The 281434-nt window shown below is 40.5% G+C and overlaps 29 protein-coding genes, 2 long non-coding RNA genes and 1 other non-coding gene across 47 annotated transcripts; 23 read left to right on the plus strand and 9 right to left on the minus strand.

Annotated features, from left to right (window-relative positions):
- The first annotated feature begins 2462 nt into the window (after positions 1–2462).
- Or10a (Odorant receptor 10a) lies at positions 2463–4023 on the plus strand. 2 transcript variants are annotated; one of them, XM_017232886.3, is made up of 5 exons: positions 2463–3022; positions 3089–3276; positions 3333–3622; positions 3684–3836; positions 3889–4023. In XM_017232886.3, exons 1-5 carry the CDS (start codon positions 2463–2465, stop codon positions 3937–3939), a joined length of 1242 nt encoding a protein of 413 aa, XP_017088375.2. In that variant the 3' UTR covers positions 3940–4023. The 2 variants fall into 2 exon arrangements, with proteins under 2 accessions (XP_017088375.2, XP_017088378.1); XM_017232889.3 differs by lacking the exons at positions 3684–3836; positions 3889–4023 and having other exon boundaries at positions 3337–3435.
- Gr10a (Gustatory receptor 10a) lies at positions 3982–5501 on the plus strand. Its single transcript, XM_017232885.3, has 3 exons — positions 3982–4644; positions 4698–5285; positions 5343–5501. The coding sequence occupies exons 1-3, from the start codon at positions 3982–3984 to the stop codon at positions 5499–5501; spliced, it is 1410 nt and encodes a 469-aa protein (XP_017088374.2).
- A 245-nt stretch (positions 5502–5746) lies between these two features.
- Positions 5747–9755, plus strand: Gr10b (Gustatory receptor 10b). Of its 2 annotated transcripts, XM_070283135.1 has the most exons (4): positions 5747–5986; positions 6038–6778; positions 9303–9375; positions 9436–9755. In XM_070283135.1, exons 1-4 carry the CDS (start codon positions 5747–5749, stop codon positions 9519–9521), a joined length of 1140 nt encoding a protein of 379 aa, XP_070139236.1. In that variant the 3' UTR covers positions 9522–9755. The 2 variants fall into 2 exon arrangements, with proteins under 2 accessions (XP_070139236.1, XP_017088379.2); XM_017232890.3 differs by lacking the exons at positions 9303–9375; positions 9436–9755 and adding an exon at positions 6880–7187.
- LOC108119622 (uncharacterized) lies at positions 7246–9212 on the minus strand. Of its 2 annotated transcripts, none has more exons than XM_017232883.3 (3): positions 8962–9212; positions 8695–8910; positions 7246–8642 (listed from the first exon to the last, which is right to left on the minus strand). In XM_017232883.3, exons 1-3 carry the CDS (start codon positions 9089–9091, stop codon positions 7492–7494), a joined length of 1497 nt encoding a protein of 498 aa, XP_017088372.3. In that variant the 5' UTR covers positions 9092–9212; the 3' UTR covers positions 7246–7491. The 2 variants fall into 2 exon arrangements, with proteins under 2 accessions (XP_017088372.3, XP_070139235.1); XM_070283134.1 differs by having other exon boundaries at positions 7250–8633; positions 8962–9211.
- A 2264-nt stretch (positions 9756–12019) lies between the features above and the next one.
- LOC138927759 (uncharacterized) lies at positions 12020–13567 on the minus strand. Its single transcript, XR_011444245.1, has 3 exons — positions 13490–13567; positions 12340–12507; positions 12020–12274 (listed from the first exon to the last, which is right to left on the minus strand). It is a non-coding gene; the product is annotated as an uncharacterized lncRNA (long non-coding RNA).
- Positions 13568–22501: 8934 nt separating this feature from the next.
- LOC138925653 (spore coat protein SP96-like) lies at positions 22502–22921 on the plus strand. The gene has a single exon (XM_070276525.1). The coding sequence runs from the start codon at positions 22502–22504 to the stop codon at positions 22919–22921; it is 420 nt and encodes a 139-aa protein (XP_070132626.1).
- Positions 22878–26942, plus strand: Cyp18a1 (Cytochrome P450 18a1). Its single transcript, XM_017232876.3, has 5 exons — positions 22878–23759; positions 24590–24711; positions 24775–25204; positions 25266–25530; positions 25897–26942. Exons 1-5 carry the CDS (start codon positions 23369–23371, stop codon positions 26309–26311), a joined length of 1623 nt encoding a protein of 540 aa, XP_017088365.1. The 5' UTR covers positions 22878–23368; the 3' UTR covers positions 26312–26942.
- A 234-nt stretch (positions 26943–27176) lies between these two features.
- On the minus strand, positions 27177–29374 carry phtm (cytochrome P450 enzyme phantom). The gene is made up of 3 exons (XM_017232875.3): positions 28893–29374; positions 28694–28842; positions 27177–28638 (listed from the first exon to the last, which is right to left on the minus strand). The coding sequence occupies exons 1-3, from the start codon at positions 29239–29241 to the stop codon at positions 27289–27291; spliced, it is 1848 nt and encodes a 615-aa protein (XP_017088364.2). The 5' UTR covers positions 29242–29374; the 3' UTR covers positions 27177–27288.
- A 20192-nt stretch (positions 29375–49566) lies between these two features.
- fu (STKc_STK36 domain-containing protein fused) lies at positions 49567–59108 on the minus strand. Of its 4 annotated transcripts, none has more exons than XM_070283001.1 (4): positions 57444–59108; positions 56231–57387; positions 55270–55665; positions 49567–49735 (listed from the first exon to the last, which is right to left on the minus strand). In XM_070283001.1, the coding sequence occupies exons 1-2, from the start codon at positions 58979–58981 to the stop codon at positions 56454–56456; spliced, it is 2472 nt and encodes an 823-aa protein (XP_070139102.1). In that variant the 5' UTR covers positions 58982–59108; the 3' UTR covers positions 49567–49735; positions 55270–55665; positions 56231–56453. The 4 variants fall into 4 exon arrangements, with proteins under 4 accessions (XP_070139102.1, XP_070139100.1, XP_017088363.2 ...); XM_070282999.1 differs by having other exon boundaries at positions 55798–57387; XM_017232874.3 differs by lacking the exon at positions 55270–55665.
- Positions 54741–56421, plus strand: LOC108119618 (hatching enzyme 1.2). Its single transcript, XM_017232877.3, has 4 exons — positions 54741–54972; positions 55055–55228; positions 55281–55717; positions 56239–56421. The coding sequence occupies exons 1-4, from the start codon at positions 54741–54743 to the stop codon at positions 56419–56421; spliced, it is 1026 nt and encodes a 341-aa protein (XP_017088366.2).
- An 86-nt stretch (positions 59109–59194) lies between the features above and the next one.
- On the plus strand, positions 59195–63074 carry LOC108119614 (C-mannosyltransferase dpy-19 homolog). The gene is made up of 7 exons (XM_017232872.3): positions 59195–59402; positions 59463–59724; positions 59792–60113; positions 60170–61582; positions 61642–61835; positions 61935–62060; positions 62125–63074. The coding sequence occupies exons 1-7, from the start codon at positions 59357–59359 to the stop codon at positions 62327–62329; spliced, it is 2568 nt and encodes an 855-aa protein (XP_017088361.2). The 5' UTR covers positions 59195–59356; the 3' UTR covers positions 62330–63074.
- A 5581-nt stretch (positions 63075–68655) lies between these two features.
- Ing3 (Inhibitor of growth family, member 3) lies at positions 68656–71232 on the plus strand. Its single transcript, XM_017232868.3, has 2 exons — positions 68656–68865; positions 68940–71232. The coding sequence occupies exons 1-2, from the start codon at positions 68766–68768 to the stop codon at positions 71009–71011; spliced, it is 2172 nt and encodes a 723-aa protein (XP_017088357.2). The 5' UTR covers positions 68656–68765; the 3' UTR covers positions 71012–71232.
- Positions 71233–71416: 184 nt separating this feature from the next.
- On the plus strand, positions 71417–72486 carry Hou (GID complex subunit 8 homolog protein Houki). The gene is made up of 2 exons (XM_017232870.3): positions 71417–71693; positions 71762–72486. The coding sequence occupies exons 1-2, from the start codon at positions 71576–71578 to the stop codon at positions 72319–72321; spliced, it is 678 nt and encodes a 225-aa protein (XP_017088359.1). The 5' UTR covers positions 71417–71575; the 3' UTR covers positions 72322–72486.
- Nup35 (Nucleoporin 35kDa) lies at positions 71794–73825 on the minus strand. The gene is made up of 2 exons (XM_017232869.3): positions 73443–73825; positions 71794–73375 (listed from the first exon to the last, which is right to left on the minus strand). Exons 1-2 carry the CDS (start codon positions 73591–73593, stop codon positions 72504–72506), a joined length of 1023 nt encoding a protein of 340 aa, XP_017088358.1. The 5' UTR covers positions 73594–73825; the 3' UTR covers positions 71794–72503.
- Positions 73826–73978: 153 nt separating this feature from the next.
- Positions 73979–87387, plus strand: Rip11 (Rab11 interacting protein). Of its 6 annotated transcripts, none has more exons than XR_011441858.1 (7): positions 73979–74408; positions 82693–82837; positions 82903–84947; positions 85290–85441; positions 85499–85777; positions 86135–86360; positions 86609–87387. XR_011441858.1 is itself a non-coding variant. In XM_017232867.3 (6 exons), exons 1-6 carry the CDS (start codon positions 74378–74380, stop codon positions 86613–86615), a joined length of 2541 nt encoding a protein of 846 aa, XP_017088356.2. In that variant the 5' UTR covers positions 73980–74377; the 3' UTR covers positions 86616–87387. The 6 variants fall into 6 exon arrangements, 1 of the variants encoding a protein (XP_017088356.2); XR_001773003.3 differs by having other exon boundaries at positions 73980–74408; positions 85499–85659; XR_011441860.1 differs by having other exon boundaries at positions 73983–74408; positions 82903–83630.
- Positions 87388–88076: 689 nt separating this feature from the next.
- On the plus strand, positions 88077–98989 carry wgn (Tumor necrosis factor receptor superfamily member wengen). The gene is made up of 5 exons (XM_017232892.3): positions 88077–88527; positions 93427–94006; positions 94181–94418; positions 97512–97703; positions 98150–98989. Exons 2-5 carry the CDS (start codon positions 93431–93433, stop codon positions 98296–98298), a joined length of 1155 nt encoding a protein of 384 aa, XP_017088381.2. The 5' UTR covers positions 88077–88527; positions 93427–93430; the 3' UTR covers positions 98299–98989.
- A 4707-nt stretch (positions 98990–103696) lies between these two features.
- On the plus strand, positions 103697–117652 carry LOC108119608 (uncharacterized). 2 transcript variants are annotated; one of them, XM_070276321.1, is made up of 7 exons: positions 103697–103937; positions 104107–104227; positions 113010–113093; positions 113152–114185; positions 114246–114338; positions 114418–114745; positions 114811–117652. In XM_070276321.1, the coding sequence occupies exons 2-7, from the start codon at positions 104209–104211 to the stop codon at positions 117435–117437; spliced, it is 4185 nt and encodes a 1394-aa protein (XP_070132422.1). In that variant the 5' UTR covers positions 103697–103937; positions 104107–104208; the 3' UTR covers positions 117438–117652. The 2 variants fall into 2 exon arrangements, with proteins under 2 accessions (XP_070132422.1, XP_017088355.2); XM_017232866.3 differs by lacking the exons at positions 103697–103937; positions 104107–104227 and adding an exon at positions 106583–106733.
- Positions 117653–163771: 46119 nt separating this feature from the next.
- LOC138925581 (uncharacterized) lies at positions 163772–164374 on the plus strand. Its single transcript, XR_011441820.1, has 2 exons — positions 163772–163983; positions 164046–164374. It is a non-coding gene; the product is annotated as an uncharacterized lncRNA (long non-coding RNA).
- Positions 164375–169441: 5067 nt separating this feature from the next.
- On the minus strand, positions 169442–224810 carry Bx (LIM domain-containing protein Beadex). The gene is given in 4 exon segments (XM_017243243.3): positions 169442–171869; positions 175609–175734; positions 175806–176308; positions 224607–224810. Coding segments are annotated over 4 exon segments (1557 nt in total). The 5' UTR covers positions 224796–224810; the 3' UTR covers positions 169442–171130.
- TRNAP-CGG (transfer RNA proline (anticodon CGG)) lies at positions 176896–176967 on the minus strand. The gene has a single exon. It is a non-coding gene; the product is annotated as a tRNA-Pro (tRNA).
- On the minus strand, positions 214457–215424 carry LOC108126592 (uncharacterized). Its single transcript, XM_017243244.3, has one exon. It carries the CDS (start codon positions 215364–215366, stop codon positions 214827–214829), a length of 540 nt encoding a protein of 179 aa, XP_017098733.2. The 5' UTR covers positions 215367–215424; the 3' UTR covers positions 214457–214826.
- Positions 221657–223995, plus strand: LOC138925551 (protein IWS1 homolog). The gene is made up of 2 exons (XM_070276315.1): positions 221657–222909; positions 222968–223995. Exons 1-2 carry the CDS (start codon positions 221763–221765, stop codon positions 223855–223857), a joined length of 2037 nt encoding a protein of 678 aa, XP_070132416.1. The 5' UTR covers positions 221657–221762; the 3' UTR covers positions 223858–223995.
- A 157-nt stretch (positions 224811–224967) lies between the features above and the next one.
- On the minus strand, positions 224968–230519 carry HisRS (histidine--tRNA ligase). 2 transcript variants are annotated; one of them, XM_070283078.1, is made up of 6 exons: positions 230218–230519; positions 228263–228550; positions 227968–228183; positions 226283–226711; positions 225586–226209; positions 224968–225522 (listed from the first exon to the last, which is right to left on the minus strand). In XM_070283078.1, the coding sequence occupies exons 2-6, from the start codon at positions 228452–228454 to the stop codon at positions 225310–225312; spliced, it is 1674 nt and encodes a 557-aa protein (XP_070139179.1). In that variant the 5' UTR covers positions 228455–228550; positions 230218–230519; the 3' UTR covers positions 224968–225309. The 2 variants fall into 2 exon arrangements, with proteins under 2 accessions (XP_070139179.1, XP_017098730.1); XM_017243241.3 differs by lacking the exon at positions 228263–228550 and having other exon boundaries at positions 230218–230513.
- Positions 230520–231043: 524 nt separating this feature from the next.
- On the plus strand, positions 231044–233431 carry LOC108126567 (uncharacterized). Its single transcript, XM_017243207.3, has 2 exons — positions 231044–231545; positions 232241–233431. Exons 1-2 carry the CDS (start codon positions 231143–231145, stop codon positions 232936–232938), a joined length of 1101 nt encoding a protein of 366 aa, XP_017098696.2. The 5' UTR covers positions 231044–231142; the 3' UTR covers positions 232939–233431.
- Positions 233432–234559: 1128 nt separating this feature from the next.
- Positions 234560–240752, plus strand: Ggt-1 (gamma-glutamyl transpeptidase). Of its 3 annotated transcripts, none has more exons than XM_017243257.3 (3): positions 234560–234837; positions 238415–239620; positions 239883–240752. In XM_017243257.3, exons 1-3 carry the CDS (start codon positions 234833–234835, stop codon positions 240409–240411), a joined length of 1740 nt encoding a protein of 579 aa, XP_017098746.2. In that variant the 5' UTR covers positions 234560–234832; the 3' UTR covers positions 240412–240752. The 3 variants fall into 3 exon arrangements, with proteins under 3 accessions (XP_017098746.2, XP_070139241.1, XP_070139240.1); XM_070283140.1 differs by lacking the exon at positions 234560–234837 and adding an exon at positions 238141–238165; XM_070283139.1 differs by lacking the exon at positions 234560–234837 and adding an exon at positions 238172–238317.
- A 1483-nt stretch (positions 240753–242235) lies between these two features.
- On the plus strand, positions 242236–246309 carry Pgant7 (N-acetylgalactosaminyltransferase 7). Its single transcript, XM_017243250.3, has 3 exons — positions 242236–243041; positions 243999–244475; positions 244991–246309. Exons 1-3 carry the CDS (start codon positions 242837–242839, stop codon positions 246082–246084), a joined length of 1776 nt encoding a protein of 591 aa, XP_017098739.1. The 5' UTR covers positions 242236–242836; the 3' UTR covers positions 246085–246309.
- A 2554-nt stretch (positions 246310–248863) lies between these two features.
- On the plus strand, positions 248864–249592 carry LOC108126599 (uncharacterized). The gene is made up of 2 exons (XM_017243254.3): positions 248864–249145; positions 249220–249592. Exons 1-2 carry the CDS (start codon positions 248914–248916, stop codon positions 249474–249476), a joined length of 489 nt encoding a protein of 162 aa, XP_017098743.2. The 5' UTR covers positions 248864–248913; the 3' UTR covers positions 249477–249592.
- Positions 249593–251176: 1584 nt separating this feature from the next.
- LOC108126600 (uncharacterized) lies at positions 251177–251917 on the plus strand. The gene is made up of 2 exons (XM_017243255.3): positions 251177–251515; positions 251582–251917. Exons 1-2 carry the CDS (start codon positions 251287–251289, stop codon positions 251836–251838), a joined length of 486 nt encoding a protein of 161 aa, XP_017098744.3. The 5' UTR covers positions 251177–251286; the 3' UTR covers positions 251839–251917.
- A 530-nt stretch (positions 251918–252447) lies between these two features.
- LOC108126598 (uncharacterized) lies at positions 252448–253703 on the plus strand. The gene is made up of 4 exons (XM_017243251.3): positions 252448–252575; positions 252628–253088; positions 253154–253301; positions 253369–253703. Exons 1-4 carry the CDS (start codon positions 252494–252496, stop codon positions 253701–253703), a joined length of 1026 nt encoding a protein of 341 aa, XP_017098740.2. The 5' UTR covers positions 252448–252493.
- A 1591-nt stretch (positions 253704–255294) lies between these two features.
- LOC108126569 (uncharacterized) lies at positions 255295–257618 on the plus strand. Its single transcript, XM_017243209.3, has 4 exons — positions 255295–255504; positions 255909–256804; positions 256867–257038; positions 257099–257618. The coding sequence occupies exons 1-4, from the start codon at positions 255414–255416 to the stop codon at positions 257440–257442; spliced, it is 1503 nt and encodes a 500-aa protein (XP_017098698.2). The 5' UTR covers positions 255295–255413; the 3' UTR covers positions 257443–257618.
- A 1479-nt stretch (positions 257619–259097) lies between these two features.
- Positions 259098–260153, plus strand: LOC138927795 (uncharacterized). The gene is made up of 2 exons (XM_070283120.1): positions 259098–259346; positions 259394–260153. The coding sequence occupies exons 1-2, from the start codon at positions 259317–259319 to the stop codon at positions 260132–260134; spliced, it is 771 nt and encodes a 256-aa protein (XP_070139221.1). The 5' UTR covers positions 259098–259316; the 3' UTR covers positions 260135–260153.
- Positions 260154–261526: 1373 nt separating this feature from the next.
- On the plus strand, positions 261527–262440 carry LOC108126570 (uncharacterized). The gene is made up of 2 exons (XM_017243211.3): positions 261527–261706; positions 261758–262440. Exons 1-2 carry the CDS (start codon positions 261677–261679, stop codon positions 262376–262378), a joined length of 651 nt encoding a protein of 216 aa, XP_017098700.1. The 5' UTR covers positions 261527–261676; the 3' UTR covers positions 262379–262440.
- Positions 262441–281434: the final 18994 nt, after the last annotated feature.

Consider the following 281434-nt stretch of genomic DNA (forward strand, 5'->3'; position numbering starts at 1 on the left):
TTCATTTTGAAGGCTTATCTGACTGGGGTTCTCTGCGGGGCTTTCAGCATATTGTTCACATGTCTGCAGCGAAACCGAATTATAAAATGCGACACTCTTTATGCCCCCAATTGGCGTATAAACTCTATTAAACAATTTATGCTCTAAACTGTCTGAATTGCTTAACTTCTTTATGACCGCGGCCCGCACGCTTATTTATTCTATAATAAACTTATCTAATAGTCATGTGCACTCTATACGAGCCTCGATGTCTTTTGTTTTTATTTTCTTTCATGGATGTGTGTTGTGTTGTGTGGTGTTGTGGGTTTTGTGGTGCCAGCTTCGGCTTGTCATGAAATAAGCGTGATCGGCTACCGACCCCCGTCCATGAAGCACCAGTCTTTACCCTTTCCAAATCCAAAAAGTGTATAGAAAATGTCAGGCCATCTCAATTTAGATGATAGCAGTGCTTTTCCCTTGACAGTAGTCAGTGGCTTCAAGTTGCATAATCAAGTACAGTGATGATTACTAGGTAACAGACAAGAAAGCTATAAGATAACTGGTACTTGAGATTATTTCTTTCTTTAAATCCCTTAAGAACTAGAGTTCTTTTAGCCTAGAACTCAATAAGAAAACGGTATTTATTTAATTTTATTTGATAGATTCTTTCATGAAACTAAATTTAAATCATTTATGGATGTACCAGGTATCATATATCTTTTTTTTTGTTTACCTATTGAATAAACACTGTACTTGCATTGCGTGTTCCGAGGGTGTGCGTGAAAACTATAAGGGTTGTGGACACAATTGCACAACTGCTTAAAAAATAATACAAAAAAAAAGTAACTAAAACCAAAAAAAATGCATGGATCATATGATACATATGTACTATATAAACACCCAAGTATATAGTCATTTTTATGGAAAAAGAGGCAACAATTGGCGTTGATTCAATTTGCAAAAGCATTTGGTACTCGGTGGTACACCACCACACGGTGATGCTGGCAGTGCAATTATGGTTTGCCCATCAAATCTATTCCAATCCGGGGGAATCAAGCCATTTACGACCCATCATCATCATCATTATCATCATTATTATCGTTGTTTTGACGATGCCCTTGTTATTTGTTCTAGAACCAAAAAATTTGCCATTATTTCAAGGATACGGCTACTACAATGTCTTGACATTGTTTGGAGTTTAGACCTTTTAATTAATCATTGTTGTTTACACTATTGTGCTGATAGTGTAACGTTTATTTTTAAAATTTTTTGTTTTTTTTTCTTTGGTGAGAACATTTTTTTTTGAGATGGAGGGCGGTATAGTAACCTTATCGGTGCTCCAGATCGACCTTCATTGCCTACGGTCGCGGCTTTTTCAAACTCGATCAAACACTATACTAAAAAAAAAATATATATACGATTAAAACCCGTGCAATCGCTGACGTCATCGTCCAGAGGAACGTGCTCTGCTAATCTAAGTGTGCCTCTAAAAAAAAAAAAAAAAAACTTTAGACTCGTCTGTGGCGTTGACAAAAAAATTCAATACATTAATGGACAGGTTTGGATGATTTATGAAGCCCAGAACAGGAGCGAATTAAGGTTAAGGATCTTGAAATCAGGAAGAAATGGTTATTTTTCTTGAAAGAAAGTGGTATAATTTTTTATATAATAAATAGTTTTAGAGAAGAATTTACCCTTTTTCATACCATTGAGATATTTAATCTTCCTCCAAGTATTTTTCAGTCAAGAAACTCTCTCAAAGATCCCATAAATAAACCGAAGAATCCGCATTCCCATTCCTATTTACTATTTATATAGGTATTGGGTGATTTTCCATCTAAATCGGTTTATTTTTTTGTTTATGCCTCTAAGTAATCCCCCCCACCTTATCAGTAGTGTTCTAAATCAGAGACTCCGCTCCTGAGACTTCATGCTGTGCGTGAGTGCCAAGTACTTTCGAGATTAGTTAAAAACGCACGAATTCAAAAAGTCCGTCGTCCGATTTTGTTCGTCTTCGATTTGATTTGAGACTTAATCTTGATTTGTTTGTATTTTGATTACTGGAATTAGCGACTAGCGCTAATTGATGCATTAGCTCTGATTGTACGCCGTACGTTTAGAGCATTAAGAGAAGGGACTTGACTTGTTCCCAAAAATAAACCCCATGGGATGTAACCGAATGCCGGCAATTATATGGCTAAAACTTTTCTGACTAAACTTTGACCGAAAATTGCCTGCATAACAAGTCAATTAAGGGAGATTTTATAGCCAATTACACTTGAAATAATTTTAAACAATTTAGAAAAAAATTTAAACTATTTGTTTTAAAAAAATAAATACATTTTAGGGATTTCTCTAAAGATCTTATACTTCAAGTATAAAATCTAGATATTAATAATTTTCTTATTCCTATTTTTTGTAGTGTCCTTTCTAGCCTATATAAAGGATATATCCTGAGGCCATTTCCAAGTATTTCAAGAAAAATGTCTCGCTGGTTCCGGTTTCTGAACAAAAATGAACCTCTTTCCGTTTATTTCTTTGCAGTTCCCCGAAATAGCCTAAACCTGATGGGCTATTGGCCAGGAGGAGGTGCTGAGAAAAAGGATAAGAAGAATAAGAATCCACCTCTGCGGGCCTATGTCCACTTTGTGATCTTGGCCATTGGCGTCTTCACCGAACTGCATGCTGGAATGCGTTTTCTGCACCAAGAGGAACTAACCCTGGCCCTGGAGACCTTCTGCCCGGCTGCCACCTCGGCTGTGACCTTGCTGAAAATGTTCCTCATGTGGCGTTATCGTCAGGATCTGGCCAGTATGTGGTGCCGTCTGAGGTCACTGCTGTTTGAGACAGGAAGAGAGCGACCGGATCAGCAGGAGATTCGCCTGAGGCACTCCCTGCTGGCCGTCAGGATCAATTGTTGGCCAGTTTCGGCTGGCTTCCTCACAGGATCCATTTACAACATCAAGCCGGTGATGATAGCCTTGGTGCTATATCTGCAGCAGCGCAGCGATGAGAATGTTTGGGTTACGCCCTATAATATGACGTGAGTTTTGGGAAGAGATCTTGAGTATCCTGTAATGAGTATAACTCCCATCTTTTTTCCTTTCAGAATGCCACCATTTCTACTAAAGAGTCCTTTCTTCCCATTCACCTACTTGTTCACCGCCTACACAGGATACGTGACGATTTTCATGTTCGGAGGCTGTGATGGATTCTATTTCGAGTTCTGTAGCCATGTATCGGCTCTCTTTGAGATTCTACAGTCGGAAACCAAGGCCATTTTCAAGCCCTACAAGGGTAAGGATATAATACTATATATTCGATATATATATTCTATATATCCTCCTTTGCAGACAGACTGACCATCGATTCGGAGGAGGCTCTCCACCTGGAACAGCAACTTAGGGCCATTGTGGTGCGACACAATGCCGTCATAGATCTGACCAAGTCCTTTCGGCAGCGCTATGCCATCATAACCCTGGCCCACTTTGTCTCGGCCGCCATGGTGATCGGCTTCAGCATGGTGAACCTGCTCACAGTGGGCGGCATCGGCCTGGGAGTGATTCTCTATGTGGCCTATACGATTGCGGCGGCCAGCCAGCTGTTGGTCTACTGTTATGGCGGCACTTTGGTGGCCGAAAGTGTGAGAGATGATGTCTCTAATTGTACATAAATGTTTATAAATTTTAAAATATATTTTCCAGAGCCTTGGTCTAGCGAGGATTCTGTTTGCCTGTCCCTGGAATATTTGCTGGCCGAATCAGAGACGATATGTCCAGCTGCTGATCCTGCGATCCCAGAGAGCCCTGACAATGGCAGTGCCATTTTTTTCACCTTCATTGGCGGCCTTTGCTTCGGTCAGTTTGGACTTTAGACTTTGAGCTACTTCTATCTTTAAACTTTCCACAGATTCTACAAACTTCTGGATCCATCATTGCACTTTTCAAGTCCTTTCAATAGACCACTTCATAGACTCCTGATTTATTTCCACATTCAAGTCACATGCCACATGCCTTCGTGCCAAGCATTATGTTATCTCACCTGTCCGACTGTTCCTATCGACCATCTTCATTAATTAGCTCCATACCATACCCATACAATGACACGCAATCGAGATTTCAGGATATTCAGGACCTCCGCGGACCACCATTTCGACAGTTTGTCGGCAAGAGCCAAGTCGGCATGTCGGAACCGGACGATGATGACCTGACCTTCTGGGATCGACACGAGTTCAAGTTCTATCGGTACGGTCATGTGTATGCCGTAATCTATGGCCAGGTGGTGATCGACTATGTCCCCCAGAAGGCCCTCAAGCGACCCGTTAAAGTGTTCCTCATCTGCTACAGTCACCTGTTGAGCCTGATCCTGATCCTAGTCCTGCCCGGCTATTTTTGCTATCATTTCCGGACTCTCACGGACTCGGTGGACCCCAGACTTCAGCTTCTGTTGTACGTGAGCTTCGCCAATACGGCGATCAAGTATGCCACCGTGATAGTGACCTATGTGGCCAACACCGTCCATTTCGAGGCTATCAACCAGAAGTGCACCCATCAGCGGATGCACCTGGAGAGGGAGTTCAAGAAGGCGCCCAAGGAGCCGAAGAAACCCTTTGAGTTTTTCATGTACTTCAAGTTCTGTCTCATCAACCTGATGATGATTATTCAGGTGAGGGATTACCTCGAGACATTCAAGGATGTGAATAAATTTGTGTCTTCCAGGTCTGTGGAATCTTTGCCCAATACGGAGAGGGTGAGAAGGGAACCGTCAGCCAGGTGCGAGTCCACTTCAGCATCTACGCCTTCGTCCTGTGGAACTACACGGAGAACATGGCCGACTACTGCTATTGGATCAATGCCTCTGTCTTGAAGTACTACCGCCAACTGAATCTCCAGCTGGACCATCTGCGACAGGACATGGCGAAGCTGAAACCCGGCGGAATGCTCCTACATCGCTGCTGTGAACTGAGTGACCGCCTGGAGGAGCTACGTCGCCGGTGCCGGGAGATAAAAGACCTGCAGAAGGAGAGCTTTCGGATGCATCAGTTCCAGCTAATGGGCCTTATGCTGAGCACCCTGATCAACAACCTGACCAACTTCTATACCCTATTCCATATGCTGGTCAAGCAGTCGCTGGAGGATGTCAGCTATCCGGTGCTAGTGGGCTCCTTTTACGCCACCGGCTTCTACATAGACACCTATATTGTGGCCCTGATGAACGAGCACATTAAACTGGAGCTGGAGGGAATAGCGCTCACTCTGCGGCGCTTTGCAGAGCCGCCGGAACGGGATGTAAGGCTCACCAGAGAGGTAGGATTGCGGAGCATATTATAGATAATTTCTAACTCAATATATTTATATTTTCAGATTGAACACTTCTCCCTGGAGCTTCTCAACTGCCAGCCACCCATGCTGTGTGGCATTCTGCACTTGGATCGACGACTGGTTTACCTCATCGCAGTCACAGCCTTTTCCTACTTCATAACCCTTGTCCAGTTCGATTTGTTATTGCGAAAGAAGTCATAGACACTCAGAAAAACCTAAAGAATTTATAGAAAAAACACCAATTTTTAAAGATTATAAATAGTAGAGTTATATACATTCTTTGCTTGAAAACTGTAGTAGTACACTCCCTCCATTAATTAAATTATCCTTTTAAACGAGGCATTTCCTGCCCCGATAAGACGTGTCAAGGAGAGATAAGCGCGAGGAACTCCATTGATGGGTTGTTAAGGTTGCCTGGAACTTAGCCCCATTAGTTGCTTGTGAAGATGCGAGGACGCCGGTTGTACCACCTGGCTCTGCGCATCTGGATAGGCCAGTGCCTGCTCCTGGGCTTCACCAGCTATTTTTACAGCTGGAAACGAAAGTGCCTGGTGCACTCGCGATGGCTGAAATGCTACCAATGGTTTCTGATGGCCGTCACTTTGGTGTTGTACTACTCGTACTGGCAGTACGCCATGGTGTACTTTGAAAAGGGAACTTTTCGACGTCAGGACTTCATAATGCAGGTAAGGAATGGTTCCAAAATAATTAATATCTTAGCTAATGCTTACTTGCAGGTCAGCCAGGGCAGTGTGATTCTCAACCTCTGCACCCTCATAACCCAGTGCGTACTGACGGTCTTTTACGAGCGGCAGGTGTGCGAGGTCTACAACGAACTGGCCGGGATATTGAGGAACGATCTGAAGCAGAAGGAGCCCACTTCATCCTTCTACTATATCGTTTTCTTTGCCAAATTCCACAACTATCTGCACAACTTTAACTTTGCCCTCAGTTTCCTGATGATTCTCGGGATGCGAACCATTCGATGGGCTGACATTTTGGCGAATTGCTATTTCGTCTACAATTGCCTGTCCCGGGATTCGGTGATCTTCTGCTATGTCCTGCTGCTGCTGGACTTTGGCGAGGCTATGCGTCTGAACTGCCAACAGGAACAGGACTCATATGGCGGAGTGACGAGGCAGCTGCAACGACAGGAGCGACTGAAGGCAATGCTGCGACAAGTACACAGGATTTTTGGATGGCATGTAGCTGTCACCATGGTGTTTCGCCTGTACTTCAACATGGCCGTCATATACATGGGCTACTCCTTTATGGGCAACCAACCTCCGGAGGCAATGCGCCAAGGACTGTCCCACATCAAGGTCCTGTTCACTGCCATAGCCTTTGTGGTGATGCTCTCGGATGGTTTGATTCTCCAGATTATCTGCGAGTACTTACTGAAGCAGGGAAACAAACTATGTTCCAGTCCCAAAATTATGGAGCAGGATAGGCAGGACTTTGTGGCAGCACAGCGGCAGGTGAGACTTGAAATTTTTATCCAAATTAACACTCATTCAGGACTCTTTCTTGTCCCAACAATACACGAGACAACAAAAATACATAAGTGTTCCTATTTTAGTGGGAAATGTCTATTCTGCGACGTGCCATTCTCCGGGTTAAACCCGAAAACCAGGTCCTTGGAATGTTCCGGATGGACATGCAATGCGCCTTCGCATTAATCAGCAGCAGTCTATCCTATGGCATTATAATTATCCAACTCGGCTACCTTCCCAGCGTCCATATACATAATTAAGAGGGTGTGAGACCGTAATCTTGGAGTTCAATTACGAAAATGAATAGATTATCTCAAGCTACCTGTCACGCGTATTGGAAGGACACGAAAGAGTATTGAAAAACTATATGTAAATTTTTTTTTGTTACTAACCTTAATGTCTAACAATAAATGGTATTAGAAGTGAAGGTTTTTGGTTTAAATATTTCACTTTTAATATTTTTAATATAATACTAGTTCTTTAACACTAATTTTTGGTTAAAATATTTCAATATTTGGAATAACAAACGGGGTTTTCTTAAAAAAAAAAGATATATAGATACTTGATAGATGTCACTGACAATTTAGATCTCGATCTTCAGAATACGATCTTCAGATACCAAAATGAATATTTTTGAATTTCGAAAACATAAGAGCTCTTTTTAGTTTATAATTTTTGTTTAAATATGTTGATGAAGATTAATTTGGTGCTAGATCTGTTGGATCTTTGGGCTCCATGCCCTTGGTTATCAACTCATCCTGCTCCTCTTTCTTATCCTCCTTTACCTTGTCAGGAGCCTGATACGACTGGCTTTTCTCCTGGCTAACAAACGGACGACTGGACAGAGGTATGGCTTTACGGGAAGATGATATCCCTGCGCTTTTATGACGCTTAGAGTCCTGCAGGACCTTCAGGTGCACCTTGGCCGCCTTTAGCTTGTCCAAACGCTTCTGCTCATCCTTGACGAGTCTCCTTGTTGTTGGCAGCTGTTGGGCGGCACGCCTAACATTCCACAGTGGGTTATTTTTGGGTGGGAAACTCATCATTTTCCTACTGCGGCATATGTGTCTACGTATCCTATTGATAAGGGCAGAACGATTGCTGCTACTAGAGTCCTTGCCAAGACTACGACAGTTGCTCGTTATGCTTCTGGTTTTGGTGGTTACCTCGCTACTCCTTTTTGTCCCACGCCGAGAGCAGTATATCACCATTTGATAAATCCCGACAGGGTCGGCCGTATCATTGATGCGATCCATACCGAACGGATCGGTGTTCTTGCGACAGGGACGCAGGCCGTTCCACTCCAGTTTGCTGCTCGTTTTTGACCTCAACTTGGTGGGTGGTCCCTTGTCGGAAACTCCCTTGAAAATCGCCTGTCTTAGCATCTGCAGAACCCCCCGTGACTGCGCCTTATCCGCCTCCATGTTCGGTTGCCTGGTCCACTCCCATTTGTTGGGGGTAATGGTGTCCGTTCCCGGTTCACGTACTGGCATCGCGATGGCGGCCATTAGTGATTTGACTCCCTCCATGTTGTGCTCCTGCTCGCCACAGAGGGAAGTCATTGACTCGCGCTCCATTCTCCGGGGGTCATAGGTGCAACACGACTGCTGGAATACCCTGACTGGCAGTGGAATGCTCGGCTTAAAGCACACCTGATTGTCGTAGGAACTCAGGGTCCTGGCTAGCTGGGCCTCCCGCCTCAGAACGTTGTAGGGACGCATGGTCACTGCTTTCTCCAGGGGCATGGGGTGGTAGGGCAGCTTCGGGTGCGGCAGCTTGGACTTCATCTCCTTTTCTTCCTCATCCGCCGTTGAACTACGCTCCCTCTGATGCATTCTCACTAAAGTGGCTGTGGTTAACAGGATTGTTCGAGGACCAGAGAAGTATAGGTATATACTTACCACTAGAATCAGCTACCTCGGGAGGCATACGCTCATCGCGGTTGGGTAGGCCTCTGGAACTACGATCGTTACGGCTGCTACGCCAGTCACGGTAGTTGCGACTGTCACGGATAGATCGGTTATCCTGGGAATCACAGTTCCTGTTGTGGCTGCTACTCATCTGACGCCACAGACTCTGTGGGAATCTCGGACCACCGACATGGGAATGGGAATTACCTGGATAAACCTTTCAGGCAATATTCCCAAAGAATATCAAACATTACTTACGGCTTATATGGGTCTGGCTGACACAAGAATTCAAGAAGATTCTCAGCATATTTAATCGAACGACGTTCGCCATTGCAGAGGTTTTACACCGATATATACAACTAATTCCAAACTCAAACTTAAAATGCATAAAGAAAGAATTTTAATGAAGAAAAGAAGGACCAAAATTTTAGACCGAAAATCACCCCGGTGTTTTTCTGGTCGAACCCATTTCTATACTGAATAGCTTCCAGACGATGCTGACATTAAATCGAACGGCGTCTCTAAAAATACTGGGTCTATTGAGTTCCATTTTTTATTATTTCAAAGTACTTAGAACTAATATTTTATATTATTTACAGGATTCGTGGATGGTTTGGATAACTACTAGAACTACCTTAACTTTGTCGATATTTAAAAATAATGGGTGGAAATGTAAGTACTGTTTGAAAAACATTTTCTTATTGACTTATTAATGTCTTAACCTTTACCCAGGTGTAGGTTTCGGAGTTATCCAGCATCTGGTACTGCGCACCTTTTGCCAACGAAGGCGCCTCAAGATCCAGAACAGCGTCCAGTAATACCAAAAAATACTTTTGACAGAAAGCCTTGTGGGCCAAGACAGAAAGATGGGCCAATCTGTACCTGCGTCCAGTTTAAGAAATATAATAGTTGTAGTCCAGCTTCCAGCCACCGACGATAATATAATATTATAACCAACTCATAGATAAGTTCTTAAAAATTGTTCAAATTTAAATAATTAAATTTCGATAAAAACGCGGGCTTTTCTTACCGATAATTGCCGTTTGCGTTATTCAACACCTAATAAATATCGATAAGACAATCATTTGCCATCTCTAGCACTGCCTTCGGCGTTATACAACACCTAATATATATCGATAAGAACTTGGACGATTTGTTATCGATGCTTTCTAACGGCGTGTTCCTCACACAAGATTTTCCATCTCTAACACGTGTCTCAATCGCTTTCCAACACTGCAGCAGGTATTTTTTTCGATTTTCACAAAAAAATTTTTATTTCGATTTCGACAAAATTGGTATGCAGTTCGACTAACATAGAGGTGCTGATCCCGAAAATGTGCAGTGTTGCCAGATCGGGGCAGAATTGAGCTTTCTTGAGCCCATATCTCGGCCGTTTGTGGTCCGATCTGGCAACGCTTGGCGTTTTCGAAATCAGCGCCCCAAAGTCTATCGAACTGCATACCAATTTCGTCGAAATGCGACAAAAAGTTTTTCGGCGAAAATCGGAAAAAATCGTGATGGTTAGCCTTTCCATTTTTTCGAAAAAACGGTCGAAAATGAGTTGTTCGATATCGAAAAACGTGGTATGCAGTTCGATGGACAATGGAGTGCTGATTCCGAAAATGTGCAGGGTTGCCAGATCGGGGCAGAAACAGAGATTCTAGAGCCCATATCTCGGCCGTTTGTGGTCCGATCTGGCAACGCTTGGCGTTTTCGAACTCAGCGCCCCAAAGTCTATCGAACTGCATACCAATTTCGTCGAAATGCGACAAAAAGTTTTTCGGCGAAAATCGGAAAAAATCGTGATGGTTAGCCTTTCCATTTTTGCGAAAAAACGGTCGAAAATGAGTTGTTCGATATCGAAAAACGTGGTATGCAGCTCGATGGACATTTGAACGCTGATTCCAAAAATGCCAAGCGTTGCCAGATCGGGCCAAAAACAGAGATTCTAGAGCCCATATCTCGGCCGTTTGTGGTCCGATCTGGCAACGCTTGGCGTTTTCGAAATCAGCGCCCCAAAGTCTATCGAACTGCATACCAATTTCGTCGAAATCAAACAAAAAGTTTTTCGGCGAAAATCGGAAAAAAGCGTGATGGTTAGCCTTTCCATTTTTGCGAAAAAACGGTCCAAAATGAGTTGTTCGATATCGAAAAACGTGGTATGCAGTTCGATGGACAATGGAGTGCTGATTCCGAAAATGTCCAGAGTTGCCAGATCGGGCCAGAATTGAGCTTTCTAGAGCCCGTATCTCGGCTGTTTGACGTCCGATCTGGCAACGCTTGGCGTTTTCGAAATCAGCGCCCCAAAGTCTATCGAACTGCATACCAATTTCGTCGAAATGCGACAAAAAGTTTTTCGGCGAAAATCGGAAAAAATCGTGATGGTTAGCCTTTCCATTTTTTCGAAAAAACGGTCGAAAATGAGTTGTTCGATATCGAAAAACGTGGTATGCAGTTCGATGGACAATGGAGTGCTGATTCCGAAAATGTGCAGGGTTGCCAGATCGGGGCAGAATTTAGCTTTCTAGAGCCCATATCTCGGCCGTTTGTGGTCCGATCTGGCAACGCTTGGCGTTTTCGAAATCAGCGCCCCAAAGTCTATCGAACTGCATACCAATTTCGTCGAAATCAAACAAAAAGTTTTTCGGCGAAAATCGGAAAAAAGCGTGATGGTTAGCCTTTCCATTTTTGCGAAAAAACGGTCGAAAATGAGTTGTTCGATATCGAAAAACGTGGTATGCAGTTCGATGGACAATGGAGTGCTGATTCCGAAAATGTGCAGGGTTGCCAGATCGGGCCAGAAACAGAGATTCTAGAGCCCATATCTCGGCCGTTTGTTGCCCGATCTGGCAACGCTTGGCGTTTTCGAAATCAGCGCCTGAATGTTAGTCGAACTGCATACCAATTTTTCCGAAATCGGACAAAAAAATTTTCTGCCAAAATCGAAAAAATTTGTGATGCACCCTTCATTTTATAATTCGCAACCGGTTCAAGCGTCGGAGAAGTATAAATAGAGTGTCGCTGTGCCGAAATCTTCTTTGAAAAAAATTAAGTATCTCAGCCATTTACCGTCCGATTTCGACGATTGACGTCTTAAACGACTTGTAGGGATCTGGGAAAGCGATCAATTTTCAGTTTTTCACTATCGGACTATTACTTTTTTCTGAGGCATTGAAGAAAAAAATGTTCGTCGTTACCAGAAATTCGGATCAAAAATTCGTAGCGTGTCCAGAGCGGACAAAAGATTAATATCGTTTCCAGATCAGCCATTTGTGGCCTTTAAGTAAAACACACAAAATATCCTTATTTATTGCATACCTTTAGAGAGAATAATTATAATAAAAACATTTTATAGACAGGATTCTATAAATACGGCTCCATTGGCCTCATGCTTAAATTCTAATCTTAAGACCATAAATCAACCAATTTGAGACGGATTATGGCAATCCAGTATTTTCTGTAACCATTCATCTTCGATTCCAATAAACTTGATTGAACACTAGAATGGGTTGATTAGAAATTCATCCCTTTTCCGCAACACTTTGAACTTCTGAGGTATCATCGGAATATCCTGGTTGGAAGTAGAAAATGTTTAGGCAAACCTGCAATAAGCGAATAGTTTTCAACAAAACTCACCATATCTAGATTTCCTGACATGGTTGAGGTTTTGGCAAGGTTATCGCAGGGTTATTTCGAATTGCGTTTTGCCTGTGCTTCTTGGAGTGCTCCGAGTGCACTAAATTTGCTCCATGTTTCCTTGGCTTCGTCTTCTCGGGGGCAACTCCTCGGCTTAAAAAATGGCACCTGTTGAAAAATGGCGAATTTCAAAAATGATGAGTGTTGGAAAGTGAAAGTAAAATGAGGGAATGTTAATGTGTGCTGTAAAGAACAAGATCAAATACGCTGTTAACAGAAGAGCCCCTAGTGCGCTGTAAAGCGCAAGATCAAGTGTTGGTTAATGTAAGAATCTTGGCGCTTAACCGCCAGTCATTTTTTTAAATTTAAAATTTCATCCATGTTTTTTTGAGAAGTTCTTGACCAACTAAATTGTCGCTGCGCTTGAAACAAAATGAACAATTTGCAAGCCAAGTTAGGAAAGAGAACTCTTAGAGCTCCAATTAAATAAGGACTACTGTATGGCTGTAATATGGTAGGCAACTGATCCTATGGGCCAGGGCGCCTACCACCTCCGTATTCTTAGGCCATAGGAGCAGACGAGCTTAGGACTTAAACTTTTTTGGGACATCGAGGGTCTTGGGTTTATTTGTGGGCTGGCTTACGTGTCCGACTCCGTGTCTGTGGCATCAAGTATACGCACTGAGGGCTGCGCTAACCAATGACCTTGACCAGATTTCGATTGCTCCGTTTTTTTTTCTTTTTATTTATTTTCTATATTGTTATTTTGTCATGTCGGTAACGGTGAAGGCAACTGCAGACATGGATTTTGTGGTATTTGCGCAATGCACACAACACACGCCCTTTTTGCCCCAAAAATAAAATCGAAAAAAAAATATAAAAAATTATACAATTGTCGACGTTGGTGAGCCGTTTACTTAACGGGGCCCCCTGACTTGAAACGGGTTTTCGGGTATTGTATATTAATTATGCTGTTTATCTGGCTAAAAAAAATTGGAAAAAAAAATCAGTGAAAAAGTTTCGAAACGCCACGAGTATGGCAGAGAGAAGTTTCGCGTTCAACTCGCGATTTGACCTTCGGTTAAGCGAAATTGCCGACATGTTTGTATATTTGATCCATGAATTCAAAGTGCCAACTGTCCGGATTTACCAACAAAATATACAAAACCCAGAAGAAGCAGCAACAAAATTTCGGTGAAAGTTTACTTCGAAGCCTACTTGAGGTCCGGCCTACTCCGGGTACTCGATATTATGGCCAGGTGTGGCGGGCGATTGCATAAAGGTTTCAACTTGCTATAAAGATCGAGGGAAATCGCTTCCCCCTCAAGAATGCCCCAAGCCCCTTCGTTTGGAGCAGCAAACGCCCCCTAGCGAGCAGTGGCGGTGCTACGATGGTTAGAAGATCAGCCAAGATCAGAACCCTAGTGAGAATGAGAACCTTAGTGATCTATGTGGGTTTGAAAATCACTATTAATAATAATTATGATTTTCTGGCGTTTTAAAACAAAAATTTAAATAGAAATGTATTTCAAAATTTTTTAAGGGATTTAAGTGTTAGAACAAAAAATTTTCTAGGATTTTATTAGAGCTCAGATGGGTTTAGAAACTCTATATTTTTTAATCGCGAAACAAAAAGATGTTTATATATTTAAAAAAAAAATGATTTTCCAAGTTCGTTCTACAGCCCACGACCGTATTGAATGCATTCTTACTATCTGCGACTTGTTTTCATGTTTTCGTACTTTCGAGCTATTTTTCCTGTGAAATTTCCGGCTAGAGGGAAAGGGGTTCTTCCGGGGAACGGTGAGCCACCCCACCACGGACGTGCAAGAAACAAAGGCCCCTTAATAAAAAAAATGGAATATAAAAACTAAATATAAACCAGACAGGCCATGACTGAAGTGAATGCAATTGATATTAAATGCATTTTTTGCTGACTTTCGCAATTTTCATAATTTTCAATGGAGTTGCATAAGTGGCATGACTAAGAACAGCCACAAGATAATGATAGCTCTTGGGGACTGAGTCATCCTACCTAGAGTCCTGATCCTGGAGTTCTAGGGACCTCGAGTCATTGCCCTAAAATCGACAAAAAAACAAACTGGACTCCCGCCACATTTTCTAAGAAATTCCACAACAGAATCACGAGCTTCTCATTTGCATGACATCGATGGGGGGGAACTGTGACTCGGTAACCAAATAGGTCAATGGACATGAAAACAAGAGTAACCTTGAATGCCAAAAAGATCTGTTAAAAAAAAAAAAAACTATCAGAACTATCAGAATCCCCAAAACGTAAACACTCGAGAACCTTGAAGAGGGGAGAGATGTTCTAGGAGGGGGTAACCACGCGGTTTCTGTTTTGATCCCGCTGCCAAAAGTAGATACCCTTTCAAGGGGTATTTCTAGCAACTAGAAAACTAGACTTTCTCTAATATTTCTCAAAACCGAAGAGAAATCTACGCTTTTGATCTTCTGTATAATTTAAGAAAAGAGTAAGGTTCGTTTGGTGGGCCAATATTCTTTTAGAGTATATAGTTTTCGACTTTAATCCTCATAATCACCTTTCCTTTCTTGTTTTTTTTTCAGAGGTTTTTTTTACAACCTAAACTTAAAAAAAAATAAAAAGAACCACAGAGACAGCTTTCAATGGGTCTAGTTCTAAGCGTCCAACCATTCAAAAAGGCGGCAAAAAAACCCAACGAGACTTTCAGTCAGTTTTTTGCTTTTTGGCGGGCTATTCAGAATCAGACCCCGAGTCGTAGTCCGGTAGACAGATGTGGTAGAAACTGAAATGGCAGATGGCAGGTCGTAATCCGGAAATCCACAAACGGGCTCTTCTCATTCACAGGTGCCCGCCCGACTCATGGAATCTAATAATTATAAGAATCTTAAATGGATTTTTAAATTAAAATAAAAGGAAAAAAAAAAAAGGAAAAATAATCAGGTATATCAAATCAGAGCTTGTTTTGTTTTTTAGCAAGAATAAAACAGGAATGTGCGATGAAATTTTGGCAAAAAAAAAAAAAAAAATAATAATAAATAAAAGCTAAAGAATAAGAATTCGCATTATATATTCGATTAGACTGTAGAATCACTGTCATTATCCGATCGCTGCCTTTGATGATCGCGTGTTATTTCAAAATTTCAGTTCCATTTACGCAAATCGACGATTGTCTTACAAATTCTTTGAAAAAATATATATAAAGCAATATATATATATATATTTGTAGACATATATCTTTAATTTATGCAATGTCGCCGCCAAAAGGGGGAGGTATCATCCGCCAAAGAAGGTGCTTGAACCCAAAATATACATTTTTTTTGGGGGGGGGGGGGTTCCATTTGGTTCCAGACACCACCCTCAGCACCAGACCCCCTATGTTCTATAAGTTCTCCAACCTCAAGTTCTCGGATTCGAATCTCGAGTCGAATCTCAATCGAATCTCAATCTCTCTATTTCAATTTCAATCTGAATCTCAATTCTCAATCATCGAAGTCACCGAACCCGCCCAAGGCCGTTCGCGTCTATGGAGAATTATATGGCGCATCGCGCTTTTCGTTATATAATCTCGACAGCATTTCATTTGGTAATTATAACGAGTCTTGGATCGCGGGAATACGTGCTGGAATGCTCGGGCCCTCTTGAATAATCAGTGGGTGTATTGGGGTTGGTATAGGGTTCACCTTGGGGTTCATTGCCATACCATCTACTAGGTGGGATAACCATGCCACCTCTAGAACCACTACACATGCCACTGGTGCCCTTAACCCTAGAGAACACTATGGGAAATTGATGATATTACTTTAATATTTGGATAATGGATAATATTTTGTAGCACTGCATATATTGTAGATTCTAATATATGTTATGATAGGATAAGCCCTATATCCTATAGTCCATCTTACATTAATTATTTCTCAAACAAATCTTTTTTATCAAAGGATGCTTTTGCATCTAACAGGTAGACATTGAGATACATCTAGAGCGAGCCCACAGATACAGATGAGATAAAGATACAAAAACCAATAAAGATACTAATACAGATTGAGATACATACGTAGTATTCGAGGCCGTAGGGCGGCGCGTGGAGCTTCCCCTTGGCATGAGTCACTGGCCGCGTCGGGCCGGGCCAGGCCAGGCCAGCAACAGGTTGAATGACGTCTCACCCTGTCTGCTCCCCGCCCATGTCACTGACCCCTCTCTTCCCTCCCAACAGCACCCTGATCTACCTCAGACCCCTCATCAGAAAAAAACAAGCCCTTCTCACGCTACTCGATCGCTGATCGATGAAAAATGAAATGTCGCAGTTTTGTTTTCGCTTTCAGCCCGGCCCTTAATGAAAACCAAAAACAATTAAAAAAAAAGAATATCTTTATAAAAAAAAAGGAAAGATAAAAACAAAAACAAGACCCAGACCCAGAAGCTCCAAGAAGCCAACACAGCTTTGTTGATGAGGTTTAATGAACTCCCGACCGGCAGGCGGCACGCACATTCTGGGCTTATTTACGAGTCAACTTGGCCATGTTGCTCTTAACGTATATCTTCTTTGATTTACACCCCAACATATTGTAGATGAAAGCCACAAGCCCCTAGATGACAACAATAATATATATATACATGTATAATATAAATAAATAAAATAAAATAACCCGGAAGGTTACATAATGCAGCGCACACGATTTTATATCCAGTGGCAGAAAAATACGAGTCGAGTTCAATGAATTGCGAACATTTTCACACGTCTTTCCCTTTTGGGTCTTTGCGGAAAAACAATATCATTTGTTTTTTTTTTTTTTTATTTTTTTTTTGGCTTAGGCGGTAAAGGAATACCGTCTATAAAAAAAACGCCAATCTATGCAGTTCTTTAGCTCTTTCACGCCGGACCTGAATGGCCTGGGCTGGCCCGGACTTACGTAAAACAATACTTTTCGCTTTTCTGGTTAATAAGACACCTTAATGGGGTTTTATTTCTTATAAGCCAGGGTACAGGATTTTCAAAACTTAAGATCTTGTGTCTCAGATGATGGGAGTTTGGGGGGCATTATGTTTCGGAACTTGAAACTCTTAATATTTTCTCACAATCTTTAAAAGTCTCTACTCTTGTTTTTTTTATATTTATAGTATTTATATTTTATTTTTCTAAATTTTATGAATCATCAATGAAATAAATATATATATATGAACCTACCACCTAAAGTTATCTCTTTTCGTCATAAAAATTTATTTAAATGTTGATGTCTAGCTAAGATTGGATTAAAATGTATGTATCTGTAATATGTATGTATCTTTTATACACTTTTATTTGTATAACAAAAATGTCTTATCAATGATTGAAATTGGCATAGTATTAATTTTCTATTTATATTTTTTAAACAAAAAATTCAATAATGTACCTAGCTTGTACCACAGATTAAGTACATAAGTACACTTGTAAAAAGGACTATGAAATTATTTGATTTCTTATAAAAAGAAATATTAAAACTTAGGGACTTTAAGGTAAGAAAATTACTAATTTAAGAACCTACGTTTCTTGTAAGAATTGAATTTAACTAAAAAATGTATATTTTACCAAAAAACATAAATGTTCAATAAAAAATTATTCACTCAATATTAAATGTGTTTTGTTCAATAATTTGAATATTTTAAGCTTTTTTTTATAATCTAAAATATGAAACTAAGTTAGTAAAATCCGAAAATGTCAAGGAAACTACTTAAAAAGGACCCACTCTTAATGTTATGAGCTCCAAAGCCACTCGAGAATTCTAGAGATACCAAGAAGGAAAGTGAAAACCAGAACCAGGTATTAATGCCTTAATGCCCTTAGAACCATCAAGTTACACATTTTCCCAAGTCTTCAAAGTCCCTTCCTTTAATTATTAAAATCTAGGCTTCTTAATTATCTCTATTTGCATTAATTTTTGTCTCAGTGTAGCGCACCTGACGGCATACCAGCACGAACCGCTTCACATTCTTTACGGCGTCTTCTCAAGTCGTCTCGAGTGGCGGCGTTTTTAGATTCTGCCGCTTGGTGAATGGAAACTAATGAATGCTCAAGGCCACAAGGATGAACTGAACGGATGAACTATCTCCATCGAATACGAAAGGGGCAGGGGGTAACTATATCTATATATATGTAGATGAGATACAGGGGGATGGGGAGAATGATCGTGATTTATTTTTGTTATTGTCGCGAATTTCATAATATTCCATTCGATTGAAAGCATATTCCCGTTTTCTGGCCAAGTTCAAAAGGGGGTTGGCAAGGGGTTGGCAGAGGGGGTTCTTCCGAGGGGTGGCTGTGGAGTGCCAAAGGGGTGGCGGGATTCGAAGACGAAACCCACTCGACGTTGTGATGTGGCTGGTGGCGTTTATTTTCGTATTTATTTATTTATTATTTCGTGTGTGAGTTTTTTTTTTGTCTTTCGATTTTTTTTTTTTTTTTATTTTTTTTCACTCTTTAACTTGGCGTTGTTTATGATTTTGTTGCTTACCAGGAATTCGAGTCGCTTTTCAAGTTCAAGATCAGCAGCAAAAGCCGCCAGTTGTTGTTGCTGTGCCTGCTTAGCATATTCAGATATTGTATCTTTGTATCTCCCACTATGGCGAGTAACTGGCGCGTATGGCCAGCCCCGGGTACCAGGGCGTATCTATGAGTTTGTTTTCTGATTTTTTTTTTTTTTTTTGCTCCCCCTCCCCCATATTATTAGGACTTTTGCGTAAAGAATTCTTCTTTTGCGCAGAACTTTCGGGAAACCAAAAAAAGAAAAATAACTAATTTGTTTACACCTGTTGGGACAAAAATTCCATTCCCCATTCCAGGGGTCATCATCCCCCCGTATTTTTCTGGTGAAATATTAGATGTAAACAGTAAACAATAGTTGGCAATCGGAAAGGATTGAACAAATATTATAATAAAGTATATTAATCAGTGATTGGTGATTGGAGGGTGTATTTTGATTAGAAATGGCTGTGATTGAAGTTAAACGACTAAACGATACCCGGTACTTGAGTTTTTTTTCTTTCTAGGATGTTTCTAGCTTTGTATTTTATAGATTCTTCCTTTAAAATGTCTTTTAAGACCATAAAATAGACTTTTCCTATACAAGTACCAGGTATGCATAATATACATAAATAAAAATATATTTAATTTTTTCCCCCAAGTTATAAGCTTTCTTTGTTAGAGTAATCTATAAACATCTCTATAGAATCATTACCAGCAACAAATACTATTTAAATTATTTAGCTTCCTCTGCTTTTATGACTATGAAACGCACTGTTTCATAACAATATCTAATTGCCAAACCATATCCCACATTATTATGTTTTTCTTTTTATTTTTAAACTTGCAAATCATGAAAGTCCTCTGTCCAGTTACCAAAAAAAAATCCACCGTTGTGGTATTTAATGCCCAGAGTGTGTTCTTTATTTTATTTTATGTATTCTTTTTTTTTTGGCAAATTTGTTATTTATTGCGTTTTTGTGTTTAAGTATAGAATGGTGCTTTGTTCGGCCAGCCAAGGTCGCAGCGCGCATTAAATTGCGGCAAAAACAATTCTAAATATTGCATCATGATTCCAGGAAAATATTAGACTCGAAGATGCCCATACCCTAGGGGGGTTCTAAGGGGTTTTGTTTAAGAATCATTTGGGAGAAGTAAGTGGAATTATTTATGGATGATATAAGCATATATATTCCTAAAGAAAGCAAGGAAAAGTCTTGAAGAAGATTAAAATCAAAAGAATAAGATTAATCTACAAAAGGATACCTGGAATAATTTATAGATTATAAGAGATGATATATATTCCCTATAAAACCCTAGAGAAAATTATGATCTATAGGGTATATAGAATAGAACCCATCCAGATGAAAGAAAGCTGCGAACCGGGAGAAGAAAATAATACGCATTGGCGTATTGGAATGATAGAATTGCGAATCGCAATCGCCAATCGCTGGGGCATTAATTCAAATTCAAAATCATTCTACAAGCATATAGTATACTATAGTATAGTATGGTGTGGTATGGTATACAGTATATGATCGGTGTGCGAAATCACGTTACTTATATGTAGTATGCAAAAATCGCACTTGGAGGGGCCAGTGGCAGTGGCAGTGGCAAAAAACACGTTATCACATCGGATGTGAGTGATGTGGTGGGTCCGCTATCAAATGTGATTTGATTTCGAGTCTTTGGGAGGTGGATTTGGGGGAAATAATCAGAGTCAAGAGTCATGGGATTTTCGTGGAACTCTCAGGATAGTCACCCATCGTTGCGAAACATTCCAGACTCCAGTTCCCGATTCTAGATTGCAGATTTCCGATAGCCTGATCTCCTCTGGCATACCACAATGGTGAGTCATCAATGGTGGCGAGAGTAGCATCCTTGGTGTAGGGACTAGGGCCAGTCATTAGCCTTTTAGCCGGCAGTTCCTGGAACACTTCGGCTCTGACCGCAGCCAAGGCCATCGCAGCCGAGAGAGAGGTGAAGCACAGTTTTCCTGTTCTCGTTTTTCATTTCTTAGCAGCATGTGGAATCCTTACCTGGTCACCCCAGGCCGGCCAGGTCCTGCCCTCCACACCCTCTTCCTTGTCCCGCTGTCCGCTATCCACTGTCCACTGTCCGCGGTTTCGACCTGTTCCGAGTTCTACCCTGAAGTCGTTGACCTCTGGGGCCATTGTCTCGGCTCGAAGTGCTTTGTATTTTTTTTTTTTTTTGTATTTCCTAGCCCTGTTGCGGGTCCTAGGCGGTTTTAGTTCGAGATACTATATATTGCAGTTCATTGACTGTATCTTGGAGATGTGTATCTTTGCGGCAGCGTGCTCGTCTTTGAGGCAAAAGGGCTCTACTGTACAATTGCTATTAACTGCTGGATTTCTGGACTGTCTGGATTACTCATCCAAATGCCATATTTTTTTTTTGGCGCGTGTGGCCTTGAGACATTTGACATTTTGCAATGATTTTTTTTGTATCTGGATGAATCTGGCTATATAGGTATTATTTTGGGCATTACAATTGGAACTGGTATCTGGGTCAAGGGCATCGAAATTTCTAGGGTTTTCCAAAAGAGACCAGCAACCTTGGTATCTGTTTTTCAAGAAACTATAACATAAAGTGTTTAAAAACACCGACGACTCCAATGACTCTCATTTTCATATGCATATGAATATTTCGAAATTTCTTGACAACCCGCGTATTTTCCGTCTTTTGAGGGTCGAACCTTGTCCTTAAGACGCAAGAACCGGCATCTGTTCGATGATAATATATTTTGAAGAAACCGAAAAACAAAGAAATAAACAAATAAATAAAATACCAACAATAACAATATCGAAATCGAAAGCAAAAGAAACTTCTGCAGAATTCATTACAGATGCATTTGATTTAAAATTGATTATTATTTTTTGTTATTTTTTTTTTGGAATTCTTGGTTATTCGATTGGTTATTCAATGATCGCTTTGAACTTGAACCGCCCTGGCTGACTGGTTGGCTTGACTTTGACGTCACTGGACACTCTTTAGCGCCTAAACCTGTAATCCCCAAAAACTACAACAACAACAGCTACTAAGCTACTAAGCTATACTTTAATTTTTTTCAAAAATATCCATTTTTTTTTTTGCTTAAAAGAGTCTGCTAGCTATTGACCTAAAATGCAAATTATTAATTCCGTTTCGGACCAGTTGCAGATGCAGCTCAGCTTCCGCTTTGGGCTTTTAACTCAAACGATCTTGGCATAAACGGAAATTGAAGTTTTTCCTGTTCCGATTGAAGAGAAAGAGTGAGAGTGAGAGTGCGCCGCTCTCTTGAGCCATTGGGGCTTTGGGGCTTTGAGTCGTTTTGGCCGTTGGAGCACGATCGAACCGAGTTGTAAGCCCGGTTTCAGGTTTGAGGTTTGAGTTGCCGGTTTGAGCTTTTACCCATCGAACGGCTTGAAGTGTTTGGCGCTGTTTCGTCTGCACATTTCTCGACTCGGCGGGGTAGGGGAGGGGGGTGTGGGGGTGGCCGGTGGGGGTTTTCAAAGGCTTTTGGGGTTGCAGTTGGCTCGGTTCGAGGTTTGGACAAGGGGTTGGGAGTGCCCTGGGGATTGGGGTTGAGGGTGGTCTCACTATAGTGGCGAAAGGGGGGGGGGGATTCTCACGACGGGGGGGTGGGGGGGTGGGCTAATATGTTTGCTGTTGCTGTTTCGGTCGCTGCTTCTGCTTCTGCTTCTGCCTCGGCTTCTGCTGCTCGCTTGGGAGAGCCAAGCTTTGCCAGACGCGCTGCCGTCGCTCTGCTTCGGTCGCAGCCTCTGCTACTGCTATACCCAGCCACCACTATACTGGCCAGTGGCCTCTGCCGCCATACCGCCGCTGCCGTCACCGTCACCGTCACCGTCACCGCCTCTGCCACCGCCACCGCCGCTGCTGTCGCCGCCTCAACCTCTGCCGCGATCACGAGCGCCGCGCCGCGCGCTCTGCCAGCTTGGAAGCACTGGAACAGCTCGGCAGCTCGGCGGCAGCAGCTCAACGGCGCGCTCACTCGCTCGCTCGAAGCGGCGGGCTCGAGTTGTTATAAAAGTGGCAAGGACATACGGTCGAGCCATTAGTCGAAAACTATAAACGCTCGACGCGAAATCGTCTCCGGGTCTCTCTGCCTCTGCCGCTGCCTCCGACACACCGCCAAGCATTAACGTCCCAGAGATCCACCTCCAAATAATAATTAAAAAAAAATAATAATAATTATAAATTAAAACCCAAACATCCAACAAATCCAACTAAAAAATCAAACAAAAAAGTCATCAACGGAAACCAAAAATAAATCTACAAAATAAACCGCATTTTTTTTTTTTTTGGCCCAAAACAAACAATTTTTTTCAAGTGTATCAAGCAAACAAAACTATTACCAATGGCCCTAAAGTGCAGCAAATAGAGACACACAAGATCAGCCAAAAAAAAAAATCCAATTTTTTTTTCCAAAACTTGAGATTTTTTGAGAAAAATTTCAAAGAAAAGCCCAAAGATCTGAGAGGAAAAGGAAGAAAAGTCCTGCCAAAATGTTAGCCGATTCGTACCTGATCAAGTTCCTGCTGCGGCAACTGCAAATGCAACAGAAGGACGATGCCCAGCACCTGCTGCTGGTCTTTCTGGGCCTCCTCACCCTGGTCACCGTGCTGCAGTGGCTGCTCCGGCACTACCGGGAACTCCGGAAACTGCCACCCGGACCATGGGGCCTGCCCGTCATCGGTTACCTGCTCTTCATGGGCAACGAGAAGCACACCCGCTTCATGGAGCTGGCCAAGCAGTACGGTTCCCTGTTCTCCACCCGGCTGGGTAGCCAACTGACCGTCGTCATGAGTGACTACAAGATGATCCGGGAGTGCTTCCGGCGGGAGGAGTTCACCGGCCGTCCGGACACCCCCTTCATGCAGACCCTCAACGGTTACGGTGAGTTCAGATTAAATTCTATATCAAAGTTTATAAGTCTGTGGAAGGAGATTAGTGGGTCTATATATATTAAATATAGTAAGTAGTTTTTACTACGTTGTTTGTTTTTAGTAATTTCTTACTATTACTACGCCCCAGCAACACTCGCCAAGGGCAATTGCAAAAAAATATACAATATATGTAAGAAATTAAATATTTTCCCGCATTATTCCGCTGTGAAAGCAAAAAACTTATCGGGCGGCAGGCATCTCTGGGAGCCAAGTCCATTTAAATTTCTTAATTATTTTAATCAGTTATATAAAAAAAAAAAAAAACACAGAAAGAAGAAGAGAAGAGTAAAAATAAAAGCGTTAAAAAGTGAAGAAATTCCGCTTTTCTTTTTGTCGGCAGTTGTCACTCTCTTTGATTTTTGAGTTTCGATTTTCGATTTTATTTCTTTTGATTATCTTTTTTTTATTTTTATTTCTTATTTTTTTAAACCCCTGCTTACCGCTGCACTTAATTCATTTCAATGATAACGCATTGCGGCACTTTTCTGGCTGAGATGGCGATGCCAAGAAATCACGTTTCTGGCTGTGATTGTAAAAAGATATTGTATCTTTTTTTTTTTTATACCTATATATGCATTTTGCTGGGATTTCTTTTCCTTTCTGGTATTTCGTTTTGCTCGTCGTAACCCAAACAATTGACAAAGTGGGCCAGCCCCAAGCTCAGAAATAATAAAAAATATATAAAAAAGAAGAGGTTTTTTTTGTTTTTAAAGACAAGCCCAAAGTAAAGCCTACCTCAATTAGTATTATTTTAATGAAAACCATAACCCTTATTTGCAGGCATTATCAACAGCACTGGAAAACTTTGGAAGGATCAGCGCCGCTTTCTGCACGACAAGCTCCGCCAGTTCGGCATGACCTACATGGGCAACGGCAAGCAGCAGATGCAGAAGCGTATTATGGTAAGCCCCTAGTTCTATCATATCCCTTGGGACCCTGAGACTTATTTCTCCCCCCATCCATAGACCGAAGTCCATGAGTTTATTGGACATCTGCACGCCAGCGATGGTCAGCCCGTGGACCTTTCGCCGGTCATCTCCGTGGCGGTCAGCAATGTGATTTGCAGCCTCATGATGTCCACTCGCTTCAGCATCGATGATCCCAAGTTCCGGCGCTTCAACTTCCTCATCGAGGAGGGTATGCGGCTGTTCGGCGAGATCCACACCGTTGACTACATCCCGACGATGCAGTGCTTCCCCAGCATCTCCACCGCCAAGAACAAGATTGCCCAGAACCGGGCCGAGATGCAGCGCTTCTACCAGGACGTCATCGATGATCACAAAAAGAGTTTCGATCCCCATAACGTCCGGGACCTGGTGGACTTCTATCTCTGCGAAATCGAGAAGGCCAAGGCCGAGGGAACCGATGCCGAGCTCTTTGACGGCAAGAATCATGGTGAGTTAAGAGGAAGCCCTTAGGAAACCATCATTCTATAATCAGTATCTCTATTCTTTAGAGGAGCAACTGGTCCAGGTGATCATTGATCTGTTCTCCGCCGGCATGGAAACCATCAAGACCACCCTGCTCTGGATCAACGTCTTTATGCTGCGCAATCCCAAGGAGATGCGTCGGGTGCAGGACGAACTGGACCAGGTGGTGGGACGTCATCGTCTGCCCACAATCGAGGACTTGCAATACCTGCCCATTACCGAGTCGACCATTCTTGAGTCGATGCGCCGCTCCAGCATAGTTCCCTTGGCCACCACACACTCGCCCACAAGGTAAGCACTAGCCAGAGATACCATAGAGATTGTAGATGGAGTAGATGCAGGAGGAGGAGGAGCTGATAGCCAGTGCTTACGCACTCGATCTACGCAAATGCACGAGGTCCGTTCATTCACATTGGATTGAAAAAAAAAACGCATTCTACGCATCGACTGATTACCATTCATTGTCGTGGCTTTCCATTCAGCTGGGCTTCCTCCTCCCGCCATCTAAAGCTCCCGCCATCTAGAAACTATCAACTGGTGTTGCCCCAGTTTCTGGCCCAGCCCCTGCCACTGATAATGCAAGCAATCAATCCAATCCAATCGAAACCATTGCAAAACGATTCTAATCACTCTTCTCCTCGCCTCTGTCTTTTGTAGAGATGTGGAACTCAATGGGTACACCATACCGGCCGGCTCACATGTCATCCCGCTGATCAACAGCGTCCACATGGATCCCAATCTGTGGGAGAAGCCCGAGGAGTTCCGTCCCTCGCGGTTCATCGATTCCGAGGGCAAGGTCCGGAAGCCTGAGTACTTTATCCCCTTCGGTGTGGGCCGACGCATGTGTCTGGGCGATGTCCTGGCCAGGATGGAGCTCTTCCTGTTCTTCGCCTCGTTCATGCACTGTTTCGACATTGCCCTGCCGGCGGGTCACTCCCTGCCCAGTCTCAAGGGCAATGTGGGCGCCACCATCACGCCCGAGGCCTTCAAGGTCTGTCTGAAACGCCGGCCCCTCGCCCCCACCGCCACGGATCCCTCACCGCATCATATGCGTAATGTTGGAGCCAACTAAGGCGAGTCCTGGAGAGTCCTTGATGCTGCAGAGCACGGTTTTGTTCCTAACACACAAACAACAAATCTAAACACTACACAACATAAATAATTCTAAAAAAAAAAAACAAAAAAAATACAGAGGAAGGCATTCACGAAATCCATCCTCCACCCGGCCTCATCGTTGAGTTACCAGTTAAACTGTCAAAGGATACGGACTCCCCGGAGAATCCTTCGGCTTTTGCTGAGAAACAATTCTATTCTGTCACCCCCAAGAAGCTGTGTTCAATTAATTTTAATCGAAACCCCTAGCTGATACGTTCCAATTCCATTGCTATTGGTTAGCTAGGCCTAATGTTAATGTTTTTTTCATAGTTTTTAATTGCTAGCTTTAAACTATTAATTATTCATTAGCTATTATTATTATTATTATTATTAATGATATCGCTATTCGTTTATGCTATTTGGTAGCTAATTACTAGTTGGTAGTTAGCTAACGTTCTTGTTTATTTCATAGTATTAGTGCTAGCTTAATGTCCAAACAACAAACAAACAACAAAACAAACTGTGGTTTAGTCTTACAAGCACACATCAAAATAAGCAAAAAATTTGAAAATAAAGACAAAATGTTATTGAAAAAGATACAAAAATAATTCAACACTTGCAAAAATCATTTCCTCATGCTTCTTATCCCAAGAGCCTAGACAGGGTCGCCATGATCTTCCTGAAGCTAAGGGCTTGTCACGGTCGCCATAATTAAAGGAGGAAGCGGAAATGGTCTTCCTGGAGCTTTGCCTCGAATAATCCACAGAACTTCTTGCTTTTTTTATACGATTTTGAAAGACAAAAGTCTCCAGAGAACATCCATTTGAAAGCCAAACTTTGGTTTTAAAAAAAGGCACATTTTATTTTCCACCATTCCACGCAATTTTACAAATATATTTTATAAAGAAAACTAAAAAAAAAAAATGAAAAAAAGGCAAATCCACAGTAAATAAATTAATCCAGATCTGAACCATCTGGATCCTTAGGATTTTCGCGCATGTACAATAAGGGCAGCTTATTGAAGCGTAGTTTATAGGGCTCCGGTGTCAGGGTGATGCCACTCTCCCCATTCATGTCCACCTCACAGCCGTCAGCTAACTCCAAATGGAATCGCCTCAGGATACGGCCGGCAAAAAGGGTCAACATCATGCGGGCCAGCTCATCGCCGGGACACATCCGCTTGCCCGTTTGGAAGGGAATAAATTGCGGCGGAGCCACATAGGCGCCGGTCTCGTCCAGGAAGCGGTCGGGCCGGAACTGTTCCGGGTCGGGAAAAGCAACCGGATCCATGTGAATGGCCCACTGCAGGGAGACGATCATCGAGCCGCCACGTATGCGATAATCCCCAACGGTAAAGTCTCTCTCGCAACCGTGCGGAATTCCGAGGGGCACAACGCTGCGGATGCGCTGGGTCTCCGAGATGCAGGCACGCAGGTAGGCCAGGGGTTCCAGCTCCTCCAGTCCTGGTGAACGCGACAGGGGCAGCAGGAGCTCGTGCAGACGGCGCTGACAAGCCTGTTCGCGGGCCATGTAGAGCAGGAACCATCTGAGTGTCGCCAGGGCGGTGTCCACGCCGGCTCCAAAGAGGTCGGCCATCAGATGACGCAGCTGATCGTCGCAGTACAGCTGCGACATGGGAATCTTGCTTATGAGAAAGTGCTCCAACATGCAATAGGGCTCGTATTCCTCGTCCTGATCGTCCTCATCCTCCTCCTCATCGTCATACTCTTCCTCGTTTTCGTCCTCCTCTGAAGCCTCTTCACCGTCTTGGCGATCTTCCGCTTCATGTTCGTCTGGAAAAGGCAACACCATTTCGCCGTCTTCCTCCTGATGCTCCTCTTCCTCTGGAATATCTCCGACTTGTTGGCCTCCTTCGTGGTCCTCCTCATCCTCTGCCTGCTCCCTCGACTGTCCCAGCTCCATTTGGGCTCTGCGCCTCTCCTGGCGCAGTAGCTCCTGCTGCTCCCTGTGCCTCGCCAGCTTCTCGTTGAGCTTCTCCTTGCAGGAGGCCACAATCCGGTCGTAGATGGCGTGGGTCTTGGCCTTGCCCTCCAGTAGGAATTGTATATTCCGCTTGTTTTCCGGCAGATGCCTCAGCCAGGGCAGGAAGTTCACCACGCCGGACACCCCGATCATTTTGACGCCCTCCTCCTGCAGCTTCTGCAGGTACAGCCAGTCGGGATCATTCCGCTTGTAGGTTATTCCGAACACCAGATCGTTGATGATGTTTCCTAGGGTATGAAATAGTCCACCTAGAGGATCGAATTCAGATTCGGGACACTTCTCTGCCTCAGCCTCATAGATCTGAAAGGAAGTTACGTAAAATCGAAAGGATCGGAGGGTCAAGGATGCGACTCACTTGAACGCACTCGTCCACTCCCCTGGCTATACGCCTCTCAAGGTTATCGCGCAATTCCCCGGGGCGTTTGGTCATTCCCAGGGCCTTGAGCCAAGCAATGACCTCGCGACGGGCGTGATTCCAGAGCGCTCCCTGGGCGCAGATAATGCCTGAAAGGATGATACGGTAACTTCTGGACCTGACTCGCTTCGCAGCTTACCATAACCGCCCATGATGCCGTGAGTGAGGTAGAGTGGCGCCCGGGCGGCCATTTCCTCGTGGCGGAAAAAGTCCCGAACGAGGGCCACATCCGACAGGATCACCGCCCGGACACTGCCCATTTTGAGCTGGTAGATACCCCCGTATCTCTGGGCCAGCTTCTGAAGGGACTTGTGCGGTCTCTTCGCATCCAAGAAGGGCAAATAGCCGAGAAAGGGCAGGCCCCAGGGCCCTGGAGGCGCCACACCCAAAATATCATCGTACTGGTGCTCGCACAGATACAAAATCACCAGGATGAGTAGGCCCGGCACCAGCAGGGTGGCCAGCCATGAGGAGAACTCCGTGTCCATGTCACTCTCACTCTTGTTTCACTTTTGTGTTCTCGAGTTTCTTTTCGTACTTTGTCACCCGTTTGAGGACGTCTGGTCACCCGAAGAGCTCGTCGATTACTGGGATTTCTTTAGAATTTGAAACGGGTCTCAGAGCTCAACAAAAAAAAAAAAACAAAAACAAAACGGAAAAAACAGAAAAATAAGTGAAATAAATAAATAAAACCGAAATGCGTCAGCGAAATGGCCTGGGAGCCTGGCGAGTGGGAAAGAGATGGCCCAAAGCCGAACCCAGAAAAGATTCGAAATCCGTTCGAAAGTAAAAATTTGAAAATGAAATTCGAAGGAGAAAATCATATGCATGCGCATACATTACACCAAAGATTCGCTTGGACCTTGGAATCTCTTGGCTTCAGCTATCCATCCAATCCAATCCAATCCAATCTGTATCGAACTGAACTAAACCGATCCTATCTACCCAAAGTGAATCTGTCTGGGTCTGGGCCTATCTCTATATTGGATTTGAATTTATTCAATTGCTTCTCAATTTCTCAATTTCTTGATTCTTAGAGTCTTAAAATGTAGCCTTGGATTTCGTACATCTTCGGGTACATATTTTTTTGGGGTTTTCCCCACAGAAAGGTCTCAGACAGACCCTGGAATTGCCATTCCTTTTACTGTTGCAGATGCCACAGGGATTTCCAGAAATCGCTACTGACTCATGACGGTCTGCAGAACCGAAAAGGGCTACATCCATAGGGGGTGGTGATACTTTAAAGGCTTAAAATTAATACAATTTTCTAAAAGAGTATGGATGAAAATGGAAATATTTAAATATATAAAAAACTAAAAGCTAATCTTAAAGAAAACTTTAAGCTTTATAATTAATAATTTCTTTTTTCTTCTCCTTAAAATAATTATATTAATAACCAAAAATATTTATTTCTGATTTTTGAGTAAAATTGCACTCTTATTGTAAAAGGATCTGTAGTAAAGAGGATGAAATAATAGCTATAATCTCTATAAGTCTTTATAATATTCCTCTATAAAACTATCTTCAAGCCTTATTAAATGAAAATTAACTTTTTAAAAATTTTTATACAATTATTTCTGAGTAACACTACCCCCTTAATTGAAAGGGCAGGCCCAAGGAGTGGTGGTCGGGACAAAACAAGTTCAGGGCCAATGGCATGCGCTAAAATAGATCCTCCCGGCCATTGACTTTCCATCAGAAAAGTGGCTGGACAAAGGAGCAGCAGCAAAAAAAATGTACAAAAAAAATTGAAGAGGAAAAGGAAGAGGAGGATGCAGTAAGATCTACGACTCTGTCTGGGTGTCTGGGCTTCTCTCTGCCTGCCTCGGCGGCGGCATTAACTTGAAATTTTTACCTGTACGATTTTTAATGACCCGCTGGCTGCTGTTGCCGCCGCCACCGCCACCGCCGCCAGTGGCATCAGTCGTCTGGACAAAAGATCATTAACCTGACAGGGCAGGACATGAACCTGGAACCTGGAACATGGAACCTAGAGCCTGGACAAGCGGATGCTGGCTGTCAATGGATTATTTTTAAACCCTATATTGTTTTATTTTTTTTTTTTTTTTTGCGTTTCTGTTGAGGTGAATAAACCTTCCTTCTGGCAGAAGGATCTGGATCTACTCGAAGATCAAGACTATATGTGGAAGTGGAAGTAGAAAAAAATGTTCAAAGCAAAGGCGGTCGAGGGCAGAGCACCCAGAGTCCCAGAATCCCAGTTGTGATTAAAAACGAGACGCATTTCCACATAATATTCGATTGTATATTTATATTTATTTAAGACCCATTCTAAGACCCAAGCCTAATCAGTATTAGACTGCATTGCGCACCAAACTTGAACCGAAAAAAAAAAATAAAAATAAAATTCGGATTGGAAATGGAAATTCAATCTGGAATCTAAAATATACGAATACGACGAATACGAATCCGAAATCGGGGACACAATAGGGCTCACGTGGCTACATAAGTCTTATCAGAAGAAACAAAAAAAAATAATAAAATAAAAAGAAATAAAAATAAAACAAATGAATTTCGTAAAGTAAAGTTAAGTAAAGTAAAGTAAAGTACTTTGTAATTTCAGTTGCAACAGAATTGATTGATTTACTCAATCCCATGTACTTGTGGCATTCCCTATCTTGTTTGCCTTTTGTCCACTCCATAATATAACATATATTGTGTATATATATTTATATAATACTACATAACTGACGATAGACTTTTCATCTCGGATCCCTTTGATTTCCCCATGGCGGACAAAATGTGTCAAGGTGGTTTGCATTGCTTTATTTTTTTAACCCAATTTTTTTTGTCGAACGATGTTTACAATTCCCAATCGGATTTGATTGTGCGCGGAATGGTAATTCAAGCCACACAGACACCTCCCTCCCTCCCCACCAATTTTTTTTTTGGCACACCCCTACCATTTCCTTCTTTCCAACAAAATTTTTTGCCGACTTTGTCGGTTTTTGGTTTCTGGCGACTCCATTAATGGAGCATCTCGGATTTTGGTTGCAAAGTCCAAGGTTGTGTAGCCCGAGAAACGCTACACATGCCCCCTTTCCTCGATGGTCAGCACTTTTCGAGAGACTCTTTCTGTCAAAGTCTATGGTTTTCGTTGCTTACTGGGTGTTGATGTGGAAATACATATATATAGTTTTTTTTTGGAATTTCTAATCCCTTTTACAGGATTTACGGATAAATCCATTTCCAATTTAAACTAAGCTTTGTCTTTGGAGACTCAACCAGAATGGAATTGAATGCGATTGGCGTACGAAATCGAATACGAATACGAATACGAATTTTACCAGATACCTTGACATCTTTCATAGGCCAGGCCAGCGTTCGTTTAACCCTCCAAAGCAGCCGCCAACTATCAAAAGCAAAAGCTCAGCACACCACAGAAGCACAAATTCAGACAAATCTGAAAAAATCAACAATCAGAATACAGAGAGACAGCCACCCAAAGAACGTGCCGGGTATCTAGTGGATTCCAGTAACTGCTAGAACCACTAGAACCTACTAAGAAAAAAAATAAGAAACAAATAAATAAAAAATTAGAAACAAACTACAACTGGCAGCAGCAGAAAAGAATTTACATTCGGTCACATTTTCATTTCATTCTCGGTTTCGATGACCGGCAAACTGAATAGGGTAACACTATGATTCAAAAGAGGTATGCTGGCACTATAATAATTTGGGATATGAAATGGTAAGATAAGGGAGAAGTCTTAAAATGCAATATAATATTAGTTATTATAGCTCTTTGAAATATTAATAAATACAAACTACTACAGAAGTTTATTCTTAATACATAATACTTTTTGGCTATTTTTTTTGTAGGGTTTAAAAATAGTAGAAGATTAGAAGAAGATAGTAGAAGATTAAAAAAAATTATTTGGTATTATTTATTTAATCTTTGAATATGTTTGAGATAACTGGAGTTCAGTACAATAACTAATCATTAAAATATAAACTTCAACCATGTTTACTTGAATTTTTTCATTGGAATTTCCAATTTCCACACCTAATCCTCAAAAAGTTCTATAGTTCTATAATTCCTATAAGTTCTATAATTCTTTAAGTTCTACAATTCTTCTACAAATCTAAAGTTTTTATTCTAAAGTTCTACAAATCCCGCAAGTTCCATAAATCCTATAAAGCATTATACTTGTATATCTGGTCAAACTCTATGCTAAATACATAGTTTATAAATCATTTCGTGAATCAAAAGAAATATTCTTCTTCATTTTAATAATGTTTTTCAAGAACTTTACTAAAATATTCAACAAACTGAAAGTAAAATTTCAAAAAGATCTGGGAACTAGATTCCATAAGTATTTCCACAAAATCCCCCTCCAAAAAATCCTTGGATCTTTGCCAAAAAAAATAAATTGCACATGGACTTTGGAAATAAAAAGCCCCCCAGGGTATTCCCCATTTTTTAGCCAGACAGAAAATAAGTGCAAATAAAAATCAAAATAAGAATAAAAATTAGCATAAAACTTATGAGAGAGCCGAGCCGGAGACTGTGGCAGTGGCAGCAGTGCCGGCTGCTGCTGCTGTTGCTGTTGCGACTGTTGCTGGTGGTGCTGCTGCTACTGCGACGGCTGCTGCGACTGCTCTGGCTGCTGCTTGGCAGTTGCAGTTCAATGGCTTTTGAGCCATTTTGAGATCAATGCACTTTGGGTGGTGTTGGTGGTTAAGTGACTAGTGGTGGTGGCAGCGACGGTGGTGCTAATAGTGGCCAGTATGTGTCTCTCTATGGCCGAAAACCTTGCGCATGAACGGATCCATGGACATGGACGCACACTCACCCAGGTTGGAGTTGAGACTTGGCCAGATTTTGAGCTCGTTTTTTTTTTTAAGCTGGCGGATATATATTTTATTATATGTAGTTGTTTTTGTTTGCAATCAAAAGCATTTGGAATATGCATTTGGAATGGCAAAGCCGGCTAGCCGGCTGAACTGCCGGTTGACAAATTGCCAAGTCAACTTGTTCTGACACTTTTATTCGAGCACACAGCGAGCACAAATGTGGCAACATTCTAATTAAGCTGCGCGCCACACATTGTTTCGACACCTGCCCAACAGACACACAGATACAAAAGACAACAAAAAACAATTAAAGAAACAGATACATGCATACACAGATATATAGATACAAAGATACACATGCACGTGCCACTCCAATATCAATGCTCGCATCTTAATGAAGTCATCGTGAAAAATAGTCAAGACTTGTAAGTGTGTGTTTGGGGAGTGGGCAGTGGGGAGTGAGGGGAATCACCTGGCCGGGATCTTGGCCAGGGTCCAGAGTGTAGTGGCCCAAAACCACCAGGTCTTTAAACCCACTATGGCCCCCCCAACTCTAATTTATTTTTATTTATTTGATTTTTTATTGTATATGTAGAGCAGCAGCAGCAGCAGCAGCCGCATTGCTTTATGCTAATTCCAAGGTTCTGCATCTGCGGGGTCAACGAAACCGAAACTGAAACTGAAACTCAAACTCAAATTCAAACTCAAATCGAAAACCTAAGACCAGGTTGAGTTGCTCAGTTTCTCAGTGGCTGGCTGAGTTGCTTAGTTGCTTAGTTACTCAGTTGATCCAGCAGTCCGAGTTGCTGAGGCAATTCACTTTGAATTCGAACAAGACTTAATCGCTCATAACCAGCCCACTAATCCGCTAATCATTGCATATATTAAAAATAAAATAAAATAGTATGTGTGTATCTTTTTTTTTTTATTTTGGTCAAATGCTGACTTCATTTCGTTTGCCCATCGATTTTGGATTTCGGTTTCAATTTTAATTTCCTATTGAACACGTTCATTGATCTCTTGAAGCACATCTGCAAGATACTATTGGTCATCTGGTCACTCATTTCCTACTGAGTGTGACAGTGGAAAATATCCGAAGGTCGTCGAAGACCTTAAAGCTGAACAAGGGCAAGGGCACTTCTAGGGTCTAAAGTCAAACAAACACACTTAATAAACATATAGAGATTTATTAGTATTTTTTTTTTTTTTTTCAAAACTATTCCATTTGCTAAGTCTTGCATCTAATTTATCTATCTATAGATCGATCGATGGATCGACTCTGATTACGCATACGCACTCGCATATGGCAATCGAATCGAATCGAATAATAATATAATCATTTCGAAATTGCAAATATGGCCCGGACCTGGGCCTTGGACTAGGCATTGGATAATGCCAGTGCCAGTGCCAAAGCCACACACACACTACACTGCCAGTTCCAGTGCCAAAGCCAGGATAGATCAATCAATACTCAGTAACTCATTCACTCAGTTAGTCAGTCTTTCAGTCATTTAATCATTTAGCTTTTGAAATCAATGCAAATTCTGATTGTGCAACGCTTCATGGAAATTGCATTGAATATGTCAGGCTTTACTAATCAACAAATCAAGGAAAGAAAGCTAGCTGCGGGATAGGATAGGTATCTATCCTATACAACCTTATTAGGAGATATAGATCTCTGGGAAATATTCATAATAAGGAATATGTTTGCAAAATTTCAAGGGGTTAAATTTCATAGCTAAAGGACTAGAGGTCTTTGAAACAGACAGGTTGGAAGGTGCTCCTGATCATACAAGCTCGGACATAGCTATCCCTACTACTATTTTAAGAATTATTACAATACCCCCTCTTAGAGTAAAAATATCTCCGATCATCCCAGACATTCCAACCAACATTTTTCCATAATTTTTTATCTGCTTTTGTGAGATTTCCCCGCATTTGCATGAATTGCGCCCAAGCTAGTTACAATGTCATCGTCTAGTTGGCAATTCAATTACAAAGAAAAAATTTCAATTTAAATGCGACACTCGGGTTATGTTACCACCTGACGTTATGATGCCCAGCCGCCAGAAGGCCGTGAACTGGGTGGAGATGTGGGGATCTTGGGGGTATCTCCGACTCCATTTCAACCCTCAACCCCTAACCAAATCCCTGCCAGAGTGCAGCTGCTCAGATGGCGGACAAGTGCGACGCCGTACGTCTGTTATATAAAGTGACAAACGTCGAACGAGTGGCTTGTCGATGGCCGGAGAATGCTAATCAGCATCAGAATGCAATTGCGACTTGGCTCCGGCTCTAGATCTGGCTACGGCTCCGGTTCTCGCGATATACATATGTCTTTATATTCTACATATATATGTCTATAGTGGGACATGCATTCACTAAACACTGGCTACCAAATCACTGAATGAAGCCCTGGAGTCTACTGGACAGTCGAAGAAAAAGGATTGTTTTGTTCGAGTCCTTTTTTTCTCAGCAAATTGTTATAAAAATAAAATAAGTTAACACTTACCTTATATTTTCCAATATTGTAGAATTCTTTATACATTTTATAGCCTAATATTCAATGCCTAGAAATATAGAAGGGAAATAAATAAAATAAATAAATATAAATGGCTTCAGATCTCATTTCTAACTTTTATAAAAAGGTAATTATTTCATTTTAGAAATTTTCTCAGTGTATCTCTGAATGTAAACCGAAATCCCCCCAAACCCCAATTTCTATATATGTATGTACAAAGTAGTGCCCATAAATTAGTCGAAATCTCGTAATCCCCTGTCAGAATAATTAAACGATTTCAGATCAATAGCTATATAGAAGGATATGGATATTTTTTCGAGCTATAGAGCCGAATTTAAAGCAAGTTGTGTTTATGATTAGAAGATACCTTAGTTTACAGACTTTCAGGAGAATTGTATTTAAATTCTATAATGATTTTAAAATTTTCTTAAGATTTTGTAGCTACAAGGAACTTAATAAAAGGTCCACAGAAACTCCACAGAAGATAAATTATAAATTGATAGTATTCCGGACAAACAAGGTAATTTATTTAATTGATAAAGTTTCCAAAAGATCCAACGCTGGGGAAAGGATGCTAAAGGTGTCCAGCAAAGTGGTAATTGATATATCTGGCACCTCGGCCACCTGAGCAAGCTGCGCCTGCGGATGTGCAACAATGTTGCACGCATCTCGCTTGACCCCGGGGGAGCATTGATGGAAGACGATGGCTCTAGATTGACCCCTCAGATTTTCACTCGACTCCCAGGTTTCACTCGACTCCCCAGACTCAGACCCAAACCGAGTGCCAGTACCAGTAGTCCCAGCCCCAGAATGCAACGTGGTGGCTTTTTTTTTTTTTGTTTTTTGAGGCCAAATTTAATTGCCAGACGAGCAACGGGAACGGCAAGTTGCCACGGAACGGGGCAAGAAGCCTGGACAATAATAATAAGTGATTGCCGAATTCTGCGAGGCACCTGCCTCCTTTATTTTCCATTCCCGGCCAAGCTACCTGTTTTGCTCATTATGGTTTTATTGCCACTTTCGCAGGGTAATTGCCATCGATTCTGTGCTGCATGTTGCATATTGCATATGCATTGCGTTGTTGCCACCGATTGGGGCAGCGCATTGACAAATGGCACTGGCAATTAGTCGCCACAGTAACGGGAGTCCTCAAAAGGTGTCGAGATAATTACTTTCAGGACCTTCTTCTCTTCACGTCCCCCTTTTGTTTTTTTTTCTTTTAATGATTATTATTTATTCTTCTCCTTGGGTCATTGACCTTTGGCCCACAATTTTCCTTTTAGAGCTACAGGTGTATGAGTGTGTGTGTTGATGTACTTTTGGGGCTACACCTTCACTTAACAGGTGAAAGGGGGCAACACCTGTTGCATTCTAAGTGCCACCAAGGAGGGAGGAGGGGGCGAGGCGAAGGGGTTGAGGAGACAGCAACATTGATTTTGAAAAACGAAAAGTCAGTCATTAAGGCAATCTGTTTTCCGGTCACTGTGCCAACGACATTGTGTCATGCAATCAGTCTTTCTCTTTCCATTGTAACTGTTGCTATCTCTCAATGGCCAGATCATTGCACTCTAGATTTTGGGAGCACAGGGGGGGTGTATCCCCAAGAGAGGTTGGTGGGGGGGACATAACTATTGACAGTGAGGTGAGTCGATTGCCTAATGTTTTGTTGTTGTTTTGCGAAAAGGTTAAAAACAACAACAGCAAGCCGCTTACCTACATTCCCAAAAATGTTCAAGTATTGGTGCAAATTCCACAAACACACACAAGCAACATCTATAGTTGCAGCAGCAGCAACAGCAGCAGCAACAGCAACAACAACAAGACGCCCCCACTGCGGCAAGCGGATCATTTCGAGTTCATTGACTTTTGCGCAAACGCAAACGCACAAGCCTCCAATTCCCCCACCAATCAATGCAATGCACACTCACGTAGGCCGTCAACTTGTCCAACAAGTTGGTAGACGACACACCACACCAGCAACACCAACAGCAACAGCAACACCAGCAACAGCAACACCAGCAACAGCGGCAGCAGCAACCGTAGTATCAGAGCAGCAACTGCTGTGGCAGTAGTAGCAGCAAAAGTAGCAACAATAGTAGCAACAAATTTAGCAATTTTATCATTAAAGGTAGTAGCTTATTAGCAAGAATATTAGGGATAAATATTGGGAAGGAAAATAAGCAATAGTAGTAGCTTTAGTCGCAATAATAGTAGCTAAAATATTGCAAGATAGAAGGGATTGAAAGTCAAACCTGGTAGTAGCATTAAAGTCATTTAATATTATCTAAAATAATATAAACTTAAGAAGAAGTAAAGCAGAAACTATAGAATAAAATAGAATGAATAATTAATCATTAATATAATTGTTAAAAAATATTTTAATAAAAGAAAAAAAGGAGCTATCTGATCTTAAGAATAGAATATTACAAAAATCCAGAGCAAGAGTAAAATAAATAATATAGTTTTGAATATAGGAAACAGGCAATGTTGAAAATTTATTAGTATTTTAAAGGAAGAATTGGTAAAAATTGCGTTCATTTAATCACTATTATAAGTATTAATTAACTATTATAAGAATACCTAAAAATTAATAATAATTAAAAACCATAAACTAATTTAGAAACCACATCCACAACATAACCATAAGCCTATGGCAAGTAAGGGGGTATCCTTTAAATATATCTTGAAGGACAATTCTGGCAATAAGCCAAAATAAGGCTTAACTATCCCCATTAACCCCCCCTGCACCACTGTTTACCCCCTTCGAAAAGCCAGCAGCGGCTTCACTGCGTCTCAGAAACGGTCAATGACCGACCGACTAAAAAACAGCATTGCTGTCGCACAAGCTCTGCTTACTTGCTGCTCTGCGGTCTGTGTTGCGGTCGACGTCGCTGCTTGTGGCTCCCCACTTCCGTGCCACCTGCCCCCGCCTGCCGCATACACCCTCTAACTCCTACCCCTTCTTAGCGGGGCCAAAATCCTTGCTTCAATGTCAAGGAAGTCGCTGTTGCAAACACAACACCTCGCGGTTTTTTTTTATTTTATTTTATTTTTTTTACTTTGTTACTTATTTTTTTTTTTTTCTCTTATTTTTATTTTTTTTTTTGCATTGCACTTCCTTGTGCGGCGGTGACTCAACTGCCGCGAGGAGTACAGTGGGCCAAGTGGCGGCAAACTCGGTTCACAATTACAGGTAACAGGTAATGGCCATCAATTGATTCCACTGTGCCGAAACTCCCCCCCCTCCCCCATGCCACCTCACAGGCACTTGGCCCGCCACCATCCTGTTCCCTCCCCCCCACGTGTTGTGAGAAGCATTTGAAATGAGCGACGCCGCAAACGCAAACGCAACGCAACGTCGCTGCCGGCTTCGCTGTCGTCGCTGCTCGGCCGCTGCCGGACTTGTAAACAGAAAAGTTCGTAAACCTTTAAAAGTGAAAGTAAAATCGGACGTAGACCTACATATACAAATGCAAAAGGGGCGACGACGACGACGACGACAGCGTGTCTGTGTTCGTGTTCGTATTTGTGTTCCCAAGAAGCAGCAGCAGCAGCAGCGGCAGCAACACAGCAGCAGCTGCCAAACCAGAAAGTCACATAAGACGAGGAGGGGGAGTGTGGAGCGCAAGGGGGAGGGGAGCAGCAGGGAGCTCCAAAGCGGGAGCCGTGTTGGCAATCGGCCGTCTCTTTTGCTCGCCGCTCCAGAATTATGTATTTTTTTTCTTATTTTACTCGGCATTCTGTTGGGAGGCAAACGAAAGACTTCAATGACGCGAACTTGAGGAAATCTATGAGGGCTGAAAAAATTAGTGTTTTAAGGCTCGGTAGGCGGAAAAGGAAGTAAAGTATAGGCTAATAGGAGTTTATGAATTTGGTTTGTAAGGTTTTGGAAATAATTATAAATTTAATTACAAGAACTTTTTTAATAATTAAAAAAAATTATAGAGAAATTTCAAATTTTAAAAGGTTTGAATATTTTGGCAAAATATATAAAAATATTTCGAAAAATATTTAAATATTTAATGCAAATATATTTTTCATTTTGTATAATAAATAAATTATTATCAAGGACTGTAAAGGAAAATAAATATGCAACTAACTTAACTTAACAAATTTTAATATAAATATTCTCAAAGTACGACATTATTAATTTCAATAATATCTACTAAGATTTATATTTATACATCATTAAATAATTTTTAAAATTATAAACAATATCTAAAGAAGTAGAAAAATAGAAAGAGTAGAAAAATGTATATAAAATTTAAAGACATTCTCCTTATTTAATAGTTGCTAAACTGTAATTATTAATTTGCCAAATAATGAAGGATTTTGGGGAAAGAATTAAAACTGTCTCAAGGCAGTCTCCAAGTCATCAAAAAACCCAACAAAAAATAACCCTTACCCACCCCAACAATAATGCCTTGAGATCAAAAGTCAATAAACTTTATTCCAAATAAGAAAATAAACAACAAAAAAATAAAGGTATATGAATTCCGTTTAACTTTCTCCCTTTAGCAACCCCTTGTGCCCTGAGACACCCCCTCAAAAAAAAAACAAAAATAAAACATAATTTTCATCATCAAACGATGCAGCCTCCAACAATAACAAATCTTTGCAGTCAATAAACTCTCGAAAAAAAAAACAAAATCGCACAAATTACGTTGACTTTTTGGTATTACATAATCGGCAACAACAGCTGATCTTGGCCAACAAGGGGCGATGTCATGGGGGGGGGAGGAGGTGTGTGGGTTGTGGGGTACCACCAAAAAGTTTGTCAACCCCAACAAAAAATTTAACAAAAACCATAACAAAAATCGAGATCGACTCAAAAAGACGAATACAAATGGTTTGATTTGCAAAAGGGGGTGGTTAACAGGTTAACAAAGGTGGTGAGGGGGTGGAAAGGTGGTGAAGGCAGAGAGGGGTTAAATACCGAATACCGAAAGGTCGACGACGCCGGAAGAAGCGTGCCAAAAATATCTAAGCGCCGGGCTCGAAATAGAAGCCAAAATAAAAATTAAAATAATATCTTATTGGTTTAAACGGTTTCTGTTTCTGCTTCGGATTCCGGATCTTCCCGCGCGCGGAAGTCTCAGAACAGCTGAGATGCCCCCACTCCTACTACGCTGAGAGAGCTCTAGTCATAGCCTGGTCATAAAGTTCCTTTCCTGGTTGCATATTTGGCATATATATTGAAAGCGTGGCTTAAACAAAAAATAAAATAAAAATAAATAAAATAAAATAAAACAGAAATAAAAAAAACGAACAAGTCGTTGGACAGTCGAGCAGTCGCAGCAATAAACTTCAAAAACTTTGCCGGTCAACGAACTCTCATCTGTATTCACCGGTTGGCTCAAAGCCAACACAGACCAAGCCCAGCTTGCTGCCAACGTTAGCGTCGTGCTGCCAGCGTCTCGGCCAGGCTAACAGTGGTAGGCTAAGATGGAGCAGAGGGAGGCAGGTGGTGGCAGAGACAGAGCTCTGCCAACGTATCCGCATCTCAATGGTTTTGCCAATCGGCACATCGGCTTGCTTCTAATCAGCTGCTCAGCTGGCGGCCTCTCAGCTGTGGGCCAGCCAGCACCACCAACCACCAACAACAACAACAATTAGAAAGCCAAGCTAAGTGCCAAGAGCCAATCCAACATATAACCAAAGCCATATAGCCTTAGCAGCCTATATAGACATGGCTAAAACCAAACGTCATCGCCAACTCTCGCTTCTTCACTTTTTTTTTTTTTTTTTCGTATTTTTTGGGTCTTTGGGGTTTCCAGCCAAGTTAATAAGCCAAGTTTGAATACGAAATACGAAAGCATTTCGAATGCCCTCAGCTTTGGGTCAAACGAAATGGGAGAATTGGAGCAAATTGGATTTTATGGCAAGAACATGGCCAGAAGAATGCTTGCCAAGAGATTACATTCTAAATACTTGAAAGTTCTATGAAAAGGTTGAGAGAATAGAGTCTATGGCTGTTGGGTAATTTTTTTAAAAATATTATAATATATTAGTCAAATAATTTTAAAATATACATATGTTTTTTAAGTTTTCATTTTTATTTTGAAGCCTCAAACCCTAAACTTTAAAAAATAAATCCAAATGTAGACTCATCCTTGGTAGTTGCCCCAACACAGTTACAGCCACAAATACAACTAAAGATACATATGCATATGCAGATACATATACAGATAAAGATACTCAGATACAGATAGGCGGAGGCACATAGAAAGCCGCTCTTGAGGTCTTTAAAGTAAAAGCAGCTGTCTGCTGGTCATTGGCATAGAATCAAGCCCACAATCAGCTGCTGGCCGACAAAAACGAAAGCTAAAGTTCAAAAACCTCTAGAGTCTAGAGCTTCAGATTCAGATTCAGTTTTGAGCCAACTTGAAGATTCTTTTTTTTGTCAGATTTTTTTTTTTTTTTTCTGTGGCACAATCAAGGTTGACGGTCGGTCGTTCGCTCTTTTTTGGATTTTGAGTTTTGGACGCCGCATTTCACTGGCGAGAAAGTTTTGGAATAGTAATCGAGGTCTCTTTCCCAAAAACCGAAGCCATCCGAGCGGAACTCAACCAGATTGTCGCCTCCAATCTTGCCTCCTCCACTGCAATCCAATCCATTTCGATCCGATTCGATCCGATCCTGTGCAGGAAGTCACCTCACCTGGGAACCTGGAAGCTGGAACCCGACGGGCGAGTTCAAGCGAACTCTGTTTCTCATTTTATTTTATTTATTTTTTGGGCACTTTCAAAAAAATTGCGCACACACAGCTGCAGTAAAGTCCACTCGAAAACCGAAATCCGTAAACCGAAATCGGAGTACAGGGTGGACTAGGTGTCAGTGACCTCCGAGTGATCGGAATACAGGCCAGAATACTAATTCCCCAGCGTGGCTACCACTTGTAGCATGTCAGAGATCTATCAAAAAACCCAGCAATTAGCCTACTTAAGCTTTTAGATAATATTTGGTTACATAATTGAAGATTGAAGTGTTTTTTTTTTAATATCCGGATTAATTTGTAATTTAGTTATTCATTTAATAATATTATTTGAAGCCAAGCAATATCTATTATTTTTAATCTTTCACTGATTTAGGATCTTAAAAACTTTAAATAATATTCTTAAATATTGTTACTATAATTTAAGAAATACATTTCATTTATTTTTGCTCTTGATTTTCTGCTCTAGTGCCTGCAAACTGGCTCCCTCCTAGACTTCAGCCTTTGCCCGACAGCACTCATACGCCCTGTTGGCCCGGCTTCTGGCTCGGCCTGGGGGATTCTGGTTGGGATCGGATATGTCGGCTATATATTCTGATTCTGTTGGCTGTTCGGCTTGGATAAGTCTGATGTTGCTGCTTCCCTCCGGCGGCATGGAAGCATGCCAGCTTGCTTGACAAGAACTGCATTTCGCTTTACGCCTCAAACTGCAGCAGCAACAAACACACACAACATGCCCCTGCCGCACATGTGTGTACACATATCGGTACACCGGGGTGTCTGTGTGTGTGTGTGTGTATGTCGGTCTATCTGGCACAAGTATGGGTTATAGCCATGATGTGTACGAGTGTGTCTGTTTACCTGTTTTAAAAGACACTTTTTTAGTTTATTGAACTTTTGTGCACTTTGAGCGTCGTGCGTTGGCGTTGGCGTTGCAACGTCGGAACGATGAGCGGTCCACAGCTTCCACTCCAGCTTCCATTTATTTATATTTTTTTTTATACACATTCATATAATATATAGTATATATTCAAGTTAATATTTTGCTTTAGCAGCACTATTATTGCGCATATCTCTAGCCTCGTTCGGCGATCTCGCGATGGCCTTCAAATCGATAATTCAAGCGCTTAATTTTCATCCACGCTCTTTGCAAAGTTTGTTCAACCTGCTCGGCCCCATAGTGGTTCGGAGCAGCTTGGCTCACGGCTTTAGCTTCTCTGGCGGCGACTACCGATCGGAAATGGAATAAAAATAGGACTCAACAGGACTCAAAGTCCTTTGAAACGGAAGAGGATGCAAAGCCAAGCCAATGTAAGTGTTCGACTTTTAAGGATTTTTAATGAAATAATTTTTGAAACGATATAAAGCTGCCTAAAGTATAAACATTATGAATCTACCAAATCATAATTATTGATTAAGCCTTTTTTTTAACAAGGATGGGTACTAATTTTTGTAAATAAAATAAAAATAAAACTATAAACATTGTTATAATTTATTTTTTACTATTAACTATAGTAACATCCTAAGACATAAGGCTTCTATAGCTTTAAGTAATGCCATATGGCTATTAAGACACCCCAAACATGTATTTTCAATAAATTATATATATTCTAAGTAATCTAATAAATATTTTAATAAGCCAACTAATCAAATAAAGCTGGAAATTCATTTAAATCCTTTTTAAAGATTACAAATCCAGAAAAACCCCTAAAAATGTTCTACATTTCATAAAGAGCCATTTAGTAACCATTTGACAGAGTCCCCCACGCACCCGAGGTGATTATTTAATTTAATTTTAATTGGAGAAAGTGCAAAGCCCCTCGAAACCCACACACTGGCACGAAACTAAAATTAAGTCGGCTAACAAAAATTAAAATCCAAACCAAAGCAAACAAAAACCACGAATACAAAAATGCTTGATCACTTCAAATTACAAACGCATTCGATGACAAATTATGAATGTTGACAGCGACTGAGGGCCAAGCCAGAGAGACAAAGACAAAGACCAGGCCCAAAACCAAACTCAAACCCAATTTGAAGTCCAAAAGCCAAAACCAAAACCCCAAACCCAAAACCCAAAACCTAAACCTATAGCCCAATGGCCAAAATGACAACGGCAAACAACAGCAAACACTGGCCAACCAGTTTTTTTTTTTTGTTTCTTATGTGTTTAAAACGTTTTATTTAAAAAAGAAAATAAATAAAATTAATGACCGCAATGGCAACGAAATGCAAATAAAAAGACAAAGCCAAACCAAACCAAACCAAAAAACTTAAAAAAAAACTTCAACAAGCCCCAAAAAATCAAAGTCGAACAAAAATTTCTACTTATGCAAAGTAGAAATATTGCCTAAAGAGCCACCGGGGGCGACCCTAAAACCATGTCACAATCTGCCCAAAAGTGAGCGCCAGAAAAGAGTTATTATCTGGGATAAAGAGGCTATAGAATACTCTATAAATATATTCAAATATTTTATTAAACTTTCTGGTGAAAAATTTCTATTCTACCATAAAGTGGACTAGTCTAAAGTCTAATTTTATTCAGTGTATCATGTATATTTAAAAATAAAATAATAGTTTCCTAAATATCTATCTACAATGGAAAAGATTTAACTAAAAAATTGTTTTTTGTACCTTTCGGTTCTTTCTATCTTAAGAATATTAGCTCTATTGTGTAACTCTACTTCAAACATTAAATACTACACCGAGGCTCAAATATTTTGTAATTTTACTATGTATTTGAAATTATTATTTTGTATTGTATATTTAATCCAAGCCACATAATGTACTGTCTGAATTGTTTTAATTTGTAAAGCAACACCTCATATAATAGCTAATATTCCTTACATACTAGATAGTTCCCATAATAAAAATGGACAGGCGCATTTCAAGCGCCAGTTACATTAATTTTCGAATGATTTTTTTTTTTTTGGTTTTATGTATTTATCATTTGATAGGCATTTGTATTATGCAAAACATGGAAAACACTGAATTTTAAATTGACCAATGAGCAAGTATAATTTAATTTAAGCTGCGGCCGTTGATCTGCCTGGGTCTTCTTTCAGTGTATGTGTATCTGTATCTGTGTTTGGGGGGGGGGGGGTGTGCGTTTAACGATGTAATGACTGGAGTGGGGGGAAGTGAGGGGCTATTGGACAATATGCGACAATCAAATTAAAATCACGAGCCATGTGCATAAAGGGCTTCAGATCGGATCCGATTGGATTGGATTGGACTGGATCGGATCGGTCTTTACGTAAGGCCCTTGAACGTGCAGCGATCGTTAACTTAAATACAAAAAAAAAAAAAAAAAAAAAAAAAAAAAAAAAGCGGTGAAATTTTTTTTCTACTCTCCGTCCGCTGGTTTTGTACGATATATGTATATACGATATATATATGATATAGTGTATAATGTATGTCTTTCCCTGCCGGCGTGGGTCTTTTTTTTTTTTTCTCTTTGTTTTATTTTATTTTTATTTATTTAAAATTTTAATATTTTTTTTTTTTGCTGTAACGACCCTTGAGTTTGTCCGCCTCTTGATCACATAACCACTGGTGTCCAGGTGAGGGGCTAAAGGTAAAGGTATGACTTCAGAGGTGCACTGTCCGGCAATCAGTTCAAAAAGCCAACCAAATTGTATAATTTTTCTCTTAAGATTCAACATTTTGTTAATGAATTTTGAATAATGCGTTTCTCATCAATGCAATTAAAAGGTTACACAAGAAAAGATTTTAATTGCTTTTGGAAATCAATGTAATAATGACCATTGATTAGTTCCAAGAATTATACACAGGTTTAGGGGGATTTCCCTTTAAAAAGTGATTTTTTTATATGAATTATATAAATCCATTCGAGGAAAGTATTTTATGCACTTACTAAAGTGACCATAGCTCTTAAAATAACCATTAGTGTGACCATCTTTTGTCAAGGAATCTATAAAATTTAATTTATATGAACTATAAGCGGTGGGAATTGAAAAGTTCCCAGAAAACCTTAAACTTTAAAAAAAAAGCCACTTTAGATTAATTTATAAACGAGTCTCTGGGAAAACTTCCTCAGCTATGGGAACGCCTGCCTTTAGCCAGATCATTGCCCTTGTAAACGGATCGATTTGCGTTTTGTGGGCCTTTTTGCCCAGAGTCAGCACTTCCAAGAGGCAGCAACGTGTCCAAAAACGTGCGCCTGCAACTGCAAAGCCTACTCGGGCAGGGCGCCCCTGGGTTTTCGGGTCACGTGGGGATTAAATAGGGGCTCGGATCATGTAACTTTTTAAACATGGAGTGGGGAGGTTTAAGACTTATCTCTTCGTTTGCCGGACAAAGGCTTAAATTGCGAACTCTCACGCAGCGCAACGCAGGGCAGCACAACCGTAAATATTTGCCCTGAACATTTTGACCGACTTTTGATTATACATATACATACATATATATTTTTTTATTTTGTGAATCGGCCCGAAAAAAAAACAACAGCAAACATGGACAACAAACATCATGGCATTCCAGACGAGGCGCCAGGCCTTGGTACTTAAAATAAAATTTCAAAAAACATAAAAAAAAGGTATATTTTTTATATTTTTTTTTTACTTAAGCATCTACCACCTACCGCCGCCCACCTCCCACCGCCCAAAAGACATCCAACATCGCTGGAGAAAGTCTCGTGCTGCGGTTTCTGTTGTCGTAGAGAATGAGAATTGATGGTAAATGATGAATGGCGCCCAGCTGAGAAATTTCAAAGAACACACAAAAAAAAATAAATAAATAAAAATAAAAAAAAAAGCTTAAAGTTCAATAAACTTGGAAGAGTTCTTTTTTTTTTTTGCAAAAAGACAGTCTGCCTGCAACATAAGTACCTATTTATAGATCATTTCTTTTGATTTATAATTATAATAATTTTTATAATTTTGTGTTATAATTTTTTATAAAATATTGCTTAATTTTTTTTGTGAAAGCCAAACCCAAAAAAAATTAAATTTAAAAAAAAAAAAGCATTAAAGCAATTCCCAAAGATTGCAACGATGACATACCCATTCCCATATTTTTCATTCCCAGTTCAACAAGCTGGAAGCTAAGCTCTTTCTTGCTGCTGCTGCTGCTGATGTTGCTGCTGCTGCGGCTGCTGCTGCTGCTGCGTCTTGTTGCTGCCGGCGGCTGCGCGACTGCGTTCGTTGACTTAACGCACTACTAACTCAGTGCCACAGTCACCGACTTTTGAAATGTGTGTTGTAAACACACACAAGCAGCAATAGCCGCAGAGTCACACACACACACACACAGGTATGAGATACAAGATACAGGTAAGAGCCACACAGATACAGATACAAACTCAAAGATACAGAGCCAACAGTCAAAGATACCCGGTATGAGTATTCATGTTTTTTTTTTTTTTTTTTTTTTTACCATTTTTTATGCTAATGATCGCATTGATGTGGGCTTTAATGGGCGCTAGCTTTTTGGCCAGGTTACCACAGGCCAAGTGAGTACTGGCCAGGATCTGGAGTGTCAACACTTTCGTTCAAGCCGGTAATTAGCTGCCTTAGCCAAGTTAGACAAGTGCTGGACAAATAAAATCGAAGAGAAAAAAAAATAGCAATGATGCGGATGCAATATGCAAATGTTGCATGCTTGTTGTTGCACTGTTGCATGCTTGTTGTTGCACTGTTGATGCACTGTTGTTGGCTTTTACTGGATGCGGAAGAAGAAGCCATCTGAAGTGGCCAAGAGAGCAGCTGCTGCCAAATTGTTGGCATGGAAGTGAAAGCATCCACGAAAGTTGTTAAATATGAATGTGCAGAGCCGTCTGTTTTTTTTTTTTTGTTTTACAGATGCGTTCAAGAAGAAAGCTCATCTAGGCAGGAATTTCAAGAAAAAACAGCACATTCTTTCTATAAAAAATCAAAAAAAAATGTAAAACAAAGGAGATATTCTGAAGGTAGGTCATGCTCACAAAAAACACAATGAGGAACAAATTATAATTCAAGGAAGAGAAATTTTTTGCTTCACCTGCAATTTGAATTTTTTTTCTCACCTGTATATTCGCGTCTCACTCTTTTTAAACGCCCTATCTCTTTTTCTCACATCTCTGTTTATGTTGAGCAAATATAAATCGAAACGAGGAACCACCAAACCCCAAAAATCAAACACAAATATATCATGTTTTGTTGCAGTTTTTTTTCGGAAACTATCAATAGCCACACCCACTTTTTTATGCCATAAAAAGGTTAATTTGTAAAGAAGTTTAATTTTGGTTTTCAAAGAAAGTCCATGAAATATAAGGTATCTTATATGGGGGAACAAGATAGGCCTAAAAACCAAGAAAAAAAATCATCACGGCAACGGTAAATTTTTGGCCAAACAGCCGTAATACAACAAACGGACACGCGGACAGCCGGACACACGGACAATCGACAACGCAGCTCGACAACTTTTTAATTGCCCTCAAAAAAAAAAAAAAAAAAGCCCCAAAAAAGCCTCAAAATACGACTTCAAAACTCTAAATACACGTGTAAAAAAAAGTGTTTAAAAAAAAAAGGTGAGCACTTACCTAGAGAGGGATCCAGGCAGAGGGGCGGGAGCGCAGCCCCAACATCTTGAAATCGTAGATGGGGCCCTCAACCTTTTCTTATTATTTTATTTCATTTTTTTTTCTGTCCAGATAGGCCGTAAAAATTTCTTTCTGCTGCAAATTCTGCGCTCTCAAGTTTACGAGCTCTTTTTCAGTTCTTGTTTAATTTTAATGTTTTTCTTTCGGATTTTTGTTGTTTGTATTGTTGTTGTATTTATTTATTTTGGTTTTTGTTGCTGTTGTATTTGCTGGCACTTTTAACTTTAGAAAGTTTGGTTATAAATGTTTCTTTTAGGCCTGAATTGCCTATATATTGGTTATAAGGTTTTAATTATAAACTTTTTTGGGTTTCTTCCAGCCAAACATGTCCTGAAAGTAAAAGTTTTCTAAATACAGAAGCTTATGGAGTAAGGATATTTTTTTTATTTAATTGAAAATTAGCTCTAGTAATGATCATAATTTTGCCTGAAACTTTTGTAGTAAAGTATTTAAATAATGGTCTTAATTATTCCGACTTTAAAAGGTTAAATGCAGGCTTATATTCTATATTCCAAGACCCGAAATATAATCTAATATATTCAAGAAAATAATCATCTATGATACAGTTTTTTAATCATTTTTAAGAATTTTCCAGTTCAGTTTTTTTTAATATTTAAGAAAATCCTAAAATCCAAAAATATTTCATAAATAATATCAAAACTTAAGGATAAGCCAGCAACAGGATTCTCCTTTAAGTCACTGTTACTGCTGCAGCTTCTGTTGTGGCTGCTGCTGCTGCTACTGCTGTTGCAGCTTCTGTTGCTGCCTCTGCCTCTGCTGGCGTCGCAGCTGGCGCCGGCAGCCGTCGTGGCCCCGCTCGAGTTCAATGCACTTGATTTGGCATACATTTGGCATTCGGCTCTTATCAGACGCAACTGCAGTTGCAGTTGCCGTTGCAGTTGCAGTTGGAGAGCAGATCTCTCGCTCTCTCTCTCTCTCGTCCATGGCTGGAGAGCGGAGAAAAGCAGAGACAAATGGGGCTTTCGAGAGACGGAGAGAGACATTGTGAGAAGCAGAGCGGCTTGCGCACACGTCTTATCAAAGCGGCGGTAGGCCGCCGAATGACTGGCTGCCAGCCGCAGTGATAACAGGCTTGAAGCTCCCCAAGCCCCAACCGGCGGCGATCGAACATGTTTGAGCGCTTGGACAAAAAAACTCACTCAAACTTCGGGTAAAGAGAGTGTCTTCAGCGAGTAAGAGTAACTACTAAAATAAAAAAAAATAAATAAATAATATTTAAGCGGCAAAGAGTGTTCCGGTTGGGACAGCTGACTGGGCAACCGTGGCGTATGAGCAATATGCAACCTGCAACCTGCATTCACCTTGCAACGTGCCACAGAAAGTGGCACAAACACAGCCCCCTCCCCGCCTTTGGGGGTTAGGTAAGCCGAAAAAAACCAAGAGCAATTCAGAAGAGAGCTTGGTGGTGTGTGCCACATTTCGAGATTTGGCACACTGGCTAACAAAAGTGCATGCAAAGCGAGAGAGTTGCAAGTGCGGATGTTGCAAGTTCATTAACATTTGATGGCCATAGCCATACCACACCATATACCGGTAGCTTGAGTCTTGCCACAGTCTTGTCTCTTGTCTAAAATGTTCTGCTTTCGCCTCTAATCGTTGCAACAAAAACAAAAAGTAGCAAAAACCTCGCCCCCCCACCACCCCTCCCTCCAGAATCATTTTAAATTGCAGATATTATAATTTCTCCGGCTAGAGTAGAAAGTTGGTAATCAATCAATTGCCAAGATAACTTTCGCTCTGCTTGCAAATTGCATCGACTTTTCTAGTGAGTTCGTTGCCTAAGTCTTTCGTTTTGTGGGGAGAAGCTTCCTTCTTTCTTTGCGGGAAAATTATTAAAGAAAATTTGAGTCTGAAAGTGCTTAAGAGATATACTTTACAAAGAGATTTTTAAAGAAAAACAATATTATTAAAAATTTTTTGGGGAATAAATAATCATTTAAAATTTAGTTCATTTTTAGAAGAACTCCAGAATGTATTGGTTTTATTCTTTCTCTGAATAGATTTTTAAATAATATTTGAATAGTTTTGTGTTTTAAGAAAATACTGATAAGCTTAAAAATTAATAAAAAAAAAAAAAGTGTACATTTTTATCAGAATTGGTCGATAAACTAGAACTGCAAACAATACTGTGTTATAAGATAGTAATTGTATGAATAACTTGACCAAAATCCTTATAACTCCTCCTACCCTCATGCTTATAAAACCTTTTAATTCAAATACTACTGTTTATGTATCTATTTTGTTTCGCACTAATTTAGTGGTAATTAATCCGACGACTCCTCCTCGCTGTGACCAAATATGGTCAAGTGATACTTTCGCCGAATAGCCAAGGCAAGACTTTTAGCTAAAACGCCACTAAAATCAAAACCAATTTCACCAATTAAACTAATGTTGAATTGACGATAGAAATTTCTTGGAAAAAACATCATCGTTGTCTGCCATTTGTCAGTCAGTTGACCAAATGTCGCCAATGCAAAAAATGGGAAGCAACAATATCGGAAAAATCGGAAAAGCAGTAAGCAGCACCAACACCAGTAGCTTGAAAAAATTGCAACGAAACTAAAACCAAAAACAAAACTCTACAAAAAAAAAAAACAAAACATAAAAAATACAAGGCAGTCAGTCGTGACGCGGCTACATTGCAGTTGCAATTGCTACTGTTGCTGTTGCTGTTGCTATTGGTGTTGCTACTACTGACACACTGACGGCAGTAGCAGCAGCAGCAGCAGCAGCAGCAACTGTTGCATGTTGTTGGTGCAAAAATTGTGACCATGAACGTGAAAAATCAGCAAAGTGAAAAATAATTGATTCCGGAAGGAAACTGCCGCAACTGGTTTTGCTTTTGAGTTTTTTTTTTCTTTTTTTGTTTTGGTTTTGGTTTTGGATTTTTGGTTTGGTTTTGGTTTCTATGCAGTTTGTATTTTTTTTTGTTTTTGTTTGCAGTTAGCTGTTAACTGTTTACTTTTTTTTTTACGGCAGTTGGCTTTTTAAATGGATTTTTGATTCGATTTTCGGTGCCGTAACAGGGGAAGCGCGATGTCCATAGAAAGCCGCTTTTCCAACTCCAATTGGAAGTGAAATCCATCGAAGAGGCACCTGTCACTACGCATTTCTGGTCTATTAAAGTGTTGAGCTTCCCCAGATCCTCCAGATTTCCAAGCTCCTCCTGATCCTCTACCCTTTATGGAAAAAAAACTAAAAAACACACTGATATGTTGGATGACAGTTTTGTGTCAGAAGGAAGTGGAGAAATTCTGCTCCATTCTCTGGTTCCTAGTTTTTTTTTTTTTTTTTTTTTGTATTTTGGCTCCAGTTGCTCCTCCAGTTTTAGCTGAAATCTCGATGGCTTGGCAAACAATGGTTGCCAGTTGCTGATGCTGTTGCTGCTGCAGTTTTCTGGGCCATTGGCGCAGAAAGTGACTGCCGCGGGCCAAAAGTGAAAAACAACAAGAACCCACAGCTTGAAGCCACAAGATTCAAGATCTCTCAGATCTCTCCCACCTAACAGCTACACATGAAGAAAATATCAAGACCTAAGCTCAAGCTAAGCTTAGTTAAAAGCTAGTAATATAATAAAATTTCTCTCAGTGATGGGAATAATGAGTGGCAGCAACGTTCTCGACTGCTATGCGGCGCCTTGCTGCAGCAGGAAGTCAATTACCGCCTGGAGGTGGAAAGAGTCGAGTCGGTCTCGCTCCGTGGCGGCATCTAACTATGTGCTTGGATATCTTTGCATCTATGCTTCACTTCAATGTGGCTATGTATCTTGTCTCGAATTTGCAATCTACTGCTAACTTTCTCAATTGAAAATTGCATTTGAGCGATGCTTGATGACGCGATTTCCCTCGAATTTTCCACACCGCCTCGCTCTGCTGAACTAGAGGCTCGAATGTTTTGAAGTTTTTTTTTTTTTTGAGAAGCTTGCCGATGGAGGTGATGGAGCTCTGGGAAGTCGTTGCAACTTGAAACAAGCCAGCCAGCCATCCAGCCAGCCAGTTGACCGAAAAAAAGTGTGTCAAGTTTTCGACAAAGATCAAGTACATCTCAGATAGTTTGGCATCCGCTGATGCCGCATTGGGTTAACCATTTCCATTTCCAGTTGCCATGACCAAAATGTTCTCGAAAATCTTGCCATGGCTCTGGCTTAGATTTTGGTGCAATTTCGTAGTGAAAGTGGGCAACAAATAGTCAGCAATCTGTTGTTGCAACTTTTGGCGCTGCAACTAGTTAGAAAGGAATCCCCCGGCTTTCAGTAATTGGTCTTCTGTTTGAATCTAGATTGTAGATTGCCAGTTCAACTGCCAAATAAATTGCATTCCTTGCTGCATTTTGTGGGTTAACCAAAAACAAAAAAAAAGATCGTGTTCTCGTGGGTGCTTTGACCCACTTGTAAGCCCCACCACATTGACCCACTCCCCATCCATTTCAATCCAAAAACGATCCAATCCACCATCCTGGTCTGGGTCAGAGAAAGGGAGAAGACGTCTCTCTCTCTTGTTAGTGGTTAGCGTTCACTTTTGCCACTGTCACCGTCCATCAAGCTCATCCATCCATCTGTCCACATATCCAACTCGTCATTCCAACTGCCCATCTCAGCCAATCCAATCCGAATCCATTCCGATTGGGTCAAAGAACTCTTTGCATTCAACGCTTTCCATCGCTACCATTTTGTGGACGTGACCCACGTGGTCGTCGAATCTCGGATCTCTTTACCTGGATGGGGCACTCTTCCCGGGCTATTTTCATATGCACGTCGCACGTCGTTGCCACTGATAACCCAGTATCCCAGTTAAATTTGAAATCAAAAGCCAATCGGACGCGGCATTGGAAGCGGATTGAGATTCCCATTTGAATGTCAAAACATGTTGAAAAAAAAGGGACAAATATGAGGGTCTCGACTGTCCTGATACCCGGTACTCAGAGGGACTCTTTCAAAATGAAATGAGTTTTGGAAAAGGCTGATCTAAGTCTTAGGAACTACTGGAACAATAACAGTATATAGACATAGAAAATAATACTTGAAGTACTTTAAACACCATAAGGTATACAAAACCCCCTCCGGTTAGGGTATCAAAATAAGAGAGAGAGCGGGCCCTGAGCGGGCTATAAATCCGTTATGTTATGCATAAATACGGCGGCGTGGGCGTCCGTCGCGTCAGTCAGTACCCACTACCCAGTACTCAGTACTCAATACTCAGTACTCACTCGTACTTTCAATTGGCAGGGCCCCGCCTTTTTTGGATGCCCCAATAATGTCTCCGATCATATAAAAGCCTCGACGCAGCCCAGCCGGCGTTTCTTTTTAATCCAAACAATGCCACCGCCTAGAAGTACCCGGAACGCGTCCTATCCAGTCGCAGCATCTATCCTGCTGCAGCTACTGATACTGTCACTGACCTTGACCCTGACATGGGCCGCCAGTGAACCCGCATTGGAAGCGGAGACAGAGCCACCAGTTCCTCTTCTGAGAAAAGTCAAATTCCGGACACCGGTGCCTCCCAGTCCCCGATGGGGAGCCAATATGCAGATGCTACGCCGGCACAACAGTACGTAAGACAGTGGATAGACCCAAATCCAAAGAACCCCTTGGATTATCCCAATTGGAGATTAAGAAGTACCATTTTCCAGGTCCCGCCTTCGACTTCTGGACGGAGGACAGCGAGACGAATATCTGGGAGCACTGCGGCCTCTTTGAAGGCGACATAATGCTCCACAGAGAGCTCCTAAGGAATGGACTGCTCAACGAGCGTCTCTCCTGGCCAGATGCCACGGTGCCCTTTTACATCGATCCCCAGGACTTTGGTGAGCTTAGTAGAGCATATTTTATGGAAAAAATCTCTTACCTCTTCCGTAGACGCCAACCAGACCATGGTGATACTGAAGGGCTTCAAGGAGTACCACGACAGGACGTGCATCCGCTTCCGGCCGTACGAGAAGGGCGACAAGCACTGGCTGATGATCAAGGGCAACTACTCCGGATGCTGGTCGAGCGTCGGACGGCGGCAGGGTGGTCAGGTGCTGAACCTGAACACCCCCAAGTGTGTTACCCACGGCGTGGTGGTGCACGAGCTGTTGCACGCCCTCGGTTTCTATCATCAGCAAAGTGCCACCGAGAGGGACGAGTACGTGAAGATCAATTGGGAGAATATACTGGATGGCCATGCCCACAACTTCAATAAGTACGCCCGCACCCACATCACCAACTTTGGGGTGGAGTACGACTACCAGAGCGTGATGCACTACAGTTCCAGGGCGTTCAGCAAGAACGGAAAGGCCACCATCGAGCCATTGGTAAGGAAAGGGTTATAGAAAAAGATACTCAAGTTAATCCCAAGTCAAGCAAGACAATGTTAGCTAAGGGGAGATCTTACAGAGTTATATTACAGGAAATATCCATTCAACATTTATTCATCATATATTCACGATTACTTTAGAGTAGTAGGAAGCTTGTTTTAACAATACTTTAATCACATATACGTATATCTCAAAGGTACTGTATGGTTTACAACATAACTTGTATTTCTTTTTTTTTGGACATGTAGTGTTTTATTTCAACTATTAACTATATTTGAGTTCAACTTGTAGCTCCAACTCTTGGATTCTTTCATATCTAGTCTATTTTAGATACACTTATATGCTTCAAGTCAAAATATTCGAAAAAAAAAAGTAAAATGGATGTTTTCCATAATTCTGCCACTTATCATAGTTACTTTAGAAGATGTTTTAGGCTAGTTCAAGGAGTATTGGATTTGGTTCGAGTTAGTTTTGGCTATCTTTTTGTCATACTTGCCATATGCTACATACCTTTGCAGGACCCTTATGCTTCGCTGGGACAACGCCGCGGTCTCTCCGACAAGGATGTCTCAAAGCTGAACGAAATGTACGAACAGGACTGCAACAGCGAGGGTTTTCTGCTCAACTTTGATCGATTCGGTAGCTATTTGGACGAACTGCTGGACTACTTCCAGGGCAACATTCAGGATCTCTTTGGATAGTTCCTTCTGATGCCAATAAAGGGGAGTATATGCTAGGTAACAAAGAAACTAAACTGACTGATCTCGTCGATGGTCTGGGCGGCCTCGATGCGCAGGGCCGGATAGTTGTAGTTGTCGGCCAGCTCCTGCAGGGCCTGGCGGAGCTCCACGCCCCAAATGCGCTGCACGCCGCGCAGACTGAAGCGGGCCAGGAGCCGAAGCAGTTGGCAGGCGCGCTGCCGCAACAGGTGGTGGCGGCTCTGCAGGAGCGTGGCGAAGCGCAGACGTGGACTGAAGACGATGCGTTCCACCAGCTCTGCATTCTCGGGCAACTCGCGCAGCACACAGCCCAGCAGGGCCAGAATGCAGCCAGCCAGTCTGACGGAGGCCGCATCCGAATCCGACTGCCTGAAGTCGTAGGTGAGGAAGTTTAGAAAGAGCTCGTTGGCCGAGAGAATGGCCACAGCATCGCAGAACTGGCTGAGGAAAGCCTGCTGCAGGTGCACCAAATGGCAGACCAGTTCATACAAGCTGCTGGCCGTTTCCAGTTCCTCCTCCGTTAGGTCCGGTATGCTGCGCAAGGTGCGGCTCAGCGAACCAGCCGGGTGGGTGCCGGATGCAGCCGAGTCTGTGAGCTGGCGGTTCGACAGCAGCAGCTTGCAAGCGTACATCAGATTGGGCACCAGCTTCACGTCCACGTAGACATTACGGATGACTTCCAGGTCCACAATCAGCATGGGATCCGCCAAAACGAAGGGTAGGGAGAGCAGTTGGGCCACACTTTGCAGTACCCGAGGAATGGCCTTGGCGTTGCGCAGTGGCGCCACAATGATGCTCACCAGGTTGTGCTGTTTCAGCGAGTCCAGTTCCCCGTCGAGAATCTCCTGCACAGACCGATTGAGGAAGGCCAGCCACTCGTCGTTCTCGATGGGCGGGCTCTGGGATTCGTCGCAGCTATCCCAGCCAGGCAGCAAGGGTGGTGTATTGCTAGAAAGGATTCATCATTAATAATGAAGATCAGGAGCAACTATGTCGACACTCACTCGCTACTCAGCTTCTCCTCGCCGGTGTTGGACTGCATCGACTGTTTCAGGTTGAGATTCTTCTGCTTCTCTTGCTGGAGCTTCTCGTGGTGTAGCTTCTCTTGCTGGAGCTTCTCCTGGGTCAGCATTTCGGTGGCCTTGCGGTGTGCCTCGGTGTCGACGCTCTGGCCCAGCCGCAGCGAAAAGTTATCCATGTTCTGACTAAGCTTGCGCTTCTCCAGATCCTTGCTGCGCGACTGACGCACGCCTGATGGAATCTGAGACCTGGCGTTGGCGTTGTAGTCGCTCGGAAAGTTGTCGTTCATGTGGTTGAGTATCATGTTTGAGTTTCCACTAACGAAACAGGTGTGCGAGTTGACCAGCGGCTGGTGGTGCACCATCAGCGGCTGTTGCCCCACCAGCGGGTGTTGAGCCATCAGCTGGTGTTGCGCCAGCAGCGGATGCTGCGCCAACGGGTGCTGTAACGGGGCCGCCCTAAGGGCGGATAGATCCCGCAGCGAAACATCGGCAAAGGGTATGACCACACGCTTTATGTTATCCTCCACATCCGTCTCAAGATGCTCCACATCGCTGGCTACAATGGGGTTGATGCTGTCTCGCGAGGTGCTTAGATTTCCGCAGAAGCTTAGGGCAGCCAGAGCTTCGTGCAAGTCGGATGCTTCTTGTCTGGAGACTGCCGAGGATCTGGCCGGCTTAGGGGGCTTAGCGTCGGGATTGGTGAAGGGCGATTCCTGGGCAGCCTCGGCGTGCATATCCGCCAGAAAGAGACGACCCTCTACAAAAGGATGGCACAAAAGTTGCGTCCATGATGTTCGCTGGACCGGATCCTTCTCGAGCAGGCCCTGCAGAAACGAGCGGCATTCGCTGCTCAGTGTGCTCGGCCATTTGACGTCCTCGTGCTTTATCACAGTAATCAGGGTGACAATGGAACTGGCGGAGAATGGCGGCTGCCCGGCCAGACTCTCGTAGGCAATGCAGCCCAGCGACCACAGGTCTGCCTGGTGATCGTAAGGCTGCTCGGCCAGCAATTCGGGCGCCATGTACAACGGGGTGCCTTTGATGGAGGTGAGAACATGGGTGCCCATAGTCATGTTCCGCGCCAAACCAAAATCACACAGCTTGGCGTGCATGTTCTTGTCGAGGAGGACATTTTGTGGCTTCAAATCCCGATGGAGAATACGATTGGCGTGCAGGTAGTATAAAGCCGACACCAGGTGCCCAATGACCCGGCGGCCCGGCTCCTCTTCCATGGGCCCGTTGTAGGTCAAGTACCGGTGCAGGTCCATCAGGGCGAATTCCGTGATCACGTACAGATCCATCTTGGACTCCAGGGACTCTATCATCTCGATGACATGTGGATGCTTAAGTCTGGCTTGGATTTCGCATTCGCGTCGCAGATTCTTCAGCTCGCGGGCGGAGCGTCCCCGCTTGGAAATGACCTTGATGGCCACCATTTTGCCATCGGCTTTGCGGAGCGCCTTGTAAACGCAGCCGAAGGATCCCTGGCCCACCAGCGAGCTCACTGTGTAGCGGTCCATGACTGCTTACAAGGGCTTCAGGACTTGAGGATGTGATGGAATGTCTTCCGGCTTCCCGGTTTTCCACTACCCAATTATTCGATTTTCCTTCCGCGACCAAACAAATGTGACCATACACGATAATTTCACCTGCAATGACGCTAGTAGAGATGACAATTGTTCGATAAAATTGGCTTATCGGGTGGCGATTCTGGTGCCATCTCTAACAGGAAACCGAACAGCTGATCTGTGTGTTTTTTCCCGACGCTGAGGAGAGCAAATCATTGTGAAACGAATAATGGTCGCTGAACTGACCCAATCAGACGGATCAGCCACCCAGTGAGACGAGTCGAGACTGTAGACGAGACGTCCCCTCCACCCATACAAATCGGCAGGATGCGCCAGCCCAATTTGTATGTGATCCTGTCGCATGCGCTTATCGGTGAGTAATCCCCGGCCGGCCTGTTTCGCTATCATATATTTTAATACATAAAACTTTCAGGTTCCGGCTTTTTCTTTCTGTATGTGCAGCACGTCCGGGTGATATTCGAGACGCGCACAAATATCCAGCAACTTAATCAGTTGGAGCGCGAGGCCCTGCTGCGGCGTGAGGATGCTTTGTATTTTGCTTTCTACAAGCGGATGGCAGAAAGTCCGAATTTTTGGCATGGATACGAGCAGCTAAAGAACGTCACAGACATCGAGTATCCGCAGAGTGTGAATGTACTGCAGCGCTTCTATGTGCTGCCGGAATTGGTTACTGCGTAAGAATTCAAGTGGCAAGCACTTGATTCGCCATTTAATCATATCAATTGTTGTCTTGCTTTTCAGATACTTCTTCCATATAGTGCGGGCCGGCTTCAATCCGATGGTACAGCCCATGCAGTTCTACCTGGAGTTCGTGTGGCTCATGGGCGGTGTCACTTTGCTGGTGCTATATCTCTATGGGACACTGCTTAGCGAAAATGTCTTTGGTGGCATATACGGTGTGATCTCGTATCTCATGTTCCACAGCTTTGTGGCCAAGATATATGAACGGCCACTGGCCAGAGAGAACTTTGCCTTCCCGTTCATATTCCTGCAGATGTTCTACCTTTGCATTTGCATTGGACGCATAATACACCGCCAACGGCACACGTCGCGTTTGTTTATGGTGAGGTTTCAGATTCGGCTAAGAAGATCCCTTTCTAATGCCTGATTTGTTTTCAGATCTTTGCCATGTCAGTGTTTACCGCCTGCGCCATGCTCTCCTGGCAGTTCTCCACCATTATTTTCACCACCCAAATTATTATTGTTATGACTTCATGGAACCTGAGCGCCTTGCCTGCTGGCCTGGCCAATTCCTTTGCCTTTGACTACTCCCTGTCGCACATACTGGCCCATGTCTTGGCCTTCATCCTGTCGCACGGCAACAACCAACTTCTCTTCACCTGGCAGTTGAGCGTCTCCTTTTCGCTCTTTCTCATCACGGTGGTGCGTCATGTGCGCCAAGTGCGCAGTCGTCGTCAGGGCCACCACGATCCTCTACAGGGCGACTACTTCTCCCTAAAGTTCATCCTATTGGCCTTGCTCTTTGCCAGCAGCATGCAAGGCATAATGCTGGAGCTTCTCTGCCGCGCCGGAGTTCTCAGTGTGACGGATAACCCGCACACCCATTACACCGAATTGTGGGCACACTGGGCCCTCCAGATCGAGGTGGGCTTCGTTACCAACCTATCCGCCTGCAATCCACTGTACGCCCGCGTGGCCTGGCCAGAACTGTGGCAGCTGGTGAAGACACTCATTGTAAAGCCCTACTGCATGTATGGAGTGGTAATGCTGGCCATGTTCTTCCGTCGTTGGCGCAAGAGTGGAGCTCCCGTAAGCGCCATCAGCGAGGAGCAGCGTGAACGTGCTAGGAATTATGTCCTAGAGGATTTCCTCGAAGAGCATCGCGTCTCCATGGGGGATATGTCCAATAAGCAGACAGAGGCCCGCCTGCAACAGTGCTTCCGACTGCTCGACAGCTGTGACCACGACTACGAGAGGTATAAGCGTGCACAGGCGCGTCTGCGCCAGGAGCCGCCGGCTGCCAGGGACAACTTCATGCAGGATATCCGGCGGCTGAAGGAGCAAATCCATCGCAACAGCGACAAGCAGCGTAAGGAGCGCGCCCAGGAAACCAAAGAGGCGGGCGGCGGAGATGTACCTGATCCAACGCCCCCCGAGAAGGAGGATTTGCTCCGCGAGGATGAAACAGATAAGGAGGATCTGACCTCCGATACTCTGCCGTCCAAGTCCCGCAGCGAAGATGAGCAACCTGATCCGGATGAGAAGGAACATCCAATGCCGAGCGGTAATCAGAGGCGGCCAAAGCGTAGCTCCTCCGCCAGACGCAGTTCTGTAGTGCCCACAACGAATTCCCAAATCCTTAGCCTGCACTACGTGTACAGCTTCATACAGATGCTCGTCTTCACGATCGTGGGGCTGGCGGTGCGCAAACTGTTCTTCCTGAGCTTTACCCAGGGCTGCGTTATAGCGCCCACCATCTGCTCCAAGGTGTGGTACCACCGCCAGCGGAACATCTTCTGGTCTGTCTCGCTGGCCGTCTTCCTCCTCAGCATGTTTGATCCTGGAATGGTGGTAAGTTAATACATATTTCATAACAAATCCTCAATCCTCAACGATGTATGCTTATCTAGAACATCCGCGAGGAATACTTCCCTACCAGATACTCCCAAAGCCCCGATGACCTGGACAGCATGCTAGAATGGATCAAGCTGAATACAGAGCGGGATGCTGTCTTTGCCGGACCGGTGGAAATTATTGGCACCGTGCACCTGACCACCAAGCGGCCCATTGTAAATCATGCCCACTTGGATATGCGTCAAATGGCGTAAGTTTCCCGGTACTCCAATAAGAGGGAGATGAAAATAGTTATAGCAGTGCCTGTCTTTCTTCTAACAACCCGTAATATTGTCCGTACTTTTTGCAGGGAACGCACAGAGCACGTGTATTCGATTTACAGTCGACAGCAATCGTCGGATATCTACAATCAATGTGCTCGACTGAAGATCCAGTACTTGATCATATCGCTAGATGAGTGTACGAATGAAGTGCGGTAAGAATAGAATAGATTACAACTGGGTATGGAGACCCAAGACTCATTTGTATCCTTATCTCAGGGATGACTGCGATGTGCTGGCCATTTGGGATGAAAAGCAGCCGGCGTATCGAAAGTATCCACAATTCTGTCACGAGCTGCTCCACAAGAACGTACCCAGTTTCCTGAAAGTATACGCCAACGATCACTACGGTATCATCAAGATGTTCTCCCAGAGCGTCCAGATCAATCTGAAGCACAACAAGATGCCCGAGATGTCCATCTAGGATCGGCAGGGGGCGGGGGGCGGCAGGAGGAACGATATAGGAATGAGAGTGGCTAGGGAAATGGGTATAGGTATGGGAATGGGAATGGGTATGGGGATGGGGATGGTGGTATGACGATTCGGGGGAATAACCATCATCGACTGTGTTGTGTTTGTCGTAGCTATGTGACTAAGGATTAGCGATTTGCGATATAATTGTGTATTACGGATTACGTTTAGTATTTGCTTGGACTTATTGCCAGACATTGGTAAGTCTATAGCTCCCTTGCTACCTGCTACCGCCACCACCGCCACCCACTGCTCCCAAATAATCAACTGGGAGGCCCTTCCGTTAGATAGCAATTAAGTGCATTTAGCAGCTCAACTCGTTTCCGATTCAGATTTGGATTCCGGTTCAGATCAAATCATCCGCTTCCATTTCCGTTTGGATCATTCCCCGCGCCTGCGCCCGTTCGCTCCAGCGTCCTCGCATTCGCATAAGTTAATCCTAGCTAAGTTAATCTAGCGGACAGACTCTAAACTATAATACTTTCGTTAAGTTTAAGCTAAGCTTTTTACAATTATGTATGTATGTAGTCCTATATTTGACGCGTGGTCCAATGGGGCACTGAAAGGAAGGAGGAAAGGAGACGTGCCCCGAGTCCATGATCCCAAATCCAGACCCAAGAAACAATGGCAGTTGGCAAATGTCTAAGGGCAGAAACGTGTCTACATTTGTCAGAAAATAAATAAAATATAACAGAGCATACAGTTGAACAATGTTTTTATTAAAAATAAAAATCAAACAAAGCCAATCAAATAATCCACAAATCTTTTAAGGTATTCCGTTTAAGAATCGGATGAATATTGCCAGAGATATAGCATCCGAAACGTGCCATATTAGCAGATCCATGGATTTCTCCATTTTTCCAAGGGGGCCATAAGAAAAAATTGAAAAAAATCGAAAAAATATTTTTTGATCAGGTTTTGATGCAGATCGACGGCAAATCGATCCACAAATCTTTTAAGGTATTCCGTTTAAGAATCGGATGAATATTGCCAGAGATATAGCATCCGAAAGTTGTCATATTAGCAGATCCATGGATTTCTCCATTTTTCCAAGGGGGCCATAAGAAAAAATTGAAAAAAATCGAAAAAATATTTTGTGATCAGGTTTGGATGCAGATCGACGGCAAATCGATCCACAAATCTTTTAAGGTATTCCGTTTTAAAATCGGATGAATATTGCCAGAGATATAGCATCCGAAAGTTGTCATATTAGCAGATCCATGGATTTCTCCATTTTTCCAAGGGGGCCATAAGAAAAAATTGAAAAAAATCGAAAAAATATTTTGTGATCAGGTTTGGATGCAGATCGACGGCAAATCGATCCACAAATCTTTTAAGGTATTCCGTTTTAAAATCGGATGAATATTGCCAGAGATATAGCATCCGAAAGTTGTCATATTAGCAGATCCATGGATTTCTCCATTTTTCCAAGGGGGCCATAAGAAAAAATTGAAAAAAATCGAAAAAATATTTTGTGATCAGGTTTTGATGCAAATCGACGGCAAATTGATCCACAAATCTTTTAAGGTATTCCGTTTAAAAATCGGATAAATATTGCCAGAGATATAGCATCCGAAAGGTGCCTTATTAGCAGATCCATGGATTTCTCCATTTTTCCAAGGGGGCCATAAGAAAAAATTGAAAAAAATCGAAAAAATATTTTGTGATCAGGTTTGGATGCAGATCGACGGCAAATCGATCCACAAATCTTTTAAGGTATTCCGTTTTAAAATCGGATGAATATTGCCAGAGATATAGCATCCGAAAGTTGTCATATTAGCAGATCCATGGATTTCTCCATTTTTCCAAGGGGGCCATAAGAAAAAATTGAAAAAAATCGAAAAAATATTTTGTGATCAGGTTTGGATGCAGATCGACGGCAAATCGATCCACAAATCTTTTAAGGTATTCCGTTTTAAAATCGGATGAATATTGCCAGAGACATAGCATCCGAAAGTTGTCATATTAGCAGATCCATGGATTTCTCCATTTTTCCAAGGGGGCCATAAGAAAAAATTGAAAAAAATCGAAAAAATATTTTGTGATCAGGTTTTGATGCAAATCGACGGCAAATCGATCCACAAATCTTTTAAGGTATTCCGTTTAAGAATCGGATGAATATTGCCAGAGATATAGCATCCGAAAGTTGTCATATTAGCAGATCCATGGATTTCTCCATTTTTCCAAGGGGGCCATAAGAAAAAATTGAAAAAAATCGAAAAAATATTTTGTGATCAGGTTTGGATGCAGATCGACGGCAAATCGATCCACAAATCTTTTAAGGTATTCCGTTTTAAAATCGGATGAATATTGCCAGAGATATAGCATCCGAAAGTTGTCATATTAGCAGATCCATGGATTTCTCCATTTTTCCAAGGGGGCCATAAGAAAAAATTGAAAAAAATCGAAAAAATATTTTGTGATCAGGTTTGGATGCAGATCGACGGCAAATCGATCCACAAATCTTTTAAGGTATTCCGTTTTAAAATCGGATGAATATTGCCAGAGATATAGCATCCGAAAGTTGTCATATTAGCAGATCCATGGATTTCTCCATTTTTCCAAGGGGGCCATAAGAAAAAATTGAAAAAAATCGAAAAAATATTTTGTGATCAGGTTTTGATGCAAATCGACGGCAAATCGATCCACAAATCTTTTAAGGTATTCCGTTTTAAAATCGGATGAATATTGCCAGAGATATAGCATCCGAAAGTTGTCATATTAGCAGATCCATGGATTTCTCCATTTTTCCAAGGGGGCCATAAGAAAAAATTGAAAAAAATCGAAAAAATATTTTGTGATCAGGTTTTGATGCAAATCGACGGCAAATCGATCCACAAATCTTTTAAGGTATTCCGTTTAAGAATCGGATGAATATTGCCAGAGATATAGCATCCGAAAGTTGTCATATTAGCAGATCCATGGATTTCTCCATTTTTCCAAGGGGGCCATAAGAAAAAATTGAAAAAAATCGAAAAAATATTTTGTGATCAGGTTTGGATGCAGATCGACGGCAAATCGATCCACAAATCTTTTAAGGTATTCCGTTTTAAAATCGGATGAATATTGCCAGAGATATAGCATCCGAAAGTTGTCATATTAGCAGATCCATGGATTTCTCCATTTTTCCAAGGGGGCCATAAGAAAAAATTGAAAAAAATCGAAAAAATATTTTGTGATCAGGTTTGGATGCAGATCGACGGCAAATCGATCCACAAATCTTTTAAGGTATTCCGTTTTAAAATCGGATGAATATTGCCAGAGATATAGCATCCGAAAGTTGTCATATTAGCAGATCCATGGATTTCTCCATTTTTCCAAGGGGGCCATAAGAAAAAATTGAAAAAAATCGAAAAAATATTTTGTGATCAGGTTTTGATGCAAATCGACGGCAAATTGATCCACAAATCTTTTAAGGTATTCCGTTTAAAAATCGGATAAATATTGCCAGAGATATAGCATCCGAAAGGTGCCTTATTAGCAGATCCATGGATTTCTCCATTTTTCCAAGGGGGCCATAAGAAAAAATTGAAAAAAATCGAAAAAATATTTTGTGATCAGGTTTGGATGCAGATCGACGGCAAATCGATCCACAAATCTTTTAAGGTATTCCGTTTTAAAATCGGATGAATATTGCCAGAGATATAGCATCCGAAAGTTGTCATATTAGCAGATCCATGGATTTCTCCATTTTTCCAAGGGGGCCATAAGAAAAAATTGAAAAAAATCGAAAAAATATTTTGTGATCAGGTTTGGATGCAGATCGACGGCAAATCGATCCACAAATCTTTTAAGGTATTCCGTTTTAAAATCGGATGAATATTGCCAGAGATATAGCATCCGAAAGTTGTCATATTAGCAGATCCATGGATTTCTCCATTTTTCCAAGGGGGCCATAAGAAAAAATTGAAAAAAATCGAAAAAATATTTTGTGATCAGGTTTTGATGCAAATCGACGGCAAATCGATCCACAAATCTTTTAAGGTATTCCGTTTAAGAATCGGATGAATATTGCCAGAGATATAGCATCCGAAAGTTGTCATATTAGCAGATCCATGGATTTCTCCATTTTTCCAAGGGGGCCATAAGAAAAAATTGAAAAAAATCGAAAAAATATTTTGTGATCAGGTTTGGATGCAGATCGACGGCAAATCGATCCACAAATCTTTTAAGGTATTCCGTTTTAAAATCGGATGAATATTGCCAGAGATATAGCATCCGAAAGTTGTCATATTAGCAGATCCATGGATTTCTCCATTTTTCCAAGGGGGCCATAAGAAAAAATTGAAAAAAATCGAAAAAATATTTTGTGATCAGGTTTTGATGCAAATCGACGGCAAATTGATCCACAAATCTTTTAAGGTATTCCGTTTAAAAATCGGATAAATATTGCCAGAGATATAGCATCCGAAAGGTGCCTTATTAGCAGATCCATGGATTTCTCCATTTTTCCAAGGGGGCCATAAGAAAAAATTGAAAAAAATCGAAAAAATATTTTGTGATCAGGTTTTGATGCAGATCGATAGCAAATTGATCCACAAATCTTTTAAGGTATTCCGTTTAAAAATCGGATAAATATTGCCAGAGATATAGCATCCGAAAGGTGCCTTATTAGCAGATCCATGGATTTCTCCATTTTTCCAAGGGGGCCATAAGAAAAAATTGAAAAAAATCGAAAAAATATTTTGTGATCAGGTTTTGATGCAGATCGATAGCAAATTGATCCACAAATCTTTTAAGGTATTCCGTTTAAAAATCGGATAAATATTGCCAGAGATATAGCATCCGAAAGGTGCCTTATTAGCAGATCCATGGATTTCTCCATTTTTCCAAGGGGGCCATAAGAAAAAATTGAAAAAATCGAAAAAATATTTTGTGATCAGGTTTTGATGCAGATCGATAGCAAATTGATCCACAAATCTTTTAAGGTATTCCGTTTAAAAATCGGATAAATATTGCCAGAGATATAGCATCCGAAAGGTGCCTTATTAGCAGATCCATGGATTTCTCCATTTTTCCAAGGGGGCCATAAGAAAAAATTGAAAAAAATCGAAAAAATATTTTGTGATCAGGTTTGGATGCAGATCGACGGCAAATCGATCCACAAATCTTTTAAGGTATTCCGTTTTAAAATCGGATGAATATTGCCAGAGATATAGCATCCGAAAGTTGTCATATTAGCAGATCCATGGATTTCTCCATTTTTCCAAGGGGGCCATAAGAAAAAATTGAAAAAAATCGAAAAAATATTTTGTGATCAGGTTTGGATGCAGATCGACGGCAAATCGATCCACAAATCTTTTAAGGTATTCCGTTTTAAAATCGGATGAATATTGCCAGAGATATAGCATCCGAAAGTTGTCATATTAGCAGATCCATGGATTTCTCCATTTTTCCAAGGGGGCCATAAGAAAAAATTGAAAAAAATCGAAAAAATATTTTGTGATCAGGTTTTGATGCAAATCGACGGCAAATCGATCCACAAATCTTTTAAGGTATTCCGTTTAAGAATCGGATGAATATTGCCAGAGATATAGCATCCGAAAGTTGTCATATTAGCAGATCCATGGATTTCTCCATTTTTCCAAGGGGGCCATAAGAAAAAATTGAAAAAAATCGAAAAAATATTTTGTGATCAGGTTTGGATGCAGATCGACGGCAAATCGATCCACAAATCTTTTAAGGTATTCCGTTTTAAAATCGGATGAATATTGCCAGAGATATAGCATCCGAAAGTTGTCATATTAGCAGATCCATGGATTTCTCCATTTTTCCAAGGGGGCCATAAGAAAAAATTGAAAAAAATCGAAAAAATATTTTGTGATCAGGTTTGGATGCAGATCGACGGCAAATCGATCCACAAATCTTTTAAGGTATTCCGTTTAAGAATCGGATGAATATTGCCAGAGATATAGCATCCGAAAGTTGTCATATTAGCAGATCCATGGATTTCTCCATTTTTCCAAGGGGGCCATAAGAAAAAATTGAAAAAAATCGAAAAAATATTTTGTGATCAGGTTTTGATGCAGATCGACGGCAAATCGATCCACAAATCTTTTAAGGTATTCCGTTTAAAAATCAGATGAATATTGCCAGAGATATAGCATCCGAAAGTGCCGTATTACCAGATCCCAATAGAAAAAAAATATTTATTATTTTTTTAATTATATATATTTATTATTTAATTAAGAGGAAATAATAAATTTAAATAATTAATAAATAAATGTTAATAACATTATGCTATCGACTAGTGCCCATCCCCAGCGAACACATATTTAATCGTTTTCCAACACTTAACACAAAAGACGCATTTTTTCATTTTTAGCGAGGAAAAATCGAATTTATTGCTAATTTAACCGCAATCCTTGCGGTCCCAAACACCCCACACCATGCTTTACCTTGAGGACTACTTGGAAATGATCGAGCACCTCCCACAGGAGCTGCGCGATCGTTTTACGGAGATGCGCGAACTTGATCTCGCCGTGCAAAGTGAGTAGATGTCTCACATTGCTAGTGGAATTTGTATTAAAACAATACAAATTGAAATTTAAATCCCCTGACAGACAACATGGACTCACTGGACAAGAAGGCACACCTGTTCTTTAAGCAGTGCAAGCGTGACGAACTGCAGCACGAGTCCATGGACACGGAGTTCCACAGCCTCCGCGGCGAGTACTACAAAGTGATGGAAGATGCCGACGAGAAGGTGGCCATTGCCACTCAGATCCATGAGCTAGTGGAGCGCTACCTTCGCCGCCTGGACAGCGAGCTCTTCAAGTTCAAATGCGAGCTAGAGGCGGATAACAACGGCATCACCGAGATTCTGGAACGCCGTTCTTTAGAGCTTGACGGCAACTCAACTGCGGCCACCGCCCTGCTCATGAGCATGAACCAAAAGGAGAACCGTTACTATGGCGCCAGCACGGCCAATAGTCTGGTCAACAATGTATCAGGTTCCACCAGCTCAGGTGCAGGCTCAGGTTCCATGGGCATTTCCAGCGGTTCAGGCGGTGGCGGCGGATCGGGTAGCACCCTTTCGGGCAACGCCCTTTCCAACCTCTCTGCTGCCCAACTCAGTGCCAGTCAACGTCACCGCAAACTGGAGAAACGTCGTGAAACGATCTGCACGGTTCCTGTCCAGGAGAAGCGTGCCAATCTTAATCACTCTCTGCCTGCAGTGGCCTCCGGCTCCAATTCGGGTTCCGCCACTAATGTTGGAGCCGTGGTTCCTACAGCCGTTTCCGCCGGTCTGGCCACTGTCTCACCTGCTCAAACACAAGCTCAAGGAAGCAACCACATAACTGCCACACATCTCACATTGCCGGTGGCTGTTGGAGTGAGTGTGGGCGTTGCCGCCGCAGGAACCAACCTGACAACTGCTTCCCTGGCTGGATCTTCAGGCTCGGTGGTCCGTCAATTGCCCGCGAATTTGGCGCACACTGTCCTCACCGCTGGAGGAGGTGGCGCAGCAACAACAACGGGAGCTGGAGGTGCTACAGTGACACCATTGGCCACGGCTGGAGGCTCCCATGGTCATGGAGGCCATGCAACTGCCGGCGCCACGGTAACCTATCTGCAGCAGCTGGGCGTAGGTGCCTCAGCTACCAGTGCCATAGCAGCGGCGGCCAGTCAGGCCATTGTGGCCACCAAGCAGATGCAGCAGGGCCGCAGAACGGCGAGTCTGAATGCCAGCTACGAAGCCAGCCTGAAAGCCAACTATGAGGTAGCCCTGCACGAAGCAGCCGGCACCACGGCCGAGTTATGGACACAGGCGGGTCAGGGAGGTCTCCAGACGGCTGGCGGAGGAACTGCATCGGTGGCTGGGGGAGCAACTCTCACAACCGGTGTGTCTGCCTCTGGCGGCACTGGCTCGCATCACTCCCACCACTCTCAAACGCATCACAGCAGCCACGGCCATGGCCATGGACACGGTCACGGCCACGGACATGGACACCATCACAGTAGCAGCAGCCACGGCAGTCACCATCAGGAGAAGAACCACAAAAAGAAGAAGATTGCCACCACACAGCTGGCTATACCCTCGACTCTGGCAGTGCAGGCACTGGGCGGCTCTTCCTCGGGCAATTCCATAGCCTCTTCCACCTCTTCGATGAGCGTGGATTCGGTGGAGATGCTGAACTCGGCGGCGGCTGCAGCGGCCAATTCGAGTCTAGCCGGAAATACACTAGCGCACGGATCGCTGACACTGGGAGCCGGTGGAGCTGGTACCCTGACCGGAGCTGGCTCCAATACTGGAGGCATCGCAGGAACTGGTGCCGGAAGTGGCATGGCCGGAGCAGGTGCTGGAGGCATTGGTGTACCAGGCTCTGGGGTATCGGGCATGAATCATCCCACCGGCAGCAGCATGAACCCCGGCTCTAGCCTCACTATCGGCGAAAACGGACTCGTGGTGGAGCAGAGCAACGAGGGTGAGTGGTCCTATGATCCCAACGAGCCACGTTATTGCACCTGCAACCAGGTGTCCTATGGCGACATGGTGGCCTGTGACAACGACGCCTGTCCCTACGAGTGGTTCCATTATCCTTGCGTGGGAATTACCCAGCCGCCGAAGGGCAAGTGGTACTGTCCCAAGTGTACCGCCTCCATGCGGCGTCGCGGAAATCGAAAGAACTGAGGCTGACACCGCCTGCTGGCGCCCCTCTTCCGAGGCGGAGGGCGTGGCGGAGGCGGGCACACATCCGGAGGAGGGAGCGCGACGGGAGTTGGAAGTGCAGGGGGTACTGGCACTTGGGGACGTCGCTAGACCAGAGCGCTGGGCGGAATTCCAAATGTATATGCTTATATGTTCACACAAAAGCTACCAACAGAAACTATAAAATAAATTAAGGTCAGCAAGGGAGTTGAAAAAAAAAATATGTTTTAATATTTGATAAATATAACTGAGAAAATAAATTAAATTAAAATTTTAAATTTAATTGAACGTTTGGGTATCGATAGTTATCGATGCCAGTGCTACCACACCCGAAAAATACCACCGTGATAGAGATGGCACTTACGATAGCTATGCACTCGGTGCAATCGTGTGTGCATACGTGCATTGGTGTGCGTGTGTCTGCTGTAGATAAATCGGGAAAGAAAAGAAAATTCACGACGCAGCGTCATTTCTGCAGAACAATAGGTAAACAATAAACAGTAAACAAACGGCCTCAAGATTGGCAAGATACGCAGGAACAAGAGGATGAGCTACAACGACAAATCGGAAGCCATCAGCAAGGAGGAGTGGCTGGCTCGGTTGGAGCAGTTTCCTTTCAAGCAGGCAGACATGAATCGCCTTATAATGAACTACTTGGTGACGGGTAAGGTTTTTTTTTTCTTTATACTCGTGCTGAAATCGCTGAGTAATCCTTTGTATTTTCACGTCCAGAGGGCTTTAAGGAGGCCGCCGAAAAGTTCCAGCATGAAGCAGATTTGGAACCCAGTGTGGAATTGAGTAGTCTGGACGATCGCATTCTCATCCGTGAGGCTGTGCAGGCGGGACGCATCGAGGAGGCCACCCAACTGGTGAATCAACTGCATCCGGAGCTGTTGGGCAGCGACCGGTACCTGTTCTTCCATCTGCAGCAGCTGCAGCTAATCGAGCTCATCCGCGCCGGCAAGGTGGAGGAGGCCCTAGCCTTCGCCCAGAGCAAGCTGTCCGAGAGCGGGGAGGAGGCCATGTTCGAGCTGGAGCGAACCCTGGCCCTGCTCGCCTTCGAGAAGCCTCAGGAGAGCCCTTTCGCCGACCTGTTGGAGCAGTCGTACCGACAGAAGATCGCTAGTGAGCTGAACTCGGCCATACTGCGTTGCGAGCACAGCGAGGATTCCACTCCCAAGATGATGTTCCTGCTCAAGGTAATACTCTGGGCCCAGTCCACACTCGACAGCCGTTCGATCAACTACCCCAAGATGAAGAACCTGGAGACGGCGCATCTCGACCAAAAGTAACCTGGAAATAGCTGTCTGGGCAAGAGATGGAGATGATGAAGTGCCGGAGCAGGAGCATCCCATTAAACATCTTTTGCTTTTTGCTATTGAATCTTTTTTTAATAAGTAATGTATGAATGCTGGATAGGATGTACGCAGTGATTATTAAATAAGTAGCCGGAAAAAGCCTGAGTTGCATTCAATCACCAACCGAAAATGAGGCCCATGGCCTTGTCCATTATACCGGAACTCTTCTGGGGCACATCTCTTGACGGCGAAATGGTGCTCTCATTTTGGGCTATTTTGTAGCCCTGTTGGGCAAACGGACGAATTTTGGGTGTGCTGGGAGCACCAGATATGGGTTCCGAATTGGCAAACGAACTGCTGTTCTCCTTGTCGATCACCGAGCGATCTGAACAGCGTGTAACGCCCACCATAACGTTTCCGGCTATCACCTTGTGATTGTAGTTGAGCGCCTTGTCGCTCTCGATGCGCGAGGAAAAGCGTACATGCATCCAGTTGCCGTTCTGGGGAGCGTAGACAACGTCCACAATGGTGCCACATAGTGTGAAGTGCTGCAGGACCATGGAGCTTGCACCCGGTGCAAAGCCAAAGATGGTTACCCAGAAGGCAGCTGCTAGGTCAGCTCCTGTGGGTCCTGGAGTGGCAACTAATCCTGGTCCTGGCGAGGCAGTGGCTCCCAGCGGGGAGTATAGCGCCCTCATAGAGGCGCTGACGGCATTGGGAGCACCGGGCGCGAACGAGTCGTTGGCCTGATAACTCTGATAGCTCTGATTTGGTCCCATACTCTGGTTGGGTGACTGCAGGTTCAGCAGACTCAAGTGATTGCGCTGTGGCGTGGAAGCAGTGTTCTCGCGCAGGGAATCGAACAGACCCTGGGTTGGCGGCCCCGCCTGATGGCCGTGAGTGTGGGCATGGCTAGCAGCAGCCAAGGAAGTATTGCTACTGACAGCAGCAGCAGAAGCATTTGGACCTCCGCCGGACCCGAAAAGAGTACGGTTATTGTAGGTGGATCGGTTGAAGTCTTGGGAGTTGCTGCCACCAGGTGATGTGGCTGTGGATTTATGAGATTTAGAATCACCTCCTGACCAGATTGTGCAATCTCAAGAACGTAGACTTACCGAAACTCACGTTATAGCGTCCCGGCTTCGGGGAGAGCGTGTTCTTGTGAGGCGTCATGTTTTGTGGATCACCCATGAGGAAGGGCGGCAGGTACTGGTTCTGGTTGGATCCGGGGCTGTTCGCAGGGCTTCCCAGAGTCATCGGCTCCATGGCTCAGGCAAATTGAAACTTTTAACGTTAACAGCAACAAAGAAAAAACCACAAATAATAAAAACGTTGAATTCAATTCTTTAGAGCAGCTAGTGATGGCACAAACGCTCGTTTTGGATGATGGCGCTCTATAGTCACTTATTTATGGGAGATTTTTTTTTTTGTAAAATTTGTAGATGTTACTCGAAAGGAAACTTAAATATATTTTAAAGAGAGCTCAAGGCATAAAAATGTATTGGGTAAACATATCTTTTAAATTATTTGTATTTCTGGCTACTAAGTTTGATAGTAACTACCGGACATCGATATTTTCAACAGTTCGATAGTAAAATGCATCGATATTTATCAGTGGCATAGTATCGATATGGGAGCCCCCAAACAGCTAAAAAACACATCTATAGTCTGGAATTCAAGCACTCTTTGGACACCAAATCGGTCGGTTCGCGACTCTCTGCGCTCCTTTCTTCTTTTTTTTTACAATACGACTATACGACTATTTCGTTTCCCTACAATTCGTGGCGCGCGTGACCAGAAGCAACAAAATACGGCCTAAGTGCGGTGTGACAGGCGGCAATAAATATTGATGTGACATACAAAAGCGAAAGCTGCCAAACAAACACACACACATTTTAAAAGCAGCTAGGGACGCAAGCGGTCAACAGGAGACAGCCAGGCGCTACACACCGAGAGAGAGAGAGTGTGGAGAGAGAGAGCGAAGCAAGGACCTTCGCATCCAGAGAGAGAGAGTGACAGGCGATCAACAACAAACGGGATACAGGGTGTCATGTGGAGTCCGACGCACTGCAATGTAACGGGTAAGTTGTGGGGGGGGACCCCAATTCCACAATCCAGAGACAGACACCCGTTAACGTTAGCAAGATCTCTTTTTGGCTTCTGGTGGTGGTGCTGCGGTCGTTTAGCCGCCTGCCTGCCTCTCTTCGCTATGGCAAATAAATCGCATTAAAAATTAAACTCGTTTTCCGTGTGTGCCTGTGTTTGTGGGTATATATTTGTGCATTTCATTGCTGGTCTTTGGTCTCTGGTCTCTGTATCTGTATCTGTATCTGTATCTGTATCTGGCGGTGTTGTGTGTGCTTAAAATATTGTCATGACAGAGGCAACAGTTAAGTCGTTTGTTATTGTTGTTGTTTCTGTTGGAAGAAATACCTCCTCTACCTATATACCTATGTATACCCCCGCCAACATCTTATTTGGGAGTTTCACTTTCTCCCCCTTTGCGCTTTCTCCCTCCCCTCCTTCTTAATCATTTCTCTCTTTTTCTCTGGCACTTGGTATTTCTGTGATTGCTATTGCTCCTATCGGACCCAGGCCAGGCCAGGCTATATAGTTGATAAGATAACTTGAGGTATGGAGTGTATGCGGTTACTCAGCGCTAGAAATATTCCTCCACCTGTAAGCCTACCACCCCCCCATCTCCTCCCCCAACACACACACACACTCTCCATATGATTCGCATTCTTGTTTACGTTTCCATTGTGATTTTCAGGGCTGAATGTCAATGAGAAAATCACAAAAATCACTTCCAAGCTATATATGTTCGTGACAGAAACACAAAGAATTCTCTCATCCATTGGGCTCTCCCAGGTAGTGCCAGCCAGCTAGTGCAATTATGAAAACAAATATCGAGTAATTAACTACAAGTACACGCTGCTCACTGAGGTGTGTGTGTGTGTGTGTGTATATATCAGTGTATCTGTGCGATTTAATGGCCATAATGAGTCACAAAAATGTTGCCAAAAGCTCTGTCCCGGAATGCAGAATCAAGAAGATAAACACGGGCTTTTTGGCTTCTAGATATTGTATCTAGAGATACACCTTGAACTTGCCCGGCAATCAGAGATTCGCTCTCTCTATCTTTCTCTCTAGATCTTGCTATATATTTTTTTTTGAATATTTATTTTGTCAGAATGTTGTTTTATTAAGCCGCTGACGTCACAGCGAAGAGCAAACAAATCATCGGTAGTCTACTACCCATTTCACTGTCCAAGGGCGTGGGCTTAAAAGGGGGTGAGGGGTTTAGCTCTATAACTTAAGAACCTTTATTGCAAGATTGGTAAATTTTCTTTTAAAAGTTGACTGCCATTTCTTTCTTCCCTTTGATTTGAAAGCTAAACCCCCCCTTGGACTACGTCCTTTCTTGTGCCAATATTTGCCTTCAACCGTCTGATGAGCGCACGCCTCAGGTCTCTGGTTGCCGAAACAGCTGTTTTTCCTCCAGCCTGAGACTCAAGCTTCAAGCTGCCTGCTGTTCTTCGGAATGGGCTTAAGGCCAGGCCCTGTATTAGATCATCCGCAGAGCACCCACCCACCCTAGAAAACACCTGGGTTACCACCACCCCACCCCACCCTTAGTTAGTAAGTTTCCGCGACTCCTTATCGACAACTCCCCACCCACCCATCGTTCTTCATTGCGTGCTTTATTTTTAGCCTTAAATTCTTACACACACACCTACACACACACACTAACTAACACTCACTAGGCAGCACTCACCTGGAAATTCCACGGCGGGAAATTGTGCAATGCGCTGCGGGCAGCCAAGCCAGGCCAAAAAAAAAAAAATAAAAAAAAAACAAACAATCGGCAATATGTACCTTCTGTTTTTGGATTTTTGGTTTTTGCTTTTGCAACACACTCTTTGGGGAGCTTGCAACGTGAAAGATAGGAAAAGAAGAAGAGTTGAGGTGGCCAACGCCTTCGTTCTGCCACTACAGTAGATACTCGATAGAGGGATAGTGCTCCATCACTGGCTGGTACCAGTTACCAGAAACTGTTCTGAAGTACTGAAGTTTCTAGTTAATATAATCATTTGGTTCTTAAGAATTGCTTTATAAAATATATAAATACATATGTGTACGTATGTCTGTTTGTATGTATGTATATATATTTTCTTGTATTTATAAACAATTTAATCTCAACACTTGTTTTCTACAAAAAAAAATGCCCATTTTGATTTACTTCTTAGGAATTTAATCGAGATCTGCAGATGTTTTTTTTTTTTTCATTTTTCTTGAAAACTCTATAAGGGCTGTAGGTTTATGAAAGCAATATGGTGGCTAGTCTTTAGTAGAATCTTAAAATAAACCAGAGTTTTAATAGAATTTCCAAGTATAGTGGTTATACTTGGTACTACAAGCTCTATACAGACTAGCCATATGGTATAATATAACAAAAAACCAGAGTTTCAATAGAAATTTTGAGATATATAGCGTGATATGGTATATTCCTTATATGTATATTAAAAGATATGAGATCTAGAGATCCTTTCTTTACTTTTCCTTGAAAACCCTATATAAGGGCTGTAGGTTTATAAATACAATGTGATAGGCTTCTCAGTAGAAAATCTTAAACTTAAACTTAACTTAATCTTAACCTTAACCAGAGCTTTAATAGTGCCTACACTTAATACCATAAACCTTATACATATATAATCTATATAGTATTATTTAAAAAAAAAACAGAGTTTTAATAGAATTTTTTAGTTTTGATTAGGTATAGTCCATATCTATAAAAACGCCTAAAGAAAACGAGGCCTTAATAGAATATTTCAGGGTATTTCAAGAAGTTTTTATAAAAATAAAAGTATCTATAAGAAAACCCATAATAATATCTAGAAGATGTATAGTTTTCTGAGATACAAAGACTCTATCTTTAGGGTTCTATTGCTAATTTTAAAGCAAAACCCTAAAACACACTGTCTAGGCCCGTATCTCTAGCACTTCCTGACGATCAAGTGGCTTGTGATAGAGAAGTTTGGCCAAGATAAGGCCTGTTACTTGAGATAGGTGCCTGCCTCCCACTACCTCCCACTTTTTTTGTCTTCCCCCCCTCTATTGACCCTCTCTCTCTATCTCTCCCGAACCGTTTTAATGCGGCGCTGTCGATGCACTTATGCGAAACAGTTACGTTCCATTGCCCGACCCATTTAGCCATGTTTTCTTCTTGGCTCCCAACAGAAGAGATGGAGAGGGGTGTGGTGGAGGGTAACAGAACAGAAATGAAGCAAATCGGTTGAAAAAAAAAAGAAGAAAAAACAGGTCTAACTCTCCAGCTCCAGCTATGATTGTGGTGGTTTGGGGATCTTGGTTCGGTTCGGTCTGGCAATTGATTATTTTCCAGTTCCAGTTCTTGGCCTCATCTGGCAGGCATTGCATTGCATATTCATAGGATACATGTGGTATGTGGCATGTGGTATGGTATATGTACATGCAACTCCCTCGCTTTGGGGAAAAAAAAAGATGTGTCTGTTTTTCATTTTCCATTTTCCATTTCAAAATCGCACGGCCTAATGGGTTCAATGCTTGCTTATGCATAAGTTTATACCATCCTATACCATACCATATCATGCCTTATAGCATACTATAACTATAAAAAACGATTCGCTGTGGGAGAAATGCCATATGTATACATTGATAGACCGTTTACTTTGATCGCCGCACTCGCCATGTTTCGCATTTTCGCACGATCCGTAAATTGCAGCTGGCAACAGTCAGCCAGCAACTAGCAACTTGCAACTTGCAACATTAATTGTAATTTAATGCTTTTCATCGAACGGGAATACCACTAGAGCTGCCTGCCTACCAGCCTCTCGGAGATTGCCACATCGAGGCACGTGCCGATCGCTGACTTTCCCACTGAACTCTTGAACTTTAAACTCTGCCTCTCTGTTGCAACATTGATTTAACATTTTTTTGGGGGAAAACTTTCAAAGAGTAAAAGCCCCCAAAAAATGAGACCAGAGACAGAGCTGGAGTGGAGTAAGTGCCTCATTAGCATGCGTGGTTGGATGCCCCCCGAAGGAGCAATGGCCTCGGGAGACGCATTCTTATTATAGTAGTGTCTGGTGATGGTGATGGTGATGGTAGTACTGCCACGCCCACAACCAGAAAAAGTGGAACATGAAAACAACAAAAAAAAGTCTCTAAAAAAGTGCGTGATGGGAATTTAAGTTTGTGCCTTCCATCCCATCATTATAAACTGGCTTTTGAGAAGAAAGAAGAGAAGAGAGATAGTACCCCTTTCTTTGGTCAATTTTCTTCATTTTGGTGGCAGGCTGGCAGGCAGGCAGGTGGTGGTGCAACAAGTGCACCTCAGAAACCAGACCAGAAACCACAACAACAGCAACCGGCTAGTAACCAGCCACTTGGAGAAATGATTTCATTGAAATTAATTAACCCAAAAGTTGACCTCTCTACGAATACTAGCCACCAACCAGCCCAGAGGTCAACCAAATGCGACACCAGTTGTCGATTATTGTTGGTATATTTCCCATTGTTGGCCCCTCGGGGGGTCACAAATAGGTGCAGCCATTGTGGGCTGTGTGTGGATTGAGAGGCTTTTAGTTATAATTGGACACTCAAGTGGGGGAGGAAGTGCAATCTAAATCAAGAAATGGGCTATAACTGAGGTCAGTGGGTTGTTTTTTTAGCTTTTCAGATTAATCGGTTGATTTTAGAGGGTTATCGTTGATCGATTTCCGGTATTTTTTAACCAAAACTAAGCTAGGCCTCTAAAGAAAATTATTATTCTAATTATTATAAATTAAATTATTATAATTTTTAAGGCCTGATAAGCGGGCACCTGGGTTTTTATCGCTATAAAAATCTATAAATTTTTATTTATTTTAATGCAATTTTTCTATTTTTGAAATAATAATATTTAGGCTAAAAAAGTTTAAAAAAAATTTTTACAAAATAAATCAATAATAAAAATAATAAATTATTATTAAAATTTTTTATTAAAAAAACAGCGCCCTCCTCCTCGATTCTCATAAGTAGCACTTAATCAAAGCCAGAAATATGTAAAAAACATGTAAAATACTAAAAAAAAAATGTAAAATACTAAAAGATAAATAAATACTAAATATACTCAAAAATACTAAATATAGTCCAAAATACTAAAAAATACTCTTAATACCAAATAAATTTTAAAATACTAAAAAATATAGAAAAATACCAAAAAACTATTGAAAATTCTAAAAAAATTTAAATTTTTAAAACAATTTATAACAAAGTTCTAAAACTGAATAATATTTTTTATCGAAAAAGTACCAAGTACACTTCATTAATATCAAATAAATCAAGAAGATCACTATAACTCATAATCCGATTTTTATCTTAAATCCATACCCAAAAGGAACCTAAATAAATCTTTTTTGGCAACTTAAAATTCGATTTCTATGGCAATTCAATATCGAATATCCAATAGCCAATATCCAGTGAAAATTCCCTATGAAAATATCAGACAAGTTTTCCTTCTGGTCTGGCGCTGCTTGGCCATTTTTCCTATATATAATTAATTTACAAAAATTAAAAAATTTATTGCGAAAGAAAGAAAGAAAGAAAATAAAGAAAAATGGAAATTAATTTCAATTTTAAGATGATAACCAGGCGCCTGAGTTCTTATCGCTTATTTGGAATAATCATCTGATCTTAAGGGGTTATCGTTTATAATCGATTATATATTATGGAAGAGGAAATCAACTAGAATCCGAGTCTAAAGATGTGAACAGAGGCTTTATTATGTATTTCAGGCTTTTAAGGCAATATTATTTATGAATCATAAACCTGAGTAGCTAAACGATTGTTTTTTCTACGAAATAATAATGATGTTTAAGATCTAACAAGTCTATTATTTAAATATAGTATTTTATTAAGAAAGTAATGATTTCCAGAACCTTATAGTTAAGATCTTGAAAAATCGCTTTACAAAATTTCTCTTTTTTGGTCATCGAAGGCGAAACCGTTATTTGGTGTATGTCTTGGCCTTTTTTTTTTTTTATTTGGGCCAACTGAGACTCGGAAACGAAACAAGACAATGACATGACCGATGGATGACTCATCTGGCTCACCTGCTGGCGATGGAGTTTCTAGTACATGAGTAACCAATGTGCCAATGTTTTATTTGTTTATTATTATTTTTTGTTATAAAAAAAAGATAACACCAAAACATACTCATCCGATCAGACAGGCACCAGGGTCCCCTCCACACCTCTTAAGCACGTGCTTGTAATAGAAGGAAAAAGTATAAGGCTTCTGTTTTTTTTTTTTTTTTGGCAGTGATTCCGATCGTCTCTCCTAACAAAATTGAAAATAAACCAACAGTGGGCTGGTTAGATTAGAGAGATTTTATTGAGATTTTTTGTCTAATTTGGCCCACTGTAGCACTGCGGCTGAGAGGCGGTTATAAAAGCGGACCAACTTAACGGTTTCACTCTGGCATTGTTTTTGGCGCTCTTAGCCATGTCTTCTACCACTTTTGCCATTTAGCATTTGGCATTTCTATTTTGGGGGGCGACCCTCCATGCAAAAAAAAAATACTTGCCTAATCGAGAAATATTTATAAAAAAAAAAAAGAAAAATAAAAAATAAATGCCGGTGAGTCCATCGATCTTTGGAAGATGGATCGGATCTGCATGTCTGGCAACCACTCGTTCGGAAGGCCATTCATCTTCCCAAGCCATTAGGCTTTTGTGGAGTGAAGAAAAGCAGAAAAGTTTAAAGAAAAGCAAGATGAGCATCTGGATTATCGATATTGACCGCTGTCTTTAGCCTCAATTATGGTAGAAAAGATGGCTAAAAAAAAAAAAACAAACGGCAAACTTACCAAATTGGCTTACTGCTGGAATGGCTGGAATACAGCGGGAAAAACTGTTAATGCGATAATAATAATGGGCCAACAAAATGCAAAAATAGTTATATGATTTTTTTTTTGTCTTTTCCGATGGGGCTTTCCCGCTTTTCTTTTGGCCACATTTTCCACTCATCTTCTTGCGCCTCTTTCGTTGACATGTTTTTCACTTTTCAAATACCTTTTTTTTTTATTTTTGCCCAGTAATTACTTTTGCCTCAGTTGGTTTTTTTTATTTTTATTTTTTTTTGTTTTTTAGTTATGAAATTACTTTTTTTTTGCGCAAAACTATAAAGAGAAATATTTATTTTGTAATATATATATTTAAACAAAAAAAGGGAGAAACTTTAGCAATAATAATATTTTCAACAAAAAGACAAAAATATATGTATACTAAACTAAAGCGGATAATACAAAAGCCTAATATATCCAAAAGGGCTGCAAATGAAGGATAATCTTGTAAGGATAATTAGGATAATTATTGAAAAAATCCAAGATATTCCTACTTTTAGTATTTTATTTTGTTTTAAAAAAAATCGCGGGTAGTTTAGCGTGGGGGAGTGGTATTATTAAATATTGTTATCATTAGAAAATATATATTTACATGCCATTAATAAAGAATAATTAAAATTAATAATAAAATAAAGTATCTACATACATACCCCATTGGTGTAATGAACTCAAGGGGAGAGAGAGAGGAGATCCCAAAATAGATATATCCCATATGCCCGGGTTTCTGGTAATGACTTAATTTTCTGTCACCCAACTCTTGTTCGTTTTTCGTTTCAATTTCCATTTCCGGCAGATGTACTTCCCAAAAACAGTCGTATGATTCCGGCTCCCCAAAAACTTCTCCCTAAAAACAGAAAAATAAAACCCGAAACCGAAAATAAAATCGAATCTAAGGCGCAGTGATTCACATCCCAAATACACAAATTTTTTGCGGGGAGATTGTGGAGCAAAATTTCAAGTTTCACTCGAATGCCTCGTGACCTCGAGGCCGACAAAATGAAAAAAAAAAATAAAGGCATCCGGCAGATATGAGAAAGCACCACCGAAAACCACCAACCACGCAAACCGCACGCCTCACAGGCACATCCACACCACGAATGCCAATGTTAAAGTCTTAAATCCAAAGACTCCCAGCCCAGATCCAAATCCAAGACCCAATCCCAGCATTGTTTTTAGTCATCCGCCTCCATCCTCCAGATACATTTATGTATGGACTTTCCAGATCTCTTCAAAAATGTATTCAGTTCAGGGTCTGTAAGATATTCCACCGAGAGATAGGGGTACTTGAAATGTGGGAAAGGGTATATAAAGTATATTTAGTATATTATCTCTATCTAGGAATAGCGCCCTTCTCCACGCTTCTCATAAAGTCCAGCTAACAAATCAGAGACTTAAAAAATTTATAATTAACTTTAATGAATGAATTTCTCTATTTTTAGTGCTGCGAGCGCGTGGACTGCAAACCAAGGGCAAGAATGGCACCAACAACTGCTTCGTCACCATTGCCCTGGGCAAGGAGAAGTACCAGACCTCGGTCAAGGACAAGTCCGAGCCGAGTGTCAACTGGAACGAGGAGTGCGAGCTGTAAGTATCTTTCAAATATCCCCTAAGGTCATCCTCCTAAGACTATATATCGTTTTTTTTTGTAGAAAAATTCCTGATCAGGGCAACCGGGCTGAACTCACCCTGACCTGCCTGCACAGGAATAACCTGAGTTTGGATGAGTTCCTTGGCCAGGTGACGTTGCCCCTCAACGAGATGGATGTTTATGATCGGCCCAGGGCCAAGTGGTTCAAGCTGGAGAGCAAGCCCGGCAAGGAGAAGAAGAACAAGGAACGCGGCGAACTGGAGGTGCGCATCGCCTTTGTGGTCAAGTCCGGATCGCTGACCGATCTCAGCAAGAAGGACAAGCACAAGTCTTCCATCGGCCAGCTGGCCAGCTCCGTGGGCGGCAGCCTGCTGTCGATCGGCAATGGAGAGAAGCGCCGGAGCATCAAGAAGCTGGCTGGGTCGCTCAGCTCCAAATTGCACATCCGCAGCAAGAAGAAGCAGGAGGCGGGCGGCGATGACAGTAGCTCGTTTGGTGGCTCCTTTGCCAGCCTGGGCACGCCCAACAGCTCGACGGGAAGGGGCCAGAACGGTGGCAGTGGACGGCGACGCGGTGGGCAGCGGGCGGGCGAGGCCGATCCGGGTGTGATAAGCGAGGACGAGGACGAGTTTGTGTTCGACAATCTATCGCACAAGAGCTCCGGCAGTTCGCTGAACATCCAGAGATCGGGACTGCAGCCACCGGCGGCCGGTACGCCCAACTTCGCCCCGCGGCATCCGTCACCCTTGCTGAACAACAACAACGGCGTGAGCGGCGTGGGGGCCAAAGGTAAGCCAGCGGGTAGGCCAGCAACGCTCGATGAGGATATGCCCATCGACGCGGAGATGGAACAGCTTGAGCTCGATTTCAGTGTCCGTGCCCATGCTCGTGCGAATTCCAGCGCAGTCGGTGGTGGTGGTGCTGGAGGTGGAGGAGGAGTCGGAGGCGTCAGTACACTGCCTCCATCGAAGCCGCCGCGTATTCCGGAGCAACTGGAGAGGGAACGGGAGCGTGAACGGGAAAAGGAACTGGAACAGGAACGGGAACGAGAACAGAAGCTGGAGCAGGAGCGCAAGAAGCAACAAGAGCTGGACGCCACCACGGATGAGTGGGCCACCAAGCTGTATGGCGGCAGCAAGTTCCTGGAGATTGGAACCAGTGATTCCCTGAAGCGACGCAGCTGGGAGGCGCGTGTGCCGATCCCCGCCAGCACTGACGAGCCGCCGCCAGTGCCCACATCCAGCAGCTCGTCGTCTAGTTGGAGCTCGGAAAGCGACGAAGAGGAGCCAGTGGTGGTAGCTAAGCCACCTCCTGCCCCAAAGGCAGCCCCACCACCATCCCAAACCGAGACCCTAATCCCTCCTCCAGTGGTGCCTGCTCCTGTGGTGTCCACACCAAAAGTGCCCACTCCCGTGGTGCCTACTCCTTCTCTTGGAATGGGCACTCCACTGGCCTCCTCTTCGTCCCTTTTCTCGCCCGAGGTGGAGCATCGCAACTTTGACACCTTCAACGCTAGCTTCGCCAAGTTTGAGCAGCGAAACAGCACTGCTATCTTTGCGGACGAACCGGAGCTGGAGGACCTGGAGCCAGAGCCGGAGCGGAAGGCGCCCACGCCCACAGCCCGTCCCAAGCCCCAGCCCAGGGTGCTGATCGATCCCCGGGCGGAGGAGGAGAAGGAGAAGGCCAGACAGCAGCGGGCCGAGGAGGATGCCCGCCTGGAGGCGGAGCTGCGCCTGAACGAGCAGCGTCTGCGCGAAGAGGAGGCTGCCCTGCAGCGTGAACTGGAAGAGGAGGAGGCGGAACGGGAGCGGGAGCGAGTGCGAGACCTCGAACGCCAGAAGCTGGAGGAGCAGCGCCGCCGCGAGGCCAAGCGCTGGGAGGAGGATCAGCGTCTGCTGAGCTTCGCCAAACGCTCCACATCGCTGGAAGAGCCAGTTGGCACCAAAATCATAGTACCCGTGGACCCAGAGGCCGAGATTGATGTGGATATAGAGCTAGATGTGGAGCCGGAACACAATTTCCTGACGCCCGAACAGTCGCCCAAGGAATTCCAGACGAATGGCGGTGAGAAGCGGCTGGGCAAGTTCAAGTATGGGAACAAGCGAGGTGAGCTGACCGAACCCTGACCGAAACATCCAACCAACATCCAACCAATACTCTCCCGGCCGAAGCTGGCGGATCGCAGGGCATTGCACGCGGAATTTGAAAAACGAGTCCTCCAAAGTTCCAAACAAATCTGTTGCGTCATGTGGCACTACCTATTATCCTTATAGATATCCTTAGATCCTTTATTTTTATTTTCTTTCTACCATTGTTGTGTTTTTGTTTCCGTTGTGATTTTTTGCATCCGCCAGTGATATTCTTTTTTTTTTTTTTTAATTCATATACATTTCATATATTTCTTAAAGACTTTCTTAAATAAATTGTTTTTTTTTTTTTAATTTTTAGATAAATATAATAATGAGAATGATAGCAACTCGCCCAGTCCCAAGGCCACCGAAAGGATCATCATTGGCCACGAAAAGTCACAATCGCATGCTGAGCGCCGATCGGAGATCTCTGCCCAGTTGGCCAAGAAATACGAAGGCAAATCCCGTGAGGTTAGTCACTAATACTTATCTTAATATATATACTAAATTAAAATTTATATTTTAAAGGAACTTATGCTAATTGCCAATGGTATGGAGAATGAGGCTTTGCTGCAACGACAGCGGGTTAAGGAACTGGAGGACTATCTGGACAATCTGCTCCTCCGGGTGATGGAGACGCATCCCAAGATCCTACAGAATCCCTACTCGCGCACCACATCCGCCAAGAGGTACGCCAACAGCCCGAGATCCTTCTGGTCGTTACCGCGGACCAAAATTACTCAACACTAACCCAACAAAAAAAAACAAAAATCAGAAAAATATTGCATGATTGACCTTTGACCGCCGGTAGGATTGTTGATAGAAAATGTTTCTAAAATGCTGTCTAATGCTCTCTAATATATGTGATCGAAATTGCTGTGTGCACGCTGGTTGGGGATGAAAAAAAAATCTAAAAAATTGTTTATTTTTTAAATATTTCTTTGTGTTTTTTAAATATTGTTTTTTGTTTAAAAAACAATCCTCCGCCGATCTGCATGCACTTGTTAGTGTCCTGTGTGTCCTTTGTGTTCATCCATCTTGTCATCCATTTGTGCTAACACCTGCTACTGTTGTCCTGTTATCCTTGTTTGTCGTTTGTGTCCTTTTAACCGAATGCCTTCTATTTCGTTTTTCGTTGATTTTTTCTTCTGTTTTTTTATTCAGTTATAAAAATTACATCAATATGAATGACTTTCTTAAGTAAAAGTGTGCTGCGCATGTTGCAAGTTGCATTTAAAAACTAGATAACTTGACCTTCAACAACAACTACCACAACAACAACAACAACAAAAATCATCACAACAACCACAAAAATAATAAAAAACAGGAAGTACAGTGAAACCAGGAAGAGGAGCCGAACCAAAAGGCGGAAGAAGAGCATCCCCCCGAAGTAAGAAGAAAACCAGAAAGTTTCATCCATCCCCATCATGCTGTCTCTCTTAGTAGCTGGTTTAGCTGTCTCTTTTCTTTTGGGCTTGAATGTTGTTAGCTGGGCTTATGGCTTCCTCTACTTCCTGCTCCCCCCCCAATCTACTCTCTACACCCCCACAACTAGTACTACTATTTTTTAAAAATATATTTCTTAGAAAAAAATATGTATTTCTTTAAAAAGAATATCCTTTTCTTTTATTATTTCAGCGGTTAAAAAAGCCAAACTTGTCACACACACACACCTCCCCACACACACTTACATATATACATGAAGCTTCAAGGACTTCCTACAAGGTCACAGGATCTGGATAAGAACACCAAGTTGCCTTTGTCGTTGGACAGCGAAATTCAAGTGCTTTCTAAACAAAATAACCTCCCTCCCCCCCAAAAACACCAAAAGATGGTACGGGAGGGGGTATATCCTAAATTAAATTATAAAAACCAAGTAGTTGTAGGCTTTAAGGACTTGCATACTGATATTTCCGGTACATGTCGTTCTATTTCGTATATATCCTGTACTAAAAATGAACTAAATTATTTGTACTATACACCCACACCTACACACACAACAAGACCGTTTATATATATAAATTTTTATCTATATGTTTCGATTCGAGTCCCCCCTAATCGATTGATTGAAATTATCCGAAAGTATTTTGTTTTTTTTTTTTTAATGTCAAATTTTTATGTAATATTTGTTGTGCAAAAAAAAAAAAAGAGATAGTGAGAAAAGTTTGAGAACGTTTTTTTGTAAAGCGTCGCCGGGGAAGCGACCTTAGTGAGTTAAGTCTTAAATTATTTATGTTTTAGTGCTTAAGCCAAATGGCGGGAATAGCGGGGTCACCCATTGACCCCGAAATAACACACATACACCACACCACACATACACACACACAGTTGAAATATGTTGATACTACTATGATTTTACTTATTGATATACAACTCAAACAATAAAAATATTTTTAACATTAATAACAAATGCAAAATGGAGTTTTTTTTATAAGTGGTTGAATTAAAAAAAAAATATTTTAAATACTTAAATATTTTTTTATTTGTTAAAATTTTTGAACTCAAACCCTCCCTAAACTCCCGTTTAAAAAAAAAACTAGAGATCACTTTTAGGCGCTGCAGAAAAAGAGTACTTGGGAGAGCAGTTTGCGCCGCTCTCCCGGTGTGCGAAAGAAAGTGCCCCATGAGAGAAGAAAAAGAGGGGCCGCAATATGCAGATCATGAATGGAAAGTGGTGAGAATCAACTGAGCAGGTAAGCCGTTGTACACTGGAAAAAAACCAAAGAAGTAAAAAAATATTTAAGCCAAAGAAATGTATTGTGGTTTAATTTGTGGTTTTAAAATGAAATAAATAAAATTATGCTAAACGTTAGCCATAAAATATTTAAAACAAGACCAAAAAACCTTAATTACAGTGTCATAAAACCAACAAAAAGTATAATTATATTTTATATTATGAAAATAAATAATTCTTCTAACTAACTAAATAAAAACGACTAACATAAATAGCTATATTACGTTATAATTATTACACCACAATTATAATAAGTTAAGTTTCTCTCAGTGCAGCACTCTCTCTCTCGCTCTCTCTCTCTCTCTTCGGCTCTCTGGTGGTGTGGCCAACTCGCCCGACAGATCAACCGTTCGGCCCGAACTGGCCAGAAATCTGAAATCTGTCGGCAGTGAGCGATCGAGGAATCATATAGTTCCCAAACAGAAGCGGAGGAAAACGCACTCTTCCCTCGGCAATTATTTATTTATTTTTTTTTTTTCGTTTACTTCGCGCTCCCGGAAAAGTGCAGTGAAGTTTCTTGCTTTCGAAAACCAATTTTCAAAACCATTTGGCCAATTTTTTTTGTTTTTACTGTTCCGATCAGTGCACAAAATTCAAAAAAATCAAAAAAACGAAAAAAAGGAAAAGTGTTTAACGAAGAAAAGCAGATGCCACAGTGTAATTGGATTGTTGGGATAACTCGCGTGGAAAACTCGCGGAAAATGATGTGGCCTGAAAACTGAAAAAAAAAAACAAAAAATTCAGAGGATCATCAAACGAAATCGAAAGGAAGGCACGACTAGTGGAGATAGACTGAGAGAAAAACCGAGTGATTTGGCGAAAAGTGAGTGATTTTTAATGCAAAAATATGTCAGAAAGTCGGGCTCAAGTCCGCCGGCAAAAAAATAAATAAAAACCTATATATATAGTATATAGTATGTATTATCTGTATCTCTCCAATCTCTCTCCAACTACAAGCCACACTCATAATCGTTATGCTATATATGATATATATGTGGATTATAGTATGTATATATATATGTTGTGTTATGGTTTATGATTCGGATCGTCTGTTTCGGAAGCGACGGGCCCAGTTGATGATCATGATGATGATGATGATCATCTCTCTTTGGGGTTTTTGGGGTTGGGAATGTGGGGATGCGAATGCGGATACAGACACACCGAAATGGAATGGAATTGAATTAAATCAAATGATAAAAAATATAAATCGAGTGTAGAAACAGCGACCAACCGAAAACCGAAACAGAGGCAGCCCTCTGTATGCAGATACAGATACATTTACCAGATACACAGATACAGATATATACAGAAAAGACCTGAAAGGGTAAAAAACAAAAAAAAAAAAAGATCCAAAACCAAACCAAAGCGCATCTGCACTTCTTTCTTGTTTCCCCCATCGAAGATTTCTTTAGGCTCGTGCCCAGACTCTGTAAATAAATAGGGGGGAGGTTGCAAGACTGAGGACTGAAGGGGGGGGGGGACTGAAAAAAAAACATTCAACTCCCCGGCTAACATTGCTTACATAACCCAGCACCCCCTCATCCTCCTATCTTTATATATATTTTTTCAAACTGTCAAAATCTGTCCGTGTCAAGATGAGTTATGTGCAGCTATAGATGCATATTCAGATAGAGATACAATACTAAAGATACTGTACTTGTTTCAAGGAGATATTTTATTACGATATATTAAAAATAATAGGTTTTTAGGGGGTTTTTAGGTCTGAAAAGTACTTGGGATTTATAATATTTTAAAAGTTATAGATATTTTTAAATATTTTTAGGAGGTTTTTCTTATAAGAGGTGTCTTGAAACCCATCTTATGAGGGTCCTTAGGAGACAGAAGCTTTATGTCTTTGGTTTTATGTCTGAAAACTACTTGAGATTTATAATATTAAAAGGATATTTTTTTTTTTTATTATTTTTAGAAGCTTGAAACCCTTTTTTTTGATGATCCTCAGGAGACAGAAGCTTTAAAACTGTTAGTAAATCGGTTCTCAGCTCTAGTCCCCTTAAGTTCTTGAAGCTATACCATTTTAAAGAGCATTTACCAGTCGTGTTACCTTAAAACTTTCCTTAAATTTCTCTGAAATGTCAAGTGATCATCTGGGTAATTCCCCCCCCATCCGTCATCAATCAATATTACCAGTTTTCGAGTTTGGGATTTCGATGATTTGCGATTTGTTAAGTGCAATTTCGAGTGTTGGTGCGAGTTGGTTGCCCCCCTTTATAGGTGGGGTGTCGGCTGTATGTGTGCCGCACCCCCTTCTTTTTATTTTAGGATCGCGGGTCTAAGGCATATAGTAGAGTTAAGCAGACCAGGAATTTGTTTGTTTAGTTGGGTCGGTCGTGTGTTGAATGCGTTTTAGGCAAAAACAACATTTTGCCAACACACTTGAGTAAACATTCCCATTCACCGGCTGGCTGGCTAATGTTTTAAAACTGAAAAGCTAAATTGTTGATCAGGTTGCTTGATGCTTCTTCTTTTTTATCATAATCATCATCATCATCATCGTCATCATCATCGTCGCGCTGTTGTTTCATTAAATTCCCTGCTCGTTGTCCCATGAAAAGTGCTTAATGGTTTTGTCGCGTTTTGGAATTTACACAACAAACAACTACACACACACACACATTGCGACAACAAAAAACAAATATTGGTGCAACAGAGATGGCTAGAGATACACAACAAAAAAAAAAAAAAAACAAAAAATCAGTCCAACCGCAGATTCAGAATCATAAAAAATTCGTGAGCATTCAGCTGACAGTTTAATAAATGTCGTTGCTTTTCTCTTTGTTTTTGTTTTTTTTGTTGTTATTATTGTTGTTGTTGTTGTTGATGCTGTAAGTGGGTGGAATACACTCTCTAGAAAGACTAAAGCCTCCAGCATTAACAGCAGAAATTTGTAGAAATTGTAGAAATTCTTTCACAAATCCGAGATGTTGCAAGGTTGGTTTGAAGGCAAGTTATTTTTAAGATTTCTAAATAGGGTTTTATTTTTCTATAAAATTTAATTAATTATATACTTATGTGGGTTTAGTTTAGGGCAGTTTGGAAATAGTCCCAGAAGAGATCAAACTTTTCTTATCAAAGCTTTTGCCTATTGTTTGAGAGGTTTTAGGAATTATAATAAAAAAAAATGTTTTTTTTTAGCTTTTTATTTCATAAACCTTGATTTACTATATTTCTTTATTATAATAGTCCATATGGTTTATTAACAAATTAAGAAGAGTTTATATTTTTCTCTAAAAATCAGCTTTTATTTAAAGGTTTTGTGATGTTATCTTTAAAAGCGCTTGATCCTCTTGAACTGCTTGAGAATTCTTACAGAAAACGGCTTTTTCGAGAATAGAAAAAACAAGTTAAATAAGAAAAGATCAGCACAAGTACTCTATAAAAGTTTTTTTTGACTTCTAAAATACTTGAATTTATTTCCCCTAGTTTTTCTATATCTTTCCTATTTTTGCAAAACACATCTCCTCCCCACATTAGCATCCCCAAGATCATGACTTCACTTACTGCAACGAGTTTGTCCCCCTTTGGCTGGTTTTTGTTTGATGTGGCTTTTTTTATTTTGGGTCTTGAGATAAAAATACGCGAATCTTTTCGCTTCTCCTTGGCAGCTGTGCCGTCGTCTGACAGAAAAAGCCAAAAGGAAAATGCCCTGTCCCCTGTCTCTTCTCAGCCTGTCTGCCATTTGGACACTTTTGGTAATTGGATTGGAAATGCGGCCAGCAATGTGGCTTTCTTTTCTTTATTTATTTCTCGTTCAATACACACTATACTATATTATACTATACTATACTGACCCATTTTTCTTAACGTGGCGATCAGTGATCGGCCCCATCCCCATCCCCCCTTTTGCAATGACACAGCCCCTGTGGCTGCCACAGCCTCAGCCTCAATTAGTGCAACATAAGATACAACAACAACAACAACAAAAAAGTGGAAAACAAAAAGGCAACATGATTTAAATTGCTGTCACTGTCAGTTTGTCAGACAACGGCGACAACAACCCAACAATCGCAACACGAGTTGTTCAAAAAAATAAATAAAAGCGAGAAAAGACAACACCAACGAAAAGTATCTTAAAGATACTACACCATAGCGTTGACATCCTAAATCTCCTCTATATATTTGGTTGGCTTTCTGGAGCTGTCACTTGGCCAGAACAGAAAAAGAAACAGAAACCTGTCTGCGTTTGGTAACCGGAACTTCATTTCTATTTAAAGTTTGAAATTTTCTATGAAAATAAAATCTAATCAGCCCGGTCAAATGGGTTTTTAATTATATAGTCAAGGGAGGAGGAGGAGGAGGAAGTGTTGCCTTTTTAGGGGTTTCCTGAATAGACTGAGAAACACTAAACACTTGTTGTTGAAATGCTAATGAGCTCTCCCCCTCAATTCTCAATTGATCGCCAATTCCAATTTCACCCAATCAATTATTATTTTTTTTTCCGACTTGGGTAACTCAATCCATCCGCTTAAAGTCGAACCCGCACCACAGCACAGCACATCACCAACAGCACCAAACAGCACCACCGTACCAACCACATGCACTTGCCTATAGAGAGAACCCCACCCGCTGTTATGGTGACGGTGGCCATAATGGTTGATTTTAATTAAATATTTCTTCTTCCTGTTGTTGTTTCCCTCGGTTTACGTGGTCTCGTCATTGGTCTCTCTATGTTATATGGTATATGGTATGGTATAGTATGGACCTTCCTTCCCCGATCCACCCACACCCATAGCCAACCATAGCCACCATAGCCATTCCCTATTCCTCAACCCATTCCCTTTATATCCCTCTTTTTTTTTTCTTTTTTTCTCATCCGCTTCCCGGGTTTTCAATGGTTTATGATTGAAAAGTGTGTGGAAGCCCGGATTTTCCAGGGAAACCGGCTTCTGGGTTTTTCCTTTCGGGATACTAAACAGAGTCAGTGAGAAGCCTTGAAAGCGGAAGTCCCCATACCCGATCCCGATTCCGATTCCGAACCCGATCCATTCACTTGTCGTCTTGGTCGTCGCGTTTGCTGCATAAATAATAATCGCTGTCTATTATAGTTTGATGATCCAAGGAATCATCAAATCGAATCGTATCTGGTGAGGAGCTCTGTTTAAATACAAAAAAAAATATAAACAAAAACCTAAAGGGGGGGTAATCCGATGAGCAATGAACCCAAGCTATATAGAGAGTCGAGGAGTTGAGGGCGTCGGTAGGGAATCGGCGGTACCCCAAGCTGTCCATTAAATTTGATTGCAAACTGTACGCATTTATGATCACTCGAGATTATAATCATCATCATGATGATGATGATGATGATCGCTATGTGATGTTTTATCATGATGATGATGATGAGGGAACTGGCGTCGCATTATCAGTAATATGGAAATATTGCATGACTATGACCGTTGGCCGTTTATTAGTTTGCCGTTGCGCGAATTATTTTTATGCCTCCAAAAAGGGGATAGGGATATATATATACATACACCATATAGACATACATATAGTAGATGTATGTATATATTTTGCAAAAAAACATTATAGCTGCTGGAGATCCTAAGTGGCCTGAGCTCTCCGAGAAAGTTCTCATGGGAAAAAAATGCAGATGGTATCCATCAGAGATCGTAAAATTTTTTAGTTCTTCCATATTATCCATTACAGTGAGAAATATTTTGAGTTACTTCTTTGATATTAATAGGAATATTTTTACTATTTTTAGTATAATGATGCCGCCAAGACTGCCGGTAAGACCAGCAGCCAAAACGAAACGATCGACGACGAGTAGAATTAGCCAGGATATATTAGCCCAGATCCACCAGGAGACGGAAACCGAATCGGATACCCAAATGCCAACACACACAACGTTTCATAAGCGCCGGCGAAGGCGAGATCCCGGCCAGAACCCAATTCATACCCAAAACCCACGATCGGAGTGGAGGAGTAGGAGAAGCTGGTGCTCCCCGGAAGTTTGTTTGGCTCTCATCCTGCTCTCCACAGCTTGCTCCGTTTTGGGAGCCAGCACAGAGTCAACATCCACAACCACATCCACCATCTCCACCTCCGCCGAACAAACCGACTTGTCGGACGAGTCGGCGGGCATCCAGCCATCCGCGGGTGGTTGTGCCCCCCAGCATTGGTGGGACTCGAATCGAAACCGGTGCATACCCTGCACCCGGTGCCAGGACGAAATGATACCACTGCGTCCTTGTCAGCTGCACACGGACACCATCTGTGGCTCCATCTATGACTTAAAGATCGATTGGGTGGTGCTGGCCAAGACAGAGCCCAATTGGAAGGAGGTGAGTTGTTATCTTGAAGGATTTATGTATTATTCCAAGGACTAATCAAAGGATTAGCTAGAAGTAGGCTCACTGTCACGGTCGCCATGTTTGATGTACCTGTCACGGTCATGGTCGCCATGGTCTGTAGCTTCTTTAAAACCTCTAAAACTATTTTTTCTTTCCTCCTTTTAGCGCCGAAAGTCCTCTGAGTATGAGCACCTGGAGCATGCCAAGCACCTGCAGCACCTGACCCACGAGCAACTGCAGCAGCTCCACGAGGAGGCCACTGCCGCCGCCTGGGCGCTCGACTGGCAGACGGGCGTCCTCTATGCCGCCGTGCTCACCTGCCTGCTCTTCTTCTCCGTCGCCGCCTGCATCCTCATCCACCACATGCGCCAATGGCGCCGCATGGAGCGTCGTCTGGATCAGGGTAAGTCTCAATAGAAAACCTCAATAGAAATCCCTAGAAAGAGACCTTCCATTAGTCCAGTTCTTTCACTGCTTTCTGTACTTTCACACGCTCCCATGTCGATTTTGGTTTAAATTCCGATCGCGTTTCTTGGCCAGGCCAAGGGCCCGAAAAGTCCGAATCGGCTCTCTGGCAGATCGGCCTGCCTGGCATTGCCAAGTGGCCGTAGAAAGCCCTAAACAGTCCGTGTATTCCCATACATATTTATAAGCCTGCCCAGAACACGACACTTTGATGTATTGCCGTGGTTGAGGTTGAGGTTGTGGGAAGGGGAATCTTGATGCGGCATCGCAAAGACGCCTGGTCGGAGAAGGTTGGAGAATACTAAACAAGCTGTGGAGGAGCACTGGGCTCCCAAACCGCGACCGCAACTGCGACTGCGCCTGTGCCAAAGTAGAACGAAACGTCCAAATATTTGGCGCATGTGCGACAGCAAAACGCGATTTGCATGACAATCTGTCAAGGCACTGAAAGAAATCATCCAAAAATACCATAAACTCTCAGTATAAATCAAAATATTTCCATAAGATTTCGCCAAGTGCACTTGAGAAACAAATTGTGGAACCGACCCGTGGCTTCCATGTTCGACTTGACCGCAGTGGGACGCGAAACATGAGCAACCCGAAACCCAAAAAAACAAAAACTGCAAAGTACAGTTGCCCTTGGGGCGTCTCCCAGTTGCAAGAACTTGGGTCCAAGTCCCAGGGCAACCAGCCTCCAAATGGAGCATAGCAGACCGCAACCCAGAAGGGTGTCCATTCCAACAAAAAAAATAAAGTAACACACACACGAATAAAAATAAAGGGAATATATATACAACTATACTATACTATACTATATATATAAGAAAAGATTTTTTTTTGTGGCGCACAGACGCGAGCCACATGTTGCAGGCAGAGTAGCAACAACACAACCATCAACTAGCAACTTGCAACATTTAGATCAGGGAAAAACGGCGAAAAACCAACAATGTGAGATTTTCACTTTTCCGGAAGATTTATGCCATGTTTTGATAGGGCTCTACGCCTGCCCCTTGTTGTTGCCCCTTGTTCTTGCCTCTTGTTCTTGCCCCTTGTGGTTGTTGTTGATGATGTTGCCAGTGATGTAAATCCATAATTCAGGGTGTGTCGACGTTGCACGTCCCACGCTCCAATGAAAATGAAAAGTGCTGCGTGTCCAGCGTGGAAAATATTTTCCGTATTTTCTTTCTTCCGGTAGCCAAGACATCTTCGTAATATATGAGTGTTTTTCTTTTTTTTTTGGTGGTTCTGTGGGCAGGTAACCAACAAAAAAAAAAACATCAAAAATCACACATTAGTTCCCCCCTTTTTCTTTTTTTTTTTTGAGTTTCCAACTTCCAAGGACAAGCGGATGTTTGTCGAACATTTCCGCGGTTGACAGAAAATTCCAAAATCATGTCACACACACATACACATCGACAGACAGGCCGAAGGAAAAACATGTTTTCCACACAGCAGGCAGGAAATGCAGGGGCGGGGGGATCGTCTCCAGATTTTCCCAAATGACTTTCCTCGATTTCCCCGATTCGAATTCGAATCGGAGTTCGAGAAATCGCCACTTGAAGCGGAGTTTCCAACACGCGCTAATGTGTTTCTACATTTTCCCCTCCTGTTGTCTGTCGAGGGTTCTATAAATATACTCCCCATATATCCCTTCATCTCCTCTATATATATATATATATTTATTTATATATATATCTTTGCGTATATATATATTGAAATGATTGAACATCGACCAGCTGCTGGTGCTGGATCTGGCTCTTGCCACAGGAAACTGCACTTTTTTCGATGGTTTTGGTTGGAAGGGTGCAGAGTAGGAAGTGTTTCCCCCATTCCGAGGCGTTCAAGCGCATCATTGACAATTCTCCTCCTACCCCCCTTTTGGCACGCGCCCATGCTCAAGATCTGGGCAAAAATGTTGCAGTACATTCCAAATATAGATACTTCGAGGTGAACTTAAAAAAAGGGCATTAAAAAGAGCTGCTTTAAACTTACTTCTTTTGTTGGCTACTTTTCTTAAATTTTCTTGAGGATTCCTTGTGGTTCAAACGTGCTTTTCTTATGATTTCCTCATTTTTTTGTCCTATGATTTTTTTGTAATTTTTTCCATGCCTTCGTGGCTCTTTCCTCAAGCCGTTCTTGCTTTCAAACCTCTTCTAAAAAATCCTTATTCCTTTCCCTAAAGTTTCCTTGCGCTTTCCTGATGCTTTCCTTATGCTTTCCTTATACATACATTCCTCATATCTCCCTCACTGTTTAAAGCCCCAACCCTTTGAAAGTTTTCCAGACTTTTCTCTGTGGCTTCCTGGACTTTGATTTCTTCGCACTGCTCGTTTATGTTCACTAATCTGTGGCCAGGCGAGTTCCATGGAAAATCGATCGCTTCCAAACAAACCAACCAGACACGCATTTTGGGCAGAGACTAGGCCCACTAAGGCCCCCCTTTATGAGGGGAAAATGAGGGGAAAATTCAAAGGCCAATTGAACTGCGCAAATTTGAAAATTTGTTGGCCTCGCATGGCCTCTATATTTTCTGATCTGAATATTTTTTTTTCTCATGCTTTTACTATTCTCTGGCGTGTTTACCTTTCCATGTATTTTTCCACCAGATTTTTATGGCCGATTGTTTATAATAAAAGGCGTTGAACGATGGCCAAAAAAGAAACATCGCATATCTTGGGCAATGGAACTTAATTTTTTCTTTTGTTTTTTTTGGTTTATATTCTTCTTGAAGTCGGCAGTTTATAAATAAATGATAAATTATCTGCCGACACCGATGCCGCTGCCGCCCACTGGCCACCGAATGCGGGCGGCGGCGCCTCTTGTTTATAATTTGCAACTCGAGGCTCCACGAGGCTCTCGATTTCCTCCGCCGCCACCTAAATAATAAATATTTAAATTCGAGAAATCGTAATTTATCATTTGTAAATATTAACAGGAGATCTGGTCTTTATTTCAAACTTTTCTCATTCATTTCTTGATAAACAAATTAATTTATTTTCTTTATTATTATTTTTATGTTTCTTTCAAAAAGATGTGGAGGAGCTGTCAACGAAACTGATGGCAAAGCTGGCGGAGGTGCAGAGCCTGGACGGAGGCACCTTCTTCATTGGGAATGCGGACGCCTTGCGGGGATTGCCCGCCTCGGCCATCCAGGTCGGGCATCCAGATTCCGGGCAGGCGGCGCAGTCGGGAATCTTCCAGCCACAACACGTGCTACTCCCTGGTAAGTGTCACCCTTGAATACTCCAGGGTCCTAAACCTCCTCCTCTCTAGACCCCGACTGAGGTCAACCACTTGAGTCGGAAAGTAATCCCAGCGGGTTTCCCAAAGGGATTTCTAAGCAATAGACCAAGTCCAAGTCGAAGGATTCTGTTTCTTTTCAAGGCAATAAATAAACTATTAAAATTATACAACAAATAATATAGTCCTGGGTGGCAAATGATCCACTCCATAAGATTAAAATCAACTAAAAAATCCATAAAAAGAAATAAATAAAAGAAGCAAAATCCTAAAATCCAAGGGGGTCTGCAGAATGCAGATGGAATTTAAATGAAGGAACGTGGCTTGTGGCCTGTCTGTCAGCCAGACCATCGATCATTGATCATCACTCACCCTTAATGATTATTTATTTATAAATTGAAATTTTTTTTGTATTTTTTATTCTTGCAGAGAAAAGGGGAAAGCACCAGGAGCGAAGGATCCTTAAGACCCTGCAGCCGGGCAATGTCTACATAGAGGAGAGCAATGGGGGTCTAGGAATGGGAATGGGTGGGGGTTTTGGAGGGGGCATGGGCATGGGCATGGGCCCCAAGGGCTAACGGGGGGGTAATACTTAAGGAGTGCCAGGATATCGGAAAAACTTTTGTACAAACAGCCGCTTAAAACAAAAAAGAAGAAATTAAAACGAAAGAAATGGAAGCCGAAACTATTATTATTATTTAAATATTATTAATCTTATTCTAATATTACGAACCTTTTTTTTTTGTCCTAATATATAATATGAATCGTTATGTTGACTTGTTTGTAATAATGGAGATATCACCAAACCCAATCCCCCACGCTAAAAAAAATGAAAAAAATCAAAAGGAGACCGTAGAAGATTTTGTAAATAGAAGGGATTTTGTAGACGAGCGAGAGGATTACGGGGCTATATACATAAATATGGATTACAACTTTTACGATTAACAATTCTACTTAATGTAAATATTAAGGCGATCGAAACGAGAACAAGACCAAGTAATATCAACAACATATCAGCCTCTATATAGACACCAATCATATATAGAGTCAAGTATTGTTAACACTTTATCCCTCAAGTATACACAACTTTTGGGCTAAATCGTATTAACTGTAATAGTAATGGTAAAGCTTATGATAGAACTAATTATAACGATAATAACGATAAATAATGCATAACTTGTAATGTTAGAATGAGAAATGTTTATAACCTAAGTGCTCTATCATCACTCTGTGCGACAAAACAATAAAAAGTTTTATGCATATGCGAAATATTTTGGATTTTAATTTATTGAGATTTTGGATAATATAAGAAGGTCTTGTATAGAAATCGGTTAAAATTCGACTTCTCTACTTAAATCTGTACTTAAATAAAATCATTTCCTTTTTTAAAATCACGCACTAGTGCTTCCCAAACATAAACCTACATTTTTGTAGTTACGAGTCTTTTCCAAGAAAATATTTTTCAAAAATTCTAAACTTTGAAAAGAGAAAGATATTTATTTTTCAGTTTTTTATTAATCATAAAAATATATAGCATAATATTTAGTTTGTTTGTATCCCCAAATGGATCTCTCTGGCTGGCACCACTGCGTCTACAGCCTCGTCTACTTCCATGTCCCAGTGGAGATGTCTCCGTAGAACCACCTCCCCTCCCCTCCATTGCCATTTCCATTTCCATATTCAAAAGCCCCCAATCCTCTAAAAAAAAAACCATATGCATAATTGTGCAAAGATCTTGAACAGTTTTTCGGAGGGGGAGGCCAGGAAACGTCTTTCAGTGGAAATGAAAATGAAAATGGAAATAGGTGCCTCCGTTCGGCCCCACCACCACTAGTATTTATTTTCTATCCCCCAGATAGCTTTGGGTGCCTTTGGCATTTGCATTTTTAGAGAATTGTCTCCAAGTTAACATTGAAAATGGCCAGCAAATGGCGACGAACGAGTGTGCCTTTGCTTTTGCATTTATTAATGTTGTTTTCCATTGTATTGCGGTTGTAAAATTTTAAATGATTGTCAGGGCTACAATGTGGTTGTTGTAGCTACACGGTAAGAAAAGGGTAACATATTAACAAAAGAAGGGGATGACCTAAATGGGGTTTCGAGAGCTCCCAGATGGGGTTACTAGAATCTTTTTCTAGAGAAGATTCTTAAGGAAGGTAAGATTCTTAATAAGAGGGCTAGTAAAGAATTATCGTAGGGATAGATCATTTTAGAAGACCATCATAAGAGAGCTATATATATGATATCTTCCTAATAATTTCAAAAATATATATATCATATATTAGAAAAAGTTCTCAAGAAATTCTGAAGGTTCTTCATAATTCTTAAGTTTCTTAAGAAAGTATTGTTATGATACGGGTTCTCCTAAACACCTGCTACTTCCCAAACTAAAGAGGTATAGATTCTTCATAACCAACCTCTCCTATTCCCCATAAAAGTATCCAATTTTTTCCTTCAGTGTCGGCTTGTTTGTTTATGATGGAATTTTGTTGTGTCTTTAGCTAATGAAATTCGATTAAATGCCAATGTTGATTTCAATGTTGATTCCGAGATGTGGCAATGGCGACGCTACGACTGCAAAACGCGCAAAACATTTCCAATGAAAAGCCAGTTACCCCCTTCGGTGTCCACCATATTATTGGCCATTCCGGGCACGGAGTCCGAGCTTTTCTGATTGGAGATTCGTTTCCAGCCATGGCCCGAGACCGGGACCGGGACCGAGCAGAAATTAATTAGCCGCGACGTGGCATAAATTAGCAAAAAAAAAAAAAAAAAAAATAACTACCAACTAAATAGTCGATGGATTAGAGAGGGTTTTAACTTTATAAAGACCAAAGGGTTTACCTTAAGGAATGGGTTGTAGATCTTAAAGACTCAAGAAACTAATGGATTGGATTTCTATAGATCTAATTAGAGTCTGAACTATATGTACTAGGTATTATATGATTATATCTTTAAAGTAGAAACTAAATAAGCTTATTATTATATATTTCATACCATATCAAAGCTAACATAATAATCCCTATAGAATCTATAGATCTGTGTATCTTTTCCCATCCCTTGGTTATAAATCCATTGATTTCCGGATCTCTTTCCTGCAGTTGGCGCCGGCACATGTCAAAGTCATTTGGTTGGGATATACATCCATACATCTATAGTTCCCATCTATAAGGTATATGTGTGTATATTTTTAAAACAGTTGCAGCTGCTGGAGAATGCACTTGAGATGGCAGATTGATCGTAAAAAGCAGAAAAGCGGAAACGGAAGGAAGTGGCCATTAGCCGGAAAGGGGGGGAATGTTAAGACATTTGATACCAGATCTCGAATGACTATCGAGTATACAATAAGTGAGCAATGTGAATGAATTTATTCAGCTGTCCCTGAAGTGTTTGATGTTTGGTTTGAAAAAAATATGAATAGCCAAGCCAATTGCTCAATGAATCAAAAATAGCGCCACGAGTATAGTAGAAATCTGGCGGCAATTGGCGGTTTTGAATGCCTTGGAATGTGCACGTAGTTGGCCCCCCACCTCGCCACCAGCCATCGGCCACCTCACCTTTCTGACCATCTTGACCAACCAGGCCTTTTGGCTTTCTGGCACTTGGCCATCCAAATGCGGTCAGCCTGGCATTTGATACGCTTTGCAAGCCCATTTGGACATCGACTTCGACTTTTGGTTGGCCATATATTCATAATACTTATAACACTCGCAATGGTGAATTGTGCGATTTTTGGATCGTTTCCGTTGGCCGAGAAACTGAACGGCGGGCGGCGGCGGAAATGCGATTTCAACTGGAAATAGACACGAAATAGAAACGAAAAATATTTGCAATATCTATTGGGGATTTTATGGGAAAAACAAACGCAACGGAAAGCCGACAGGAAGTGGGTTTCCCTTCCAGAGATCTTTGGTTTTTCCATTTAATAAAAACTTGGCAAAAAACGTTTAGAAAATGGCTAGAAAACGGGGAGAAAGTTCACACTGCTTGCCGGGAGGTTGGTGTCCCGGCTGGGTCCTGTTTGCTTCGTCACACCTAGATGGCGCCAGGAGTACTATTTTTTGTGAAAATCTCAGCCATTTCTTAGCCAATTTTTAAAGGGAATACCAAATATGAATGAGGCTTTAATCCTCTTCGATCTGCGTTAATATATGAAGAATATAAATTTTTGAAAAATTTTTGAAAAAATTATGATGCTACCCCTTAAAAAATGTTTGAAAATTGGTTCAAATTTTCGATGGCCAGATTTGGCTGGAAAATGTTAGTACTCCAAAAACTAAGATCGGGAAGGTATATCACTTAACAATCGGACACATATTGGCTAAGTTATGACTAGTAAGGCTTCAAAAATACTGTTATAGGTTCTTGGGAAGGAGACTTTGGCCAAAATGAACCCTTTTTTGCCAACAGTGTCGGCATTTGGCAACCGATTCGCAAACCAAATACCATTTATGAACCAGGACCTCAATAGCCTTCAAACTGCATTAAAAGATATTAAAAATTAAACAATAAAAATTTTTCCAATTTTTTGCCAAAAATTCTGATGGTACCCCTTGAAAAATGTTCAAAAAATTCGACAAAAATTTTTTGATTGAAATTCCAGATTTTGTGTCCTTTATAGAAGGTGACTGAAAGCCTGATTAAAAAATGGTAATCCGTTTCCAAATCGGTTGCGATATAGCTGAGATATTCAACAAAATGTGTCTGGAATATTCCCATTTTGGCCAGCTTCCATTATCCTATGGTCTTAACTGTCCCAATCCCACATTTTCTATCCCTTAAGCCAACCCACTTAAAGTTAGTCACTCCCCATTAACTAAAAGCATTTTAAAACCATGGCTCTATTGATTAAGAATTTTAAAATAAATAAGATTCCTCTGGATTAATCTAGGTATCCTTGCTGAGAGAAGGAATCCTACCTGTCTACCTGTGACTTTGTTTTCTTTTTTGGCGCCCTCCTGCCTCGGCTGCCTTGGCATCCTGTGCTTTTGTGTCCTTTGTTTAATTGCACGTTGCGGCACGCGAAATTAAACAGAAAGATAGCTGGAGAGCAAGGAGTGTCGTCCTGGGGATGGCTGCTGGGAAGCCATAGGGCAGATAATGAGACCAGGAGGAGTCTGAAGAGCCAAGGCAAGGAGGCAGGAGGCCCGGGAAGCCCGAGGGGCTCGGCTAAATGGCAAAAGAATGACAAACGCCCAGCAGAAAGTTCCTTTTTTCCATGTCCGGGGGTGGGGAGGGGGGAGTGGGAGTGTCATATCTTTGGCGTTGTCTATTGTTCCCAAAAGTGTTTTTATTTAGCTCGGCCAGCCAGCTCAGCATCTGAGTAGCTCCAGATCCTTGGAGGTCCTTGGCGTTTTCCGCCACACCCCGCCATTGGCTTTTCTCGCCTCCTTGGCATTTGCACACAGACTTTACGTTTGTTTTATTATCTTTTATTATTGCCTCGGCCGCTTTTGTCTAATTTCGTTGTTGTCCTTTTCTGGCTGCCTCACCTTATCCTTGTCCCTGTCCTGGATGTCCTGGTACTATTTTCGCCCCACTCTTGGTGGTCCTTCCCCTACCTTTGGTGCTAAATTGGCCGTTAAGATGCTAAAGATGCGGATTTCGGTGATTTACCAAGTGGGTCGTCCTTGTAGACCTTGAGAGAGGGGAAAGTCCCTTTTTAGTCCGAATTCTTAAAATAATTGTATCATTAAATATTTTTAATTTTAATTGGGAGACAAGGAAGTGTCTATTAGTTTGGAATGTCTTTTATTTTATGACTTTTTTTATTTATTCTTTAGTTATTAATTGAATATTTAAAAACTAACGATTAATTAATTTGAAATCTTTGATAAGCTTAATAACACTCTTATAGTGTTAGACAACGTGTGTTTTGGTAAGTTTTCCCCACCACAGGGTGATCATTGCCAATATCGGTGCTCCCCTCACCCACCACTGATCGCTGCACGCTCTCTTTTTTTTTCCGCGCTTTGATCTCAAGTTCGGTTTTAATCCTTCGCTTATTTCTCCGTTTGTATTTGCTTAATCGAGTGTTTTACTTTAGTAGTTTGTTATGTAAATGTGCTAAATACCGTTGTGATCAATAAGAAATCTAAGTAAAATGCTCGTGATCGGTGCCGGTAACTAGCATTTGTGCCGGTGTGCGTCTGTGTGAGTGCGCGTCGCATGAATTGTTTACAAAATTGCTTGTAAACTTAAAATTCGCTGAATAAGGGTATAAAATCTTAATAATATATACATATATATATTAGTTCTAACTCTATTTAATATTTCTAATATATTTTATTAAGATATTTAATTTGTTTTGTTTTTTTTTACATTTTTCTTTGCGTGTTTGTGTGTATTGGTGTATGCGTGCGAATGGCGTCCAATGGCGTCTCTAGCGAAAAGAACAGTTAGCTTGTGAGAGCATAATGAAGTACGTACAAACATATGTAAACAAAGAATGAGAATACGAACTTCATTATTATATAATTTATTTATAAATGAGAAGATCGTTTGCAGGTGAGTATTATATTTAATTTTTCTTATTCTATTACTGTTTATTCTATCTCTTCTTTATCTTTTTTCTTGTATCTTTTGTTTCTTACTGCTTAATATTATCTTCTATTTGTTTAAATTTCAAGAAACGGTGTTGCTTTCGTCACCTGAGCCCCAGCCACACCCAATCCCACGCGCCCCCCATTAACGGTAGTTTGCGGCAAATGCGGGAATCGGTTCAATGTTTGGCATTTAGTGTTTTGGATGCTTGGGGTTAAGTGGTTGTTGTGGGGTTAAGAGGCGGCAAACGTCCCTCCCTTCGTAAGCATCATTAGCCGCGTTTTTAAGCGGGCTATAGCCCCCTTACCACCTCCCCTCGCTTTTAGGGGGATTTTTTTTTTTAACCTCCCACTCCACCCACTCCCGTGAACGGCGAACGGTGTTGATTTTCACACAACGCAGCGTGAAATTAGAAATCAACAACGTGTCCTGTCACTGGCACCGCAACAACGACATATGTATGTATGTTTGTATGACTGTCTGTAGGGTTTTGGGGGGTCAAGGGTCAGGTGTCGCTATTTGCGAAAATCAGTTTCGTCTGCAGTTTCAACAGCTAGGCGGCTCGATTGCTGGATTGCTGCATTTTGCGGTTTTTGCATTTCGCATCCCGCCGTCTGCCGCTGACAGACCAAATTAAAATGTCCTGCTGCTATATCCTGGCCAAATGCCATTGGGCCACAGGCCTCTTCTCCTGTCTACGTGTCACTTAATGACCAATTTGCCAGATCCAGAGCCACGGACAGGCTCTCCCCCCCCCACTGCCAGCCAGAGCCAGTAATCTGAATCTGGCCGGGAAACATGAGACAGTAAGGGGCCTTGGTGGCGCCTCCAATACCCCATCACTTTCAGCAGCTGTCGCATTTTCCCGAGGCATCTATCACTTGACTTTCTCAGTGCCGCGCTATAAATCCTCAAATCTTCCAAAACAGCGTCTCTGATAAGCCAAAAAAAAAAAAAAATTCAAAAAACTGACAAGGACGCGAATTACAACATGTCGCGCAGTTTGTTTCAAATTTGAATAAATTTCAAATTCGTTAGAGAGTTTCCCAGGGCTGGTGGGATGGGAGGGGGGAGGTGGGCACAAAAGTTTCCGCTCGACAACAATTAACTTTTAAGTATGCCATTTCGCCAGATACCACAGATATGCGGATATCTTTGTATCTGTATCTGTAGAGTCGAAGAGCTGTATTCCACCCCAGGAGGGCGGGGGGCGGGTGGTGTTGTTCAAAAATAATTTCATGCAATTTATCATGTCACAATGGCAACGCGAAATTGAGACAGACTACCGTGAATGCTTTATAAACAAAATAAAGTTTATATTTTTTGTTTAAGTTTTAAAGTTTAGGGATTGGAAAATGTTTGAAACTTTAAAGTAAATATTAGTATAATTGTTTAAAGTAAAGTTTATTTAAAAATATTTTTTAAAATAACTAGAAAGGTATAGACTTTCTTGTGTTATAATTCTCAACTGAGAATTTGGTGATCTATTACCTTAAAGAAACGGCTTTTGAAGGCCTTAAGGACTCTTATTTTTAGGTTTTAGAAACTAAACTTCTATTCTTAGGCTTTTATGGGCCTTCTTACTAACTAAAACTAAGGAATTCTAGTCTATAGAGTCCTTATAAGCTTCTTTCAAACATTAGCTCTACTAAACCATTTCTCTCAGTGCTTTTTTTTGAAGACAAAGCACGTGCTATTTCCGCTACCGCTGCTGCCCCCCAGTGGCAACCATAACGAATTTTTGCATAAATGCCGTACCATAGAGGGTGGGTGGCTGGGGGTGGTGGTGCCTTCGTCACAGAAATTGTATGGAAAGACAGCTTGTTAATCGCCGGCCATTTATCTGGCTTAATGAAATTTGCAAGAAACTTTGAATCGAAGGACAGCACCATTATTATTAACCACAAGCTCCAAAAATGATCCTTAGTCCTTGCTTAGTCCTGTTTCTGATGTTATGTCAAGGATTCATGGACCAGGACACGTCACGTGCGCAATTAAATTGACGCGGACGGATTCTTGACGGATTCCCTTTGAGTTTCAAACACTTAACGGTTAAAGAGTCACCAGGGAGCGTTGGTGAGTTGGAGAGAGAGCTGCTGGTGAGACCGTTTTTAAAATTTTTTTTTGAAGTTATTGCATCAGTGTGGCCAATCTACTGAGATTCCTGGCCCCCCTCCCTGGTTGATGACATGTGTTTTCGAGAACTTTCGATCATTTGACGGGTCCAGTAGGCTCTGATTATATTCGATAATTTTTTTTCATTTTTTGATGACAGCCCGTGCCCCTGTCCCCACATCTCTGTCACTTCTAACGCAACTGCAGGACTGGCAGTATCGTTTCTCTTACTTGACTTGAAAAAAAAAAAACTAAACTTGACTAAATCTGTGAAAAAAAAGTGAAAGTTTTTTTTTATTTCAAAGCCTTTTGGCTTTTTGGAAAACTTTTGTGAAACCCAATTGGACACAACCAGGTGAGTTTCTTTTTGCAACATTTTAGACATTGATGCTACCATACGTCCTATACCTCCACGTCCTTTCCACGTGGTTCTCGTTCTCCGGCTTTTCCGGGCTTCGTGTCTGTGATGCCCCGGCATTTTCCGCTTTTCTGGCCACGCGTAACCGTAACTAAACATTTGCATTAGACGGGGCGGCACGGTGCGGCATCGTGTGGCATTGTGGTTGCAACAACCGCTAAACAGCGGCACACAGCATGACGTTTTGTAAATTTTTGGTCGTCCGTCCGGCTTAAAATAAATTTTGCGGCAAATCGCAAAATCAGAAAATCGTCCAAAACCCAAAGCCAAAAGCTCTATGGAATTGGCAATCGAGGCCGCAAATCGCGTTTTAAGCCCTTGGTGCGATTAGTTTAATTGCCATTTTAAAGCGAGAGGGGGATGGGGGGAGAGTGGCAGCAATGCAAATTTTAAAGCACGTGGTGGAAGAGGGGTATAAAGAGGAGGATGTAAAAAGAGGGAAAAATTGGTAGAAGAAGAGTTGGAAAAAGTGGTAGAAGAAGAGTTAGCAGAAGATGAGTTGGAAGAAAAGCTAGAAAAAGAGAGCGAAGAGTAAGAAGAGTTGGAAGAAAAGCTAGAAGAAGAGTCAAAAGAAAAGGAGAGAGAAGCGTGGCAGAAGAAGAAGAGCAGCATGAATTGAAGCTTTTTTTTGGGTGCAACAACAAGGAGAGTGAAAGGACAGAGACAGCAATTTGCATAGAGAGGTTAGGTTATAAAGAAGTTAGGTTATGGAGAGGTAAGGTTCTAGAGAGGTTAGGTTAGGTTGAGTCAGTGCGTCAACGAGTGTAAGTGTCCACAAGAGTTTGTTTGCTAGTGTGTGTGTGTGTGTGTTTTTGCCAGTGTATGTGTGGAAGAATGGAATGCAAAAGGGAACGCGAATGCAAACACTTAATGCGAAAATAAGGATTAACCAATGAAATTTATAAGAGCTCGCTGCTGGCCCAGACCGGTGAACGGTAAATTGAGTGCATAAATTGGCCAACTCATCCGGGTGTCCACCGGGGCAGTCTGGCAGTGTGGACGCATGGAAAGAGACAGAAACATAGAGAGAGAGAGAGAGAGAGAGAGAGAGAGGCCGAGCATAACCTATACGGACAGGGCAATCTATTTTGGATTAAATCAAATCGAAATAAACGATTTTTAATGGCCTCCCCCCTTACCCCCTTCTGTAGGGTTGTGTCTGCCCCGTGCTGCAACGTGCCTCGTGGTGCGGCACAGTGGCAAAAACGAGGTCATTAATTATTTCTTCAAAAGCAAAAGATAAGCCTGACCAGGAGGCTGACCATCCTCTGCCGGTGGATGGCCCAGGGCCAGGCAAAAATTAACCCCTGCCCTTTGTACTCTGTACTCCGTACTTCGTACTCTGTGTATCCTGGGCATCCTTTTTGGCGTTTTGTGTCATTAGCTTAAAACCGAGACCGAGGACCATGGTCAGTGGTAGGACCACAGCACACACACGCATTTTCCGGCCGGCATTTCAGTATCATTTCAGAGCGTTATCCTCGACGCCGGCCGCATGTGGCACCAGGAGATTAATTAATCTTTAAGGACTCATTGTGTGGTGTTTTTCCCATCCCCTTCCCCTCCCTCGAACATGAATCCTAAACGGAGACCACTCTCCTTCACTCATTAGGACATTCGGGTGGGCAGCATTTGCATGTCCAGCAGGACGAAATGAATTTATGGCTCTCGGTTTTAAAGATTTTTTTTTTATTTCTTATTTTTTTTTTTTATGAATATACAAGTTTCTTTTCTGAGGTAACTTGTATGTGTAACTATAATGTGCTTTTTATTTTAATAATATCTTAACTAATTTACTCGTCCTCGTGTCCGTCAATGAGACTACTTTGCTAAAAAATTATTCTATTTCCTAGGACATGGGGTTCAGATTGGGTATAAAGTCTAGCAGAGTGACTAATTATAATATTTAAATCCTATATTCTATGATTATTTATATCTTTACCTAAATATATCCATTTTTCCCTGTCCGCGTGTCCGTTTGTCCGCAAAATAGACTATCTTGGTAAATAATTATACTATATTTTAGCCTAAAGTCTAGCAGAGTGACTATTTATAATATTTATAACCTATATCCTATCATAGGTTAAATATTTGCTTAAATATAAAATATATATTTGCTTAAATTTATATATTAAATATTTATCTCTGTCCGCGTGTCCGCCAAATGGTATTTTTCTACGAAAACAAGTCTTATTTTTAAGGCTATCAAGTTGAGATTTGGTATTCAGTTTCTAGCAGAGCTACTGGCTATATATTGTATATATATATATATCCCTATGATTTGTAGCTCTTTTTAGCTTTTTATAGAGATTTTTATCTGTCCGCAAAATAGACTTTTTCTATGAAAACTAGTCTTATTTTTATGGTAAGGCTATCTAGTTTAGATTTTGTGTACAGTCTCTATTCTATATGTATATATCTTACTACATCTTTTTTCTTAACCTAGCTATAGCCTAATTTTAGCCTAAACTTTACTTATATTCAAGGCCATTGAGTTAAGACTTTTTCTATGAAAACTAGTCTTATTTTTATGGTAAGGCTATCTAGTTTAGATTTTGTGTACAGTCTCTATTCTATATGTATATATCTTACTACATCTTTTTTCTTAACCTAGCTATAGCCTAATTTTAGCCTAAACTTTTCTTATTTTCAAGGCCATTGAGTTAAGACTTGGCATACAGTCTCTGACAGATCCAAAAACTATATCCCTTATTCCATAGCTCTAGTTTTGATTAAATTTGAATCTTTTCCTTAGAAATTGTCGCATTCACCTGGCATTTATTTCGATTAGCCATCAAAGTAAGACAAATCTGTCTTAAAGCCAGAGGAAAGTTGAGGTTTGAAACTCCTGGTATCCCGGCATGCCATCCTGGGAATTTATACCTCCAGTATAAAATATTTATGGACGATTATTTGGTTAGATGCCACTAGCTACTAGCTACTATCTACTACGACAAAGTTATCCTTTGATGCGAATTCTCTTATTTATTAGCTGCCTTACGTGAATTATTTTCAACTCTTTCGGCTTTGACTTTGACTCTGGGCTTTGCCTTTTGTGGCAACCTGGGAATTGTTGTGGCACATCCTGACAGGGAATTCCACCTTAACCGAGATACTTTTTTTGGTGGGAAGGGGGGTGGTATAGATGGCAGTGCATTCTTTGGTTAGAAAGACAGAAAGAGGTGGCAATGGCTCCGTTTAATGGCCCAAACTTAGGGACATAAACAGCGGAAACTAGAACTGCCACAAGCTCACGTGTGGCAAGAGCGCTACGGCGGGCTGTTAAAATGATTAATGATGTGTGTGTGGCATGTACGTTAACGCCTTTCCCTCCCCGCATCCCCCTCGAAGCTTGAAGAAGTAACTCACCGGGACAGATGTTGTCATAAATAAAAAGAAGTTCAACGGAAGTATAAAGGAAGATGATGATGATGCTTTACGGTTTGCAGGTTAACTTTTTTTTGGGGGGGGGGGAAGGAGGTGGCACTGAAACAGTGGCAGACATACATGTAAATAAACATGTCCTTCCCAGCCACAGCCACTGCCACCCTAACAAAGTTATTTATTTATGCATGTGTGTGTGTGTGGGCGAGTCTGTTAGGGCCACATTAATGTCAAATCAGGCGCATAAATTGCGTAAAACGCTCAATTTATTTAACGAAGCATGCTCGACGGGGCGTGGCTGTGACAAGTGTATTTGGGCCAGTTAATAAATGTTGCCAATGCCCCCCTTTTATTATTCGCATTTTAAACTTTATACCTCAAGATTCTTCACATTCATATACATATTTTTACACATTTTTTATTTATTTTATTTTTTTTTTATTTGTTAGTAGTCATGCCGCGTTAAAGTGGCAATTGTTCAATTCACGGCACAAAAAGTGGCACGGCCCTCCTCGTGGGCAATTGCCATCAATCGATTTGGCTTATAGGAATAGTGACAGAGGCAATCACAGACCCATAGATTCAGATATGGCATCCACGAAAGGGGCTCATAAAAATTTTAAAACGCTTGACTGGTCTGTTGATGGGGTTTTCAGAGGTATGCGACTTGTCAGGTACCCTGTAAGACCATAAAAGATTAAATAAAAGATTAAAAAATGCCTAAAAAATTATTAATGCGAGATTAGAGTGAAAATTGTCATTATTTTCCTTTAATTTCCATTATTTTTCAAAATAAAGTCGAAGTACAAATGTAGATGTTTTATTTAGTTTTTGGTGAGAAGATCTTAGGTCTTGTATGTAAAATCTAGAAATTGCATTAAAAAAATATATATTTTTTAAAAGTAAAATCTAGTTTTTTAAGAAATAGTGACTTTGGCGGACAAACGGACACACGGACAGAGAAATATGGCTGTGAAACCCCAAAAAAAGACATACCATCACTATATATAAAATTTTGAGTTCGAGAGAAGTTTCTAATAATAAAAAGCCTACATCCTGATCTTCATAAAGATCAAAAAAGACTAGTTTTTTTTAAAAAATAGTCAAATTGGAGGACAGACGGAAACGCGGACAGGAGAACATGTCAATATCGAGCCAAAGATAGAGTCTATAGTCTCTATAGACAGACATGTCTTAATCCTTTTGTATAAAATCTAAAAAAAAGCATAAAAAAATATATATATTTAAAAAAATACATTTTTTCTTAAAAAAAAGGACTATTTTTCTAAGAAATAGTACAATTGGCGGACAAACAGACACGCGGACAGAGAAAAGTCTATAAAAGAAACCAAAAAAAAAGAGACTAACATCACTACAAGTAGACTTTCGAGATCCAAAGAAGGCTCATCTTCCGAGAAAGGATATGCATAAAGTAAGATATATATAAGATATCATCCTTAGATATGATTCTAGGGTATCTCTCTAGTCGTTTATTGACTCTCCCTTTGGAGATTTGCTTGTTTCGCGTTTTGTTTCGCTTTTGGCTTTCCAATTGCAGAGACGACGACGTGCCAGGACGATGCTGCCAGGATGCTGCTCGTCTTAGCGCAAGTGTATGTGTGTGTGTGTAGGTGTCAAGGGTGCTGTCCTGGCCCCCGCTCTAGTCCCTTTGGCCGGATTGCATATTTTGCTGCCTCACGAACATGAGCGCTCGTTAAACGGATGAGTTAAAAGTCAAAAGCCCTAAAGGATTTTATTTGAATTGCGGTCTGGGCCGCCGCCGTCGTTCGACATCTCTGTTGCGAAGCTCCAGTACACCACCCCTTCTTCTCTGTACTGTGTGTGTGTGTGTGTTGTGTTGTGTGCCATGTTTTATTTAAAGTTTATCTTTGCCGCCCTTTCTTTTTTTTTCTTTTTTTTTTTTTTGCCAACAAACCCAAGTCCACCCCCCATGCCCATCCAAGTGTTGGCCCTCTTTTCTTCACGCTAATTTCGCGCCAAGGCGGGCAGGCGGCGAGCGGGTGGGTGGTTGGGTGGTTCTGTAAAAAAATATGCGCAAAATAAAATGTTGGAAAAATATTTGAACGGATTTGGAGAACAAAAGGGTTGCCTTGCCGCCTGGTCCTGGTCGTGGTCCTGGTTCTGGTCCTTCTTGTTGTCGGCACGTCGCCGTTTCAAAGCCGTGTTGAAAAATATTTGAAATAATTGCAAAAATGTTTTCACAGCAACTGGAAGGGGGGTTATCATTTTTTGTATTTTTTTTTTAAGAAGGATATTGTCTTACAAGCTTGGCCATTCGGGGCACGTCCTTGCTGCAGAATCCTTTTAAACTGGAGCAGACACGCTTCGCATAATACCATCTAGATACGAAATATATACCTCTAGTTCTGAGAACAATCAGAGCTATGAGCTATAGGGTTTAAGGACAATTTATTTTTTAAGAATATTTTTTAATGACCTGGCTTTTGGCTAAAAACTATTATGGTTTATAGGCCTACCATAACTCTAAGTGTTTCCATTTTAGTCTTAACTCCCCACCTTATGGGAGTTTCCAAAGAGCTCTATTATACTCCATTATCTTTTATTTTCCAACAACTCTCTTTCAGAATTCTTAGTACTCTTTTTCCAGCTCATATTGTACTTAACCTATTTTCTAGAATAAGCCCTACAAATAGTACCTTTATCTCTGTAATTAATAATCTTTATAATTAATATTCTAACCATAATATTTAATCATTTATTTTAACAGCAATTTTTTGTAGAAATGTTAGCTTTTTATTTGAATTTTTTTGTTAATTATAAGCCTTATTTTGTAATAATCCGTCGCAGTGACCAAGATGACGGATCCGGCTATAGGATCCTCATCTCCGGACTGGGCATGTCTTATATCGGCTGGACGTATACCCAACTCGAGTAAGTACCCATAGATACCCACTCAGCAGAACTCGCTAATACTGACAAGCCATAGTAGATGTGGAACCGGAAGAGACTATAATACCTACGGATAACTTACCATCGGAACAGACATTGGCATCGGAACAGGCATTGGAACATGATACAATTGGCGAGGCGAATTTGGGGGCACAGATGTCCCCCTATGCCCCAGTTTTCTACCCGACCGGATCATACGCGGCGCAACTGTTGGCTCAAGAGCAGGCGGCCCAGTTGCATTCACGTATTCTGCCGCCACGTCACTTCGAGCCTGGAATGGATAGCATCTTCTATAGTACAGCAGTGGCGGCAGGATACAGCCCCCGGCCCAATCGTGAACAGCAACACCAACACCAACAGCATCGCCCGATCCCGGAGCCGGATAACGATCCGGAACCGAACCAGAACAGCTTCGGATTGGGTATGGGTCCCAGCACCAGTGGAATAGGCAGAGCAGCCACTGGCACTACTCTCATCGATCAGGACAATAGATTAGACTACAGACCACTTTCCCGGATGGGCCTACGCCCGATTCGTTCGCCCGGCCAGGAGCTGCGTTGCGCCGTGGAAGCAGCCGCCGGACTGCCGCCGGGAGCCATTGGCGCCGAAGTCGAGGCCATGGAAAGGGCCATGGAGCGGGAGCGCCAGGATTCGCCGGCCTCTGCCTGGGCTCCGTACTCGTATGCCAATCCTGTTGTGATTGTGGGCGACAATCTGAATGATCAACAGTCGCCGGAGTCACCGGACGCCACCTCAGGGAACTCGACAGATACCGCCACCGAGCAAGTAGCCAGCGGTGCTACCGATGATCTGCCAGGACATTCCAACATGTATGGCAACGCCAATGCTAATGACTTTCCGCCCTTCGATCTGTTTGCCGGGCAGCTGGACCATGTCGGAGTGCCACGCGACGACTACATAGCCACTCTGCGCAACTTGCTGATCCGCGCCAACGACATGCTGGCACCGCTGCTCCAGGGACCCTTCACCAACATGTCCCCCACCCAGATAGCCGCCTACACCGCTGCCATACTCGATACGCCACCATTGCATCCGAGTCTCTTCATGCCAGGGGTAAGTTTAAAGGAGTCACTGATCTTCTCTCTTCATCATCTTCTATCCCCTCCTCCATAGAATATGGCACGCTCTTGGGCAGGAGCCTCTGGTATTGATCTTCCGCCCTTTCATCCTCACAGCTTGACCCCACAGGACTTGGCCACGATTCTGGTAAGATTTTTGAGGTTTCTCACATGCAGTTAACCTTATAAAGTACCTGATCCTTAATCCGCCACCGAATCCCTTTCAGGCTCTGCCCAAAGGAGTCGATGTGGGCACCCAGACTGACTTCCGCTGCGTATGCATGAACCTCCCCGCCGGACAGGGCCCTGGAGCCGCCGGACTGGGCTTAGGAGGAAATCCTCTGCAGGCTGGACAGCCGACTGCCGGACCACACGTACCCGGAGTCCACTATTCCTACGACATGAACTTGAATGCATCGCGCCTAGGGACACCAGTTGGAACGCCTGGCAGCCCGATGGCCACACCGGCCGCCTTCGCCACCGGATCACCAATTCCACAGGCCAACAATGGACCTACGACACATGGCTCGCTCGGATTTTGGGGCAGACCCTTGCGTGAGTATAGTTTTGAGTTTCTGGAGAGAATTGGAGGTTAAGTTTTCCGGCTTTTTCTTTCGCAGCCATGGCCATGCATCCGCATCAGGTGGGCACCCCGACACCGCCTCCGTTTCATACGACGCATCCGCATGCCGCCTTTCCACATCCGGGACCACATGCCCAAATGGCCTACCCGCAGGTCGCAACACATCCGCACCAGCTGGGCGGGGCCGTACGTTATCAGGAGACGGGCGCAGGACGCTATGGCTACCGCGTGGGACACTTTAGTCCGGCGCCTCCTTGTCGCTACGGAGCCATCGGCAACGGACGTACTACCAGCCGTCCTGCCAGCAACCTGACAACCTCTACCATCTCTGTGCTCCGATCCATCGGAGCGGGAGCTCAGGTAGCAGACCAACAACCTTCGCCCCTCATCCAACAGATGACCCAGCAGCGCCTGGACGAGATCGAACAGGAGCTGGAGATGCAACTGCGATTGGACTTGCAGCAGAACAGCGATGCCGGCAGCAGCACGGATGCAAGCAACAGTGGAACCGGAACTGGACGAACTGCATCCCCCGCCGTCAAGGAGCCAGTTTCGCGCAACAAGAAGCCTCAGGATTTAGCCAACAATGATCTCAGCGCCCGTTCAGTGGTCGGCGAAGAAGGAAACTCGACTGAAGACGGTGGCGAAGGCGACATAGAAGACGGGGAAGGCACAGAGACCGAGTCCAGCTCGTCCAGTGCCAGTGAGCAGTCCATTGTACGCCATGGCTATCGCTCGGAGGCGGCAAACGACGACCAGGACCAGGACCAGGATCAGGAGAGCGAGGAAACTAGCGACAGCAGCTTCGAGGAGGAGGAGGAGGAGGCGGAATCGCAATCCGAGTCTGAAGACGGAGTCGACGAGGACGAATCGGTATCGGAATCTGAATCCGAGTCCGAATCCGCATACGACGAGGAGGATGAGGACGAATCCACCTCCGGAGAGGAAGAGGACACCACCGAGCCCAACACCGAGAATGCGGAATCCGAGGGATTTGACACCGAACGTCGCCCAAATCCGGCAACAAGCGGATCCTCCGTCCAGGGCTCCCCCTCTGTGGTGATGCCACAGTCGCCGCAACGTCGCTTCTGCTTCGGACAGGTTCAGTTCCTGGGCTACACTCTGCAGGAGAATACCATCCAGACTGGGCCGAGTCCCCGACTGCCGCACGCCTTTGGCGCCGCCTACTTGGAGCATGGAGGCCCCCAGACGCCCAGAGAGCACTTGCCGTGCGCCCAGGTGATGCCCCACATCTTGCCAGCCAGTTTCGTGACCATGCCGACGATGGTCGAGGAGATCGGCCATTTGGGAGGACCGGTGACAGTGCCCAGCGTAGCCAGAGGAGTAGCCAGAGGAGCTACACCGCCGACCGGAGGATCGGACAGCCAGACCACCACCAGCTCGTCCACTTCCTCGTCCAGTCGCTCGGCATCGTCGCAGTCGCTGCTCAACGGGCCCAGCACCTCTCAGCACATTCACACTCCCGGGCCGGACTTCAATCCTCCACCCCTGCCCGATCCGGCCAGTAACTTCCTGCGCGCCGCGGCCGCTGCCGCGACTCCACCGCCACCACCGCCGCAGATGTTCTCGCTGCTGCAGGAGCGTCCCATAGCCCCCATCCTGTTCGATGTCGGAGGCAGTCGCAGTCCCGCCGTCGGACCCCCCCATGTCGTCATCCAGAACGTGAACGGAAACCTGGGCCTGTTGAACGCCGCCCCCGTGAATGGTCATGGAGCCGGACTTGGCTCACCCAATCGGCACCTGGGGATGGCCTTCAATGCCGGCGCTCCGTTGAGTCCCCAGTCCCTGCTGCCGCCCCACATGCGAGCCGCACCCGTCAACCACCACGTGAACATAAATACCCTAAACATCAACGTGAACCACTATGTCGGCCCTGTGAGCCATATGAACCACCATGGCCTGGGAATGGGCATGGGCATGGGCATGGCCGTTGGCATGGGCGTAGGGGTAGGCGTAGGCGTAGGCGTAGGTATGGGCGGGACGCATATGGTGCCTGTGCCGTTGTCGGTGATCGCTGCCAATCGCCTCCAGCAGGCGGGCGTTCCCCCGAATCTAATACCTCAGCCGCCATCGCCACCTAGATGCTATACTTCTGCCTTGAACCGCAGCCACTCTCCGAATTCGGGCCAGAATCTTGCCCACAACCACAACCAGAACCTGAGCCAGGTTTTAACTCAAAATCTGAACCAAGCATTGAATCATAACATCAATCATGTCCTGAATCATAACGTGAACCAAGCACTGCATTCAACCCTGAACCCGATCCTAGTTCCCAGACTGAATATCAATCACACTGTGCCTGGTGTCCTGGAAGTGCCAACCCTCAATGGAAATGGACCGCAGCTGGTAGAAGTTCCACTTGAAGAGGCCCAGTCGAACGAAGCAGGAGGTGAACTTGGTGACGCTCCGAGACCTACATCTGGACCTACACCTGAACCTACAACTGGACCTACACCGGAATCTACACCTGAATCTACACCTGGAGCTACACCTGAACCCACACCTGAAGCAGCTATTCCGTCCTCGCCAGCCAGCTTGGCGACCCAAGCAGCTCAGGTGGTGGCAGCCACTTTTGGTGCTTCCATTCCGCGTACTGATGCAGAGACGAAGACCACTCCATCCTATGCATCCATGTTGCAGTAGACATCCTAACTTGGTACTTTCTGTTGGATTGGAACTCTATACTTTCCTGCCAACATTGGCCATAGAAGCATGCACTTCCCCCCAACCACAACCCTATAAAATACACCTCACAAACATATACTCCTCCACAATCACACACACACCTCTTACACACACCCCTCACACACACCTCACACCCCAAAACCCCAATAAAATCCACCCACACCAAACCCTCACCCACCAAACCCCAATTGGTTGTTTCACGTTTTTCCAGGACTTTAAAGTTGGGGCACAGTGGTTGCATGATGATTCCTTTCAAAAATCAAGGGGGTTTAAAAGTAAGTTATATCTTGGAAGTACAGTGCCAGGTTTCACTCTAAAAGCCTTTCAAGATCTCTTACCTTTTGGGACTTGGGCTGGAACCACAGTGCCCCTGGTCGGTCGGTCATTCCATATTCATATAACGATGTGCGAATTGCAAATCGCGGCATTAACTTTGTCTGCTTTGCAATTTCCTTAAATTTTTGAGTAAGGAACCCTCATTCTCATCCTCATCCGTATCCGTAGAAGAAATGTGTTTACGGCGTGGAATTCTCAAGTGGCCAGTGCGAGGTCCTCTTCCTCCACGTTGCAGCCTTTTGTGGCAGGAGGAGGCTGTCTGGTGGCAGGGACATACCCTTTGAACTTTGTGTGCGTTTCTGTGACCTCGAGCCGAACTAATCGGGCTAATCTTTTACGCTGCCTGCATTCTAAAGCATGCTTAAGGGGGTAACCCCATCCGGTAAGAAGGGGTTATTCCATGAATTATATTCCCTGCCTCTCTCCACTCATTTTTTTTCGTTCATGTGTGAGCTTTTTGTAATTAAATGAAAGTCGTGGAAAGTTAAACATAGAGAAGGTTAAAGACTGATTATTAACATGGAAGTAAGGTAGAGTTCCCAGCCAGAGACCACTGTATACTCTGGCATTGCTTTATTTGTTAAATACCCATAGTTTGACCAGAAATTTAACGCTTCCCTGAACCTCAACCGCATTGGCTACATTTTTAATCTACAATTAACCACAGCTGCGGTACCATTTGAACCACCGGGCTCTGAGCTCCAGAGAGCCTCTGACCCTGCCAGCAAAGGGGGCCAGTATCAATATTGATTCTATTAATTATAAAAACATTAAGTGCCAGCCAACAAATGTAATTTAAACGCATTAAACAATTGCATTGGCGGAGTAATGGCGGAAAAATGTATAAACCCCTTTCCAGTCAAGTCCAGCCAATTCAATCCCAATCGTTGGACTCTACGGCCTGTCCGCGTGTCCGTTTGTCCGCCTGTCCGCTTGTCCGTTTGTCCGTTGCTGATGCGCCGCGATAAGCACGTTTTCAATTCACACACAAAAAGGGAGAGACCCGACGGACAGGTGGGTCACTGGGATTGGCCAAGAGAGAGAGGTGAGGGGAGGAGAGGTGATCGGATTGTCGCACATTAATGACGAAATTATTGTTTCAATTGCTTTCAACCGTTGTCAATGCAAATTTTATGCAAATACTTTTCGCCGCCAGTCGTTCCTTTCTCTCTTAAATGCCATTGTGGCCAATAAGTCAATAATAATTACTGGCCCACCCGGCCAACAACTGTCCATTGTCCAATGTCCCGGGTGGGGCTACTCTGACTCCTACTTTTTTGTCGCATCCGTGTGACCATTTTGAAATAGGCGTTAATTACTTTTATCGGCCCGAAAGGGCACAAAACAAACAAAAATAATAACAAAAAGCGAAACTGCAACAGGAACGTAACGTTTAGCGCCCACGGACCATAAATTCGTGTCGTTCCCTCGGCGTGAATATTTATTTATAAACAATTATTATGGCCGCCACTGGCTGGCGCATAAATTAAGCCAATCCCGGGCTCAATTGTTATGCAAAATGATATTCAACAGCCGTTGAATAGGCTTCCCTTCAAGTAGCTAGCCTATTTTTTAAATCAGTTTGAGATCAAAGGAGGGCCGAGCTGTTTTTTAGGTTAGCTTTCTAAATGACACAAAGCAGTGTCAAGCAGGGCAAAGCAGTGCTTTAAACATGCTTAAACATGCATCTGCTTAAAGATTCGAGTGTTACAAATGTATAAATAAGATTATATTTAATATTTTCCTTCATAAAACACAAGTAAGTAGAAAAATCTATGCCAGTAGTATGGCGATACCCTTTTTTTTGCCACAAGTTCCACCTCTGGCATGTCCTTTTTTTAATCCTGGTCTCCCCTGCATGGGTCATATAATATAATTAATGCTATGAATTACTTGAGAGCTCCAGAGTTCCCCTCTTTTTTTTTTTTGGGGGGGCAGGACATCCCGATGCGAAGCCACAGACACCTCCTGCTCCTGCGTTTCAATGGAGAGACTGTTGCTGGACTATCCTCTGGGTCCTGCGTTTTTGGGGGGATAACTCCAACACGTTGCTGCTTGGTCAGCCACATGCACTTAATTGCTTTATGAGGCGGTCACTCGCTTGTTATAGACTTCAATTTGATTTTTGTGCGAGGCGCGCAAGGATGTCCTTACTGTCCTTACTGGCTATCCACGATGTGTGGCACGAAACGAGGCACTGGGGATCAATTATTTTGGAAGCTGGCTATAACCTCTTGCTTCTGCCCGGAGGCGAGAGACGTCGGAGGCGGAGCCGTTGACCCCAAACGATATTTTAAATGCAGATTGTTGCGGCATCCCGAAAAAGTTTTTTAATCATACCAATGGCCCATAGATGATGCCACTTACTAATGATAATTGTGATGAGAATCGCGCCAACGAACACGTCAGCAGTGTTCAACTTTTTAATGTCAGTTGTGTGCACTTTCTTTTTTTTTTTTCCTAAGGTGCGAAAAGAAATTGAGCCTTTGTACATAGTCCTTTCTAGCAGCCAAGAGGCAGCATCGGTAATACCCTTGAGTTACCCTCGTCAGGTGCGGAAAACTTTGCAGGATGCTGGAGTTTTGTAATGGCTTTTTGTTTGCGACTCACGCACACAAATCATAGCCTCAATGCAACCCTTACTTTGGAAAAGCAAAAAAAAAAAAAACAAACAGGGAATAAGAGTTTCTGGACTATCTGATACCCGGTACTGGGTCTGGAAACCCTTAGATCCCTAGTCTTAGTCCTAGATTCGTATATACCCTTTGTAAGCTATGAGTGTGAGCTATGGATGTGAGAAAAAAAAAATAAGGAGAAAGTTTCCATGGCGAAAGTCTTTTGATACAAGTTTTCCTTTTTTTCCGCCAACATGCCACCTGCCCACACATGAGCCCGCCCTCCATCTCAAGGATAAGTAAGCCTGGAATGCGCTTCGAGCACTCTATAACTGACCAGTGTCCAGGACAACGAACTGGACATTCAACATTCTGAATGATATTAAAATTTTTGCACATCATTTGATTTGATTTGTGGAATGCCAAACGAGAGAGACACTTTTTTTTATGAGAAACCATTGCCATGGTAAGGGATTTCCTTGAAAAGTGTACTCCCCTTCCTCACATCATCACATTTTCTTCAATATTGGATACATGGTATTTCCATTTTGGCACTTAAGTCGGTTGAAAGTCAATTATAATCAACGCCATCATGTCTGCATCCCCCAATAGAAGTAAAAGAAGACAATTACGAAAGCAAAAGGCAAAGGGTTTCCTTTACTTTCCTTTCCCGTAAAGGATTAAATAGCATCCCATGTATGAGTTAACTTATGCAAAAGTGTTTTCAAGTCTTTTTGGCTGATTGCCAGGCCAGGCTATGGCTTCAGGCTTCCGTCAGAGGCTTAGCCAGGATACTGGGAGTGGTGGTTTTGGAGGTTTGGATGTTGGTGGAGGAAGCACTTTATTCTTTATACAGAGACATCTCTCATTACCGTCCATAAATATGCCACAGAAAGTGCCAGTTTTCGCACTAACCATCAACGACAAAAAAGTGGGGATGCAGATGCAGATGTCCCACCGATATCCACCGCAAGCTTAATTGCTTTACTCGGCCAGGACTCGGCAGGACGTTTCTTCTCTCTGGATCGGTAGTGTAGTGTAGCATTTTGGGTTCTTATCGCGACGGGACAAAAAACCATCAAGTGCTTCAACTGCAAGTCCTGCCAGATTCAGATTTCAGTTTGTGTGTGTTTCTGTTGCGGTCTGTGGCACGCAAATTATATGCAAACGAGCTTAATATCCGGCCAAACAGGACCAAACACACACAGGTCCCTGGTGCAGGAGCAGGAGCATGTCCTCTCTCAGACCCTGTCCTGGTTTCCACGCATATAACTCACTGGCAGAGAGGCCAGGCCCCCTTACCCATAACTAGTTACTCTCCACATCCTGCAACTCATCCAACTGATAATTTCCCTGCACTCCGCTGATAACAACATTTAATTTAATGCCCGAGGTCAGCAATATTCCATTTATTATTGGATTAAATTCGGCAGCAAAGTTTTTTGCTCCTCCATGGGATGCAGAAGCGGATGCCGATGCGGATGCGGATGTGGATGTGGATGAGGGCTGTCCACTATCAGTGTGGCAGGATAAGCGGCCAGTCCTTCAGCTCGCAAATTTGTGTGTGGCAGGATCTCAACGAGCCGGATAGCCTGGGCTTTTCCTCTATATATTCCTTTTTTTTCTTCTTTTTGTTTTTTTGAGTTGTGAGAGTGTGTGTGGATGTGTGGGTGTATTTTTATGTGGCACACACTTGTCGCACTTGTCGTCGTTGTCCCAGCAGCCTGCCTGCCTGATGTCCTGGCTGGCTCTGGTACGTTGTCCTGCCTTGCGACTAGACGACAGGAAATGTATTTACCATTTTTTATGTATCTGTATCGCTTGTTCTCTTTTTTTTTTTTGGCTGGCCCATGAAATTTGCATGACTCGCTGACTGGAAGCCAGGACCTGGCCAGGACCTGGACAAAATGCCCATAAGGGATTAGCTGGATGGATTCATATACATATATATTTTTTTTTTCTCGCTCGGCCAGAATTTGTTGGGAAACTCATTTAAGCCAAGTTATGTTTATGTAGAGAGGTATGTATGTAAATTGTTTTGGATGTACGGATGAGGATGATGCTTTTTTTTCCAATGAAACTTAATTGTTTTAGATGCAAAGTCATCAGGACTCACATCGCAGGACTCCCAGCAAACAAACAACATAACGGAAGGAAGTATCTCACTCGAATCTCAGTCAACCATAAAGCCCAGCACACACGATGAATTTATGCATGAAATTGTCGACGCCCGCGTCCTGTGCTACGCCCACGTCCATGTCCACGTATACGCCCACGCCCCTGATGGATGGATCCTTGGTGGAGCTTTTCGGGATGTCTGTGGCCTATCGAAAGGAAATTGAAACAAAACCTCATTGCAAACACACACAGAATACCATAAAGGGATGGTAAGGGGAATGGCTTCTGTTGCAGTCAGACATCGCAAAATTTCAACTTCCTGATGCGATTGTGACTGTGATTGTGTGTGTGTATGGGTGTGTGTGTGTGTCCCATTCACAGGACACTTTTTGCCGAGCTGATAACAGTCCTTCCTCCTTCTCTCTCCCCCCCCCCAAAAACTCCCGGCAGCTTCTGCTATTGTGTCACATGTAGAATGCGGGTGCCAGGATTCATTTCTCTGCCGGGTGTGTGTCCTGTCTGCTCTGTCATGTCCTGTTTGCCTTGTTTGCCAACCGAAACCCCAACTGCTGCTACGTAAATAGAGCATAAATGGTTAATTCAATCATCTTTTTCGTTCAACAAGACGAATTACAGCGTTTACCATTAAATTTCAACAAAAAGCCCATCACTTTAAGGCTCAAGAGCCCCTAAAGGGCCTACCTATCAACCTGTATATGACCTATGATGGTCCTATGGTGGGAAAAATCAATATGGATGGGGCCAGCTAATTGAGCCATTGAACCCATTGGAATTCCTGGCAACTGCAGGAGCATCGGTAGCCCGCACTTGGCTGCTCCATTCAAGCAAATCGCATTAGGACTCATTTGTTTTGGCAGATGCATCCTGGCCGAAAGTTTCCGGCAGCCAACAATGGTTTGGATTCTGGTATTATGCCCTGGACTAGAACAAATGGTAGTTGAAGTTTTTCCAAAAATAGAGAAGACTTTGAAGGCTTTAAGTTGGTAAAAAGGAGCTTCAAAAATATAGATTTGTGAAAATATTTTAAAAGAAAAGTAAGAAGAAGCCTCTACCTAGTTTTCCCAAGAAGTTAGTACCGGGTATCATGTAGTCTATAGAGTCACCTAGTTCCAGGACCTAGGAAACCCTTCAATAGAGAAGCATCAGCTAAGCGAGACTCTCTTTTCCTAGTTTTTGGACGCATCTGGTTGGAAACCTCACCCAAACCCTAACCGGTCATACGTGGTGGGTGTCCTGATTGTATCAGCCTACCCAGGATACGGGGTCCAGCATCTTCATCACACGTTGCGCCCACAAAAAGTTTGCTCCTTGCCGGTGCTGGTTGTGAGACCGCCGACCCCCCCCCCCCCCCCCCCCCCCCCCCTGAAGGAGGCAAAGTTTCCAAACAAAAGTCTCAAATTTGTTCCAATGTAAACTGTCGCTTGGCTGGGCGCTTATCAACAATTGGCCAAGACGGCGTACGATGGTTGGTAAAAAAGGGTAACCTCCTACAAGGAAGTAAAATAAGGAAGCCCCAACCCTGCCTGGCCAAGCCCTTCCTCAAGGATGGAATAGTTTTAAGCTGCTTAACAGCTTCTTTGCATGTGCCGGCTTGGAAAGTTTGCGAAAGGACGTTTTGGCAACTTGATTTAGTGCTCTCTGACCTCAGTTTAAATATAAACAGCCGCGTGTTACCCCGCCACTCAAAGGACTCGGCCAGTAAGAAGGACTCGAGTGTCTTGGGGCTGAAAAGTTTTTGCAGCTTTCGGGGCTGGAAAGTAAAGACATAAATGGGATTATGATCTTATCACGAATCCGCATCCCTGGCCCCAGACATTAAAGCAACACCTTCGACTCTGGCGGGGTCCTGTTTTGGTCCTGTTGGTCCTGTGGCGACTGCAACTGCTTGGACAAACAAGTTTGCGGCGCAGCTTTGTCAAAGATTTATTCCTTGAGGTTAAGGCCTGGCCTGGCTAAGGAGCATCCTTCTGCAACGACTTAATATGGAAAATTTTAAGTACACTTTCCTGGCGCCTCAAGGGTGATGGCGGTGGCGATGGCAGGAGGCAATCTTTAATTAAGAGCGGATTAGTTTGGACATGGGTTCGATCCAACTCAGACAGAGTGGACCCACTTCCAATCTTTGCTCTTTTTTGGTTTTCCTCTGATTTGCATCTGCGGTTTTTGCAACCACCAGGCCAGCTGGCAACAGCATCAGGCATCGGCTTGGGCTTCGGCTTCATTAGTTGGATGAAGCCTTCGACACCCTCCCCCATCCATCCTCCAAGATAGCTTCCCAGACTGTGTGAGTGGGCCATTAAAATTTAATGTCTAGTATCTAGATACCCCGATTAGCTGTCAGAAGTTGTTCAATTTAATTTCACGCTCGCTCTCGACCTGACGACGCCACCGCCACCGCCACGCCATCGTCTTAATGTTCAACTTGCCAATTTTTTTTTTTTTTATACTACCACTGCCCCGACTACTTGCAACCAACCAACCAACCACTGACAGATAGATAGATACTCCGTATCTCTGCCAGTTTCCAGTTTCGACTTTTTAATGGCTTTGGGAAATTGCACGCGCCGTTTACGCGCTCGTTAGACCAGCTACATAGAAGCTACACAGAATCTAGAAATGTGCCCATCGACATTTCGTATAACATTATGGTTATTGATAAACCCTGGGCTGGGTGGGTGGAGGGGAAGCCCGTTAGGAAGAAGCAGTCAATGGGCCAGACGAGGTCATGCAATTAACCCGCCAGGCAACTCTCAAGAAAATAAATGTGACTCACAATCAGCGAGATTTAAAGTTCAATGGAAATAAAAGGATATTTTATAGTCTTCTATTTCAAAAGTAGGCTTGTACTTATGTTCATTTAATGCTTACACTTCTTAAAAGCCTTTAAGAAGACTTGGGAGTGTCGGAAACATATAGAAATCTTAAATATCATAAAAAAGAATGATAGATGAACTCTACAAAAGGCTTTTTCTTCTGACGGATAAAGTGTCTGCAATTCCTTATTAATTCTATATATATAGAACCTCTGTACATCTACATATACCATATATCATTTCATAAATAGTAGCTCCAGGAATGTAGGAAACATGCAGAAGTTTTTAAAAAAATCTAGGGAAATGCATTTTTATATAGCCTTGTCCGTCTGTCCGCTAGTTTGTCCGCATATTATTACCATTTGTACAGTACCTATGATTAACAAAATTAGTCTTAAGAATATAAAACATATTCAGAAACCCCATCATGTTTAATAAAGACTGACAAAGTCTTATGCATGAAGACAAGTCTCTTGTCCGTCTGTCCGTTAGAGTGTCCTCACGATCCATATCCTTGCTTATTATTATTCTCATTCACAGTAGTCTGTAAGAAACATACATAATGTGAATTAAGGTTAGAAATATCCAGCAATTTGCAATACCTTTGAATCAAATATTGAAAAGGCAACTCTATACAGGCTTGTTTGCCTGTCCGCTAGTTTCTCCGCAAATACACATAATTTTTACACCTCCAATGAGCTAGATTCTAGAAAGTAGTTTGTAGAATATACATAGTATTAGGAAAACCCCATTGGGTTTAATAAAAAGAATCGTGCCTATATACCCCATGCCCTTCTGCCCCCAGACTGAAACTAGAGAGCTGTAACCTTTCTATAAGTTAGAAAAGTTTCTTAAATTCAGGCCTCACTTAAAGCATCCTCCGATATAATACAGTCATGAGCTCCTCGGCGACTCTTGTAAACCTTTATTGCTTTTTTACAATTCTAATTATGCAGCCGCCGAATTACAAAACGCGACAACAGTCAGGCCAACAGCCAGAATGATTATGGCGAAGAGCACTTGGCATAATTAAGATGGAAGGAACCAGAGGGGGCTGGAGTTGGAAGCGAAACTGTAACAGGACAGGACAGGACACGGACGAGACAGGACATGTGTGTTGGCTGAGATTGTGTTCCCCCAGCATGCATAAAAAATAAGCGACAAGCGACAGCGGCGGCATTTTAAAAACTTTCACAAAATTAAGACGAGCAACCACCCCGAACCCGGGGCAAGTCTTTAGAATTCCAAAAACCCCATCCACCCATCCATTTTCGACTGACTATTCCTTGCTCCGGTACCTCCCCCCCCCCGCCCCGCCCGACCAGGTCCCATTTCGAGCTCATGTTAATCAGGTTATGATAATTATTTGTAACAAATTGTTACCAACTCCTCGGAGCGAGTGGGGGGGGGGGGTTGCAATTAAAAATGTGGAAAGTGCTCGGTGCGTTCAAATCGGTGGAAAAGTTTTATGGAAATGACAAGGCAGCGGCAGCGACATTTTCATTTAGACAATTAAAATTTAAAGTGGCGTTAAATTATACAGGCATTAACATTTTCCATAGGATCCATAGCCAGAGTCAGAGTTAGAGTTAGAGCCAAACGAGCCGTGTCCAAGCTCCCAGAGAGAATGGCTATCCCCTCAATTATTCAGATGGTTCAAAAAACTTGTATACCTCAGTCGGTTGGGGCACCCCAATAGAGACCCCTCCCCCTCCTTAGAACTCACTTGCCACATCGCGTGTCACTTTGTCAGGTTGCCAACTTCTGCTTAGTTGGGAAGTTGTAAGTTTGGCCAACTCACAGAGCCTTATCTGTCAAAATAAGGTATGGAACTGAAATGAACTCGACTTTTCACTATCTTTCGTTTGCACTCAAAGCCAAACCGCAAGATAGTTTTCTTTTTTTGTGGGGGGGGGGGAAGGGGCGGTATACTGGTTATAATGGTATACTACCGGTAAGCATAAGTTACAGGCAGGTGCCCCGATAAAAGTTTTGAGTTGACAATTAAGAAATTAAGTTGCCACTTAGGCAAGCTGTCAGTGTCAGTTTGACAAGCAGTCACCGAAATCCGGATACGGATACGAACGTAGGATGGTTAACTACATATATAATACGTATAGATGTCGGGCCCAGGGGCTGAACTACTCTTCTATTGGGTAAGAGTTTATTGAGTTCTTCAAGGGGTTTGCTTAAAGAACTACTAGAACTAGAACTAGAGGAAAGAAAAAAAGCAAGATTCTTTCAAAGAAACATTTATTACAGTGACGAAGGCATTTCAAAAGTCTGAAATTATATATTTTATTAAAAAAGCAAAGAAAACAAGCAACCTCTTACCTTTTAAAAACCCTTAAGACCCTAAAAACCTATCCAGAATCTCTTAAATAGAGTAGTTAGTAAAAAATACTTCTTGATAAGTATGAATACCAGTGACGAATGGACTTAGTAAATACAAAATTCTCCATCATCTTTATAATAACGATATAGACATCATCTTTTAATAATGAAAACCAGTTACAAGGTTCTTTAAAGTTAAAGATAGACCTTCAGAATCTTCAATTTCCTTACAAATTTCAAAGCTTTCGTCACTGAAATCATTAAATAAGCATACCGACTAAGAGTATCTATACTTCGTGAGACTGATTAAGTTTTCCAGGATCCAGCTTGCATTATCAACAGACTAACACCTTGCCGAGTTGTGTATTCCACCACCCAACTTGCCGCCACCTTCGACACTTCCTTCCTCACCTCCCAAAAACTTGCTACCTGGAGGTGGCACTTGCCACTGATCCATGCGTGAGTGCTACCTGATATCTGTTCCTGTTGCCGCTTTCAGCTATAAATGCCACTCATAATTAAATCAAATGTTTGTCTGCCTTCTTGGAAACTTTTCCGGCTTTTCCTTCCCCCCACCCTCCACTCTCCTACATCCTTCACCCTCCGCCCTCGGTTGCTCTTTTGCGTGAAGCTTAAACATTAATTTCCCGCCCACCAGTCAGTATAATATAGTTGTTGTTACTTTATCATGGGACCAAGGTAAATATAGAATGGCAAAGTTTCTCCCCAGGGTGAGCTTTTCATATGCCAGTCGCTCCCCGTCCCTTAATTATTCCTCTGCCATATATAGTTTTTGAGTTCTAATGAGCCTTTGTATCCGAGTATCAGCGAGACCAAGCCACCAAATGTCTTCATACATGTGTCTAAATGTATCTGCATCCCCCCGACTCTGTATCTGCGGCTCCATATTGCTATTCACTGGCGTGTTTGGCTGCGTTTGGCATGCCAGAAGGATATTAGTCACACATAGACCCTGCCACATAGGGGTTGGGGGCAGAGGCAGACAGATGGGGATACATTCGGCACAACAGCATCATTTAGTTGATGTTTGAAAAAGCGTTTGCTTTGGGCTCCAACACCCACGCCGTATTCTGCAGTATTGTTTGCAGTCGCTGTGTAGATCTTTTTTTTTTTGGGAGAAAGTGCAGCTCGTTAAAGGGAACTGAAAATGGCTAAAAAAGGTTAAAATAAATCGGTTAGTTTTAAGGGAAGTAGATGGTTTTATACACTTTTTAGATACTCTTTAAGTTTCCATTCTTTTTATAAGACAACTAAGATAACCTAAGGTCTTAAATGCTTAAAAAAAGCACCATAGAACACAAGAAAGTTTACCAAATCATAGTTAAGAATCCCTTTAAAAAATCGAAGAAAATAGACAACCCGCGGACAAAGGGTACCTTTTATAAACATTCTTCCAAAGGATCTCCCAGATCTCCTGGTAAAAGTTTTTGAACTAAAACTTGCCAATAACACCTTATTTTGTGAGGTTTACTTTAAAAACTAAAATGAGTATAAAAATCAAAGATATATTATTAAATTATAGTATGTATAATGTTTTAACAAGTTTAAAATCTCAAAGACATACGGACAAAGGACATACATGGTACTTTTTAAAACTTTTCTTAATAAACTAATCAAAGTTTTTAAAGAATATTTTAAAAACTACCCCTTGAGAGTCAAAAATTAAAATAAAATCATGAAAATCCTGTAATTATAGTGACGAATGCACTTTATAAGGGTAAAAACACACAGAAGTGGACACTGAGTACTTCCCAGAAAGACTCTTCTCGAAAACCTGATAAACGTTTTTAAAGAAAACCTTAAAAGTCACATCGTAATAGCCATCACGGAAGAGTATAAAAATCGACAACCTTCAAAAAATGGTGAAAAGCGCGTAAATGTTTGGCAACTTCCGGTTTAAAATGGCCATCCCTTAGAGCCATTTTTGACAAATCTAGACCAACAACGTAAAAACAGGGGCAAGGGCCAGGGCCAGAGAGGACCAGAGGATGCGGTGGCGATAACAAAGGACCATGTAAACGATACCTAATTTCCGGCAGAAAAAAAAAAAAACCAGAGAAAAAGTTTCGAGGCTAACGATTTCAGTTTTTTGGAAATAAAACATGAACGTGAAACGTGGTCGGTCTTCACCTGGAAGTTGGAACCTGGCCAGGTGGAGTTGTCTTGCATTTTATTAACATTCCAGTGAACCGTGGAGCTTTTATAAACTTATCTCATAACATTAATTGTGGTCAACACTTTTCGGCCATTTAACCCGAGGCTCGTACACACAAAAGCTGGCCAAAATAAATGGCCAACAACGGCGGAGTGCGGCGGGGTGAGTGAGTGTGGAGTGTGTGTTTACATTGTCAGTGATTTATGCAACTGCGGCACATGAGCCATAAATACCGACATGCCAAAACTTTTGCCCCTTGCCGGTTGGTCTGTCGGTCAGGTGAAAAAGCCAGCCAGGACATACGTGTATGTGTGTGCCTCCCAAGTGGCCAACTAAGCGGTCAAAGGATCTCTCGCACAAAAGGGCCAAAGTTAAATATTTAAGCAGTCCGGCAGGCAAACAAGTCAATTAATGTATACCAGTGAGCGGCGAGCTGCCAGTCCTGGCAAATAAATATAAAGTCCTTGGTCCTTAGTCCTCAGTCCCCAGTTCTCGATAGTTGGATAGAGAGTCTATAGGCCATTATATCAATTGCATGACGCAACTAAAATAGCCAATACATCGATTGCAAGTCAGCACGAAGAAAAAATAACCTCCTCAGTTACAAGCTCATTAAACGTTTCACAGGACTCTCCTAGTCCACAGGACTCAGGTCAGGGGTTAGGCGAACCGTTAATTTCTTTTTATGAACCAGCTGGGAAACATTCCGAAGAGAGGGCAGCCCCCCCCCCCCCCCAGTGAAAGCGAAAAAAAAATTAAGAAAATAAAACCTATAGCCGAGATAAATATCAGAGAGAAGATGTCCTGAAAAGCAACAACTGCTGTAATCAGCAGTTAACGAAATATAAAAACAAAAAAGGACATTCAAGGCGAAAAAGGGACCAGAGGTAAGGGTAGGGGATGTCCTGACCGAAACTGGCTGTGTGCGCTAACGAGCAATTAGATTTCATTCTAAGCTGGGGAATTAATTGCACTTCCTTCGCAGCGGGCGGCCCTGGGAGCTCCCCAGGATCCTTGGGCCATATGCTAGGCCAAGAGCCCCGGGAAGCGACAGGACAATTGCCCCCGAATGGCTCCAAGGAGAGCGCCTTTCGATGGTCGCCGTTCAACTTGTTTCGAACTCCCCAGTTCCATCTTCACACTACTTGACAACGTAAGCACCTTTCGAAATTACACATTAGCACATTAGCTCGAGACTTTCACCAGACTTTCCCCAGGACTTTCCCTTGGACTCTCGCTGAGACTTATGCCCAGACTTTCCCTCAGACTGTTGTACGGACTTTCGCCTTGTAATGAACTTTAGTTGTGATTAATTTTTTATTGTTTGGGGGCCGCACAAAACAGCCGCAAATAATTGGGGTTGGCCAGGACTAGGATTTAGGCCCGAATGGGCCCACAAACGGCCCATTCTGTCCATAACGAACTGGCCCAAAATTAGTAACAAGTAATTCTAGCCATGTGCCGAAAGGATTTCGGGTTATAATACGAATTTAGTATTAGCTTCAAAGTGTTGTTTGTTTATAATATTGTCTTTTAGCTTAAGGGTTAGTACTTGCTTCCCAAAAGCCCATACTTGGTTTAGGAAATTATGATATTTTGTTGGTTCTAAAAGGATAGGAGATATAGGTTGATAGGTTATTAACGGAGGGTCTAGTGTCTGTAGAAATGAATAGGTTAAAGTCTAACATTCTTTTGAATATAATGACATTTTTTTGGTGCAATAAGGGGATATAGGAGGGCTATAGGGGCTATAGAAGCTGAATGAGCTAAAGGTTAGTATGAAGCTATATAAAATAATAGTATACCATTGAGGAGAAACGGGTTAATCTAGACGAATTATTCAATTTTTTTTGGTGCTATATGGGAGCTATATTAGTAAGTAATTCCTATCCCTATCTTTAGAAGATTTACGGAAAGACTTTTCAACCAAAAGACTACTGATTAGTGACTAAAATAAGCTGAAAAACGGCTAGACGGACAAGAATCTTTGACAAAAAGACTTCAAAGAATAAACTAAAACTAATTAAGATTCCAAAAGTAAAAAATCCAGAAGAACAGCTCCCCCAAATTACTAACAAACTAATTGCAAACAATTACAGGAACATCCCTAAAACAGATCCCAACCCTTTTTGTAAAAATTTTGCTACAAATTCCAGAACAAGGCTTTAAATATCCCTGGACGAAGGACCATTTTTTTTTATTTAGATTTTTGGCGGAAGGCCCATTGCGCTATCGAAGTCATTTAACCAAAAAGCGATTAATCTATAAACACATAAACAACATGAACACAGCCGAGCCAAAAGGACGAAAAGGACCAAAAGCGGCGGACACTGAAAAATGGCCAAAATCAGTGGGAAAAATCGAAAATCGAAAATCGCCACAGCCACCGACATCGCCACTGCCAGGGGGCAAGCCCAGCTCTCCAGCTGGGATAGAAGGATCTCCCAGGATTGCAGGATGCAGGATATTTGGAGTGGGATAGATGGCTGGCTGGGCTGGGTAGCTGGCGGGCGGGAGGCTTTCTCTTGGCTAGCAGTTTATGCAAATGTTTGGCCACATGCAGTGTCGGAGCCGATTTCCGGCCATGTGTGACAGTGGTTGGTCATCTGGGGGGAGCAGCCCAGGACGGGTACGCGCGACGAGGTCCTGGCCCAGGGAGGCAATAAAAATAGCCGCCGTCGTAAATAAACAAAATTCACAAAAAAAGAAGAGTGCTGTCAGGGATATTGATACGACGATTGGGCTACCAATGAACTATGTAACTCTTTTTTAACTAAAAAGTGAAAGGAAAGGATGAGAGTAGTACCTGGGTATCATACAGTCAGGGAAATATACAGTGTTGTTATTATAGCTGACGATTTGAAGCTGACTCTATATATTTTACATTGAATGTTGTACTAAATAACCATACAACTACTTCAAAATGAAGTATTCCATTGGAGAATAGTTCCTAATATCCGTAAAGTATATTTAAAACTACATGGCTCTCTCTTGTACACAATTTTTTAGATTTTTAAAAATGCGGTTTTCCCTATAGGGCCCACGGGGATGGCTATATCTTCCCCAATTCTCATCCGATTCTCAAGCGGAGTACCTTAAACGGTTTCTAGTTCGATTCGCCACCATTCTGCATCAAAATCCCGACACAAAATATTTTTCAGATTTCTTGTCCATTTTTCCTGATGGGGTCCCTGAAAAATGCGGTTTTCCCCATAGGGCCCACGGGGATGGCTATATCTTCCCCAATTCTCATCCGATTCTCAAGCGGAGTACCTTAAACGGTTTCTAGTTCGATTCGCCACCATTCTGCATCAAAATCCCGACACAAAATATTTTTCAGATTTCTTGTCCATTTTTCCTGATGGGGTCCCTGAAAAATGCGGTTTTCCCCATAGGGCCCACGGGGATGGCTATATCTTCCCCAATTCTCATCCGATTCTCAAGCGGAGTACCTTAAACGGTTTCTAGTTCGATTCGCCACCATTCTGCATCAAAATCCTGAGACAAAATATTTTTGAAATTTTTTGTCAATTTTTCCTGATGGGGTCCCTGAAAAATGCGGTTTTCCCCATAGGGCCCACGGGGATGGCTATATCTTCCCCAATTCTCATCCGATTCTCCAGCGGACTACCTTAAACGGTTTCTAGTTCGATTCGCCACCATTCTGCATCAAAATCCCGACACAAAATATTTTTCAGATTTCTTGTCCATTTTTCCTGATGGGGTCCCTGAAAAATGCGGTTTTCCCCATAGGGCCCACGGGGATGGCTATATCTTCCCCAATTCTCATCCGATTCTCCAGCGGAGTACCTTAAACGGGTTCTAGTTCGATTCGCCACCATTCTTCATCAAAATCCCGACACAAAATATTTTTCAGATTTCTTGTCAATTTTTCCTGATGGGGTCCCTGAAAAATGCGGTTTTGCCTCTAGGGCCCACGGGGATGGCTATATCTTCCCCAATTCTCATCCGATTCTCCAGCGGACTAACTTAAACGGTTTCTAGTTCGATTCGCCACCATTCTGCATCAAAATCCCGACACAAAATATTTTTCAGGTTTCTTGTCCATTTTTCCTGATGGGGTCCCTGAAAAATGCGGTTTTCCCCATAGGGCCCACGGGGATGGCTATATCTTCCCCAATTCTCATCCGATTCTCAAGCGGAGTACCTTAAACGGTTTCTAGTTCGATTCGCCACCATTCTGCATCAAAATCCTGAGACAAAATATTTTTGAAATTTTTTGTCAATTTTTCCTGATGGGGTCCCTGAAAAATGCGGTTTTCCCCATAGGGCCCACGGGGATGGCTATATCTTCCCCAATTCTCATCCGATTCTCCAGCGGACTACCTTAAACGGTTTCTAGTTCGATTCGCCACCATTCTGCATCAAAATTCCGACACCAAATATTTTTCAGATTTTTTCTCCATTTTTCCTGATGGGGTCCCTGAAAAATGCGGTTTTCCCTCTAGGGCCCACGGGGATGGCTATATCTTCCCCAATTCTCATCCGATTCTCAAGCGGAGTACCTTAAACGGGTTCTAGTTCGATTCGCCACCATTCTTCATCAAAATCCCGACACAAAATATTTTTCAGATTTCTTGTCAATTTTTCCTGATGGGGTCCCTGAAAAATGCGGTTTTCCCTCTAGGGCCCACGGGGATGGCTATATCTTCCCCAATTCTCATCCGATTCTCAAGCGGAGTACCTTAAACGGTTTCTAGTTCGATTCGCCACCATTCTGCATCAAAATCCCGACACAAAATATTTTTCAGGTTTCTTGTCCATTTTTCCTGATGGGGTCCCTGAAAAATGCGGTTTTCCCCATAGGGCCCACGGGGATGGCTATATCTTCCCCAATTCTCATCCGATTCTCAAGCGGAGTACCTTAAACGGGTTCTAGTTCGATTCGCCACCATTCTGCATCAAAATCCTGAGACGAAATATTTTTTCGATTTTTTGTCCATTTTTCCTGATCCCTTAAAAATGGGGTTTTCCCCCATAGGGCCCACTGCAATGGCTATACCTTCCCCAATTCTCATCCGATTCTCAAGCGGAGTACCTTAAACGATTTTAAATCGAATTCTTATCATTTCCCTGCTACAACTTTAATACCTCTTGCAAGGATATAAAAACATTCCTCTAAGAAAAGTACCAGGACCAGTACCGGTTATCGTATAGTCTTTTAACAACGCTAACCTTTCAACCAGACATTTATCTACTCATTCATTATGAAAGCTATTACTTTTTAATGACTTGAAAAGCAAAATAAGTGAAACAAACAGTAATATATCCTTGCCATAACTTGGAAAAGGTAAGAAGTCTACGGCGAAGTGACCGGCACCATTAAATTCCATTTCCGCATTATTTTGAAAGCCAAAAATGGGACAAAAAATAAAAAAGGAAAAGACTAAGTGCGCCCAAAAGGATTTCCCAGAGAAAAACAAGAAAACGAAAAGGACCAGAGGCAGAAGGACAAACCGGATACAGAGCCAGAGATAGTCGTGGCGGAAATCACAAAATAAGCAAATTGTCTGGCAAAATAAAAATTACTTCCGCCACTTGTTGTTTTCATTTTTCTGTGCGTTGTGAGTCCTTCTGTGAGTCCTGTGAGAATTGTCAGGGGAATCTACCTAATAGTCCTGTTTCTAGTTTGGTTTTCGATTGAAACCGAATGCCTTGACAGTTGTTTTTCAATTTCCTTGGCTTAGCCGTGTAATTATGTGTACGAATCCTGCGAAAAAGGACCAAAACACAGGAGCACTGACAATGGAAACCCTAGTAGCTACATACATGGCTTTGATCTATCTATGGCAATGGATGTGGCAAAATGTGTTGCGACAAAAACAGCACAACCACCTTCAATTATTAGGACTCCTTCCATCCCATCGGCTTCGAAAAAAAAAAACACATTCTAATGAGTTGCCTGGCAGCCATCCTGTGGCTCCTGCGCCACTGGATGTTGAAATGTGAGTGCCAAAATCTGTGGCTGCTCTGTTATTTTGACGCCTCATCGTCGAGGCAGGAGGAGGTCCTGTGTGGGTGTGTGTTTGTCTTGTTTTTCTGGTTTATTGGGCTAATTCAATAACCAACAAAACCAAAGCCAAGCCATGGATGTAAAAAAAAAAACGTAAAGGCCCACCACTGGAGGGTTGCTAAAGCCCGAAAATAGAAAATACAAAATACACGAAACTGTAATGCTTGACAGTTATCTGCCCACAGGATTTCCGTTTTAGATCATCACAAAGTAAACACACACACAGACACCGATACACCCACACAATGTCCTTTGCTGTTAACACTCAATCAGATAACTTGGTAAGGAATTTGGCCAACCAGGGCTGGACACTCGGGGCTCAATACCTTCAGATAGAGGACCTTCAGCCCTCAAGGTCCTTTGCATGTGTTTTAATTTGGCAGGCACTAAATCAATTTCCCCCAGCCCCTCCACCTCCAGACCGAAAACCCACCCCGAGTTTATAACTTTATCGGGCCATAACGAGTGCATTATCCTGGCACGGCCTGGCACACGTTCATCCGCCCCCACATCCTTCCAATCCGGAGTCCCAATCCCCCCCCAGCACCCACATTCTCTCATTTTTTCCACATGTGTTGTTGTTGTGTTGCGGCATTTAAAAATAACTTTAATGGAAAATTTATCGATCAGGCATGCTGCCTGCAGGACACGAATTCTAGCTCCTGGCTCCTGGTTCTGGTACTGGTCCTGGCTCATGGTTCTAGTGCTGAGTCCTAGAGTCCTGTTGCTGATTTCCAACTGGAGATAAGCAACGCACACAAGCACAAACACAAAGCACCATGTGTAGGCAGTAAATCGCCTGAAAAGAAATCAACAAGGATATTATGTGCCTCGACAGCCTCGGCTGTGTGTGTGTCCTGCCATTTAGCCATTTTGCAGGTTGATTTTCCCCTTTGTTGGGCCGTGTTGTGTTTTGTATACATATTAAGACGTTTTAGTGCCGTTTTCACTTCATTAGTTTCGATTTTGAATGCATTCAGATAAAGGACCTCAGACCGAAGACTGGCTGATGTCTAGAAGGCTAATCGATGAAAGGATATGCACCATCCTGTCTGTAAGCCATTCGATTTAATGTGCGCATTTTTTATGAACTGCTCCCATCTGGCTGGCAGCAAAGTTCACACTTTCAGGACTCTCGCTCCACGAGAGCTCCAGGAGCCACTTAATTATGCGGCCGCCATCTTGGGAGCACTGCAGCAGGAGCAACAAAGTTGCCAAAAAAGTTTTTTTTGCGCCATCCTTCTGGGAGGACTTAATCATGGCGCGGGAATTATGAAATGTGCTGCGTAACCAGACTTGGAGATGCCTCCAGAAGACGTCCATGAAGTAGTGGCTGAGGAAAACCATTAGGCTAATGTGGAGGATAAATCGCAACTGTTTTTAGATCCTTGTGATGACTAGTGTCCTTTTGCCGCCGTTAATGATTGACTGGCCCACCTCATCGCCGCGTCCCAAAAGTTGGACCAGCCAACAAAAGGACCAACATCCTGCGAACCAAACAGGATGGACCAGAACAAGGCACTTAACCTAATAACGAGCTCTGTCCGTTCAATGGAGTGGGTAACAGGGATGACAGAACGTTAAGTAAACGCCATTTGAGCCACTCGGTGGAGGTGGAGAAGGAGGATGGTCTGAGGTGGTGGCCAGGAAAAAGTTTTGAAGAACTCGCATAAAAATGACAGGCGCAGAACTTTTCAACTCTTAGCCGGAGCAAGTCCTTTGTCTGTTCTCTCCGCTGATTTGATGAAGACGTTCCAGACCTCCAGACCAGGAGAAAACCAAAAAATTCCGCGACAATGACAACAAACAAGATACTTCTTCTTGCCCAGTCTTGGGTTCGACTCCCGGCTCCCACAAAAACAAAAAAAAAAAACCCAAAAAGGGGGGAAGGATGGCAAACAAAGATGCAAATCCGCTTAAGTATCTTGCAATGATTGCTGAGCCAAAAAAAAAGGGAAAGGGGGGACTGGCACCCGGTTGGATGGCGGGGATGGGGCTAGATGTGGTGCAGAAAGAAAAGAAGGTCCTTCGGCCGCCCTGCCCCCGCTGGTGAACCACTTAAAGTGATCAAGAAGGATTCACAGTTTGTAAAATGGAATTTTATGGCTTAACCGAGGACGGGGGCGAGAGGGAAAACGGCGAAACGAAGGAAAATATTTTTGCGCGGCCGAAGGGAAAAGTGAACAAATCACACCCCATTACAAAGGACTCGCTCGAGGACACGCACTTTCTCAAGGAAATTCCTCAGCAAGGACGACGGCGTTGGTTTTTTTTTTCCCCTCTTCGACTTCTGCGTTTTTTTTTTTCTTTCTCGCAGATTTGAAGCGGCTTATCGCGCGACTTCATTTGAATATTTTTGCCAGGACGAGAATCCTGGCGCTGTCCCTTTTGGCCCACACTCCACCCCCTCATTCCTGGCGCACAGTGAGTCCTCGCACTTTGTTTATGCATTTGTTAATGTTGTAACGGAGATTTTTACGAGTGGAGCGGCATAATAACAATAATGAAAAGCTATTATGAGAGCCCCGAGCCAGGATAATGCCAAGGACGAGGCGGCAGAAAGAAATCCAGTTCGACACGCCCACGCCGCATCCACGTGGGGGCCGCCCCACGTGCCATTTGGCCATATTAAGCGAATTAGATGGAGCGACCAGGACCCGAAGCAGGACCAGGAGGACGCTGGAGGGAATACCGTGATAAAGCACCAACTGGGAGTCTCAAGCGAAATAGACTTCATAATTCGCCTTTATAGTCGCTAAATGGCAAATTAGGCGACACATTTCCAGGCTTAAGCCAAATCCCTTTAAGAGGTTAATTCTTTTATGTCCTAATACATGATAGGTTTGTGTATTTAAGGATGTTTTAAAGAGCCTATAATGTTGGGTTTTATGTTTATAAATGGAGTAATGAATAATAGATATGAATTAAAATGACTTGGACATCAATTGAACATGAATAACTATGTTATAGTTGAATCAACCCAGAAAGAAAGCTTCTAATGATGAAAACTTCTTTTATTTTTATTTATTCTATTATTTTTATTTATTCTTATTTAGTTTTATTTTTCTATAAATATTTATTTATTTATCTAAAGCTAACAAATAGTTCTAAACTAAGAGCTAACTTAGGGCTAAGAGCCTTCGGCTCGTTCTATAAATATATATTCTTTAAAGTAGTCCTATATAATCATATAATGATTCTTATAGGTATAATCATAAAATATCATATCAAAATGGCCTTTTTTCTCTTCCTAGCGATGAGCAGATCTCGATATCATCGCCAATATCGAAAGCTTGTATCGATACAACGTGCTTAACCTAATAGGGCCTAAGGGTTCTTCACTAAAGGTATTTAAAATATGCATTATAATTGTGTCTTATGTACTATAATGTCTAAAAGTATATAAAGATATGTCTTAAGAACTACAGAAGACACTCTTCAGGATTTTTGGTTTGCCTTCTTTGAGAAAACATTCCTGAAAAAATGAAAACCAACTTATTATTTCAACACCCAAGTGCCTCTGATGCACTGATCAGGTATTGTTTTAAAATATTGCCTCCTTTGTTTATAGAACTTGTTCTTTTGTTTTATCTCGAATGGGAAAATATTCTTTTGAGTTTGGGGAAAATGGGCGCATGAATAAAATTAAGTTGATGGCGTTGCCGTTTCCATTTCCATTTCCGTTTCCGGCAGGCAGGCTGAATGAGCCTTGAGGTTATTGGGTAGTGGGGATTTGGTACTCCAGGGAACTCCAGGCTGGGTAAGTCCTGGCTTGGCTGGAACTGAAGTGCGCATGAAAAGCCACTCGAATGCCATAAGAATCATTAAAAATCGTTTGTTTTTCTGTTTGTGTTTGCGAGTGGATTTTGCGGTTAATCAGGACAACAAAAAACAAAGTTATTGTACCAAGAAGGACAAAAAAAGAATCCAAAAAACAGAGAGAGAGAGAGAGAGAGAAAAGAAAGGACCAAGACCAAGAAAATATAAACAAAAGCCAAAATGAATTAGACAACTTAATTATAAATGAAGTGAGCCTGCCAGACAAAAGGATTTGCCAAGGCACTCTCTCTCTGTCTCTCTCTCTCTCTCTCTCTCTGTTTACTCACTCATTAAGCGACGCGGCTCCAAGGACTCCTGGAGCTCCAGAAGGTCCTGACTCCGGAGATCCTGCCAAGAACAACAACGGAATTAACAAGTTAAACAGTCAACGAGCTGACTTCGCAATGACGAATGCCAAATTGAATGCAATTACCAAAAAAAAAAAAAAAAAAAACCAGGAAACAACAATTACAGGATCCTTTTGTCCTTTTGATTGAGTTGTCCTTACCTCATTGTTCCAAGGGGAAAAAGAAGAAAATTGTAGATCGAAATCAACTTTAAAGCAAAGTAACTCTGTTAGTTTTCAAGTCTGATGGCGAAAAAAATGGTGACAGTTGTGAGAGCAATGAACCAGCTTCCCATAGCTACAATATATGGTATATAATACACCCTATACATATATACACTTTCCCATGTATATATATATACTTCCACAGGACCTCATTTGGCTGGTGCTGGGGCGGAGCCTGTTTTGTGGACACGCCCACGTAGTGTCATAAAAATCCCTAAAAGTGGCGACAAAGCTACGCAAATGGGAGGAGCTATGCCCGGCTAGAGTGAGAGGTTCATAGCGCAGTGCGACAGAGACAGAGCCAGGCCAGTGCGAAAGAGAGAGCCTACACAGAGCGAGAGAGCGAGTGAGCGAGCGAGAGAGAGAGTGAAGGCAAGTTGCATTTTTCCACAAAAATGGAATGAAACGCAAACAAAACGGAAATGAAACATAAAAAGCATAGAGGATATAGAGTGCATTTGGCATTTTTCACAAAAAAAAACACAAAAAAATTCCAAGGATAAAGAACAAAAGTCAGTTTGGCAGGATATAGCTCTGTTTCTGACACACACACGTGAAGGGGGGGAATCAAGCAAATAAACACATCAAGGAGCAGGCACAGGATCCGGCAGAAGAAGGAGTATTTGTCACTTGGGCGTCACATGTGTGACGGTGACGATGAGCCGGCAGGACTTGCAGGACCCTCGAATGCCAGGACTACCCGTCTTTATCGTCCCTGGGATAGTATTGTTCATCTGCGAAGTCTGTCTGCGGCAGAGGAGTCTGTCTTCTCGTAAGGCGCGCAACACGTTGCCCGAAAGATGCCGGCCGGTGGGACACACAGGACCAAGGACTAAGGACCAAGGATTCCCGTAGTAAATTACTTTTTGTTTATCAAGCAGCAAACACAACACACACGAAGGATACTGAGATTTGCATAAGGATGTGCTTATGATGTGGCCCAGGATTATGAGGAGAAATGGACTCAAGCACAAGGATACGGCTCGACGGCTCCTTCGTCCTGGAGTATCGGGCTATCTAGACATCTACATAATATTAAGACAAAGCTCGTTGAGCCGTAAGACGATTTAATCGAGCTGAAATAATGGACTAAGGCTCCCAGCACACACACACACCCACACACACATATACAGACATACTTGAGAGGTCCTTTATGAACTTGTTGCCACGCCCCCCACACCTATTTTTGGAAAGGAGCTCCTGCTGCTGCTGCATGCAATGAACCGAATTCGATGCCCCTATCGAATTTATGGCTTGTCTGATTTCCAACAATTAAAAACAGACAGGATCTCCAACTCCTTCTCTCTATAGCCCATTACCATCGAACTCCTTTATCCTTTGGCATATCCTTGTCTCGCTTGGCAGCCCTTTAATGCAATCAAAACATTTATAAAGCTTTAGACATTGCCGCGCTCTCGAAAGACAAAAATTCGGTGGTTGTTGTTTTAATTAGATTTCCAAGGCTCAGCTCCTGGCAGGCAGGACGACTGTCTAAATTGCCACAGCTAAAAAGGGGTTAACAGAGGACCTCCCGTTCTGGCCCAAGGCCACCCCTTTTTTAATCCAAAGAGGTCGGCTTTATGGAAGTAAAGATATCCTGGAAGAAATTGTTTTATTTCGGAGAGAATTTCAAGAACTAAAATTCTTAAAAATATATTTTTTAAGAATTAAAATAGAAGTAAGAATTAAAGCTTAAAGGATTTAAAAGCTATTATTTTATTAAAGAAACCATCTCTAACTTATCAAAAGTTTTGACCTTCAAGACCCTCTATTATGGTTCATTCTAATGGCATAAATTTTCATAAATGCTCAACGTATACCCTTGTCTTCTGGTAAATATATTTAAAATAGGTATACCCCTTTGAAAAATTAGAGGGTATGTTAAGTAGGAATAATCTGCCGGCGGCAATCTGAGGCAAGGCTGAAGTGTGCCAGTCGAGCGGAGCCGCTTAAATTAATGAAGAAATAAAGACGCACGAGATTTACGCGCTTAGGTGAGTCAGGATACCAATAGAAGGAGCAGGAGAAGGAGCAGGAGCTGGAGCAGGAGCATAAACATAAGCACGGGCACAAGCCGAAACAGTAGCAGGAGCAGGAACCGGATCACCGAGGCCAAGAAGGGTGAAGAGCAGAGTCCTGGGGAAATATGCAGAGCAGAGATGCCAAAGAGATTCGTGAAATGCCGCACAATGGCTCCCAGGAGGACGATAAAAATCGAATTAATAAAAGTTCAACATCATTTGGAGACTGAAACTGGAATCTGGAAACAGGAAGTGGATAGCGGATAGCGGATGGCGGATAAAGGACACCTCTGGTCTGTCGCGTTATTATTTTTATTGCCATTTCGGTTGAGATTTGAATGTAATTAGCTTGCAAGCCGAAAAGGATTCTTTTGTGGAAGGGGTCGTTATCCTTCGGTTGGTGCCGTCGATTGGTGGCAACTCAATTAATGCATTGCGGGTGCCAGTGACAATATCCTGCCAGTAAGGACCCCCTCCTTAGTCCATACCTTGACAAGTGCCACAGGTGTGTGTTTTAGGCCCAATAAGGACGACCAAGGACGATTTGCTAGCAATGTCCAATGGACACAAATCACGCACACGTCGTGGCCACCCCCATCTAGTCCTGCCAGCCAGCCTCTGCATATAACTCACACAAATGCAGCAAATCGCCGGGTGTGCACGTACATGTGTAAGTAAATTATGACAAATGTCCTTGACAGCCTCGCCGGACACTTGCCGTAGTAACCCTTCACTGAGACGGGCAACGGGGGACGGGGACGGGGCTATTTTGGGGCAGGACACAGTTTGCGGCAGCTGTAACTAACAACAACATACACAAACATACACACACACAACAAATTACCCATTTAACACAACAACAACAACAAGGAGGGCGGTGTTGGGGGCAGGATACGGGCTTCAAGGACTTTAGATTCTCTCTGCTATCATGTCTCTGTTAATGCTCTTTGATGAGGATATTTTTTGATAAATTATTTTTATATATTTTATTTTGTGGGTTTTTATTATTTTTATCCTTAATAAATATCCTTAATATATCCTTAAAAGATGTGCCTTCTATATGATATTCCTAGTAACCTTTAAAAGCTATTGAATATCTAGGCGAACTTCCCTAACATTTCTTATTCTAAAAAGAGTATCTAGCTTTTCACTTGCCCTTAAGTCCTTCCAGGACACTGAAGGACCCCTCTGCCTCTGTGTAATTATTCAATTCAATTAATTCCGTTTACGCCTTTTGGCCAATCTCGACTGCAGCCGATGTCCAGCAGGCATTTCCGTTTCCGCTTTCCGCTTACCGCCCTTCAAGGCGCTCATGTGTGTCCAGTATCCTGTATGTCCTGTCTGCTTATCTCTCGGGTATCCTGCTACTCTTCTCCTCCTTCTCCTTCTTATATATTTTTTTTTTTTTTGTATTTTTGGGATCTCTTCGGCAAGCAACAATTTCAAGTATCTACCGAGAGGCCAAAAAGCGACGAAGGTCCTGGCCAGAGTTAGGCCTTTTGTCCTTAACAAGGCAGTGCCTTGCCCGGAATTCCTAGCATAGTTATTTGGGCTTGCTTTTGTTTTTGCGGCCAAATGTGAAATCCTTTTGATACCAGCCATTCAAGGATAGGCCAGGACACGGGAGAAAGGGAAAAGGCAATTGGCAAACAAACAAATTTCATTTATTTTTTAATAAAGTTATATTTGTTGGAAGCATTAATCCTCTCAGTCCGGCTTTGTCGGTGTTTATGTTTGTGTTTGTAGTCGTGTTTGTTCATGTCCAACAATGGCCATTTCCGTTTCCGTTCCGCTGGCCCATAAAAAATATTTCAAATTGCCTCAAAAATATCTCTTTTACAAAAAAACGAAAACAAAAAAACAAAAAACGAGACGGAAACTGCAAATAGAATTTTTCCCCTCCAACCACCCTCGCTGGAAAATAAAACTTTTTCCATCTCTGGACCGGTTGTTGGGAATATATCCTTGATGCGTGTATGTTTCTCTTTCTCTGTTTGTGTGCGTATCCTTATCACTTCCGTCATAAATTTCATTTTGCCTTTATTTTTCTATTAAAAACTAACCAAGTGGGAGGGTTTTGTTTTCCCCTCATACTCTTCTAGATTTTTTTTTTTTTGGTTGAGGTCATAAATCAAAAGTCGGAGGGAAAAAAATAGACAAACATGAGCAGCAAACTAAATCGTAATAATATGAAAAATAGCTAAAGTCCTGCCCCGTTGTCCTGGGCTCGTCCTGCGCTGCGCTTACACCCTTAGGCCCAGTGCAATCTGCCACGTGCTACGTGATCCTCCACGCATGCAAATGTGGCAACATTAGAATTTTCAACAGCCCGTCCCAGCCCTGCCCGCTTATCATCCAAGCCTGCGGTTTCTTGAGTTATATTCCATTTTTTTGTGTCTTGTTTTGGTTCTTGGACTGTGCATCGTTTGTCATTATTTAAATTCCTTTTGACAACGCACACGGACCCCGGAATCGCATATGAAGTTGTCTCCGCAAGGACCACCTCCAGAGTGGTTGGGGCTAAATGGTGACACAACTTTGGGGCCGGATTCTGGGGTTACAGGATATGGGGGGCCACTGTCAGGGAGTTGTCAAGTGACAGCTTCTCCAATGTGACGCATATGAAATTAAATTAAACGACAAACTCAACGGCTTCCTTTCGTTTCACTTCCGTTCCCATTGTGCGTGACAGTCGCAGTCGCCGAACCAGAATCCTGGCAAATTCTTAATTTTTGATTCAAGTTGGAAATTATGAATGAAAAGTTTTATATATTTTTTATAAAACAATACATTGTTATATAATGTATTGGCCACAAAAGACTAATTTTAATTAAAAAACTGCAATAATGAGCGAAGCCCTGAAAAGTAGGCAATAAAAAATTGAAAACCTTTTAATCAAACCAGTTTTCAACTAAAATGTATTTTTGCGCCCTTATTGTTGGTATTTTTTTGCAAATTTAAGAACAAATAAAAAATCTAATTTTTCTGAACCTTTGATAGCGAATATCTCGGTTAGCTCTCAATGGAAATGGAAAAGAAATACCATTTCTAAACCAAAACTCCAAGTTCCTTTGGGCTGCTTAAAAAAATTGGGTTAAAAAAGGAAAAAAAATGTTGACCAATTTTTAGAAAAAAATCATGATGGTACCACCTTAAAAATTTACGAAAATTCGGATGTCTAGATTTTGATAAAATATAGTAGTACTTGAAGATCTAAGATCGAAAAGATTTAACACTTTATGATAGGATTAGTATTGGCCAAGTTATGTCTACTAAGGCATACAAATATTCAGATTTCTACATGTTATGGTCTTAGGATGGAATTATAGCCAAAATGGAACATTTTTCCAGACTTTTTAGTTAATTTTTAAATCATTTTACATCCGATCTTAAAACGGAATACCAATTATAAATCAGTGATCTAATTAGCTTCTAAGTGCATTCAAATATTCATACTATTAAAAAAAAAAAAATTTACCAATTTTTCAAATAAAATCGTGATGTTACCCCTTAAAAAATTTTAAAAAATTGGGTCAGGTTTTTGGTGTTTATATTTTGATAAAATATGATAGTTCTTGAGAATCTTATCTCGGGAAGGTATAACACTTAACGATCGGACAAATATTGGCCAAGTCATGGCTATTTGGGCCTAAAAATGTGGCCAATGACTTAGAAAGAAGGTTATAGGCAAAATGGAACATTTTTTCTCACTTTTTGGACCACTTTGTAGTCTATTTTTAAGCCGTTCTTAGAAAGGGGATAAAAATTGTGAATCAGTGACCTTATTATGTTAAGGTGTATTAAATATAGCTCTTCAAAATCGTATAATTATAGACCCAAGAATGGCCAGAATAGAACTTAAAATAATGGAAAATTGTAGTTTAGAAAAACAAAAAAAATTCAAGAAAAAATTTAGAGCAAGTCTCCACGAAGATACCAACATTTAAACTTAAATATTTAAAAATTAACCAATAAAGCCCTCTTGCTGTTCCCCGCTGGTATCCTTAGAAACCCCAAATATTATTATAATGTCTCCTGAAAGGACTTGCCACATTTGAAACAAACTTGCGACATAAAAAGATAACAGATAAATGTGGCAGCAATAAAAAGCAGAAAAAGGTCCTCCGTGGGAGCACCAAATTAAATATGCCACTTATCTGGTGCAAGCTTTCCAGGAGTATGGGGTATGGATGGATGGAATTCGTCCTTCATCAGGAGCCAGTCGAGTTCAGGAGCTCAGACAATGCTTCAGGTATCACGAGGGCAATCAGCATCCCGTCGAGATTCGGGGAATGTTTGAATTGCTGTCATTAAAATGTTGACAAAGGCGCAGAAAGGTGTAAAATGCCCCGTTTTTGCCACACGGCGCCTCTGAACACAAAACCACATCCGTGGTGGTGGCAGCAGTAAGGATGAGGCTGGTGGTTTGCTGGGCGGTGGGCGGTGGGCGATGGGCGATGGGCGGTGGCAAACACCATAATGAGTTTTGTTAATGCGACGACCACAAATGTGGCCCGCGTATGAATATTTTGTATTTCTATTCGTATTTGAGGCATTCACAATTACATTCAGAGCCACCGCATTCAGTGCATCTGACAGGACGTTGGGATCCGGAAAAAGGTAATATATATATGTACCTATATGGTAGATGGTTTTTTGGTGGGGATATATAGAATTCTAAATACTCTTATGAGTTAAAATTGAGTTCTGAGGGGCTTATCCTTTCAAAAGCTTCTCAAGTCTTTTATATTTCAATTCAATCATTAAAAATATATCTTTTTAAATTCTATTAAAATAAATATCAATCTTAAAAGAAGTTTTTAAATTAAAAATAAATATTTAATAATTTAAACTTCATTGCAAACCTCCTTAGAAAAATATAAGTACTTTATTAACCAACTTCCGACCGGCAGGCGTTCAACATTCTTGGCCTGTTTGGTTGAATTTCAAGTGCCACACCCTCCGCCCTCTTGGCCGCCTCTTTGCCACACCCACTCCTGCCCCTCCGTCCTCCGTCCTCCGGCCTCTCAAGCCAAACGAAACGAGGCGAGAACGAGTGTGACCCTTGAAAGCGCCAATCAAGTGGCTGGGCTGCTGCTGTTACATGCGTAATTTGCACGCCAAGTGGTCGACCCCTCAGTGTCCTTTTCCCCTTCCCGTTCCTTCCCTTCCCTTCCCTTCGACACTCTTAGCCATCACTTGAGCTACCAACATTGTCTGGTAATTAAATTTTCGTACGCCAGCCGTTTGGCAGAAGTGTGAAAATCATAAAAAGCATCGTGTATACGCCGTGTGGTCCCAAAAATGTTCAACAATTCACACGCCAAAGCTAATTAAGACCCTTCATATCCTTTTGCTGCACAAGTATGTGTGTGTCTGTCTGTGATTTCCATATTTTGATAAATTTTGATGATGAGCCGAGACTGAAAGTAAAGGCAACCAAAAATGTCTGAAAGTTGGCATTTAAACAAAACCGGAAATTAACTTAATAACGACTTGTTTATGTCTGTCCTGGTCCGGGTCTTAGAGATAACTATACCCCTTGGTCACTGGCCAACCCCTTTAGTTATACCACTTTCTAATTGCTGCTACACTCCCATCCCACCTATACAAGTATACACCCCAACAGGCCACACATGTATACTTTAAATTAATGACGTCATAAATTAACCATAATTATTGTAATGAGCCAAAGTCACATTAATGAGTCCTGGGCGCCGCCTGAGACAATTCGACTTGAAATTTATTAATTTATGGCCAGAACCGCTGTGTTGGCCATGTGTTAGGGGCCAATTAGTGGAGCTCGCGGAATTCGCGCAATTAAATGCACCTGATGACAGCAGTGCGACTGGAACGGGTATATCACGCTGGAAAGAGATGGGGCGAGACACATTAATCACCTGGAAGGAGGAGGTGGTGGGTGATTCAGGCTCATAAGCTCTTTCCAGCGATTTATTTCCAGCTTAAGGAAGCTAATACGATAACTAATCATCATTTAATATAACATCTTAAGGTCTAATGTTGGCTCTATTAATATTAATTTATAAAGCTATTAATAGAATAATAGTATAAACTATAATTATAGGTACCAGGACCTTCTACTCTTTTGAGTTATTACACAAAAGAAGGTATATCTTGTGGTTTCTTTTAAATAAAAACCGAACTTTTAAAACTTCGATTCCAGCTAAAAAAATCTCCATAAATTTAAAACTAATAACATATAATTCTCTCCATATATATAATTCCTTAAAAAAATTATTTCCTTGAAAACACCAATACCTACGGCCCTAAATCATGGCAAATAAATTACGCGGGTCAGCCAAGGCAAATAGCAATAAATTAAATTTACATCAATGAAATCAGGAAAAGGACAAGGAATTGTTTTCATTTGGATTTGGCCAAGCAACCGGCAACAAGGACTCGCCCAGGACTTGGTCGCCCAGGGTATCCTCAGCTGAGGGGGTATTAAGTAAACAAACAAACAAACAAACAAACAACAATGAAACCAAGCAAGAAAACAGACTGACAGCCGAAACAAGCAAACAAATATAGGCGTGGCCGTGGAGGGGGGCTGAGGCAGGAAAAGCGGGCTGGAAAAGCGGAAAAAGCAAAAGGAAAGCAAAGCAAAGCCAAGCCAAATAGACCCCCCTGGACCATGTCCTTGGCCAAATGAAATTTTAATTTTTTTCCTCCAGCATTTCACTTTTAATTCGTCCTTTTTCATTTTTTTTTCAGTTTTGGCTTGGCTTGGTTTCGGTTTACTCAAGATGTGGCCAAGAAGGCAGAAGGAGAAAAAAAAAAGTAGCTGGAAAAGGGCGGGATCCGTGGCGATTATGCACGGTAAATCATTTCGACATTTTCCCGTTCATAAGCACGTAATTTGACTTGATTTTTTTAGCCGCCGGTGGCGCGCCGGCCGGCCATTTGGTTTATTGACTGCCGTCCCATCTTGGCCGGATAAGTACGGGCCTTCAGGGGTCTTAGGTTATATTTTCGTCTCATTTTTTTTTTTTGTTGTAAGGGGAGTGGCCACAAGAGCGACTCCGCATATAATTGCGGTTAATTAAAGCGTGATTTCTTGACGCCCGCCTTGAAACAAATGGGCTACGAAAACGACTGCGGGTGCTTTTGGATTCCGCGTGGAGTGTAAACCACCCACTGATGGCTTTCGATAAGGAATGATCTACTACTACTAGTGACTGGGGATTTATACAATTTTTTTTAGAGATTTTTAAATACTCCATCTTGGGAGTTAGCTGGTTTAGTAAGGGCTTTTGTATATCCTCCATATTTCTATGGATGGTATTAATAGATATAGTCTAGTAGCCAATCCGTAGATGGCAATAATTTTAATTATCTAAAGTCTAAAGGTATTATGATGATAAAACCAGGTCTTAGGCTATTTTTATAATTATTTTTCTAAAAAAAAGCAACTATTTGGTGACGAAAACACCAAAGAACTTTAGTAGAGATGAAAACTCAAAAAAAAATGCAGTTTTTTGTTTAAACTTGTCTTGGAATAATTATCTGAATGTTTTCGAATAGGAATTTATTAATACTTTTTTTACATTTATTTAAAGCTTTATCCGTATAATTTTATTAAAAAAAAAAAACAAATTTGTGTTTAAGATGACTTAAGTTCAAAAAAGAAATAATATATTCATATATAATTTAAATATTATTACTTGATCTTAGCATCGTTTTCTTACCATCATCATCATTTTATTATCTAAAATTTCAAAAATATATAGAAAGTGTATTAAAATGTAGACTATTTCCTCCTCTTGACTATATTTGGCCAATCTTTTTTTCAGTTTTGATGTTCACTTCCTGCCAACTCTTGAGATTTTATTTGGTGGTGTTTCTTTTAATTTTTTTCCTATTTATTCTTCTTGATGCTTCACATTTTTTTCCACATGGATAAAAAAATTGATTATTAATGATGGGACCGAGGACCCCTGTAGAAAAAAGGAAAAAATGCGCCACGCCAACAGAAGAAAAAATATAAAAAAAGAAAAGTGCAAAGAAATTAATTATGGAAATTACTTGGCATGTCTGTCCGCAACCGGCACCACCCCCGCGGCTCCTCATCTCACCCCTATTAATCGGCTTGTGGTTTGATTTATTTAAATTTTCGGGAATGAAATTTTTAGGTATTCCGGAGTGTTTTTTTTCGCTCTCTTTGCCGCAAGGATACTTAGCCGCTGGGTAGCCGGGAAAATAACAATTTATTTTCATTAATTTGTTGCCGTAACCCCTTGAGTTCATTAGGAATGCAAGCTGCATGGCGTTCCGCGTCCCAGTTGATTGCCCGTTAACCCTTGCCCTGAGTGCCGCCTCATCCTTCCAGCGGCGAACTCTGTGTGTCCTTGTAATTATTGCAATCTGTTCGATTTTGGGACAGTAACGGGTGGAACGAGGTGGAGGAACGAGCAAGGGCACTGGCGGACCGTTTTGCAATTTGAAAATGCAAATTAATTGCCACATGGCCCGGCTGGGAACAGGTCCGGCCAGTTACTGTTCGCTATTCCCCGGCTTTCGAGACATTAGCCTTGGCCATTAAAGTAAATTGTAATTGGCAATAAGCCCCTTTTCTGAGATGGCGCAGGACTCACTCCCCCACTTAGTTTCATACAATTTCTGCGAATTTTCAGCGATTGGTGGTGGCTGTTTTATTTTATCATGTTTTCCTTTTTTTCTTTTCTATATTTTCCCTTTACTCTGTTGTTTTTTTTTTTGTTTTGCCAATATTAAAAGTCATAATTCAATTTTATTGCAAATGTTTCAGGTGCCTTAATCATGTCTAATATCCGGCCGCCCGTCTCTCGGCCTCCCAGGACGCCTATTCGACTTCCGCTCCACTCATAAATACTAATTTCACAGGCAATAAAGGCTCAACATTTGCCAGGCTTCCTCGCGGGAGCCGGGATCCTCGCGACTTCTCACGTAGTTCCTGCATACTTCTGGCCGACTCTGCAATTCCTTTTCGATTTCAGCCAGACGTTTTCCAGATACGGATTCAGAGATAATGGATTACATGGCCAGCTGCTCGGAGACTAAACAACCATCGAACAGTTTAGAGGAATTGGAATCGGAGGAATTATCAGAGACGGGAGTATTTTTTTCTTTGGATGAAGTATTACCAGTATAAAGGTTTTTTTTTTTGGTGAGTATAAACCAAACAGCTAAACCTTTGACTTAAACCAAACTAAGAACACCTATGTCTTGACCAATTCCAGCCAGATCATAGAGCCCCATGGAGTTTCGCACTAATCATGTTATCAGGCAAAATCCCAAGAGTACCACTAGGACTACTTCAACAGTCGCAGCCTTTCTATAACCTTGCATAAACCTCGACCATATCTGGAAAGCTATTTATGTGAGTATTGTGGAAAACAATTTTCTTATTCCTGGTTTACTTAAACATCTACTTCCAAACAGTATATTCTGACGCTGCCTCAAAAGTTCAATGTGATCCGGAGGAAGGAAGAATTTTTAATAAATCTGCTCTGGTGTTCCATCTAGTTTTTGGAAATCGAAGAGTATAATAAGACAAAATACTAGATCACGGATACTCAAATGCCGAAATCCTTCTAGAATCGGTTAATTCATGGACATTTAAAATAACCTTTGACATCATTGCCTAGATTAGTCTTGAAAAACGCACTAGAACTGGGATAAAAATGACAATCTATCCATACATCGAAGTCTTTTTCTTTATAATATATACTTGAATTCATACATCGATGTTTTTTCTTCGTAAAATCATGTGTATGAACATTATGGAAACTGTAGTCTAGAATAAATCTATTACCTGTTCAATGTTTAATAAAAAAAATTGTTTGTATGTCTTTTATTCAGGGAGGAATAAATTAAGCTGGAATAAAGAGAATATTTAGTGAATAAAAGTGCGGTGAGGATATAAATTAATTCCATCCATTCCATAATATCATAACATTTTCTAGCGAATAAAAACGCTATCGATCCATTTCTTTCAAAAATTGCCATGTTGATTAAAAACGCTAGCGATCGTTGATTTTATTCCGAAATTTCCCTAAATTATCTAAGGAATTATCTAAACGATAAATATTTTTGGCGATTAAAATCGCATTGGCGATTAAAATCGTAGTGGCAACGCTTGGCATTTTCGAAATCAGCGCCCCAAAGTCTATCGAACTGCATACCAATTTCGTCGAAATGCGACAAAAAGTTTTTCGGCGAAAATCGGAAAAAATCGTGATGGTTAGCCTTTCCATTTTCGCGAAAAAACGGTCGAAAATGAGTTGTTCGATATCGAAAAACGTGGTATGCAGTTCGGTGGACATTCGAACGTTGATTCCGAAAATGTACGGCGTTGCCAGATCGGGCCAGAATTGGGGTGTCTAGAGCCCATATCTCGGCCGTTTCTGGTCCGATCTGGCAACGCTTAGCATTTTCGGAATCAGCGCCCCAAAGTCTATCGAATTGCATACCAATTTCGTCGAAATTGAACAAAAAATTTTTCGCCGAAAATTGGAAAAAATCGTGATGTTAGCCTTTCCATTTTTTCGAAAAAACGGTCGAAAATGAGTTGATCGATATCGATAAACGTGGTATGCAGTTCGATGGACAATGGAGTGCTGATTCCGAAAATGTCCAGAGTTGCCAGATCGGGGCAGAAACAGAGATTCTAGAACCCATATCTCGGCCGTTTGTGGTCCGATCTGGCAACGCTTGGCGTTTTCGAAATCTGCGCCCCAAAGTCTATCGAACTGCATACCAATTTCGTCGAAATGCGACAAAAAGTTTTTCGGCCAAAATCGGAAAAAATCGTGATGTTAGCCTTTCCATTTTTTCGAAAAAACGGTCGAAAATGAGTTGTTCGATATCGAAAAACGTGGTATGCAGTTCGGTGGACAATGGAGTGCTGATTCCTAAAATGCCAAGCGTTGCCAGATCGGGGCAGAATTGAGCTTTCTAGAGCCCATATCTCGGCCGTTTGTTGCCCGATCTGGCAACGCTTGGCGTTTTCGGAATCAGCGTCCCAAAGTCTATCGAACTGCATACCAATTTCGTCGAAATGAGACAAAAAGTTTTTCGGCGAAAATCGGAAAAAATCGTGATGGTTAGCCTTTCCATTTTTTCGAAAAAACGGTCGAAAATGAGTTGTTCGATATCGAAAAACGTGGTATGCAGTTCGATGGAGAATGGAGTGCTGATTCCGAAAATGTCCAGTGTTGCCAGATCGGGGCAGATTTGAGCTTTCTAGAGCCCATATCTCGGCCGTTTGTGGTCCGATCTGGCAACGCTTGGCGTTTTCGAAATCTGCGCCCCAAAGTCTATCGAACTGCATACCAATTTCGTCGAAATGCGACAAAAAGTTTTTCGGCCAAAATCGGAAAAAATCGTGATGGTTAGCCTTTCCATTTTTCGAAAAAACGGTCGAAAATGAGTTGTTCGATATCGAAAAACGTGGTATGCAGTTCGGTGGACAATGGAGTGCTGATTCCTAAAATGCCAAGCGTTGCCAGATCGGGGCAGAATTGAGCTTTCTAGAGCTCATATCTCGGCCGTTTGTGGTCCGATCTGGCAACGCTTGGCGTTTTCGAAATCAGCGCCCCAAAGTCTATCGAACTGCATACCAATTTCGTCGAAATGCGACAAAAAGTTTTTCGGCCAAAATCGGAAAAAATCGTGATGGTTAGCCTTTCCATTTTTTCGAAAAAACGGTCGAAAATGAGTTGATCGATATCGATAAACGTGGTATGCAGTTCGATGGACAATGGAGTGCTGATTCCGAAAATGTCCAGAGTTGCCAGATCGGGGCAGAAACAGAGATTCTAGAACCCATATCTCGGCCGTTTGTGGTCCGATCTGGCAACGCTTGGCGTTTTCGAAATCTGCGCCCCAAAGTCTATCGAACTGCATACCAATTTCGTCGAAATGCGACAAAAAGTTTTTCGGCCAAAATCGGAAAAAATCGTGATGTTAGCCTTTCCATTTTTTCGAAAAAACGGTCGAAAATGAGTTGTTCGATATCGAAAACGTGGTATGCAGTTCGGTGGACAATGGAGTGCTGATTCCAAAAATGCCAAGCGTTGCCAGATCGGGGCAGATTTGAGCTTTCTAGAGCCCATATCTCGGCCGTTTGTGGTCCGATCTGGCAACGCTTGGCGTTTTCGAAATCTGCGCCCCAAAGTCTATCGAACTGCATACCAATTTCGTCGAAATGCGACAAAAAGTTTTTCGGCCAAAATCGGAAAAAATCGTGATGGTTAGCCTTTCCATTTTTTCGAAAAAACGGTCGAAAATGAGTTGATCGATATCGATAAACGTGGTATGCAGTTCGATGGACATTCGAGCGCTGATTCCGAAAATGTACGGCGTTGCCAGATCGGGGCAGAAACAGAGATTCTAGAGCCCATATCTCGGCCGTTTGTGGTCCGATCTGGCAACGCTTGGCGTTTTCGAAATCAGCGCCCCAAAGTCTATCGAACTGCATACCAATTTCGTCGAAATGAGACAAAAAGTTTTTCGGCGAAAATCGGAAAAAATCGTGATGGTTAGCCTTTCCATTTTTTCGAAAAAACGGTCGAAAATGAGTTGATCGATATCGATAAACGTGGTATGCAGTTCGATGGACAATGGAGTGCTGATTCCGAAAATGTCCAGAGTTGCCAGATCGGGGCAGAAACAGAGATTCTAGAACCCATATCTCGGCCGTTTGTGGTCCGATCTGGCAACGCTTGGCGTTTTCGAAATCTGCGCCCCAAAGTCTATCGAACTGCATACCAATTTCGTCGAAATGCGACAAAAAGTTTTTCGGCCAAAATCGGAAAAAATCGTGATGTTAGCCTTTCCATTTTTTCGAAAAAACGGTCGAAAATGAGTTGTTCGATATCGAAAAACGTGGTATGCAGTTCGGTGGACAATGGAGTGCTGATTCCAAAAATGCCAAGCGTTGCCAGATCGGGGCAGAATTGAGCTTTCTAGAGCCCATATCTCGGCCGTTTGTTGCCCGATCTGGCAACGCTTGGCGTTTTCGGAATCAGCGTCCCAAAGTCTATCGAACTGCATACCAATTTCGTCGAAATGCGACAAAAAGTTTTTCGGCGAAAATCGGAAAAAATCGTGATGGTTAGCCTTTCCATTTTTTCGAAAAAACGGTCGAAAATGAGTTGATCGATATCGATAAACGTGGTATGCAGTTCGATGGACATTCGAGCGCTGATTCCGAAAATGTACGGCGTTGCCAGATCGGGGCAGAAACAGAGATTCTAGAGCCCATATCTCGGCCGTTTGTGGTCCGATCTGGCAACGCTTGGCGTTTTCGAAATCAGCGCCCCAAAGTCTATCGAACTGCATACCAATTTCGTCGAAATGAGACAAAAAGTTTTTCGGCGAAAATCGGAAAAAATCGTGATGGTTAGCCTTTCCATTTTTTCGAAAAAACGGTCGAAAATGAGTTGATCGATATCGATAAACGTGGTATGCAGTTCGATGGACAATGGAGTGCTGATTCCGAAAATGTCCAGAGTTGCCAGATCGGGGCAGAAACAGAGATTCTAGAACCCATATCTCGGCCGTTTGTGGTCCGATCTGGCAACGCTTGGCGTTTTCGAAATCTGCGCCCCAAAGTCTATCGAACTGCATACCAATTTCGTCGAAATGCGACAAAAAGTTTTTCGGCCAAAATCGGAAAAAATCGTGATGTTAGCCTTTCCATTTTTTCGAAAAAACGGTCGAAAATGAGTTGTTCGATATCGAAAAACGTGGTATGCAGTTCGGTGGACAATGGAGTGCTGATTCCAAAAATGCCAAGCGTTGCCAGATCGGGGCAGAATTGAGCTTTCTAGAGCCCATATCTCGGCCGTTTGTTGCCCGATCTGGCAACGCTTGGCGTTTTCGGAATCAGCGTCCCAAAGTCTATCGAACTGCATACCAATTTCGTCGAAATGCGACAAAAAGTTTTTCGGCGAAAATCGGAAAAAATCGTGATGGTTAGCCTTTCCATTTTTTCGAAAAAACGGTCGAAAATGAGTTGATCGATATCGATAAACGTGGTATGCAGTTCGATGGACATTCGAGCGCTGATTCCGAAAATGTACGGCGTTGCCAGATCGGGGCAGAAACAGAGATTCTAGAGCCCATATCTCGGCCGTTTGTGGTCCGATCTGGCAACGCTTGGCGTTTTCGAAATCAGCGCCCCAAAGTCTATCGAACTGCATACCAATTTCGTCGAAATGAGACAAAAAGTTTTTCGGCGAAAATCGGAAAAAATCGTGATGGTTAGCCTTTCCATTTTTTCGAAAAAACGGTCGAAAATGAGTTGATCGATATCGATAAACGTGGTATGCAGTTCGATGGACAATGGAGTGCTGATTCCGAAAATGTCCAGAGTTGCCAGATCGGGGCAGAAACAGAGATTCTAGAACCCATATCTCGGCCGTTTGTGGTCCGATCTGGCAACGCTTGGCGTTTTCGAAATCTGCGCCCCAAAGTCTATCGAACTGCATACCAATTTCGTCGAAATGCGACAAAAAGTTTTTCGGCCAAAATCGGAAAAAATCGTGATGTTAGCCTTTCCATTTTTTCGAAAAAACGGTCGAAAATGAGTTGTTCGATATCGAAAAACGTGGTATGCAGTTCGGTGGACAATGGAGTGCTGATTCCAAAAATGCCAAGCGTTGCCAGATCGGGGCAGAATTGAGCTTTCTAGAGCCCATATCTCGGCCGTTTGTTGCCCGATCTGGCAACGCTTGGCGTTTTCGGAATCAGCGTCCCAAAGTCTATCGAACTGCATACCAATTTCGTCGAAATGCGACAAAAAGTTTTTCGGCGAAAATCGGAAAAAATCGTGATGGTTAGCCTTTCCATTTTTTCGAAAAAACGGTCGAAAATGAGTTGATCGATATCGATAAACGTGGTATGCAGTTCGATGGACATTCGAGCGCTGATTCCGAAAATGTACGGCGTTGCCAGATCGGGGCAGAAACAGAGATTCTAGAGCCCATATCTCGGCCGTTTGTGGTCCGATCTGGCAACGCTTGGCGTTTTCGAAATCAGCGCCCCAAAGTCTATCGAACTGCATACCAATTTCGTCGAAATGAGACAAAAAGTTTTTCGGCGAAAATCGGAAAAAATCGTGATGGTTAGCCTTTCCATTTTTTCGAAAAAACGGTCGAAAATGAGTTGATCGATATCGATAAACGTGGTATGCAGTTCGATGGACAATGGAGTGCTGATTCCGAAAATGTCCAGAGTTGCCAGATCGGGGCAGAAACAGAGATTCTAGAACCCATATCTCGGCCGTTTGTGGTCCGATCTGGCAACGCTTGGCGTTTTCGAAATCAGCGCCCCAAAGTCTATCGAACTGCATACCAATTTCGTCGAAATGAGACAAAAAGTTTTTCGGCGAAAATCGGAAAAAATCGTGATGGTTAGCCTTTCCATTTTTCGAAAAAACGGTCGAAAATGAGTTGTTCGATATCGAAAAACGTGGTATGCAGTTCGATGGACAATGGAGTGCTGATTCCGAAAATGTCCAGTGTTGCCAGATCGGGGCAGATTTGAGCTTTCTAGAGCCCATATCTCGGCCGTTTGTGGTCCGATCTGGCAACGCTTGGCGTTTTCGAAATCTGCGCCCCAAAGTCTATCGAACTGCATACCAATTTCGTCGAAATGCGACAAAAAGTTTTTCGGCCAAAATCGGAAAAAATCGTGATGGTTAGCCTTTCCATTTTTTCGAAAAAACGGTCGAAAATGAGTTGATCGATATCGATAAACGTGGTATGCAGTTCGATGGACAATGGAGTGCTGATTCCGAAAATGTCCAGAGTTGCCAGATCGGGGCAGAAACAGAGATTCTAGAACCCATATCTCGGCCGTTTGTGGTCCGATCTGGCAACGCTTGGCGTTTTCGAAATCAGCGCCCCAAAGTCTATCGAACTGCATACCAATTTCGTCGAAATGAGACAAAAAGTTTTTCGGCGAAAATCGGAAAAAATCGTGATGGTTAGCCTTTCCATTTTTCGAAAAAACGGTCGAAAATGAGTTGTTCGATATCGAAAAACGTGGTATGCAGTTCGATGGACAATGGAGTGCTGATTCCGAAAATGTCCAGTGTTGCCAGATCGGGGCAGATTTGAGCTTTCTAGAGCCCATATCTCGGCCGTTTGTGGTCCGATCTGGCAACGCTTGGCGTTTTCGAAATCTGCGCCCCAAAGTCTATCGAACTGCATACCAATTTCGTCGAAATGCGACAAAAAGTTTTTCGGCCAAAATCGGAAAAAATCGTGATGGTTAGCCTTTCCATTTTTTCGAAAAAACGGTCGAAAATGAGTTGATCGATATCGATAAACGTGGTATGCAGTTCGATGGACAATGGAGTGCTGATTCCTAAAATGCCAAGCGTTGCCAGATCGGGGCAGAATTGAGCTTTCTAGAGCTCATATCTCGGCCGTTTGTGGTCCGATCTGGCAACGCTTGGCGTTTTCGAAATCAGCGCCCCAAAGTCTATCGAACTGCATACCAATTTCGTCGAAATGCGACAAAAAGTTTTTCGGCCAAAATCGGAAAAAATCGTGATGGTTAGCCTTTCCATTTTTTCGAAAAAACGGTCGAAAATGAGTTGATCGATATCGATAAACGTGGTATGCAGTTCGATGGACAATGGAGTGCTGATTCCGAAAATGTCCAGAGTTGCCAGATCGGGGCAGAAACAGAGATTCTAGAACCCATATCTCGGCCGTTTGTGGTCCGATCTGGCAACGCTTGGCGTTTTCGAAATCAGCGCCCCAAAGTCTATCGAACTGCATACCAATTTCGTCGAAATGAGACAAAAAGTTTTTCGGCGAAAATCGGAAAAAATCGTGATGGTTAGCCTTTCCATTTTTCGAAAAAACGGTCGAAAATGAGTTGTTCGATATCGAAAAACGTGGTATGCAGTTCGATGGACAATGGAGTGCTGATTCCGAAAATGTCCAGTGTTGCCAGATCGGGGCAGATTTGAGCTTTCTAGAGCTCATATCTCGGCCGTTTGTGGTCCGATCTGGCAACGCTTGGCGTTTTCGAAATCAGCGCCCCAAAGTCTATCGAACTGCATACCAATTTCGTCGAAATGCGACAAAAAGTTTTTCGGCCAAAATCGGAAAAAATCGTGATGGTTAGCCTTTCCATTTTTTCGAAAAAACGGTCGAAAATGAGTTGATCGATATCGATAAACGTGGTATGCAGTTCGATGGACAATGGAGTGCTGATTCCGAAAATGTCCAGAGTTGCCAGATCGGGGCAGAAACAGAGATTCTAGAACCCATATCTCGGCCGTTTGTGGTCCGATCTGGCAACGCTTGGCGTTTTCGAAATCAGCGCCCCAAAGTCTATCGAACTGCATACCAATTTCGTCGAAATGCGACAAAAAGTTTTTCGGCCAAAATCGGAAAAAATCGTGATGGTTAGCCTTTCCATTTTTTCGAAAAAACGGTCGAAAATGAGTTGTTCGATATCGAAAAACGTGGTATGCAGTTCGATGGACAATGGAGTGCTGATTCCGAAAATGTGCAGGGTTGCCAGATCGGGGCAGAATTGAGCTTTCTAGAGCTCATATCTCGGCCGTTTGACGTCCGATCTGGCAACGCTTGGCATTTTCGAAATCAGCGCCCCAAAGTCTATCGAACTGCATACCAATTTCGTCGAAATGCGACAAAAAGTTTTTCGGCCAAAATCGGAAAAAATCGTGATGGTTAGCCTTTCCATTTTTCGAAAAAACGGTCGAAAATGAGTTGTTCGATATCGAAAAACGTGGTATGCAGTTCGGTGGACAATGGAGTGCTGATTCCTAAAATGCCAAGCGTTGCCAGATCGGGGCAGAATTGAGCTTTCTAGAGCTCATATCTCGGCCGTTTGACGTCCGATCTGGCAACGCTTGGCATTTTCGAAATCAGCGCCCCAAAGTCTATCGAACTGCATACCAATTTCGTCGAAATGCGACAAAAAGTTTTTCGGCCAAAATCGGAAAAAATCGTGATGGTTAGCCTTTCCATTTTTCGAAAAAACGGTCGAAAATGAGTTGTTCGATATCGAAAAACGTGGTATGCAGTTCGATGGACAATGGAGTGCTGATTCCGAAAATGTCCAGTGTTGCCAGATCGGGGCAGATTTGAGCTTTCTAGAGCCCATATCTCGGCCGTTTGTGGTCCGATCTGGCAACGCTTGGCGTTTTCGAAATCTGCGCCCCAAAGTCTATCGAACTGCATACCAATTTCGTCGAAATGCGACAAAAAGTTTTTCGGCCAAAATCGGAAAAAATCGTGATGGTTAGCCTTTCCATTTTTCGAAAAAACGGTCGAAAATGAGTTGTTCGATATCGAAAAACGTGGTATGCAGTTCGGTGGACAATGGAGTGCTGATTCCTAAAATGCCAAGCGTTGCCAGATCGGGGCAGAATTGAGCTTTCTAGAGCTCATATCTCGGCCGTTTGTGGTCCGATCTGGCAACGCTTGGCGTTTTCGAAATCAGCGCCCCAAAGTCTATCGAACTGCATACCAATTTCGTCGAAATGAGACAAAAAGTTTTTCGGCGAAAATCGGAAAAAATCGTGATGGTTAGCCTTTCCATTTTTCGAAAAAACAGTCGAAAATGAGTTGATCGATATCGATAAACGTGGTATGCAGTTCGATGGACAATGGAGTGCTGATTCCGAAAATGTCCAGAGTTGCCAGATCGGGGCAGAAACAGAGATTCTAGAACCCATATCTCGGCCGTTTGTGGTCCGATCTGGCAACGCTTGGCGTTTTCGAAATCAGCGCCCCAAAGTCTATCGAACTGCATACCAATTTCGTCGAAATGAGACAAAAAGTTTTTCGGCGAAAATCGGAAAAAATCGTGATGGTTAGCCTTTCCATTTTTTCGAAAAAACGGTCGAAAATGAGTTGATCGATATCGATAAACGTGGTATGCAGTTCGATGGACAATGGAGTGCTGATTCCGAAAATGTCCAGAGTTGCCAGATCGGGGCAGAAACAGAGATTCTAGAACCCATATCTCGGCCGTTTGTGGTCCGATCTGGCAACGCTTGGCGTTTTCGAAATCAGCGCCCCAAAGTCTATCGAACTGCATACCAATTTCGTCGAAATGAGACAAAAAGTTTTTCGGCGAAAATCGGAAAAAATCGTGATGGTTAGCCTTTCCATTTTTTCGAAAAAACGGTCGAAAATGAGTTGTTCGATATCGAAAAACGTGGTATGCAGTTCGGTGGACAATGGAGTGCTGATTCCTAAAATGCCAAGCGTTGCCAGATCGGGGCAGAATTGAGCTTTCTAGAGCTCATATCTCGGCCGTTTGACGTCCGATCTGGCAACGCTTGGCGTTTTCGAAATCAGCGCCCCAAAGTCTATCGAACTGAATCCCAATTTCGTCGAAATGAGACAAAAAGTTTTTCGGCGAAAATCGGAAAAAATCGTGATGGTTAGCCTTTCCATTTTTTCGAAAAAACGGTCGAAAATGAGTTGTTCGATATCGAAAAACGTGGTATGCAGTTCGATGGACAATGGAGTGCTGATTCCGAAAATGTCCAGTGTTGCCAGATCGGGGCAGATTTGAGCTTTCTAGAGCCCATATCTCGGCCGTTTGTGGTCCGATCTGGCAACGCTTGGCGTTTTCGAAATCTGCGCCCCAAAGTCTATCGAACTGCATACCAATTTCGTCGAAATGCGACAAAAAGTTTTTCGGCGAAAATCGGAAAAAATCGTGATGGTTAGCCTTTCCATTTTTTCGAAAAAACGGTCGAAAATGAGTTGTTCGATATCGAAAAACGTGGTATGCAGTTCGATGGACAATGGAGTGCTGATTCCGAAAATGTGCAGGGTTGCCAGATCGGGGCAGAATTGAGCTTTCTAGAGCTCATATCTCGGCCGTTTGACGTCCGATCTGGCAACGCTTGGCGTTTTCGAAATCAGCGCCCCAAAGTCTATCGAACTTCGATTTTTTCGAAAAAACGGTCGAAAATGAGTTGTTCGATATCGAAAAACGTGGTATGCAGTTCGGTGGACAATGGAGTGCTGATTCCTAAAATGCCAAGCGTTGCCAGATCGGGGCAGAATTGAGCTTTCTAGAGCTCATATCTCGGCCGTTTGTGGTCCGATCTGGCAACGCTTGGCGTTTTCGAAATCAGCGCCCCAAAGTCTATCGAACTGCATACCAATTTCGTCGAAATGCGACAAAAAGTTTTTCGGCGAAAATCGGAAAAAATCGTGATGTTAGCCTTTCCATTTTTTCGAAAAAACGGTCGAAAATGAGTTGTTCGATATCGAAAAACGTGGTATGCAGTTCGGTGGACAATGGAGTGCTGATTCCGAAAATGTCCAGTGTTGCCAGATCGGGGCAGAATTGAGCTTTCTAGAGCTCATATCTCGGCCGTTTGACGTCCGATCTGGCAACGCTTGGCGTTTTCGAAATCAGCGCCCCAAAGTCTATCGAACTGCATACCAATTTCGTCGAAATGAGACAAAAAGTTTTTCGGCGAAAATCGGAAAAAATCGTGATGGTTAGCCTTTCCATTTTTTCGAAAAAACGGTCGAAAATGAGCACCGCACCGCGGCACACTCAAATATGGTCATACTAATATACGGTCACACGAAAATATGGTCACACTAAAATATGATCACACAAGTTGATCGAAAACCGTTAAATTCAAATTCAAATTCAAAAAATTTGATTCCCGCCCGCGCCTTTTGATCGATATACGATCAGCTTAATTCAAATTTAAATTCAAATAAATTCCCGCCCGCGCCCTTATAAGCTTTTTGAAAAGTTTCAAGTTCACTCCGTGACGTCACAGATTCTCGAAGCTTCAATTTTTGAAATTTCCGGCCGCTACCAGGCTAGAAGTACCAGGCGAACAGAAACGCACAGTAGGTGGATTCTACTTTTTGAAAATGTTTTTTGTGAATAACTCGGCCATTTGACATCCACAGGCGAAAAAAAAGTGCAAGTCATTTTGAAAAATTTCGAAATTTCAGAAAAATAATGGTCACACTATATTCTTGTTACAGTGTGACCGTACTTTTATAGACAAAAATTAGTGTGACCGTTTTAAAGTATTAATACCAAAAAATATCAGAAAATACCAAAAAATACCAGAAAAAATACAAAAATATAACACCAGAAAACACCAAAAAATTCGCCAATGCGATTTTAATCGCTAAAAAAAGTTATGCTATTTATCGTTTAGATAATTCCTTAGATAATTTAGGGAAATTTCAGAATAAAATCAACGATCGCTATCGTTTTTAATCGCTAGAAAATGTTATGATATTATGGAATGGATGGAATTAATTATATCCTCACCGCACTTTTATTCACTAATAATTCTCTTTATTCCAGCTTAATCTATTCCTCCCTGAATAAAACACATACAAACATTTTTCTTTATTAAACATTGAACAGGTCTTATACTAAATTTATACTAGACTACACTACAGCTTCTAGATTTATACTAGATTTACAAACATGTGCTTCACGCAGAATACTCTGGTTGGTTTTCCGAATAATGGGCGAAAATCGATACCTTTAGGATCCTCTTGGCGTTGGGGGCGATTTTCGGGCGGCCATGCTGCGTTGATCCTCCACAATCGACGTTCTGCATCCGGCAACTTCACCTCTGTATATGGTAAGAAGCAAAGTTAGCGCATCCCAATATTCTATTCACCTTTTTGGATATTTACTTACCAGAAAATTATCAGCTAGAACACCTTCTCATCAACGCTTTGGTGAAGCTTTGTTTGCTTTCTGAAAGTTCCCATTTAAAATATATGGGATTCGAGCGATGCGGCCTTCTCTGCCAATAGGCATCCGATTTCTATGACTCGTAGAAGTATTCCCCATCGATCTGCATCAAATTCTGGGAGCGGGATATATTTGGGATTTTATTGTTTACTTCTCGAGGTTCCCTTCGATTCCTAAGCAGGGCACTTTAAATGACTCGTAGAAGTATTCCCCATCGATCTGCATCACAATCTGGGAACGGGATATTATTGGTATTATTTGTTTTTCTTCTTAATGAGTGGTTTCATGAACAATATAAAGTTTTTTTCAATCTAAGAACGGTGGTTATCTGTAAATTCGTGTTACACTGCTCCCATTTAAATAATTGCTACTATTTTACACAGCAACATATTTCAAAGGAGGCCCAAAGCTGAGGCTGGTTTAGAAAGAAGGACACATCACTTGCAGTAGTTTCGAGTTGAAAAGGATTCCCTCAGACTAGCCAATGGTCAGGAAACAAGACCAGAAATAAGGTCAAACTATTCAGAGTCGCAACGAATTCCTAATTCTCTACATGTTTGGTATTAAAGGAAAACCCATACGAGATTTCATTTGCAGAGTGTGAGAATGTGCGTATGTGAATAGGCTCAGTGAATTGGTGCGGTCAGGGTTGAGTCCTTTGAAAAGGATAAGCAGTTGGGGTAGTGGCGTGTGTCTGATTATACATAACGGTTCATTGCCTAGAGTTTACAAGGTGTGGGTGGGTAGCCAGTCGGTGGGTTGAGGTCAGCAAGGACTCCGTCTAATCACTGTCACATGCAGGCGTTGCTTACGCATTCAAAGCAAAGCGAGACAAAGGATAAATCAGGATCAAGGGAACGGGCATTGCTGGACAGGACAATGCAGCTATTAGTTCAGAGGTGGGAGAGCTGAGGCGGATGCGGAGGCGGAGGAGCTCAGTGGCCTGCTGTTAATTCGATTAATTACAACAATCAGCGGCATGTTTCATGTGGCAGCGACAGTCCGCTGCTCTGGGCTGTAACATTGCAGAAGCTTAACAAATTGCCCGATGCTAATGACACGACCCTCCCCTAACCCAGTCTCAATCCTCCTTCGGGGAGGTACATATCTCCCCGCCGGCCCAGCCAACAATCGAACCATAATGACAATGATAGATTTGCCAATATCTGTCATGTTTATGGCCAAAACAAAAGAAATGGTCTCGAGCCGGCAAATCCAAGACATTGATGAAGAGCCAAAGAGGAGAAAGCGTGAAGGGGGCGTCGTCGTCGTAGAACAACAGAACATAATTGGATATAACATTTATACGCAATCATTGGCAGATTGCAAAACGATTAAGCCAACCCTCGTCGCAATCGGCAAAAGAAAAAGAAAGTCCAAAAAAATTACACTGTAACCAGGTTATCTAAAGCTATCTCAATAAAGCTAATTTTTTGATAAAAGTTTTTAGTATACTTACCAAGAGCTTAATTTAATATTTTAATAAATTTAAAAAAATCCTTAAAAGTTTTTCATTTTAAATGTCAGTGTATAAACTATTTTCGTTACAAAAAGAAACAGCAGTTGGCTAATGAAGTAAAAACAAACTGGCTGTCATCCGCTTTTTCCCCGTTTTTCCAACAGAAAGAAAATCTAATCAGGCAAAGACCTAGCCAATTTCCCCCCCCTTTTTTTTTGTTTTGGCCAAAAATAAATGCGGGCCGAGGTGTGGGCCGAGGTGGAGGCGTGGCAGTTCATTTACTCTCTACCAAAGGCCAGCGTTTTTCGAAACAAAATAGAAACAATCAACTTAATTTGGCGCCCGCTGAAAGCCCTGTGGCAGATAAATTAAGTCATTAGTTCGAGCTGGAGTCCAAAAGATAGGGGGGGACGAGCCTTGGGGTAAGGAGGACGCAAAAGTTCCTGGCTAAAGTGGAAAATAAATTGGCAAACGTTTGTTTTGAGATTAACCGCGATTAGAACATCCCAGGGAAGGGGATTTTTTGGCGGAGGGGGGGGGGGGGGCCGAGGACTAGCAGGAATGGGGAAGGGAATCGCAGCAAATGTTGCCATTATTTGATAAGCTCAAACATAGAGACGGACCTCATTCTCCACCCACCACACTCCCGCCATCCGGGACTTTGGCGTGTGTTTGTGTAAACAAATGGCAAATGCGAGAATAATCGTAGGAGATTAAAAAGTTTCATGCGCCCGCACAAAAGCAGGGGGTAAAAGCAGGACGCAGGACGAAGGACGAAGGACGCAGGACGCGAGACAAATGAGTGGCGCACGTGAAGCGTCTAGCCCTGTCCGTATCCTGCCAACATCCCCTACTCCTCACCTCATTGTCCTTGGGCCTAGCTAATTTATGGCGCCTGCATACAAATAGCTTTGGGTTTACCCCTCATACTCTCCAGCAAATCCTTCGGCATAGATCCTGGCGCACACAGAAGGGAACACCAAAAAGGACTAAAACTATCCCCAAACTATCGGGAATTGAATGAGCTGGCTGCCAGAAGAAAATCCCCAGATTCCACCCCCCCCTAGATATATTCATCATTTAGAGATCATTAATAAGCTGGTTATGCGGGCTGCCCAAGGATATAGACTAATATAGGCCAATGTCTAGGGATCCAAAGACCTAATGATGAGAACACTTAATTATTTGTTTAAAATAAAACTATCCATCAGTTAAATAAACGACTCTCTCACTTTCCAAAACTTTGTTTAAAATTCGAAAAACAACCGACTTTTTGAAAAAAAAACGACCTTTGCTCTTTTTGTGGCAGAATGTGCATTTTGTGTTGCATGCAAGCCGAAAGTTTTTAATTAAATCATGAACATTGCCACACGTTATAAATACTAAACGAGGGTTAGAACACACTACTACCGATGGGGGAGGCACATCGGTGGGTGGATGGGAGGGTGGTGGTGACAGTGAGCAAGACAAATAGCTGCCACAACAGGGGTTGCAGCAGGGGTGCACCACCACTCCATACACCACAAATTATTTGTTTCTCGCAGTGCAGTTGTAGTTTGTCTGCATCAGATACGAAAAAACTATATTTCGCAAAAAAAAAAAACAACCAAGAAAAGTAGAGGGAGATGGCCACTAACAGAGCTCTGTTAAGTTAACAGTGATGGTTCTTCTTTTGGCGCCTTATCCTTGCTTCCTTTGGCTCCTTCGGTGGTGGTTTGGGTTTCTATGGGGGGTGTCGTTGGGGGTTGGGGGCAAATGGGCGTTGCCAATTGGTAAGCATTTCTCTCTCTCGCTCGCTCTCTCACTCTCTCGCTTGCTCTGTCGCGCGAAGGACTCTCCTCAAGACGAAGGACGAAGACTGGAGGACGACACGACGACGCTGATTTGACATTTGGCCACTCCCACACCCACACCCATTTGACTTTGGGGTCAGGACATCCCCCACCAACCACCATTTAGGAGTGGGAGATCCTTGGCGTCCCTTGATTGGCCCCGGGCAGGATAATACGGTGTGGGACGTAGTGGCAGGACAAAGCATATTTACGACATGCCCCAAAGTGCATTGAGAGAACTATGGAGACAAATGCGGCAACTAGCCCATACCACTCTCATTCCAAAAGGACACCATCAACTACCCCCATAAACTAAAGCTACATATTTCTTTGAAGGATTTTTAAACTAGTCTCTGAAATAGTCCATAATTTTAAAGAGACTAGAACTAGATTGAAGTTCAATTATCCTTTGAAACTAACCACAATATTTAGTGTATCTCATTAGCTTTTAAACGTAATTAGTCATTATTATTATTGGCATGACAGAGCCATATCCTTGTCTAAGCAACTAATTTAATTTGAAACCTCTGGACTAATTTGCTCAAAGCGCAATCCGAGCTAGAGTTATGCCAGGACCTTATGGTAGAGGTAGAGCGATGGGTGAACTGGAAACTGGAACAGGATATTCAAACAAACAAGGCGCATTCTGGAATTTTCACTTTGAAGTTGACACAAACACATCAGGAGTTGTCAGAGGAGCTGGACGAAGTGAGGGGACCTCTCCAGTCGCATTACAATGCCAAGGACTAGAAAAGGGGTTGGCCTCGGACTCGGGGACCGCAGCTTAGACAAATTGTTTCTTATGCATAATTTTTTTTTGTTTTGTGTTGTCATAGCATCTGGTTAAATTATGCCGAGTATTTGTGTAATTAAAACATGAAAAGAGTTCTGTGGCGCAAACTCGTTTAATTAAGCCTCCTGCGAAGAGTCCTTTTTTTTTTTGCTGATATGTCAGCTATTTCTTCAAGGCTTATCGTTATATTTCGAGAGAGATTCTTGGCCACATTTTTCATCTCCTTCCAAAATAGATATAATGATTGACAAGCAGAAGTAAGTATCCTCCTGCGAGCCGAATTGAAACATTATTTTTATATAGATTTTTATGACCATGGGACATGGGCTGGCGATAAGCATGGTCTCTGGGACAAAAGGACATTTTCATAAGCACTGATACTCTGATTATGACACCAGTGCGGTGGGAGGACGACATGAGCAAAGACAAAAGGACCAACCCCCTCCCAAAGGGCGGACGGCAGGTCCTGTGTGGAAACCAAAAGTGCTGATAAAACCTTCGTCTTTGATAAAACTACTATATACCCTAAGGGTCTGGGGTATGGGGTCTGGGGTATGGGAGGTCCTCCTCCTTCCTAGTCTCACATGTGCACAAAATCGAAATCTATAAATGACTTTTATTGTTATGGCCTGTGGCGACAGCACCACCAGCGTCTTATCCTTGGCCGGATCCGGATACCAAGGATCCGCATCCAATATGTACGACAATATAAAGACAAGGAGGCGCAAAAGTTTCCCGGCATAAACCGTATATTGAAAAGATCCGTATCTCCATGGCGAAAGTTTTGCGGTCGTTTTGCAGACAAAAGACGAACGCGTGTTTCCTTTTAAAGTTTCATTAATCAATGGGTCCCCTTTCCAATCTGCGGCTGCGGCTGCGGCTCCTGGCGTTTTATTATTTCAATTGCATGGGATAGACTCAAAAATATGAAGCATCATTTATCAGCCTACCATTACGGCTGTCTGGGCTGTGGATTTGAAATTGGCAACAACAATGCCGTGATTAATGGCCGTCAAAAGCGAAAGAGTCAACAAATGTCAGCCAGCAAGCTGCCACATTTATGCACTGAAAGAAATAACCAATAACTTCTTAAACAGGCCTTCCTCCCTTTTTGGAAAATAATACTACTCTTTTGAATTTAATTTTTTGAAATTTTTGTTAATTACATTTATTGTTTCATTTTTTTCTTTATATTTTTTTTTTTTGTAATTTTTTTCTTTAGTTTTGATTTCTTTCATTTGCATTGCTCTTCATCGTGTTATTATTGTTTTTGTTTTTTTTTGTTGAAACACACACACAGATTCAATACATACATTTATCCATATATAAGAATGAGTGGTTGTGTGTGTGTGTGAGTGTGGTTGTGTTGCTAGTTTGTGTGTGTGTGTGTGTTTAGATCCATGTATAATGTATAAGTCTAAGCGGATTTATCTTACAATTTAAGATAGTTTTTGATTTAACTTTATCCATATAACAATACGATACAAAAAAAAAAAAAAACGAATGGATAATCGTCTTACTTAGATCTGAGATTATCATATATGTATATATATATATTATTACGATATTTAACATAATTCGGTAATCCATAGATAGGTAGTACTGTTTATTAATTATCATGTATCATTTATCATTTATCGATTATCAATTATCGTTTATCGTATAGATTAGAGACTGATGCTTATACACACACTTTGGTTTCTCCCGGGCCACTAGCCCCGATCGAATGCTAATTACGCATATTGATTACATTTGTTACTTTTTTATATTTTAGATTGCAGACAAAAAAAAAATAGTGTTGAACGTACGACCACGTATACACATATTGTAACTAGTTTTCTTGGTTATACATTTTGTTTTACTTTTACTTTAATATCCTTATCTTTACATCCTCTTTACATATAATAATAGTTCTCTCCATTTCGAAATTTTTGTATCTTGTTGGGAATCGGGGGTTCGATCTACAAGTTCGATCTCTAGACTTATAGTTTCAGCTTTTTCTCTTTTTTTTTTCTATACAACGTCTGCCGTGGAAAGAATTATGTATTCGCTATCCGCCGGTTAGCCTCGCACTAAACTAAACCTTAAATAATAATCAACAACGGTTGCTCCAACAGACTTAAAATGGAATCAGAACAAAAATTAGATGCGCTTAAGTCGTGTGCAGAATGTTATTCAATATTTACATATCAAAGTTCACTTTGCCAATCGCTCGCTTGCTCTGGCCATCATAGATCCTGGCCTTGTAATCGAAAAACTGATGATCGGTGGGATCTCGATAACCGATAGACATAGCTCTTTTTTCTTCTCTATCTCTTGCTTTTTTTTTTGTATTATTTTTTTTTCTTTTCTTTTAACTTTTTGGCACTGCTTTGAATTTGTTTTGGCACCGCACGCTTCGAGCGTGAAAATAAAATTATTTATGCATATAAATATATATCATAAATAATATATATAAATATATCTATATGGGAGTATGACGAGAAAAAAAAAATATTCTTGATTTTGCTCTAAAAAAGTCAACAGCTTAAAGGGAAAAATATTTACAGGTCCTGGGAAGAATACAAAAATCATAGAATCTTATAAAGCATATATGTATCAGGGGGAGGGGAAGGGGCAGGATGAAAAAGAAATTAATGATTTAAATATACAACTAAGTAAAAAAAAAAAAATATTGTCGCTTAAATGTTATATCGATCTAGACAGAACAGTATCCTTCTTCAACTTCAGCAAGCAGTTCGTGTACTTCTAATAACTAAAAACTAGATCTTTACTCTTCTCCTTTTAAACTATAAACTATGAAACTAAAAAACTATAAAACTTGAACTCAGTCAAAGCAAACGAAAATTGAATTTCGATTTCGCATTTATCGCTCGGATTCTTTCCTTTCCGTTTATCGCGTTTTTATCGATTTCTATCGATTTCTTTTCGATCTTTTCTTAAATTTTCAATTGCGGTTGTAGAACTTTCTTTGGTAGCGCTTGCAGCCACTGCTAATGCTGCCAACGCCTCCTCCACCACCACCTGCTGCTGCTCCTCCACCGGATCCACCAGCAGATCCTCCCCCAATGACATGTCCACCACCAACACCTAGTCCTCCAACGGCTCCACCTCCACCTACACCGCCCAAACCCAAGCCCATGAGCTGCTGCTGTTGTTGGTGATGTTGTTGTTGCTGGTGATGTTGTTGTTGCTGCTGCTGTTGCAATCCGAAGCCACCGGCTCCGTAGAACGGCTGCTGTCCAACGCCCATCACCGAACCCTGTCCAGCTCCGGCAGCGCCCATGCCCAGGGCTTTATTTTAGCTGGACGCTCCCAGCTGATTCTTCATGTGAGCGGCGGCGGCGGCAGCTGCTGCGGCAGCGGCGAACGGTGATCCACCTCCAGTTGGTGTCTGGGGTCCATTATTGTTGTTATTGTGATCGCCAGGCGTACGCGGTCCATTCACCATACCGCCCACGCCCACACCCACGCCATTGACATTGGAACCGGGTCCACCGCCCAGCAGACCACCCGGCGCATTCTGGCCGCCAGCAGCTCCAGTGGGCGAGCCCTGGCCCAGGGAGGATACGTGACGCTTCAGCATCGGATGATTGGCCATGGAGGCGAAGACCAGACGCTCCTCGTAGTCGTACTCGCACAGGATCTTGTTCTCGCACAGATAGAACCGGTCGCCGACACAGAATCTGGAAGGAAATGAAGAAAAAAATTAGATATAAGATACCAGGTACTAAACTATACGCTTTTCTAGGCTAATTCTTAAAAAAAAAATATTTTAAAAATCCCTAAAAAAAAATACTAGTTACTTTATTGAAGGATACCCCTCCTCAGGTTTACAAAAAACAAACCCTCATAGGAAGTGGAAACGATTTTTCCACACATTTAAGCAAGTAGAAGCCAAGCATCCTGCGAATCCTCCTAGAAAGGAGTCGGAGAGATGCACAAAGACAAAGATGACAATTGACAGCGGTTAGGAACAGTCATTTTGCTGGCAACAGTTACTCCCCGGATCCGGTGAGATGGATGTCAATGGGAACAAAAAACAAAAGGACCCCCCCAAGGAGCCGCCGGGCTAGACACACGAACAGGAGACACGACCGGCCAGGACAACGACAAGGAAGTCAGATAAGAGCCGGTAAATGTCGCTCTTCGCTGTCATATCCAAATAAAAAAATATGAAAAAAAAATAAGAAAAGTTTGTAGAGTGCAGTATTCAGCCAACTGCAAATAAAGTTGCTTCCAAAGAGCCAACAGAGCCAATCCTCCTGGCCAGCGTGTCTCCTCTCTTTTGTGAAAATATTTATGTTAGCACCTGTGTGCGAGCCGGGTACTGGAGGCAGCCACGCCCACGCTGGGAAACAGTAAACAGAAAGTCGAAATCCAAAAAAAATAATAAAAAAATAGGAATAAACTGGGTACTAACTTGGGTTATAGTCGACTTGGGTAGGCACTTTCGAAGATAAAATCGAAGTTTTTTAATCAAATAGAAAGATGGTTGTTGGGCAAGTTCTGGCTAAGACCTCAGAGAAACGTTCCTCAAAAGTTCCAACCTCTAGCTTTAAAACTAAGAGACTAAAACAAGCTTTAAACAAGCGGACACTTTGGCGGACACACGGACACTTTGAACGGTTTAATGATCATCCATTGCCTAGCAATTAGTTTGAGGATTTAAATTTAATAGCCTTTAGTTAAACCTCCATCTTAAGCTCAATCGCTTAACATATATCCTTCGATCGACATCAATCTTCTGGGAAATAAAGCCGCTCCTCAAAAAAAAAAATACAAGAGAAACGTTTAAAAGTTTGACAAGTACATGTGGCATTTCCATAGATTCTCCACCATATAGGGAGGCAGTGGGAGGGAATGGGTAAATCAGCTTACAGCAGACTTACAACGGATATGAAATTTGGCTTTTGATTTACGTCAACATTTTTTTTTTTTTTGGCCTGACTGCTGGTTTCAGTTGCGTTTGCCCCCAAAATCGATTGACGGACGCTGTGGGCGTGGCATCCGACCATAAGGAACAACAACAACAACATATATCGCTTTGTTTATCTACCAAAAATCGAGCAGCAAAAATCCAGCGAAATGCCATCATCCGCATAAAAAAAAAACAAAAAAAGAGTCAACAAAGTTTTTCTTTTCTACTTTTGCATTGAGAGCGCACCTGTGACATGGACACGGCGGACACGGACATGTTGATAAGTGAGTCCTTGTCTGGATGTGGGTGGGATGGTCTGGTCTGGCTGTGTGTTTGTGTTTTTCACGATTCGCACATCCGGGCAAGAGAAGAAACCAACAGCAAATTGTCAACAGGAAGTAACCAAACGGCCAAAAAAAATAAAAAAAATTTTAAAAAATTGGGAGCCTGGACGAATGATTTGACTTCAGGATTCCAGGCTATAGGATTCGAAGGGAAACTCCAGTTGAGGGGGTGAGGTTGTCGTCGTCGTCGTCGCTGAATGTTGACGACAGGAAATTATGCAAACCTCACCAGACGGAACCAACAACTGCAATGCATTTTGCAACATTTTTTCCCAGCAACAGGAGGAATCAACTGGAAAGGAAAACTCTCTCTCGTTTTTTTTTGTTTTTTGTACCTTTGCTGTTTGTTCAAAATGAAAGCCCGCATTTTAAATGTGGCCAAAAGCATTAAAAAAAAAAATATATAAAAAAAAATGGGGGAAAACCCGCTGGCCAAAATGAATCCACGCCTCAATGGATTTTTTCGGCAAATGGAATTAATTTACGTAAAAAATTGATTAGCCATTGTAGGGGGGGGGGGGGGGGGGGGGGGGAGGTTTGCAAGGGGAAAATATTTATAAAGAAAAGTTCTTAGTGCACCACCTGCAACAACCAACAGTTCATTGCACTTTTCCTCCAAAAAAAAAAAAAAAGAAAGAAAGTTGATTCATATTTAAAGACAATTTTCGACTTTTTCGAAAACAAAGGCCAGTCCCCTCTCCTGGTTCCGATACTCTCACAATATGCCAATATGTTTTAACATTTATTTCAATATTTTTTGTCGACAACGATGCCGTGTGGCGGCATTTTTAATATTTAATGTTTGGCTCCCTTGTTGTTGCACAACAAAAAAAGGGGTGATGCCGTGGCATTCTGAGGTAGAGGCAGAGGCAGGAGGCAGAGGCATATGTGCCGCCCTCATTATTAATTCAGAAACCCGAAACGAAAACGAAACCAAAACCTGAACCTGAAGCTGACCAAAAAAGACCAAGAAGTCTACTTCCCCACCATCTCCTTCCGAAAACAATATATGTTTGTATGAAAAAAAATACAAAAAAATAAATGCAAAGTTTAAAGCTCTCCAGAGTGACATTTCAGCAATTGGCCAGGTCCCATAAAATATTCGAATTTCGAAGACTCTGGGAACGGGGGTTTCAATGCGAAATTTATGCGGTTTACATAGAAAATGTATGACACTAAAGGGGTTTTCCCACCACCATACTATACTAGCCCTGCCAGCCCCAAACCTGCCAACACAACGATGTGTAAACGATGCTAATAAAACTTCAAGTGCCACTTTGTGCCTTTTTTTTCAATGGCCTGGGAGGACCACCTCGCACAATTAAGAGGGGGGCCTTACAAATTGGCCATTTCTTTGATTTTTATCTCTTGTTTAGATGATAATTCCAGGGATTTATAGTGGGGATAAATGCACATAAGGGGTACATCTTGAAGAAGAAGTCTATTGGGGAAGAAGTGTCTTTGAAATTGAATTTTTTGAAAAGGTAAGCTTTGGATTTAATTTAATTTTAGGGTTAAATATGGGTAACTAAGGGTATTGTTTGATAAAATATATACTTTCTAAGGAAATATATTATATTATGTTTTATATAGCATTTAAGATACAAATCAAGTAATTAAACTCCAAAACTATAAGCCAAAGACCTCGCTACCAGTTCTATAGTTTAGTGAGTTAGTTTAGTTTGGTTAAGAACACTTTTCTATCATTAATATTAATATTAAAATATATTTTCTTTGGAAATATATTGTATTATATTATTAAGAATATATAAGATAGAAATCATGTTACCAAACTCCAACACTATTCGATTTAATAGCCAAAGTCCTCGCTGCCAGGGCTATACTCTCTAAGTTAGTTTAGTTTTGTAAACGTTTCTATCTTTAATATTATTATTAAAACATATTTCTTATAGATCTTTCAAGTAATATCATTACTATTCATAAACATAGTTCCATAAACACCCTTTTTCGTAGTTAAATGGCTAAGAATACGGATTACTTCTTAAGCCAACCATATTTCCAAGAAAACCTAACCATTCTATATAGTTTCTTTTAGTAAGATTTAAAGCATTTATAGAACCTAGGATCTATGACACCCAACTACTCCATATTTTCCCTTTTAATGTTTTTTTTTAGGATTTTACTACAAGGTCTTCTTACCTATGATTGCATTGCTGGCAGGCGAAACATTCCAGATGATAGACATTTGTCCGGGCCCGCATCACCATCTCAAAGGCCGGAATCACCTTGCTGCAGGCGGCACAATAGCCAGTATTGCCAAATAATCTGTGGCAAATAGAAATATGTATAATTAGTTGGAGTTTCTAAGGGGTCTAGAGACCTCTAACCCCACTTACCTCAAATAGTCACGCTTGCAGAGCATCAGGTTGCCTTTGGTGTAGAGGGTGGAGCCCACCTCGCCCAACCGGCAGTCACAGCAGCCACACTTGAGGCAGTCCTCGTGCCACAGCATATCGAGGGCACGCAGCAGGTAGCGATCTTGGATGTGCTTGCCACAACCGGCGCATAGTTGGCTGCCATTGTTGTTGTTATTATTGTTGTTGTTGGCAGCAGCGGCAATACTTTGAATATTGGCACCGCCACCTCCACCGCCGCCGCCACCACCGCCAGCGCTACCAACGCCAACGCCGCCACCGCCGGAATTCACCACGTTGACCACACCGCCATGGCCATTGTTGTTGTTGTTGTTCCCATTACTATTGTTGGGATTGGGACCATTGTTCTGGCCACCAGGATTCATGCCGGCGTTCTGTTGCTGCTGCTGCTGCTGCTGCTGCTGTTGGTTGGAGTTAAGCCCGACTAGACCGGGTTCGGTTTTGGTAATGTCCATAGTCATCATCTGGAAAAAGAGACAAGAAAAAAATAAGATTATTAAGTAATTTTTACTATAATATTATGTTATTATTCAGAAATATACATTAAAATCCACATAAAAAGTCGGCAATGAACCAAATGGAGTCATTGGCGTCATCCAAGTCGAGGCGTATTCCGTTGTCCTCATTAATTGGTCAATGCCAACAAAGTGCGGCACAAAAAACTTGTCATAATTATGGAAATTGACGCGTTCGTCGTCCTCCGCCATTAAACACTCCATTCTTGAATATTAAATTAAGATAAAATTAAGAAAAAATCACGCTGCACACACGCCGGGCTTTTTGTTATTGAAAGTGTTGGTTAAAGTTTAAAACGAGTAACGGTGCTACACAGATGCTAGCACACATTGAAACAACAGTGTTGGTAAAGAGAAGGTTTTTGCCTTTCAAAGCATACTTTTGGGCTGCTAATGTTTATATAAAGAAAGGGTTGTTATTAACTATAAAATATAAATTTAAAAATAATACTAAGTAGTAAAAAATTTTATAAAAATAATAATAAAAAAATAGAATTAAAATAAAATATATAAAATACAAACAAAATATGATCATTGGGCTCGTCCGGGAGTTGAACCCGGGACCTCTCGCACCCGAAGCGAGAATCATACCCCTAGACCAACGAGCCGATCTGAAAATGCCCAGCCATATTACCAAACACAAGGTCACTGGTATAGTTACTAGTATTTCTTAACTTAAGATTTTTAAATTTTAAATATAGGCTCATTTGAAAGGAAAAACAAATTGTAACTGCTTTGGCTCGATAACGTTAACGGCTGGAAAATCCGTTTAAAAACAACAAAAACAACAAAAACAAACGACCGGCAACAAATCAGTACAAACAATGGAAGGCCCAAAACCAGGCGACGATTTAAAATAACGAGATTTATGACAAATTGGCGCCGCTGCCCAATGCCCGATGCCCGCTGCCCGTTGCTTGTTGCCATTGCAAATGACCCTTGAACCCCCCTCTTAGACCCCCACTATAAGCCTCCAAACCCATAAAAAGCCTTGGCCCTACGCTAAATAGTTTGTTGCAATGTGCGAATTTTCCAGCCGGCGAATGCATTGGGGGAAACCCTAAAAATATGCAGCGCCAGAGCTGCCGTCTTGCAACCATTATACACTGGAAATAATTTTAAGTTGAACTGTATAAATGAGGAAGAGCCAAGGTTGTCTTTAATTTAAGTCATAGGTTAAATTTTTAATAAAATTTAAATCTTTAAAATATTTATATATTTTTTCAAGTGCAACATTTGAACCACTCTTTGGGTGGGTAACACAATGTGTGCTGTGTCTGGGCCTCTCTACGCTTTTCGTTGATTGCCCTCGTCCGTGTCCATGTCCGCGATGTCCACTGTCCACTGTCCGCCTGTCCGCCGTGGCCAAATGGCTCGCATTAAGCCCTGCACCATGTAGCGCCAACTGTGACCTCGACCTGACCACCGACTAGGGGATGGTTGATGGGTAGGGGCAGCTGCTGGAAATGACTTTAATTAGAGGGTCGCCTCTGGAAAGCCTCCACATACTCCACACTCTCCCAGATTTTCGCCAGAAAAGTCATCAGCAGTTGATGCCCTTCGGGGTGTACGGATTGGATGGGTTGGGTTTGGGTTTGGGTTTGGGTTTGGGTTTGGGGGGAGTGGTGGATGGTTTTGGTTGCAACTGCACTGCCGTCGACTCATAAAAATTCAATCAAATCAATTTATGTAAATTTAACGCGACGCTTTCAAACAACACGGCGGAGGGGGAAGGCGGGCGGCAAGCGCATCAAAACTCAATTTTTGGCAGCTGCAACATGAAGGCATCCTCCCCACCTCCATGGGGATATGCTCCCACGTCCTGGCAAATGGTGGGAGTCCAGACTGTATTGTTATTTAGTTTAGACAAATGAAATGGAATGCTAAACGGTGTAGATTTTCATTTGCAATTGCATTGAATTTTTTGTATCAGCCCCCCAATCCTCATTGCAGATTCATAGTTTTTGAAACAAAATGCAGTCTTTTTGTTTTTTGTTCAGTGTACAATTAATTTATGCATTACATTTCCCACAAAATGCTTTTCAATTTGCATCCAATTTTGGGTTTCCGATACAAAGATAGAGTATGGAAAAATGATCGTTTTTGTTTGGTTTCATAAATGATTGATTGATCGACTAAGGACTTGACTGTAATTAGTTTTAGTTATAGTTATAGTTTTATGTTCTTTAGTCTAAGAACTGAAAGGATTTCCGTACAACCCCAAACCCTTCTTCAAACTAATTGCGCGACCAAACGACACTCATTAAAGCCAATCAATATTCAAATTTCACGTGCCAGGTAGGTAGGCAGGTCATAATACCCTTATATGCATATAGGTAGAGTTAGCCCTTTGGGGCATTTTCACAGTTTAGTTTGCTAACCGAGAGGCGGCTGCCAAAACGGAGGAACTCGATCCGTTTGCCTTCCATTCCGTTCCGGACGGAGTGGCCTATAATTATGCATATGCATGTGACCCCTTCGGGTTTTGTCGCAACTTAAACCCTTTTTAACCCCAATTCTCTCCCAAGTCAGGAGGGGGGGGGGGGGGGTTTGTTGGAAATTACAGGTTTGCACGCAAGTTAACGGAAGTTACTTGCTTGACCATTGAACACAGAACCATACATAGCACCACCCACCCACCCACTGAAACCACCTTTGTCTTGGAAATTAAGTTGATTTCTGTGGTCGGTTATGTTTATGGTTTATTTATTTATTTGCTGCAATTTTGTGTCAGGTTCTAGTAGGTGCAACCCTTCCTACCAGACTTTTCAAATATTTATTTCAGTGTGTGTGTGTGGCGATTTTAATGACGCTAATTAGTGACGGGGCTCATGTGACAAACGCAGTTTCAACCCTTTCTAGCCTTTTGGGGGTTAAATCACTGCGTCCTGCTGACGCGTCCCTGCATCCTGTCCATACATACCCCCCTAATTGGTAATTAATTTATTTTGCATAATTTTTCGCCCATATTTTTGGGGGGTGTGTGGGGAGACTGCCCCCTCGTTGCAGTAGGGCCTCGTTATTTTTTTTGGGCCTCTGGATGGCGAAAGGTGTCAAAAAGTGCGAATTAAGTGCGAATAAACGTGCTGAGCGTGCACTGGCCACGCCCCCTTCACCAGTCAGGACATCAGTCAGACACCACCACCACCTCCCCTCCTTCACCTCGACCACCTGTCGTCCTATCGGTCCGCAGTGCGTAAATGTTGCATTCGGGAGTCACGAAAAATAAATGGAAATTTAATTCGGTGTGTGCGGTGCGTGGGAAGGTGGGAAAATGTCAGGAAAAATATTTATAATGAAATTATGCAAAAATTAAAATGACATAAGTAGGAGCAAAAAATATTTCCAAAAAAGGCCAATAATTGTTTTAAATTGTGAAAATATGAAAATTGATAAAATAAATATGTAAATAGATAAAGGGATTAATTTTAATAGTTGGTTTATTAAATATTTTTTAATTAAAAAATAATAAAAAAATCTCATTTCTTAAAGAAAACTTTAGCTTGAAAAAACAAGAGACTTTCACATACACGTGACTTCATTGGCAAGGCAATGTCCTGGAATGTCCTTTGGCCATGCAAGGCTTCCCATACCATCCATCCCACCCCCCCCAAAAAAAAAAACCAACAAAATACTACAGAAACTGAAAGAAAAATAGAAAAAATAAATGAAAAACGTCAAGTACGCGACATGAAAACTAAAAACAAAGGAGGCTTACAACCATAATAAAATAATGGAAAAAACAACAAGAAAAGTATAAATAACAAGAGAGAAAATTAAAATAAAATAGAAGAGAAAAAAAAAACAACAAGAAGAAGAAAACAATCAAAATTCATTTTTAATTTTTATGCCATAAAAATGCAAACGAAGAACAATTCCAAGGAGTGGGAGGTTTGAGTTTCTCTGAGAAGTAGGGGGGGAGGTTCTTTTGGGGGGTACCATAGAAGCTAGCACGAACCAGGTGAATAATAGTGGGTGGTTCTGGCTTACAAAAAAAAAAATAGAAAAAAAAATAAAGAAAAAAGTTGTGAAACGGTTGCGACATGTTTCATGCCAGTTATATATATTGTTTTTGTTCGTGTTTATTTCAGTTTTTTTTTTTGTTGTTTGAAAAGTTCTTGCTAGGGTCCTTTTGGTCCTAAAAGCTACAGCCAGCAACAACAACAAAAACAACAACGAACAATTAAATTCCCATTTCATGTAATTGCGATACAGAAAATCCTCCTTCACTTGAAGGTCCTTAAACTGCCATAAATACTAATCAAACTCAACTGCACGCCCATCGAATGCGATTTCCCCAAAGCGGGGAGCTGGGGGGGCATCAACACAAGGACACAAGCAGGACATCCAGGCAGGACAGCCTTGAAGGGCCATCGATATGTGGAGAAACACTTGGTTCTGTCACTGGCAGTAATCGACAGTCGGTATCCTTGACAGGCGACAAAAATTCTAGGTTTTAGGTTGGGGGTTCTTTGGGGGGTTTGGGTTTGGAATGGATTTTAGTTTTTATTTTATTCTTTAAATACTAGGATTTAGTTTTTATTTTAGTTATTATTGTTTATTTTTGTTAAATTGTATTAAAGAGGGTAATTTTTTTAGGGGTTTTAAATGAAAAATGGAGAACTGGAAGTTTCTTAAGCCTTTTCAGGATTAAATTAATCAAGGTTCTATTAGGAAGGAGGAAGGATATATTTTTTAAACTTCTTGTTTTAATTATTTGTTTAAGTTTAGGCCTTGATATTTAAAATTCTTCAATAAATTCTAAAATGATATATTCCTCTTATTAATTATTTTAAAACATTTATCCAATTTTGTCGCCTGTTTAGAGTAGCTCCTCTTTTCGAAAGAATTCCCTTTTCGTATTAAGAACTTTGGTTTGAATTTTGGAGCTCTGGAACTCTGAAACTCTGTAGCTCTGAAATCTGTTTGTGAGAAGTGTCAAGTGAAGTACCCATCAGCACCTTGTTGTTTCTTCAATTCGATGGAACAATTGAACAAATGATGCCAAACACACACTCAGCACCATAGCCCGCCCCTCTGGAAAACAATTCACCACCATTCCGGAATATTTCCGGAAAAAAAAGGAAGAATACCCCATCGACCCGTATTGGTGGCTTTGATTTATGTGACTTGATGTTGTTGTTGTTGCAACAGCTACACTTGTTGTTACTTTTTATTGTAGTTGTTGTAACATACAGTGTTTATCGTGTTTATGGGTGGCAACATATGGATACAACCTACGGGATATGGATACGGATAGGGATTTACTGAAAGAAAGTATTCTTTCTTTTCATTTGGAGGGAAAATGTAGAGTTATTGTTGGCATTATTTGTTAATCTATTTGATTTCCTCTCTCAGGCCAAGTGTTGAGTGAGATTTATGCCACAGTCACAGTCTTGAAATGTCTTGGAAAAAAGAAATTACATGAAATAGATGTCAACTACATATTGTGCTTTTATTTTTTGATTTGTGGGTCTGTTTTTTTTAGGGGGAGTTGGTGGAAAGGGAAGGAAGAAGTGTAGGACTTTAAGAATATAGAAATATAATATGAGATATATCCAACCGATCTTAACCAACCTAAAGAAGCCTATATACCAAATCTTTAGTCCATGGCTTTAAAATTAAGACCACAACTTAGCTTAGAAACCGTTTGGCACTCGGACAGGGCTTATACCCTTTGCCAAGGGTATGTTATAGCCTCCTATACCTTTTATATAAATATATATACATCTATATATATATATTTGTACAACATTGCTTTGGAATTTTTATTAAGTTGTTTTATGCCTTGTGTCGTCGTCGTCGTTGGCTGTTATTTCTTTCTGCTTAAACAATTACGACAAATTGCGCTTTTATGGACCGGAGAGCATCTTACAGATGTGGCATGATGGGGCATGTGGAGGGCAGTGGTGGGGGACAAGCATGGCAACACGCACACTTCATGTGCAAAGCCCACTGCGCTAATATCCGAGATCCGAGATCCAAGATCCAAGTTTCGAGATCTCAGATCTTGGCCATCCATCCGCCCCTCACTTTCTGGGGTCTTCTTGGGTTGGGTGCAGTCGTTAAAGTCAAGACTCAAATAGAGCTTAATTGCCACACAATGCCAAATGGAGAGATGCCTGCAACCTGCTACTAGCTACTGGCGCGAACTGGCAAACTGGCAACTTGCTACATCAAGTTGCATGAAGCCATGAAGCGGCGTTAATTAGGTGAAAGCATCCGCCAACAGATCGGGTCACTTTGCTCCAAAAACAACACAAAAAAAATAAATAAAAAAAAGGGGAGAACGGGCAAAAAAAAAAGAAGGTAAAAACAATAAAAAATGGGAAGTTGTTAAGAAATAAAAGAGTTAAGTACCGGATAATTGCTTTCTGGTTTTTAGAAAAAGAAAAACAGGGGACATTTTAGAGGTGAGAATTCTAAATAATAATATAGATTAACCAGAAAACCTAAGCAATTCTATAAAAAAAATAGTTTATAATAATCTAAGAATCAATAATCTCAAAAATTCCCAAGAATCAAATCAGTTTCCAAGTAATTTTAAGGTCATTCTTCTTGGAACTATATAAAGCTCTCTACTGATTTGTAGAGAGAGGAACTTTATAATCTTTTCTATTAAAACTTTTAAAATAAATTAAGATTTGTATTAATTTTGAATTTCTTTAAATAATCCCTATACTAACAAGGACTTGTTAGGAGCCCACACCTGCTGCTAGTATATTTGACAGAACCCATTCCATGCCATTCCAAATCATTCCGATCCAGTCGCGTCGTCGTCCCCATCTGACAGTTTCAATTAGAGTTTAACACTCCGTTTGGAATCTTGGGGATCTTGGGTATCTTGGGGTCTTGGGAGCCTGGCTAGCTGTGAGCTATGAGAGAGATCCAAAAAGGCCAATGATAATAATGATGATGATGAGGCCATGGAGATTGAGGAGAGAGATGGCACTGGCACTGGCACTGGGACTGGCTCTCAAGTGGCTGGCAATTACGTTCAATTAACTTGGCCATGTTGGTAACGGATGCACCGTCGATGCCGCGCCACAGTTGCAACCCATAGTTGGCCATCGTTGTGGCAAGTTGGCCAAATGCGTGGCGGTTGCAATTAAACGATGGATCTTGGACCTCTTAGTTTATATTTTTTTTTTTAGTATTTTTTTTTCATCCCGTTCGACTGAGTTAACTGCCGGCATGCCACCTAATCATAAATGATACCAAAAGGAAATGCTCTATACTTGCCCGATCTTGGAGTCCAGTCACTAATTACATTGATTCTTAGACGATTGCCAGGGGTATATGAGTGTATGAACTTAAAAAAAAATACTACAGAGTTTGGACTTAAAAAAGATATAAGAAGTATTCTATAAATTCTAAAATAAACTTGATTTTAAAATCAGTTTAGAATCATTCTTAGAGATTATTTATTTTTAAAGCATCCCCTAATTTTTTCGAGTGCCTTTTGAGTAGCCGTATGTGACCATTCACATGCCTCAGTTGCATTCAGAGCCTGGCCAGGCCAGGCCGTTGCAATTGCAGTTGCAGTCGCTGCGACCAACGTCAACGTCAACTTAATTAATTGTGCGTCCGGCCGGACTCCCGTTCCTCCCTCCCTCCCCCCCTCTCTCTCCACAAAACTTTAGCAGCTGCTTGCCACTCAAAGTTGGTGTCCACAACTCGTTTCTCCAGCAGCAGCAGCAACTTCAATCCAATTCGATTCGATTCGTTTCGTTTCGATTCTCCGAGTCTGATTCCGATTCCGTACGTTTGCAATTTCTATTTGTGAGCAAATTGCTAATTTTGTGGAAAACACATTAATTAGCGCAAAATCAGCGAGCCAAGTTCAGTTGCAGTTATTTGTTATATTTGCAGTTCAGTTGCAAGAATGTGGCCATTGCGGCTGTCCGCCTGCCTCACTGCCTCCCTCCCTCCCTGCCTGCCTGCCTGCCATCATCATCAATGAAGATGTACAAACGTGTGGCACAGAGGCATAAATATATTTTATATATATATATATATAAAATAATCAGTGCTCTTTGATGAGCTTATTAATTAATAGAAACCTAAAAGAAAAGCAATCAATGGCTGGATATTTATGAAGTTGCCTGTCAAACTGTGTCAATTGCTGTTTGAACAGCACATCGCTCCGACGATGATAATAATTGATGATTTAATTTGCTTGTTTGAAGACGAGGCAGATAAAGAGTCCAGTACAATCACCCCTCTATAGTTTCCTACTTGTATATATGGTACGGAATCTATAGTATACTGTTCTATAGATAGATGTATTGATCAAAAGCCATATAGGTGGTTTAAGTGCATAGTCATGGTTTAGTAACTTGGTATAACAACGTCATATTAGTACAAGAATATTAATATTATTCCCATAAATCATATTATTCGTATTTATTCCTATTTTTAGACCTATGCAGAGGGTATCATAATTTTGGTCCTATTAGGGAAAACCCCATTTTCAAGGCATCCCATCGGGAAAAATGGACAAAAATCTAAAAAATATTTTGTCTCGGGATTTTGATGCAGAATGGTAGCAAATCGATCTAGAAATCGTTTAAGGAAATCCGCTTGAGAATCGGGTGAGAATTGGGGAAGATATAGCCATCCCCGTGGGCCATATAGGGCAAAACACCATTTTCAAGGGATCCCATCATAAAACTCCAAAATGGATAGAGGAATATAAACGTTCTTAATAAAATATATAAATGTAAGTAGGATATAAAGTCTATAAACCATAATATACTCTATAAAATACCCTTTTCAAAAGATTTAAAAAATGATTAAAAAAACGCTGTAAAATACAAGTCAAGTTACGGCATTACAGTTAATTACATTTGTGAATCGAATCGAACCGAATCGTTTCGCATTGAATCGCCTCGCCTTCCACCAAAAATTACAGACACATTAAATAACTGGGCATGAGGATGATGAGTATCCCAGGACACTACCCCATCCATCCATTCACTACCTCATCATCTCCAGCCAGCAGAATCCGGTAGCCATTTCGAGTAACCGGAATCCTGGCCATTCTGCATTGTCATTAATAACAGAGCATCATCGTACCGCTGACCACAACAACAATGTTGCAGGCGGAAGAGGCGTGGCAGGGTCAACGACGAGGAAGAAGACATATTTACATAAGCGATTTTCTGCAGTGCCGCCTTCTCGCGAAAGCTCAACAAAAAAAAAAAACGGTGGCAAGTGGTACTTAATAGGGGCAAGCAGAAAATAATGAGGGTCGTTGAGTTTTTTTTAAAGAAATTTTAAGAAAAAATATTTATAAGATATTTAATATTTTAAGAAATAAAAATATAAGGTATTTTTTTTTATTATATTGTGTTACAATTTCTTAAAAGAAATCTTAAGAATCTTTAGCTTGAAAATCTTTTAGAATGAAATCCCAAAAATCAAAGTTATCTATTTTCTTCAAAAGCTCTAAGTTTCAAAGGTTTTCGTAAGAATAAGCTTACACTTGAAAATTAGAAGAAAATTAGAAGACTATTATATCTATTATATAATAAAATAAATATCAAATTTAATAAAATTAAAATTCAAAAATAAAATTCTCAAAGTTATGGTTAGGATATGGTTAGGAGTTCATATCCCCTTCGGTTATCCTTAGCCTCCTATCCTCGAAAACTTCTCCAGGTGTATGTGTGTGTGACCCCACCTCTTATCCTGGCCCCCTCCCCACCCGTTTCTGGTGGCTCTTTCCACACAGCTGAGCACGAACCGTTTTATCAGCACGTTTACACCGTATTTACTTCATTTTAATAAAATTTCATGTGATTTTAAACGTCGACGCTGTCGGTCGATGCGATGCGATGGTCGATGTCTGCGAATGAAAAGCGCAGCATCCCATTTATACACCCATATAGTATGTGAGTATGAGTATATATGTACATATGTGTATGGGTTAAAAATGCACAATTGCCCATTCGAATGGAAATTATTTACACATTGGACACTGATTTACTTGATGGGAATGCAGAAACCAACAACAGTGCCAATGTCAGCCACTTCTCGTTGGCTTTTTTCTCTATCAGAGGCGTAGGGATAAGAGGATCAAGGTGAGGAATACTAGACTTAATAGTATTACTACTAGTAGACTACAAACTAAGCTTATAGATTTTTTTAGAATATTTTTGAAGGAGAAATATATCCTCCCCCTTTGTATATATGTATCCTTTCTACACCCATGATCTGCATTCGAGAGCGGTTTTATGTCGGTTTATTAATATCCTTTCTGCTTGGTTATGTTTTATATGAAATTACTCAAGTGCAACCGACTGTATTTACGCCAGGCTTTCTGTTATTGTTTTTTTTTATGCTCCATATTGGTTCGTTTTTTTTTTTTTTAATTTTTTTATTTTAATTTTTTTTTTGTATTCAAATTTCCGTGCGCTTTATTGTTGCTTTTAATTATCATATGCACACGAATCGCAGCAAACGCAGCACACACTTTATATGTTTTTCTGGTTGCCGCCATAATTTAATTTTCGCAATTATTTGCAATGACGCTTAATCGAAATTTGAATATTATTTATTTGAGCATGAAAACATATGCCAACAGTTGGGTTAATTCGCCAACAACACCAACCGGGCCAATAAAAATGTTAACACAAAAATTGTGTCTTTAATTGCATTTGAATGGCGAATTAAGTCTATAGATTGCTGATAATTAACGATTAGTGATTTTGTTAACCAAATGGGGACAGACAGACAATCAACAAAACGATTTAAACGACAACAAAAATTATAATTAATTTAATATTATTTTTATTATTTTTTTTTTATATTCAAATATCACGACATATCACGGTTTTTTAAATATTTAGAATTTTTGTTGGTTTTTATTTTTGATCGAATCTGGGATCGTTTTGTTCCCATCATCATGATTATAATCATTATAATCTTGAGTCTCATAACATTCACTGGCAATTCAATTCAATGGCCAATTCAAACACAACACAACAAAAAGCCACAAAAGCCAAACGAAATAAATAAATAATTGGCAATAAAAATACAATTTGCACGATCATATAAGATTTTGTCATGTAATTGGCTAACTAACCGACCGACCGATTGAATGAATGAATGCCACACGATGGATATATGTATATATGTTGGACGGCAGGAAATACATAATAGACCGTAACCGAACCTCCCAGCACCCTGTGGTGATGGTAATGATTGTCCGCCTAATGGCTAATAAATTATAATTACTTTCAATAAAAAATCGAACTCTGTGTTGGACTTTTCTTCAAAAGGATATGAGATTTAAGAGGAAAGAAGGCCAAGACATAACATGGGGGTCTATTTTAATACGCTTTCTTGAGATAGATTTTCTTAAACCTTAACTCCCTCTTCTAAGCGGACACCTGAACAACATCCTTTAGAAACTTTAGTTTATCAAAATATTTGACTCCCTCTGTTAAGCGGACACCTAAAAAATCTCTCAAGATATAGAAACTTTAATTAAAGAACTAGTTTGATATATTTTTAGAGTAGCTTTTACAAATACCTCACTCCCTCTCTTTAACAAACACCTAAGAAAACTCCTAAGCTTTACGAATTTTAGTTTAATAACTAACTTTATATCTTTATTGAGTAGATTTTACAAATATTTGACTCCCTCTCTTTAACGGACACCTAAAAAATCTCCCAAGATATAGAAACTTTAGTTAAAAAATCCAATAATAATAATTGAATATATTTTTTGGAGTAGATTTCACAAATACCTCACTCCCTCTCTTTAACGGACACATAAAAATGTTCATATTTTGTAAAATACTGAATATCCTCTCTAGAAACGGACAGAAACTATTAAGAAGACCTATAACCTATGACAGGGCTATCAAGACACCCTCTCTTTAACGGACACTTTCTTCAAAACCAAAGAAGGGTATTAAAAAATCGTCTTAACCTAAAATGTGATTTTTTTTTTATTTTTTTTTTTGCTTATGATTTTAATTAGTTGCTGTGGCCGTTTTCTTTCCGTTAATTAAATTTGATTTTTTTTGCTGCCTGCCAGCTTCCGCTACTATTGAGGCCCTCTCTTTCTTCAGCTAGCGCCATCTCGCTCCATTTGCTCTCGCGCCGCATGTGCCATCTCTGTCTATGGCATCCATCTTCGCGCTTAATTTGCTGCCTTTATGCTTTTGTTCTGATCTGTGCGAGCAGCCAGCAGCCAGCAGCGAGCGGTGGAACAGCGCAGCGGTAGCGCAGTCGCTTAATTGGCTGCCAATTTATTTTATTTGCGCAAAATTGCAGTTGAACCGCGCGAGAGGCACAAAAAAAAACAACAACAACAAAAACTGAGAAAAAATACAGATACCAAAAGCCAGAGAAGCAACAATAACAAAAGCAACAGATATGCTAGCGCAGCAACATGTTGCGCTCCCACACACGCAGTCAGTGTTGCTGATGTTGCTACACTGTACAAAAAAAATAGGTAAGAATAAAAATTTTAAAAAAATATATATAGATATTTTTAGCTTTTTGAGGGCTTTGTGTTGAGCCTTTAAAATAGTATTTTAATATAGAAACAATCCTTACTTTGTTCTTCTACTATTCTAATAAACGAAAAACCCTATTTTGTAGAGACATATTTATTAGTTTTTAAAAGATTTTAAGAATCTTTAATTTAATGATTTAATTCAAGATTTTCAAGAAATATTAAATATTTTAGTAAATATTTACTATTTGTAAGAAATGGTCCAGATTTTCAAGAAATATTCAATATCTTTAGAAAATATTCACTATTCTTAGGAAATTTTCAATATTTTCAAGAAATATTTAATATTTTATTAAAATATTTAATCTCAAAACACTCTTAAAAGTTTTAGAAAAACATGGAAGACATGGAAAAAATGTGTTATACTTTTAAATATTCTATTAATTGTCCAGAAAACCTATACCTAACTGTTTCTAACCAAAAAATTAAAATCTTTATATTTGAAATTCCAATATTTTTAAATAAAATTTCTCTCAGTGCCCTTAGAGACTGCTCTGTTGCTGCGCTGCCAATTAATACGCCGTTCTAATTTTTATGACATTATTAAGGAGGCATCGCATCGCTCGGCATCGCTTGGAATCGCCATGGAGTGGCCATGATATGTCCCGACTTCTGCAGCTTCAGAAGACTGAAGACTCAAGAAGAAGACTGAGCAAAAGAGAAGACTGAGCCACACTGAAAAGACGAGTGCGACATTGCTTTGGTTTTGTGCCTTTTATGTGCTGTTTATGGAACTTAATTGTTGCAAGTAGCAGCTAAGTAGTAGCAGCAGCAGTAGGCAGCAACGTGCAACGGCACTCAGCATGTTGCTAGGCGGCGGGTAGTAGAAGTTCAAGGCTTTTGTCCATCTCGCCCCCCAATCAGCCCCTTCGAGCAATTGGCGACTCCTTGCAACTGACAACATGTTGCTCCCATTTATGTGTGAAGTGGTTGCTCTTTTGGTTGCTGCTGCACCTTAAAGTTTTCTTTTTTTGTTTATTTTTTTTTGTATCTCTTGCAGTCTCTCTTCCCCTTTAGTCTGCATTCCATGGCAGCTTCATTAACAATGTTTGTTGTTGTTGTTGTTGCTACTGTTGCCCTTTTTGCCACATGTCTTTTGTTGTTGCTACTGTACCACCACTGGAGGAGGCTCGACTAAAGGGGACTTTCAGTTTTTTTTTCGTTTTTTCTCTTTTTTTTTTTTGTTCCTGCCACTGCCACCACTTGTTGCTACTGTGCGGCTGCTACTGCTACTGCTACTGTTGCTGCTTCTGTTTTTACTAATAATTGGCTTCAATGAGTTCCATAATTGTTTTGCTTTTGGACTTTTAATGATGTCGTCGTTGAAGTCTTGTGATGGTTGGAGTCTTGTTGCAGTTGCCTCAGAGAGTCTTGGGGCTTATTTTGTATTTTTAATAAATCTATAAAATATTAAATATTTCAATAAAATATTTTTTCTTATTCCTGAAACTCTTATTTTTCAAGAAATTTTATTTTTTTTTTTTTAATAATTTTCTTTAAAAATTTTCTTAGCCTTTAGCAACATGTTGCTGCCACTGCCCCCTGCTCTTCTTCTTCTTTTATGTTGCTGTTGTTGTTGTTGTTATTGCTTTGTACAAGCAATTAAATGCCTGCTGCTTGCTGCCACCCAGCCCCCTCTCTACTCCCCATCTCTGGCCGGCAAACTTCTTTCTCCTTTCGCATCGCCTGCCGCGTTTTGTGGCGTGTTAATTAACTCAATTACGATTGCTCGTCGACGTTCGAGCAAGGAGGCCCAAGCCCAAGCAAAAGTAGGTGGGGCTGGTGGGCCATTGCTGGCTGCACTTTTTTTTTGATAATTATAATATTTATAGCAGGCACAGCAGCGGAGCCAAAAGGAAATTTCCTTGCTGCCCTGGAAAAACTCTAATTAAAGCGCCAACATCGAGGCAACAACAAAAAACAAGTGTGGCCATTTAATTTTATGACATTATCATGTGCAGTTATGTACGCCAGAATCGTGTATATATGTTTAAATAAATATATATGTATATATATGTTGCATATAATCGAGTTGCAAGTTGCAAAGTTGCGTGTTTGGCTTTAGGCAAAGGGTTGCTGCTGCTGCCTCTGCTGCATGTATAATTGCAGTTGGCATGACGGGGCAGGTAGTTGCAACACTTGCTGCCACTTGCAACCCTGCAACAGAAGCTTGGAATTTATGAGTTTCTGGAGGCGGAAATGGACAAAAAAAAAAAAAGGGGGTTGAGTTTTATTTTTATTTTTATTTAATTTTTTTTTGAGAATATAAAACCACCCTTTTTTTTGATTTAATTAAAAGGGGGAGGAGGAGGAGGGTGGTGGGGAGGGGAGGGGAGGTTTAACAAAATCTTTTAAACCAAAACCACCCAAAAATATATATAACTCTCAAATGTCATACACAATACGTTCAGACTCATCAACGTCAAATACAAACAGCAGTAGCTGGAAGCTGAAGCTGAAGCAACAACAACAACTTGTGTGTTGCATGCCCCATTTTGCCCCAACTCCCAGGTCTTTCCTGTCTGAAGCGACGCTTTAAGTTGTCATGTTTTAGACAGTTTGTTTGCTAAATTGTTTTGTAACATGATTTGGACACATTATGTGTGTCTCTGTATGCCTCCCTGTGTCTCTGTGTATTTCTGCCACAAAATGTAGCGCCATATGGCTAGAGATAGATGATTTAAAATTTCGGATATCCTAGAACATAACCCAAAGCCTTTGTGGTGGTTTTAATTAAAAAGCCATTGTTAGCGATACTCTTGATTGGCGAGAAATCTGTGCTCTCTCTATCCCTTTTAATGAGGACTTTTAATTTGAAAGTCCGACTAGATTTTCCAATTAAAGGAAAACAGTTAGAAATTATGATACTATTAAGTCACCTGTATCTGTGTATCTGTAGAAAATCAATCGACTATTGAAACTATTTTCCAACAAAATCCAATTGGCTTTTTGCATTTCCCCTCACGGCGGCGAAGAAGAAAAAAAAAATAAGCCATTTCCTCCACAAATTTGCAACAACTTCCGCTGACGGCAATTGCTAATTTGCAATTCAGGTTGCACCCCTCCCCCCTTCCCCCCTCCCAGCTGCCATCCGCCTAGTCTTGCTTGCCCCCTTTCCGCCCACAATGCGTCTTTTACTTAAAAATTTTCTCTTTTAATTTTTTGTTTTGTTTTGTTTTTGAATTTTTCTACTTTTGGTTCGTCTGCCTGTTTGACATTTTCGTTTGTTGCACTGCCAAATGCGAAAAAGTGGCAATTAATTTTGTCAGTGTTGCATTTAATGGGCCTGCCCCATGCGGCATTTAATTAGTTCTATCTTGCCACAGACTTAAGATTTAAAAAAAAAAATCAAAAATAATTACTAAGCTTATCAGAAAGGTACTGGGGGAGATTTTCTTTGGATTTTCTGATTTCCAACCAATATGAAACTCTATAGTTTTATAAATCACATAATAATAACCGTCTAAAAATGTCAAAGAACCCCAGAAGTCGAAGAAAAGCCGGTCAAAAGCTTCCGTAACTGTTAAGACTCTTTTAAGCCAAACGAACGATGACTTTTGTTGCGGCCTAATTGGCCTTGAAATATGAGCTACATTTGCGATTAAAAATTGTAGGCATAGAGGTATATGTATGCTAGACCATGTCATAAAAAACGTAGAAAAAATAAACGCCCCCCTTCTACACGCTTCTCACTTTATTTACTTACGCACTAAACAACAATCTCCATAAAAAGGCGTGAATCTCATGTGTTGAATGAATGTTTTTTGACACTTACCTGAAAAGAAAAAAGAGAAGTGAAATACAAGCATTACTAATGGCTCTTATCTTATCAAAAAGTATGTATGTAAATATTTCAAGGCATAGCCATAATCCCCTGCGAGGGCCCTCAGAAGAAAAATAACAATCATGTTCTAAGCAATGTTAACTCTTGTTCAACACACATCTTTGACACATCTATCAACACTCTTACCGCCCCCCACCCCCCCCACCATTTTTTTTTTTTTGGCAGTGAGCCAGTTAGGCATTTCATTCATTCATCCACTCTAGTCCCACAATCGATCAATCAGGGCTAGAAAAAAAAAAAAAAAAGTGTCTTCTTGGCAATTATCTCAAAGTCAGTGCTCTCTCGCAGTGGTTCTATAAATACATTAAGTTTATTAATTTTAAAGCCAGCACCGCAGATCAGTGCCAGAAATGCCTTAGCTCTCTCCACCACCACCCGACCCGATCCAATCCGATCCGATCCGACCCGACTATAATTAAAAATAAGTTCGGTTGACCGAAATAAATTCTAAAATCGAAACAAAGTTGCTGCCCCTCTAATTGGCATGCTGCTGACATATGTATGAGAGTCTGTGTGTGTCGGTTTCCCCCCCTTATTTATTTTTTTTTTATTTTATTTTATTTTGTTTTTTTTTTTTTTGTAGCTACCCATTCGCAGTGTGTTTCCTAGCCTAATTGCTTGGCGTTTTGCGTTTGCGCGCCGTCGTCGTAGTCGTCGTCGTCATCGTCATCGTAATCGTGTTCATTGCCTCAAATCGCTCGCATTGCCATTTTAATTGGTTTCTCAATTATTTGCACTGCCACGAGGGGGATTGGAGAAATACCCTAACTAAACAGAGAGTCCATATGATGGGAAAAAAAGGGGGAATCTTATTAAGGTTGGAAATTGAGGGTCTTAAATGTTTAGAGCCTTTCTATGCGCTTCTCAAAAAGTTTAGCTAAATGAGTCGTGGTGTTTTTAAGGGAAAAGGGTAGTATTATTATCCATTTTAGTGATAACTATACCTAACTTATCATAACTACTAAAAAAGGGGCCCATAAAAAGGAAGAAAAAGGAGCTCTTAACAGTTTAAGCTCCTTTCTACACGCTTCTCATAAAGTTAAGCTAAGCTGGTTATGTTATTTTTAGAAAAAAAGGAGAGTATTAACATCCTTACCCTAACTATCCTAAGAGCCCTTGGATTCAATTAAAGAAGCTCTTAAAGTCCTAGCGCCCTTCTACACGCTTCTCAACAAGTCTAGCTATACAAGTCATGTTGTTTTTAAGGAAATTTTGAGAAAAAAGGGTAGTATAAACATCCTTTCTTAGCCTAACTAACCAGAGAGTCCCTGAAAAGCAAAATAAAATATATAAAGCCTTTTACATGTATAAGGCTCTTCCACACTTTTCTCAACAAGTCTTCCCAAACAACTCATTACCTAAACACAAAAGAGTATCTAAAATTTCATGAACAAGCACACACTTTTATTTTCTATTTCTTTCTGGTTGTGCTGATTTTGGGTTTAACGATTTGAAAAATTGTTGTTAATTAATAATCAAATGTATTGTTGTTGTCCGATTTGGACGTTTTGCCATTTGCCGTTGTTATTATGCAAGTTGGCTTGCCGCATTTACATTTTGAAGCATGTTGTTATTGCTTATTTTTTTTTTTATGCTTCTATACACATTGAGTGTATATCGTGTATATGCTTTTTTAATTTTTAATGTTTATTAATAAATCAATTGGCTATTGCCAACGATAAAGAGGAAGAGCCAGAGCTAGAGGCAAAGCCTAGCCATCAAAGCATTCAGAGGAATTTTAATTATAAAACAAATGCAAAGCAAATAAAAACGACAAATAAATCACAGCACAACGGCGAATCGTGATTGTCAAGAAAATTGAAATCTCAACTAATTAGTTTGTTATTCTATTTAAATCTGGAGGGTATAACACGGGGCCACAGCACAACAGATGGGCGCCGAAGAAAGAAAGCCTGAACTCAAGCGATCATCCAATATAGTAAAGTCTATTGGGATTGTAGAATGTAAATAGAGAATCAAATGCCGCCAGCCAGTATGGAATATCAAATAATAAATAATAAAATGCTACGACAGCTACGGCGGCAGTGAGTAAACAATAATAATAACGAAAGGCAATTCAATCATTTATTTAATTGTGTGCCGCTTTGCGATTTAATTGCATTGCCACAACAGCTACATGAACAAATACTATTAATTAACAATTAATGCACTCGATTCCGTTCGATGCAGTCGCGTGAATCGCAAGCTACTTTGCAGAATTCCAATGCAACAGGAATAGAAAAATCACAAAATCACAAAAACAAAATCAAAAGGCGTTAAAAGAAAGCAGCCAAGAAAAAAAAGGCATTAATTAAAAAATATATTAAAGTCTATGATGGCGAGCAACTAAGCACCAACAACAACAACTATAACATCAGAGCAAGTCTCACTGAGACTGAGACTCTAAAACAAATTTAATTAAAATATATATATTTTAAAAACGATGCTCGTAAAGTCACACACAGTCACAGTCAGAAGTTGCACCACTAATTAAAAGTGCCCGAGCGCAATAACAACAAAAGATCACGATCTCTGGCCGTACTACGGGGCGTATGCGCAATGCCAGCACAAAAAAAAAACAAAAAACATATATGAGCAATAAAAAAATATAAACATATGTTGAAAACAACACCTGATCTAGAAATTTAGTGATAATTGCTTGGCTGTCATAATTCTTAAAAAGCAAATAGAATCTTGAGGGATGCTCTATGTTGAGGGATTGCTTTAAGTGGGTGTTTTTTTAGAGAATAAGATATAGAACTCTTCATAGAACATACATATATTACTACTATTAACCCCGGTACTCATAGAGCACCTTTTTACCCATTTTTAGCCGAGTTTTAGATATGTTATAGATATGTTTGCTTTCTAACAAGCTTGTTTCAGTTGTTATTTTGAATTTTGACTGCAAAACATGAGTACCGGGTATTGTATAGTCCCCTACAGTCGGCTATATAAAGCCTATAGCCATCCTCTCTTGTGTTTTTGTTAAGAATCTTTCTATTTTTTGAAACTTTACTTTTTGAAACATGTTATAGTCGTAAAACTATAGTCGATAGTCTTCCTCTCTGTTTAACCATAAATCCATCTATATTGTCTCAGCAAAAGGGAAGTAATTTTTAAACATGCAACCTTATAGAAAGCCCCCACCCTCTATGTTTAAGATATAACCCTATTATTTGCTGTGTAAAGTGAAAGAATTAAGTAGGCGTTTGTCTCGTAGCTGGAACATTCACATTTATTTCACTTGCAATGCTAATTAGAAGCCCAAGACAAAGTCAGAAGAAATCAACTCATGGACGCCCACGCAGTCTTCCGATCTTCTGGCCGATATACCTTTCTCTTTTTACTCTTCTGACGATGATGGTTCTTTCTTTTTTTTTTTTTGTAGAGAGGCCAGGCCATAAATCTAAAGCTTCTGCTCATTAAGAGCCAGTTGCAAGTTTCTTGTTGCAAGTTGCTTGTTGCAAGTTGCTTGTAGCACGTTGCCTGTTGCAATTCTTCTCTCTTTCTCTCTTTTGTTTGAGTTTTTCATAACATAATTAACGAAAATTGAAACCAGGAGGACATATATCCTCACCATTGTGTTCTGGTTTTTGTTTGCCGCCCAGTTGGGGACTGCTTGCTGTCTCGGTCTGTGGGCCGCCTCTCTCTTTCTCGCTCTCTCATTCTTCTGGGCAGTCTCCCCGGCCCGTTGTGTCACTGTAGGAATTTTAATGATGACTACTTTTAGACATACACGCCTCTCCACTGAATGGGAGTGTGTTTGTGTGTGTCTTATGCCGCCTGCCCCTTGAAGTCCCTTTTTGGGCCCCAATGTAGGCTACAACAAAAAAAAAAATCAGATCTAAGCACTTGAAAAAAATACCGAGTATTATGTGAAAAGTGTCTGTAAAACCATGCTTCTTCTAAAGAAAGTGTTAATTTTACAATAAATGCTAATGATGTTGCACTTCCCATTTGGTTGTCTTTTGAGACGCTTTCCTAACTCTTTTTGGCATTCATTCATTTATTCAGTTACCCCTCCAAGACTATACTCTAGTCTAGGAGCCTCTAGTGTTGCAGTTGTAATTAAAAAACAAAAACACAACAACAACAAAAAAAAGACAAAACAAACAAAGGCTCACACCGAACGTTGCAAACTAATTGGCAGCTGCTCTACGTACATACATATCTCTCTCTTTCCGACCACTGGATGCTGCCTGCCACAAGCCCCCCCCTCGAGTGGCTCCATGCGATAATTGGCAGCCTGACCCACCACCACTACCACCATCATTATCGTGTTAGCCAAAAAAAAAACAAAAATAATAATGGGGGGCGGAACGAGGCATACGAGGGAGATATAGTTGAACATTGTTTGATCGGTGTTAATGAAAGTCTTGTTTTCATATTTTTATTCATTTAGAAGGCACAGTGGGGCAAGTTAAAGGTAGTGTCTTTCTTTATAATATAACTATTCTGGTTTTAGGATTTCCCACCATTTACCAACACTCTTAACATGTTTAATCTAATCCTATATCTCTTTAAATTTGTAAATGTTTCATAAACTGGGTTAAGTTTTCCTCTTTATATCACTCAAATGTCTTATTTTACTTCTCAAAAAATTCCGACAACTTTCTAGATAATTTTTTAAAATAATTTTTAGCATTTACCAACACTCTTAATATCTTAATATCTTTAATTTTGTGTATGTTTCATAAAATAAGTCAAGTCTTTCTCCAAATATCACCCTAATGTCCTCTAATTTCCTTCTCAAAAAAATTAGAACATTTTCTAGCGAAATTCTGTAATAATTTTCTTAAACTTTTTAGCACTTACCAACACTATTTTCCCTTAAAATCTTATAAAGATCTTACTATAAACTAGTATTGTACCAGTTACTCATCTTAAAGCCTTAACAAACTCAATAGTATTAAGTATACCCTTCCTTATAAAGCCCCCTTTCAAATACTAATTTCTTCTATCGTTAACCAACACTATAAAATCACAATTTTTGAGTTCCAAACAATTTCTTCATTTATTTTAAATGAAAACTCTGCCTTAACCCAAAGTCTTAGCTTTCTTAAAAGCTTAACACATTTTTTAGAGCAATCTTTTAAGTTTTTCCTTTATCTTTTCATCACTTTCCAACACTCTCAGACCCCCTACAGAACTGTCTGGCTTTGGAGGGCGTTTAAAAACGCGCGCTTCTATGCCCCGGCTCTAGTCGAGCGCAAACTTAAGTGTAAATCTATGTAACCCTCTACAAAAGCAAAAAAAAAAAAAAAAACCAACAATCTACGACAAGAACATGACACACTGGCTGCAATCAAATTCAAACCAAGATTCGTTGGCAATTTAGTATTTAAATTTAGCTAGCCTGTGCACACAATTTAATAGTTTGTTTATTCCATATAAATCATGTCCATTTGCATTTGTGCCTGCCTGCCTGCCTGCACATTTACATTTATTTTCGATTTCTAGCCAATTAAAACACAAAAACAAAAAAAAAAAACACACAAAAACGACAACAGCATCCACACGCGGTTCAGCAATGCCACCATCTGATTTTAAATAGATGACTATATAGTAATGTTATATAGAAATGGGTAAGGAGGGGAAACTGATCTATCTTGTTATTTGATTTCTGGCATAATCGCCATTCGCGAAATCAACATTTCCATTCAGTTTGAGAATGAGAGGCGTCAATCGGCAATTGACCTGAGACATCATCAACTTGCGTAATTTCCAAAGAGGAGGGAGGCTACGGACTAGGGGCGGGAAACACTATCAATAGATAGATAGTGTTTCCTATTCTATGTGTAATCACAGAGGGGGCGGCAACTTAAAATGTAGCTAATTATGGTCAAAGGTGTCATTTAAAATGGCACTGTTAGGCATGTGTTTGGGATGTTAGAATGGTTTATTTTTGTAAGAAATTTTTTGGAGAATGGCTATTTATTTTAACTTATTTTAAACTAGTATTTAAGTAATTTATCAGGAAAGTCTGTAAGTATTCCCCTTTTAAGTATAAACTACTTATAATTATCAGCTATGGATTCTATAAAAAATAAGTGTCCACATGTCCGTAACTCTAACTCTAACCTTAACTCCTCTTGGTTTCTATTGGCTGAAGAAACTCCATATATAGGAAACCTCTATGAACATTTTATGAACCTCTATGATAAACCTACTATGGTACCCACTTTATACACTCTCTCTTATTTATTTTTATACCAAGAACCTCTTAAATCCTTCTTTAAAAAAGTAGTTAGAACCCTTAAGATCATCTTCTCATAGTCCTTATCTCTTACTTCTTTTAAAAATTCTTCTAAAAAAAATCAAGAAAATTTATTTATAAAACATTAAACCATAAACCTACTTTATAGCAAAAAACTATTCTACCAATTAGACTCAGTATTTCTGTTTCTCAAAATAGACCACTAGATATACTATCTATGTAGCCCGCCTAGTAGTAATGGTCTAATTAAAACAGTCGCTGACGTGTTTAGACTACCCCCTACCTATACCGCTACCCCTTACCGCTACCCCTACACCCCTCTCCAAGACCACACTTAATCACAATGTAGTTTTTGCTTAATTAACGCAATCAAAATCGTACAATTTGTGCCAATTGTTGTTGCAACTGTTGCATAAAACGCAATTTCAATTGAATTATGCGCTTGGCTAAAAGCATTCTCACTAAATCTTAATCAAAATCCTTAGCCAAGACACCTCTCATACTCGTAACAGAAAAATATATATACATATACATATATATAACAGACGCCCACCCACAAAACACCCGCCAACATAGAACATACGAAAAAAAAAGGGGGGAAATCTTTTGATGATGCTCTTCTGTATGGTTTTCTTTTATTTTTTTGTTTTGTTTTTATTTCTTTACTTTTTGTTTAGCTTTTTTTTTCCCCCTTTCTGCTGTTGATGTTGCTGTTATGCTAATGCGTGTAAAAAACCAATTAAAATGGCAGCACAGCTCCCCCCGCCCAGAGGAGGGCAGCTCCACTCGGTTTGGAGTGGCAAATTAAATGCAATTTATTTGCATTTTCGTTTCATTTTAAGCGCACTTAATGCGCCTAATAATAATCAGGGGAAATACGGCGGAAAAGTCAACAAATCACAGTAATACGAAACTCTAAATACCCTAGAAAAATGAGCTAACATGTTTAGTGATGTGGGGGAGTTCTAGGTGGTTAAGGTTACTGTTTGGACTCCAATTTTCAGGGAAAATATATATACTTATGTATATGATTATAGCATTTTTTATTTATTTAGGTTTTAGTATTATTTTCTTATATGAAGTATGAAGTATGAAGTATGAAGTATGAAGTATGAAGTATAAAGTACGAAGTATCGGGTATTATATAGTATTTTATGAAAAAAAGCTCTCAAATAAATTGTTAAAATAATATTTTTAAAAACCATTAAAGGCTGTTTAATAAAAAGATTTTTAGGCCTAAAATTCCCAACCTGTTCTATACATAGTTCTTATTTTATTAAAAAAAACATCAAATATTTACTCCTAGAATCTCTATTTGAAGCAATTTTCTAGCCCTTAAGGGTCTCTAACCATTCTTTGACCCATTTAGAAAGCATTCTTGATTTTTTTCAGTGCATCGGTAAGCAAGTGGGCTGCCTCTTTCATCGTCATCGCCGTCGTCGTCGTCGCCGTCGTCGTAGTCGTATTCGTCGTCAACGCCACCGCATTGTTTTCTCAATTATGGAAAGTCAATTAATTCTAATGAGCGAGTGTGCAATTGTGTGTGGTTGTTGTTGTTGTTTGTGTTTGTGTTGCATGTAATTTCCATTTTTTCTTGCGCTTTGGCAACTTAATTTAATGCGTTGCAAGTTGCAGCAGCAACAACAACAGCAAACAGCAAACAGCAACCGCAAACAAGCGGGGCAACACAAATAAAAACAACAATTGCATCCGCATTGCGTGGCGGGCTTCGTTGCACGTTTCTTCCACCTGCCTCTCCTCCCTCCTCCTGTCTCATCATCTCCTGTATTTTTTTTTTTTTTTTGCATAATTGCCTTTCCACTTTTATAATTATTGTTGCATACGCTTTTCATTCGCTAATTAATTACGTCGGCCGTATTTTTTTCTTTGCGCCTGCGTGCCACCATCCAAGCCACAAAGAAAAAACAAAAAAAAAAAGAGGAATCTTAAGCTTGTAATTAACCTGTACTGTTAACCCCAAAAACACCTGTATTACACAGAGAGACTAAGTAAGAATCTCTTCAAGACTGCCTGGGTTAACTATTATGGAATCCCAAAATTGGTCACTAAAAAAAAAAATATATATATGTATGTATATCCCCAGGCGACGTGTTGAATTTATGAACATTGGAACATATCATATCCTCGTTGTCCTTGCCGATGGCGATGGCGATGGCGATGGCCATTCCCTTCGAATGATTGGAATTTTAACAAGTTGGCAATAACAAGAACAAAAGCTGTGCTAATTCCCCAAAGACAGGGCTCCACTCACATTAACAATTTAAATAAAACAAAACCAAAAACCAAAAAACAAAAAAAAATAAATAAAATAAAATATATATATGTATAAATGAGCGAAAAGTCAGCAAAGAGAGCGATCTTGAGGTAAAATTTGCACTTTTATTCCATAGGTCTTCCCTGCAACTCATCGAAGAACAAAAGCCGTAACCGAAAAAAAAAAAAGGAAAAAAAAGTCTGATCAGAAATGTCCAGGCCAAGAGTCTGGTCATCACAGGTCCCAGGGAGGAAAAAAGCCAGAGCCTCCACTGAGGCCAAGGAGTAGGAGGAGGAGGGGGACCGAGGAGCCGAGAATCCCCGAGAGCTCATTAAAAAATACCAAAATCTTTGTACTGAAAATGTGACAAAATTTTTAAATCACCTTCACTCAGCGCGGCCAGAAAACAGAGTACAGTGGAACAAATCAAACAAAAAGTAGAAAAAAAAGAAAAGAGTTCGAACCTTCCACAGAAAATAATAGTTTTAAAATTGTATATTATTAGAGAAAATTATTAGGAAATTAGAGAAATTATTTAGAGACTAGAAATAAAAAAAGAAGAAGTTCGAAACTTTACAGCACGATTTTTTGTTTTTATACATTTTATAATTATGTTTTTAGGATAAGTAATAAGTAATTATTCAGAAACTAAAAAAAGTATAGGAAAAATTTCAAAACTTAGCAGAAAATAATATTTTTGATTTTGTTTCCAGCACTATAAAGGAAAAAATTGATATAAAATAAGAGAAATTATTCAAAAATGGAAAAAAAGTTAAAGAAAGACTTCGAAACTCTAGAGAAAACAATATTTTTCTTAAAAAAAAAATATTTTAAACATTCTCTCCAGCATTATTATTGAAAAACTTTGAAATAAAATCAGAGAAATAGCCTAATATATCAGAACCCTTTTAAAAAAATACCATAATACCTCCCACCTGTAAACCACTGTGCCTTGGAATGCGACTGCGACTCCAACTGGGACTGAGACTTGAGACTGTGACTGGGGATCCTTGGGATGGGCGGCGGCTGGCTGTTGGACGATTCTACCAAGTCTGGGATCTCGAATCTGTGCCTCGGTGATGCATTCGTTTGTTGCCACGAAGTGGCAGGGAGTCATCCGCTCGCTGAGAGGGACCCAGTGGGGGCAACTCTAAAGGCCCAATGCCAGCCCAAAAACTTAACTGAACTGAAATGATCCTGAAGGTGAGGCTGAGTGGATGAGAAGCTGAGAGTTTTAGAAAAGTGCAAGTGATGCTCATGTAGGAAATCAAGTTCCACCGAGAGATGGAGGAGGATGGAGGAGGACGAAGAGTTGCCTACTGGAAAAAAGCCAAAAGGAACCCTTTTTAGCCAGTTCGGATGTTGGATGTTTGCGCTTTTGTGTGGAGTTTTTTTTAATGAGCCTCTAATTGACATCTGCATTTATTTCGCCTCGAGTCGTCGACGGTGGATGGTCGGCGGTCTCCGGTCTTCGGTCTCCGGTCGGTCTCCCATCGATCAACGGAGAGGCCAAGAGGCGGCCGGCCCGAACCAACCAACCTGGCCAGTAAAAAAAAATGGCCAAGAAGCAAGCAGCTCGATTTGGAACGGAACGAAACGGATCGGATCGGGAGCGAAGAGAATGGGTAAGAAAAAAAAAAAGAATATTTTAATTGGCATTTTAACTAAAAGTGTTTAGGCTTTAGTTAAAATTGTTGGCCGCAAACTGTTGGGCGAGTGCGAGTGCGAGTGGAGTGCGGAGAACTGGTTTTCCCACTTCGGCACGTTCAACCCAATTAACGCGAGTCTACCCCCCTCTTTGCACCGTCTCTGTTACCTTTCTCCAAGGTACACTTAAAAAAAAATATATATATAACAAATATTTATTACTTAAAGGGATTAAAAAGGTACATATTTATATTTTTGGTTTAAGATTTTGACAGAAAATTGTAGATACTCTTAAAAAAGCAAGCTTTTATTTAAGGCTAAGGGATAAGTACCGGGTATTACCTAGTCTATAAAATATAATTTATTTTGAAATAAAAAATAGCTAAAATAAAATAGCTATTTTCAAATAAATTTGAAATACTATATGTCTCTGGGTTTTTGTAGATTTTATGATACATACCAGGCTCCAGTTACCAGGCTCTATTTTAAGGCTACTAGTAGAAGTAACAGGTATCTTATATTCCAGAAAAACTGCCAGGAAAAGGGTAATGGAGCAAAAGATCCTATAAGACCTTATCAGCATTTATTATCTTAAGGATAATGGCCATGTCAGTTTAATGAAAGGATAATGGATCTAAAAATTCTATCAGACCTAACAGACCATATCAGACCTCTTTTTAGATTTTTTAATACTTATACCAGGTACCAGGATCTACTGTAAAGCTACTAGTTTAAAGTACCAAGTACCAGGTATCATATATTCCAGAAAAAATACTCTTAAACTTCAATTTGGAAGGATAATGGAAGGTTTTTTGAACTAAAAATACTACCAGACCTTAGTTTTTTGTAGATTTTATAATAAATACCAATTACCAGGCTCCATTTCAAAGGAAAAGAACCAAGTACCAGGTATCATATAGGTATCATATTTTCCCAAAAATACCATATTCTCAATCTTTAATTTCTTTATTTTTTCTCGCAGTGCACTTCAGGATAATGGCATACCCCGCTTGCGTATTATGCAAAAATGAATATTGCAAATTGATAAGACCAGAATGAGATAGAGATATAGAAAGAAGAAGAACAGAAAGAGAAAGAGAGATATATATAGTGGGGATGGTATGGGGAATGAGATGAGATAGAGAATCATTCTTTGTCGGCTGTCGGCACATAAAGCGAATGTCGCACGCACTGCTTGCCTCATTTACCCAAATCGAAGGAGACAAGGATGTATGTATGTTGGGGCAGCTAATGATGATGTTGCCAGCATCATCATCATAATGATCATCATCATGATTATTGTATACTTCCCCCTTTTTGTAGAAACAAAAACGAAAAACGACAAAAAAGGGCAAAGTCAATGAGAAAAAAAAGAATCAAAAGCAGCGGCTTTGAAACCCAAGGAGTACGCACTACCAATTCTTCTCTTCTCTTCTCAGTCTTCTTCTCCTTGTTGTTCAGAAGACTTGTGCGATTCTTGTGCGCCATCCACTCCACTCCTTACTCCTTACTTCGGGCCTTCCTTCCCTTTAAAAGCCAATTAAATGTGAGATCGTGTAATTGGCAAATTAATTTCAAACCAATTATAATGAAAACGACCACAAAATACGAAATGTGGGCAAGCAACCGAGAGAGAGAGATGGATGAATGCTCTCTAGAAAGAGAAGGGCTATAAAAAAAGGGTTTGAAAAGGTTCAGTTATGTCACCGACACACACAATCTTGACTTTTATACCAATCTGATTTATAACTGTTTCATTATTCAACGCACCACACCAAAATTTTTCATTTTTACGCCAAGCTTGGCGTAAGAGAGAGAGAGAAATATAATAAAAATAATTATGCATTTTTTTAAACAGGTTTCCACCCCTTTAATTTCCTACTTTTTTTTTTTTTGCGTTTTTCCCTTCAATTTGCATATCATGATTATTAATAATAAGGATGGAAGGAGAGAGAGGATTAAAAGAGGATCCGAATACAATTCTCTCACGATCGGCAATCTCTCATCTCTAGTGGTTCACGTGCTCATCTCTAATTGCGGCGACACGGTCCCACATGTTAACTTTTTAATTAACGAGTTTTCTTTTTCGATTTCAATTTGCCAGGCTGGCCGGCTTTTGGCTTTTTCGGATTCGCTTGCTTGGCCGCCAACTGCCCACAAAACTGGCCCAGAAGTACAGTAGAACCTGCCTAGAACAAACCTAGTATAAATTGAAAATAAAATATATATTTTAAATTAATAATTTATTTAAAAAATCCTACATTTTTATAAAATTTATACTTCCCTTTTATCGAATATCTACTGTTTTTAGTGCCTGTCTTTTTGGGCTCAACCTTAGAGCACTTTTATTTTAATTTAATTTAGCTGCCACAATCCAAGTTGCATGCTACCAATTGCAGACTGGCTTTATCCCCTCACTCCCCTCACCACCCCTCGTGGGCCTTGTTTCAACAACAAGTTTCGGGGACCTGGATCTGGAGTGCTTTTTGCAGCTTCGAAATGAACGCAATGCCATTTATTAATAAAATATTTGCAAATTGTTGTCATGTTACCGCCCCTCCTACCGCCCCTACCTTGCCCCCTTCTTGCCCACCCCCCTTCACCCCAGCTAGCTAGCCAACTACCCACTGATCGTGTTGTCCGTTCTAGTTGGTTGCCAGAGTGTCATAAATTAAAGGATTTACCGGAGCAGGAATGGAGCAGGGAGGGGAGGTAGGTTGAGAAGTGGAATGGTCAAAGAACACGCCACAAGATCCACAGACTTGTAGAAGAAATACGAGAGTTGCTGTTGGAAGGGGGAGGGTGGAGGGGTACAAAGGAGAGACACGGCCTAAGCAAGTTGTTAGCATTAAAGCGGCACATTCGCAATGTGTGGCAATTACACTGGGCTACAAAGGTCAGTTGAAATATAGATCCTTTTTGAAACGAGATTTTTTTTTATTTAAATTATTTTTCATTTTTAAAATTATTTATTTATTAGATTATATAGTATTTTATTCAATTTATAGTTATCTCATTTTTTCAAATATTTTTGTATTCATTTTATTACCTAATATTAAATCTATTTTCCCTTTTTTTATCAAATATCTAATGAAATCCTAAAGAGAGATATTAGTTTTAAGTTTTAAGCTTTAAATAAACCACAAAAACCTTAAGAATCTTAAAAAACATAACATAGATACACAAAAATGTACTATATAATGGTCTAATTATTTTATATCTACTGTTTTTATCCAAAAATATCCTCAACAGCTTTAATAATGAAGCTCTGAGGCTGAAAGGACTATTTTCTAGAAATTTTTCTATTTTCTAGGATTACTAAATCTTTAAATTTTATTTCATAAATATTATTTAAGAAAAACAATTATATTTTTGTGATGAAAATACGTTTCCCTTCTCAAAAATGAAACAAAATAAGGGAATCCTTTATAGCCTTAAGAAGAAAAAAATATACATTTCTGTAATTATTAAAATAAAAAACATATTTTATTAATTTTTGTTTATAAATTATACATTTTTAATAAACAAAAATTAACACTTCTTCAAAAAACACTCGTTTTTTTAACCCAAAATTTGTTAAAAAGTATGCTATAATTTTTTTTTTTTTGCCAAAAATTCATTTCCTGCTGATCAGTGTTGGCCATCAGAGGGAGCCTCTAAAAGGGGATGGGGGTGGCGTGAGCTTGAGCTTGAGAGGGCGTTGCATGTAGGTGCGTCGCCGTCATCATCAGAAACATGGGCCGCTACTGTGCTGCTGCTCCGACTCCGGCTCCTCCTTGGACGGATCTTTTGGATCTGTGGATCTTTGGAGGTGCGCGTGCGCGGCCTCCGCAAGATAACATCTCCGGGGGAGGGAGGGGGGTTGCAGAGAGGTAAGAGCGGTAGCCAGACAGGCAATAAGCCTTACTAATAGGCAGTTGTTGTTGCTGTTTCTCTTCCGTTTCTCTTCTTCGCATTCAGAGCTTACATTTGCCACATTTGTATGAATAATTTAATTATTGTTTAAATGTTAATTAATGCAACGTGCACTGCACTTCTCTAGCTGTCTTCCATCTCTCTCTACCCCACTCTCTCTGTTGTCAAAAAGAGGAGCAGGGAAAGGAACTTACTTGACAGACACGCATTTGGCATTAATGGCCTGCCTGACTGACAACAACATCTCTCGACTTGGAAACTAAATAATGGAGGGCTAGTACGAAAAAAAAAAGTAAGTGGGAGGTAGGAGGTTGGTTGGAGGTGTGGGCGGATGGGCATGCAAATGTGTGAAATTTGCAATTAGATGCTCCAACTGAGATCCCCATGAACGAAAGGCCTCAAGGAAAAGACGGAAAATGAGTGGAAGATGTTTGGAAAAGGCACTTCTAGGAGTGGCACGCGGAAAAGTGTTAGTCTGCCATAAAAAACGACTAACAAGCATCCAAATAACAGGAAAAAAATATCTTAATTGGATAAAACCAACTGGAAAAGTCTAGTGACTTTCAGAACACTAATTATGGATTGAAAACTATTAGAGGGCGTGGGTGTTAGAGGGCTATGAAAGTGGAAGTAATTGTGAAAGGAAGATTATTCAAGAATTAAGGAAGAAATATCGGTTTTATTCTAAATATATGATTAGCTAATGATTTTACTGAAAACCTTTTAAAAATCTCACAAGTTTTAAATAATTTGTGAGAAATTCTTACTTCCTTACATTCTTCATTCATTATCTTCTTTATTAGATTACGAACCTTACGAACCATTATTTTATCTATTCTTTATAAATACTACTAGATACTCTTTATATTTTAGTATCTCTAAGAATATGTCTACAAAAATATAATATTTAAATTATATACAAAAGATCTTAAGATCTTTATCCTTAGGGGTAACTTCAAAAGAATTCAGAAAAAAAGCCATGGTATAAGATATAAATATATATAACTAAAATAGTCTTATGTATAACTATTTCTTAGTTTCTTAAAAAGTTTCTCAAACTATTAAACCAAACTGATACTACTGCTATCCAATTAGCCAATTTCGAAATACCTAGACATAGATGTAGTTCCTAGATATTTTTCGTTATTTAAAGGACTTTTTAGAGGACCCTTGAGGGTCTTATATGAATTTTGAATGATATTTTCAGAAGAAATAGTAGAAGCAGAAAAAAATATCAAATCATATCATATCATATCAAGTTTTAATTATTTCATGATCTAGAATTTAGAATTCTAATAGACCTTTTTTAAGACATTTTATTTGAAGAAAGGCTTCTCTAATTCTAAGAGCCTATTCCCTACCGGATACTTTCGAGATACCATTTCAGAATTACCATTATATCCTGAATCTTAACATGTTATTGTTTGAATAAGATTTTTATAAGAATCTTATGAAATAGTTTAAAGAACCCCTTTCCAAAAAATCCAAAAAACTCTCTTTTATCCTCGATAGAATCTTTCTTTTAGATTAAAGTTTAGATAAAGTATCTATAATTTTGTATAGAATCCTAAGAACTTGTCATAGAAACTATAGATTTCAATACTTTTAGTTAATATTTGTTTTTTTTAAGAGTTTATTTATGGAATTGAAATGAAGACTGGCAGCTTCCTTGGTAGCTTCACTTCCTCCGAAGAAAAACATCCTCAAAACCCATATCCATATCCTCCCCATTCTTTTCTGATGATTATTTTGCCAACTTAGCTTTCTTTTCAATATTTTCTGCTGATTATTGCAATTCTTCTGGTCGCAGACTCTCTTCCCGGCAAAGAAATCCGAGACGGAGGCAATTAACAAAAGGGGGGTGGCGACTAGGGGGGGCGACTCTTCTTCTTTGGTTCTTAATTAGAACAAATGGCGAAAATAAACAGCCCAGAGACGAGAAAACTAACGCTAACGCAAGCTAATTAAAAGGATCGTCTTCTAGTTTCGACTTACATATGCGGAGATTGAGTTGTTGTTGTTGTTGTTAGTGCAACTGTTTACTGCTACTATTGCTATTGTTGTTTGTTGTTGTTGTTGTTGTTGTTATTGCCGCTGCTCCTGTTTCTGTTTTATGTTTGTTGTTGTTTTCTCTTCGGTAGAATTCTTCTCTTTATTTATTTAGCTGCGCTCGTTTATTATACAATTGTTGTTGTTGTTGTTGTTGTTGCTACTGCCACTAAGCACTGAGGAATGCGTTTTTTCCGTTTTTTTTTTTTTTTTTTTTTTTTTTTTTTTGTTGCGTTTGCTTTTGTTTATGTTATTCAATTTGCGCTAATTGAATGCGAATTCTCGCCACTCACCACACGCACCCAAGGCGAAGGCTGAGAAGAGTACACCCGGCGAGACCAAGAGAGAGAGACCCCAGAGCCAGAGCTAGAGAAAGAGCAGTGGCTGGACTGGAGCTTTGGGTGGGGTGGGGGGTGAGGCAGCGTGAGATCGTTAACCGTTAGTTAGTTGGGGTGTTTTTGGTTTGGGATAAATGGTAGAGTAGTATGTGTGTGTGTGGGCGCACAAGATCACGAGTAGCGAGGTCGCCGAGGGGGTCTTGGGGGGGGGAAATAGCGACACCTGCCGCACACACCAACAACAATAACACTGACTAACACACACAGGCGGCACGCACACACTCTCGTCTCGACTCAATTAGTTAGATCGTAAATTTGCATATTTCAAATAATTGCGCACGAAGGGGGGGCTGCTGTTGTTGGCTATTTAATTTAAACACACACGCGTACGTACACCGAAAAAAAAAAATTTATTTAGTTGGTCTGTTTTTTGGGCCAAATTATGATTACTTTGATTTAATTTTTATTTATCTTCTTGTACTCGTTCTCGATCTCTGTTATCGTTTACGTTTTTGTTTTGTTGTTTGATGTTTTTGTTTTTGTGGAACAAGCGCACACACGACCGCCAGCGCCGAAGTTCACTTTGCGAATGTGCCGCGTTTGGTCTCGAGGCTGCTGCATGAATGAAATGTTGGTGGTTGCTCTCCCGCACTCCCACTCTCGCACACTCTCTCGCTCTCTCTCTTTCGCACACTCATATTACTCAATGGCGCTCTCTCGCTTGCTCTCTATTTGGCTTATTGTGATAAGCTGAGACCGGCATCTGGCTGGGGGGGAGCTCTTCTGGCTTTCTCTCTTGCCGCTTGCCACTTGGAGCTCTCTTGCTCTCTCCCTTTCTCGGTGTTTCAAATGCGAGGGTTGATTTAGCTTTTTGGGGGCTTGGAGCCCTGCGATTGGATGCCGCTCTTGCCGTCCAGCTGCCTATCACACAGGTGCTTCGCTAGGGTGGCTCTGTTAGACCGCTGTTAGAGCTCTGGGCACCTCGCACCTGGGCACCACTGTAATGGAAGGCTGCGTAGGCGCACCTGTGTGTCACCTGTATGCGTGTGTAGGTGGAGCTACAAAATAGTTTTTACGTTTTTTCAAAGGATATTTCCCATTATTTTTTTTACCCTGTTAGTTAGGTCAACCCTTACTCTCCTCCCCCCTATTAAGCCACCTTGAATGATTGTTATTATTGTTCCGTTACTTATACTAATTTTGAACAAAAACCGCACAATAAATTAATTCTAAAAAAAAAACCAAAAAAAAAATAATGATATCCAAAAAGTGAAGAGTGGCAAAGGGGTTGAAGGGATGAAGACAAGAACCAGGAGCTTCTCTACTGGTTTTTAAAAACGACTCTTAACTCCACGGGTGGGAAAATTGTGTTGCAGGGGCAGGGCCGTGGCCGGGCATTATTCATACATAAAAAGCCAATTAAAAATTTATAATAAACCCAACAACAACCCCAAAAAAAAAATAAAAAAAAATAAAAAGAATTAAATGAGAAACAGTGGTTATAATTGGAAATGAATTATAAGGAAATCAAATAAAAATGTTATAAAATATTTCCAAGATTAAAATAAGTAATTTCTTACTCCCCCCCTTTCTTGCCCCACTGTGTCGGGGTTGGGAGGTCCACACGCACCTCTGCCACTAAATTAGATGTAAAATAATGAACATTTCAATTAAAATAATTAATATGAGGCTGCACTTTGCCGCATCCTTGCAGAGGGACGAAGGACCAACACTAAGCACTCAATTAACCATTTTAATGTTTATGGATCTCAGGTTAGCTGCCCGAAGGGGGGTTGGGCGGGATGCTGTGCTTTTTAATTATAATTAAACATGCGAGCAACTGACACAGGCCGTGGTGGACTCAGGGGGTCACGAGTGGGTGGGGATGGTGGTGGATGAATAGCCTTTCCACCCTACCACCCCACTCTACCTCCCCCCCCCCCCCCTCTATTGCGTTCTCTTTCGCTTTCTGCTTAGGACATAATCACTTAGCCGCGTGCAGAGCCCTATTTAAAATTAATTCTGCTCAAGTGCGTTTCTTCGCAAGAGACACAAAACGAGGCACACAAAAAAAAAAAAAAAAGTGGAAATACACGTGGCACACGTGAACGGTGCAAGAGGGGAGCGGTGGTGGCAGGCTGCCCCCATTTACCGTTGGAATATATATTCGCGAGCGAAACAAATTGCACGCTAATTGCTCATGTTCAATTAAAAGCCGGTAGCCGGTAGCTCCCCAGACTTACACCGAAAAGAAAACTTCACAATTCCCCCAAAATTAAATTATATTTTAATTTATAAACCAAATAAACTGAAACGTTGTATAATCATAGTATTAAGTATCACTAACTATCATATAAAATTTAAATCAATTATCTATAAAACCAACCAAGTTATTTCGCTTTTTGTGGAAAACCTAGTGGTTAGGAGAAATGCAGGAATGAGTCTAAATTGGTATCCCTTAGCTGGTCACTGGGCTCTTTCATTCCTGTGGCTTTGGAATTTGGCACAAAACACACACACATACACAGATGCGCTTTCCCACAACACCAAACGTAAGAGAAAGAGCAAGAGCGAGTGAAGAGAAAAGTTGGGGTTGGAAGGCTTTTTGTTTTGGTTTTGATCCTTTGCGCAAATAATTGCCTAATTGTCTCTGGTTCGGTGCTGTCGTCCTTTTGGTTGGTCCTCTGCACCACACCCCCCTCCTGCCCTTCTCTCCCTTCTGCTTCTGATATGGAAATTGTGGAAAAGTGGAAATGGCAACGCATATTTCTTACGCAAATCCATTTCCATCTATTAATTGGCAGCCCTCGGCAGCTGCTCCTTCTGAAAGTGAAGCCTTCTCTGCCGCAGGACTCTCGCCCCTTTTTCTATTTTTTTCTTTTTTTTTTTTTTGTAACACAATTAAGCGCTTGTGCAAATAAAAAATGAGCTCATGACAAACATGGTACCCCCCCACCACTTGAAATGAAATAAAAAAATAAAAATTTGCATTTCCTTTCAAAACTGCGGTTATTGATAGTCGGGGTAGTGCTGAAGGATTTGGATCAATTCTCTTGGGAAGGACCTTCATTGGACTTTTGTAATTTATATCGTATCATATCGATATAATAATATGTATCTTAAGGATGCATATCTTCTCTTGTCAGCAATTATCGCATATTTTCCTTCTTTTTTGTTCGCTTTTGACTTTTTTCTTTTTTTTTCGCACGCTTCTTTGTTACCCGCAATTATTATTACCCGGCTTGTTGTCAACAACATATTGGCTTTCTCCCCTCCCTCCCTCAACCCCCCCTCCCTGAATCAGGATTCATTATTACTCCCTTCACCCCGGCCCAAAACAATAACTGTAAAGGAACAGGGAACTGGCAGGACTGCTTTTTGATTTTTAGATTGTGATTGCAGGGCATTCATCGTCAGGAGCCGTCATCGCGGTATCGAATTACAAAAAAAAAAAAAAAAACTCTAATTCGGAGGCACGCAACAATTGCACTTTTTAAAAAAATTTCAAAAGCCAACTTGAGAAGTGATTTTTGAAAAAGAATTGGAAAAGAATGTCAAAAGGTCACACAATAGTTGGTAATTGTGGGGTAAGTTTGTGGCTTTTTGAGATTTTCATGGAAATCTTAGAAAATACTAGCTATTGTGTTATTTTTAAAGTTTTCTTCAAAGGATAGACATAGTGGTGTTGAAAATAATAGTCATAATAGTAGTGCAAGATAGTTTTCTGACTAGGATAGTCAGGATTTTTATCCCCAAAAACCCACTTCCCTACCTTGAAGATACATACCCCTCTTCTACCGTCAAACCTTTCCTTACTTCCCACTTTCAACAGAATTACAAAATTTAACAAATTAATTTAATTGAATTGATTAATTTATTTAGAATAATTTAACAAATTTTAAAAGATATTCTTCATATGTGTTTTTAAAAGTGTTTCTCATAAGAAAAGTTCTCAAAGATCTTAACTCCTTTCTTTCCAAAATCAAGACTTTCTTCTAAAAAGGAAATTTTAAAATAAATATTTATATATTTCATAATATAAGCATACTACCTGATAATTTTAATAATAATTTTGTAATTTAAAACCCCCAACCCCATACACCTACTCCAAAGATGAGAAACCTCTCTGAAAATACCCCTAAATACCCACCTTACTTCTCCCTTTCATTCTTAACCCTTTGACTGACTCCCGGGGTATCTTAACCCCCAACTAAGTAGACCAGAGAGGTGGTGACACCTCATAGATGAGGTAGGGGGTACTGTGCAGAGCTTGATAAATGAGATGGCGACGCCTACGCTTCAAAAAAATAAGTGAAAAATAAAAAAAATATCAAGAGCCGTCAAGTCAGGAAGGGTTACTGGTTTTCTCTGATTTTCCGATTTAGTGATTTTTCGCCACGAGTTTGCTTGCGGCATGCCACAAGCAGTGGCAGTGGCAACGCCGATCAAGCCGCGATAAACGCGCCCCGTCAGTACCGTTTCCGACCCGAAAGAGATAGATAGTGTCGGGCGGCGGTTACGTGGCTGCGGTTGACACTCTGCCACTGCCACTGCCACACGGTTGCAAGTCAAAATTAATTAGAATTTTTCAACGGACTCGGAGTAGCCTTTTCTTTCCTGCTCCTGGATATCCAAGGGGATGGATGCAACGACTCCAAGGCGTATGCGGTAAATTGAAATCAGGACAAAAACACACTGGAACGAAAGCAAAACAAAAAAAATAAATAGAAATAAAAAAAAAAAACTACGATCATTAATCATCAAGCTAAAAAAGGGTTGACAAGTTTGTGCTACAGGGTTGCAGCTCTTGTTTCTGTTACTGTTTCCGCTTCTTGACCGGCGGAGAGTCAGTCTCACATCCGCCCGTAAAAATTAATTTCATTTAGGAAGAAAGGGGGGTAATGGGTAATGCATTTAATGTCCCTTGATGGGTTCTCCGGATAAATAAATGGAGGAATATCATCGAGCGATGATGAGTATTTTTGAAATGATTGAATTTAATATGTAAATAATTGAAAGAGTGAAGGTAGAAAGTCCTTCCTAAGAAATAAAAATAACTAAAAAATAAATAAATAAAATAGATTATGTTTTGACAAAAAAAAATTGTAGTTTAAAGATTAATTCTAAAAATACTTTCCTAATAAGCAAAATAATTTGTAACCATATCCTGTTACATCTATTTTTAAAAAATAGTTCTTTAAATCCATATATTAAGCTTTTATTAAAACAGGGCAACTTTTCAAAGAAACGGTTAAATTATAATTTAAGATTTAAGGCTTATTTAATTTATATATATTTATTAATATTTAAGGCTTTAAATTAGTGTACATTCCTGAGAGTTATGAGACTTTAATAGAGTATTTAGGGGAATTTTAGAGTTTCTGAGCTTCTTGCGAGAAACACAAACATTTTTAAGATATTTCTTGAATATTTTGTAACAACTTTTAGTTTGTTTTTTAAGCTTAAAAATTCTACATTTCAAATAAAAAAATTATATACTTAAAATATACCTCTTTTGTGGCTTAAAATAATAATACAAATATTCAAAATATATCAAAATTAAAAATCAGAAAAAAACGATCCTCGAGCTTCAAATACCGGAAGTACCGGAGTAATACGATAGAGTATCTCTTAGACTAACCTACCCCTACTCTTCCACTTCCTCTTCCTCTTCCCCATCCTCTTCCTCCTCTCCATTAGAGTCCTCTTGAGATTCCGTCTCCAAAGCTCTACCCAGCTGCTCTTCCTCCTTCCCCTCATCCTCCTCGGCCAGCAGCAGCTTCATGGCCTCCACACTGCCGCCGTTTAGCATTTCCGTCAAAGCTCTCACGTTACTTTGCTGCGTCATCAGCTGATTGATGACGTAATCGGTGGTGGCAGGATTGCCGAGAAGGCTGCTGCGCAATTCTCGAATGCGCCGTCGACTGCGACGGTGAGACCGCGTGGCGGCATCCTCCTCGTCCCCGTGTCCTTCCACCAGGATCTGAATGGCGCGCTGCACGTTGTTGTTGCTGTGGGCGAGAGCGAGACGGGCTTCGCCTTCCGGATAACCCATTCCGGTGATCAGTTTCACAAGACGTTCCGTTTCGTTGGCATCCTCCTTGATGGCCACGGCTGCGGCCCCACCAGGAGATCCGGCTCCTTCTTGGGGCGATTTTAGGTGTTTTTCCACTTCAACAGAAGACATATTTTACGCGGTACTTTCAAGCGGCCACTTTGGTTCTTCTTCTCTGTGTTTATGTTTTGGTGATATCGATTAATATATCGGAAATGGGGAGAGAGAGCGCAACGCAAGAGAGAGAGGAAGATCAGCTAGGAGGAGAGCAGGGTCAGCTGTTCTAACTGTTCTCAGCTTATCTCGGAGATCACAGTTATCGGTGGGAACAGTTTCAATTTCTAATTGGTTTTCAATGGGAAGGTTATATTTAATTTATTTTGTTAATACTTAAGAATCTGATGAGAATGCGCAGAGATATAGCCTTCGCCAGGGGTCCTATGGGCATTCCCCGTGTTTTTGAAGGGGACCCCCTGGAAAATTTGACAAAAAATCTAAAAAATATTTTCTATCCAGATTTTGATGCAGATCGATGGAGAATCGATCTACAAATCATTTTAGGTACTCCGATTGAGAATCGGATGAGAATTGGCAGAGATATATCCTTCGCCAGGGGTCCTATGGGCATTCCCCGTGTTTTTGAAGGGGACCCCCTGGAAAATTTGACAAAAAATCAAAAAAATATTTTCTGTCCAGATTTTGATGCAGATCGGTGGAGAATCGATATACAAATCATTTAAGGTACTCCGATTGAGAATCGCATGAGAATTGGCAAAGATATAGCTTTAGCCAGGGGTCCTATGGGCATTCCCCGTGTTTTTGAAGGGGACCCCCTGGAAAATTTGACAAAAAATCAAAAAAATATTTTCTGTCCAGATTTTGATGCAGATCGGTGGAGAATCGATATACAAATCATTTAAGGTACTCCGATTGAGAATCGGATGAGAATTGGCAATGATATAGCTTTAGCCAGGGGTCCTATGGGCATTTCTCGTGTTTTTGAAGGGGACCCCCTGGAAAATTTGACAAAAAATTTAAAAAATATGTTCTATCCAGATTGTGATGCAGATCGATGGAGAATCGATCTCCACATCTTTTAAACTATTCCATTTAAGAATTGGATGAAAATTACCAAAAATATATCTATCGCCGTGGCTGGTATTCCCATTTCCCAAATAATAGTCCATTTATATTACAAGTTAGTTACAAAATATAATCGCACTGTTGGAAAATTTCGAGCAACAGCTTGAGGAAGATATGGGCCTGGATGGGAAACAAGTCCCACAGCTGCTGCTAACTTTGACTTCTATTTATGCGTTGGACAATTTTAAATAATCACCCCTTTGGGAAATTTCAAACAGGATACCCTTTCGCAGCGTGCCACCCCGACCATCAGTAGCGACTTCTGTGTGTGTTTGTGTTATTTACACTGATTTATTGCCATTTTCTTTGGTCACTCTTTGTTCGGATTTGTTCCTCTGGATGGCTGGCGAGGGGGTGGGTGAAAGTAAAGAAAGCCGGGCGGACAGGACACACAACAAACAACAAACAAGTGGCCCGTAAAAAACACATAGCCGGCAGAAAACCCTCATCTATCACAATTTCTTGGCCCGGTTCGGTTCGGCTCTCGGTTCGGTTACATTTTTGGGTTTAAAAACGCATTATTTGGCTCTTTTGGTAATTGAAGTTTTTAGTTTTCATTAGCCTGTCGAGAAAAATAATAAGGGGAGTTTGGGTTGGGTTGGGGTTGACACCGTTCCCGAAGATAAATTGCACATTTAAATTAACCCATTAACGGTCACGAGGACCAGCTTTCGAAGGACACTCGACCTGGGACGTTGGCTAATATGGGATACAAAATCCATATTTATGGCTTGATAAAAACTGGGGATTTCGGTTCTTGGGATGATAATGAATTTTGTTTTTTTGTTGGGAATATATTAAATGATAAAATCATTTAGGAAATAAAACATTTTTGGGTTTATTTGGTTAGTTTTTATGAGGGTTTTCATCAAAAACTATAGGAATTAAGATAATAAACTAAAATAATCATAGTTTATGCATTGGGTTTCATATTTTGAAGAAAATGTTATGATTCCCAACTAGTTATGGCAGAAAATAACAACAAGTTTAGACACGTTCTTCAACAAAGCATGGTTATAATTCCTAACTAGTTTAAGAAGTCGAGAAAAACTTTCGGAAAAATACAATCTAAAATAATTAGATTTATATTTAACAATCTTAAACAAGATTTTATAAAAAAGATTAAATAAGTAGAAAATGTTCTTTTAAATTTTTCAAAAATCCATTTCTAGACTCTTATCTATATTTCCGGGGTTGACAAAAAAATAAATAGAACCGGGATCATATTTATGAAAGAATTTCGAAAAAACTACCTCTACCTCCGCTTTAATCCCATCATAAAATAGAAATACAATGGAATACACAATAAGGCCAATAATAAAATCAACAGGAGCGGAGTTGTAAGCCGATACATTTGTGTGCAATTGCCAATGTCGATTTTAAAGCGGAAATGGAAAACTTCGTCGTCGTCTCCCTTACAATTTTTCAATTTTCCCAGAAAAGAAAAGCTATGAAGAAAAATAACCGATTGAAATATGTGCGAAACGCGTGTGTGTGTTTGGGTCCAAGATACTTATCCAGGGATAAGTCGAAAGTCAAAAAAAAAAGTGGAAAGAGAGTTCAAACTCGAGTTAGAGTTCGATTCTGGGCGAACAAATGGCAAAATCACTTAACACACCGTTAACACCCACATTAGTTGTACTCCGTCGCACAGAGACAGCCAGAGTTTCAATTACTTTTTCGGCCCAGCAGCCACCACCAAAAATTATTATTATATCATGGAACCACTCCCGGCGTCTCATAATCGAATTAAATGCACTCCATGGCGGGTACTGAGGGGTGGGAGAGGGGTCTGAAGTCTGGGAGTCTGGGGGGAAGTCGAAAAAGTCATTAAAAACGCAGGCAAACGATTGCACGCAAATTTGCTGGTACCGCTCACTGTCTTTGTTATATTTTAACTTACCCAACCCACCACTAGGTTTTGCAATTCGGGATAAAGAAATAGGTATAAAGGGGAACTTTGTATATAAAATAGAAAAATAATCTGATTATTATTTTAAGGCTAGGATTTAAGAAATATAATAGGAAATATAGTAGGAACTCTAATCATTATAAGTTGTATATTAAATATTGTCAAAAAGTTATTATTTTTTAAGTTTTATTTTCACCTAGTCAAATTTTTAAAATTTCAGTTTCATTATCAATAAATAATCATTATTTACACAAACGGTATAATGTTATGGTATTAAAAATGATATAGTTATTGATATATTATGGATATTTCAAAGATTTTTTAATTTAAAACAAAACAAATAATTATTTTTCGCAGTTCCTAAAATTAGGCATTATTCTGAAGTAAAAATATGTAATTCTAAACAAAAGGTCAAGGGTTCGAAACCGATAAACGATTTTTTAAAGATTTAGAAAGGATGGAGAATAAAAATTTAGAAAGGTATTATAAATTCATTTTATTTTATAAAATTGAAATTATTAGCATTTGATACAAATAATATTTAAGTTTAAGTAGTATTACGTCAAAATAAAATTACATCTACAAATATTTTAATGGTTTTTAAAGACCTAATCTTATCTTAAAAGCATATTCAAAGCATATTATTCTATTCAAGAAATAATAAAAAAACACTTTTCATAAAATAGGTTTTCATGATTATTTTTACTAATTAAACAAACATGATTAAAGATATTTATATTTTTCATTAAAGATGTGTATAAAATAAAACCAAAATTAAAAATTCCCCTCATTTCCCTTTTTTGGTGACCCCGATTGTCGGCAAACACATGAGCTGGCCAAACTATGAATGAAATTGGCAACGAAATCGCACGTGGCGGTTCTCTGGTCACCCGCGATAAGCAACTGCCGTCGCGTGTCGCCACCCCACTCTCTCTCTCTCTCTCTCTCTCTTACTGTCCACACTTCCACGGTGGCAGAGATACTATCTACGGACGGACTCATGGACTCACAAACGGATGGATGAACGAGGTGAGCGTATGAAGGGCGCCGTATTTATGACTTTCAATCCGATTTTCTCGGGCTAGAGATCCCAGATCCATTTGCCATCGGGCGATAATCGTTATTAATATTATTAGTGTTTGTTTCTAAAGGAAATATAGAAATATATATAGAAATTTATCTTATGACTTTAGGTGAGCTTTATTTTTTTTTATCCAAGGGATTTCATATTTATTATTGATAAGACTAGATGAAACTAAGCTATATTTATAGGCCTGTGCTTGACCTCAAGCTGACCAGGAGCACTGATTAGACTCCCACGCAGGGCGAATGCAATTACGCAATGCCACCAACCCCTTTTTGGAAATTAACTTCTGTGATCGACTTGCACTGGAAAATGGCAGTCGAAGCTTAACAAATCACAAATTTATGGGCCAATCCATCAATGCCAATGAGTTTGGACCACCAATGTGCTAGAGAGTGAGACTTTTCACCACCAAAAATATATATATAGTAGCACCACTTTCAACTCTAATCGCTTCCCACGATCGCCGGGAGCTACCATTTCCATATGTAAAAATTTGGTGCCTTCATTAATCCGTAAATTAGAAGCATTGAATGATGTCAGAGAGTTCCCCTCCAAAACAGGGGCGATTTGAAGTGCGCCCCTGGAACTGGAAACAAATCACTGCACACACGAAAAGCATACTACTCTGCTCTACTCATAGTGCACACCCTTCCTTAGATTTATGTTTACTACCAAGGGCAATCTCGGAAACCCTAGGTTAACAAAATCCACTGCAATCCCTCCACAACCACCACCACCACCACCTTTATTCACGATTTAGGGAAAAGGGCAGTGGAGGTACAGTGGGGTAAATGACCACAAAAGTGGGTTTATGTTTGGGTTTTGGGAAGTGATTTGTTAAGGCCTTCTTATCGCAAGTAAATAGTTGAGGATTTTTAGAGTTACTTAAGATAAGTATATTATTTAAAAGAATTATGGGTATTAAAGGTTTGGTGTTTGAACAAAACTTTTTTTCAACCTAAGTACCGGGTATTATATTTCTTAGTTTAGGAATCTTATCTTATAAGATGGAGCTTAACATTTGAAAAGAAATCTTTAAGATCTAATAAAAATATTATTTATCATTTTAATATAAAATGGTATTCTGCTCAGGAAAAAGTTAAGCCATGAAGATAAAATCCTGTTAAAATAATCAACCTAAAATGGAATTTTTCATCGAAAAGCAGATTTTTTTAAGGGGTTTCGAACTGAAACTTTAAGAAGGCCTAGGAAAAACTATGTAAAATGGTATTTCGCAAACACACTACTAGTTTTTCAGTAAAATTTAATACAAAATTTAAAATTTTATAGAAAATATAACACTTTTTTATGAAATATTCGATATAGAACCACCTATACTATACTGTATAATACCCAACTAAATAATAACTTTAATATGGAGTCCAATGAAACCAACAAAATTACAAGTATCTAAAGTTAAAATACTCTTCTAACCCTTTTTTACAAACCTCCCTCTGCCTTTTACATTTTTTAATTATTTTAATTACAAAATCCCAGTTGCCATACCACTGTGCGACCCCGTCAACTCACTTCAGTTTCATGACACAGTGGGATGACATGTCAGCAACAGCAGAGACAACAACAAATTGTTGGACAATCGCTGAAACGAAATGAAATTTCATATTAAAACTGTATTAGCCAGTAGTTAGATGGGGAAGTAGAGACCAATGGCATAAACTGCGACGGCGCCCTGTCACAGTCAGGATCTGAAACGGAAATCAGTTGGGTCATTTGAATGAGGAGAGTCCTTCCTCCACTGCCACTCCCTCTGCCAGTTCCTCCCACCTTGCCATTCAATTGTACGCACTGAAGCATGAGAAATGCAAAAGGAACTGGCAGCAGGAGAAAGGACAGCCTCAATCAGGACTCAATTCGAGTGTAAAAACGAGGCGATGAACGACCGCGACCGCGAATCGTTTGACATTTTTGCTGCTCTGCATAATTAAATGAAGAGATGCCAGAATCAGAATCAGGGAACAGTGATGAATTAAGTAACCCAAAAACAAAAAAAAAAATCGAGAAAAAAAAGAAAGGAAAAAAAAAATGGTAAGCGAAGTCGAACCCTAACCTGGGATAACAGTTTCCATTTTTTAAGGTACTTATATTATGAGGAAATAATATATTATAGTATTAGGAACTAGTATTATAACAGCCTTAATACATCCTTTAGTTATTTTTCTTACTAATAGAGAAGTACTTCATAGACATTGACATAGTAACATTTTTTTTTTTTTTTTAGAAATAAGTAGGCCTTATCCCCAAACCGTCAGATTTAAGTCGAATCCCATCTGTATTTCTAGTCATACGTCTTACAATACTACTCAGTAACATACTTAATATTTCTAATTTCTCAGAAAAAAAAAAAAATTAACAAATTCCAACAATAATGGGCATGTATTTTAATGCCCGTATGGTGCATGAGTTGCTGCTTCGGTCACTTATCCATGAGGATGATTCGTTTTATAATTGCACCCGGCGTTTGAGTCCATCCACACGGGTCTTGACCTGCATCTCGATTGATATCAAGAAAAAAATCACTCCCCAGGACTTAAAGTGCATCCTTTCCAATACGTTTCTGGAAATATGCAGACCCAAGACGATTAAGTCGCTGATCAAAGGTAAACGCAAAGTCGAAAATGAAAACCTACGCCTCATGGTGTGGGAGGGAAATGAGCATTCAGAGGATGAATCGCCGGTCCAAACCTGTGACCCCGCCTGTGACCGCGCCTGTGACCCCGCCTGTGACCGCGCCTGTGGCGGTCATTATGTTACACATGAGCCCAAGTTGGATTCAAAAATGAAGACCAAGTTGCCGCTTAAATATTATTCTGAAGATCTTAAACCCGAAATGCCGCTTAAGTATTGTTCTGAAGATCTAAAATCTGAGTTGCCGGCCAAATTTGATTCTGAAGATCTTAAACCTGAGTTGCCGGCCAAATTTTATTCTGAAGATCTTAAACCTGAGTTGCCGGGCAAATTTTATTCTGAAGATCTGAAACCCGAGTTGCCGGCCAAATTTTATTCTGAAGATCTAAAAACTGAGTTGCCACTCACACTTTATTCTAAAGATCTGAAAGTCGAGCTTCCGCCCAAATTTTATTCTGAAGTTCTGGAACCAGAGTTGATACCCCCACTTGATTCTGAAGATCTGAAAGTCGAGTGGCCATTGGATTCTGAATATTTAAAAGTCAAGTTGCCACCTCCACTTGGTTTTGAAGATCCCAAAGTCGAGTCGGAATTGAATCTCAAATGTGGCTCTCAATTCAAACCCCAGTCTGTTCCCAAACTTGATCCGCATCTTGAGGATGAGGATGATCCAATGCAGGTCCTCCACTGGAATCCCAATTTGAAGAATAGTTCAAATTCCAATATGGATACTGCCACGGAACCATGTGCCTCCGCACCAATCAAGATCCAGCGAGGAAGTGATCCTGCTCTGGAGTTGGAACAATCTCAGATGAAGAAAGACATCAAGAGGGATTCCAAGGCCGAACCATCTGGCTCCAAATCATCCAAGAAGACCAAGGAAGTGGGTAAGTAACTTATTCGAGTTCCCTACGTCCTGAATTCCAAACCATCTGGTTTTTAAAGCATTTCAGATCCCAAAAGAGCGGAAGACTGGTCAGAACTCGGAACCAATCAAGACCCACCTAGAACGAAGCAAGAGTAAGACTGCTCTTCCAAATTCCAAACCATCTGGCCTCCGAAGATCCAAGACCAAGATAGACATTAAGACTGAGTCCAGTTCCGAGAAGTTTTCTTCCGGATCATCCGCTACGAAGGTACACCCAAAGACCAATCCTAGTTCCAAGACGTCTTTCTTCGGATTATCCCAAAGCAGTCTATCGACGGAAGTGACAACCTTCAGCAGCCAGGAGGAGCTCATGCAGTACGTTCTTGAGGTGAGTGATATGTATACCCGTTACCAGAGGCAGCAGAATCGGGACTTTTGTCCAGAAAATGACCCAAAGATGGAGTGGTTATTGCTATTGAAGCGTGTTCTATCAAGCGACTATATTATCAACAAGACTTCCGAATCTAAGGAGCAGATCAAGCTGGGCTTTCAACGTTTCTATCAGAGCTTCAAACAGACATTTCTAGGCACCAAAGTGGAAGATAAACCGAATGAACCGACACCAACCACCGTCGATCCAAATTATTTCGGAGCTATGATTTTTGGACCAAGTTGCGATGAAATGGCAATCTATTGCATCGATCGTGTCCTGGTAGCTGTAAACATGCTCCTAAATCGAGACCCCAACACATTCCAGACGATTCTAACATCGGGAATGCAAACTGAACCGTTGATCTCTTCGGAAAGCGATCCGCCATCCATGGAGCATGTGTATGATTTTAAGGTCGAAATGCCATCATCCGATACCTCATCCGAGGAGAAGCGTAGGCCCAGCACCAGTGATCGAAAGAGGAAGGTCACCGTTCAAAAAAATTCGTCAAGTTCTGATTCAAAGACTAAAAAGTGACTCTAGTCACTGATTCTTTTTTCTCTCATGATTCTAAGAAGAGATTTAAAATTGTATTAATGTTTTTTTTTTTTTGGTTTCTCATCAAAATTGTAATACCATCGTTACGACATCCATTAATTCTCAATGAAGTAGGACATTTATATTTTATATAAAGCCACTTCTAAATTTTGTTTGGAAATAAATTATTGTCGAATTGTATAAAGTTTTTATGGGTTTTAGCTAAGGGATGGTTATGGGACTCTTTGTTTTTGAAAGAACTTTTATTTAATTACATAATTATCGATTGTTTCGATAGTTTTTAAATCTTTTTAGAAATTTTTGTCACAGGTTCCTGAAAAGTTACTATATACTCTGTATTAGCCCATTTATCGATTAGGGTTAAACAATTCCGGTAAAACTTGATAGATCAATTCAAATACTTGATAGACATCGATTATTTCGATACTTTTCTATTCTCTTTAGGCATTTATACCAAAAAGTTACTATACTATACCTGTTTTTAATATTGGAACTCGAGATCTTTATTTTATTTATTATTATTATTCTTTATTCTTTTAAACTGATAATTATCCATCGTTCCGATAGTTTCTTAATCATTTTAGACATTTATATCAAAGACTCCCAAAAGTTATAATATAATACACTATATAAGACTATATATAGGCTAGGAATTAACCCAAACCCTGATAATTTTATTGATAATTATCGATTTTTTTCCATGGGTTTTACGAAATTATACCACTCACCTTGAAGCCCGACATGGCGGCGGGATTCAGTTCAATATTTATATTATTGGGCTCCATGATGAGCCCGAGGCTCTGCAGGTTGCACACCTGCGGCAGCTGAAGGGTGGGCGTGGGCACCTTCAGCACCGCCACGGTGCAATCGATGCTCGACGCCGTCACCGTGGCCGTCGCGGGCAGCGTCTCCGGCATCTTGGCCAGCGCTTTAGACGCCTCTCCACCACTACTGGCCGATGTCCAAACCCTGAAAGTTTTTCGAAAAAATCTATTATAAAAATCAATTAAACATTAACCTTAAAAAATAGGTATTAATATAAATAGTTAATAGTAGTAGAACCCATAGAATAAAAGACCATTATGCGCCTTAAATGCGATTCGCTATTGCGTTTATTATTTAAATTGTTTTTAGCGTTCATTTTGGTATAAGTTGTCCGCACTTATTCCTACGGTTACACAGTAGACCTAAGCTTAGTAGCACGAGGCGCCTTTTCGGCCAGGACACCCAAAATACAAAACGTACAAAATAGGATTCTTCAATAATAAAAAAAAAATTATATATATAATAATTTGATAAACTATACACTTCGATGTGGCTTGCGGATTGGATTCTTTAGCTATTTTTTTTGTTTGTTTGTGGATGGTTGTTGTGATAAATTAGTGGAGCGAAGTGGTATCCAAGGATAATATCAGGATAAGTATCAGTTGCCTAGGCGGCGGCCGATTGGAGGCGGCTCCTAATCTCGGCAGCCAGATCCTCGAGCTTTACGTTCGTCTCCTGCCGTGTGGTTACCTCACGCAGCTTGACCAGTCCCTGGGCCAGCTCGGCATCGCCCAGGACCACCACCAAGGGTATCTGATGCTCCTCGCAGTGCTGCAGTTGCACCAACAGCTTGGGGTTCAGCTTGTAAGAGTGCTCCGCCTAAAACATACGAAAATATTCCATGAAACTGACTCTCAAATGAATCCCAATGCCAAGACCCACCTTGATGCCCGCATCCCAGAGCTGGTTCAGCACCTTTAGCCGCTGTTCGTGCAATCCCTTGTGGGCGGATGCCACATAGGCCTCCACGTCGCTGGTGCGCAGCTTTAGGCCACTGGCAGCTGCCCGCGCCTCCAGCACGGAGAAGATCCGCTCCACGCCAATGGAGACGCCCACACAGGGTACTGCCTTGCCCCTGGGATCGAACATACCCACCAGATTATCGTAACGGCCGCCACCAGCCACCGAGCCGACGGTGGCCGGTTCGTTCGCCTGCTCGCCGTTCTGCCGGGATGTCTTCACGGGAGACGAGGCCACCGAGGCGGATTCGCCCTTGAGCACACCCTCGTAGATGACGCCGGTGTAGTAGTCGAGGCCACGGGCCAGACTCAGATCAAAGCTAACCCGCTTGTCCAGACCGAAGATGGAGCAGTACTTGAGTAGGAGTTGCATGCCCTCCAATCCCTTGACGGCATTGGGCACAGCCTTGAGCTTGGGATCGGCCAGGAGCTGTTCCACCAGCTCAGTGCCGCCACTGAGACGCACATACTCGCCGATACGATCCGCCGCCGCCTCGTCCAGACCCTTCTCCTCCACCATCTCCTTGCGCACATCCTCCCAGGGCGACTGTAAGGTAAGGTAAGATTCCAATGAGAACTGGGTTACTGAGATCTATGGGAGGTGGAAACACCCTAAGTACCTTGTCCAGCTTATCCACCGCTGAGCAAATAGCCCGGAAGTTGTCAGCCGGAACACCGCACGCCTCGAACATGCCGTCCAACAGCTGGCGATGATTTAGCTTGATCACATAGTCTCCAATGTCCAGGGTGTCCAGGATCTCAGTCACGATCTTGACGCACTCGGCATCGGCCAGCATGGGATCATAGGTGCCGGCAATATCGAAATCGCACTGATAGAACTCCCGATACCGGCCCTTGGTCATGGCGGGATTGTCGCGTCGATAGACCTTGGCGATGTGATAGCGTTTGATGCTCGAGATCTTGTTCATCGCCAGGTAGCGGGCTAGGGGCACGGTGAGGTCGTATCGCATCGACAGGATCTCGCCGCCCTGATCCTTTAGGTCGTAGATTAGTTTTGAGTCCTCGCCGTACTTGCCAGTTAGTACTTCCTGGAAAATAAGGGGGGTTTTTAGTCAGAACTTGGTTTAGAATTTCAAGGTTATCTTTATCTGATAATATGAGGAACTTTGGTTCTATAAATATATATTTTATGGATTCTATAGCTAAGATTTGTGTCTTGTTTGTATTTGAAGCTTATTTTTGTTTATGATCTTTGAAATATATTAAGATCTTTAGTGTAGAAGCTATAGATTCCTAGTTATTTAAGGTTTCTGATGGGATATAGTCATATTTATAGGAAGAGTTGTCTTTTAAACAAAAAATCAGGCTTATAAGGCTCTGAAGATGATCCTAACCAAGAATATATCTACTTTAGAGTGTTTCAGATGTCTTCCTTACTGTCCTAAACTTTCCGATAGAATATAGTGATATTTAGTATCTTTAATAATAGTTTCCCTATAAGCAGAATACTCATAGATCTACTCTAGACTTAGGTTAAGGTTTCAGATAGGATATCATCATAAATATAAGAAAAGAACCTATAAATATATCTATAACTTTTCCTAGTTTGTTGAGCTTATTCTTAGATCTATACTTTAAATACTATAGATATGATATAGAAACCTTATAGATTATATATTTCTATATACATACTTCTATAAGAATAGTTTCCTTTTGAAAAGTTTAACGAACAAAAAGACATGCTTTAAAGACTATAGAGATGATATCCATAGAATATATATATATAAACTTTATAGATATAGAGTATCAGATATCTTCCTCATTGTCTTCAAAGTTTTAGATAAGATATACTATTATTTATAAGAATAGTTTCCTTATAAACAAGTTATTCATAGATCTATACCATAGAACCCTTCCTTAATGTGACCTTTCTTGATAAATTTCCTTGATTATAATGAGGTATTATCATATTTATAAGAAAACTTTCTTTAAAAACGAAATATTTATGGATGTAACTACAAAACCTATTGATTCTATGGTATTATCTAGTAGGTAAAGCTCTTAACTAGGATATTGTTATATTTATAAGAATTGTTTCTTTATAAAGAGGTAATTTATACATCTATACTATTGAACCCATAAAATCCTTCCTTAAGTTGATCTTCTTTGATAGACCTCCTTGTTGAATTAAGTTACAGATGAGATTTAAACATATTTATAAGAAGAGTATCCTTATAGACATGTTACTCATAATCTACACTATAAGACCCATATAGGATATGATCTCATATATCACCTTCATAAAGTCCATAAAGACCAAAACTCCAAACCCCAATCAACTCACCTTCAGTTCAAAAACAGGTGTATCGATGGCCTCGCCACCATGACGCTTAAACACCTTCACGATCTTGTCCAGAACACCCTGGCGCAGTGTCATCTGCTGGGGACCATAGTCCCGCGTACCCTTGGGCGTCTTCAGGGTGAACTTTTGGTTGGCGGGTGCAGCATCGCCACCCAGCTTGGCCTTCAAGGCCAGCAGGCGGGATACTTCCTCATCGATCTGGAATTAAGAAGGAGAACATAATTAGTTATTGGATGGTGGATGGAGGTGGGGGGAAGGGATTTGCTTAGATGCTAACCTGCTGCAGTTGCTCTTGTTCTTGTTGTTGTTGTTGTTGGTGTTTCTCATGTTGTTGTTGTTGTTGCTGTTGTTGTTGTGGGGCGGGAACTTGGGCTGAGCTTGAGCGCCTGCCGCCAGAGGGCGCCGTCTGGAACGTTGCACACTGAAACGCAGCACTACAGCGCCACTGGCGGCCAATTGAACGCAACATGTGTTTGTTTTTTTTTTTTAATTTTTTCTTTTTTTTTTTTTTTTTAATAATTTGCTCAAAATTAGCAACAACTTTCTTTCTTTTTCTTTTTCAAACCTAATTGAACAACAACAACAATAATGAAACTCATTAAAATCTAATGCTTTTACTATTTCTTTCGTTACATTCAAAAAATCTCTTATTTTACAACTAAATTAGTGTTAGTGACGAAATGCAGTTAATGTACAAAATAACCAAATGCGTGTATGTGTTAGCGTGGCAGCGTTTAAGTGTGCTTGTGTGTGTTTGGGTGTGTGCAGCTGAAGCAATTTAAAAATTAAAAATTAAATATTAAAGACCAAAAACAAAAAAAAAAAATATATCATTCAATATTGCGTTCCATTGACCGTCAGCGCTGATTCAATATTTTTGTCCCGTTTCGAAAACAGGTTTTTTGAAATTTCAACCGAACACTTTTATAACACTTGAATAACAAGAAAGTGACGCGATATGGAAGCTTTTTCTAACGCGATTCCCGCGAGTTCAAGGACATCACACGCACACACTTAAATACATACAAGCACCACCACAAGGTGGCGCCTTCCGGCACCAAATCAGCTGATCTTGGCGGCCATCATAACTGCACACACACACACACACATACTCTTGAAATTTGTCGGTCGGTCGGGTATTCTTATAGGCTAATCATATGTTGCAGAGGCTCAGAGATCTTGTCTAGCAGGTTTCATATAATTGCTATAACCACCATGTGCCTTTTGTGCATGCCTCCTGCTTGACCAGTCTCTCTCGGCCTCTCTCTTGCTGGCCTCCCTCTCTGCCAGTCAGTCAGTCGGTCATAGAACACACACACATACATACACGTGCAATAAAGGTAAGAAGCTGTGAGTAAGGGGAGCCATGCAGTTGGGGTTAGGAGCGTAGGCCAAAGAGGGTTAACTTATCTACGTTTTTTAAAATTAAATAATTTTTTTATCTTTAAAGCTTTTTCTTATCTATTATTGATAAATATTTTAATTTATTTTCTTAAGCTATAATTTCCTGATTTTATTTTCTTGCTAAGTCCTCCCTTTTGTCAGCTACGCCACTGTTTTGGAGTTCCGTAATGCAATGAGAGCAGCATGCATGCTTGTCACAGACCAGAGCGAGACGCAAATAACAACAAGAGAGCGGTGGCACGAATGTAAATGTGAAAGTTTGCAGAGCGCGCGCTCTGTTTTTTGTTGTTTTTTTTTTTTTTTTGTCTTTTACTTCTATTTCTGCTTCTTGGATTTTGCAAGCAGCAGTTGTTGTTTTTGTTGTTGTTGCCGCACTCAATCTAATTACTGCAAAAATTCAATAGATTCCACTGCCAACACAGCATAGATCCATGAATCACAAGTCGCAGGGGGGTAGGGGTAGGGGGGTGGTAGACTTGGACAGTCCAATGATGAATGTCTCAGGTCGTGTCTGACGAAATTCATGCTACAGATTGCGGTGCAACAGGGCATCCATATATATACATATATGTATCTTTTTCGTACGTATCTTTTTTTTTTTTGGGTTTTTGGGGTTAGTGACGAACGAGGCAAGGAGGGTTAGGTGACGGTGGCAACAATTACAGCAACAAAATGCACTTATTCCGTGTACACACACAATGCCCTGGACACTCTGCGCATGGGGTATGAGGGGGGGATAGGGGGATGTTAGCACACACACACACACAAACACACTTTAAGGATGCAAAAGATAATGGATATGACATGGAGGAAGGCAAGCTTACTGACCTTCTCTTTAGACTCCTTGGCAGCTTTCAGTTGTCGGACGAGATCGCCTTGCACTTTGATTTGCTCCAATATCTGATCGCGCGTATCACTCATATTCCACTGTTACACTGTATTATAGAGCACGAGCAGGTGGCAGGGCAGCTGGCTAAGGGGGGCGCGCGTTCTGTTGCACGTTTCACTCGATTTCAGTACAAAATTTTGGTTGGCTTAAGCTCTCACAGTTTTCCTACATGCGATTGCAAGAGCGCGGTGTGACCAGGCCTTGTGACTAACGGAAATGCCATGGCCCATGGCCACCGACGAGTGGTTAGGCCACCCCCCGCCAAAAAGAGTGTCAAGTGTGACCAGTCTGAGAGAGTGGCGCCACCTGTTGTTCTTTTGGTGGGGCTGATTTATGAGCTAAACTTAATATTATATTAAAGATTATTGTTTTTAATCTAAAAAAAATCTTAATTTTCTTTAAAAAAAATTAAGAAAAAGATTTTTTATGTAAGTCTATGCCTACTTGATTTCTATTTTTTTAATATCTGATATATTTTTATATTTGGCGCCAAAAAAGTTATAATTTTCCTTAAATAAACCATAATATAAATAAATAAAATTAAGTTTGCTGGTCAAAAAGGTTAAAAATATCTAAAAACCATTATAAAACCAAAAAATAAAGCAAAATAGTATGTTAGCCAATAAAGAAATGGTCACACATTCTTAGCCAAGTTTCAATTGGTGGCAGAACAAGCTAAAAACAGACCATTTTTTCTTCAAATATTTTTGAGCAAAAATTATAAAATTTGTTTTTTTTATTTCCAAAGTAGGCCTTGAACTGGCATTCGTTTGTAGTCCCAACCGAAGCACTTGGTAGAGCTCAGTTTTACTTTTACACTGCTTCGATTCAAATCAACTCCCCAGAATACAAATAAAACACAAAATGAGCAAATCTCAAAAAGTGCCCGCAAAGTTGAAGCGCGGCAAACGCCACACACGAAACCAAGCCCACAACACCAAATCGGACGCCGCCGTCGAGAAGGAGGTGGAGAACTCTCGCAAGGCGGTGGAACGCCAACTGATCTATCTCTCGGAATCGAATCGCGCCCCGGCACCCACACGTCCAAGTCGACGCAGTGCTGCCGGTAGAATTGGTGGTGGTGGCGGCGGTGGTGGTGCTGGTGCTCCATTGTCCGTTGCCGGCAATGAGCCATCGAATGTCGGGACAGGACATCGTCGCAAGCACAAGAAACAACACCACCAACCAGCGGTGTCCTTGCCCATGAGAGATGAGACCCCATCGCCGAAAGAGAAGCCAAAATCAAAAGCCAGGACGCCATATAATGGTGAGTGATGGGTCTTAGGGTTTTTAAGGTTTATATCTTAGGGAAATTTTTAAGAAAAAAAAAGACAGTTTGTGGTTTATATTTGAATATTTGGGAATATTTTTGGAATATTATATTGGGAATATATTGAAATATTTTGAATATATGTATGGTAATAGCCCTATTCTCAAATAGCTCATGTATTAGAGTGGGGTTTTCTTTATTTTTTTAAATTTTATTTTATAATTTCTATAATGGTCCTTGAATAAAAATTTAAAATTTCTTAGATAATTGCTCAAATTTTTAATTTAAGGGTTTATAATATTTGGATAATATAATATATTTTTCTATAATTATACCAAAAATTAAATCAAACCAACTAATTTCATAAAATTATTAAAAATTTTGACAGGAGACTCAACTCTTACTCATAGACGTCTCAGACATCCATAAAAATACACCATATTTTTAAACAATAACCCCAAAAATCCCTTCCTTTAAAATAAACTCCCCAGTAGGCCTTAAAACTCTTCTAAAAAAAAACCAAATTAAAGTAGCCCTTGAGTTAAATTTTCAATTCAAACCCACACCCATCTATGGAGAAACCTCATTCCAAATTCATACCTTCCCGGAGCTTGTACAATTTTTTTTAGTTAAAATTTTTTTTAAATAATTAATTTTTTTTTTTTATATTTTACACATTATGTTTACGACAGTCTTTATGGAGTCGCCACGCCGGAATGGACTAACGCCACGGGACCCAGTAGCCGAGGCGGAGCTAGCCGCCTATATGGCTGCCCAGCGCACCGGAACCGGATCCTCAAAGGTGCGTCGCCTGCAGGAGCACCTGCTCCAGGAGGATGGTGACGGCGCCGAGGATGAGTTCGGGCGTTTGGACTTGAACGAGAACTTGGGCAACTATCCGCCGGCAGAACCCCAACCGACCTATACGTGCGGAGTGTGTGGCGCCAAGTTCCATATCCGGTCGCTGCTGGGCGCCCACCGGCGCACCCACGACGATGACTTCAAGGTGCGTTTCCGCAGCCGTCGTCGTCCACGGGATAGTAACACCACCTTAACGGCCGGCAGCCAGTGCAAGTTCTGCGATCGGCGCTTCGATCTGGAGCGTACGCTGCACATCCATCAGTTGTGCCACTGCAAGAAGATACCGCCCCAACAGCGCCGCAAGCTGGCCTACACGGAGCTGGCCCACGAGAAGAAGGCACCGCTGCCCAGCTTCCGCCGTCACTCGCATTCCCACACTCGCACCCAAGGGCTGGGTGGTGGACATCACTCGCAACGGAGCGCGGGCGGAGGAGCATCGATGCCCGCCATGCAGCATCCGTTGATGCAACAACACGATCTCGAGAAGACCGTGCTCTCCAATTCGGCGGTGCATGAGCGCTGGCGTTAAAATCCAACATTCGAAAACTAATAATAATAATATAATAATAGTATTATATTATTAAGATGCTTGTACACCCGGTAATATCAACACGAAGACACTACTAGCCACATCAAGCTTGTTTCCCAGGACGCTAGGTGGTAAGCAGGACACCATCAAAAGGACACTTGAAAAAAAAAAATTTGAAGATGAAATGGATGAAAATACACTCAAACAACAAAGAAAGGAAACCAAAGGAGGAGATTATGGTTTCCTACTGACAGGACACGTGTATTTGTTATTAATGAGGATCGCGGCTCAAAGGACACTAACTAAAACTAACAAAAATAGAATCATAGTAACCTTCAACAGTTCAACGGTGAAATAGGCACACTACTACAATTATTAATTAACAAATCAATAAGGAAACAAATACGTGTCCTGTCATCCCGGCGTTGAACAGTCTACTATATACACAATAATATTATAAATCAAATAAAGCTAAATTATAAGTCCCCATAAACTATGGTCTTTTCTTTTTGAATATTTAATCTATTTAGTAACTAGTTATAAAACTCATTATTTGAATGATTACCAAGGTATTATAATCACTTATACGCAGTGTGGGCTTGGATTTTGTTTTAAATTAAAATAAAAATTATTAGTATTAAAATTATTTATGTTAATATTATAAAAAACTATGGTCTTTTTTTTCGTATTTCATCTATTTAGTAATTAGTTTTATAACTCATTACTTGACTAATTACCGAAATATTATAATAACTTCTACGCAGTGTGGGCTTATATTTTGTTTTTAATAAAATTAAAATTATTATTTTTGTTAATATTTTATTAACAATATTTTTATTATTTTAATTATTATTCTGTTTATTATATTATTATTTTTTTAACAACAATTTATAGTTTTCTTTTTATTTCTTATCCAATAAGGTCAGTTAAGGACATATTTCTCATACGCAGTGTTGTCCCAAATCGATTTTAAGATTACAAATCTTAAACAGTAGGCTTTCTTCTATAATATGATTAACTTTTAAAAGATTTCTTTGTTTTCTATGGAAGTTTTTCTATTTTTTCTTAAAATATACGTGTTTTGAATAGAAAAGATTTTAGATTCTTTGGAATACTAGGCGAATGAGTAATATGGCGACCCCTAAAACATAAATGAGAGATTCAAAGCTTAAGGAAACCCTTTTTCCTCTCATTGCTTAACCTTTTAAAGCCAGATTTATAAAACGCGCAATTTTTAAAAAATTTAATAAGCCATTCCTAAGCTTTAATAACAAAAATTACCAAGTTCATCACTCTTTTTGAAAAAAAAACAACATCTGAGAACGAAACCAGCCACCAAACCAAAAGAGAGCGACTAAGAGTGAGTCAAGCTTAGCTTTTTTCAATGAAAAAGGTCAAGCGCAAAGCCAAGCAGCACCTGCTCAGTGATACAGGTGTCTCTCTTGCCGAGCTCTCTCTCTAAAGCTCACTCTTTCGCTTTCCGACTCTAGCGCACGTAAGCGTGTCGTGTGCAGGGGATACTGTTAAAAAGAAGAAAGAGAACATTGGAGCGACTAACTAGCGATCGCTAGCCTCTGTGAGAGTGAGAGCGGCGGATATAAAAGCAGATCTCCACCGGCACAAGTGGAGCTGCAAACAAAAAAAAAATTTCATTTTCAAACGGAACTTTGGCGAAATCCGTACTTCTCCCACCGTCACTTCTTTAATTCTTTTTTCGCTGTCACTCTTTAATTTTTCCTCCGTGCTTTTCGGTTTGTTATTGTTATTGTTATTTTTTTTGCTGTGTGTTTTTTCGGTGTTTTTTTTTCGTTTTTGGACAAGGTTCTCCGAACGTAAATAAAATATTAATTAATTTATTTACTGTGTATTTAAAACGCCAAGTTAAACAATTAAAATGAGGTAAGAAAATAAAATCAATATTAAGAAAAATCAATATTTTTTTATTGGCAAAAAGTCGATAAAAAATGGAACCGTTCTAGTGATTATTACTTCCACCTGCCGACAGGTGTCAGGTGGGTGTTAGAGCTTGACATGAGAATTTTCTCAACCGGCAAAGTCATATTTCAGTTGTACAAATAGCACGGGTTCTAGAAAAAATATACAAATTCTTCAATACACATATCCATTAAAAACAAACTATTAAAAACAAGTAGAATTCTCATTTATCATAAAAGTTTCAGGTTTTTTGAAATATGAACCGCTTTTGAGGCTGTAATTCAAGTACTGTTTTTTTTTTGTTGGATAATCCCTTATTAAATATAGCCATTATACAACCACAATAGCTAATTGGATATTCCCCTCTAAAATATAACAATTATTTATGGTTTTAAGAAAAAATGTGTATTGTTTTTTTTAGCAAGTCAGTTGTCGAGTTTTTTGAAACACTAGATCGTGGGAGATAAGATAAACCTATAAATTCTGCTATATTACCAGCAGTAATTGGAAACGATATCAAGGAATTTATGATGCAAAAGTTGCTTTATATGTACAGACTTTGCTTTATAGGCTTTATATAGAGTGCTATATAGTACTTAATAGGGTCTTTTATTTAAAAGGGGGTTTACTAGTTGCTATATAATCCTAGAATAAAATACATAAAATATGGTTTTATAGGCATTTTTTCATCATTATAGGCAGTTCTCATAAAAAACCCTACAAATCTATTAATAGTATCTGAATCTCTATTATAGATCCATTATAGTAACTGCCACTGAAAAAATGTCCATAAAGACCATAAATTTTGAACTTGGTACTCCATTGTTTTAGCTTTTCTTTTAGTAATTTAGCTTGTTTTTGGACATTTTATGGACCTCCACTAAAAGATATATATACCCTAACATTGATATAAAGCTTACTTGGAGACCATTGACAGGCTAAGCTATTTTTTGGTTTATGGATATACAAGCTCCCCCTAAACTCTGATAAGATTGGGATAACACTTGCCAATGTATTTACAGTTCTACGTCAATAATAGCTTTAGTACCCCAAACCCCCATCCCCCACTGGGTGAGAATTCCATCAAATAATTAGAGGCCAACGTTTCAAAACTGGTTTCTCTATATAAAAAAAAATCCCCCTCCTCTGTCAATAGTCACTGTTTTTTTTGCATAAATTAGTTGCAGTTGTCGATGAGAGAAGGATTTGTGTATAAAAGCCATATCTTTAGTTTATTTACACCTGCCAATTGGCCAAGAATGACTTTCGTTCCGGCCAAATGTCGTCACGGGCTTTATCATCTCTCTCATACTATATGCCATGGCAGACACGATCCGATTTCAATGACAAGGCATTTATATTCCAAAAAAAAAAAAACTGATAAATATTATATTTTGCACGTCTGTTTCTGTTTGATTGCCTTTGAGTGCCTGGGTCTATTTTGAAAAAAAAGATCTATCGGAGTAATGAAAATATGTAGGTCTCTTGAGAGATCCTCCACTATATTATCTTTTATCTTATCTCCAGTGGGAGGTACAAAAAAGCATCCCAAAATGATCAATATGTCAAAGAGTTTTCTTGTTTTCTTTTTTTGTTTGCAAAAATTTTAGTCATTTAGTCATTAATTACTTCAAGTCTGCAATTATAATTACAAATTAATTGGATTGTATCTCAAGTGGTTGGTTTAGTAGATTTGAAATCTTTCATTAACGACTGAACATGGTGTAATTATAAAAATTAAAAGATAGACAATAACTAAGTCTTTCAATTTTAGAGATTTTTTTTCTCACAGATCAAAGATATTTGAGTGTTAAATGTTAATATTAAGCATTATTATTAAAGACGCCGTATGTCTCAGTTTCTTCTTTATGTTTTTTCTGTTTTATGGTCACACCTTTATCCTTCTTACTTTGAACTTTGGTCACATCTGTAAAATTCTCAAAAAACTAAAGCTATTTATTGGTCAAAAATTCCCCACCATCCATAAGTTATAAAACCATCTATAAGAAAAATGATCCCATTCAAGTATAGCACTCGACTCTACGGTAAACATTTTTGATCATTTCTTATCGTTTTTGTTTAAAGATCGCTTCATTATCAAGTGTTGAGCATTAATTACACTCTATATTCTTCAATGAATTCCATTCCATCGAATTCCATAACCGAAAAAAACGGTTAGAAGGAAGCCCATATAATATCATAAACTTTTACAATATCTGCTGTATAAAACTAAACCGACATCGACCCTGATATTGAGGATATAGACTGCTTTAATCCCAAGCCGCTTAATCGTTAACCATATGGTAGTTCGAACCGTAGAACGATATTTATGATTTAATTGGAGGTAACCGCGCTACCGAAAGCGTGTGACATTGTAAAGTTCCCATTGAGAGACCCATGATCCAATATCGGAAAGTACACAACCCTCTTCTAATCAAACCAGATCGATCTAGATCGGCTATCGGTGGTTATCGGTGGGTATATAATGGGTATGCAGATCAGTATATGATTCAGCAGAAATCGATGAGAAAGTCGAAGGTAGTCCACTCAAGAGGACTATTCCGTAATCTGCAGACGATCGGCGACGATAATCGAAACGTATCACGTAGTGCCTGAAAGGAACGCTGACAGGCAAAAAAATAATACAAGTGTTTATAAGAAACTTTCCCCCAGTACGTCTAAAATCTACGTTAATTATAGAAAATTGCCGGTTAATAGCGTTCAAGTTTTATGGATCTTATGGGCATTTTTATTGGGGGGCCTACAGCTACGCGCTATGCGTGAAGAGGGTGTGTGGTATTCACTTATCAAAAGATCGATAATCGATCCACTTAGAGAACACCCTACCCACAGACTCATCCGGTACGTGGACAGATCTGAAAATGAAAATTCCCTGTCATGGGACTCCTCTATATCAACATTAGAGATAGGATTGGGGGAGCTACTGAATATACAGGTACTATGGGGTAGGTAGCTTCGAGAATCTGTTTTGTAGATTACAGAGAATGATTCGGCTAATTTAATTGGCCAACCAACTACAGAAATTGAAGTCTTAATTGCTGGAGATTACTAATGTGACAGTTATGGCACTCACTTCTTATCTTCTGGTATCAGCCTATGACTATATTCTAGGGGGCTTTGAAATTCCCCTCAGGTTTTTTTTTTGTCGGCTATTTCGGTTATAATTTTGTGGTAATTTTAGTAAATATGTTTTAATTAAATTTTTTCCAAAATTTTTGTTTTTCTGTAAGACCCCAAAAAAAAAATGAACTCCTGTAGAAGTCGAACTCTGGTATTTGTCTACTTTATAGGGTATTCCATGTTGCGACTTGATCTTTTTTTGGAAAATGACTTGGCTTTTTTATTGAACTCCCCATCGATAGCGGCGCCCAAATCAAAGCTAATCGTTGGAACCGCCACCGCTTCCACTCCAAACCTGAACAGGTTCGGTCCTCCATTTCTCGAGAGCCCAGATCCCTATCTCTAAGATGATGATTTTTATGAAAAAAAACCTCATTCCGGTTTCCTTTTCTTCCCACAGAATCGTTTGGAGCAAAAAGCTCGTCCTATGGCTGGTCCTGGCCGCCGTAATGGTTACGGCATTGACCCTCGGCCTGGTCTTTGGACTCCGGAACAAGGACACTCGGCTCATCAGTGGCGCCGTCGTCTCCAATGGCATCGGTTGTGCAGACATTGGCGGTGATGTCCTCAACGATGGCGGCTCGGCGGTGGATGCCGCCATTGCCACGTTGCTGTGCGAGGGCCTGTTGCTGCCCCATTCCATGGGGATTGGAGGGGGATTTGTGGCCACCATTTATACGAGAAGCACTGGGAAAGTAGAGACTGTGATGGCAAGAGAATCGGCACCGGCGGCCGCCACCCAGGACATGTTTGTGGACCAGGGCGAGATCACGGGCGCCAAGGCGGGCGGAGTGCCCGGCGAGATTCTGGGCTACTGGGAGATGCATCGCAAGTACGGTATCCTGCCGTGGAAACGCCTCTTCCAGCCGTCCATCAAGCTGGCCCGAGAGGGTCATGTGGTGTCCCGGTACCTGGCCGCCGCCATCCAATCCAAGCTGACCCAAATCCAAGCGGATCCCTCCCTCTCCTCGGTCTTCCTGAAGGAAAACGGCGATGCCTACCTTGAGGGGGATTACATGAAGCGTACTGTCTTGGGGAACACTCTGGAGAGGATTGCCGAGAACGGTGCCTCGGAGATCTATGATGGCGGCGAGACGGGTCGCATGTTTGTGGAGGACATTCAGGCGCTGGGCGGCATCATTACCGAGCAGGATCTGCGTGATTTCCGAGTTCGTTGGGAGAGTGATGGCCATATCTCTGCCCAGGTCTCCGGCGGCTATACCCTCTATACCACGCCCCTGCCCAGCAGTGGTCCGGTTCTCACCTTCATCCTCAACCTCATGGACGGCCTCTACACAGACAAGTCAGATGTGTACTGGCAGCGTGTTGTTGAATCCTTCAAGCATGCCTACGGCCAGAGGACGAATCTGGGTGATTTCCATGCCGATCCGGAGAATGGACCCGCCATCAATGCCACCCTGGAACAAATGCTACGTCCCGAGTTCGTCGAGAGCATCCGGAAGTTGATCCACGACGATAGTACCTCGCAGAGCTATGATTACTATGGTGCCAACTTTACGGTGGAGGAGGATCACGGCACTGCCCACATGAATGTCCTGCATCCCAATGGAGATGCTGTGTCTATAACTAGTACCATTAATAACTAGTAAGTATATGTTTTAATCTATAATATGTTCTAATTTTTAACTCATTCTAAGAGCTCATAAATCTCAAATATTTATTGGAAGCTCTTTGGTTTGGTAATTACTTAAAATTCTTATCAGTTAGTTAGTGATTTAAAGCTTTAATATATTAATTAAATAATAAATCAACTTCAAGTATCAAAATTTAAAAAAAAAGTCATTTTTAAGAGCTAGATGTACCGGGTATCTTTACAATTATTAACCAAAATCCTCTCTCTATTTCAGTTTCGGTTCCAAGGTGGCCTCTTCCCGGACCGGCATTATCCTGAACGATGAAATGGACGACTTCTCCACCCCGGGCGTCATCAATGGCTTCGGAGTACCAGCCTCCCCAGCCAACTACATCCAGCCCGGAAAACGACCCATGTCCTCGATGAGTCCCGCCATCGTTGTGGACCAGCAGGGCAATGTCCGGCTTCTAGTGGGAGCAGCTGGCGGCACTAGGATCACCACCAGTGTGGCGGAGGTCATACTCAAGTATCTGGTGCGTGGGGAGAGCCTCAAGGCGGCGGTGGACAATGGCAGGATCCATCACCAGTTGGCGCCGATGCGGGTCAGCTACGAGGTGGAGGTGGAGAGCAGCATCACCGACTACCTTAAGCAGGTGGGACATGTGATGTACGAGGAGCCGCAGGGATCCAGCTTTGCGGCCGTCACCGCCATCGGGGCTTTGGAGGAGCCACTGCCCTTCTTCGATCGCCGGCGGATCGGCAGCTCCCTCACCATCGCCAAGGCCAACAAGATGCAGCATTAGGTGGCTGCACTTTCCACACTTTCCATCTTCGTGATCGTGATTTTATTTATTTATATATAAATTTTAGTTCGTAAGCGCCCAGGCCCATGGGTCGTCCATAACGCCCATGGGTCATGTGTACATAACTGTTGGAACCATATTTCGAATAGAGGAGTGTCTTCGAAAGAATTCTTTTATGTTTAATAACAGGCTGTGAATGCCGAAATAGCCAAATATCTGATTATTTGTGTTTTAATTTCAAACTTTACTAATGATACTAAAACTAGTTGGTATTATATTGTACATAAACGCTATTCCTACATGCCTGTTATTTCTAAAATAAATTAATTGCCAGTATTCAAGATTTTTGGGTTTGTTTTTAATTTATTCTTCATATATGTAGATGATTTATCTTTGAGTTTTGAGGACCAGAATACAACAATTTTACTGTAACTCTAGATCTAGACTTGTATTATTTGTCACAAAAAAATCTACAAAATATTTAGTTTCTAGATTCTAATGCAGAATGGTGGAGAATCGATCTAGAGATCGTTTAAAATACTCCTCTTGAGAATCGGATGAGAATTGGGGAAGATATAGCCATCCCCGTGGGCTCTATAGGGAAAACCCCATTTTCAAGGGATCCCATCAGGAAAAATGGACAAAAAATCTAAAAAATATTTCGTGTCAGGATTTTGATGCAGAATGATGGAGAATCGATATAGAAATCGTTTAAAACACTCCGCTTGAGAATCGGATGAGAATTGCGGAAGATATAGCCATCCCCGTGGGCTCTATAGGGAAAACCCCATTTTCAAGGGATCCCATCAGGAAAAATGGACAAAAAATCTAAAAAATATTTCGTCTCAGGATTTTGATGCAGAATGATGGAGAATCGATATAGAAATCGTTTAAAACACTCCGCTTGAGAATCGGATGAGAATTGGGGAAGATATAGCCATCGCCGTGGGCTCTATAGGGAAAACCCCATTTTCAAGGGATCCCATCAGGAAAAATGGACAAAAAATCTAAAAAATATTTCGTGTCAGGATTTTGATGCAGAATGATGGAGAATCGATATAGAAATCGTTTAAAACACTCCGTTTGAGAATCAGATGAGAATTGCGGAAGATATAGCCATCCCCGTGGGCTCTATAGGGAAAACCCCATTTTCAAGGGATCCCATCAGGAAAAATGGACAAAAAATCTAAAAAATATTTCGTGTCAGGATTTTGATGCAGAATGATGGAGAATCCATCAAGAAATCGTTTAAAACACTCCGCTTGAGAATCGGATGAGAATTGGTATAGCCATCCCCGTGGGCCCCATAGGGAAAACGCCATTTTCAAGGGATCCCATCAGGAAAAATTAACAAAAAATCTAAAAAATATTTCGTCTCAGGATTTTGATGCAGAATGATGGAGAATCGATATAGAAATTGTTTAAAACACTCCGCTCGAGAATCGGATGAGAATTGGGGAAGATACAGCCATCCCCGTATTTCCAAATAATACTTTATTTTTATACACCGCGAAAGTTATTATAATTATTATATATTTTTTTTATACAAATAATAAATAAAATAAATATCTTAGTCTTAAAAAATTTGAAATCTAGCCATTCTTTACCCCCAAACAATTAAAATGTATTACAACTTTAAAAACTTGTAAAAATAATGTTTATTTTTGAATTTCCCGCCCATTAGAGATGGGACTTGTGAGGGAAACTCAAATTCCATAAGGAAAACCCACCGCTAGAGGTCTCTAGCGTCAACAAGTTGCCACTAATTATAAGCATAACGCCTTGCAAGGGGCTAAAAAACGGCAAAACGCCTTACCAGTTGAACATTTCTCCCTTCTTTTTTTTGTTTACGTTTGCACCGCAAAAATTCGTGCAACTGCACTCGCAACTTTGTGTCGCAACGGCTGCCGGTGTCGAGGGCTGCGGTATCTCAAGTGCCCCCCCAAAAAACGGAAGGAAGTGCTGGCGGTTTTTTGTATTTCTTCCAAAGTTTTCTTCCAAAAAAATATTTTTCGTTCTTGTTTTTCGTCGCCTGCCTTTGATCAGCAGTTGTGTATCGCTATCCTATCTCGCTCGCACTAATAGCGGCAAAAGCCTGGTTAACCATAAACCTGGCCAAGAAGAAGAAGAAGCAGCAGTAACAAAGCAGCGGCAGCAGCAGTGGCAGCAGCAGCAGCAGCGCAGCAGCAGAATCAGTAGCAGTAGCAACAGCGGCATTTGAACCAAAAAATTCTTGTGCTTTGATTTCATTTGTTCTGTTACGGTTCTCGGTGGTGTTTTTTCTTCTTCTTCTTCTTCTTATTTTTGGCCGAGACTCTCTCTTCTCTCCAGAATCTAGACACGTCAACAAATAGCTGGTCCCCAGCTGGCCCATTAGAGAATTGGAGAACATCGCGCGAGAGAGAGAGAGATCCGATAGAGGAAGATGCGCGTAAGCAATATTCGCAGTGGACGGATCTGCCGGTTGGCCCTGTGCCTCTTGGTTATCCTACCGCTACTGTATCTTTTGGCCAACTGGAGTGATCATCATAAGCGGGTCCAGGAGGCATATCACACCCGGTTCGGTGGGCCAAAGTTTGCCCATCAGCGGCTCGAGGGCCGGCCCAAGGAGACCCCCAAACTGGTCGAGGGTAAGTAGGGTCTTCAGAAGATGGTGGAGATTTTCTTGAAGATTTGGGGCTATCACCAGAGGGGAGAAACCTGTTTTTTTTTATAGATTTTTTTTTTTTTTGACAAGTTACACATGTTACATGTGTAGAGACACCTACGAGTCAGGGAGATGATGTCTATAAGAGGGTTTATTACATTTTTGGTTGTCTTGGGTGGTTTTTTGAAGATTCTATGGCTTATATATCTTTGGATATATCTTAGGATTGTTCTTATAGTATCCATAGGTATTATATATCAAATATTATCTTTCAAATATGGTCTTAAAATGATCATAATATCTTAAAATCTACTACATCTCCCAAAGAAATGTTAAAAATGTCTAATACAGAGGGTTTTTTGATAGAGTTATATTATATATAGATCTTAAAAACCATTATAGATACTTTAAGATCATGGTTTATGGAAGAGTTATATTTTATAGATCTTAAGATCCATTATAGATGCTCCAAGATTGCCTAATATATCCAATATTCTCTTTAAAAATATTTAAATAAATTAAAGTTCTTTTTAAAAAAAAAGGTATACTTCTCCAAGACCCTAAGAACTAAGACCTTATAAGCGATAAGGTTTCGTTTTTTTTTTTTAGGAAATAGAGGAAACCTTCCATTAAGACCCTAAGAACTGAATGATAAAAAATCAAGACTGACTAATTTTCTTAATGGCTTGATAAAAGCAAACAATTTATCGAAGAAACCACCTTATCTTTGAGTTAAAAAACCTAAAATATTTGAATTTAAAGAGAAAATAATTATTTTATGGGAAATGGGTATTATTTTTAATCAAAATATGGAGATACTATAAATATAGAGATACCTTTACCACCCAGTAACTCTACAAAAGTCAGCTATCCAGACCTCTGTTTAAACACCTGCATTTGCATTTCCAAACCAGCTATTTAATATTCCATATAATTCCAGGCCTGGGTAACTTTGAGCCCAAAGATCTGACGCCACGTACCGGACCCGGTGAGAATGGCGAGGCCCACAATCTCTCCAAGGACAAGAAGAACAAGGCGGATGCCTCCGAAATGGAATATGGAATGAATATCGCCTGCTCCGATGAGATCTCGATGCATCGCACCGTCAAGGATACCCGACTGGAGGAGTGTCGTCATTGGGATTATCCCTATGATCTGCCCAAGACCAGTGTCATCATTGTCTTCCACAACGAAGGCTTCTCCGTACTGATGCGTACCGTCCACTCGGTGATCGATCGTTCGCCCAGCCATATTCTCCACGAAATCATCCTGGTGGATGACTTCTCCGACAAGGAGAATCTGGGCGCTCAGCTGGACACGTATGTGGAGCAGTTCAAGGGCCTGGTCAAGGTGATAAGGAATAAGGAGCGAGAGGGATTGATTCGGACCAGGTCGCGAGGTGCCACCGAGGCCACGGGTGAGTGTGTGCTGCTTGGAGAAACGTGTCTCGAGCTTATCGGTTTTGGATATTCCCATTCAGACGTGGGAATTCCAAGTCTTAGAAATGGAATTTCTAAAAGATTAGAGAGAGTTGGAGGTTATCTGTTCTGTAGAATGTAGAATGAGTTATGGTAGAGATTAGAGAAGAGTTGGTATTATTTTTCAGAAAGAAATATCAAAAGATTAAAGCTCCAAACTTGGTGATTGGTTGGTATTTCAAATCAGAAGAGAATCTTAGATATAGAAGAGAATTCTTTGGGTTCTATATGGTTATCTCTCCAAACTCTCTAAAAAGACAAGGTTTATATACCAGGGAATCCTTTCTTTATGTTTTCCCCCCAAATCTTGATAGGAAAGTAACAAGATACTCCCAAATCCTATACCCATACTCCCAACACTATAATTCCCAAACACCGAGTTCGATTATGCTCTCTAAACATGTCCAAAACTTCCCTAGAACTGCAAACTAATCCTATTTCTTGTATCCCCCAGGTGAGGTCATCGTTTTCCTGGACGCCCATTGCGAAGTGAACCTCAACTGGCTGGCTCCTCTGCTGGCGCCCATCTACCGCGACCGGACCGTGATGACAGTGCCCATTATCGATGGCATCGATCACAAGAACTTCGAATACCGTCCCGTCTATGGCACCGAGACCCACTTCCGCGGCATCTTCGAGTGGGGCATGCTGTACAAGGAGAACGAGGTGCCGCGTCGCGAGCAACGTCGTCGCAGCCACAATTCGGAACCATATCGGAGTCCCACCCATGCCGGTGGTCTGTTTGCCATCAACCGGGAGTACTTCCTGGAGCTAGGAGCCTACGATCCGGGTCTGTTGGTGTGGGGCGGCGAGAACTTTGAGCTGAGCTTCAAGATCTGGCAGTGCGGCGGCAGTATCGAGTGGGTGCCCTGCTCCCGGGTGGGCCACGTCTATCGCGGCTTCATGCCCTACAACTTCGGCAAGCTGGCCAGCAAGAAGAAGGGTCCCCTGATCACCATCAACTACAAGCGTGTGATCGAGACCTGGTTCGATGACACCCACAAGGAGTACTTCTACACGAGGGAGCCGCTGGCCCGCTACCTGGACATGGGCGACATCAGCGAGCAGCTGGCCCTAAAGAAGCGTCTCAACTGCAAGAGCTTCCAGTGGTTCATGGATCACATTGCCTACGATGTGTACGACAAGTTCCCAGGGCTGCCGGCCAACCTCCACTGGGGCGAACTCCGGTCCGTGGCATCGGACGGATGCCTGGACTCGATGGGCCTCCAGCCGCCGGCCATTATGGGTCTGACCTACTGTCATGGCGGTGGAAACAATCAGCTGGTGCGGTTGAATGCCGCCGGGCAGCTGGGCGTTGGAGAGCGATGTGTGGAGGCGGATCGGCAGGGCATCAAGCTGGCGGTCTGCCGGCTGGGCACTGTGGACGGTCCCTGGCAATATAATGAGCACACCAAGCACCTGATGCACCGCGTCCACAAAAAGTGCATGGCCCTGCATCCGGTCACCCAGCAGCTGGCGCTGGGACACTGCGATGTCAACGATAGCTACCAGCAGTGGTGGTTCAAGGAGATACGTCCTCGGTGGTAAGTTCAGGTCGGATAAGGATATCGAGAGGATCGACAAGGACGGGATCATAAAGGGTTTCAAAGCCGGGGCACGGGGGGACGATATTTTAGAAAAAAAAAAGAAAAACAAAAAACAAAACAAATAACAGAAAAACTTAAAAACAAAAAAACATAAAAAACTAAAAAAAAAAGCAATTTAGTGAAAATGAGAAATAATTAATGGAATTGTTGTTGGTTTTTTTGTAACGCATACGACTATAAAAAATAACAAAACATAAACACAAAAAAAAAGAATCATAAAAATATTTAAAATTAAGAAGACTTTTGGAAAAAAACAGACACAGACAGCAGGCAGGCATGGAAATACTTTCAAGGTTCATTTCTTATCAAGGACATTAAATGTCCTGGAGGAAAATAAAAAAAAAAACTATAACCAGAAAGCTCCCACAAAAAATATTCTAACTTAAGTTTTAAGAACTTAAGAAGTTAAGAAAATATGTAGAGAATCTTCTTAGAGATAAAGTTTTGCTTTTTTTTTTGGAAAATCATTAAAAAAGGGTTTTTTTTCTAGTACTATTCTAGTATTCTATTAGAACTTCTTTTCTCGAAATACTAGTACTCTTCTATTTTGGTATTTCTAATAATACTTTTCTATTTTAAATTTAAGAGTATATATTTTTGACAAAAATTTAGAAAATATATACTTAAAACAAGCATAAAAAAACAATTTTTAAGAATTTTTTTTTAAAGAGTTTCAAAGTTTTGATTGTGTTTTTTTTTTATAGTAATCGAAATTGATAAAGTTTGTAATAGTTTATGAGATATTTGTTTAAATTTTAAATTTAAAACTATGTTTAAAAACTATAAATACTCGCTTAAAATAATTATTAAATTTTTCCTCAAGAATTTTAAAAAACTTTCTTATTTTGAGTTATTTTTTCAAAATTTTCAATGTAAAAATAGATATTTTAGTTACAAAATTATAGAAATTTTTAAAAACAAACATAATATCCTCAATATGTAAGCTTTTAAATAATTTTAAAACCTTTTTCTTTAAGAATTTCCAAAATTTCCTTGCTTTTCTTTGAAAAAACATTAAAAAAGATAAGTTTTCTTATATTTTGAGATTTTTTCCTAAATTTTAAACTCAGAACTATTTATTTTATATAAAAATGGGTCTAAAAAATGTTAAAACCAAGCATAGCGTCCCAAAATATGCTTTTAAATTATTTAAAAATTATTTGTTTAAGAACTTTAAAGAAAATTCCATAAAAAAAACTAATTATGAATCATTCTAATATAATCTATGAAACTATGAATATTTTTAAATAAGCTTAATCTTCTAAAAACTTTTATAACACTCTTTTTTTTTAAACAATCTTTTTTAAAATTTTCCAAAAACCCTAAAAAAGCAACAAATCTTTTAAAGAATCTCATAGAAAAAGGATAAGAACCTCGACCATCTCTATATAGTATTTCCATGTCCCCATGCCGGTCCTGTTACGTTTTTCCAGATGAGTGAGAAAGAGCTAGCTAGCTGACGAGCATGAGATAGAAAGAGAGAGTGCGTTAGTTGTAGAAACGATTGCGAAAGAGACGGAGCGATGGCGAGTGCAATAGCTGAATAAATTGGTAGATTATTTTTTCTAATTTCCCTTATGATTGCCAACACGAAACACAAATCAATGTACTAACTTTAGTCCGTAAATCTAAGTACTTCCTGAAAACTTACTAAGGCCACTAAGTTTTCAAGCTGCCACATTCCAATACTAATTTTTTCTAAAATTTTGAACAAAAAAACCAAATGGGAAAACATAAAGCGAAGCTCAAAATAATCCCATAAATTTTGTATTTTTTTTTATGTAAACTATAATTTAATATTTGTTTTCCTTTAAAAAAAAAAAATAAAAGAAATATTTTATATTTGAAGTGTAACTCTAGAGTTATCGAATAAGTCTGAAAATTAGAAATAGAAATAAAACGTTTTCTAAACATTTTTAAAAACATTTAAAAGTTCTTGTTAATGGGTAACCCCCCCTAATGAATGATTCATAATTTTTTTTGTTAAATAGAATCAGAAATAACAAGTGGGGAAAGTGGATGATAATAATGTTGTCTTGAAGGCGATTCGTCTCGAAGTTGCTCGATGATTGTGGCAATAACTGAGTTCCAGGGAAGTCCACTGGCGATAAGATTCCAGGAACCAAACAACAGATGGGGCGGGGAGGGTTACTAAATAGTATACAAAGTATCCACCAGCTGGCCCTTAATTAAAAATATATATATATATTTTTTTTTTTTGCAAATCATTGATTTTTCTTTTAGAAAAAAACATCCTATGTTTTTTTTTACGAAATTCCCAAAAATTCCGGGCTATCTTCCGGATGGGGCGGGGTCTCGCGGATGATTAGATCCAAACGCAATAACACCAAAAATTGTTCAATTTAATTGAGTCAAGTGGTAGGAGGATCTTATCATTGTTATTATTGTTGCCCTAACTATAAGGGTCTATGGATTTTAAAGGTAAGCAAAGGTGGCTTAACCCTATAGGGCATAAGATTTGGTAAAGATATTCTATTGTATCTCTGAGGTTAACTATCTCTCATGATCATAAAGAATATTCCTCTTTTATATTTTCTCAAAAAAGAGTATTCCCCTATTCTTTATGATATGGCATACCGCTCCTGGGGATTAGACCTTGTTGGTTGGCCCACTTGAAATTGGCAATGCCTCGATTGGTCGAGTTCCAGATAAGGGCCCGAAAGACTTTCCCGGACCCGCAGTATAAATAGTCGCCGATTCAGACCTTGGCCATCATTCCGTGATTTGAACGCGACCGTATCTTCCAAAGATGTCTCACCTTAGTTTCGTTCTTTTGGGAGCCCTTTTGGGCTGCCTGGTGGCTAGTGGTGCTGCCGGTGTTGTGCCCAGTCCCAGGATACTTGTCGTCAAGGACATCAAGGAGTTTGTGGCCCAGAATCCAAGTGTTCATCTCCAGGCTTTGGAAAAGGAAATAGTTCTTCCCAAAGCCCGTGATGCTGGTTTATTGTCAGTTCGTTATAATTTAGGAGCTCGTATTAGTGGTAAGTTTTAATATTTTCCAAAACAAAAAAAAAAATAAGATGAGTTATATTGTGAATTTCTTGCATACTTTTAGGTGATCGCCTGGTGGCCCAATCAGCCGATACCTATGGCTATAGCCAGTACCAAGATGTCAGCCTACAGTTGACATATCCGGAGAGTGGCAGCGGAGCCATCGTCTCCTATGTGGAGATCACTTGCACTCAGGACGATAGCGACGGTAGTGCCTATGTGATTGCCGGTGGAATTGGCCAGCGTTTCATCTCCATTGTCTTGGAGGCCAACAACACCAAGAACTTCTCCTACCAGGTTCAATACTATGGACAGAATTAAGTCACAGAAATCGGACTAAGTTAGAAATAGATCTTCTTGACTTTGGAGTTTTTTTTTGTTTCCTTTCTAAGATCTAAAATAAAAATACATACATATATGCATCTCGATATAAGAAAGGTTAATGGTTTTCGAATTAATAATATTTTTGAAAAAGTACTGGGTATCTTATAATTCTTATACTTATTTTATAAATGGTATTTTTGTGGGAAAAGTCTATTGTTAGTTATAAACTGATAACTTTTCAAATTAAAAGATTATTTTTTAGAGAAATCGTAGACAAGTGGACAGGTGATAGATAGCTGTGGATAGATAGGTGTTATCAAGTATACCCTTTTCTCAAAACCGTTGCAGACTTTTAGGCGGTAAATGATATAGTTTCTTATAATCATTTCTTCCAAAAAATGGACTAAGAAAAAAAGTTTAAATGGCCCTTTTCTTAACTTTCCTTTAATATTTTAATTTAATTTAAATATTTATAATTATTTCTCCCTCTGTATAGCCTATTGATTGGAATCATATATCATCTATCCATACCCATCCCCCAACCACAGCTCCTGCCACCTAATCTAGAGTAATACTAAATTGTTTTCAAAACTCACGCGCCTTCCACTCGAGTACCATAAATCTGGGCCACACCACTCACTCACCTGCATCTGATTGGGGGGATTCGGTTGGAGAACTTGCCATATAATACCCAGAGATATACCCAGAGAGACTCCAAATCGGAACCGGAGTCAGTGTCGTAAATTAAACGTTGGCTTTTATATCTCTGACGTATGACTGTATTTTGCAATTCACACAGAATGTTTCAAAAATGAATCATTTGATTTCAACAATTATGTAATAATATATAAAGAAGGTTTTCAAATATTGGGAATTATAAGTCAAAGATTAATACTTTAGGTATGGGACCCCCTTCTCAAGACCATTGTTTAGCAATTTCCGCAAAAAAATTAATGAATCATTCAAGGTAATCACAAGTGGATGATGAGACTCAACCCTGGGAATACCTTCGATTACACACCGAATCCCATTCATCCATTTGGGGACTACTTCATGTTCAATTCCGGCCTATAGACGAGAATCTACGTCAGGTAGTCAGTCAGTGAGTGCCTTTCCATATTACGTCTCTCGGGTACTATTGGCCATGTTGACTGACTTGGCAATTGACTTTATTGATAGCTTTATTTTTTTATTAGATTGTTTGCCATTGTGGGCCAATTATGCATATCAAGGCTAAGATTGCCATTTTGAGTAAATAAATAAACAAACAAACACGTGCTATGTAGAATATTCATCCCATCTTCACGGTAATTGAAAAATATTGTGAAATATACTTGAGACTTGAGAAGTACCTGCCACCGGATTCTGATGGAGGAAGTCTTTTTTTGGTCCTTGATTTGATCTATCTTAAGGTGTTTAATATTCGACCAAGTAATTGAGTCATTAACCTATTAATAACTCTTGGTTCCCTACTCCAAATCCCCTCAGATACTCAACTAAACGATTAGTGTAAGCCAAAGTGGGTGCCTATTTATAGGAACTGAGCAAAAAATTATTATGGCCAATTAATGGCAGCGGGACTGCCGAAACTGCCATGGCCAATTCCGGAGCTTATCGTTCAGTTGTCGAGCCGAACCGCCTTATCGGAGGAGTGACCGCCGATAACAGGGTCCGTATATAAGCGGGACACGGCCCTCTAGACGTAGCCAAAATCCAAAAAGCAATCGAACCAAAAACATTAGAAACTAGAAACATTTGTTTCTTTAAATTTTTATTTTTTTTTTTGGTTTTATTCGTGATCCTGAAGATGTTTCGTGTTTTGTATCTGACGGTAGCTGTGTTGGGTATCGTGACTAGTGTTACTGTTTTGGGACTACCCCATGCCCGGGCCAGTGATCTCGGCTATACGGATATCACACCGGTTACCGACGATACTCGCTATACGACCCTCCATCCGGATGTTGTTCTGACCGAAATGGACAAGGTGAAGCACTCCAAGGGCAATGTGGTCTTTACAGCAGGAGGACGCACTCCAGGTGGGTTTACCAAGAAATCGATAGAAGTCCCATAACTAAGCTAATAATCTCCCTTTTCTCTCCCAGGCGACCGTGTCATCGTCAATCACTATGATTCCGAAAGCTTTCCCAGTGCCGTGGATACGGAGGTCCTAATGAATTATCCCTCGGGAACGAGTACTGGAATCACTCTAACCTGCATTGAGGTTTACGTGGAAATGTCGGCAGATGATGCCGGTGGCTATATCACTGCTGGTGGCATTGGATTAACCAATGTCGAGGTCCTGCTGACCTCCAACAAAACCCGAAACTTTGTCTACGAGACCTACATCTATGGCTACTAGACCTCCTCCACCACTCAAGATCGATCGTACGTTCTCTTCAGATCTTTCAGCAACTAATAAAGTTTCGCTTGGAATCCAACTGTGATCGTAAACACTCCTCCAGAGACCAAAAAAAAAAAAAAAAAAAACAAGAGTATTATTAGATCTAGATTTAAATTAAAGAAAGACACAAGTTGAAAAAAATCATTCCTGTTTTTCAAATCCACTTCAAAGAAATTGTTTCGCTTATCTCGGACGGCACGAGAAGAACGGCACCTCCTCCTCGCTCCGAGGTCTGCTGTTTTTGGGGTCTGGAGACTCTTTGGAGTCTTATCTCATGCAATCGGGTTTCAACTGCGTCATTTCGGTTTCCTTACTTTAATTGAAAAGAGCTCAGTCCCCCAATCGGACATCATGTGATATATATAATTTAGATAAGGAGGACTGGGCCTGGGCCTGGGCCTGGGCCTGGGCCTGGGCCTGGGCCTTGGTCTTCATCTTAGGTTCTAAGATACAAATTAGCATATAATATTATAAAATTATATAAATAATAATACAATTATTTTTTATACATAATACCACGCTGATAACCTTACTGATAAGCTACAGCATCCCCACATCATTTAATATTTCGGTCTCCGTGATCAGTTCGGTATTGAAACTCATCGAGACAATAATGTTGCGGCTTTTTGTGATTTCCATAGCTATTTTGGCGGAAGCTTTAGCTTCTCCTACCGATAGTGGGCTGTCTTTGAGAAGTGAGTTCATCATTATCATCTCAACTGAGTCTGATATTATTGGGTTTTCCAGGAGGTGAGCCTTGTCCCCATATGCTAAACTATCCGGAGAGTAAGTGCGCGTATAATTGTCCGCAGATTAATGAGCTCGTGGAGAAGGGCTTTATCACAGAGGTGGTTAAATGCAATATTGATAGCATTTGTTGTCCCACCTCAATGCTCCAATCGGGAGGCACCACCTCATCAACTAATTCTGTTGATAGAGTGCCATTATTTCCCAAATCCAGATCGAATTTTAATACCAGTTCCGGGTTTGTGTTCAAGTTCCCGCCTTTGGCTGAACTTAGGTACATCACTAGCTCACATGATGAACATCAGTACAGATGTACAGCTTTATTGATTCGCGAGAATTATGTTCTAACATCGGCTGGGTGTGTCGGCAACGATCCTATCGAGAGACCCGAACATGTATGCTTTGGAAATTGTCATAATCTTACCAAGGCAGCCAAAAGAAATATATCACACGAGATTAGTGTAAGTATAGGACAAAAATCATCTTTTTAGAATAATTCTAATTTAATAAAATTATTATTCCCCAGCACGCTTCAAAATACAGATTCAATAATGATCTTTCCCTCCTTAACTTTGATGGCGGCTTGAATTCTTCTGAAATTCCTGTTATTTGTAAAAAAAGAGATTTGGAACACGCCGCCCGACTTGTAGCCGTTGGTTTCACCCGAAGAGAAGGTAAACAAACTCTACTCTTACTTAATAATTAAAAAATTAATTAAAAATTGTTTAAATTTTTTTGTAGAAAACTGCAATCTATTCCAAGAGAATATAGAAATAATGCCATTCGAGCATTGCCAAAATCTGGAAAATAATTTCAAGGTCGAGGGTATAGACGGTGATAAGGATACCCATTTCTGTGCCAGGCCCATTAACATGAAAAAGAATGATCTAGGATCCTGTACTCGATGCCTACGCGGCAGTGCCAGTGTCCTGTTTGCCATTCTATCGGACTACAGTCATTGTGTTTTGGGCATAGCCACGCCCACAATCAGTAGCTGCTACTATAGCTCGGCGGTACTGTACTACACCAGTTTATTGAATCCGGATGTCACGAACTTTATTAAATCAGCGAAATGATTTTCCATTTTAACCATGTTTGTGGTTGCCAATTTTTTTTTTTCAGATTAAATAAATTTTATAAAAAAAAAAAACTTTAAGAAGAAATAAATTAAATTTGTGTTTTTTTTTAAATTAAATTGAAGAATTTTGGGATTTTTATGAGTATTTCATGAGTATGAGTAGAACTTTGGCTTTATTATTAAAAGTGCAATACTTAGAATCAATAAAAACACATTTTATATAAACAATATTTTTTTAAATAAAATTTTGTCAGAAATAATTAAGTATAAATAATATTTATATATTAAAAAAAATATTGTTGAACTTACCCGCCCACTGTACCTTTCACTTTACATCCCACTGTATGTCGTTTACGGTCTATAAGCTAACGGTACTTTTCGCTGTCCAAGTGGCTTCTACCTCTCACACTCTCTCACTAACACATGCACTCACGAACTGAAGAGAAGAAGCAACCGTTACGAAACCGTTTTTGTATTTCAGGATAATAATTTAAAAACTCTATTTAAATTAATAAATCACTTATCCTAAGACACTAAAATCACTTTATTCAGCGACGAGAATGAGAACTCAAAGGAGAAACACAGAAAAACTCGCGTTTTGGCGGCATCATTGCTTGAGTAACGGAACTTTTGTGTAAGGGAATCCTTAAAACGATATATAGAGAGAAGATTCGCTCAGATCTTGTTATCCTGGGGGATATCAAGATACATTTCTTAACTTTTACTAATTAGGCACTGATATTTAAGCACAAAACAAAAAGAAATAAAAAATTCAAACGTATCCACAGACCGAAGAAGCGCCAAGGATCGTGCCAGCGAAGAAAATGAAAGAACGGAGATGCCGGAGTGGAAAACTGTGCCTAGTGTGGCCAGAAATTTCAGTAATTGGCAGCACTGTTCAGGACTTGGGCGCCAAAATAAATATTTTTAAATTTAATGAGAATGAGAGGTAGATAAATAGAAGGTTAAAAGATATTAAGGTATTATTGTAATAATTATTATTATTTTAATTCCTAAAAGGCTTGAAGATATAAAGGTATTATTATAATAATTATAAATATTAAAATTCCATTTTATTATCAAAAATAGCAAGATAATGCGATTTTTCTTTGAAAAGTTATATGTATTATTATTAAATAAGCTGAATTGTGCCTTTTTTTTAAACCTTATATAACTTAAAATTGATTAAATTACTATTCATTTATTGATTATTATACAATATATTCAAAGTATTATATCCTATAGATATTCATGTAACGAAAATGGTTATTAAATATAGCCATTGCATAATCTGGCTGATCCCACCGGCTGGCTGGGCTACCCCCGGAACCCTCATAGATTTTTTTTATGTACTCCCCTAGAGGAGCATCCTCTACCCCTCTAGTGTTGAGGGAATTCTCCAGTCCCCCCATTCGGGGAATCAATCAAGAAAGCTCCAAGCCGCAGAGAGAAACCCCAAAGAGACACACCGAGTGAGAGATATAGGGAGAGAGATCTTTGTGATATTTCCGGAGAACCAGTTATGGAGGGAGATTCAGATTCCAAAATGAGAATCAGCTTTATAGCTCAGTTGAAAGCCAGCAGCTCATTTAATCGGTGTCTCATCAGCTTCCAGACAGTTTTCATCTCAAAACAATAATAATAATAATATAAATAATAATAAGGAAATCCAACAAGAAAATATTAAAATACACAATAATTATCCAAGATGCTGTGTCGCGATGAATCGGGCTGTGTTTCGGCCCTAGTCTTGGCCAGTTTGTGCCTTGGCCTTTGTCGGGGCTATTTCACTCTAGAGGGTAATGTACTGAGAAAAATATTGGTTAAAAAAAATATAATGTAAAAAATGTATATATTATAATATACTTGTTTACAAGGTTTCCATCTGATTCCCATAAATATTGATAAGGAAATTAAAATGATTTTGTAATCTCAAAGTTATAGATTAAACTTTATAAAGTATATACATTAATGAATAATATTAGTGATATATATAATAGTTTGTAGACGGATATAAGTCCTGAAGGTTTAGTTATTAGAGCCTAAGGTACCGGGTTACTACATTCAAGTTACTATATTCAAGTTTGGGGTTTTCCTATAAGTAACTACATATCTTAACTTCCGGGTATCTATCACATATCTAATTAAAAAAAGCTTTTTTTTAATTTTAATTAATATAATATTTTTGATTATTTTCTCATAGTTGGAGATCCCTGTCCCACACCCAGCTATCGAAGTCGTTGCCAACCTGTCGAGGATTGCGCGACCCTGACATCCTATTTCCAGACCGGCCGCCTCACCGTGAAGACCCTGATGAACTGCGGCTATACGTATCGCAGTGAGAAGATCTGTTGTCCCGTTGAGGATGCCCATACCCAAAACAGGATAGATCAGAGTACTACAACGAGTACAACCACACCAAGGACTACGACAAGGACCACAACAAGGACCACAACGAGAACAACGATTAGGAGTACCACAACCCCTATAGCCCCCTATACCGATAATTGGGCGGATATTTTCCAAACGGATCGGGATTATGTCAGCTCCTCCGTGATAAAGGTATCAACGGCTCAACGAGCTTCGCGGGATAGTGTGGTATTCCGGGACACCTCGGAGGGTGCCGAGTGTAAGGCGCCGTTATATGAGGGGCAGTGCCGTGCCGTCTCCAACTGCCCCAGTGTGGAGCCGTTGCTGAAACAGCGTCGTCTGAGGGACGAGGACTTCACCACCTGCCGCGATGGCACCCGCGAGGAGATCATCTGTTGTCCCCTGAACTTGCCCCTGCAGCCTCGAGTCCAGAGTGAAACACGTCTGGGCGTATCGAGTGAGTCGCTGTCGCCTCAGTCGCCACAGGATCCCCAGGAGGCGGAGGTGATAGCTCGAGCGGATGCCCTTCTACCACAGTATCGTCATCTGGCCGCTCTGGCGCATCCCAATGCTGCTTTTGATGGCCACTGGCATCACTGTACCGCCATGGTGTTGACTCCTCAGCTCCTTCTTAGCTCCGCAGGATGCGAGAGGCCAAGTCATGCAGTATTCGGGGTGGCTGATATGCGGGATGTGGATGCTGATGAGGATTATCTCACAGACATTGTGGTAAGTGGGGTTGACTTCCAGTTAGATTCTCTCTTGTGTTCTAACCTTTACTTTTATTTTAGCGCCTGGTTCCTTTCCACAAGGACCTCTCCTTGATACGCCTCCAGGAGCCCCTCCATTTGGATGGACGGATCGCGGCCAATGTCAGTGTGGCTCCGGTCTGCAGCCAATACGAGCTGACCCGCCTTCAGGTCAGCGGCAGGCTAGTAGCCGTGGCCTGGGGCAAGGGTGATGGTGAGACTGTCCATACAAATCCTTACAAGACCTCACTTTAATCCATGAAATCTACTCCAGATACCGATTGTCCTTTGTACGAAATACCAATGCGCCTACGTCCCACCTGGGCCTGCGGGGATCTGCCCAATTACGGCGGTGTCAAGGATCTGGGAAGCTTACATATCTGCGTGGAACCGGAGAACGGCGTCAAGGATCTGGGACGTTTCTCCAACTCCAGTACTTGCTTGCCGTGTCCCGCCTCAGTGGCCAGTGTCCTTCATCTAGTACGACCCGCTGGTACACGGTGTGTCCTTGGTATAGCCACGCCCACGGGCGCCGATTGTGATGCCCGGATTATGTATTTCACGAGTCTTTTGAATAACCAATTTCGACAATTTGTGGAAAACGAGGAAAAGCAATAGTCGGTAGTACAATTTAGGCTAAATTAGATAAAGAAAACATATTTAAACGTAGTTTAAGTTTTAGTTGTAGGACTAGCAAGGTCACACTGGCAAGCTGACTTGCTTTAAATATGAATGTGGTCACTCTAGTGGACAACCAACAAAATAGTCTTTAAAGTAAAAACTCAATTACCTCAGTCATGTTCTCTTGTCACTGGGCATTCTAAATATATCTTAATTATTACGATAATTAATGCAAAACTCTTGGGGATTATTAACATTATTCCCGCATAAATTATATGGCAATTGTAAAAATACTGAGAGGGGCACGAGGCACAACTCTTTCGTCAGTTTGTCATTAATTATCTAAAACCCCAAAAAATAATAACAATGATTCATGGGTATTGCCTGGAAATTTTTATTTTTTTTGTAACTTGATTAAACTCGGTGTAAAAAACATAATGAATTCTACTTTATAGTCGATCTCTCCTCGCGTAAACTGCTCTCTGTGATTGACTCCAACTTTTTGTTTATATAAAAAAAATCTAGAGAATATAAAACCGGTTTCAAAATCAAGAGAGTAATACAATATTGGCACGATCTTGATGGATTCTCTGCCAATAATTTCCTACCTAGGTTGTGTCCGATAAACGACAATTCGAATTTCACCTGAAACTCCCTAACAATCATTGGAAATTAATTAAGAAGACAATCCAAAATGTAGAACAAGGTGTTGCCTCTTATCGGCAATAAATCCCCAACATCATTGTTGAGGGTTCGTCGGTACCGGGGCAGGGCATGGGGCTCGACCATATCGTCTATAAATATATACCCGCGACACTGACTGACAGTGACATTATAGAAAAGGAGATTATGGAAACGCCAAAATATATCAAATCGAAAATACAAAATCGCGGAGTACCCAAAGGTGAATCATTCTAGATGGTGAAATAGATTCCCAAAATCTATTTCCTTTTGGGGTAACCTTTAGGTCCCCCGGAGGCTTATTTATGTTACTATTAATTATATTTATATTTTATCTGTCTCCTTAGAAATGATTAAAACTGGAAGTTAACTTTTAAATTAAAAGTTTTAATATTTGAATACTACCTTTATAATATATATCTATTGTAATTGAATAATTATGTTTGTTGTTGCCATAAAATTTGAATTCATGAAAATTTTAGTTTAAAAAATAGTATATTTTTAAATAATAATATTTTAATGATAAATAATAATTTTATTATATATTAAAAAACGCTTTTTATCTAAAAAACTAAATGAAAAACAAAGTGTGGTAGGCTGCAGCACTTAAAATACGACTAGAGGGCGCCAAAACAATGGTAGATATATTGGATGTAAGTAAAATGTATGTATATGTCGGTAGATGTATTCATACTAACAGAAGTTCTGACAGAAGTTCAGAACAGAAGTTGCTTAAATATATAACATTATTTTTATTAATTTAACTTTAAAATATGATTAAAGTTGAGATTCAATAAATAAAATAAATAATTGCATCCCAAAAGGTCCTACGTCCAATACTTATTACGTCCAATTATTTATTGGTAAAAATTTTAAATTTCAATTCAAAAATTCAAAAAATGTCAACAATTTTAAGATTCTATTTCCTATTTTTCTACAAAAAAAATTTCAAAAATCCAATAGGTCGTAAAAACAAGTAGTCCTTAGCCCGAAATTTCAAACCTAATATTTTATGGGTATCATCTATCCGATCCTATTTTCTTATTCAACTGATAGCAGCCCTAGGCACAACATCGTGTGTAAAAAAGTGTAATTTAAAATTTTTTTTTCAAAAATTTATTTGCCTTGAATTTCTTTTAAAAGCCAGAGTAAAAAAAAAATAGAAACTTTCGTAATTTATTTTGTACAATATGGCTGACTCTGGTGAATCGAATGAATTGGTGAGTATAAGAGTATACAGGCCAGGATTTAACCTTTCTTTTTAAAGAATACGAATAAGTCCAACCCCGAGATAAGTAAAGGGGGTGTCAAGGAGAAGAAGTCGAATGAGAACCAAGATTCTGCCGAGAAGAATCAATTGGAGGAGAAGAAGCTGGAAGATTCTGGCATTGAGATCCTTCAAGAGGATCATGCTGAGGCTGAGAAAGATGAAAAGCCAAAGCCTAAAAATCAGAAAATGCACGAGCTAGTTTTCAGTGACGAAAGCATCGAACGTTATAAGAAAGTTGCAACTATAATTCCAGCACCTGAAAAGGCTCCCGTCACCATCATGTTTGCACGTGGGTATCTCAATCCTGCTCTTGAGTTCCTGGCCGATACGAACGTGTTCCCGGCTGGTCAGGAGAAAGATCGTAAGATCCCGAAGGATTCAGGCATTAAGATCCTTCAAGAGGATCATGCTGAGGCTAAGAAAGAGGAAAAGCCAAAGCCTAAAAATTTGGAAATGCACGAGCTAGTTTTCAGTGACGAAAGCATCGAACGTTATAAGCAGGTTGCCACTATAATTCCAGCACCTGAAAAGGCTCCTATCACCATCATGTTTGCACGTGGGTATCTCAATCCTGCTCTTGAGTTCCTGGCCGATACGAACGTGTTCCCGGCTGGTCAGGAGAAAGATCGTAAGATCCCAAGGTTGACCTTAATAGATGCCAAAAGTCGGGTGGCTACAAAACTGCGCCTAGCTCAAGAATCTGATAATAAAAAAAATAATTCTAAAAATAATAAATAAGTAGTGTCTGGAAATTATAGTTTTTTTAAATAGTATATTCTTTTTGTTTAGCTTTAATAAACTTGGTGAAAAAAACATAATGAATTCTACTTTATTGTTGACTGCTTTGTGATTTGATGCAACTTTTTGTATATATAAAAAAAATCTAGAGAATATAAAACCGCATTAAAATCAAGAGAGTTATACACCTGAAACTCCCTAACAATCACTGGAAATTAATTAAAAAGACAATCCAAAATGTAGAACAAGGTGTTGCCTCTTATCGGTAATAAATCCTAAACATCGTCGTTGTGGGTTCGTCAGTACCGGGCAGGGCATGGGGCTCTACCATATCGTCTATAAATATATAGTTTCCCGCGACACTGACTGACAGTGACATTATAAAAAGAAGGGGATTATGGAAACGCCTAAATATATCAAATAAAACCGAATCGCGGAGTACCCAAAGGTGAGTCATTCTACCGATTCTTAAGACTGAATGGTGAAATAGATTCCCAAAATCTATTTCATTTTGGGGGATCTCTTGTTCCCCCCGAGGCTTATAAGACAGAGGCTTATTCATCCAACAGTTTTAAAATAAAATAAATTATTCTATATTATTATTAATATTATTCATCTTTCTTTTTTCCCCTCAAATATATTAAAATTGGGTGTACTACTTCATCTACTTACCTTCATCATATTTATCTCTAAAAAATATATATTATTTTGAAAAAAAAAAAAAAAAGAATTCATTCAAATTTTAGTGTAAGAAATAGACTATTTTTTAATAATATTTTTTTTGTAGTTTTATTATATACTAAAACACAATTTTTTAAAAAACTAAATGAAAAACAAAGTGTGGTAAGCAGTAGCATTTAATGCACGACTAGAGGGCGCTAAAGAATGGTATGTATATTTCATGTAAGGTAAGTAAGATGTATGTATACGTCGAATGTAAGGTAAATACATTCTACAGTCTACTGATGGCTCTCGATAGAAGTTCCTAAAATAAATAATATTTTATATGTCTTAATTTTAAAAGAAATATAATTAAAATTGAATAAAATGTTCCTTAGAAGGTAAGATATTTGTTTTTTGAATTGATATAAATCAATTCATTTGATTTATACACATTTTTCTTATAATTTAAATGAATTTATAATATTAAAATTACGAAAGAGGTATTTTAATAAATTTAAATAAAAATGTTAAGAGCTCAATTAATACAAAATATAATAACATCCCAAAAGGTAATACATTAGACAATTTTTTTTGGTAAAATTTCAAGAAATTTAAGATCCTGTTCCCTATTTTGTTACCAGAAAAATCTAAAATATCAAGTAGGTGATAAAAACATAGTAGTCCTTGGGCCGAAATATTTTGAGGGTGTCGGCCATCCGATGTGATTTTCTCATTCAACTGCTACCAGTCCTAGGCACAACATCGTGTGTAAAAAGGTGTGAATTTTGAAATTCGTTTTCTAAATTTTATTTGCCTCGAAATTTTATTAAAAGCTAAATAAAATAAATTGAAGCTTTTATAATAAATTTCATACGTAATATGCCTTATATAAGTGAATCAAAAAGAATGGTGAGTACATATTAGAATAAACAGGCCAGGTCTTAACCATTCCATCAAAAGAATACGCACAAGTCTAACCCCAAGAATCCCACGGAGCACAAAAGGGCTCTCGTCTTAGCCGGTATGAATGTTCTTCAAGAAAACTACCGTCAGGAGGATCATACTGAGGCTGAGATAAGGGAGATGCGACGTGCTTTACATCCCATACGATCTACAAGGGCTATACACCAGCTACGTTTCAGTGACGAAAGCATCGAGCGTTATGAGCAGCCTATAACTGTTGTACCAGCACCTGAAAGGGGTCGCGTTACTACCCAGTTTGTACGCGGGTATCTCACTCCTTCTTTGGAGTTCCTGGCCCATTTGAGCGTGCCTCCGGTTGATGAGGAAAGTGATCATGAGTCCCCAATATTGGTCGACAATGAAATAGCTACAACACTGCACGATGCTCAAGAATTTCATGATCATTATATAAGCTTTCAACAACAACTCGATCGTCGTCAAAAAGCGTTGCGGCGCCGGCGAACTATTAATCGAATTCTTTCATGGATCATTTGTATATATGTTGGATTATATGTCATTTTGGGTGTGTTTTGGGTAATCCCCGAACCCTCTCCGCCGACTTTTGGGCAGAGAATCAAGAAGGGATTGAAGCGAGTCGTAGGCAAGGCTCCAAAATAACATGCTTATGTTATTTTCATGTCAAATTTCATGTGTTATTCTGTTGTGTTATTTAATAAAATTTATAAAAAAAAATGTTAAGGGTTTATTTAAATTTTGGGGGTAGGGGTCCTTAATGTCTTAACCATTAAGATAGCGTCTCAAAACATTTATAAAATAATATTTTTTTGAATAAAAAACTCATTTATTTTTAAACAGAATAATTATCATTAAAAGCAAGGCCTCCTTAGCCAGTTAAATAAATGTGTAAATTAGCATACACTTGGCTGTCTGTGAGAAGTCTTTTTTTTTATAAAAATACTTCAATCTACCAGTTTTAAGGATCGATCGAATCAAGGAGCAGGGAACCCTAACTGCAGACTGTAGACTGCAGACTGGAGCCTGTTTAACTGGCTTTTGGCCAGAAAAAAGAGAGATTGGACACATTGGAATTGTGAGTCCGGCAGTCCAGAAACTTGAAAACTTGGCAGCCCGGCAGCATTGCATCGAATCGGCCAATCATGGCAATTTTCTATAATTTTGCACCATCCACAAAAGGCAGCTAAAACCTAAAAAAAAAAAAATGTAAAAAAAAAAGGAAAATGAAGTCGCTCACTAAATAAAATGCTCAGGGAAAATGAAACCGAAGTCAAAACTGATTTGAAGGTAGGGGGGTAGAAAATTTGCATAAACCTGGAACTGGATCTTTGAAATTTTAGCGGAGAGGAGCGAAGCTGAGCCATTGAAATACAGTGGAGCTTCCCTAAAAGGATAATGGGTTAAGAACATATACAAATTAAAGGTGTCCAGTTCTTGATCTATTTTTCTATTTGTTATATTTAAATAAAAGCTAGTAAAATTAAATATATTTATTTTCAAGTAAGTTATATTAAAAATTGAACTATAATATATTAAAATATTATAATTTTTAGACTTTTCTCTAGTTTATCCTTCTCATGGAAACTTCACTGTGATCGTAGATTTTTAGAAGGTCCAGCCAAGAGAGCAATTTGAAGTTAGAAGCGACTGTGACCGGGGCTGGGGCTATAGCTGGGGACTGGGGACTGAAACTGCTCTGGCAGTTGCTCCTGGAGGCCATCGCATCGTCGACATCGCAAGTCTCGAATAAAAATTATATTCAGGCGCTGATTACAATGATCGAGGAAATTGTCGTTGCCCGCAGCGAGCTGTTCGTAATTGGACTCTGGACATTTTGCATTTTGGACTCTGAAGGAGTGCGGGACTATCAAAGTTTTATTTATAAAAAAAATATATTCATATATTTATATACGTATATATATTATACGTATATATATGTATATAAGATATTGGAATATTTGCATATATTTTCTTACAGTTTTTTGAAGTGGAGGCTATAAGAATCTTAGGGGAGGGGAATAATCTTTAAAGAAATAAAAGTTATAGGGAGTTAAAAATTAAAAAAAAAATTTATTTTAAGTTAAATCTTTCATTGTAGAACCAATTTCTTTTCCTTACCAAAGTACAGTATTCTCATTCTAAAGTACAACCGCCTAAAAGTTAACGGTCAAGGTCGTATGGACCGGGTCACGTATATTCAATTTGACGGTTTAGTGAAAAACCCCGCAATAATCAATAATTTCCCATAATTAGCCGGCGGTTTGGCGAATTCGCGAAGATCGCAAGATCCCAGAATCGATGTTATTGATCCCGTCAAGATTCCCCGCTTTATTGCCAACAGTAACGCGATATATATATGCGCGATTTTGGCCAAGAGGCCAGATCCAGTTTATGAAGCTTCTTGAACAACCGATGATTGCTGGCAATCGAACTAATTTGATTGATTTGAGCCCTTTGAGCCCTATTTATTTGGGCCCAGAATTAAAAGATCCGTTATGCGTGATGGATCTTAACTTTAAAAAAAGGGGAATAAAAATATAAAGAATTTTTTTAATTTTATTTGTATTTACCCATGTGCGTGCTAGAAAGTGTTTCTGTGGTAACTTGTTTTCTTTTGTCCTTTGCGTTTTTTTTTTTTTGGTTTTCTTTACATTATTGACCTTTGTGGTTGATGGAACGTTTAAAAATTCATTTGCAACTGACCCTCGACAAGTGGAGCATGTAATGTATGTTTTTTCCAAAAATATAAAAATATATAACCGCAAAAAAGGACCTTCAATGCCGGCTGACGATCGGAAGTCTTTGTGGTTTTTTTTCTGCTTGAACTTCAAAGAAGGTTAAAATTAATTGACCATTTAAGGCGGCTTTTCAATAAGTATTTAATTTTTTTAGAACTGAATGTTATTCAAATACCTACTTATGAGTAATACCGGTAACTTCCGGAATTGGAATTCCTAACTCTTGACTTGGGGACTTTATCCCCTCAATCCCCTTCTGTTGGTCGAGTTCGTAGCCTAATTCTTTTGTTGGCTTCTGAAAATTTTCCAAGGCAACCGCATTTTTTTCCATTTTTTTTTATTATAATTATAATTATTATAAAAAAAAGTTATAATTAAAGGCAATAAAAAAAAAACCGCCAAATGTATATGAATATGAATGACTGCTGCTGGTAGTTGTTGTTGCTTTTGCCACTTTTCCAGGCATTTTTTTTTTCTTTTTCCACTTTATTATTAATTTTTCTTCTTTTTTTTTTTTTTTTTTTTAATTGGAGCAACAAGCTGGCAACAAATGCGAATGAATGCGAATGGTTGTATTCGAATTCAGTTGAATTCCTCAACACCTGCCCCTTTGCCCCCGTGACCCGCGATTCCACACGCTCGTATACGCCCCTTAATAATGCCACGCCCCCATACATAGTCGTATGCGTAATGTGGGTGCGTTGAGCTAATTCTGTGGCACCCACAATTATCCCGTCACATTAATCCACTATGGAAATTTATGAGGTTTATAGAGATGGGGGCTCTGGACTCTATATAGTTTTTTCCTCTCTCTTCAGAGTCCAATAATTAAGCGCAATAAAAAGCAATTTATAAGACAGCTAAAAAATATGAAACTAATATGCAAAATATTGTAATATCCGACATGGTTTTTTGGTTAATTTAAATGGGGATTGTTGGTAGACGGTAGTAGAGGGAAATTTAATTATTTCTGGGAAGTATTTTGCTTGCTTATCCTTGGTAATAATCCATAAACATAATGAGGGGAGAAACGAATTATGAAAATGTATTTAATAAGCTACAAATATGGGGTATGGAGCATTTTTTATGGGGTATGTATATAGTAAAGCAAGCTAACGTTTGATAACATGGTGGAAAAATATTGTAAAATATTTGTAAAAATATCTACTCTGAAATTAATATACATTTTTAAGATTAAAACCTTGTTTTGTAAAGACTTCTATTGAAATTTACACAAAAAGGCTAGGAATTATAAGCATAAACAAGATATTAATTAAACACATGTAAAGCACCATTCTTTCCTACTAGAAAACACTTGAAATTATTACTAATATAATTTTAAATGGATTTATATTTGCATTATTATTTGAAACATTAAATATTGAAATAATAATTACCCAAAAAAGTCCCCAAAGTTTTCCCTTTAGACAGGGTGATCATTGTTTGCCCTCTCCCACGCTCTCTTACACCCACTCTGGCGCTCTCTTCCATTCCCTCTCATTCTGACACCTTTGGTCAAATTTCAGTTGGATCCTTCTTCGCATCACAATCTCTCTTCTACCTTAAATTGTTGTGTTCTTTAATCAGTGTTTAAAATTAAGATTTTATTAAATATATATATAATATTCATTATTGTCCCTCCGTAAAACAACAAAATGTTTAATTCCTTTTGAAAATGTCCAATCAAGTGTTCGGCTTGGGGAGCGCGCGGTGTACATATGTACATGTGTATGTGAAGTGGCGTCATTTTGTGATATTAAAATTGCAATTTCTTTAATTATAATTATTTCTATTAAAATCAGTGTTATTCTTATTTTATAAAACTATTTTTAATCAAGTGGTTAGTGTTTATTTAGTGTTTTCTTGAAGTTGCCTCCATTTTGTGGCATCTGCGTTGGCGACATCCTACGCCTGTTGCATCATTGAAAAAGAACCGTTAGTCTGTGGTGGCATGTAAATATGGAAGAAGAAGATGTGCAAATAATAAAGTGAGAAAAATTATGGGTAAGTAACAAAAACTTGTATTTTATTTATAATTGTAATATAATTTTGTTGAGTATTGTTAGTTCTAAATTCCGAAGCTTTGATTCTAGTTTATAGTTTCTGCATGAGAATAGGAAGATATTTATTTCAATAGTTATTGTTTAATTTCAAGAACCTGCAATGTTTCTGGACATATATTTTTCACATTTTTTTTATTCTATGAACTTTTAAGAATTCCAGGACGGTTAAATACAGAGAAGATATGGCATATATTGTAACTTTATTCAACTTACAAATACATATCATATAATTTTATGAATTTATTTGTTTATTTCTTTTATTATAAATATACTTTATTATTTACATATTTTTATAAAATTTTGTTTAACAACTTCTTTGGTCTCTTCTTGATCTAAGATCGCTTCTTCTTTGCATAATTATCCGAAACGATCTCTTTGGCTATGCCAAGGCCCACCCTAATGGCCGTCATGCAAATTGCCGCAGTTCCCCCTGTTGCAACATGTTGCCTCCCCCGCCCCCTAAGGCCCCATCGACCGTACATAAGTATGTGCCATCAATGCATCAGCTGCCAAATTACATGTTTCCCGGCAACGAGAAGAGAAATTATAAAATTATCACAGAAACAACAAAAAAAAAAACCAAGAAAAATGTAAAATAAAAAGAGGGACATAAGACAAGGATCTGTGGGGGGAGAAATGAGAAAGGTATAGGGAATATATGTTATAGGGGATACGCATTAAAGGTGCCACAGAGAGAACACAAAAAAAAAATTAAATAAAAAATTAAGGGTCTCGGTGTTGTCATTGTTATAGAAAAAGCTGAAACCGGAACGGGGAATGGGAACTGGAACTGCAACTGGAAAGGAAAAAAACTATAGATATTTATGAAATATACAAAGTGGGCGGTGCCCAGGACCACGCCCCTTGCCACACGGTTCCAAATGAAAATGAAAATCGTAATAAACGCAATAATAATCATGAATTGGAAAAAAAATATATAACAACAATGGAAGAAATGGGATATGAAAAAAAACTAGTAAGGAAATGGAAATCGAAACTCACCCCTAGGATAGATCCCCTCACCCCACCCCCTATGGCACACCCTTCTGTTAAACGAATTATAAACACATAGGTGCAGCAGCACCCCTCTCCACTCGCCATCTCCCTCGGCTTGCAGCTTCCACCTAAAACACGTGACTCTGCCACATCTGCCCCTTCTTCTATCGGGGAAACTCCCCAATTTTCCAATTCTACAATCTATCTCCCTCTCACTACCTCTCTTTCTCTTTCTCTTAGTCTATTATTGTATTAAGTGATTATCACCGCAGGATATTAATCGAAGGGTGGCGGTGGCGGTAGGGGGAGTCTTGATTGTGGAGCGTGCTTGGCCCAAAAACAGAAAAAAAAGATCTTCGAGTTTCCTCCTTTATTTTCCAGGCAGCTGCTGCCACAATTCTTTCCATTGGAATGCCATTTTCCTGGAGGGGGTCCACCGATGAAGGGGTGACGAGGTGGGGGGGGGGTGGTAATAGCAATTGGTTTGGAAAATTATAGTACCAAGAGTTGAGGATAATTTTTAGCAAAGCTCTTATCCTTAAGGCGGAAAACTTGAAAACATCAACAAATCAAATTGATTTTCTTTGTTCTTGAGGATTGGACTTGAAGGTGACTCCATAGAAAATTTAATAAAAAGTATAAAAAATATTTCGATTCTATTTTTTTATGTAGGTTTATAGAGAATCGATCTACGAATCATTTAAGGTATTCCGCCTAAGAATCGGATAATTATTGGCAAAGTTAGAGCCATCACTGGGGGCCGTATAGTGGTTTCCATGCGTTTTTCTGAAATTTGAAGGGAACCCTCCAGAAAATTGGACGAAAAATCTAAAAAATATTATGTTGCTAGGTTTTGATGCAGATTTGTGCAGAATCGATCTATGAATCGTTTAATGTATTCCGCTTAAGAATCGGATGATTATTGGCAAAGTTCGAAGCTTCGCTGGGGGCCTCATAGTGGTTCCATGCGTTTTTGTGAGTTTTTGAAGGGGACCCCCCAAAAAATTGGACAAAAAATCGAAAAAATATTATGTTGTTGGATTTTGATGCAGATTTGTGGAGAATCGATCTACGAATCATTTAAGGTATTCCGCTTAAGAATAGGATGATTATTGGCAAAGTTAGAGCCCTCGCTGGGGGCCTTATAGTGGTTCCATGCGTTTTTGTACATTTTGAAGGGGACCCTCCAGAAAATTGGAAAAAAAATCTAAAATATATCATGTTGTTGGATTTTGATGCAGATTTGTGGAGAATCGATCTACAAATCCTTTAAGGTATTATAATAAAGAATCGAAGCAATATTGGCAGAGATATGGCCATCGCTTTGGGTCCTCCCAGTCTTTATGGAAAAATAAATCGTACTCTTCCCAAAAATCGAAACTATTGGCCGAAATATAGATCTTGATAGATGTATAGATGTGGGTAGATGTAGGAATTATATAGATAATGCCCCTTCCATTTAAAGTAAAATGATTGGTTGTCTTCTAGAGTTGATAATGATAATTTAAAAAGAATATTTATAAAATGTATAATTATTTATACAAATTTTAAGAATTATCAGAACATCAAAAGCTTAAGTTAAGGCTCTTGGCCAAAAAAAAATTTACATTTTTGGTCGGCCATTTTTGCAACAGCAATTACAGTGGCAACATTAAAAGCAGCAGCCACATCAAGTACACAAAAACCTGATCCAGTCTTTCATTTCTTTTTTTTTTTGTTTTTGGTTTTTTTGAAGCAACTTGCAACAAACGCATTTCGTTGTGGCAGCAACAAAAACGCGGCAATAAAAATTAAGTTGAAGTCGAATTTGAAATTCAGATGACGACGACTTACCCAATTATTAATAATAATAGCAACAACAACAACAACAGCCATACTGGTGGCAGCAACATGAAGAAGAAGCTACAACTCTTAAGAGGGTGAGGGGAAGCAAAAAAAAAGTTAATAGGACCGCATTCATTAAATCCATTTAATGCACAGAGAAGGCAAATTATTGCGCTAAAAGAAAAGCACAAAAACAACAAGAAAGCCAAAGGAAAAAAAATGCAGAAAAAAATATAATTGGAGTTGAACACCGCACCGCACTGAAGAGGAAGAAAACAGGGGGCGAGGGGGAACTGGGGAGCAGCGTCGACGTTTGGTCGCCGGCCATTAAAATGGCCAACGAATTCGCCAAAAAAAAAAACACAAACGGTGCAGTGAGGGGGTAAAGGGGTGGTGCTGCTGGTCATCCAACTGGCCATGTAAACTGGCCTCGTCCAGAGCGACAGAGAGCCTCTTTATACCCATATCTTGCCATCTTGCTTCCACTTGCTAGAAAAAAAAAGAAAAAAATTTACAAATAAAAAAACCGGTAGCTCCACTTTAAAGAGCGCCAAATGAAAAAGACGCTAACAATTTTAGTCCAAAGGAGCTTTTTTTTATAGGGTATGCTAACAAAAAATTAACAAAAAAAAAAGGTAAAAATGGGAAAAGATATTTGTTTAAGATTTTCATCCAAAAATAAAGTACTAAAAAAAGTTATAAGCTAAAACAATGTATTTTTAATCCTGGAGTACCGAAATAATTGAGTATTTTAGAATTGAAATATTTTCAAAAACACTATACAAGTATATAAAAATGATTGCATTTTTTTGAGTAAAGTATATATACATATAATATTATTATACATGTATCCCTATATCTTGTAAATATTCGTAATAGATTTTTAATATTTAATATTTGAAGCATATTTTCAAGCTTTTTTAAATTTGAAGATTACCTAGAATGTGTGATCCGCGAGATATATACATATATTATTAATAGAAGAAAATTACTTAAATTATGATCTTTCCTACACAAGAATATGTATCTGAAACAATGACATGATATAATATGCAGTATAAGTAGCATACAGTTTAAGATAAAAAGTATAGTAATGTAACAGAGATATCTATAAACACCTCCTTAAAAATTGAAATATTTTAAACAAAAAAATATCTCTTTTATACTTAAAATATTCTCATATTTTTCCTAATATTTTTCCTAACAATTTTTCTAAAAGACTTCTAGAAAAATCCCCATTCGAATCTTAAAAGAAAAACACCTTTAGCCTTATGCCGTCATCAGGCTAATTATTTTCTTGGAAAAACATGTACGGCGCAAATAAAAGACGGAAAAAGGGGGGTCTCTCTGGGTGTGGTTTTCCTCAACGCCAGCCAAATTGTAATTTTCATTTGGATTTCATATTTTTCCAAAAAAAATATTGCCTTCTCTTTCCTAATCATCAAACAATTTGCAAATCGCATGCAATTTTCCTTTGTCCAGCAGCTGCCTTGTTATTGCCTTAATGTTGTTGTTGTTGTTGCATTTCCTGTCGCCACAATAGTCCCCCCCTTGTAGTTTTTTTTTTCAACCATTTGAACTCCGCCTCTGGGATCCCGCATACGTTTTGTAGCATTACATGATCATTAATGAACTGCTCCAATTATATAGAGGCAAAAAAAAAATAACAACAACATACCTTCGTATCTCGATTTCCATATGCCGTCCTTGCCATGAACAGGGAGGTGGTGGCATGGGGCAGGGTACTGGGGCGGGGGGCCTGGGCAATTCTTGGGAGGCGCCTTTGGTCATTTAAATTGTTGTTTTGCATGTGAGCTGGACATTTTCCACACCTTTTAATTCACGAGGCCCTCCTCAGCTAGAGAATCCATTCAAATAGGACGAATGCCAAACGAGGGCTGGCCTGGAAAAAAAAATAGAAAATTATACAACTTTTAGATAGAACTTTAGATACTCTATTGCATACATATCTCTATAATACATACTTAGATTCAGAGAAATACCTGAGTTATGATTAGTTTTGGTATTTATTTTTACATTATATAATATATATGATATATTAGCTTGATTCCTTTGAAAGTTTCTATAACAGTTCAGCTACTCATAGTTAATATTCTAGAAAAGTTTCCATTTCCTATTGGAAAAAAATACCTGAGTTATGGGTATTCTTTTGTAGCTAAGTCTATATAGAAATATGGTCTGTGTAGGATAGATTCTTATAGAAATTTCTATAAAGGATTAGCTCCTTCTAACTAAAAAAACTCGAAAGTTCTGCTTATTCCGGTAGCTCAATGATATGAAATATACATATAAGAATATAGTTCACCGATCTATAACTTATCTATCTGTAAGTTGGAGGAGTGAAAAAGGCAGGTTTATGTAAAATTTCAGTTCAGTATTTCTTACATATTTAAACATAGAAGCAGTTCAACGGATAAACGTGCCCAACTATATTATATCTGAAGGTTATTTCGTCACATAAAATATATACATACACCCTCCACTATATGCATCAAATCATAGTACCCTCTACTAGAGTAAAAAAATGGTAAAAAGAAGAAAAAAATCATAATAAAATAGGAAATGATACCGCGGGGAAAATGGCTAGGGGAAATGGGAAAATGGAAGAGCGGAAAGAGCCAGAGGCCAGAGAAGCCGTCGAGTTTCCGCCACCTGAGCTCCTAGCACCGATTCAATTGAACAGGCATCCGATAGATAGAAATCTGTATCAGTATTTGTATCTCTATCTGTATGATAATATCTGCAAAGTGTGCAGCATTGAAGTGTGAAAATAATCTTTTGCTCGATAATAAAAAAAAATTATGTTTAAAGATTTTAAATATCTTAATATTAATCTTATCTTTAATATTAAAAGGTAATTGTTACGAAGTTTAATTCTTCATCTCATTGGTTTTAATTAGCTTTATTCTTGTTCGATTATGTATTTTTTGGAATATTTGTAATAATTCCTATAAAATAACAATGGGTATGGTTAAGAATACTGTCAATAATTTGGCTTCTTATCTGATTATAGGGGTTTATAGCTTTCTTTAGAATTTATTGAAGATAAAATTAAGACGACATTACCGCTTAAATATTCCAATGTATTGAAGGAAATTAAAGAAAGAAAGAAAATGTATTTAAAGTTCATTTCTGATAAAATGTAGCCTAATGTTGAAATTATTGTAGCTTTTTTCTAAATTTTTATTTCAATCTCTTTAATTGTTTTTGAATATTGAAGGAAGTATAGATTGTATTTAGGAATTCTCATGGATACATTATTGAAAATTTTTCGAAAATTATACATATCTAAGTTTCCTCTTAAGTTTTTGTAGAGTGTATGTAGGATAATGTAGGATACGTAGGATAATGTAGAGTTCTATAGGCAATCTTTGAACATAATTTTTAAAGATAAAACATTGTTTAAATATTTTTTTTTTATATTTTCTAAAAAAATTCAAAAAAAAAATGCTGTTGTTATACTTATTACAAATTATTATTCTTTTATTTAAAAAGTACCTCTATTGGATATATTTCCCCCCATTCTTTATAACTAATAAAAAAAAAAACATTAAAACCCCGACTACTATTGTAAGCTATTTGCCAATAATTTGGCAAACAAAGTCCACTGGAACTGGCCAAAAACAGTGGCAACTTGTGCTGGCCATTGGCACTCAATCAAAACGGTGGAGGGGTCTCAAGTTCTTGAGAGTTCCTACGATATCTTCGATCTCTTCGATCGATACACAACATTCCGTCACGTAATCGGTGAAGCGATAAGTTGGCCCGATTGGTACCTGTAGTAGTAGTCTACTTCTGAAAGTATCTGCAGAATCGGTGTATCGGGTAAATCAAGCGAATTGGCCAACATGGCTGAAGGGGGCCAAAAGCCAGGCCGAACTAACGGTTAGCGGGCAATTTTGCAGAGCCCCTTAATTCGCAAAAAAAAAAGAAAAAGAAACAGAATTCGTAATTGAGTATATTATTATGTTTTGTTGTTTTTTTCTCTTTATTTTTTGTTGTTGCGATTACTTTCTTTCTGAAATGACGCATTTTTTTGTTGTTATTTGCAAAATGGCAACAATCTTTGAAAAGAAGTTAGAAAGAGAGGTGGATAGGGCAAGCGAAAGAGATGGCTATAATGAAACGCAAGAGCGAGCAGCGTTTTGCGATTGGATTAAAAACAAAAAAAGGCACAAAAAAAAAAAAAAAAAGAGAAAAACCGGCATCGCGAAATGGCAACAGCAACAGCAGCAACTATCAAGGAGCAGCAGCAGCAACATCTACGGCAGCAACATGCAACACCAACAATGCCTTTTGACGTGACTGATTGCTATTTGGCACGCAAACGAAACAACGTTGCCAAAGTTACTGCAGTCAACCTCACAGCCCCCCTCCATTCCCTTCTAGCCACTTTGTTGGCCGTTTCCAACGTTGCCGCCATTGGTCAAAAGCAATGGCCGTCAAAAGCCGGGCTTTTTGAAAACAAAAAAAAAATAAAAGCATTTTGTGCGTGTATGGTCTTTTTTATTTGCTGCAAGCATGCAAACGTGCCAGCCACTCCCCTCTGGATATCCACCGCCCTGCCCCCGGCCAATACCCCCTGCCCTCGGCTCACCAGCCCTCAGTTACCAGAAAACTGGTTACCTTGTCTTCTGCAACCTGTTAGATGCTCCACAAGATGATTGACTTCTGCTGTTACACTTTAACCAGCATCCATCATCTGCTGTTTAAGGAGGATAGGTTCTTTAGCTACTCTTTTCTTAATATATTAAATTTTAAGATTTTTTTTATTTTATCACAATTTAAAGGATTTTAAAGGGCTTTTTAAGGGATAAGAATCATATTCTGGATGGCTCTTTTCTTATATTTCTAGTTTTTATTATCAAAACCCCATTCTTCATGAGTTTATTCTCTATTTGATCTATAATTTAGTTTATTTTTTATTTAGTCTAAGAATCCGTTGAATTTTATTAATATTTTGTATTAAAATTATAATTTTTTGACTTAATACTTACAATAAACAAAACTGCTTGCTGTTGGCTCCCTGGAAATGTTTTTAAAGATTCTGAACAGCTTTAAAAATATGGTTTTGAAATCTTATTGTAATATAGTTGCTTCACTTTTTATTCAAATATATAATAGAAATATAATATTTATTGAAAACTATTACTCCAAGTCATTAAACATCAATATTTTTTAATGATTAGATTAGATTATTAGTTATTTGTTTTGTATTAGAAGTTTGAGTATAAGCTTGATTTAAGAAACTCCCTGTCTTAGCCTTCAGTCTTTTAGGAAAGACATTAAAACTTAAAACTTCAATTAGTAAGACTTCTATGTCATCTATATATATCTATATTATATTTCTATACTATAATTTTTGGATATATATATATATATTATTTTTTTTAAAAGCTTTACAAATATTAATTTATGTTATTGTTTGCTTGACACTCTTTTATTTGACAAAATCATATCATTTAAGTTTTGTTATGTTGGAATGAAATATAATGAAATGACATTTTAAAGTTTTGTATATTTTTTTAAGAAACTGGTTACATTTAACTGCATTGCGTTAGAATAATAGTCCTGGTTAGGGTAGGAATGAAATAAAGCTACTGGAAAGGTTTAATACCTTAAGCTTTATGAAAAAATAAGTATTATTATAAGTACCTATACTATTCCTTTTAAAAATATGTCACATAAACCTTTTTAGTTATGATAGAAAGGCTTAAAGGTAAAGGTAGCTTTCTATTTTTTAGCTTTATTAGCTTTGGATGTATTAGATTTGATAGATAGTTTTTTACCTTTTCCTTTCAAGTTTTCATAGATTTGTTTTGAAAATAAATAGCTATTTTATTCATAATTTTTAAGGGTATAAAAAGATTCGTTTAACCTCGACTTCAGCTAAGGATCTTCACTCTTTTTGTCTCTGTTGGCTGATGAATCCTGCCCCTGCTCCACCCTGGCTACTGTTGTTATTGTAATTTTATGATAATTTGCAGAATTTTTGTTTGCTGCCGTTGAGCGTGATTACAATGTGCATCATTGAGGTGGACTTGAGGAGCCGTGGGGCAAGTTACCCGGTTGCAAGTAGCCAGGTTGCAAGTTACCAAGTTGACCAGATCCAGGTTCCAGGTTCCAAGTTCCAGTTTCCAGTTGCAGTTGCAAGTTGGCAAAAAGAAGGCATTGTTATTATTAGTAGAAGTACGTCTTATCGACAGGAAGCGAGCATCGCACCTTGGAATGGCTACGGCTCTGGGTTTTCTCCCCTTTCCCCTCCTTACGAAAAAAGGAGGGGGTCTCTATATAGAAAGAGGGGGGGGGGAGCTATAATGATTACTGGTGGTGGAGCACTTGTTGTTGAATTGCTGCCGTTGCTGCCATTTGCAGTTGCTTATTAAATGGAATTCGTTGTGTTATTAAGTTCTCTTGGCATTCGTGGAAATTATTACTTATGCACTCAACTGGTTGTTGTTGTTGTTGCTGCTTTTTTCAGCTACTGCATTACAGTGATACCTGTATCTGGGCAATTTTCATTTTTCATTTGGCATTGCATCCGCCAGATACTATATACAACTGGGCCAACCAGATGCCCAGATACAATTTCAGTTTTCTGCATTTATTTTTCTGCTTTTATTTTGCTGCGTTTTTTTTTTTTTCTTCCCCCGCAAAAGTGTTAATAAATGCATATTAATCCCGTGGCTTAATTATTTATCATTATCCGGCTTAGGCCAAGTAATTGCCCCTCGGATTTTCTCTGTTTTTCTTTCATTTTTTGTAGGGCTTTTGAAAAATGGCCAACAGAGACATTAGAGTTTCGGGGGATTAGACAATGTAAGTGGTAGTTTCGAGGTAATTTTTTACTAGCTTTTAAAGGGAAATTAATGCTAATAGGTGAAGATATTTATTTATTTAAGATTGGTAGGAAGTTTTTGGATTCATAATAGTCTTATTATTTTAAAGACCATGCCTGAAAACTCAAAAATAATAGCTTAAGAGGTTTTTTCAAATAATTTTAAGGCATGTTTTGTAAGTCTGTAAGGGTTTTTCTAAAAAAAAAAAACAAAAATGATATTAAAAACCTTTCGGAAAAATGCACTTTATTTAGTTCAAGATATGTCTAGATTTTTATTTAATATTGAAATACTTTAAAAATATAATACATAATTGAATACTAACTTAACTTGTAACTGAGAAATTATTTGAGCAATTGGAACCAAGAATGAGGTTTGAAAATTCCATTGCTAGGAGAAAAAACATAATTAAATAATAAATCTCAACTTAACTCTCAAAAAATCTTATGTTTTTATGAATTTTAAGAACCAAAAATGACCAAAAAAGCTTAAAAAAACTACCCAATAAAATATAAAAGATTCATACACCTAAATATACAAAATAAAATCAAAACTATGATAATTTTGCATAAAAAAAACTTAGAAAAAGGCTTCAATTTAAGTTTAAAATTAGTACCAACATTTTTAAGAAGCAACTTTTGAGTTACTTCGCTACTTTTTACCTCCAAAATCCCTACATATTTTCCCCCTTAAAAACTTTTATTTACAAAAAATAAGAGATCTTTAAATAATTTTCCACATTTGTCATGATATCATAATCTCACTAAAAAGTTGATCAATCATTTTACCAACTACGCCATTGAGTGGACTGTTTGAATTTCGGGAAATTAAATGCGAAAGGATCTGAGGGATCTGAAAGGTCCTTTAGCACGTGCTCCCTCCCATCAATCTTGCAATTATTGAAAACAGCAAGCAAAATTACGATTTGCAGTTGGCGATAATAATTTTTTTTGAAAATCAAATTATTATTCGGCAACTGGCAACTGTTTGAGGGCAGAAGCCCACAGAGATGCAGCTGCAGGACGCAGGACGAAGGTCGAAGGACCAAGCACCCAGGTCAGGATGCTTGAAAAACGATACTCGCTGCTTTTGTTTGGATAATTATATATTGCGTCGATCCTGGGCTCTGATTGGCATTGGCTCTGAGCCTGCGCCATCATCTCATCCATCCATCAAGGACTCGCGGCTTCGCGACCTCTCTGGTGCTTCCGGTGTGCAGGACCCTCGTGTCCTCGCCGAGCTTCTTCTCTAGCAGGATCTGCTGGCACCCTGGGCTGTTGGATTTTTTTTTTTTTTTGTTATGGAATTGGAATTGGGTGCTGTGAAAGGGCTTCCGGCCGAGCTCTATAATTATATTAGTGCCGAATTCTCTCCTTTTCAGGCAAACAACAAAATGGTGAAGAAAAAAAAGGGTGCAAACTATGTGTTAGAGGACTCTATAGTCCTGCGTAATTACGACAACGGCGTCGAGATTTTTTAGTGAGCTATGTGTTCTAGTTTTTACACTTGAAGGATTAGGGTGATGGTTTGGGAGATATATTTAAAAAAAAAGGTTTGTTTTTGCTATCAATGATATTTTTTTTAAGACATTTTATATTCAAAAAAGGTTTTTTTAAGCCTATTGAAAATTAAATTATTGAAAAATAAATAAATTAAAGAAAAATAAAGTTTTGCAAACCTGAGTATAAGATTCCACCAATATTTGGAAGAATAAAGAGTAAAACTGTCACAAAACCCTCTCTTTCTTCAAAACAAACATCCAAATCCTTTCCAGAAATATCAAAAAATTCTACAACATTCCAAAATAAACCCCTTTTTCTTTCAGTGCATTGCGTTTGCTTTTGGTTTTCGCACACTTCCGGTTTGACATGTGACAGGCAGCGCGCGTCCTTGTCCCGTGTCCTCTATGTCCTGTATGCCGAGTCCTTTCCCCCTTGCCAAGTAATGTGCTGAGTGGGCGTGTCGTTACCGCCCGCCAAATGAATCGCAGCCGCCACCTTCTCCACCCCTCCTACTTCGACCCAAAAAAACACAAAACGCAAAAATAATAATAAAATCTCGCGCCAGAAATGGGCCGGCTGTCCTCAATGTCCTGCAAGGCTACTGGTTTTTCATTTTATTTTATTATAAATAAATTTTTTTTTTTTAAATTTTTTTTCGGGGGCGTGGCAGCAGACACCAGGCAGCATTCGGTTTGCACCTCATCATTGCAACGCACAGCTCCCGTGTGTGAGTGTGTGTTGATCCTGTGTGTTGTCCTGCTGCTGCTGCTCCTCCTCCTCTGCTTGCCTGTGATCCTGCAGGAAGGACGCTCGCGTTTGTCGCTCGTCGCACAATTGGCACGCCCGACCCGCCTTCGCGCCGCCTTCTCTCCGATTTCCATTCGCCAGGCGACACAAGGTCCTTTGTTTCAGTCAGGTCCTGTGCGCAGTTCAATGCACCTGGAAAAAAATCCTACCTCAAGGCACAACAACTATGAGGTGGCAGATACCCTTGCCTTATACTTTCCTTTCATTTCTTTCAGTGCATCCACAAAGGACTCAAAACTCGAAAGGATCGTTCCCCGGAACGTGTCAACCTAATCATCCAAGCTGAGTATTTTCTCTGCATATTCATAATGCAATCCTGCCATCCTGCCACCACTCCACATCATCCTTCCATTCATCCGCCCAGCCACACCTCCGTGGCCTCCCTAAAACGGGGGCGTGGCCAGCTGGCTGCGTAATTGTGTGGGCGCTGATACACTTAAAAATTTACTAGAAACCCATTTGACAGGATTTCCATTCACTGCCAAGAGTCTTTTTCAAGGGCGTGGCAAGGATTAGGCGGAGGTCCTTTTGAACTTCTGCGAATTGGCTTTTAAAAGGATTGTGTTATTAATTATGAACAGTGTGCTTCGAGTCCAGGGCGATGAAAATGGGCGTCTAATGCAGTTTTCCTCAGGAAGTGATTAATAAGATGAGGGGTAGGACTATTACTGGAAAGGATTATCTATTTTTAGTTATAATGGGAAATTATTTTCAGGTATTACTGCGATTGGTTAAGTTCTTGATAGCTTTTCGCCAAAAGATAGCTTTCGGTGTTGGGTCATGTTGGGTTTGCAGGCGTAGGAATCTTCTCAGAAAATTTGACAAAAATCTAAAAAAAATACTTTGTATCAGATTTTAATACAGATTCGTCGAGAATCGATCTAGAAATCGTTTGAGGTACTCCGCTTGAGAATCGGATGAGAATTGGGGAAGATATAGCCATCCCCGTGGACCCTATAGGGAAAACGCCATTTCAAGGGATCCCATCAGGAAAAATTGACAAAAAATCTGAAAAATATTTCGTCTCAGGATTTTGATGCAGAATGATGGAGAATCGATCTAGAAATCATCTAAAACACTCCGCTTGAGAATCGGATGAGAATTCGGGAAGATATAGCCATCCCCGTGGGCTCCTTAGGGGAAACCCCATTTTCAAGGGATCCCATCAGAAAAAATGGACAAAAAATCTAAAAAATATTTCGTCTCAGGATTTTAATGCAGAATGGAGGAAAATTGATCAAGAAATCGTTTGTGGTACTCCGATTGAGGATCGGATGAGAATTAGGGAAGATATAGCCATTGCCATATTGTTTGTCATTCCCATAAATTTTTAAAAATTTTTGTTGAGGACCTCCTTTGGAAGACGTTTCTTGAAAGTTCATTTAAAGTTTCTTAGCCTTAAAGATGCCTCTTCCATGGTTATTATCATGACATTCGACCCAAGTTCCTATTTCGGGCCAATAGTTTCGCCAGCCTGCCTGTACTTAGGCCAATTACACGGTTGCAGGCTGCCAGTTGCGGCAAATTGTGACGCGTTGCCCTGAAAAAAAGGGAAAATAGTGCGTGTGAGTTGTTACAAATTGAAAAACTAAAAAATATGTTATGGACAAAAAAAGGGTTGCCAGGTGCGTGACAGTGAGATGAGAATAAAAATTACTCACCCATTGCACGCATATGGCCGACAATTGAAAAAAATATTTATTTATCTCTGGGTATGGGGTTTCTTTTCAATTTGCAGCTAAATGGCAGTTAGAAAAAAAAGTGCACGCAAAGATAGAGTCAGTTTTGTGACTTTTGACCGCAAGGCGATTACCAAGGTCGATAGACCATGGCAGATGATGACTTCCAAAGAGGGGGGGGATGGCTCCGAAAGCAGAAAAAAAAAACAAGTGAAGCCAATCGGGTCTCGGTATTGGCCACAACAAACAACCGTTGGCCGGGCGCACAAAAAAAAGGGGTTAAACCATGTCTGTTCATCTCTTTCTTCAGAGATATACCCATCTCTTTTGCACTTTCTCAGGCTTTTAGTTGATTTTTTTTATTTTTATTTATTTTTTTTGAAACTCAACTACGCGTAACATCGTATCATCCATGGAATGACAACAAAAGGAGCCATATAAACCGATTATTAACTTTAACCGCGTAATTAATGGTTTGGAGGGGGGCTGGTTGGCTCTCTGGAGGGGCGTGCCACTTGTTCCGTTGACAGTCTTCTTCTTCTATTATTGTTGTATTGTCAAACATGGATATATATTTTAGATATATAATAGTGATATATAGATAAAAATCCATTGTCCCGCATTCGCATTTTTCACATTTTGCCTTATAATTTTGTATTTGTTATTCGTTTATTTGTCATAATATATGATTATGACGACGAGCAATGTTTATTTCATTTTGTTCATTGTTGTCTATTTTTTTTTTAACAACTATTTATTTATTTTTTGTTGTTGTTATTGTGTTTGTTAATAATAGTTAAGGGGGAGTGCAGAGCACGCGCACTTTTGGTCAGCGTTTTGTTGAAACATTTTTGCACAAATCGTTGGCTTGTATTTTTTTTAGGTCTATTTTTGCGCTTTTGTTGGCTTTTTTATGTAAATTATATGGCTTATGATATACATTTTATATATATTTTTTTTATAATAATAAATATTGGCAGTGGAAGCATTATTTAAATGTTTTTTAGATGGTATTTCTTGAAAAAGAAACTTCTTGAGATAAGATATATACATTTTATTGGTTTTTAGGTGTTTTGCGATGTTTTCAGGAACTTTTATGAGTTACTTTCTTTTTTTTATTATAGGGTTTATGAATAATAAACTCTATTAATAGTATAAAACCTTTAAAGTTTAAACTTCCTCCTTAATATCATTAACATTTACACTATTTAGTGTATGGAAACTCTTAT

The sequence above is a fragment of the Drosophila bipectinata genome, chromosome XR (genome assembly GCF_030179905.1).
Source record: "Drosophila bipectinata strain 14024-0381.07 chromosome XR, DbipHiC1v2, whole genome shotgun sequence".
Classification (NCBI taxonomy): Eukaryota; Metazoa; Arthropoda; class Insecta; order Diptera; family Drosophilidae; genus Drosophila; species Drosophila bipectinata.

Coding starts and splice junctions, on each gene's coding strand:
- Or10a (XM_017232886.3), top strand. CDS start 2,463: ATGTCTCGCTGGTTCCGGTTTCTGAACAAAAATGAACCTCTTTCCGTT. Junction 3,277..3,332: donor CATTTTCAAGCCCTACAAGG/GTAAGGATATAA, acceptor CCTCCTTTGCAG/ACAGACTGACCATCGATTCG. Junction 3,623..3,683: donor GCACTTTGGTGGCCGAAAGT/GTGAGAGATGAT, acceptor TATATTTTCCAG/AGCCTTGGTCTAGCGAGGAT.
- LOC108126592 (XM_017243244.3), bottom strand. CDS start 215,366: ATGTCTTCTGTTGAAGTGGAAAAACACCTAAAATCGCCCCAAGAAGGA.
- Ing3 (XM_017232868.3), top strand. CDS start 68,766: ATGCTTTACCTTGAGGACTACTTGGAAATGATCGAGCACCTCCCACAG. Junction 68,866..68,939: donor ACTTGATCTCGCCGTGCAAA/GTGAGTAGATGT, acceptor ATCCCCTGACAG/ACAACATGGACTCACTGGAC.
- phtm (XM_017232875.3), bottom strand. CDS start 29,241: ATGGACACGGAGTTCTCCTCATGGCTGGCCACCCTGCTGGTGCCGGGC. Junction 28,843..28,892: donor CGGCATCATGGGCGGTTATG/GTAAGCTGCGAA, acceptor TCATCCTTTCAG/GCATTATCTGCGCCCAGGGA. Junction 28,639..28,693: donor GAGTGGACGAGTGCGTTCAA/GTGAGTCGCATC, acceptor ACTTCCTTTCAG/ATCTATGAGGCTGAGGCAGA.
- LOC108119614 (XM_017232872.3), top strand. CDS start 59,357: ATGCGCCAGCCCAATTTGTATGTGATCCTGTCGCATGCGCTTATCG. Junction 59,403..59,462: donor CCTGTCGCATGCGCTTATCG/GTGAGTAATCCC, acceptor TAAAACTTTCAG/GTTCCGGCTTTTTCTTTCTG. Junction 62,061..62,124: donor GAGTGTACGAATGAAGTGCG/GTAAGAATAGAA, acceptor TCCTTATCTCAG/GGATGACTGCGATGTGCTGG.
- LOC108119618 (XM_017232877.3), top strand. CDS start 54,741: ATGCCACCGCCTAGAAGTACCCGGAACGCGTCCTATCCAGTCGCAGCA. Junction 54,973..55,054: donor GATGCTACGCCGGCACAACA/GTACGTAAGACA, acceptor ACCATTTTCCAG/GTCCCGCCTTCGACTTCTGG. Junction 55,718..56,238: donor AGGCCACCATCGAGCCATTG/GTAAGGAAAGGG, acceptor ATACCTTTGCAG/GACCCTTATGCTTCGCTGGG.
- Hou (XM_017232870.3), top strand. CDS start 71,576: ATGAGCTACAACGACAAATCGGAAGCCATCAGCAAGGAGGAGTGGCTG. Junction 71,694..71,761: donor AATGAACTACTTGGTGACGG/GTAAGGTTTTTT, acceptor TTTCACGTCCAG/AGGGCTTTAAGGAGGCCGCC.
- LOC108126569 (XM_017243209.3), top strand. CDS start 255,414: ATGCTGTGTCGCGATGAATCGGGCTGTGTTTCGGCCCTAGTCTTGGCC. Junction 255,505..255,908: donor GGGCTATTTCACTCTAGAGG/GTAATGTACTGA, acceptor ATTTTCTCATAG/TTGGAGATCCCTGTCCCACA. Junction 257,039..257,098: donor GGCCTGGGGCAAGGGTGATG/GTGAGACTGTCC, acceptor AATCTACTCCAG/ATACCGATTGTCCTTTGTAC.
- Cyp18a1 (XM_017232876.3), top strand. CDS start 23,369: ATGTTAGCCGATTCGTACCTGATCAAGTTCCTGCTGCGGCAACTGCAA. Junction 23,760..24,589: donor GCAGACCCTCAACGGTTACG/GTGAGTTCAGAT, acceptor CCTTATTTGCAG/GCATTATCAACAGCACTGGA. Junction 24,712..24,774: donor AGATGCAGAAGCGTATTATG/GTAAGCCCCTAG, acceptor CCCCATCCATAG/ACCGAAGTCCATGAGTTTAT.
- LOC108119622 (XM_017232883.3), bottom strand. CDS start 9,091: ATGCATTTTAAGTTTGAGTTTGGAATTAGTTGTATATATCGGTGTAAA. Junction 8,911..8,961: donor CAGCCAGACCCATATAAGCC/GTAAGTAATGTT, acceptor AGGTTTATCCAG/GTAATTCCCATTCCCATGTC. Junction 8,643..8,694: donor CGAGGTAGCTGATTCTAGTG/GTAAGTATATAC, acceptor TGTTAACCACAG/CCACTTTAGTGAGAATGCAT.
- Nup35 (XM_017232869.3), bottom strand. CDS start 73,593: ATGGAGCCGATGACTCTGGGAAGCCCTGCGAACAGCCCCGGATCCAAC. Junction 73,376..73,442: donor ACGCTATAACGTGAGTTTCG/GTAAGTCTACGT, acceptor ATAAATCCACAG/CCACATCACCTGGTGGCAGC.
- Pgant7 (XM_017243250.3), top strand. CDS start 242,837: ATGCGCGTAAGCAATATTCGCAGTGGACGGATCTGCCGGTTGGCCCTG. Junction 243,042..243,998: donor GACCCCCAAACTGGTCGAGG/GTAAGTAGGGTC, acceptor ATATAATTCCAG/GCCTGGGTAACTTTGAGCCC. Junction 244,476..244,990: donor AGGTGCCACCGAGGCCACGG/GTGAGTGTGTGC, acceptor TGTATCCCCCAG/GTGAGGTCATCGTTTTCCTG.
- Rip11 (XM_017232867.3), top strand. CDS start 74,378: ATGTGGAGTCCGACGCACTGCAATGTAACGG. Junction 74,409..82,692: donor GACGCACTGCAATGTAACGG/GTAAGTTGTGGG, acceptor CTCTATTTTTAG/TGCTGCGAGCGCGTGGACTG. Junction 85,442..85,498: donor ACGAAGGCAAATCCCGTGAG/GTTAGTCACTAA, acceptor TATATTTTAAAG/GAACTTATGCTAATTGCCAA.
- LOC108126570 (XM_017243211.3), top strand. CDS start 261,677: ATGCCTTATATAAGTGAATCAAAAAGAATG. Junction 261,707..261,757: donor TAAGTGAATCAAAAAGAATG/GTGAGTACATAT, acceptor TTCCATCAAAAG/AATACGCACAAGTCTAACCC.
- fu (XM_017232874.3), bottom strand. CDS start 58,981: ATGGACCGCTACACAGTGAGCTCGCTGGTGGGCCAGGGATCCTTCGGC. Junction 57,388..57,443: donor GAGGAGAAGCTGAGTAGCGA/GTGAGTGTCGAC, acceptor AATCCTTTCTAG/CAATACACCACCCTTGCTGC.
- LOC108126600 (XM_017243255.3), top strand. CDS start 251,287: ATGTTTCGTGTTTTGTATCTGACGGTAGCTGTGTTGGGTATCGTGACT. Junction 251,516..251,581: donor AGCAGGAGGACGCACTCCAG/GTGGGTTTACCA, acceptor TTTCTCTCCCAG/GCGACCGTGTCATCGTCAAT.
- Gr10b (XM_017232890.3), top strand. CDS start 5,747: ATGCGAGGACGCCGGTTGTACCACCTGGCTCTGCGCATCTGGATAGGC. Junction 5,987..6,037: donor GTCAGGACTTCATAATGCAG/GTAAGGAATGGT, acceptor GCTTACTTGCAG/GTCAGCCAGGGCAGTGTGAT. Junction 6,779..6,879: donor TTGTGGCAGCACAGCGGCAG/GTGAGACTTGAA, acceptor TTCCTATTTTAG/TGGGAAATGTCTATTCTGCG.
- LOC108119608 (XM_070276321.1), top strand. Junction 113,094..113,151: donor TGGACGTATACCCAACTCGA/GTAAGTACCCAT, acceptor AAGCCATAGTAG/ATGTGGAACCGGAAGAGACT. Junction 114,186..114,245: donor CGAGTCTCTTCATGCCAGGG/GTAAGTTTAAAG, acceptor CCTCCTCCATAG/AATATGGCACGCTCTTGGGC.
- Ggt-1 (XM_070283139.1), top strand. CDS start 238,193: ATGTTGCGACTTGATCTTTTTTTGGAAAATGACTTGGCTTTTTTATTG. Junction 238,318..238,414: donor TCCACTCCAAACCTGAACAG/GTTCGGTCCTCC, acceptor TTCTTCCCACAG/AATCGTTTGGAGCAAAAAGC. Junction 239,621..239,882: donor ACTAGTACCATTAATAACTA/GTAAGTATATGT, acceptor TCTCTATTTCAG/TTTCGGTTCCAAGGTGGCCT.
- wgn (XM_017232892.3), top strand. CDS start 93,431: ATGATGCCGCCAAGACTGCCGGTAAGACCAGCAGCCAAAACGAAACGA. Junction 94,419..97,511: donor GGAGCGTCGTCTGGATCAGG/GTAAGTCTCAAT, acceptor TCTTTCAAAAAG/ATGTGGAGGAGCTGTCAACG. Junction 97,704..98,149: donor ACAACACGTGCTACTCCCTG/GTAAGTGTCACC, acceptor TTATTCTTGCAG/AGAAAAGGGGAAAGCACCAG.
- LOC108126598 (XM_017243251.3), top strand. CDS start 252,494: ATGTTGCGGCTTTTTGTGATTTCCATAGCTATTTTGGCGGAAGCTTTA. Junction 252,576..252,627: donor TAGTGGGCTGTCTTTGAGAA/GTGAGTTCATCA, acceptor TGGGTTTTCCAG/GAGGTGAGCCTTGTCCCCAT. Junction 253,302..253,368: donor TGGTTTCACCCGAAGAGAAG/GTAAACAAACTC, acceptor ATTTTTTTGTAG/AAAACTGCAATCTATTCCAA.
- LOC138927795 (XM_070283120.1), top strand. CDS start 259,317: ATGGCTGACTCTGGTGAATCGAATGAATTG. Junction 259,347..259,393: donor CTGGTGAATCGAATGAATTG/GTGAGTATAAGA, acceptor TTCTTTTTAAAG/AATACGAATAAGTCCAACCC.
- LOC138925653 (XM_070276525.1), top strand. CDS start 22,502: ATGTTTGCTGTTGCTGTTTCGGTCGCTGCTTCTGCTTCTGCTTCTGCC.
- LOC108126599 (XM_017243254.3), top strand. CDS start 248,914: ATGTCTCACCTTAGTTTCGTTCTTTTGGGAGCCCTTTTGGGCTGCCTG. Junction 249,146..249,219: donor TTTAGGAGCTCGTATTAGTG/GTAAGTTTTAAT, acceptor GCATACTTTTAG/GTGATCGCCTGGTGGCCCAA.
- LOC138925551 (XM_070276315.1), top strand. CDS start 221,763: ATGGGCATGTATTTTAATGCCCGTATGGTGCATGAGTTGCTGCTTCGG. Junction 222,910..222,967: donor CAAGAAGACCAAGGAAGTGG/GTAAGTAACTTA, acceptor TGGTTTTTAAAG/CATTTCAGATCCCAAAAGAG.
- HisRS (XM_070283078.1), bottom strand. CDS start 228,454: ATGTTGCGTTCAATTGGCCGCCAGTGGCGCTGTAGTGCTGCGTTTCAG. Junction 228,184..228,262: donor AACAAGAGCAACTGCAGCAG/GTTAGCATCTAA, acceptor TCTTAATTCCAG/ATCGATGAGGAAGTATCCCG. Junction 226,712..227,967: donor CACCTGTTTTTGAACTGAAG/GTGAGTTGATTG, acceptor CTTATTTTCCAG/GAAGTACTAACTGGCAAGTA.
- Gr10a (XM_017232885.3), top strand. CDS start 3,982: ATGCCACATGCCTTCGTGCCAAGCATTATGTTATCTCACCTGTCCGAC. Junction 4,645..4,697: donor ACCTGATGATGATTATTCAG/GTGAGGGATTAC, acceptor TGTGTCTTCCAG/GTCTGTGGAATCTTTGCCCA. Junction 5,286..5,342: donor ATGTAAGGCTCACCAGAGAG/GTAGGATTGCGG, acceptor TTATATTTTCAG/ATTGAACACTTCTCCCTGGA.
- LOC108126567 (XM_017243207.3), top strand. CDS start 231,143: ATGAGCAAATCTCAAAAAGTGCCCGCAAAGTTGAAGCGCGGCAAACGC. Junction 231,546..232,240: donor AGCCAGGACGCCATATAATG/GTGAGTGATGGG, acceptor TGTTTACGACAG/TCTTTATGGAGTCGCCACGC.